The sequence below is a fragment of the Sylvia atricapilla genome, chromosome 4 (genome assembly GCF_009819655.1).
Source record: "Sylvia atricapilla isolate bSylAtr1 chromosome 4, bSylAtr1.pri, whole genome shotgun sequence".
Classification (NCBI taxonomy): domain Eukaryota; kingdom Metazoa; phylum Chordata; class Aves; order Passeriformes; family Sylviidae; genus Sylvia; species Sylvia atricapilla.
Window position 1 is genome coordinate 4,322,128 of NC_089143.1, and position 288,358 is coordinate 4,610,485.

Consider the following 288,358-nt stretch of genomic DNA (forward strand, 5'->3'; position numbering starts at 1 on the left):
ATGAATGATATGAGAAAATAAATATTTCTTTTAGACTTTTATGATAATTTGAGTGCTCACATGTAAATTACATTTTGAATGTACTCTGATACTATGGTAGTCACAGGCAATAGGATGATTTCTGCACTTAAACCTAGTACTCTTAGATTTCATTAGATCTAATTATAACTAATTTATTTAAACTCCCATGAAAATAACTTAATAGTCTAAACCCCATTCTATTCTACTTATTTAGTTAGTTTTTATTAAAAGTAAGCAACTAAGAGCTTGTAAAGCATAAGAGTGACTGAGACATTTTAATAAAATCATTAGTTGAAATCTTGACTTTTCCACATATGAGTTAGTTCTTTTAGCTCGTTTTGGAGATATATTTGTGCTATTTCCCCTCAGAAGCTGAGCTGATATACCAGAGTTGTCCATGTTTAGCAAAGCCATTCTAGTGGTATTTCTGAAAAGAGACTCTATGAAGTTTTATTCATTGTCAACTTAGCAAAGTCAATGACATTGCTGAACTTGGAATGTGCCCAAGTTATACTTACTACTGCTGCAACAGCTATCAATGTGACTTTCCTGGTAAAAATTAAGAACTTTTTCCCCATAACATTATTTTTCTAGAGAAATATTAATAGGTGTAACGTATTCTTGGTCATCTGGGAGGATTTGTGTCATATTTGTCTAATGATACCCTCAGCTCACCACTTCCTCCAACAAAAAAAACAAAACAAAAAGGATTTGTAGTGGCTTTTCATACAATGAAAAATATCTTTCCTGAGAGTTTTGAATGTATTACTTTAAAAGGTCTATGACCCTTCCACACTTAAAAGGATAGGTATTTTCATGTTGTCTTTATTTGCAACTGTGTTAAAGCAAACTGCATTTAAGTTGTGTGAAATTTTTTTCACTTTTATTTTTCTAAGAAATGTCTAGAACTCTTATTCTTCCTAATTCGATGTACTTCTCACATAAATGAGTTTAAGAAATTCTTTGCAGGAAAAATAAAATAAAAATATCCGTAGTCCACTGGACAGTTCTTCCTTGAAAAGTCTCTTTTCACAACAAAGCTCAAAATCAGTACAGATCTGTTCAGAATTTGAGGTGTAGAAAGACTTTCTCAGCTGCACTTAGCCAAAAGGGAGAGTATCAGCCTACAAAATATTCTTTGAGGACCATACTGGTGTTTCCTTTTGTTCCAATGACCTGCAATTCTAATGACAAATATTTTTTGTAGTCTCTGGGCAGTATTCCCTAGAGCACATCTCTATTTCTACTTTCTTTTTACAGTCAATGAGGATAAACTCCTCGAAAGTATTCCAAAGAAAGACCATATTGCAAATATGACCAAGATTTATAAGAACCAAAAAAGAAAAGGGATGAAGTTCCCCACAGTTCACACACGGGAGGATGTTTTATATAATTAGAATATGGAAAGTTTGCCACCAGTGTTTAAAGGAAATTGTTTGAAGACATGGAAAATTCCAAGTGGCAAATTTGGAGTTAAACTGCCTGATAATGCAGCTAAAATTACAATAAAGCTCCTTTTGAGCAAAGATTGAATTGATGGTGAGAACTAGGACTGTAATTCATGCTGTGCATTCAAATTTAAGACCTATTTTATTAAGTACAGTACAGTCGTGCAGGTGAGAAAAGGAAGACAGGAACTGCATCTAAATTACTATGGTCAGATTCTATGGAATTCTCCCTGTCTTTCTCTGAACAGGCAATAGCATTTTCAGCTAATGAAATAGGAAAGTGTGGTAGTTAATTAAGTTCACTTTACACTCCTTTAAAAAGAAATATGGAAATTGTCCTTTATCAGAGTAGCAGTAGAACAAAATGATTTTTTAAAAAAAAAAATGTTAAGTGTAGCAGGAACCAGCTACTTTAAAAATGGCTGCAATATTCAGCAGTAGATTATCAGAGTGACTTCACTTTCTATCTTTTTGCTTCATACTCTCTGACGATAAGAAAGCAGACAGTAAGTTATCTAGTTTTTGTACTCTTTTATAGCAGAAAAATTTGATGTTTCCTTGGCATGTTTGATAGTAGTGTTCCCTGAAATATTTAAACAAAAAGGTTAAAACTATACACTTGAATCCTGTGGGCTTTTATTCTCATCAGTTGTTGTAATATGAATTTTTTTTTTCTTAATAAATGCTTTTCTCTCTCATTAAACGCCATAAATTAAAGAAATTGATAACATTCTTTCAGGATTTCTGCAATTTCCTTTCCTTCTCCACTTTGTTTAGCTGAAAAAGGATGTATGTATTTCCTGCTGCTAAAACTGTTGAGTTTGTCTGTATTATTGTACATGTGTGTGATTTTTTGAATTCCTGATGAGACGAAAGCCCAGCTGTTTGATCTCAGGACAATTTCTTGGAAGATTCAACAGAAGGAACCACACCCATCTTAGGTGGATGCTTTAGTCATAGATTTCCTATAACAAAAACTTCAATCTTGTTTTGATTTTGCATATCACAGGACAAGGTTCCTAACTCTTGAGGAGTGATTTCAAAAACAGGGCAGAGCAAGGGCTCTTCCAGCAGGCTGCCAAAGTACAATGTTTAAGATGGGTGGAGCATCACTTTAATATTTTTTTATTGGTTAAGAATATGCCTATGAGGAGCAAAACATATTTTGTCTTTGAAATGCTTTTATTTAGTTTTTAGTATGAGGCATTTGCCCATAGTACAAGTGTTTGGAGACCCACCAGCATAAGGTGTATCCATCCTAGGTACTCTTTGAATAACCCTGTTAATAAATAAACGCTTTTGTGTCCATTGCACTGTGCTCTTATGCATATAATAAGAATGATAGGGAGGACTGATCTGTGGTACCTTGTAATTCTGGATATGTGACACAATTTCTGAACACATTCCATAGTAATTCTCTTTGCCTAAGACAGCAGGTAAATTTACTGACCCATTGAACTGTGGCTGTTTTGTAGAGTCCTTCACCAGGCAAAGAGAGGGTAGATACTTTAAACTCCTTCAGGCTGTCATTGCAGGGATTCTGGGGAGAAAAGAAGGGGTAGTAAGATATCAACTCTTCTCTTAGATGTAATAAATGCCCTGTATGAGTAGAAGTCCTAAGAGCATCTGCTCTTTGGGTGCTCTAGGATTGGTGTTGGTTGGTTTAGTATTTTTTTTTCTTTGTTAGCAGTTCCACTAGTTTGGATGTCATATCTCACCACTTGCTGTTCTCTCTGTGGTCTCTTTCCACTGATATGAGATCTAAGAGTAAAGCAACTGACACTTTTGTGCTTTTCCAACTTGTGTGTCATTGACTGGTTGTAGATGTTCTTTTGGGGTGACAGACATCCACTCTTCATGTTTCCTGCTTCTACTGTCATTCCTCTTTGTGCTGTTTTCAGTTGCAGAGAAGCAGAGCATCATTTTCATGGAGTAATAGCACTTTTCTATATCTCAGATTGATTTTCTCTGTGTTGGCACTTGTCTGAAAGTTCCCAGAATCATCAATGTCAGTTTTTACCACTGCAGGCTTTTTATTTTTTTTTTTTTTCACTTTTATGTTGAAGAAAAAGATCAGTAGGTGAAACAGTGTTCTTCATTGATACTATTCCTTAAAGTGAACTGCAGCTCTGAGCATTGCTCTGTCAAGTTACATTTTTTTGTTCAACACAGTCCTTTAATGTGAGTTCAGCTATGGCTAGGTGACTAGTTAAAACACACGTAGTAACATGAATGCCTGTGTACAAAAATGAGTGAGTCTAGATAATTCTCATTACAATTTTTAGGGATAGATGTGATTACTATGGAGCAGCTAATGCTTGAATAACCTCCTTTCCCACGTGGTCAGCATTTTTACATAGTTACAATTTCATCATTTATGGAAAATGTGTTGATTTTGGTATGCAACTAGTCTGTTACATGAGTGTTTTTGAAAGATTATGAACCAAGAGTTACTCTGTTTTAGACTCTGAACTGTAGTATGACTGAGATCACTTTTAGAAGAATTTTTTTCTATCAAGCTAAAGTTACAGTGATCAGAAAGATAGTTTGCAGCATTTAATTCCATGCCTTAATGGAGTTCAGGTAGTCCTCACCATTCCACAGCACGTGGGTGGAGTTCAAAGAGAGCTGGAGATGGGGTCCAATAGTGATAAAGGCGTAAAAATGTGCTATTTTCTGCCAGATTGCCTCTCCAGGACCCACTGCATTTTGAGGCTGATAGGATACAAGGAAAGGATGATTTTAGGTTCTAGTTATCTCTAGCCATCTAAGATGGTTTATGCCATTTAGTTCAAATATTTTCACACCAAATAAGTCAGCAGCATAAATTTCAATTTGGAATGTAGACGAAGAAAAAAATATCTATGATGATGGCATTTGTTTTGAGGTAGTTTCTTTTCAGTTTGGTCTCATTATGTTTTTAATTTGGCCAGCTAGCAAATTTTCAGTGACCTTTTATCTGTGTGGCCATTCTTCTGACTTCATTAGTACTTCATTGTTTAAAATATGAGTTGAGATTGTTCAGCCTGGAGAAGGTTCCAGGGAGAACTTACAGCAACATTCCAGTGCCTATAGGCTACAAGGCATTGTGGTCTTGCAGAATTTTTATGATGGTATATAGTAATAGGATAATGAGGAATGTCTTGAAACTGAAAAAAAAAAAAAAAAGGGTTTTAGATAGGAGGAACAAGTGTGGGAAGACAGAGACAGTGCTAAACAATCCTGCCTCCAATAATGGTATTAATCACCAAGAGTGGGAACAGCCTTTTGCCCTCCCAGCTGGGGTGATAAAAGAGTGAGTCCCTTGGTGGGCAGTCAGCTGGAGTCTGCTGGCCCTGCTGTGAGGAGGCAGGGACAGGAGGTGTGTGAGGGACAGATGAGGGGAGTCACTGTAGGAGGGACAGACAGGGTTTGGTGGCCGTGCCAGGGACAGCGAGCTGGGACTGCAGAAGGAGAGAGAGAGCCAGAGCTGTGGGGAGCTGCCCATGGGATTGCTACATAGAGAAGGTATGAAAGGCTTCTAGATAACAAGGTGCTGATGCCTGAAGCCCTCTGAAGTTTTATTAAAGTGTTCTGAGTGTTGTGGCTGTCTGGACTATGGCAAATAGGTGCTTTACTGCGAGGGTGGTGAGTCACTGCAACAGGCTGCCTGGAGAAGACTGGGGATGCCACATCCCTGGGAGTGCTCAAGACTGAGTTGGATAGGGCATTCTGGTCTAATGGGAGGAAGCCCTGTCTGTGGACAAGGATTGGAACTTGATGATTTTTGACATTCCTTCTGAAGCAAATTGTTACATGATTCTGTGACCTCCATTGCAAATTTTTTATTTAAGAGCTATATTGTCAAGTAGATTGTGACATTTGTTTCCTCACAGTCAGTTTCAAACATTCTCTTAATAGAGATTTTTGTTTAATTAAATAAGTGGGATTTTGAAATAATTTGAGAGAATCTTAAATTTCTGATTAGTATTAGGGGAGATGCAGACTTGACATTAGGAAGCATTTCCTTGCCAAGAGGTAAGGCAAATAACAGAACAAGCTTCCTAGAGGAGTGGTGGGTACCCCAATCCTGTCAGTGTTATAGCAGCATTCAGGCAATGCCCTCAAATTACAAACTTAAACATTTCCTCGTTCCTGAAGCAGCTGAACCAGATGATCATTAAGGGTCTCTTCTAACTGAAATATTGTATTCTATTTTTGCAGTGCTTTGGCATTCTCACTTTCAGTTAGATTTTTAGATCTAGCCTTATATTTTTTATATCAGCCACTCTCTTTTTCAGCTTTTTTTGCTCAAAAATTCACCACAACATATATTAAGGCACCACCTTTGTATATGGTAGCAATGTCAGGAGTAAAAATATTGACTTAGAACCACTGGTTTAGCCTTTCATTTTTTTACATTTTTTTCCTATTTTCTTTTCCCATAAAATCCTAAAAGAGTCTTATGATCTCGCTGAAGTAACTTATCCTGTGTGCTTAGTCTTGTCATGATCCTTTTGATTCTGTCCTTAGAAGTTTTTTTTTAATGCATTCCTATGGTATTATCCATTCCTAGTTGGTCAGCTTATTTTGAGCAAAAACACTAGGACAGAACACCCAGCCTTGTAAAGTGTGATGCAAAGCATGAATTTATAGCAAGTGAATCAAAAGAAAATAAAACAAAGCACGGCCTTTAATTTATCTCACATGACCAGTAAGTGCATCAAAGAAAAATGAAGTGTTGTTTTCCTTTTCTTCAAATGGATTCCTTGAGAGAACCCACAGACTCTATCTGTTTGAATGAGGGTTTTTAAATGCTTAGTACAATAGTAATAGGAAACCTTGTATCAATAGGTATTTAGGAGGGGAAGAGAATTTTTATGGTGCTTAATGGGTTACTCTCTTACAAAGATAGGAGGAAAGAAGGGGCAGTTACTGCAGAAGTAGTAGAGTATCTTTTTTTTTTTTTTTTTTTTTTTTTTTTGCTTACTGTCAAGGGATGCTAATGAGCCAGCAGCTGAGGTGCTTGTGGTTTCAACAAGTCAGTCCCATGGAACCACTGTCTCACTCTTCCACAGGGGAGATGAAGAAAAATCAGAAGATTAAAAGAAAGAGAAAACTTGTGAGTTGAGATAAAGATAGATTAATAGATAAAGCAAAACAAGGAATTAATTCTGGGCTTCCCATGGCCAGGCAGCCATCTCCAGGGGAGCAGGGCTTCATCAGGAGAAATGGTGACTTTTGGTTGTTTGTTTTCTGGTGCTCCTCTCTGGTTTCCACAAAATCCATCCCAGTGGATGGCATATAAGGTAGTAAAAGTTCTTATTTCCTTTAGGGGAGTGTATCCAACCAAAAATAGCATATATGCCACAAAATGAAAGGAATTGTCTTGCTACCCCGATCTGTGTAAAGTGTCAATCTAGAAATAGGGGCTTGTAGTAGCATGTGTTCATATACAACTATCATAGTATTTATCAGCTATCAATGGTTATAAGAGACGTTGGAAGATTTGTGTATAGTTCTTTGGTTTAGGTTTGTTTGTTTGTGGTTTTGTTGGGGGTTTTTATTTTCCTTTGGAGAGACTCCTAGCCATGACATGGATTTCCTACACCTGCAAAAAGAAAACAGAATGTGCTAAGAAAGCTGTCAGCACTTCTGTCTGCAGTCGGTTTCATGGTAAATTATCATTTCTTTTAGTACTTGTACTGAAACTGTGGACCATTAATGTGCTTGGAAGTGAAGTCACAAGGTCAAATTTCATCCTCTGTTCTGATTATTACAACTGCAGTGGATTTCTGGAGTGTTTCCTCCTTTAGATGAAATTTGGCCCAAAATATGGTGGAAGATAATTTTGAATGTCGTATAACCAACAGCTGAAACTCAGCCTTTGCTGACTAAAATATAAAAACATGGGCTTGATTTTCATCAAAGCCTACTGCAATACATTTCACTCTAGAAAATTCACACCAGTACCAATGCCAAATGAAAAGAATAGCCACAAAATATCTGTCAAGTAGAGTGAATAATGGAAAGCAGAGAACCTGTTTTTCAACAGGTCAAATTTTATTCAGATACTATATCCGCAATCATAAAAGCATCGAAATGCTTATATGGGAACACATTATTCCAGGGTTCTGTCTTAAGTCAGGCTGCATGCTTGAACAGAGAAATTATTGGAGCCTGTTTGTCTTGCATTTACTTCAGCCTACTCTTCTGACTAAACTTTCCAAGTGCTGTGACAATAGAACAGGTAACAGTGTTGGGGTCATACCTGAAATTCGTAAAATAAATTTCAGTTTTCCCAGACCAAAGTTGCGCCTAAATATTTTGACAAACCACATTATTTTCTCTAAATTGAAGTTGAAAGCCAAAGAAGTAACGGGTAAAATTTAAATGGAGTTGGGACCCATAAAAAAGCGAAAGGGTGCTTAGTCTTGGGAATATGTAGCTGTATGTAGACAGATGAGAACTCACAGAGTTCGAATTTGATGGATGGTCAGGAGGCAGAAAGGTCTAACACCAGAGCAGACATCATTGCTGCTGATTCAGTCATGGGGTATCAAACTCCAGATGTAAGTTAGTCTGCATCAATTATTTAGTGAGGTCAAAATCAATGTTTCTAGTACTCCTTACCTTTCCTGTCAGATGCTGTTTCTAAGTTTTTCCAGATTAACTTTTGTTACTTTAAACATTGTAAATGGACCATTTCTTATCCACTATGATCTAAAATATCTGAACAATATTGCTTTATCTGTACATGTCTGCATTTTCAGTGTACATTTGACTTCAGAAGACATTGCTGTTTTATAGTGAATATTTTGTGTGTCATTTGCCTAGAAATTTTTATAGGTCCTGTTTAATACGCACTACAGGGTAAAATATATACAGTTAAGCAAAAGAAAATTTGATTTATTTCCTTTTTTTTTTTTTAGTATAAATGGAAGTGAATTGGTCATTAGAGCTTTTACCTGTGTCCTTTTAAAATGCCATGTTAGAAGTTGCAGAATAAATGTAAGCTATGAAATGCAGGTACTTGCTTCCTCATTTTAGATGGTAGGTCGAGGTTATTGCAGGAGCATGTTTCTAGTACTTGGCATATAAGCCCTGAATTTTCAAGTACTAAGATATATATATATGGGGATATAAAGAAAGAAATATCTTTAAATGCAAAAATTAGAAACTATCCTGGTTGTTATAATGAGTACAAGCAAATAAAAGCAGTGATAAAAAATGAATCACACTCCCAGAGAGGCACATTGGCGATATGTGCATTTTACCCTGCAAATTCAAAGGAAGTTTTTATTTGCATCCTTCTTTTTTAAGATGTGCATAACATATATTCACATTTCTTGGGCTGAAAGCAGTGCTATGCAGCTTGTTATCAGCAGTATTCATTTTGCCTTAAATTGGTATTCCCAGTCCCTTCAATGAGCTGAGACTCATTTTATTATTGATAAAGCAATCTTTTTGTGTAGCTTGGAAGTACCCTGCTTTGCTATTTAATTACTTTCTAATTAAAAGTCTGATTTAAAAAGTTTATTAGATTACACAGATAAAGTTAGTAAAAGGTGTATGTGGTAGATTAAAAAAAGTGGGTCAGATGTGAGTAACATTTAACCCTTTTTGGTTTTTTTTTTTTTAAAGTCACAAAAGGAGGGGCTCTGAAGTGTAACATAACTTAAATAATGATAGCCCAAATATGTATCAAACTTACAAGGCAATCAATATTTTTCAGTCTTACCTCTAAGATTGCTTCAGGAATAGCAAAACTTAATTAGCAGGCGCCAGTTCTACAAAATTCTGGTGATGAACTGTCACTGGAGAACAAAGCCTTATTGTTAATCACAACATATATAAACTCATTTTCAGGTTGTTTGTGTCTCTACCTCCTCTAAGTCCTCATTCCTCCTGTTGCACCTCAATGTCTGTCAGGACCTGGGGTATCAGAAGAAATTTTTTGTGTGTGTTTTTGTTTTTTGGGGGGGTTGTTTTCTGGTGCTCCTCTCTGGTTTCCATAAGCCGGGGTAAGAACATATATCAAATTTATCCTTTATCCTAGAGAGTGTTGCAGCCGCATTACTACTGAGATTAATATTTTTTGTATTAATTAAAGATTAGTTCTTCCTAGTGCATTTGGCACTAAAAGTGAATTAAATGCAATTTTGGAGCGTTTCACTTTTTTTTTTTTACTGTGGAGTCATCCTCCCTTTCTTGCTGTATTGAGAAGCTGATCTACATCTGTGTACACATCAGGGGTTTCATTATTTGAGATTCATTATTTGAGAACACAAAGGAGGTAAGTGTCAGGTTTTGCCAGATGCTATTATGATGTTGCACGTCCTGATGAGCCCCAAAAGACTAATAAATAAGGCAGGGAAGAATCTAAGAAGTCGATGTTGTTAATATATGCAAAATAGATTTGTTTATTAATGGAGAGTAAATAGGGTACCTGTGTCCTGGTTGAGTCTCTGCAGTAATCTAAGGATACATATTGAAAACTCTTGAATTATAAAAGACTTGACTATGATATGAGATCAAGTGATAGCTGTGCTTTCACTTGTGGATGGAATTGGTTTGTGCTCCTTACCTGCCCTAAAATGACTAAAATGAATCTTCATTTGGGACTTCAGTGATACCACAAAGACAGCTGATGTCTGAAGAGGTGGCCTGTAGAATTTAACAGATGTAGTGTTTGATGATGGCATCCTTTTTCCTAACTGATACACTGGTAGATGGCATAAAGACTTTTATCTGACGAGATTATTTTTTTTTTCATCTGACATGACTATGAATGGATGTAATAATACTTTCTATTAAATAAAAGGTACATTTCATGTGGTTAAAATGTAAGTTGGAGGTCCTTTTTCCTTTTGATATTGATGCACCACAAAAAACCCCTGATTTCTCCACAAAAATAACACATTTTGAAGACATGCAGCCCATCTTTGCTTGGAAAAAAACAAAAATAAGAGGGGCCAATGAGATGAGCTTAGTTCAAGGTGTATGTTTAGGGATGGAATTGAGGAGAAAACATGACTGTATTGCAGCACACACATAAGGCTTTATTTTAGACAGGTTGTGCAGAAAGCAGCCTAATTATGGTATCTCAAAATACAAGCTTACTCAAGAAGCAGAACTGGAATAGTTGCACAGTTTGTTTTGATTTGAGCTGTTTGGTATCACAGAGAGAATGCTTACAGCTATTTTAGATTTATCTATAGTCTGGCATAGTCATAGTGTGATGATGAGACACATGCTTTTTGAGATTAAAAGCTATTAACATGGTACGAATGGAGAAATGGCTGATGGTTTCAGCTTTAACTTATCAAAAGACAAAATCTCTCCTGCTTAGATTTTGTATCTCTATACTGGGGTTGAGTTGAAGGAAAAGGAAACCCATAAGTAAAATGAAAGTCTTTTTACATGCTCTTTTTCGTTTTTCTGTCTCCTTTCAAAATTATATCTTTGGTTTTTTTGGTCTGCTTTTATGTGCATTCTAGTGAAAATTGTGGTTGTTTAGTGATCAGTGTGTTTACTTTTCCTTCAGTCTGAAATTGTAAATTGACAATAAAATTATTGTAAGCCAATTTCAAACAGGATTTATGCAGCAATTGTTGTTTGGAGATGGCAAAGAAAATTGAGCTGTAATCTTGGAGGAGACAGTGGAACGTGAAGGGAATTATGTTTATGTGGATCACCAGGGGAGAGCTGACTGTGGTTGCAAGAGAGGTTTATAATATGTCTCCTCAGGACTGCTGGAAAAGAGCTAAAGGACCAAATTCGAGGTAGTTCAAGTCCAAGGTCTTCCCTTGTGTCCAAATAAGATAGAAGAAAAAACACCTTTTCGTAATGTTCACTACTACGACTTACCTGTAGATTAAGATAGTTACCAGTAGACTGTGAAATACCTTATTTTGTGAAATGATGGCACAGAAAGCTTTTTGAGCATGATTCCTTGGGGAAACACTTCCCAGAGGAGATTCTGGCTGCAGTGAAATGGAAATATTAGCTCATTTGGGACTGATTTCTGGAAAACTATGGTCTTTAAAAGTATTAATTAGTTGTGACATTATTGAAGAAATATATGCTCAAGAAAACCTGATTTAATAACTAAAAAGACATTCTTTCTTAATCTGATGTAGTTTCTGATTGGCTGTTGTACAAAGATATTTGTTTCATTTTTTAAAATTACTTTTTTTAAATTGATTGTTTTCTAAATTATCTTCTAACACTGGTCTGTCCCCACCTTTGATTAGCTTTGGTCCAACGTACTGCTACATGACAGATAATGATAAAAATGATACTTTAGTAAATTACAAAGCCTTTTTTTTAAAATTATTATATTGGTTTTCACTGTTTTACAATAGCAGGCAATTCTACAGTTCTGGAAGTCAGCTTCACATCATATTTAGTACCCTTAATAACTGGTGAAGTGAGTGTAAACTGTTCCCCGATAGTTTGCAGTATGCAGGCTATTTGGAGAAATACTGATTTTCAGTCTGCATCAAATCTTAGTTAAGGAGCAGAAACATTAAAAAGTATGATAGGAGTATATCCTGGTAATGAAAAACATACCAAATAGCAATTCATGTCATCCAGGTAAACTAGGAATTTTGGAGCACAAGGCTTCTAATTAGAAATTCACTTTCCAGTAAATTAATTGCTTTTCTTATGGAAAAGCTGAGCCGTTCCTTATTTTGACTGCTTTGTTTTGGAGTCTTCAGATGAAATTTTTAGTTTAATTACTGACTTAATTAAAAAAAGAAAAAAATCCTAAGTGTAATTTCAGTCAAACTCTTGAAAATCAAGTATTGTGGTTTCCACGTCTAATGTCTGTGAATCAAAACTGTCAAAATCTTTTTCCCCTAGGACTGAAGAAACTAAATCCTATTTTTTTTATTTTTGAGTTTTAAAGTAAATTAACTAAAGGCATTACTTTATGATAACATATTTGAGTTATAAAATATTCAGAAAAAATTCTACACTTCTGTCAGTCATTAGCTTGTCCTTCTTCAGGGAAAATCACCAATTAATTTAGCAACTTTTGGGGAGGTTAATGGAATCATAAATTGGAAGACTATAGAAAGGAGGGAATTCAAGAATGAACAGAAAGGTTACAAAGGGATTGGTTCCAGGAAAAGGGGAATACTTCTGCCATTCTTGTATGAATTTGTGTTCTGCGTGTATGCATTCATGCACACTTATGTTTGTGTTGTCTTAAATTTGTTACCTCTTGCACCCTTATATTTTGCTCAATCTTTTTATTGTTTTGCTTTGTATTTTCCTGTGGGGAGAGGAAATATTCTACTATGACTGGGCACTGATAGCTGAGTGCTACTGCGATGGACTGTGAGTTCTTAAAACCATTTTGAAATATAAGCTTCATCTTAGTGCTAGAGGGAAAGTAAAGAAGTACTTGTCAGTATAAATTAAGATCCCTCCTGCTTATTATATGCTAAAGAATTTCTAAAGAAGGGAAATTAGACTAGTCAGATAAGCTTCAGAAACAAGACACATTCCAAAAATTCTGCTTTTTGTCTAATAACTTCTGATACATTGCCCTGTGCAATGTGGCTTGTCTCAGTGCCTTTATCAGATGTCTTCCAACATTTTTTAATGTAATTTTTTTTAACTTTAATAAAAAGTAATTGCTGATGCATTTTTTTTTTGAGGCATTGCATTGTATCTACTGTTATGGCTGGTTTAGCCACTCCTTCTTTGTGTCCTCCCAAGAGCACTAAAGGGGATTCACACAACCTGCATGCCTTCTCAATTCAGCATATCCCCTTTTGGCATTAATCCCATGTCATTAATCTTCAAAACTTCATAAGTGCCTGTTTCTGTGGAAGTGTAAACCACTGTATCTTAATATGAATTTTGATTAAGGCATTGAAGGATTAGGAAACTTCTAAGAGGTAATGCATAGATTGGACCAATGCAAGGCAATTTAAACCAAGTGGTACTCTGGAATTATCAGCACAATTTTAATGAAATGACCAGTCTAATATATGAAATTCAAGTGGGAACATAAACATACTCATTTTCTTTGAGAGACATGAATTTTCTTACTTTTTTTCTTGTTTTCATTAGTAACTTATATTTTCATAGGAAACTTGTCATGGAAGATCAGAGAAAGAACATCAGAAATATAAATTAGGATGGCCATAAGGTATTATTAATTAATATTGGATCTCAAAAGATATGACTCAAATAATATATTGACATCATATTATTGCTTTTACTGTGTTCATGCCACTGCATTGAATGCAACACAGAGGTTACTAGAAACTAAAAGCATTAAATTTTATAAATTCACTTTTAAACTTGGAAATGGCTTGCAGGTATCAGCCAACCTCAGCTACAAATGGATGTGGATAAAAACTTCCAGCTGAGGAAGTTTTCATCAGATCAGTTAGAAAGCAACCTAAATGAAACACATTTTGAAAATTCTTATAATTCCTAAGTTATCACACTTGCACAAATGAATGAACTGTGAAAGCACTTTAAATCTTTGCTATCTACTTAGAAGCCATTTCTATCAAAAAAGTTACATATGCTTGGAGTGCAAATGTTATTGCTGAATGCCTATGACTGAAAGTTGAGAAGTCATTAGAACTGTTCTCTTTTCCAACTTGTCTCTTTCATTTGACAGCAATTTGTGTATAATGTTTTATAATTTTTTGCATACTCATTATCACTTTTTTCTCACTGAAAATTGCCTTCTTCTACTCATGTAATGCATATATGATTACCTAGCATCTGAAGTTTAGAATTCAGAGAAATAAAGAGAATTGATTTGAAGTAACTAAATTTAGAGGCACCGAAGTTCTTAACATGACCAAACTTTAATTACTCATAATAATGTGAGTTAGTAAAGGTGCAACTAATGTTTCTTAAACCTTTTTGGAAAAAATCTGCCTGGCTATGGTGCTATAAGCTGCTACAGGTTTTGATAGGATGTTCTTGTATTGTTTAAGGTGAAGTTTAGAAAGAACTGTTTGTCCCAGCAACAAAGGCCATGTAGGTCAAAGTTTCTTTTTTTCAAGTGTAGGAGTCTTCTTTAACTACTGTGGAGAGCAATAAAAAACAAGGTTAATAAAACTATTCAGAACCATGAGTGTTTAAATGTACAAAACCAATGTTTAATCTGCCCTCCAGATTAAACGTTTCTAAATTCTAATACACTTCATGGTTTTTCTCCCATCTCTTCTTGCCCCAAATATTTGACAAAAACTTCATCTTGTTTTTTAATGTTTTAATAGCCTCATTAACAGTCATGATTTACCCCAAAGTCAAATTGTCTTTTCTACCATGTAACAACAGGCTGCTATCTTTTTCTTCACAGTAAATAATCAATTTTTATTCATTCTACAGACTTCTCTACCCCCCACCCTTTTTTACTGTGTCATCTTTAATTATGAAGTAAATGCATTCAAAATGAAATACTGTTTAGTTTCATCTAGTCATCAGCCTGTTTACTTGTATTCCACCTTCACATAGTAATACCTGTTTGGGTGCCTCAAATTCAGTCTGTGACTATTTTGGTTTGATTGTTAATTTTTTTTAAAATTCTTTTTCTGACATACAGAATCCTGTTTTGGTTCATTCCTATGCTAGTTCCTGTTTTAAAAGTTTATTTTTTTTTCATTTTTTCCAAAATACTTGAAATTATAATTAATGGAATACCTTGTCTCCCAGTACATTTCATCTTTTTGTTGTTGTCAGTTTGCAAATTCTTTAGAATATTGAACAAGGCACTGAGTGAAATACTCAGAATCAGTAAATATTGTGAAATAATAAAGCTAGAAACTGAAACTAGACTGATAAATTTGAGATAGGATTGAAGTGTCATAAGCAATGTGTATGCAATTTGTTGAAATGTTGGAGAGACCTTGAGCATTAGGCAGTGGGTTATTCTAGATCTGTGCAAACTGGAAGCATTATTTATTATGTACTTTAAGGTTTTAGTGAAAATGGCATAAACATTAAGTTTTATGGTTAGGAGCAATACCATTCACACAGATAACAACTACCAGACTGTTAATAAATGAGAGGGCCTGATAATCTCGGGTTGGAGTGTACAGGGAGGTTTTAGAGTGGAGTTTGAGGTATTTTTTCCCCTCTTTCCCATACTGACATTACAGTAATATGGTGACATGAGCATAAATTCTCTTACAGAGTGAGACTTTATAAGGAAATAAAATTAGCTTTTCACTTATCTGATTTAAGTCTTATTTACTTTCACCCCTAACAGTCTCTCTGAATGCAGTTCATTTTTTTGACTCTTTTTGTAGGCAGACTGCAAGTCAGTTGGTGGATTTATTCTGTTTATTGTCTCTATTCCTAAGGTATCATCAATCAGTAGCTTCCTTATGGACAGCTATGAAAATACTGTAAAATCTGAAATAATCATTGATTAGTCAGTTTGATATTTACGGACTATCATATACATTATTTATCTCTGTTAAGATGCATTCTTTCAACATAAAATTTCTACAGTTTATGTAGTATTAAATTGTCATACATTTATCCAATTTTGCATTCCAGTTTCTGTTGGATAACTGTAATAGTATCTTTTATCTGGGTGAAAACAGATTAGATTCTGTAAATAGCACTGCGGGTTCTAGTTAACAGGTTATAAATAGATTTTCCAGCTTTTTTTTTGCCTTTTTTTTTTGTGAGGTAAATATATTCTGAATGAAATAATTGAAACATTGACATGAAGATATGTTTAAAATTATTCAGATAACCTCTTGAACTTTATGTAATTCCAGATAACTGGACTCCAAGTCCATCTGGAAAACATACAAGTAGTTTTGTATATCTGCATGCATTTCTAATTGGATGAAGATATGCTTGACCTTTTAAAATAATCACCTAGATGTTGCTTATTGTTATAAATTTAGCTGGAATACTTCTTTGTAATATTAAAAATAATAAATTAAGTGCAGTGGTCTAAAAAATATGTAACCAATGAAGGTGTGTTAATATTTAGTCCAGCATCAGAAAGATTGAGGTTTTCAGAATTTGAAAAGAGATTACATTTTTCAGGTCCTTCGAGTGCTATGTTGTTGAAATAGTTCAGTGGTATAATGAAACACAGAAAAAGGAATATTTTTACAAACTGTTAGAATAAAGACCCAGCTGTCCAACTGTGGAAAACTTTGCATGAGCGGTGCTGAAGTTATGAACAGGAAGATATCCAATAAAAGTACTTTCCAAAATGAAAATTTAAAAAAGGGGGGAAAAAGAAGTGCAAATATGTTTTATATCCTCCAGCTCATTTATTTAACCGTACCTTATTACCCTTTTCTCATTAGTAGCAGTCTGGTAGCTTCTGATAGCCTTTTCATTTAAACACTCACAGATTTTAAAGCTTCAATAAAGCCAGTGGTATGTGATGATACCTGTTACTGCCCCTGAATTTATAATATCCACCTAACTACACTGACAAGAATTATTTTTCTAAAAAATTAGATGTCTCTGAAATATGCCTTTTTAATTTTTTACCTTAGTAACCCGGAGTCTCAAAAATATATCGTCAATTTTTTTTGTTTTTTTCAGGAATTAGAATTCAGAACTTTTTTTATGCAAATTTTTTTAAGCTACTCAGTAGGAGACTTTTTTTTTTTTTTTGTTTAATTAACATTTACATGGATGTGTCTTAAAGTAGATTACTAAAAAATTAATTCTTTTATAGAATGATAGCAGGAATTTTGTGATCATAACTGAGGATTTTTAAGCAACGCACACCGGAACATACAGAACATCACATTGGTAACCAAAACACCATATGGTGTTTTCAGAACTTAATATCAAAACAACTGTTAAAAATCCCGGTGCTTGAAATCTTATAAGGCTTCAGATTTGTTTAGATCCTGAAGAGTGACCTGAAAGAATGAATGATATATCCTCAGAAACCAAAAGTTGGAACATTTCTGTTGAGCTCAACGCAGGAACAACCATTTGCAACCTCAGAAGACCAAGAGCAACTGCTCTCAATTTGTGATGTTGCCAAAAATTTGCATACAAGATGATTATATTTAGTCCATACAGACATCTGTGTTTTGTTGAAAAAGCCATCAGAAGCAGTTACTTTTACTATAAAATAAGGGAAGACAGAAACATGCTTGTGACTGGATGAGAAGGTCTCAGAATCTCTTGTGATCTTCAGAGATTCTTTTTGTTGGATTTTTTCACTTTAGGGTTGCCCAGCCCAGAATGCCAGGCTGAGTGCTTTTGGCCAGTTTATCACAGAATCCTCATATTTTTCTCTCTCTTTTTTTTTTTTTTTTTTTTTTTTTTTTTTTTTTTTTTTTTTTTTTTTTTTTTTTTTTTTTTTTTTTTAATTTTTACTTGTTGATACAAAAAAAAAAAAAAAGCTTTGTCTTTGATTTCCTTATTGTTGGAAGAGAAATTAACATTGTCCCTGAACACCTAATCCTTTATAAAAAATGCACAGCACTAGAACCTTTGATTTTAGGTCTGCTCTTGCATATAATTAGTATCACCCTCAAACTGCAATCCTGGTTTATCTGACAGTGTTGTAGATTTAGAAGGCAGGTAGTGGCTAAGAAAATGTTCACAGTGGAGGCACTGTTTTTTGTTTTAGCCCTTAAATTTTGTTTTCTCATGTAAGACAATAGTAGACAATATGCTTCACTTAAAACCAACCAACATTTAAACTCTATAGTGGCTGTGGAAATCTGTGGAAATTTTGAACACCTAAAAAATATAAAGCAAACAGAACAACTGTCTGTTTAGGAGAAAAGTTCTCTAGGACAGTATTTTACCCTCAATTTTTATATAGCATTTTGGAATGTTCCATTTTTCCTATTTCATATGTATTTTTAGGAACTTGTGCACTCTTTCTGCAGGAATTTATTAAGGGAAATGCATATCTAACCTTGTGCACCGAAACAAGTTAATTAAGTTTCTACACTGGCATATTCTTTTTGTTGGTGTGTGACCCAAGCCTCAAGATTAGCTTAACCCCCTATGAGTTTCCACAATATCATCTTCTTGAATCTCTATTTTTGCCTTTTTTTTTTTTAATGTGTGAAATTAATCAGAGCAGGAGTTATACAGAATGTCTAGGAACAGCCTAAATGAGGATGTTCAGGGTTAATGGAAACATGCAGGATCCTGATAACAATTTCAGTAAAATGCACAGCTGGGCATAGAAAAAACAAACAATTAAACTAAAAAGAGAAACCATGTTCTCTTTTTTTTTTTTATGTATATTTTTATAAGGATAATGAGCTATTTTAACTGATAATTATTTTTCTTTAAAATTCTAATATCTTACTAATGTCTTCCACCATATTTTCCTTTTGAATTGCTAGCCATACTGTGAATCTCATTTAATTTTGATAAAAAGCGTAGGAGTTGTTAGCAAATAATTCCTGACACAATTGCTACCATAAAATCAACTTTAATTTTGGCAGAATATCTGCTTAAGTTTGAAGTATGTTCCTAGTTTATACCCTGTATTACATTTTTTAAGTTGCTTGGGCTACTGAAAGTTATTGCTGGTTAGTTCTGCTTTTGTGATTTACCATTAAAAGCTTCACTCTCATGATTTACTATTTACTTTTGCTTGTGACCTTAACTCTGATATAACTCATTCGAGTTAAGAGAAAAAATTAATCCAGGATCTGACTTCTAATTTTCTGAATTGGATTTAATGTTCAGCTCATTCTAGGGTGACTTGAGGTACTACCTGGCACTGGATTCTGTAATCAATAATCCTACCTTTTGGGGTGATTAAAGGAGAAACTAAAGCAAAGGCATTTGTGATCAAACTAGAAGCAGAGTCTTCAGTACAGTTTTATAACAGTACTTTTATAATAAAAAAGTTTCAGTGATAGCCTATGTTATTAATCTTTTAAGTTCTAAAATGTTTTTGTTAGAATATGCAAACACAAATATTCATGGGTTTGATTAATGAAGGCTGTTGAATATTTTGCATAGAAGCAAAATCTCTAGTTGTAACCTTACTTATGCTTCATACTTTCCTCACTAACTAATGGCTAACACTAAATAATAAATTTTAATATAATTTTGTGAATTTTAAGCTTTCCTTTCAGTTTAACCAGTTGTGAAACCTATTTCTGTCCTTTGATTGAAATGAAACTTTTCCGTGAAATTTTTATCTTGGAGAAGGTTTCATATTAAGTAGTTCTGTGCAACTCAGTCTAGCCCAAAAGTTACTGACACTTGGATTTTCTAACATTCAAGACAGTTTATAACATGTTTTTCCTTCTTCTCTCTGTACTTTACAAAAAACTTTCATTTAATGAAGAAGTACAGGCTGATCACAGACTGAATAAAACAGATAAAATCAAGTAGCTGAATACCACTACAGTGCTTCGTTTTTCTTGGTGGAAATCTATGTATAATTAAAAACCAATCAATGTGACCATTAGAGAGTCATAAAGGATTTTATCATCAAAACATGGGAGAGAAAGAGAATAACTCTTGCACAGAAATGGGATACTTCATGTCCTCTCTGGATTACCCGTAGAAATTTTTTATTGACAAGTCAGAGAAATTACAACAATTGGTTGGTAACTTGTTTCTATGGTTCTCAGTTTATTTCTGGAGTTGGTAAACACTGTAAATATCTGACAGGAGTTTTGTTCATCAGAGTGTAAATTCAGCCTACTGCTTGCTCATTCTTTAGCAGATGAATATGAAAAGCAGAAGGGAAATTGGTGCTCAGTAAAGGTGATCTAAATATGATTAGTACTAGCTTTGAACTCAATCGATCTACTACTGAAATACAGATTTTACTTTTAATTACTATGACGTGTGTGACATATTTGCCCTGGACTTAGGTGTTAAAATGAAAATTGTTTCCCCAATGACCTTGGAAATCAAAGCCAGGGTTTACCTGTTTTGTCCCCACAGCAAGAGAAGAGGAAAGAACCTTGGGCTGGAACCAAGTTGTGAGTGATGTGAGATCTGGGGCTGTTCACTGCGAGGCACTGAGCGTGATGTGAGATGCTCATAAAAGCTTCATTTCTGAGTTTTTGTGGGAGTGCCAAATAAGTAGCTGTGCAACAGCCTAGATATGTTTAATTTTAATTCAGTTTATATGATGAATTAAATTTCATCAGAATAAAATATCAGCTGTTTGTTGTAACAAATTATGTGTTTGTTGTATTACACTTTGATGATTTCATGATTACTCTGACAGCTGCTTTCCCACAATTAGATCCACATTAATGTCAATGCAATCTGCTCATATCATTTACTTTTTTTTTTTCCCAAATATTTAGGCTTTTTTCTACCATTCTTCCAGAATAATTAATCTTTCATCTATGAATTATCAGAATTACTCAAAATCTGTATTAATGTTTTGAAGTTTCTTACAATCTTTTTGATTACAGTTCCCTTGATAGTAGCAATGCCTATTAAAATTTTACATTTTACTTAACAGTGAAGTGTCTATTTGCTGTAAATTTGCAAATTCCTGAGGTTAATATCCCTTTATCATGTGAGTACTTGTCATGCTGACATTTCCTATATACTTTCTCTTCCATATCATAATTACTGATTTTATACTTCCAGTGTCATTTCAGATGAGACAGCTATAATTTTTTAAGTTATGTTTGTAAAGATGTTACCTTATGTGATCAAGGTTTTTGCAGTGACTGTTTGTGTGGTTCTCTTTATAATGACATAAAAATATATAAATGTTAATTCTTGGACTAGAAAAATCTTTGTCTTCACTTGTGCTGAGGCAGGAGATATAAGACATGATTTCTTGTGTCTCGAGAGCAGATTGTAGTTTGTTTCCCTGATCAAGTCCACCTTTCCTGGATCATTAACTAATTGAGGAAATTATAGAATAGTTACAAAAGTTTGAAATTATGTTCTGAATGACATTTAGAAAAAAAACAAGAAAAATATCCAAGAGCATATGGGAACCTTTTCTGATGTCACCAAGTCTCACAGCCTGCATTGGTGGCAGCTGCAATGATGTGGGACAGTGATGAGAAAGCACCTCTCTTATTGCTTTGACTGAAGTTGTTTTGTCCTTCTATCTAAAGCTTGTAAATTATGGAAATGTAAAGATCTCAGATAAGATTTAAGTGAAAAGCAGATGATAAACATGAATTCAAACTCAAAACCACATATCAGTGTTTCTTATTTATTCATTTATTCTCTATATTGTTTCTATACATTTATTTTTTACAGTATATTGTGCATTCAGCATATTTACATGTAAACTGGCATTTTAGTACAAACTTCAGTTGTATTTTCCTTAAGAACTGAGGAAAATCTCTTGCAAGAGACATATTTTGAGGTATATTAGGGGTACTAATGTCTTTTTCCTGCTGTTTTGTTTTCCTCCAGTATTCAACCTCATTAATGCAATTGTATTTGTACTTATGCATATAGACATTTGGTGCAGAATGAAGTTCTGAAAAAGCATAATTTCTCTGGGCAGTTCATATTTTCTTGCTGGACATTAAGTGACACTTCCAGAGTCACTCCAGCAATATATCCCACCTTAGAGCTGATTTACCATGTCAAGGTACTTATCTTTTGATCCTGTAATAGAGAAAATTTTCAATATACAGGCTGTCTGTCTGAGAACTCGTTGGAGTGACTGAATTGCAGCACTGAGCTAGATGTGAGCACGGTTGTGTGTGTGTATGTGTGGCTCTGGAGTGCTTTTTCTCTTGTGGTGGAATTGGTTTTTTTTTTCCCTAGGAGAGATACTGTAAAGGTCTGGGTCATCATGCCATGGTCTGTTTATGGTATATTATCCATATTGTTCAGTATATTTACACTGGCTGATTAGCAGAAATCAGGACCAGAACTACTTCATATTTGTGTCATGGACAATATATAATTTTCACCTCTTAGAACTTTGAACTTTGCTTGTTGTTTCTCTGTAGACAGGAATGCAGCTAACTCTGCAATGCAAAGCAGCAGAAAATTCTGTACTAACTGATGTATTTTCAGTTTTATAGTTGGTGATTAGTATTATTTATTTAGAAGTAGTAAATTTGCCTTTTAATTATGTACGCTGAGGAAACTGAATGTTGCAAGTAGGTGAAGGAAATGAACACTGAATGAAGAGCTGCCAGCTTTTAATTATGCAAATGAGCACCACTGCAGAAGAATTATTTAGCAATCTTTTTGTGCTTAGAATTGCAAATCTATCTCCACAATTGTGTTTAAAACAAATGAAACTGGATTTGTAGAACTTTTCTGTAGATATTTGTGGTTAATGAGATTGAACAGAAGTATCAGTAGTCTTAAGAGACTATGTAATGTGCAGTGGATCAGGGTTGTAGAACTGAAATATTACTGCCAATATTCTTCTTGTAGGGGATCCTATTATATAGCAATATAATACTTGAGAAACAGCAATTATCTATTTCTCCTGATTTATAGTATTATGTTTTTATTAAATGTTTTATTAATTTTTATGGTTGAATGGGTTTTTTTATTCTTATTCTACTGAAGAGTCCAGTTGAATATCTAAGCTATGACTCTTCCCAAGTGGTCTACTTTTCATTCTCTCTCTCTAGCTCTTGGAGTAGCTTTTTTTTCTGTCTCATGTTAGTTTTACAGCCTAATGCCATTCTTGGTGGCAAAGAGCTCAGTGCTGTGGCAGTGACTCGATGAGTAAATAGTGAAAGAGCAGGCTAATTTAAAATCTCTTCGCATCACCCTAAAAATGTATCTGAGCTTCACAAATGCTATCAGGCAGTAAGAAGAATTTTTTTAAAATCCAGTGGGGAAAAAACCCAAGGAATTAAAAGCCCTGAAAAATAGTGTTATGACAGAAGGGTAAATGATGAATAAAATGCATTTAGGAGATTGTACAGTAGCAGTGAATATCATTTGCTAACCAGGGAAAGAGCTGGGAGTTAGGTAAAAGAACACTGTCCATCACTCCCCAGCTTGGTTGAGCTTTCATTTTCTGAGAGAGAGAGAACTCTTGATTTTCCAAGACCAAAACTCAAATTATGCTACACCAAACAATACTCAGAGGCACACTACATGTGGTCCCCAATACTGAAGACCTGGTAGGTATAGATAAATAGCCACCATCAACACAATCCAATGGTGAAATTCATACTTCCATGTGGATCTGGGCAAGGAAATTGGGTTTTGTGACTGGAAAAAGGAATTGGCTGTGCTGTTAGTTCTTGCACCCATAAAGAAATGAACATTCTTCACTGTCCCAAATGCTGATCATTTTTCAAATTCAGCTTTGATTGTCATTATCATTTATTCTCATAAATTCCAAGATGTGACATTCTGACAAGGTTGGAAAAAAATTTAGCTATAAATTGTTTCTTCTACTTTCAGATTTAAAAAAACCCATGGGCCATATTCACACCAAATATTGAGATTTTTCAATGCTTTTGCTGCAGGATTAATCACCAACAGCATGCTTATTCTCCTTATTCACTGCCACTGTTTACAGGAAGGGTAACATAGCATTGATATATTCTGCTCATTATCTTCTTGATGTACAGGATAAAGAAATGTATGTGGGAAAGGTTGTATAAAAAGGTTGTGTAAATATGATAGTTCTTTACTGTATTGAGAAAGAATGATCAGTCCCAAGAAATAAATTTAGAACTACAGATGGCTGTAATTCTAGCTCTTTGCTTCATTCACTTCTAGTTGGAGATTTACTAATTCGGAGACTGGGAAATGAGTGAATTTAGTCAGCCTTTGAAATGTAGAAAGACTTTAAGAAGATAGAAAATGTTTCTTCTAGCAGTTGTGAGGTTTACAAGGTAAAATTAAAGAAAGGAAACTGGAATTGTTAGTGGGAAAAGGTTTCTAGGTTAAAGGGGTAGAATATAAGAAATATATAATAATTTTACAGTAGAAGAGCATTGTTGCAGGATGTTTGGTGTGCTGCCTATGGAAGCTGCAGGTGGTTGAAGATAGCTTAAACCATTTCTGTTTGCCTTTCTTAATTTCAGATTCACTAATTTCTCCTTTAAGTGGAAGTGCCTGCTTTTTATTAAAAACTAAGAAAAATAATGTAATTTTTAAAATCTCCTTAGCTCAAAGACTAAAACCCAATTAAAATATCTATGAATGATATTAAAAAAAAATCACACACAGAAACTACTGGAAAAAAAAGCCCCACATTTCCCACAGGACTTACAATTATGCATAATCTTACCATCACAACTTTACTGTTTCTGTCAATATGCATATGCAGCTTGGCTTTAGGGATTTTTTTTTTCCATATATGCAAAATAAAAGTCACAACTGCATCTAAAAGAGATGTTGTTAATTTAAGGTTAACCCTTCTTTTGAAAGGCTTATGGTGGAGAAATGTAAAAATTAACAAATTCTAGATGTTGGCTGGTGAGGCGATTGAAAAAATCCCGTTTCTCTGCTGCAGTTTTTATGCCAAATTTTTATTAATGTACTTTACAGTATAGTAAAATCTTATGTTAGTTACCAGCTCCAGATATAAACAAATAAACATATTTCCAAACTTTAAAAGCTCAGGTAGCCTGTGTATGTTTTGCTGTGTTAGGTTGAGGTTTTTTGGGGGTGTGGTCTCTGTTAGGTTTGCAGGGGTTTTGTTTGTATATTCAGTTGGTTGGAGATTTTTTGGGTAATTTCTTTAATTATCCTGAACTATCTTGATGTTTCCATATAACCCAGATCTCAGAATTCAGGCAATCATCCTCTTTCATTGATGTTTCTCTTGTGTTCAAGGATAAAAGTAATGCTAAGGAGTACAACTATAAGATCAAAACTGAGTATGTGGTTATTAATATGTCCCAGAGTGCTGATTAATTTCTCTCGAATTCCTCCCACATTCAGTGTCAGAGTAGAGCTTTATTTCGTGGTCATGGATAAATTACTTACCTCTGCTTTATAACCAACATATTCCTGAAATTTCCCAGCACCCTTTTCCCAGTTCAATGTAAAACTCTTCATCAGGCATTTGAGGAGCCTTAAAATGTTTTCATAACTTTGGAATTGTTAAACTGGTGTTCTACTTTCTTTTTCTTTTTTTTTTTCCCTTTTTAGTATCTTTGCAACACATGTACCTTTTGAAGTGGCAGGAGCTCCCAAAGTGATGCAAGTCATCATCAAAAGCCAAAGGAAAGAAGTTTATTTCTTAAGTAAATGGAACTAAATTACATTCAGATTAATTTACAGTTAGGTTTTAGGGCTTCTTCACAAATGCAGTAGGAAATAATACATATGAAACAAGAGGCTGAGGGTAATGTTTTAGACATGAAACCATATCTAAGTTCTCTTCCTTCAACCAATTGATAGGCAGTGACAAAATTAAACTTTGAAATGACAAGGAACAGCCAGGAGGGTGAAAGTCCCAATCAGGCTGATGACAGAGTGAAAAGAAAAGGACAAAACTGTTTCAGTTGAATTGACAAAATCAAAGAGGGAAGAGGAATACTGTCTTTTTCTGAGGATAATAACTGAACTGATAAAAGTTCAGTGGGAGGAAGTGTGGAGAGAATCATAATGCTGAAGTACAGAGGCTATAGGAAAGTTTAGTGTAAGGGAGCTGGTGGTGATGCCACGTATTTTAGGAAGAGAAATTATAAAATCTGAGATAAATCCCTTTGTTTTTTTAATGGTATCAGAAGTAAAACATTGTGCAGACCCTGTAGGAGCAATGTACAGTCAAGAAGGCAAAGCCTCTGAAAAATAAGACCATGCAAGAAAGGTGCGGCAATATTTTTGCATCCATCTTCTTTGATCTGCCTTTAATCACACCATGCTAGAAAATCTCTTGACAGAAGACAAGATCAACTCTAGCAAACTACTTACTCTTTACTTAAGAATGCTTAAGCAGCATTGAATTCAAGAGGTACTAAGCATCATCTATAACCTCTGCCAAAGTTGTCTTTGCACAGGGAATGAGAAAGTGACAGGCTTTATGCAGATCTTTTAAATGAATGTAGAATTCTAGCCCTCAGCAAGAACTAAGATAAGAAACAACAAAAGTCTGGGAATCTGCTCATAGGAATTGATGACTATAAGAGTAACAGATTTTTAAATAATTTCCTTTAGAACATTAAATGCGTTAGAAGAAGTTACAATAAAGAATAAGATTAGTGATATAATAAAATAGATCAGGGGAAACTGAAGTATTTGTAAAAGGAGCTCTATGGATACAATTTTTGAAAAAATTCTCTGAATGCATGGATAAGGGAGAATTTCTTGATAGTTCTTAGTTTACTTGGATCTCCATAATTCATGCAACAATAACTATTCTCAGATGGAGAAATGGAAAAAAGTTATTACCTATAGAATGAGAAGGAACTCATACACTGATGTATATTAAGACTATTTAGAAAACATCAAAAAAGGGATATATTAATGGTAAAATTTAGAATTTAGCTATTTCTGGTGATTTGAGCACTGATTCTCTACACATGAATTGAAATGAAAATACAGAAAACAAATTCAATTTAAGACTGCAAATTTTGCAGGAGTGTGTTTTTTTAGATACTTTTGTGTTCTGTAAAGAGAGTATGGGACTGTTATATAAATGCTGTGCTAGAATATGATAAAAGTGTCAGGTTGAGGTTATAATAAATGATGTGAGCAATTTTTAGTTGGAGGGGCTTAACTCTGGATATTAGCTGAAAAATCTTCCCATAAAATTTTTCAAGATTAATTTGATATCTAAGTATGTATCTATCTTATACCTTTTTCCTTTGAAAATTTGTCTTATCATCATTTTTACATTAATTTTTACCCCTAGAAATTTGTGTAAAATTAAATAGTAAGATGAATGTACCACAAAATTAAGGAATGTTAGTTATTCTTATATTGATTATTAGTGAGGGTTGCTTTTTTATGTCTTTCATCTGGTAATAACTTATCCACTAAATGCAATAGTCTTATTCCATAGGCACAGGTTTTCATCTCTTTCTCCTCAGAATAGCAGCACTCATCTCACTTATCACAGTACTTCTTTCCTTAAATTACTTAGATATTTCAGAAAACTAGATAGCAGTTACCATACTTGACTTCATCTTTTTTACTAATGGAAATTATTTTTTTGGGTGTGTTAAATCAAGTCAGTTATTTTCCCCTGAAGATATCTGACACTGTAATACTTGCAATTTTGTATTAGTTAAAATATCCATTATCAAAAATTGGACAATTTCCCTCTTACTATTTTTTTAAATGTAAAACTGAGCAATATTATTAACAAGAGGAAAGTTACTTTAAAGGAAGCAGTAGAGGTATTCTTCAGAATAACTAACTGTTTTAGAGCTGGCTTGCTTTTTTTTTTTTTTTTTTTTTACTGGTGTGATGATTGTGGGTTTTTTAACTTATTATTCCATCTCTAGAGTCAGCCTAGATAACCTAATGTGGACATACCTCATGATTGCTTTAAAACAGCTGTTGTTTTAAATTTATGCTGTAAATCCCAGGCAAACAACAGGCTGGAGAGAAACATTAATGAAGGTTTTCTGAAGTGTCAACACTACATTTTCAATGACCTTCCTAAATCACTCACAGCACTTTATTGGCTTAATATGGCTGTTATTATTCATGGAGCTGATAATTTCAGCAAAACATTCCTAATGACCCCTAGATCCCTTTCCTTCCTTTTGCTCCTAAATCTGAGTTCATGGTTATGTAGGCATGGCTTAGGTTATTTCTGTGGATACAAAACCTTGCAGTTGTCTGCTCTGCTGATCATCACGCTCCTTTGATTTGGTTAAGTCCACCCTGCAGAAGTTTTGCTGGCTCTTTCCAAGGGACCATATTTGTCAGCATACCCAGTGACATGACTTTGTATTCCAGAGCCTTAAGTGGTTGCCAGAAATGGAAGTCAGGACCAGTGGCCTGTAGTTCCTCGAATCACTTTGGAAAGAAATGAGTCCTCTTTGCAGATGGATGCTCCTCTGAAAACCTGAGGCTGTCCTGCTGCCTGTGTTTTTTGCAGAGACATTGCAGAGCTTTGCCAGCAGTTCTGCACATCCAGTTGGTAGTTTGGGGTGAATGTTACACAGGGCAAGTGGTGTACTACCACCTAACTTATCTATTGATATATAAACACTGTTTAACACCTCTATTCAGAGGGGGGGTGATAGGGAACAGGTTCACTATTTTCCCTATTTATTTTTTTTTATTTTATTGCTTAGATTCTGGCCAGTTACTGATTGGTGGGTGGTTTATTTTTCATTTCTGTTTTATTCAAAATGCCAGTTGCATCCTTAGATATTTTCACAAAGAAAATTAATTGAGAAAAATCAGATAAAACTGATTGAGAAACAGATAAAATTAATTGAGAAAAATCAGAGGACACAGCCTTAGAAAATATGGAAAATACAAAGGAAAAATGCTAACAACAGTTAGATACAAGACCCAATCTTAAATATTTAAAATATACTAGCTGGATGTAGTATAAATGGAATTGTAAAGACTTTTATGAGATTGTATCCTTTGAACTTCTCATAGTCACCTTTTTTTTTTCCCACCAAAGTTTTACTCTGTGTTAGAACTACATATGCTTTTTTTTCTCTTCCAGACCATCATTAATTTGAAAGCGATTCTGTATGAGATGTGTTAGGATAAAATATGTGATTCTGCACAAAAATGAATGTACAAGACTTGGATTTTCTATCCACTGTTTTATAAGCCATAGCAAATTGTGCCATTCTCCCATAGCCAATTGTGCTCCTGTCTTAATTATCTTTTTGGCGTTGTTAAGTTCACTATTTTCAGATGGACAACTTAGGTTGATGAAATCAGTTTTTTTGAGTGGTACTCCAGTACTCATTAGCTTCAAATTTAACTACTGCTCAGGGAATTTTTTTTGTCATGTTTGACATTTTGAACCTGGAAATAGAGCTGTTTTATATACTTTCCTCTTGGCTAAATGTGTCAGTCTACATATAGCTTCCTGCCTTTTTTCATAAGTAAAAGGTTTGTATGATAATATGTTTACTTCTGGTTTTTGTGTGCTGTGTTTCTAATTTCAATGAGTATTGGTTATTTGCAGAGTAGAAGGAAATGACAGATTTGTTAATAGAAAGTGCTAAGCCACTTCAGGGATCTTAAGTGAAAATTGAACTGCAGATGTTAAATTTTAAACTTTGTTTCTTAGAAGTATTTGCTTCATCAAGGGAAACAAACACAGATAGCATGATTTCTCATTGTGTTGATTAATGCACTGTAATTCTACATGGCATTTAAGTTTCAAAGCTTTTTAAGGTTCATGGTTAGTAATTAGACAGTGGAAATGCTGAAATTGATAATGGAAAAATGAATAGTTTTTTAATAAAGAGGATTTTAATCTTCAATAGCTTTCAGAAGCTCTTTGAATAGATGCAGTTGTTATACAGCTATTTTAAAGTTTGCTGTGTGAGCCTAATGATAAAAGAAATATCCTGCACAAGATCTGTGATTCTGCCTATGGCAAATGTGTGATTTTGCAAAAGGAGGAGTAATAAGTCCCTCTTTAAGCATTTTATATGTTGATATATATGGTAACTACCTAGACAATCCCATTGGTGAGTAGAGTTTTGTAGAAAACCAGAGACATGTAATGTTTATTTTTTAAATTGTGATCATATTATGAAGAAAGTAAGTACAGGCCATTGTGGGGTAAAATGTTTCTAAACATAATTTCATATTTCTCTTTCGAGTGACAGGGTGGAAGAAAAAAAATTGCTTCATTTTACGTTACGCAGCACCTGGTGTACAGCATCATAAAATTTTGTACATCTGTCTGAAATATTAGCAGAATGAAAAATGCAGCATAAATTAAAATAGTTTGTCATAACTAATGACAGGTAATTAGGCTGTCAGATACAAAGCAACACAATAATTCAAGTAAAGAAATAGAAATGTGACTAGAAAGAAATGCACTGGCTTTCAAGTCTCTCTTTGAAGTTTTCTTGCAGAGACTTAGATGGGAAGAAGAAATATTTGGAAGGCATTGAGCAGTGCATAACAGGAAAAAGAATAGTGCTCTTCATGGAAGTACTGCTTGAAGTTTTGAAGTTCCTTAATCAGACCATCATATAAAAAAGTCTCATTTCTGGACACTGTTTCAGTTGAAAATAAGCACCTACTTCCTAATCAACTTTATTAGGTTTCCAAGTAATTATTTCAAACCAAACAAAAAACCCCAACCAAATCAAAACCCCCAAAACCCCATGGTATCAGCAATCTGTATGGCTAAAAGCAGCTCTCCATTCTTTAGTGCCCTCAGGCACTAGATGCCCATTTGCACATTTTTTTAAAGAAAATTAATTCACAATGTAGTCTAATTTAAAAGTGAACTCCCTGCTTTGGAATATTACAGAGATGAACTGCAGATGCTAAACTTCAAACTTTGCTTCTTTAAAGAAGTAGTTTAATGAAAGAAATCTCTTCTAGATATTCCAAAGCTACTTTCAAAATATGTGGCAGTCTCTTTCACTGAGCTTCATAGGAATGATTATGCTGCTTTTGAAAGGTTTACTTGAAGAACAAAAATTGTCAACAGATTTCTCCTTTTAAATAAAGAGCAGAGGCTATTATTGCAACAGCATGTATAGAATTAGTGTCAAATTCCCTGATTTTTCTCTTCAGTCTTTCACTTATTTCAGACAATATAGAGCACTGTTTTTTGTTTTTTTTCCTTTTCAGCAATGTGCTGTTGAAATCTCTGTAGACTAGACTGCTGCATGAAAAAATTTACTTTAATGAATTGCTTTTTAAAAACTTGTCCACTAGTATTCAACTTTTTATCCTTTTTTTTTTTTCTACAATGGGTAGGTGGTGTATCTTTTAATATTGAAGAGTAGATAATTTAAAGTGAAAATTATCATAATGCTTTATCATTGTGCTTTTTTAAAAATCACTTACTTTATATTCAGGATAATTCTTAATGTGCATTTTGGAAACAGATCAAGTAATAATGGGATCAATTTTGTCTTAGCAGAGACATTAGCTCTGTATAGGGAGGTAAATGTATTCTCTGGTGAGTACATTCCTATATGACAAGAGAAACAAATAGTTTTATTGAAATAACTTGTTCCTGAAACACATTTTTGTGGTTTGTCTTGAATGGGATTTATTAAAGCATGTGCATGCACTTTGGAGGGGCTGGTCATTAAATTTGAAAGTTTTCATGCAAGACAATGATGCTGATGTCTCTGAAATAAGGCTGCAGATGGATATTAGATTTTTCATTTTCAGACCATTTTAAGCTATATTCATGGCTGGCAGACCTTATTAGAGTTGGATATATCCTAAATCAAATGTGACAACTAATTAATTAATTTTCGGCACATTGTTCTCTCCTATTCTTCTCCTTGCCTCCTCGTTTTCACTGTGTCTTTGTTTTTCTGAAAATAAATGGAAATTCTTGTCTAAATTACAAGTGATCAGAACAATTATATGAGGAGTGGGCATTATATTGGAGTGGGCATGATGTGTTGAGGACCTTAAGGATCTTTCTGTCCTTCTGCTAGAAATATTTATTGAGACTGATCTTGGGCTTGTCCAGCTACATTATTTCTAATTTTTCCTGGATCAGCAGGAGACTTTTAGTTTTGCCTGGCAGTTGTTGCACCAACCTTGGACAGTTTGGAGAACTGCAGGTTTTATCAGTGTAGGCTTTACTTTCAGGTGATGCATTTAGGAACTTAAAAAAATTTGTTTTAAGGTCATATGTATTAAAAGACAAAATACTTATTGCAACACTGTGGTGATATTTTAAGGTGTTATAATAATTATTGTATAAAATAGTGATAATTTCCCTACTTTTCTAATGGCAACAACTCATTAGCTAAGGTCAGAAAAAATGCCTACAAGGAGCAGTTTTTGAAAAGTGTAGAGTGGTGATTTATCCACAGTTACACTACTGTAGTAATGCTTTTGAGATACTTATGTGAATTTGGAATTTTTATGAAGACAAAAATCCATAGATTTTAAGCTAATTAACTTCAGAAATTTTGATTTGAATGCACTTTTTGTTTAAACCAACGGATCACATATGAAAACTGGCTTACACACTTATTAAAACTGTGGTAACAGTTTTAACAGCTCCCTTGTGAATATGTCTATTCATATTATTATCCTCCTGTATCATAAACACACAAAAGCTATATTTTATAGTGAAATGCTGCTATTAGAGGCTTCTGAATGTATACAACATTTGTGCTTTCTAAATGTTTATATATATAAAAGTATATTTGACTGAAATGTACTGACATGTGGGGAAAAAAAGCAGGACCACTAATGACATACAAACAGGTCAAAACACAATTGTCAGTGTGTTATAAGTACACAATTGACTGAAGAGAATGACACCAGAACACTCTTGAATATTGATTTCAAAATCAGGCATCTTTTCTTAGTCTGCTGCTCTTGCATAGAAAGAGCTTGCCTCTTTCCTTAGTTATAGTGTTTCCTATTTGGAGATTTGTAAAATAATTTCCTGTTTGGAATTTTGTAAATTAAGTTCTTTGGTATGCTGCTATTATGGGGTTTTTTTGCTTCTTTTTTCTTTCTTTTTATTCAGAATTATAACTTTTGTAGTGTGTGTAACTCTTTTGATGCACAACAAGTGAAATTCAGCTGAAGTGTATTTTACACTGTGGAGTGTAGAAAATACATTGCTGAGGGATTTCCCATGTGTGATCCTATAGGTAGAATTAGGGAGTTTGGCAGAGACCAGTTGAGGTTTCTTTCTTTTCGACTCAGAAACATTTTTTTTTCCTCTTTTTGGATTGGCAAGCACCACATAAATGCCATACAATGATGTATGATAGTGATGGCTGATCATGTGATTTCATTCTCTTGTTGTTCTTCATGCCACTGAACTTGCAACTTGAATAACTAAATGAAATTTGCCTTTTGTCTAGGACTTTTCAGTGGCCTGTTGTTTTCAGTATTAGCTGAATTTGTGTGCATAGGATATATCCTCAATGCCCATTGGCATCTCACACTTTTTTGTCCCTCTGGTTTTGAAATTACTTTTAGAAAAAGGACAGGATATAAAGATCTTTGTTTAAATGAAATAATCATGTGCTGGCAGTCTTGATTCTTCTCTTTATTCCAAATCATTATAGGCTGTAGATGCCTCTAATAACTTTCAGATCTTTTCCATTGCAAGGTTCTATTACCAGTCTTGTAAAAGTAATGGGATAAATTATTCAAATTAATCACATAGTGAATGATGTTGCAGCAGGAAATCTTTACCAACAAATATAAAGCAACTCTAAATACATTTTTGTAGATAATTTTTACATCTGGAAGACTCTGCCTCATTATGAAAAGAGTAGAAAAACAATAGGTGATCAAAAAAGGGAAATTCCCAGACAAAAATTTATCTTTCTCTTTATACAGAACTGAGTTTCCAAGGAGTCTAGTGATCATTATGCTGATACACCTGACCTAGAAATTTAGCTGCAATATTAAATTCATTCTCTTTCTAGGACAGAGGCCCACATTTTAGCTGCATATGTGCCAGATTGCCTTGAAAATATTTTCCGTGGATCTCATGAGGTGATGTCCCAGAAACTTGATTTTTAAGGCAAGAGTAACTCACTCTCTATGGGCTAAATGCATAAGACACAAAGTAGAGCCAGAAGTTACTTCCTAACCAATTTTGTCAGTGCTTCATGAATAGTATTTCAGTAGTATTTTCTAATAAGAACTGTTTCATTTTCTTTTGGCAATAGGCACTTCCTAATCCAAGCTATTCATAATTAAAGGATGCAATAAATGTCTCCTTTAAACACAAAAATTTTTAAACTTTTTCTTCTTTTAAATGTTTCTCCATATAATTCAGAACAGTTAGTCTTGCTCAGGAAAAATGCTGCTCATTGTTAAATGGATAAAAGCTTTAATTGCAGTACTTCCCATTCTTCTACACTAAGTATAATGCAGAGACTTCACCTCTGTCATTGTTTAACCCCAGCCAGAACTAAGTCTCACATAGCCCCTTGCTCACTCTTCCATCCACTGGAAGGGGATGAAAATCAGAAGGGCAAAAGTAAAAAAAAACAACCATATTGGTTCTGAGAAAAACAGCTTGATATGTAAATAAAAAAGCTGCACAAACAAGCAAAGCAAGGAATTCATTCACTGTATTCCCATGGGCAGGCAGGAGTTCAGCCACCTCAACAAGAGCAGAGCCCCATGTAGCAGTGACTTGGAAGGATAATTGCCACTACTCTGAAAATCTCTCCTCTTCCTTCTTCTTCTCCTCACTTTATATACTGAGCATGATGCCACTCCTTTGGGTGTTTGCCTCCTTTGGGTCATTTAGGGTCAGCTGAGCTGGCTGTCTCCCCTTCCAGCAGATTTTGCACCCCCAGTCTCCTTGCTGGTGGAGTGGTATGGAAAACAGAACTTCCTTGGCTGTGTGCAGGTGAAATGAACTTAGCAATGAAAAAAGCACCCCTCTATTATCAGCACTGGTTTTGGCACAAGTCTGAAACATAACCCCACAGAACCTACTATTGAGAAAATGAACTTTACCCCAGCAAAAACCAGTAAAAGATGAAGAGCCAGCTGAAAGGTTTCTGTATTCACCAGGTGAAATATCATTCTGTATAGGGAGCTCAGGGGAATACGGCAGTTTCATCTGTTTGGTCTGCCTGAAATTTAAAAGTCTGTATGATAAAATGAGATGTTTTGTACATAAGCAAGAAGATTAATCCAAGCTCTCTAAGGGAAACTTATTGTGACTGATAGTGATTACTCTGATCTTTGTCTGCTACATTGATTTATCCATTATAAATCCTTGATTTCAATCTAGATGTATCAAAATGGGACTAGTGTAACATAACATGCATAGATTTTGTTTTATTTAGAAGATCATAACACCACTAAACTTTTGGGTTGAAATGTTTAATGACTACAAAAGCCATGCCTGTTGTTCTAAAACAAAGAATTAATTCTATCCTTGAAGTAAAATATATCTTTAGATCATGTAGACATATTAATTGCATTTTAGGACTTATTATTTCAAAAAGAGTATGACTACCCACTTTTTTCTAGTAGCTTTGAATAAATAAACAAAACCTCTTACCCAGTCATAGAATCCTGAAAATGTGGCCATTTCCATCCTATGGAAAAAAACCCATATTTTTTCACATTTACAGTACAGTATTGCCTTTCTTATAATGACTGGAAATGTAGGCTCAGGGAAAAAAACAGTACTTTGGATCTGACATTTCTATTTGTCCTGTGTACATTTGTAGTGCTTATAGTAAATGCTTTCTCCTGTTTCCCCAGGATGGCCTAGTGAAAAGAAAAGGAAGGTTCTGGTGGTGATGAATATGTACTCGGTGTACAAATGTGGACGTGGGCACAGTTTCCTTCTGAGTTTGTTTCTGGTTACAGGGGTTGAGTCTTCAGAGGGGAAGAGGTCTACGTTATTTTGACAAGGCTCAAAGCAAGCTTTACACACTTTGGGAAGGTTTGATGAGGAACATGCTTCATCAGGTAGCCTAACAAGTTAGCTGAATGCAGTAAAAATGAGAGAGCTGTGTAGTGCCTTGCTACTCCAGTGGTGGTTGCTAATGAGGAGCATGTAAGGTGAAATCCTTCAAGGGAATTTAAAAAGAGAGTAGGGCTATTGCTAGTATCACTAGCTAGAATATGTAAGCACGATTGATTGAGTATTAATACTCATTTAACAAAGCCAGAAATAACTAATTTTGTCCGCCCAGAAGTTTTTCTTCTTTTTTATTCTCTGCGAAGTACTAGATATGCAGTGTTTGAAATTCTGTCTTCCCTGAGGTGTAGAGATAATGTTACTGCCTTCTTTTGCACTATGATACTTCTGACTATGAATTCTGAAAATGGTCTCTGTTCTTGTATGAGCTAGACACTCTTGGCTATACTTACCTTTTTTTCCCTGTCCATCACCAGCCTCATGTTCCTTTGAAGATTCCTAAAATATTGTTTTCCCCACTTAACAACAGACTTCTTATTCTCAGTTTCTTTCTGAGAATTAGCTTGCGTGTGTTGAAATAAAAAATTGCGGTATGATTATTTTAGTATTCATAATACTAGGAATTTTAAAATTCTACAAATACCCTTTCTTCATTTTTCAGTGGTGTTTTTGTGAATAAATGAGGGTGTATAGCAATTCTCTGAAGTTTTAAATGAAAATATTGAACAAAAGAGTGACTCATATTTACTGCATTTAATTAGATAATACATTATTCAGTTCAGAAAAATACCATTATGTGATATGATAGCTAATCCACTGCAAATTAGTTTTGCAAAATGTTTAGGTGCACTAGTAAAATGTTTTAGGAAACCAAGTTATGATTTTCCATTTTGAATTTCATTATAATTATTCTTTGAGACAGAATTGAAACAGATATGTGAAATTTTTACATTTTACCTCTTTTTCCTCTGTTAATAAATACTTTGTGAAAGGATCCTGATTTGTTGACAAACTTCTGCTAAACATACCCCCTAAATTAATGAAGTATTTAGTTGTTACTACTTATTTTCATAGGCCTACTCCACTGTTGGCCATCAAGAGCTCGGTGTATATGACAACCAATTCCCAATATGTGTATTTCCTGTGCTTGATTTGTATTTCCTCTATTTCAGGTGACTAAGAAAGATGATTAAAGAAAATAATCCATATGCATTTATTATTTTCAATGCACTAATTATGTTGCAAGGAATGGAAAGCTTTGAAACCCTAAAAATGCCAGGTTCCCTGTTGCTCTGGCAGATCAGTGAGAGATTAATAAGGAATGGCAGGAAGGGGTAGCTCGGGACAGTGATGAGGTCAGTTGCTCTTTAATGGAATGTCTTTACAGCTTTATAGCTATACCTCAGTAATAGGCTGAAGCTAGTGAGGAATTAGCTTTCCACAGAGTTGGAGTTCAGCATGTGTTGTGGTTTGAAAACCAACCAAGTGAGAGGTTCTAAGTTAGAAATAAAATTTCATGAGAAGAAAAGGAAAATAAAATAAATACAAAAAGAAAGACCACTGACAGAGTCAGAATACAACCTGATCAGGGTGATGGAAGCAGTCCATGTGAGGTGGTCTTCCTGAAGCAGTGAGCCCATAGAAAAGTCTGGTAGCTCCAGTCCTCTGGGAATCCAGTGGGTGAGGGCTGCTTCTACTGTCCCAAATCCCAGCTTATATCCAGAGGAGAATGCTTGGCTCCTCCCCATGGGCGGAGCATCTCCCAATGGGATGCTGAGTCATCCAGGAGGTCCTTGATGGCCCATTAAAGAGAGATAACAGCTGGAGGGAGTTATCTGTGAGTCATGCACAAGGCATTGCTGGGCCATGGACTGAAGATGGTGATAGAATACATCCTAAACTACAACCCAGGACAGCATGGAATGGCTCTAGAATCTTAAATCAAGGTTCAAAGTCCATTGATATCTGAAAGCTGAAAGTTTGCAAAAGCTGCATCACCAGAAGTTGGCATGAAGAAGAAAAAATGTATCAATTTATAGGATATGTCTGCCAAAATTACTGTTGCTGAAGAAAAATGCATCGATGCATGGGGAATTCTCTGTAAGTGTTAGAAACTATTTGCAGGCTGTAATGCCATCTATCAGTAAGTCTGCTGATCAGGAATATGAAATCTAAGGAACCTTTGTAGAAAAGATTCCTTATAAGAAATATAAAGGACAAATTTCAGTATGCTGATTTGGGTTTTGCAAACTCTGACTTTAGACAGGATCTAGTCTGAACATTTCTGATCAGAAGGTTGAATTCATTGACCCAAAAATGAGTGGGTACTTGGTCAAATGGGAGATTCTGGTTCTACCATGCTTCCTGCAACTTGTCTCCATCACCAAGTTTATCATTCATGTTGATATTCTGGTGAGGAATGATTTAATGACTGGTGAGCTTATAGCCAAATAAGTGCTGAAGAAGAACAAATATGGAATATCAATATGATAGATTTTATCTAAAGGAAACTCTAGAAGCACTTATTTGTTTATAAGACAAGTGTGATAGCGTGGTAAAAGCAAACTATTGAAGAAATAATGTTTTCCCCTTTTTTGCTTGTTTTTGAGTTGCTGAGGATATTAGCTGACTTGGGAAACTTCATTAATTTGCTGGATTGTTCTCAGTAAGAGCTGCTTCTTGCTTTTTTACAGTCATAGATAGTTTCTAGGATATGCAAAGGTGTTTTCTGCTGATGAGGTAGCTGCCTTCTCAAAATACCCAGAGAATTAGCTTACTTTTGCCAATTTGAAGAGTGAATGCTTGGCTTCTTTCCCAGTTCTTTGTTTGCTGTAAAATTTGTTATTTCTTGAGCCACAGCTATGTCCCTTTTACTGTGTTTTTTGGGGGGATTTGTTTTGTTTTGTTTTGTTTTTTGGTTGTTTTGGTTTTGGGTTTTTTTTGGGAGGGAGGGTTAGTGTTTTTCTTATTTTCTTTGCACATATTTTTTTACAACCATACAGTTGGTATCATGCCAATCTTTCTCACAGCTTATTTATTAGGCTTTCCTCCTTACATATAGATATATAACCAGTTAAAAAGTCCAGTCTGAATCACTTGTAGGGTTAAAATGGACTTCTGGAAGACATCTGCTCATTTTTCTGTATTTTTATGGCTGCCTTCACACAGGCATCTTCAAAGATTCTTTTCCAGTCTTTTTTTTTTTTTTTTTTTTTTTTTTTCTTCCAGATCATTTCTCTCTCTCTCTTTCCTGTACTTGATCTCCTTTGAATATCCTGTTCCCAAGAATTAGACTGAGTAATGACTTTTGAGTAAGAGTCTCCAACAAAGTGTTTGATATTTGTACGTTTTCCATTTTGCTGACCACAGCTTCTTGCAGGGACAGGCAGCTGCACACTGTCTATTGATAAAGCTAGCTCAGTAGAGTTCCAGTGAAGAGCACTTATTTTTTCTTTTTCTTCCGTTCTTCCAACTGTGCTTACGTGTGTCCTAGAAGATAAAATGGCATTGCCACTGACTCCTTCCTTCAATCTCTTCTTAGTATGAAGGCTTCATTTGTTCAATTCCAATCAGTCATCTCTTCATCAAGCTATATTGATTCTTTTTTCTTTTCACAGCAGGGAGAGCACATTTTCTGTAGGGTGAGTCTCATTTCATTTTCGTTAATCACTTAAGGAAAGTCAGGAAAAACCTCTGCCTGCATGAGACTATCAAAAGATTTAGCCCACCCAGTTCCTTCCAGCAAAAAGAAGGTAGCTGAATGCAGTAAAAATGAGATACAGATGACCACCTAAATATCTCTAGATTTCCCCCAGTACCTTAAAGTATTGTATATTTTTCACCTGGAATTTGAGTTAACTTCTGTTGTTTAACCCAATGGTAGAGTCCTATTAATTGTTTAAAGAAAATAAAATAAACATTTTTAATATTGCCAACTTAGCTAGTGAATATGGAAGAAATGTATGATTGAATCATACATATTAAATATCTTCATTATTTGTAAGTACTTGAAACTCCTCGTCAATAAGAAAGCAACTCTTGTGTGGTTGAGCTTCCTTCCTCAGTGCTTTGTATCTTGCTAAATCTGAACAAGCAAGCTGACTATTCATCAATGAATGTACTTCTGCATGCATTTTCTGGAAGAAGCAAATGCAAAGAGAAGTAGAATGAAAAAGTGGAAATTATTCTAATAATAAAATGCATTATTTCATTTTTGATGAAAAATATTACCAGGGTGATTAAGGAATTTAGATCTCTTTTTCATAATTAATACTACAACTTTAACACTGTTAACCATGTTTCAAATCAGTTTGGAAAATATTGTTAAAATCTTTTTAATCTAGGTATCTTAAGCAATTTGTGAGCTTGCCAGTAAAACTCTTATGTTTCTTTCCAAAATATCAACTAACATCTAAAAAGGAAGTCAAAATTCTTTTACACTTTAAAACATAGAACTAAATTATTTAGTTATTGAATATATTTTAAAAACTGCAGTGAGCAATAACTTCAAATTTCATGTAATAAAAAAAGAAGTTATTCCTCCACTGATGTACTTTTAATGCTTCTTTTAGATATTGATGAAGATGATTCTGAAGGTTCCTTTCACTTGAAAAGTTTTATAAATTGCACTTCATGTTCAGTATCTCTTGGTACTGGATTCTTTTTTGATGAGCTGTCATTGGTCATGTGGGTGCTAGAAAGATGGGTAGTTTGTCACAGTATTAAGATGCCATGAAGTTGGTTTATAAAGAGGCAGGCAAAGAAGCCATCATGGTGGAGCCACATTTATAAATTTTAAACTGCTGATCAGGGTTGTATCCATTAGTAACAAGGAAGATGAAGAGGCTAATTAAAGAGAGGAAATGCTGAAGACAAAAAGGGAAACAAATTAGAGTCTTAGTCCTATATATTATACAAAACTAAAAACATGTAAACTTAAGAAATGGAGATGGAATTTTATCTTACGTTCCTCATCTCTGCACAAACTACTTAGGTGCTCTCCATTGCTTTATGATAGCATCTGAAACACATAGTAAAATTACAGATTAATTACTTAAATCTCTATTCTGAGAGAATTTTAAGAATTCAGTTTTTATAAGTGTTATCTCTGTAAAACATGGTTACCAAAATGTTAATATTTATGCCTTGGTAAAGCAATTCTCATATTTTAAAAATTTTATTCTTTTAGACTGGAGCAGGAACCCATATTGTTTGGCACTATAAAATTAGCAATTACTATAAGTGTATATATCTATATCTATATTTACACACAAATATGTATTTTTAAACCTAATTCTGACAGTGGACTGTTTTCTTCCATTAAGAATTTTCTGCCTGTACTCTGCTCTTATTAGGCAGACAGGCAAAAATAGCTTATATTTTTAGAGCTTTGGATACTGGTAAGATTTGATCCATGCTTGTGTTCCTGTAACACCAATACTTTAGTTCTCATATTGATATAATAATGATTACTTATCAATATGGTGTGATTACTATGGATTAAAAAATATTCTGAGGGATGGAGAATCTATTAATATTGAATATGAGGAAAATAAATTCACATAAGGTAAAACTGATCAAAAAAGAATCAGTTTAGCTGTGCATGTGTACATTACTGAAAAAGCTCAACAAATACAAGTAAAACCCAAAATTTTATCAGTCTCTTTTTAAGATACACTCCTATTCTTCATATCATAGCACTTACTCAGTGCAACTTTTTCTGTACTCTGACATCTGATCCATGTTATTTTCAATATGAATTAACAGAGTTCTGTGGTTTAGGCCAGAAGAGTCAAGTATGTGGATTCAGATCTATAAGTAGTGGTTTTCTATCCATACGACAGAATTGTGCTACACATCTATGCAAATAAGAGGAAAAGGAATAGTATTTAAACCTTATTTTCCATATTTCTGGAAATTCAGGTTTTCATTCATGTTTCCTATCTTTCCTCTCCTTTCATTGAGGACTACATGATTACCCTATCATGTGAAATTTAGACTTCAAACTTCAGGTAGAAATTAACTATTCAACAAAAGTGTTTCCTCATTAAATGTTCATTCCACCAGCTGAGTTTGGTGACTCTGCCACTCTTAAAACATCTTTCCTGACTCTTGAAGATTACGCTTTTGCCACCATCTACTGAAACTGATTTAACAAAATGTAGCATTCACAGAGGAAAATTAGTGCCAGCTTTTGTGAAGCTGCTGAAATATTGGTCCTGCGATCTTCCATTGATGTGGTTGCCAAGTTTTCTCCTGATGAAGTATCCGTAGCAAAAACATTATCCATCTTTTCTCAGTGGCTTTAAGAGGAGGAGCTGAGCAGATATAAAGTGCTGGTCCTAGCATTTGTGAATATGCTGCACTTTACTGTGATATGCAGAGCCACATGGATGAGGGCCCACCAGGTTTAACAGAAAGTGATGGCGTTTTTAAACTGGGATCCAATGGTCTGCTGTAGTTTTCCTGACTTTGTTGCTATTTTAGTCTTTTAGAATTTATTCAGTAAGGCAAAATTTATCTCTTTGTCTAGCAGAAATAATATTTGAGATATAGTCCAGAGACATATCACAGGTGGTAGGGAGGAATGCTGCTGTATCCTTCAGCAGTCTGTTTGTTTCCTTAGACATCTGTTTTTTCTCTGAGACAAATCAGCTCTACAGAATCTTGTGTTGCTGTTACTTGAGTTGTGTTCTCACCTAGTTTGATTAAGGCTATCCTTAATAGTCAGTGTAGCTAGATAGAACACCTCAAAAAGTTACTCTCGAACACTACATGCAAATTTGGACGATTATAAAGCAAATCAAGTGAAATAATGAGGAAGTTTTTGAAACCAAAGCTTCTCTTAAAAATACACTGAAAGTACTGAAATGTTGCAGTTGGGTTTTGAAAATGTAGCTTAGAGAGGCATATTTTTGAGAAACATCAAATCTGAGCTGGATTTCAACACAGCTTCCTTGAAAATTCAGTATAGCATATTATTATTATTATTTAAAAGCATTTCAAATCACAGAACAGTGTGAAAAATATGATTCTATTCATTACATGATTATTTATTTTTTTAGCATGCTGTGAACTTCATTGTGCAGACAACATTACAATTATATATGTTGAGCAGAACAGTCATAAATGCTCACACTAAGATAATGGTAATAGTGTCAGGTCACTGTTATTCATTTTTGTGAAGTGATAATTTTATTGGGAAACAATATTTGAGATGCAAACATTTATTGTCCTTTTATAGACAATTGTTTCAATAAGTGTTTAGTGAGCACTGGAATCACAGGGAGAAAATTGTGTACCTCAGCTGCTGTCCTGCCTGTGGCTGTAATGAAGTCTCTGTAGTAATCTAATTGTATTGAATTAGGAAAAAAATTAAATTCTAATTGTCAACATGAAGCCCAGAAAATTGTCAGTAAAAACATATTGACTTAAGCCTTGTTGACATTGATGATAAAACTGTACTTTGTGACCAAGAAAAAAAAAGCATATTCTTCTGAATTATTAAACTTCAACTCACATAAATGATGTAATCAACTGACTTTTTGTACAGCTTGATAGTTCAGTTATTTGCATATGCTTTTTTCCTTTAGATTTTCAGTGGTGAAAAGGGATTTCTAGATATCTTAATTAGAAAACACAGTTTTGGAGTATTTTGTACAATTCTACCTTCATTTCTGAAAGTTATAAGAAGAAAAATCCACAGTGGAATATAAAAAGGATCAAACCCTCAGATTAGAATCTTGAAGTCCCTCTGATTTGATACCCACATGAAAAAAGTAGTGTATGATAAATATTTTTTAAAAAAATTTATTGTGATTCAGAATTTGTTTAGTCACCATTCTTGGGGTAGGACCAGATCACTTCTTTGAACTCCATCCTGTGATTCCATGACATACCCTAGTACAAGTCTCATTAGAACCACTCTCTCCAAATACTTTTGAGCTACTGAAGCAGTTTTAGGAGTGATCCTAATTATAATAAAGAGAAAAATAAGTAAAATCCAAAAATTACAAAATTGCCCATCAGAGCAACAAGGATTTATGGTTTTTTGCATATGATGTGTACTAGAGTGATAAGGCTTTTAACATACCTGGCCAACAATTTGTGGCCCAATGACTGTAGTAGGATCAGTTGCTGACACAGTTTTGGCTGCCTTTGAAAAGTTTGAGTACCATAAGGAGAAGATTTAGCATGTGTCAAGTGTAGCCCATATAAAAATGATTTCAGAGGAAGCTGCTCTCTCCATCCAATATTTAATTCTCTAAGAATGCAGCTCTACTACTTCATCAATCTACTCATAGTTGAGATAATCTTAACCAAATCAAGATAATAAAATATTTTTCTGTATATCCTGGAAGAATTCTGGGTTGCCAAACATTTGCAGAAGAGAAGGAACAATTCATCTGCTTCAACACATACTGGAAGTGACAGCAAGAGTTTTGTGTGTAGGCATTTAAAATCGTTTCCAAGAAAATTCATCCTTTTATGCATCAGTCTTTTTCAAAAGATACAACCCACTTGCTTGCCATCTTCATATTTGCTTTTATAATTAGCTTCTTGATTTCACCCAAAGTCTTGATTTTAGAGCCAAGGTTGGGAAGTAACACACAAAACAAATACACTTACGGCACTTCCTGCTCTGTGTGATGCATTTTCCACTTTGTATGGTAAACTTTTCAGCTGAAGTCTACAAAGAAAGCAGCAACATTATTTTCTGCTGTAAGCTTAAAGCCACATACTGTGTGAGGGTAAGCAAAATGAATAACCTGCTGTAGTGTCATGCAAAAAGATATCTCCACAGCATTACCTGCTGGCCAAGAGGCTGTGTTACTGTCAGGGTGAGTGAGGACAGCTAGCTGGGTCAGGTAAATGTTCTGTATGATGTTTTGAGCTATGGGGAGTCATGACAAGATTACTTTTTGGGTTTTTTTTTTCCCCTCTAAATGATGATATGAAGAATTTTCCCTGGTACCTATAGTTCTTCTCTATCTGAAGCTCTACAGCTCACCCAATTCCAATATGTTCCTTCCCAACTCAAATGATTTTTGTGTCTAGATGCTGTCATACTGTGAATTTATATTTTAAAGTACCTTTATGTTTTTTCATTCTTTCTGTGAATTAAGGAGATAAGGCACAGAGAATCAATCAGTAATGAAGATGTCTAGGAGCACTGTTGTGTTGCCAGTGACAGTTTCAGCAGGAGGTGTGGGCTGCCTTCCATGGGGTCATGGGTCCAGGCTGGCTCCTGCTTCAGCGTGGGCTCTCTATGGGATCACAAACTCTGGCAGCTCAGGCAATTCCAGCATAGGATTTTCCATGGAATGTGGTGTGTCTCCTCCTCCATGAGCTGCAGGGGCATAGTTTTCTTCACCAAACCTGACAGAGTTGAACACTACACTGAGGAAACTGAGTAATGCCTGCCAGTGGAGATGGAATAAAATGTATTTAATGATTGTGTTGGCAAAGAGTCTGTTTAGTGGGACTATATTCAGTTTTAGGACCGGTGCTACTTCTGACATTGTCATGACCTGAAAGGCGGCTTTTCAGCTATTTTTAATGAAAATATATTTCATAGGTAATATATAAAGTTAAATCACAAGAAAATGGCAATGGTGTAAAATTAACTGGTTACTTTAAATCTCGAAATTTAATCAGGCATTTCATTTTCATTACAACAGCTAGCTAAATAAATGCGTATACACTCATTATAAGGAGAAAGTTGATTATCCTGTTTGTGTACTTGGTTTCTGGATTTATAAGGCATTTTCACTAAACTAGGATGAAAAACTGCCAGGATATAATAAGAAGATGGTGCAAGGTCTTAAAACCTGGCCATAATTTGTTTTGGAAGGAATGAGAAATGCCATTAAGGGAAATTCTGTTTGTAAAATTTATCATATAAATAAACTGCTAAACATTGCATTTACTTGAAATTGAGGGCAAAGAGAAGAAATCATGATTGAAAAAAATAAAAATGACAAAATGAAATTACAAAATCTGCTTATTAAGTTCTCTATTTCTGTTTTGACTTATTTCAGTGATATATATACTGTCACAATGTGGATGTGTGTTTTAGGACTTATGGCACTAATTATTCACTGTGAGTTAATTTATCCCATTAATATCTCATTCACTGGAAGAATGGTGAAACTTAGAGTGTTCATTTGGATAAATATCTAGCAACACAGATAATTACATGAATATTTTTGAGCTTCACATTTTAAAAATCTTATGAGATCAACATATCTTTGATCCTTCAAATGAATGTAATCTGTTTTTTATTTCCCATTGAATCATATGACTAACTTTTGTGAATTTTTGTGATTTTTAGTCAAAGAAAGGCAGCTTTTAAGTGCAAAATTGATTATGTCATCTGATTTATAAGTTTGTTGAGTTTGTGTTTGTTTTGGATCTTTTGTTTTGTGCTTTCTTCTTCCTCTTGAGCACAAATCCTATTAAAGCAACACTTCTAATGGGCATATTACAGAAAGAACTCTTACATAAACAGAATGGGACTGCTTTAATTTAATTTTTAAGTCACAGAGAAAATTTAATACCTTTCAGTCTAAGAGCAATGTGGCAGCTGAATACAAATATAAATATCTGTAAAAGAAAGTTAAGGAGGAAAAAACAATTAAGTGGTTTCTTATTAATGACATAAATACTTTTGCTCTAAAGTATTATTAGTAAGTTTTTTGAACAGTTTGTAAGCAGTTACTGCTTGCTTGTGTGTGGGAAGAATTTAAATTAGTTCAGGAATTCAACAGAGTATAATTGTATCCATCTCTTAAAGGGCAAAATGTCTTTGGGTTTTTTTAAAATATGGAGGCATGTATAATAGCATCAAATTTTAATTTAATTTGCTAGCATAATAAAAGAGTGAAAACTTCATTTCTGAAAGATGTATTTTTGAAAGGTGAGATTTTCTTCTATTTGTATGAGAGAGTGTACTGGCTACAAGCTAAATGAAAAAATTCACCTTTATCTCAGCCAAAGCCAGTACAAAAGAAAAGGTGCATGACTCTTTCTCCAGAACCAAATTTTGCTGAATGATCTCATAAAGGACAATGAAACAATATTCAGAATTAGAGTGTAAGATACATGCATGAATTACTTTTATAATTTTTAATATTTTCTTCCTGATAAATTTGAAATACAAATCCAATTTTAAATAGAAACCAAAGGTTGACTTTAAATTCATTAAATCAATCAAATTCTTACTAGATGCCTAGCAAAAATAATATTGATGTGGTTAATAATAGATGAATTTATCTCTTCTGTGCCCATAGAAACTGATTTTCTGTACATTCAGAGATAATTTTCATGTAATATTACATATGAAAAACCGACCTCTTATTTCCTTACTTATACTGACATCTTTCTTTTCCAGATGACACGAGAGCAGTATATATTAGCAACACAACAGAACAGCCTTCCAAGGACTGAACATCCTCAGTTTTACCCAGTAGGGATTTATGGATGGCGAAAGAGGTGCTTATACTTCTTTGTCCTTCTGCTGTTGGTTACCATGATTGTTAATTTAGCAATGACAATATGGATTTTGAAGGTTATGAATTTCACAGTGGTAAGTATTACAGTAACTTTACGTACCTCATTTCTTCAAGTACTGACTTGTAGTCTTTCCTTTTTCCTTTACCATGTTATATAGAAGTCTTGTAATTTTGTAGGAAAAAAATCATATGTACTTCTTTTAATGTTGGTTCAGATATTTATACTTTTTAGATGTATTCTGCAGTGAGTGGACTGGTGCCCTATCTATTTTGATACTTTTGATTAACCATATCTTCTGAAATTTTATCTTGCTCTTAGATTTTTTGTTTGTTTGTTTGCCCAAATCAAAAGTGTCATGATGACTGCCCCAAGCATCTTTTCTTTTCTTGTCACCACTAAATAGCAAGCAAAAACAGTTTACTATATCTGTTCTGCATAGTAACTCTTAGGAGGGAATTGGGTTGGTCATGTCAATGTATGATTCCTTTTATAGAGGTTTTTTCGTTGTTGTTCTTTGTATTTTTTAAAGTTTGCTGGTAATTTGGACTGTGTTTCACCTTGAACTTAGAGTGGCTGTTTTTGTGTGGATACAGGGGTAGGTGATTCTAAAAGACACATGCTTTAATGAGTCAATCTCTGGCTGGAATCTTTAATATCAGTGAAGTATTTCAGATGTACCCTTAAAAGAACATCTGCATTCAATGGAAACGTGGCAGGAGTGTGTACTAGCCGGCAGCAGAGCAGACTTTTTATATAGAAAAAGAAAAGACAGAACTCTACACAGTTTAAAATAGCAGTCAGTGCAGTCTTCAGGATCAGTGTAGTCTTCCTCTCTGGATTTTAACCTTCATAATCCATATTTTGATGTAGCTAGTTATAAATTTCCAATTTGATGTAGGTATGATTATAAATTTCCAGTTCCTATCTCACAACACATTTCTCTTCTCCATTAGTTAATTGGAAATAAAAGAATAGTCAACAAAACCAGCATAAAACGTGTGCCTAAAGTTGTTCTGCATCTGTTGATGATCTGTAATGCATGGGGTTATCTGAAACTGTTGTCTGGTGAGACATATTGTGCAAACACATTTATTCTTCTGAGCTTTCCACTAGTGGTTAAACATGTTGAATTCGTATTTTGACAACTGTATGACTTTAATATTCACGCACAGAAAATTTTGTACGTGTACAGAGAATCTTTTAGGCGGGCTGCCTTTTTTCTGAGGGAGCTTCATTTTTTTTTTTTGGTTTTGCTTTTCCTTTTTTTGTTTTTGTGCAATGTGGTTTCAAAATAAGACACCCATATATGTTTTTGCTTATTAGAATAATTATTCATTTGTACCGGAAACTTATTTGGCCTAACTCTTTTAAACAATTTTAAAACATAGATTTTTAAAAAGCACAGGATTTTTCTCTGTGCAGAAGATTGCATTCCAATAGAATACTTGAAAGCACTGTTTCCATATCTAAGGATTGTTTGATCTTCCATAATACAAGCTGTTATAACACCATCCAAACACTATCCAGTTTAAAACTTTTCAAATTTGATCATACAACTTTTTAAAACAAACAAACAAACAAAAAAAACATACAAAAGAAACAACAACCCCCCAAAAAAAGAGAAATTTCAAAATATTTTTTTCCTGCATCTTAAAGTTTATTGGAAATTTTAAAATTTAAGGTGAATTACTGAATCTAGTGCAGAAAACAAACACATCTATGCAACTCTTATAAACGAAGCACCTTTTCCTCGACCATATTCAAATATATTTTTTAAATTATGTGGTGAAGAATGAACTTCTGCAGACTCATGGAACAGTAGGTAGTGTTTTACTTTGAGTAGTTAGTGTTCACATTGGAATCTCTGTATGCTAGAAGATTGCTAGAAGATTGTCATGTTAAGAGTTGAGTAACAGCTTCATGCTCGTGTCCTCCCATGCACATTTGAGCATAAGGGGGAAATATGTATTAAGTCTGAAAGAGTTGCATTCTTAGGGTTTGAGAGTAAAATAATTTAGTTTGTGCATTTAAAAAGGCAATGGCTTTGAAATATATATATATTTGTATGTGAACAGATAGATAAAAATTAAGAAATTTTATTTGTATAACTGGAGAGTGACAGGAAATGAGAAGTGCAATGAGAAACCTCAAGTGTTTGCTCAAAAGATGAATATAACCGTGATAAAAATAATTGCTGAAATTGGACTACTTTGACGATTTGACATTATTTTACTTTTTTTTTTCCTGTTTTAGCACAAGCCAGTGTTGAGCTTTCTTTAAAAACAATAGTAATTGCAACGTTTCAAGGGGTCATGAAGAGCCAGGTCGTGGTTTGTCACTGTTGTCTGACAATTGCAATACTGTTAATTTGTATTAGCTGTTGACTTTTTATTTTTAACTGTAAAGCTACAGTCACTGACAATTTGGCATAATAAAAGCCTTTCTGTGATCAAGTTTTTAGTTGTAAAAGTTTTCTGAGTAGACTAACCTTGCACATAAAAGTTGCATTCTGAATCTGAGCTAGTTATCCCCTGCTCTCTTTATACTCAGAGTGTAGAAATTGGGTCCTCTGTAAAATATTAATCTTGTAGTAAGATAGGCAACTGATATGAATTTTTCTCAAGGACAAATGTTGAATGGCTTATCAAAGGAGTAGTCAAAAAATAAAAAGTTTGAACTTGTGTAAAAGTGTAGCACAGACTAGGTGTGCAGGTCTCCTTTTATCAAATTATGTAATACGACTAGGAAACATAGAGAAATGTCCAGGGATAAAATCTCTTCTTCCAATGTACAAAATAAGAAACTTGAAAGTAAATACAAGCTACAAAATAATTTCCCTGATATATAATATGTATCTGATGAGCAAAACTAAAAGTAATTAATATCTGTGGAGCTGGAATATTAGATGGAGGAATCATGGGTGTAGTAATAATTTTTGAAAGATTACTTCAAAATCTCCCACTGCTATCTTAGTCTTACTGTCCATCAATATATAGTTAAACTTTGTTACCTCACTGTTCAACTATCATTTAAGAAAGATGTGGCCAAGGAGGCCAGTGGCATTATGGCCTGTATCAGGAACATTGTGGCCACCAGGACAAGATTATCCCTCTGTACTTGGCACTGGTGAGGTCACACCTCAAGTACTGTATTCAGTTTTGGGCCCCTCTCTTCCAAAAGGACGTTGAGCTGCTGGAGCACGACTGGAGGCAACATAACTGGCAAATGGTATAGAAAATGTCTTATGAGGAATGGCTGAGGGAGCTGGGGGTGTTTAGCCTGGAGAAGAAGAGGCTCGTGAGGAGACCTCATTGCTCTCTACAACTGCCTGAAAGGAGGGTGCAGTAAAATGGGGATTGTTTTCTTCTGCCATGTCTCAAATCAAAGGATCAGAAGAAATGGCCTTCAGCTGTGCCGGGAGCTTAAGATTAAATAATAGATTTTTTTTTTTTTCACTGAGAAAGTAGTTACACATTGAAATAAGTTGCCCAGACAAGGTGTGAAGTCATTATCTCTGGAAGTGCTCAAAGGGCATCTCTTTGTGGCAGTTCGCAATATGGTTTAGGGGTGGTCGTGGTGGTATTGGGAGGATGGGTGGACTGGATGATCTTGAAGGTCTGATTTTCAAAGAAGACACGCAAAATATATTGGAAAAATCAAGCCAGGAACTAAAATCCGTAACTTTTGTCAGTATATAAAGTGATAGTCTTAGGGGACTTGAGTTTCATGGAACACTTACTGTTTCCTTTCCTTGTACTAAGCCTGGCATGGTTCACAGGCTACCCCATGGAAAAGTCAGTCTTTCACTTTCCATCAGGATGTAATTACCTCTCACTTACTCTATGTTATACAAGTCTAATGAAGCTCAAAGCTGTCAGTCACTTTTTTTTGTCTGTACAGTTACTACACTAGGGATTTCAGGAAGGATGGACAGTCAAGTCATGACTTGGTACCAGAGCCAAGGGGTAAAATATTAATGGTTTTGTGTTTAGAACATCCTGGTTATTTCATGTATGCAATATATGTGATTTTAAAGGCTTGTGAAGGAAAAAATGTTTTTTTACTGTGCCTGCATTTTTGTTGACCAGTATTTATATGGAACACAGCATAAGTAATTAGCTGATTTTATTAGAAAAGATCTAATCACTTTAGCATTATTCTCTGATAAAATTTTTATTTTGTATCAACTTTAAGTTATTCTAACCTCAACAGAACTATAATTTTATATAATTTATTCATATAGCTGATAATGCCTAAAGCGTATTGACACTGTGTCAGTCTGAATTATTATTTTGGAAAAGTGATTTACTGTATATTTTTGTTATTAACCAAATACTAGTGTAGCGATACATGACTGAAAGTTTTCTGCACATATTTCAAATTAGCTTTAAAAAAGAGAATTCAAAGCATTCTTCTTATTGTTGGGACATGACATTATGAAATAACATGGAGCAATCAACATTAGAAGGGGTAGTCCAGCTCTTGGTGAAGGAGACATTTAATAACAGCTCTTTGATACCTTTTCTAATACGTGCATAATTGGCATTGATATCAACACTTATTTAATGTTATGTTGTTCCTTTGTCTATTACATGACATTGATATCTGGAGCTTAGTAAGGTTGAAAAATGGTAATATTAGAAAAAATGCCCACGCCTTTAGTTCTTGAATTTCTTTCTGTGGCCCGTGGCAGCCACATAGCACCAAGTTCTTTTACTGGTTTTTGTTGTACATCTGGTTTTGTGTGTCTTCATATTCTGGTTGCCCCTAGGAATCCATAAATGAAAAGACATTTTATGACCCCCTGTAAGAAATGCCACCACCTACTTCAAATGTTTTCTCTTGCTGTAGTTGCAGTCAGCTTTGCTGTCATGACACAACGCTGTCATTATTGATCCATGTTAAACTCCTCTTGCTAGGACTACCATGGGAATTGCTTTTAAGATCAGGAACCAGACAGCTTAGGATCTGGGTAAAAACAGTTATTTCTCCAGGGACTTTGAGCAGTGCTTTAGGTTCAGACATAAGCATAGTGTAAAGAGCAGTTTGAATTTCCTGGGTTGGAATGCTTGTGCTTCTCTTGCTGCTGGCTGCCTAGCTCTGGATTCACGTGGTATGGACAGCAGGGAGTTTGCAGGTGGAATGTCTGCCTGAGTAATACACAAGCCAAGTAAACATGATTTCTTTCTTATGTTGACAACATGTGTATTAAGGCAGAAATCTGCAACCATTAATTCCCCCCGTTTGCATCATTGCAAATTATCCCTATCTGAAGTATGATAATATATTGAGATTACTTATAGAGACCAGTAAACAAGACATATTTTCCTGAGCTTTCATTCATGTGCAAGAATGCAGAAATCTTTCAGATATTTAAGTTTGTGTGTTGGGACACACATGCTTCTGATCTTAATATCCAACATGGAGACAACACTCGCAATTTTCTGAAATGAACAATTTCTTCACTGAAGTTGTAATTTGATGTTTAAGATTTTTAGTGATACAGAACTAAATCAGTTCTTTTCAATGCTTTTATCTAAGCCTAGAGCAAACTGTCTTGGTATACTGAAGAAAACCAAAATCTATTTGAGAAACTGTACTGCAATAGTAATTTCTCCACAAGCTTGACAGTGATATGACTATTTACGTTTCTAATATTCTTTGACTGCCCGTATGTGTTTATTTGATGGTCATTGGTTATCAGTTCAGTTCATTCTGCTGAGCTTTGTGATGAAGTAAGCACTTCCACATAATAAATAATACAATTTCAAGTAGAACTAGGGCAAGGGTCTTTTTTCATTTTTTAGACAATCTTTGACATGTCCAATTTTTACCAGGTTGGCATTTCAAAATGATGAAGTTTTGTAATTGTACGTATTTCAAAAATAATTTTGTCATTTGTTAAACAGAAAACTTCTTTAATTTGACAAAGGCAGCAATTTGTTATTAGGTTTTGAATAAATATGAATAGCAGCAGTTGATATATATTTAATAAATATATTCTGTCGCATCTGCAGGTTTAATTTACTTCAATGACAATTTATCGTCAATAATTTTTTAAAAACTGTAAATTATCTCATTTTTAAAACTTTTTTATCAATTAACTGGGTAAAAATTATTTATTTAGATGCATCAGTATTTTAGCTTTCAAGAACATGATGTTCTGTTTTGGGATGAATGCAAGAAAGCTCTTGTTCCCTTTTTGTTTGGTTTTTATAGTGACAAAATTCCAGTCTAGGGCAGGCAATATAATTAATTTTTAATGATTATGAGACTTAAGATATGAGAGACCAAGGTTCATATTTTCTCCAGTGTAGAGCATGTTCCAGATAAGTGTTTTACCCATATGTTATTAGTCCTTCTGATTTCTTCTTAAGAGATATGTGATATCTGTCTTACTATTTCTTAATATCAAACATTACATATCAACCTTGTAATAATTTTTATTGGCAGTTCCAATGAAATGGTTGTGTATTCCTTAGGAATATTTTCTGCAGAGAGCTATAATTCTTTTTAAATTTGACTTCTAAATGATTTGAAAAAAATTCTGGAAAATCTTCAGCCAACTAAAATGAGTATTAGAAACCAGTTGTCTGCACATGGGCATGTATACATGTATGCACAAAGTCTTATATAAATAACTGCCTGTGTTCTCATATTCTTGTGGTGCACTGGAAATCAGAAATTTCAGTTTCTTAAATGAACCTGTCAGCTCTATGAATAATTCAACAACTTACTCATAGAATGTCAGCAAATTGTTCTTTCTATGAGTTAATTTTGCTTGGACTTTTCTTATCCCATTTTTTAGCATTCATGTAAAAGCACAACTTTAGAGAGCTGGAGGGTATTTTGTACAACTTGTGTCCTCTTTTATTTTCAGTGCCATAGGCAAGATTTATCCTTACTCTCTTTTGAGCATTTCCCATATTTGCTGTCCTGAGCACAATGAAAAACTGATTTTAAGTATTTCTAGTACTGTTCCTCTAAATAATTTTTTAATCTCATCTTATATGTGTACTTCCTCTATTGTCTACCTCTTTTGTTAATCCTTACGGGGAGTAAAAAAAAATAAATCAGTGTGAGAGCAAGTATGGTGTAGGTTTACTTGGCTGTACAGTAAATAATATGAAATCTGTTGTGTCACAGTGGAAAGGCGACTAATGTGACGTCAAGTTTGGGATAAATAAGGCAATATCTTGCACGAGCAGTCAAGCCACTGTTAAATATACTTTGTTAGGTATTTTATAGTCCTGGACATCTCATGGTAGAAAGTAGCAAGGCATTGTTTAAAACAATTGTATTTAATAGCACTTCTCAGCAAACATTAACTTCTTTGCTTAATGTGCAGGTTACATTATTAATTCTGTGTGTCTGAATGCAGATCTTAAATTTTTTATTTTTTCCAGGATGATATGGCTGTACATTCTGGGGTTTGTTTTTAACGAATGAACTCTGATGAAGGAAGAATGGGATAAAATTAATTTATCATTTTTATATTTGTTTGGTCATCCAGATTTAATGGCAGAGTACTAGTACGCTTCCCAATAGAAAAAAGGAAGTAAATGTATTGCACCTTAGACAGTATTGTAAGAATGTGATTTAATTAACTGTAGAAAAATTTAATCTATTTAGGTAATTTTTTAAACAATTTCAACTTGATTTTACAGTGGGTTTGGAAATTTGTACTGTAGTATGTACATCTTGACTTCCTAGTGAAAACTGCCTATAAAAACTCTTTACTTTGTAGTCACACATTGAGAACATGAAGAGGCATTTGCCTTTCCAAGGCCACTTCTTGCTCATTTGTCTTGCTGCTGTAGATTTGTTTCATTAAGTGTCAGGGCTGACTTATATCTGTGTCCCTTAAACTGATTATAACTTGTACCTTTATGCCATGTGAGCTGACCAGCATTTCAAAGGTAGTTTGCCCCATGTTTCAAAATGTGGATGGCTGCATCTTCTACCCTTCACTGGAGAGATTCTGACTGTGCATTAAACCATGACTGGTGCATGAGGGCCTTAACATTCCAAAAAGACACAGGCCGTGGCTATAGAATGTACAGAAGAGAGCAATAACAGCTTAAATTCATGTAATAGGTTAGCCAAAAATGTGTACATACATATATAGATATCTGGGTGTGTATATATATATACGTATGCATATATTCAGCTTGCAAACGTTTACTTTCTCTGAAATAATCTTGTACTCAAGCTGAGTGAATGAGGTTTACTAGGCAGCTTATTCTTCATCATTCACTATATAAATAGGCTGGAACAAGTATCTCAGAGGTTTTTTTCAAATATTTGCTTTCATGAAAATGGAATTACCTTAATTTCCATTAAAGGCTCTCTGTTTCCTTTCTGTGTGTATTCTAGCATGACATTAGTGTTTATAAAAAATGAGATATTTCAAGTGAATATTATATTAATATAGTTTTGAATTCTTAAAGGTTTATAGAGTAAAATAGTTCTGACACTTATATTTGTCCAAGTGCATAACTTGAAGAGCAGATATTTGAAGAATGTTTTTGATGTGCAATCATTTTTAATAAGGAGGAAAAAGGAGGAAAAAAATAATTTTGTATACTAGGGTTCATGAAAATAATCAACAGAAAGTCATGAAAAGAAAAGAAGACTAATGCATCAGCATGTTTTTCTCAAGTGAAGCAACTAAATCAGAGTTAATTTTATAGTTCAGGCCAAGCAGTAATATTTTGTAAGTTTATTTAGCTGTGATTAGAGAGATATCAAGGCCCTTGAACAGACTTTGGTTACTTTAAAGCACCAACAGTCTATATGAATAATGAAATGTGTCATTCTTATTGCTTTTCTATTATTGGGATGACTTATCTGAGTAAAGAGTGTAATAAAAAATTACATTCTCTGCTTGGAATCCTGCTTTCATTTCTACAAATCATTCATCTTGAAATAAATACAAGTCTGTGTATTAAGTACAAGAGCAGAATGTACTTATGTAAATCTAGCCTAAATTAGACCTAGCACATTTCGGAATTATAATAAAGAAAAAAACAGGAAGATAAGATAGAATACATAGTGATAAATGTCTTACATGGCAGAGTACTTCCTCTTCTTTCTTATAAGTCAGGATATTAAATGTGTGGTTGGAAACCTAGACAGGAATAAATGATGATTCAAATGCTTCACTGATGCAGAAGCAAGGACTATTTTTATTTTTTTTTTTTTTTTAAATAAAAACTGTGAATATGGGGTTTGTCTGTCCTGCAGCAAATGATGAGAAAAATTTTCAAGATTTTTACCCAAAAGATACAACACTGATGGAGGTATCATTTCTATGTCTGAAAACCATATTTTATTACTGCTAGGTACAATCAAGGACTGAAAATCAAAAAACCCAATAAAAGCAGATTATCAATGGTATGGCCAGAGACAATGTAGATGTAGTGGAAATACCACAAAATAGAAGTCAATGTTAATACACTGTCCTAAACCTTTTAATTGTAATCTAAATTTGGCTGCCTTTTAAAGAAAAGCCTGATGCCTCAGAGCTTGTCCAATGATTCTTTAATCAGGCATTATGGTCTATCACATCAGTGTCCATCAATACTGTAATCCTCACCTTTTCACTGTGACACTCAGTTAAGTGCAACAAATTATTCACAACCTTGCATAAGAGCTTTTAAAGAGTCTTGGGCTTATTGCATCTTACAAAACAAAACCCCCCCAAAACCCCAGATATATATTTTGATATCTCTAATAATGAAATCAGCATTTTTGTGATGCAAACTCACAATCTATACAATTGTTTTAATTATAGATTTTTCTCTTCTCTCACCTCATAAACATCTATTTATACAGTAGAGCACCATCAAGAAATGTTTTCTCAAAGAACAATTTCTAATTACTGTGTTTACTTTTCTTATTTTTCTGCAAGGCTCAGGTTTATAACAGCAAGGATGTGCAAGAGGGTAGCAGATTTCTGTCTACATCAAAAAGTTAAAAATGTAATAAGTATAATAAAAATACAATAGGAATTAATATATATTAACTTTGACTAGTTCAAATTTTAACATGTCTTTCTTCTCATACACTGGGATGGCACAAGTCAAAAAATGAAAATCAGCTTTCTTTATAAAAGAAAAATCAAAATTGCTATCTTACTCTCCTCTGCTCAGTTGAGATATTTTAATAATAAAGGTAGATAAAAGCAGATATAAAGATAGAAATTTAAAAATATATTCTTGGTGATTTTCAAATCATTCTTCCATCTTTTAGAGGTGGAGCTTTCTCATTTCCTTCATTATTTTCAGGAATACACAATTCATACCAGTCATCTTTTGGGGTCTGGTCATGCTTCATAGAAGTAACAGAGGAGACATATCTATATTAGCTCTGTTGGCTGAACAAGCAATATGAAAGGCACTTATTTTAAATAGAGTATGTGACAAAAACTAAAATTGCTGTTTATTTACCCAAAGATAATAATCACTATTGAAAGGTGTTCATTTTTTACACTAGTCATTTTAAAATAAAAATGTATGATGCTAAAAATTTGCCTGTGGATTTGTTCCTCAGACTGATTGATATAAGCTTATGTGCATAAAAACACCCAAACTTATTGTTTCTCAAGGGGCATGGTAACATTTTAATTTCCTGGTGGTTTTCACATGGGGTTTTTTTTGTTCTTCAGTGATTAAAATGTTAACTGTAAAGGGAGACGGTTGATTTTTTTTAAGATAAGTTTGATTTTATCTTGCCCTTACTTTTAAACTTCATGACTTATTTGCAAAATAATTTAAATTAAATCCTACCTACAGGATGCTACTATGGAAATACTTTTGTCATGATTGCAAAAAGGTCATACTCTTTTGTGGTACCTAAGGAGGACCTATTGGACAGGAAAAAAAGGGGCAAAGAGTATGCCAACACAGACTTTGGCAGATATAAAACTTTGGGGGAATATTCTTGCTATAAATTCTCACGTCACTTTTGATATTAAGCAGGAGTGTTATGGTCTGCAGTTCTTTAATATGAACTGTGGAAAAATAAATATCCTGTTATGAATTGTTATCTGAGCTTTCGTCTAACTGTCAAAGGACTCTTATACTTCTGTTTTAAGGTTTAATAAAGCTGTAACCCGGAGTTTGCTGAAGGTTAGCACATTTACTTTCAACAAAATAAAATTCAATGGCAGATGAGGGCATTTATTACTGTGCAAATATAAAAAATAGGTTTCGTAGTCTGAAGGGAAACATTAATGGATTTTGGAGTCATGGTGTATGTGAATGAAATTACTTCAGATACTCTAAGGCTCTGGTGAAACCTGAGTCATATGTAAAGTAAGAGTATAATAAAACACCTGATAATTCTTAAAAATTCTGAACACATTTAAAACACTGCCTTAATCAAGATGAAAGTAAGTATAAATTTTACAGGAGGATACAGTATAAGCACAGGTTCTCAAAGGTATAAGCTCAGCTGAAATATTCTGCAGACTACTACTAGTTGTTGAAAGACCTGAAGAGTCCATCTAACTAGTCCACTCATAAATATTTCACAATGCTCTTTTCTTGTTAACTGAAATTTATTATTAGAGTATTACTGAATATTCAATAAGCTTACTGTGTGTAAATTTACACACATACAAAGATATTCCTAAATCATTATTTTACAGCAAGTAATCTTTCTGTATTACAGAGAACATTTCTAAAATTTTACTTTATGGCTTTTAGTTCACTGGGAACCTCTCACTACCTGGTAATGAACTCTGTTGAACGTGATTATAAGTATTTATATAAATTTTTCCACATTTTTGTGTGGCTTTTTATGCTTTAACATTTGGTATGATTTTTATACATGCAATCTAAAAGATTCAAATGTCAAGTTAGCACTTAATGGCTGGGTTTTCAAAAGTAATTTGAAATCAATTTTGACAGCATGTATGTTATTTGAAAAATAGCATCCTGCACAGCTTTATGCCAGTTGGTGTTGTAAGACTCCCTCCAGATCCATTCTGTATGAAATATTTCCTTATCAAGCACAGTATTTGTTGTGTTTAGTGCACACATGTAGAATGCTGGGTGGACTCTGGGAAATAACAGCTAAATAAACAGTCTGCTGTAAAGGGTGTTGGAGGGCAGTATGCTCATGCAGCCTCTAAAACCTCAAAGTCTGGTGCCAGAAGTATTGATTCTCACAAAGGTGGAACAGTAAAGTGTGCAAAGAATTTCTGTGACTGGGCAGTATAGTGAAGATCAGGAATTGTACATTAGGGGTCTATGTGAGGCACACCTTCCTTTTCATTTACTGATTATTGCAAGTACCAACTCCAGGGTGAGTCCAGGAAAATAAGTTAGGAAAAGGTGTCCATATAGTGAGGAAGCCAGCTGAACATGAGCTACAGAGAAGAGAGAGATGTTCAGGCCACAGAAGGAACATTCTGTGGTGGGTAGTCACTTGGATAGAGAGTTGTTAAAAGTTGGGGAAAAGTGTTATTCTGACTGCATCATCTCTAATTAATCTAGGGAGCACTTCATCCCATTATGTGGTTGTTAAAAAAAATTGATGGATGATTGAGAATTAAATGGGTAAATGCATGTAAGGAAAATGTAACAAAAAAAATCCTGGATATGAATATCCTATTTTAATATTTGTGTGTCTGATGATATTGGAAATGTGACATTTAATGTTAACATTTGGTCTCACCCAGAATGGCCATTCTTAAGATTTTATGAAAGCAGGGTTGAGGACATGATTCTCAGTTTATGCATTATATTGATAAACCACTGGTTTGTATTGTATATTTCAATGCACCACAGTGTGTAGTCAAACTAGGAATTTAAGGATCACATTAAGTCAATAGAACTAAGTGCTTTAGTCCTAATCCCAGGAAATAAGTAATTATTTAAATAAATGGATAAGAAAATAAAGGGGTAGGCTGCGTAGCAGTGTCGTAGCACAGCAGAACAAAACTAAACTGATGTCTTGCCAAACTAAATTCTGAATTTGGATCTTTAAGTTATTGCTCTCTGTCTTAAAAGTGTGACTTAGTTAACTAAACTATTTCCAAGCAATGTCTGCTTTTATTTAATTTTGTGAACAGTTTAAGAGAAATTCTGAAGAGATGGTAAAAGGAACTATGCAAGCTACTGGAATAACAGTTTATGAATATATTTTGGATATTTTCTATGTCAAAATTTCAATGAATTTCTTTCCTTCACATTTATGAATACAACTATGTTTTGTATTGGTTTTATAAATTTTGAAAAAAACTGTCTGAATGTCTTGAATAGAAAATATTGATCAATTGTTTCAGTTTTTGCCCTTGGCTTCAGATAAAACCTTAGGCCACAGTGTTACCCTTGTATAAAATTGTTAAACAAAATGTTATAGATGTCCTTTCAAAAATATTTTTTTCAGTTTACTAGAATGGATGAAACTCACTTCAAATTACTAAAAAAAAATCCCAATAATCCATATACCTAGATTACTTTCTGTGCTTATTCTCAGATCTTTCTCTCTGTCCCTGTGCAAAATCTGCAAGGAAGAGGCCACTCTATGGGTAGCTGAGATAACTTAGATTATTTTATTTCAGTTTTTTATTTGCTGTTTATGATAACAATTTAGAGAAGCCCAAGCATGTTTAAGCTATCTCTGTCCTCCCAGAGCTCCTTATGGGTCTCTCCCACTCTGGTTTATGCCTTGAATTTCCATTTGTGTGTCTGAAACACGCCTGTGCATACAACTACCCATGGGAATCATAGACAGCCTTTCTTCTGCTGGCTGCATTTTAATATTCATCTCTTGTTTGCCCTCTGACCTTGATCGAGTCCATGTACAAGCAAGGATTGCCAGAGGCTTGTCCATATATTCAGATTTGAGTATACTTTAGGATCTGTATGAAAGATCATATAAAGAGTGTTTTAGTCGACTTGACCCATGAGATTGGGGCTGATCAATATCTTTGAAATGGAGTATCACGACAGAATGCTAGAATGTTTTCCATAGCTAGTTTTGAAACTAAAAATATTTGAGGGAAAAGCGCACCTCCAATAACCTTTTAATAGAATGGTACTTTGTATTTGACTATCAGAGGAAGGAAATGAAAAATGCCATAATGTCTGATTGATGCACATCAGGTTTGGGGTATGGTAGCAGTATTACTTCATATCTGAGGTGGTAATTTTCCAAAACTACCTACAAACTAAAAAACACTCAGTGTAAGAGGCAAAACAATCTTTCTAATTTAAATTTAATGTAAAGTGAAAGGAGAAAATCCTTGCATATTTTCAGTAAGCATTTTTTTGTTGTTTGACAAAAAGTCTTTTTCTGTTATTTGACAGAAATTGTCTTTATATTGAGTGTTCCAACATTCTCCTGTTTTTTGTTAGATCTCCTTGGAAAGCAAAACAAATCTATCTGATCATTTAAAAGCAGACTTCTGAGGTCTATAAAATTCCTTTAAGTACACAAGTCAGCAAAAACTTCATGAATCTTCGGGTAAACATATAACAAAAACTGTGTTTCCTTTTTTTCACTCTTACAAGTGAATCATAGAATCATCATAGAATGGTTTCGGTTGGAAGAGGACTTTAATAATCTAGTTCCAGCCCCACTGCTGTGGGCAGGGGCATGTTCAGTTAGATCAGGTGCTCAAAGCCCCATCCATCCCTTGAACAGCGATGAGGTATTTACAGTTTCTCTTCCAATGCCTCACAACCCTCACAGTAGAGTTTTTCCCTAATATCTAATCTAAACCTACTCTCCTTCAAGTTGAACCCATTTCCCTTTGTTCTTTCACCCCACACTTTTGTAAATAGTTTCTCTCCATCTTTTCTCCCTTCAGATACTGGAAGGATGTACTTAGGTTGTCCTGAAGTCTTCCCAGTTCCAGGCTGAACAATTCCAATTCTCTCAGCCTTCCTTCAGGAGAGGTGATCCTTCTCTCTGATCAACTTGCTGCCCCTCCTCTGGACCAAGTGTTAACTCTGTTCTCATTGTCCTCATCTTTATCACTCGTGGTTATCAAACCACCCCATGTGGTTGTCTCCATGTAACTGATGTTATTTGCATGTTTCTTTAATGTAGTCTTACTGCAGTGATGAGCATGGGCACAGAAATCCCAAGAAATAAGATGCTTTAACTACCTCCAGTTTTATGTGAGTGGAATTATTCATAGAGCTACACTTCAGAATTGGTTGCATATTATTTGAATTTCCTCATGCTGCAAAGTGAGGGCTTAAAGGTGTACAGGAAAGGATATACGGGCAAGGGAAGAAGAAATAAGAGGCAGAAAAAAAGACTAATCAAATATGGTAAAATTATGAGAATAAAAAAGGATTATGAGATGGCAAAAAATTGAAATGAAAAAAAGGCATTTATGTTTCATATGAAAGAGCTTTCTTAGCTAATAGATGTATTAGCCACAGGCAGCAATAAGTTTTAAAAATGAAAAACAATACATAATTTTTAGATCACTAAAATTAAAATGGTGACAGCACTAGCAGCTATGATCTATTGCAAAGAAGTATTCTAGTCTTCTGAATAAATCATGGAACAAGGAGTCTGAAAATCAGAGTTTGATTTTTAACATTTTATGCAGTTGCCTAGCTGAGAATGTTAATGATTTATTACTTCTAAATGGAAGTTGTTGAAAAACCAACCTGAATGAAAGTGCTCCTGAGAAGGATGTGGGGATTCTGGTGGAGGAGAAATTTGGTTTGACCTATCAGGGTGCAGCTCAGAGAGCCAACTATATCCTGAGCTGCATGAAAAGAAACGAGGCCAGCAGTTTGAGGGAGGTGATTCTACCCCTCTACTCACCCCCTTGTGAAACCCTACCTGGAGTACTGGTACAAGTATTTAATTTTTTTTTTATTTCCTGGATTTTGTCATTCTTGCCTGTAATAGGCTATTTTTAAATAAACGCTGTTATTCAAAAAAGCTTTTCTGATAGTTATCAGCTTAATTATGGAACCCAGTGTTTTAATATATAGTTTTGGAAAGGTAGAAAAAGGAAATTAGAGTCAAGAAAATATTATAGATAGAGGAAGCAACAGAAAAAAAGAAAAGAGGAAAAAAAGACATGAAAATCAGGACAAACCCAACAATTGTACTCCTTATTTTTTTAAGTGCTTAATGCAGGAGGACTATGCAAATTTTACAAGGACAGAGATACACTCTGAAATATACCTAAAAACTAGGTTCTTAGAGTGATTCTGGCATTTTATTCATGTGGAATATATACAGAATATACTTTATTACCTTTCAGTGCAAATAGGCTCTTGGTTTATTTTCTCTGAAAATCTTTGCTAGGGGAGCTATAAATCTATTCTTAAAAATTATGATTACCTTTCACATCAGTGGAAGATAAATTCTAACATATTTAGCAATACCAGCAAGGTGTTCTTTTTGCAGGTGTGAATTTTAAACAGTGGCCCTACAGATGCAGCATGTGTGTGTTAGCAGAGAGGAATGAAGAACATGGCACATTCATGTTTATATGATTTATAGGTTTAAATGTATCTTGAAATATTTAAAGTATGTTAGAAGTGTTTGAAATATCTAGTGGGTGCTCATTAGTTGTCTCTTTATATCTTTGTTCAATTAATGGAGGGGTATAAATTTTATATTAATTTAGAAATGCTTTTGGCCTCTATATGTTATATTATTTTGTGACGTGCTAGTGACATTAAATAAACACAATTGCTGGATGCTGCAATCCTTTTAGAAATATTTATTGCTTACAATAAAGCTGTCTCTAAACTCTATAATGATACTGTAAAAATTACAGTACCAGGAGAGAAAGGCCCTTAGGAAGAAGTGGTTTCAGGTTCATACTAAGGCAGAGCAATACAGACTGAGTCTTAAAAATCTGAGTAGAGGAAGGAAGAAGAGAGAAAGGGAAAAACCATCTCTTCAATGCAGATTATGTTGGCAGTTTCTGTATAGATAGCTAAATAAGCTCTAAGGAGTATAACTGGTGAGACAAAATATAGGTAAAAGTTGATGGATTAGCATAGAATCGTTGATGCTGACAGCACTGTGTTTTCCAGGGAAACACTGGTGTGAAGTAAGGAATAGATGCTGAAAAATATGGCTCATCTGATTTCATGATGCTTGTGCAAAACTGACCCTTGGCATTTTGTAGGAGGTCAAAAGATTTCTGAAATTTCACTGGACAGGACTGTGGGCATGGAGGTTGACAGCTCAAATCAGGTGTGTGTTTTGCATTTCAGCAAATATCTGATGATCATGGGTTTAAATAAAATCTAAGGGTCAGCAGAGAATGCCTGAAATGCTATCTGTTGTAGAATTTTGCAGCTGTTAAAGATGTGTTATATAATCTGTCATAATTTATTCCTGATCTACTTTTATTCTCTTCATTTGAAGAGTAGAAACTGTTATAGAAAGTTATTCTCACTACCATAAATTGATTTCAACAAAGCAACTTGTAACACACAGGGAAAGGATGTGTAGAACTAAACTATTAGCTAGAATTATATTTATTACTTGGTATACTGTATTTTTAATTGCATAGAAAAAATGATACATCTAAAGTCCCAATTTTCACTTAAAATTTAAATAACTTCTCCCTATCTACATACTGATTTTTGACATTTAAATACTGTTATTTAACCAAACCCACTGTTGTTTACAATCTAGCTGTTAAGAGAGATATTTGTCTCTACCTACTTTCTTTCATGCACTTTTGCTACAGAATAATTAGTCAGTAGATGATAATTTCAGTGTCACCTCAGTTAAGGATTATGAGAAATTGCAGGTGAATTAAACCCACTAGAGTGTGAAGTATCACAGCTTTAGATGTATGTTCACATATATATAATGTGTAACAAACATACAAACTGAGCTGCTCAGATGAAGTAATAGAGTTTTTAATCCTTTGAGAAATAATTTGTTGGAAGTACATTCCATCTGAGTCAACAAATTTGTCTTCTGAATGCGTTTTCAACAGAAGTAAAATTTAATAAACAATAAAGATGAATATAATAATAGATCTGGATAGACCTGATAGAGATTTTAGGATTGATTTTCTTGCAACAAGCTGCAGGAATACCTGACATGAGTGGAAGCAAAAATTTATTCTGGAATCAGCATGTAGGAAATGATGGTTACCTTTTGCAAAGGGTTCAGTCAGCCTCTGTCTCAGAAAGGTTAAAGACCTGGATGTGGTGACAAACATTAATTGTTTGAGATGTTTATTTGTTTACACAGACAGATTTATAAATTTAAAAAGCTAATTAGATAATAAAAAGGATTCACATAGAACAATAAAAATTTTACTATTTTGTATACAATCCAAGGCAGTAAATATAATGGAATGGTACAAAAAGCTAACTCCTGTCTAGTATTAATTAATCATAGATGGCTAATTTCACGCCTCTTGATTTAGTTTATGAGAATTATTTTTAAAAAACTTGATGTAGTATTACTGGTTTGGATATACATTGAGTATTAGCTATAAAAGGTAAAAAACTACTTTCTCAATGTTTGTAATATTTATTTCAATAGCCTTCACAATGACCCAAATATCCTCAAGAAAGGACTATTGCCTTTATCTTGTGAAATTTCCAGCATCTTAGGAGAGCATCTTCTTAATGGAAGTAATTTAGCACTTTTGATTGTGTGCTTCATTAACATTTTAGGGGGATGCGTGAGCATGGTGATGAAAAATCCTTTCTGGTTATAGGAAAATTGATCTGTATTAAGCATGTTACACAGGACAGGTTTTTTGGGGTTTTTTTAATTTTTTTTTTTTCCCCAAAATGGTTATGTCTGGGATTTGAGGACATTGAAAATCAGGTGATTTGAGGCACTCTGTTGTGTTTTTAAAATCTACTGGCCCATCCTCTTTTGGAAGCGCTATTCTTATCAGTGCAAACAGGTTAAGACAAAACTCTTCTTTATTCAAATCACTCAGCATTTGTTCTTTGTATGCTCCATCTTCTTAATGGTGAAGAGAGAAAACAACAGGTACTTTCAGTGGTTAAATCTTAATTTAAATTTGTAGGCTACGAATTATGACATACCTTGTACTTCTACTGTCAGTTGAATAAAGTTATATTGCAAAATATTTATAAATTTTCTAATGAAAAAAAATCAGTAAAAAAATACGTTCTCCCATTCTACAGGAAGAATATTCAATATATTGTATAATCAGTGTCATTCTTACACACACTACAGAATGTGCAATACATTGTACAGTTATCACAGGGAAATTTTGTTTATCAGATCAGTTATTCAGATACTCCATGTTTCAAAATAAATTCGTATGGACAATAATGAACAGAAAAATCTCAGAGAACAGTGGGAAAATATTTTTACAAAAAAGGTTGTTCTATATCTGACCTTTTTTCTGCTCCCTAATTCTCAATGGAAACTTTTAAAATACCTTCAGCAAATAAACCTTGGAACTAATGCTAGCAGCAGTAAAATACATGGAAAGAATGAACTAAATGAAAGTACTGGGTTTATGACACATTATAATTTTCCTCGTGTCTCTATCTGACGACCCTTAATTTTCCACAGTTAATAACAAGCTTTCTCTCTCTTGCTGTTTCTCCAAACCTTATTCCTGTGCTAATAACTTTTCCTCTGCATAGATGCCAAGCACACTTATCTCTCACATTACCTAGCCAATTAGTGTAATTAAGTTAGAGTCAAAGCAGTTCTATTCAATTTGGGTTTGCTTTTGTTTCAGTGTGAGTTTGTTTCAATGTGTGAGTTTATCCTTTTAACTATACCAGATGGACTAATAAGGGATATTACTTAGTCTTGTTTCTTTGCCTTCTAATTTCCAGATAGTTACTGTCAATATTTTTTGTATGTCGTGCAGGAAAGGTGAGGAGATGATGGTCAACAGTTGTATGTGATCTCTGTGAATCTTCATTGATACTGCAAAATTATCAGAATGGAAACACAGGGAAGAGCCACAAGATCAGAGATATGATGTAGTAGCAATATTGGCTTATGAAATTCCTGTCCAAACTTAGTAATCATCAGCACTTTAGTATTAATGGTGAATTTTTGCATGACTAAATGACTCAAATAACTCATTCAAAACAAAACACAGTTTGCTGGGGAGTACAGAGAGAGAGAGAGGGGAGAACTGTGACTGGGGAGTCAGGAAAGTTTCTCCTTCAGGCTCCTTGTATTGCTGTGAACCTGGTTCTTGGCAGCTTACAACCAAGCAGTTTTCCTCTGGGGATTACTTACAGTAACATCCAAGAAAAAACAAATTTGTAAAAAGCAGCGTGAATTTTATAAGAAGAGATTTATGCTTTTTATTTGGATTTCACATCATGTTGGTCACAGAAGTTCTCTTGTGCCATTGCTACTCTGTCTCAGTAGATGAAAAAAATTAGCTGTATGTTGCATCACATAAACAAAATTATTTTAATTCCTTATTCTATTATATGAAATATAATATGACTATAAATAATGTTACTTATTATATGAAAAATTCAATTAAATTATTTTTTTATGATATATTTTCAGTTTGTGTGTATTGTTTTTCGTACTGCACTGTAACTTCACATAATCTTTTGTGATTCCTCAGGAGCACAAATATGCAAGTTCATTGAGCAGGTATTAAGCTTAAAACAAGAAAAAGCAAAAGGTAATGAGATCACAGTAAAAGAATGGAAGGTTAAAGTTGTCAGAAGACTAGAAGAGCATTTAGAAGGTGTCAGCAAGGATTGCTAACAGCTGTAGGCCCTCAAAAAACAGTCTCCAAATATATCTTAAAACCCGACCCACCTTTTCTTTCACAATAATAAACTACAGGCAAGGCTAAAATACTTCTTCTGTTTGTTGGGAAGGGATATCCACACTTAAAAGTTTTTGAACTGGTATATAGATGAAGAGACTGCACTAAGTGCAATTATTTGACTCCAAAAGTGTTTGCTTGGACATATGAACATAGTCCTGTTAAAAAAAAAAACAAAAAAAAACCCCAAAAAACAAAACAAAACTGCCTTTTTCTCTTAGGACTGCAGTCTGAAGCTGGTGGAGTCATAACTTCTTAGACATTTGTAAACCTCTGTTCTCTTGATTGGAAAAGCAGCCCTTTTCCAATAATCTTTCTTCCACTCCACGTTCTTTCAGTGGTTAAACCTTAATTTAAATGTATAGGTTATGGATTATGACATATCTTGCACTTCTACTGTCAGTTGACTAAAGCTGTATTGCAACATATTTATAACTTTTCTGATGAAAAAATCTTAAGCAGTCCTTGTGTTTTTCAACACAATAGACTAAGTGTGTTCTCATGCTGATACCTTGTTCCTTGTTTTTTTGAGTTCTTGTTTGTTTGGTTGATTTTTGGTCAGTGTTTTACTTCATTTTGGGGATTTTTTCATTGGGCTATTTGAGTGCAGAATCAGGCAGAGAAAGAAAATATCAGGAAATTTGACTATTTTTATTTTTTGTTTTCTTGTTGTTTGGTTTGATTTTTTTTTTCTAATTTTTTGTTTATTTTGTTCGTTTGTTTAACTAATTTAATTTTCCTAAAGGTAGAAGTCTGGGAGAAAAAAAAAGAAAGGAGTAGCACAGCAACTGCTGCTGCAGATGACATTTTGTGAGACTACATCCTGAGTCAGTGAGTGCTGACTGCAGCCACTGCTGCCCAGGCTGGCTGCTCCTGCAAGTGTCTCCCAGGTCTCATGCATTCCTCTTCCACTCCCTGCCATTTTATTTGGTAGAGTCTGACCTTGATATGTGTTTTGTGCTCCCTGATTCAAGTGAAAGTACAGAATTGTGGGTAGATGACAGGGTTTGTCCATGGCTGTCCCACAGAAATTCTCATTGATTAAAGCCAGTGGCAATTGCAGTCACTGTGGTGGGCAATTTATGCCTTTCTTGACTGGATGTATATTTTTTAAAGTTTTTTCAAGATATTGCACACTTAACAGAAGCTTTACAACAAAGAGGAAAAAAAACAAATAGCTTATTGTTCTCTACTAGGAGTAAGGTTTCAAAGCTGCCACCTTACCACCCTGTAGTTTTCTTTTTTTTCTCCCAGGCTATTTTGTGAAGTTAGAATGATTTGCAACTCTGAAAACTATTTTGGAGTATCAATTCTGCTGCAGAAGGAGCAGTAGTCTCTCTTTCAGGATTTAGGATTGAGAAGTCTCTTCATTCTGCTCTATTTTAGAATCATTCTATCCACCCAGAGCTAGTGATGCAATTGATATTAACCCTTTCTGAAGAGATTAAGAAGGCTTTGTATGAACAGCAATAGATTCTGAGACTGCAGAGGGAGCAGGTGGGATGGGGCTGTGTCTCTTCAGAGGTGTCACTTTTTATTGTGCTTTCACACTACCTTGAAATGGAATCTCTCAAGTTGGATCTGTTATTTCACATAAAAGAGCAATATTGTATTTAAAAGCCTGTACAAGTTCAGTAGTATAAGAAATGTATTCTGTGCAAACCAATGGAATATGCATTTTTTCAGTCAGTAATTGATAGAGACAGTACCAAATCAGGAAATTCCTTCAAAAAGCTAAAAATAATTCAGTGCTATATCATTGGTTGAAAATTATTTACTTTTATTTATTTATTTATTTATTTATTGATGACATATTGCATTTCCCTATGGCTAAGGAAAATTTTCCTCACAGACATTTGTAATATTGAATAACAGAATAGTGATTTTTTTTTTAATACATGGTTGTAATAGGTTGTATTTCTTTGAGTGCTCCAAAGCTGCCTTCATGTAGACTTATGGAACTGTGCTCTTATGCTTTCTGTTAGCTCCACAAAAATCTACACTGAATTAATGAACAGATTCTAAAACTTCCTGTGATATCTCTAGTTAACTCCAATAACTTCCACCAAGTTTTTCCACTTTTATAATATTAGACTTCAGTATTGTAACTAAGTTTTAAATGTAAGTGATGTGGGAAGGTCAAAAAGAAGGGACTTAAACCTAAATTTTTTAAGATAAATTCTTTTATTATGTCAAGTGTAAACTTTATTTCAGTAAACAATAAAAAGGATGATATGATCTTAATTTTTTTAAAATAGCTTAATATTAAGGAAAGAGAATACCACAAGACTGGAGAGGTTTTTTTTTTTTACTGATTTTGCTATGAGTTTTTTCAGCATATACAATTTATGCAGTAATTGCCTTACAATGTGGGAGAATTACTTCCAATCAAACAGTCATAAATAGTGATGCACAGGCACAGTAAAATATTAAGTGTCTTACAGAAAAGTAGTACTCCCCTTTCTTTGGCAGTGACTTTTGAAACAGAAATATATACCATTTTCAGTGCTTTTTCACAACTTGACAGACCATGTTCATATCCACTTAGAAATGTTTACTTTGATGCATTGAAAAGTGTGCACCTAAAATCCCTAAAAATTAACATCTAATTTAAACGGGAAGAATTTGCAATTAGTGTTATTCTGTGCCTAGACAGCAACTGATTAAAAAATCACAAGTGTTATTTGCTAAGTGATTGTGATGTGTATTTGATATAATTATGTTTCTTTATTATGGTTAACCCTTTCTCTGCTTACATTTAAACCGTGGTATGAAAGGATTGCATTTAAAAACTAGGAAATGGTGTCACTTGCAGGCCATTTAAATTTTTATAGTTATGAACCTCTCTCTGAGCTCTTTGCAGACTTCCTCCAGCAACACTCTTGATGATATATTGATTAATTTTTCTGAACATTCACAAAGTGCTCAAGAATATTAATCAAACTCTAGCAGGATGTTAAATCCAGCTAGGTAAGGTGGCTGCTATTATCCCATTAAAATCCAAGGATTATTTTTATATCCTGTACATTTGAAAAAGAGGGTTTTTTTTTGGTCAGTGACAATTTTATTTTTATTTTCCTTTCAAAAGTATATGCTACTGCTTTATATACATCCAGACACTTTAGTAGATTTAAACTATTAACATAGAAGACTTGATTATATTGTCCAAATTAATAATCTCCCTGTATAACTCTGAAATTAGCACAATCTAGATCTAATGAAAGAGCAAGTGCAGAATCTCCTCACACTGTTCAGACAGTCCAATTTATTACTGACATCATTCTATGTAAATTATTAGATTTTCAGATTCTCAGTGTAATGGCTACTAGATAAAAAGTTTTATATTGATTGATTTTAATGCCCTGTGGATATGCTGCTTAGTCATATGAGATTGCTTATCAGTGTTGCTTCTCTTAAGTTTCCACCTTAAATATTCTGATAGTACTGACAATTTGGTCAATTTTCCACTAATTTTACTGTTTGCTAATTCAATCCATATGTACTTTTAGGCTACCAAGATCTAAAAGCTTTGTTAAAATCATGATCAGTTACTTTCCCTTCCACCTACAAAACTGTTAACTTGATTTTAGAAACAATTGCTTTAATTGAGTGTGATTTCCTAAATTGCCTCTTTGTTCTGTAGTTGGAATATTAAATAGTGCCATAGTTTACACAATATATTTAAAATATTCATAGTGAAATCTGAGAATAGTTTGGGTCGAAAGGGACCTTAAAGACCAGTTTGTATGGAGCTTTAAACACCCTGTTATAGTGGAGGCTGTCCCTGCCCAAGAGTGTTTGATCATAAATTTCTTTTCCAGCTTGAATTGAAAAAGCAAGTTGCATTTCTATTATTATTGAAACACATGACTCTTTAAAAAATTTTCCTTGTAGATTTGTCTGTCTCTAATCCCAAAAATGAAACTCAGGTTAAACTTCAGTGCTATTTGGACCACGAGTAAATCCTGCAGTAAGTCAGTCATTTAGTCACCCTGACCAGAACACAGAAAGTGTGATCCATCACTGGAAGCCAACTTCCCACTTAATCCATCTGGTATAGAAGTTTTATGATAGTTACTCAGAGGACATCAGAACAAATAGGTAAAGTGGGACTATAAATGGGTTATAAAACAGTGTTTTTCCTGTAGTGGTGTAAGTTATTGTTACCAGATTGCCAATCAAAGAATTCAGTAGAGATTGTGCCATACGTAAGTGTTGATATTAAAGCTGCTTTAGGAGGAAACAGATGGTCTGGATTTTTTCAGCTCTGCAGTTTAGATCATTAGTGTAACTGCAGTAAAAAAAAGTCTTGTAATTCCAGTGCAATTTACCTCATTACTCCTGGGTAAGTCACTCTTGTTAAAATCATGAAAGAAATAATGTTGCATGTGTGTGTTTTTATATAGGAGACTGTATTAGTGGCTGATGCAATTGCTACATCAATCAGGAAGAGGAATATTTTAATAAATTACAGAAAAATATCTGGTTTGTATTTTTGGTAGAATAAAAGCTCTTGTTGTCAGATCAGAGGAGAACAAATGAATATAAAAATGCTGTCTTGAATGAATGAGCCTTATTTTTTTTTGCCACCAAAAAATCTTGAATACAGCAAATAATTTGCACTATCACCCTACAGATTCATGTGGCTATTAAATGATCATAAAAGGTAAGATAAAATCTTTGGTGCCCACATAATATTAGTCATTTAACTGAACAAATCCAGCAACATGACATCATACACAAGTTATGGCAGAAATTGCTCCCTATGGCATTTTACAGAAATGACTGGAATTTTTTTTCTTCAGTCTCTATGCACACTTAAATGGAACTTAAGATTCATAAAGGAGGAATGTTTTCTATATCACTACAAAATAGATTGTCTTAGACCTTGATATCATGCAAATATATCAATTGCTTGGAAATTCTCTTTAAATGCTGACTATTTGGAATTCATAAGGAGAATATACATTCTACTGTTGCCTTAAGCAGAAATTCTCTGTAGCATTTCAAGATAGCACTGGTGTTATTCAACTGGTCGAAAAATTATGAATTAAGCTTTCTCAGAATATTAAGTTTCTGTATCTTCTGGATTTCATCAAGATTTTTTTTTAATTATGGTGTGTGTATGAAATGTTTTTCAAGAAATGCATTAGTTCTGACAATATCTTGCTTGAATTTCTTGCACCAATTCTGGCTTGAGTTTCTAAATTCTAAATTTCTAGATGGAATTAAGGGGTCCTAAGTTGGCCAGTTAAAATTGCTTGTTAAAACAGCAGAGAGGAACTCACCTGGGACTGCTGAACCATCTTCCTAGAGTTTCCAGCTGCCAGGATGTGGGGCATGGATCTGTGTTGCTCAGGCACCAGCAATGCTGCCACATCAAACAGGCAAACAAGGAGTGTGCAGAAATTCCTCATTGTGTTGGTGGCATCAGATGATGTACCTTAATAGCTTTTATTCAATGCCTGAAAAAAACTATCTTCATAAAATTTAATCATATTTCACCTGAGTCCAAACAAATTTGGTTGCTGCTTGTACATCTCTGTGTTCAATGTTGAATAGATAAAGTTTGTAAAACTTAGGTTTCCATTTAGTTTGTTTCACAACACTTTCCATAATTCAATTTTATTCTCGTGTAGAATATTTACACAACCTGCTTTCTGATAGTTTATTCCATGCAGGGCTGGAAATAAAAATTAATTTGGTGCAGTCTTTCATATTTGTTCATTTTAATATTGTGAATTAGAAATGTGCTGCATGCTGAGATTATTTATACCTAGTTTTATATTTCTTATCAAAATGAGAATCATGTAAATCCTAGGAAGAAAGATAAATGTTTAACCTAGTCTATAAATTGCAAGGATAGCATAACTCTGGAAGGATTAACACAAAATGTTCCTTTGTCATTAACATTTTCTTTAGACTCTGCAGTCAGATTTCTATATAAGTGAATAATAATCTTACTTCATTAAGTATGGGCTATTATCTTTAAAGGTGAAATCCTTCAAGGTAAATTATTTGAAAAATTTGAGATTGGTTTAGGTAATAGCTAGACAGGGAAAGGTAATAGGAAAAAAAATCCTGAAAAGATAGTCTCCTATGCCCCATATCTGGTTCCTCAGTTTAGTAGATTTTATTGCTTGTGGGTTTCTTTTTGCTTCCCCCCATTTCTGGGTGACAGCTATGAACAGGTTAAGGGCCATTCTTCAGCAAGTAGAAGAATGTGGGATATGACAAAATTTGGGAGATTTGAAACAGAGATTGTACAACTTGTTTTCGGTTTAGAACTTGAAGGCATTAGGTTTTCTCAGGTGTTCTCCGGAACAAGCTACTGCACATAATTAATGGCATTATGGAGAAGATTGCAGAGTAAATAACGAAATCTAGAGATGGGTTTGTTGTGCTCAATCTAGAACCTAAAATTATTTTTTTCAGAGCAATGTCTTTCTTGCTTTACTAAGTATAGGAGCATGGATACATAGGAGCATGGAAACTAAAATCCTTAAGTTTTGCTTCAGTCAGCTACAAATGGTCATCTTACTTCATTCTCTTCAGCCTTACCTTCCTTTTCTTCCCTATATAAAAATGAAGACCAAGAAAGCTAACTATGACAGTTCTAGAGAATACACCACTATCTTCTCAAATCAGACAGTATGGAGGAAGAAAAATATAAAATCTTGTGCAAAAATCAAAAGTTCAAGTTCAGTACTGCTTCCATGCTTATTATGCTATACTGATGTTATCCAAGTGTGGAGAGAGCTCAGCACAGGTTGAATAAAAATTTCTTCAGTGAAATCCTCTATACTTACACTTCTTGTATGAAAGCCCCTGAAACATCTGGATTTACTTTTTTTCTCCCTGTGAGAAATCTCAACACCACAATTCCAAGCTTTAGTTTGAAATCGTTCTCTGTCCATTGCGGTTTTTTGTTTGCAAGACCATTTTTTATATTTTGTTTATTCATCCTAGAGAGTCTGGCAGTGTGTGGGTGAATTTATTCCTCATAATATAGTCTTGACAGAAATGTACTGTGGTCCTATCTCATGTTCCTCCATAGGGAATCCCAGAAGAAGAATCCACCTGAATCAGCCAATGCATCCATGGTCTTTCAAATTACATGTGACAAGATACATCTGAAGAATGGATACAGTCAGTTTTATTCTGCTGCTTTAATAAAATGGAAGTTTATCAGGTTCTATGGCTGCACTTACTATAATTATGTCTAGAATCCCAAAATACATATTTTACCTGAATGTGAATAGTTAATGTTAGCTCACCTCAATACATCACGGCATTGATTCTGTTCCCTGCTGCCACCAGGTCATTCCTTAGTATTATCATAGGAAAAAAAAGCCAAATCTAATATGTGTGCTTGTCTATGGCTGCGTATGAACCTTCCAAAAGGAGTTTATTTAAGAGCAAAGAATCTAAACTGAACAGTCTATTTGGTTTTAAATGTAAACTAATTGTCTCAAAAATTCTAAGCTTTTGGCAACAGAGCACAGGATTGTCTGCCCTTCAGTAACAAGCTTATACATGCTCCTGTCTTGCAGACTGAGTTCAAATAATTTATTTTGGCTCTTTGTTAGATATTTTATTTTGACTACTGCATTGAAACTAGCATCTCACTGAGAATATTTTTTAGCTGTCACCTAAATGAGAATTAACAATGACATATCAGGAAAAAAGCAGATATTCTGCAAGACATAACTTCTGAGTATCTTAGCATAAAGCCTGTGACTCATTTTCTGAGATTGTCCTCTTCATAATCCTCACCATCAATGTGCTTAGAATTGTGAAGCTGTGAAGATTAAAAAAAAAACCTTTTTAGGCCTTCTTTTAGGGTGCTCACAAAAGCCAAGAAAAGTGTAATATTCTGATTCTAGATTCACATATACAGTTGGACTTCCCTATGCTTTCTGTATAAAATTTAATAGATGTCTTTCCAGTAGAAAGCAGCCTAAACAATGAACTATTAAAAAAATCAATTTCCCCCCAACTTGCAGTGTACAAATGTATTATAATGAGCTGTGTAGCATTCCTTAGAAGATCTTTTCCTGAAGAAATACAATATAGATTTTTACAGCTAGGAAGAAATCTGTTTGAATAAAGTAAACCTCTCTTTTTTGCATTCTTTGAAATGAGTAATGATGCTTCATTTAAGAGGTCTTGAAAATAACAGAAAACTTTCTCAGGTTCTAGTCTTTTATAATGCTGTGTCCTTTCCTTCCTGAATGGCACTGGTAATTGATATTGGCACACAAGAAAAAGCCAAGTTCCATCCTTCCTTGTATAGACAAATTTTATCAAGGACTATCATGAGCTTTGGCCTCATAACTTTATTTGCAACTACCAATCTTTCTGAAGTAAAGAAATGTGTTCAAATCATTGCAGGTTAGTCTGGTGTAAAGCTATCTTAAACAGAAAGGTAGAACATGAAAATATTCTGTTTTGAAAATTTTATTATGATGGTAGAGTATGAAAATGCACATTTTCATTTAATCTAGGAGTACTGAATGTCTTAGAAAATGCTGATTATGTTTTCTAAATTCACTATTAGAAGTTTTGCACAATAGGTTAGTTCTCTAGTAGGTTACATCAATAGCAGTATCTTACCAAGTTCTTCTCAGTGGAAGCAAGTTGTAGTGTCATCCTTGATGGTACTCAACCCTCACTCTCTCATGATACATGAGAGCATCCATAAAGTTCTTAATCATTTGGAGACCAGTTATATAATCCCTGCTGAGTTCAGAAAAAAAAATAATTAACTGGAAATAAAAAGCCTAGCTGAGATTCAAAATGCAAGAAATAAAGGCTGATGTAATTTTTCATTAATATACAGCTGAGGAATATCTTTGGTCCTCAGAAATTTTTGAAAACTTTAAAAACGAACGTCCTACCTTCCTCTTCTTCAAGCATTTAAGTAAAAAATGTAGGGGTTTGTTTTTTAGGCAGAAGTTTCTTTCCATTTTCTTTCTTAATATTACAGATTTTCATATCTGGATAAGGTTGATAATGCTACAACTTGGAAACATTTTCTTAAAAAACAGTCTACAACCTCCCATGCTATATTACTAGGGATTCACAGACAGAATATGCACAAAAAGTGCACAGAAATCTGTATCTTTCTAATATATATATATCAGAAAGAAAGGGAAGTGGGTTGAGCTGCAGAGTGTTAGCTGCAAGACAGATCTCAAATCTTCAAGATTTATTAGAAATCACATTCAAACATTATACCAGAAACTATGTTGAAACATGATAATGAAGAAAATGTGAATAATTTCTCATCAATGAACACAACCGTTTCTATACTTCACAAGTTACTAAAGTATTTAATAAAATACTGTACAAAAATATTTGAAGTGACTAAATAGTAGTAATATTAATATGCTAAATTAAGATTTAAATACAGACTTTTTGGTTCCTTACATTCAGAACATTATTTGCATCAGTGAAAATAGATGGGTTTGAATTTACTTGTGAAATCCAGAGATTATAGTGAGTACAGTGGCACTCAAAACTATGTTCTATAGAAATAAAAGTATCAAATGGAGAAGAAACTTGAAACCTGGCAAGTGGTTCCCATATGTAGTCTCCTTTTCTTGTTCTCTGAATAGATAAAACCATTGTGATACAACATGTGAAAATGCTGTAAAGGTTCTTTGTGATACAAGCTATTGAAAATATATGTGATTTATATTGCAGGCTTGTATACATAATACTCAGAAAATGTCCTTTGACTCAGTGAGTGGCACATTTCCCATTTACCATAACTACTGCCTTAATTTTCAAAACTTGTTCTGAAGAAGGAATCATCTCTGAAAATGAAAAGCTAAAGAGAACATTGCTGTTTGGGGGGTAAATGGTATTGCAATGAATTGGAAGATTTGTTGCTCCTGTTACACCCTATAACCTGCACATGGAAATAAAATATACTGGAGAGGAAGTCTTGATTCTTCACAGAATCTAGAAATCAATTCCTGTTTAAATTCAAGTCTGCCTGCCCTTAGAAGGAATAAACACACACTGCCCCTTATGATGATGAGGATCTTGTCATTTACAGTTTTGAAAAATATTAACAGTTTCTACTGCCAAGAACAATATTTATTTACTTACTTATTTGCTAGCTGCACTCTAGTGTAGATGTGATTTTCCACAATGTCTTTCTATCAATATTCCCAAAGTATGTGTGTGAATATTCATGATGCTACCCTTTTCTGGATGTTTTTGGATAAAGCCAGTGCCTGCAATTGAGAGGATGATAAAATCAGAGACCTTACTGAGGGAATGTTTCTGCTTGGTGAAGGTCAAGGGACTGAGATTTATGAGTAGGGGTATCTCTTCTAGTTGTGTAATCCTGCTTTAATTCAGCAACTGAAAAAGTAAACAGTGTAAGAAAATAGAATTTAAACAGAATCTTACAGTTTGCAAGTGTCTCTCTGCAGATAATGTCTTAAGGCTTGCAAAGCAGCCTTTTACAGTCCTCTGATAGTCACAGATAAGTTATTTTCATACTGATTATGCTTGAGAAGTCCAAGATTTTTATGAATATGATCGTGAGTTTAGTAGAATTATAACTAATGGAACAACCTGGTGACTGCATGAATTATGTATTATTTTAATTGCCTCTGATGATTGACTCAATTCATACAGATTAGTGTTCATGTAAACTAGAATTACAACGGTGAAAGAGAATATAGGCGCTATGGTATAATTTTTCTTTGTTGTTTTATTTTGTGCCCCTTTATAGTTTAAAACATTTGCATCTGGTATGTGGCCACGTATCAAAGCTGTGTATTGATAATGTATATGGAAGAGACTTGAAAAGAAAGCATATTTTCCAGAAGAAAAACATACAAGACAATGCTGACAAAAATATTCCATTATTCACCCAAGTATTATTATTTCATTTTTTAAAAGCATTGTCCAAACTTTAAAGCTGCAATTTTGCATATGGAAAGCATTTTTCTGACTGTTTCCTCCAGACTGGATTGGCACATGTCATTTCAGTTGGTCTTTCTTGCTGCTACCAGAGAAGTCTCTTTGTGTAATCCTGTGCCATCTCAGGTAACATGCCTCAGATTGGATTCAGTACCATGGGCTACTCACAAGATGTGCTTGGCAGCAGTAGGCTCCAGATGGTGAACTAAAACCCTGCTTTTCTGCAGCAGCAGTAGCATCTGGGTGTGTGGCTGCCTTTCTTGTTATTTTCTGTTCAACCTACTTGGCTCGTTTCCCTATTTTATATCATCGTAGATATCAAAATACTTGTGAGAAGGGCTCTTTTTAGGATGCATTTTCTTGTTAATGAAAAGTGATTAATCTTTATGAGCTGCTTCAGAAAGTTAAAAGTTTTGGGGTGAAAGCAATAAAATAGGAAGCGTGCTCTTATTGTCCTGAATTGTAGGTCCCATGGACTGAATCCTCTGTAGGGATTTAGAGGCCATCTATTTTCATTAGAAAATACTCTGGTTTTCATATGTTTAGAGATTTGAGCAGCATAAGTTGCAATGATCTGGAGATAATCTTCAGCAGATTCACACCTGAACTAAAACTATAAATTTAAATTCACTCTTGGAGTTATTCACAAGGCTTGTGCAGACTTTGAAGAAGTTCAGAAAATGAGGATCAAGCTAGATAAGGGCTGTAAAGTGCAAGTGTTCTGCAGTAAAATTCGAGGTGAAGGACTTTAGAATGAAGAACACTTATCAAGTTTTCCTGCTTTATCAAGAGCTTGATCTGGACGAAAACAAAGATTGTTTTTCTGTGTTAAGAAGAGGAAGTTGTTAGTCACCTTTTCATATCAGAGTGAAAACTTGATCTGTCATTCCTATTTTATATTATAGGGAAAAAACACAGAATCTATTTTTTTATATTTGAGAGTGTTAAAAATAATGGAAAAACAATATTAGCCAGCCCTTGCACTTCGATTATTAGTTCTTGGATATTGGTTTTGAATATGCTAAGAACATCCATTATAGCAGTCCAAGCAAAGGCTGTTTACAGTTGTCTGTATGCACCATATCAGATCTCCTCTAAGATAAATCATGCAATTAATGTTATTTAGATACAAATGTAGGGCAAGAATAGATGAGATATGGGTGGGTCATGCAACTTGCAGAGGTGTGTTCAAGCCCATGAAAGAGGAATGGAGATCTATATTTTCTACCTCTGATGACTTTCATTGACAGACTGAATTTGCCCATGCTTGAAGAAAAGTTGTCTTGGGTAAAAGAGATATTATGTATGCAGGAAATTCAAACTTCTTTACTTTTTTTAAGCAAGTGTGATATTTAGTGTGATTTTAACTATCAAGTTAAAAAATAATCTACTCTTGTGTTTTCAGACGAAACTCTTAAATCATAGAAATGCAGAATGAGATTAAAGACTGGCTGTTGATCTAATAGAATGACAATTTATTGATTTTTTTTTCCTGACAATTAAAAATCCCCGAAGGAGTTTGACAAACCAAAATACTCAGATCCCAGTGTAGAACACCCAAGCAAAAGACCAAATTCAGCCTCAGAGTAGGATTTCTTATGCCTCCGTTTCACAGAAAAGAACTGTTTGGTTGTAATAGACATCTTAGATGCTGTTCTATAATAACTCATAGAAAATAGCCAAGCAAAAATTTGTAATTGCCCTTTTGCAGCTTCATTTTTCTGGCAAAATCTCACACTTTTTATCTGTGCTTTATCTTTCTTTCTTTTAGAATTTTTCTCTGAAAACCTCTGCACCTTTTCTGTTAATAAACATGTTAAATTGTCTTGGTCTTATCCAAATGTTTGCTTATTGTACATTTATGTAATTGTACATGGCAGAAGCAATGCAAATGTAATTCATAGAAGTATTTGACTTCAAAGTGCATTTATCTGTCATTTATTCTGTGTCTTGCACTGGCTCTAGTGTTTGTTTTAAAAAAGCTCTACTGTACTGTAGAGCAGTGGAAGTTTTCTAACTGTATTGAAAATTCATACCTATGGAATGAATATGTATGAATTTTCAATAGTGATACTGAAAAAATCCTAAATGCTTTATAGGCTCTGAAACTTAGAATATAATTACAGTTATGTAAAAGTTGGCTAGATTGTGATTTATGGCCACTGGTATTTTAAAATATTCACTTGGATTGAAGAACTGTTTGTATAGTAATAGATCCATGGTTTTGAATAATGAAGGCAAGAATATTTGAGATATTGTTCTCCAAATGACCACAACAAAGAATGTAGACATCTACAGATAACTCTGATCCCATTCATATCCCATTCCTTTCATGCAGCAGATGCTTGTCATTTCTCTGGCCTTAATGGGATTGAAGCTAAACTGAGGAGACCAGACTGTATCTAAATATGCTCATTCACTCAGAGGATTTCACAACCATTAGGGAACAAATGCTACAGGCTGTAGAGGAATGTAAAAAATAACAGCTATGACTGCACTACTTCACCTTTTACTTCTACTTTAGCATGGCTCTCCTTCAGGAATGAAGCTGTTTTCTCTCATTTCACCCATATTGATTTGCTTTTTGCTGTGCTTCCTTGTACAGCTTTTGTAAGCTGATAATTCAATTTGCATTTCAATTGTCCAGTTTAACTGTGGTAAGGGGAGATTTGGCAAAAAGCATTCTGCAGTGCAAAAATGCAATTAGCCATAAGGTTAGTCTTAGTGGTTCATTTTTCTGGATAATGAGTAGATTATCATAAGTACCATGTTACTATTGATTTTGGTTTTCAGTTGATGCTTGTAGTCTTTTGGGGGCTTTTTTTGATAGCTGAATAATGCCTATCCAAACAAAACTCCACTGCTTAAAATTCTTGGATGTTCATGGAATCATTTTCAAAGGAGTAGCCACAGCCACTCGTACTTACAATCCCTTCTAAAGGATTTTTTTGTTATTTACAGTAAGATTTATCTAGTACTGCTTAAATTAAATTAATCTTCATAAAAATTCAAGTACAATAACCTGTCATACTAGTTTCTGATAACCTAGACTTCTCTCTTAGGACTACTAGCTGCCCTTTTGTGGGGATGCAATTCAGAGTATCGGAGTGCCTACATCTGGGATTTACAGAAGTGTCATTTGTAAAATAACAAACTATATTAGTGTATGCATGTTAGATAGATATTGTGAATTTGTATTTTGTGAGTTTAGGTGCTGCTTGTAAATTACCTGTGATGCCTTTTGAGGGTGCTCTGACCTTAGAGGAGAGTATGGTAACTGAACCAGATTTTCATAGAACAGTAGACAGGCTTGAGTTGGAAGAGACCTTAAAGATCATCTAATTCCAATCTTTTCACCAATGGCAAGGATCCTGCTCACTAGATCTGTTTGCTCAGGGCCCCATCCAACCTGGCCTTGAACACTTCCAGGGATGGGACATCCACAAATTCTCTGTGCAATGTTTTCCAGAGCTTCACCATCCTCACAATAAGATTTTTTCTCTAGTGTCTAATCTAAATCTCACCACTTTTAGTTTAAAACTGTTCCCTACTATCTGCATGTGTAAATTTTCACTCTCCTGTTTCATATTCTTCCTTAAAGGGCTGGAAGGCTAGGAGGCACTTTTGCCAGAGCATCATTGCTGTAGAAATTATGTCCATTAAACAAGTGTCCAGAACAAGGAGTTTCAGCTGAAGCAGTAAGCAAAGGGAAAGAGTTATACGTATTCCCCTTCTTTATAAGTGTTATGATCCAGTTATTAAAATCTTTAGATATCATGGTGATCTCTCACAATAAGTGACAGAATTACTGCATTTCTTTTACAGTGTCTTATCTGTGTTTTTTTTGGTTTTTTTTTTGTTTTTTTTTTTTTGTTTTTTTTTTTAGAGATCAGAATTGCTCAGTTCAGACCACAGAAAACTTCCATTCTGCTCAGCAAGATCTAATCAATAATGTCTCTTTTGTTCACATACTCTTCAACATATCTGTTGGAGAGCTTTAACTATGTATTTAACTAGGTATTCTGAGGTTTTGGCTATGTTATAGCACTCTTTCCATAAACCTGCACAGAACAGTGTTATTGCTTAGAAAAGTGTGGTTGTGATACGTGGCCATCAGCCACATATCTCTGTTTAACCAGTCGGTAGAGAGATGCTTCGTTGTAATCTCTCCTTCCTGTTGTGTTAATTTGCAAACATCAAAAATAGTGTTGTTTTTTATGTTTGTGTAGCAGCCATCATAATCACTCTAATGTGATTAGCTTCTCTAAGCAGTACTGCAATTGAATTTAAAAGAAAAAGAAGAGAGGAGGGGGAATTAATATATCACATGGCTGGTAAAAGATCTACTGTGGCAAATTCATCAAACTTCCTATGTAATATTAACAAGAAAGTCCATTCATTTGATAGTACAATATGTATAGTACCTTGCCTCTATATTTAGTTCCTAGGTACTGTATCAAGACCGTTACAGAATTTTCCTTTCACATAATGAGTGGGGTTTTTGATTGTAGTTCCTTAACTTTGACTCCTGTCCATAACTTTAAAGATGGAGCCCCACGAGTCTTTCAAAATAAAGTATAAGGCTCTGCAACATTTTATCTAGTCCTTTAATAGTTCATCTCATCCCTAAAACTTTCTCCTCAATTTATCAATGTACTTCTTGATTTTCTCTTGACCTTTAGACTTTGAATTTCATATAAAAATGAAAGAGGCAATATTTAAACTCCTAAAACTTAGCAGGTGCCTATCTGTCTGCTCCACCATGCAGATTCAGAAAAAAATTTTCACTTTTTAGATGAACTTTTTTCAGAAACAAGTCTCCCATCCTAAAGTATTTTTAAGACTTATAGCCCTGGTTCATGCCTGAGATGTTTTGGTTTTCTGAAATTCTTTCCCCAGGGAATTTTCTGTAAAAAAGAGACATGTTTTTGTAGCTGCAACTTTGTTTTTCATTCCTTTTCCTAGGAGAGACTTCTTCTTGATGCTCCTCTGGTCTGAACAATGTGATTGAAGAGGTTTGTCTTTTTGTCACCAATCCATCTGTGTAAAATAGGATATAGGGGAGACACATCCCAAAAATAAAGGAGTGATTTTCAGCCCTCTGAAGCTGGAGTCTGTGTCGTTGTGGTGTAAAACAGTGTCAAACACTGCGTTGGGTTTGAATGGCAAGATTTTGATGATGGGGTAGAGGAGGTGACAGGGGTGGCTTCTCTGAAAAGATGCAGACTGAAGAGTGAGTAGTGAGAGTATGAGTAGGGGTGACAGAGACAATATGTGATGACCTGACCATAACTCCCCTTCCCTGTATCCCTGCCCCACTGCACAGGGAAAAAAGTAGAGCATTCAGGAGTAAATTTAAGTCTCAGAAGACAGACATCATTTACTTTAGTATTTATTACTTTTTGACCTGTTATTTGATGCAGAAAAATAATCTATCTAATTGTCCTAAGATGTTAAAAGAGTAATGTTTGTAGTTAAAGGTAGATACAGAACCTAGGTGTCCACCTGATGGTGTGCATATTTTGTATAAAGTATATACCTTTTTACCAAGTGAAGCAAGGATAATTATTTCCAGAAAACACTTCATTCAGTCATGTCTCTTTTTTTCTTTACTTCTTTTTTTATGAATAGATACAGTTTCAGAAATATTTTAATTCTGTATAATTCATCATATGCTTTAGGTATTTAGTGTTCAACACATTCTAATGACTATAGAAATGTATACCAAATACACAGATGGAATGGTAACACTTGATATCAAAACTGGATTTATTAGTATTGATCTATCAGAAAGGCCACATAAGACATTTGAGTTCACTGAGTGAATGGTTCCTACACTTAATGTAGGTAAAACAAAAAGAACCAAAAATAGAAAAAAAGAATATATTCATGTATGACCTGTAGAAATGTCCAAGAATTTCCATAAAAAGGCTGAAATAAATACCTGCTAATGAGTTTTTTCTTTTTGTAGCAACAGAGTGATAGTCTACCAGTTTATAGGTGTATTCTTGTAAGAATTGTATAAAAGAACTTTCTCACGTTTTTCAGCTCCTCATTAGAAGGTGTGCAAGTTCAATGATGTTTCATCAGAGATGAATTCAACATGATTAAGCTTTTCATTAGGTAGTTTGCTCTTGGGGTAACTGCTATTTATGTGAGTATGTTCATAGAAAGACACATAAATGTCTACATACAGATTATAAACAAGATAGTTGTTTATGATTTCAGTAAATCATAGACTAATATGATTTCAGTAAAATGTATTGACAGCCCACCTTTTTCCACTCCTCCAAATCATTGATACAGACACAGAAAAAAGAGCCCACTGTGGTTCACCACTTGTCACCAGTCTCCAGGCAGGGGATGAGCATTAATCACTATCTTGTGTGTCTAATTATCCAGCCCACTTTTACTCACATACTTGTCTACCTGTCCACAATCTTGGATTGTCCTTTTTGACTTCTTTTGAAGGTGGGTGCAGCTGCTGTCTTTCTCCAGTTGCTGTGCACTTTGCCTGGCTCCATGATTTTCCAAAGGTGATACTGAGCTACATCAGCCAGTTTCCTCAGCACCCTCATCCAGCCCGTTGGGTCCCACTGATTTGTGTGAGTTCAATTCTCCCAGTTCTCCCAATTGCTTCAGTCCTCATCCACTGATGGTGGCTCACCTCCTTGTTTTTCAAACCAGAGGGGCCTGGAGGGCTCAGGTGGTGAGGATGGTGTCCCCACTTTGTGCAACAGTTGCTTGAAGGGCTGTGCCACATCACATTAGATGTGGCAATTATTATCTCATATGTAATATTTAATATGTCTTTATGTTTTCAGAAAAAAATAAATCATCCCCTGTGGCTTCCCCCCCTGTGTCTGTATTATCAGTATTTATAAAAAAACCCCATAAGCCTGTGGTTTAAAATTTAACATTTACTATTAAAATTCAGCTTTTTGCAGCTATGAGAAATCTCTGTTATGATGGCTTGGGTCTTTGAATTTTTCATGTAACTGAGTGATAAAACAGCTCACCTAGTAGAATCTAAGCTAAATTGAAATTCATTACCGTTGGTTGACGGCTTAGGCTTAGATAAATAAAAGAAGAAAGCAGATTTCTTGGTTTTGTTTGGTTATTTTCTTTTATTTTTCTACTTTAACAAAGTAAATCCTAATCAGAACCCTGCTGTTAGTGATTGCCAATTACCTGCAACTGCAGGAGCACTGGTAAAGCATTGCCTTAATTAGGGAGGCCTAAAAATGCCCTTGGGATCTAAGCAAGCATAAATGTAGCCAAAAGGTTTTGTTTCTCCTTGACAAGCACAAAATTTTGTGCAGAAACCACTGATAGACATTCTTGAAAATACCTTCATTGATCTCCTCTGTTAGTTAAATAAGGTAAATTCACTATCTTGATAGTAAGGTTTTTTGCTGATTTTTTTCTTAAAAATACCAGGTTTGCAGTCATAGGAAGTACCCCTTTACTCAGATTTATTTGCTATATAGTATTTACTAACTTTCATGAATGGGAATAGAATATTTCATCTGACATGTTGTAAAAGAAAAAAAGAGCAGCCAACTTCACGGTAAAAAGAATGAAAGTACTTTGGCTAGTATACAAACCTGAAACCAATAAAATTTGTTTTGGTTTTAACACCATCAGGAAAAATAAACTCCAAGTAAGCCACTCCCCTTCCTCTGCCCCTTTTGGTAAGGAAGGGAAAATAAATCAGATTATGAGTTGAAATAGCACTTTACTAATACCATGCTAACGATAGCAGTATTAATAGCAAAACTGTATGAAAGGGAGAGTGGGAGCTGCTGGGCAGCAGAAGTTCAGCAGGTATCTTAAAGGAACTATCCCCTCTGCTTTGCAGAGATGGCAAACTTCTGGTTTCTGGTGCCTGTTTCCTGCTGAAACCGTTATCCCAGGGCTGGTGTTGGTGGTATTGAATAAACATTGTGGTGACCCCCACTCAGTGCTAAAAAAACTCCACTGCCTCTCTCTGTAACTAGGACAACATTGCAGACCTAGCTGGTTTTGATGTCCACTTTTCATGGTGTTACAAATCTTGTGATCACGAATAAATCTTTGATATTTCGTTTTGGTGTTTATTTCATTTTTTATTTTTTTTTGATGGTTGGTGGTGAAGTTACCTTTGCATGTGACTACTAATCCTTTTAGTGTTCTGTTTGCTGCTCCATGATTGTGTTGCAAACTTATCATGAAGGAAGGTTTTAGCATATTTGCATCTACAGATAGGAAACTTTCTTTGCTCTAGCTTATCCAAAGATTAAATCATGAACATTTTTTGGTTACCAAATTGAAAAGACCTTTCAAATCAATATCTTACTTTACTGTAAGATATACAGTGAAACCCCATTTAACAGTGTTGGAAAAAAAATTGTAATTGTCATTTGCAACAGTAATTAATTTAGCTATTCCTAAGTTGTTCTCTAAATTTAGTTTTGCAGCTGATAGAACATTTATATAAGGTTGTTTCTCTCAACTAAGATGGGAAATGTGTTCTTTTCCTATGCTCCCCACTCTAATATACAGCCCAGTTTGGATTGTTTATGTAAAACAATGATAATTTAGGAGCACAAAGAGTTTTGTGGTGTTTTTACCTTTTTTGAGTTTGATTCTTTTTGTCTGTTTGTAGGTTTTTGCCCTTTTTTTTCCTTAAACTTTCAAGACTATTTTTTCAAAATTTGATCGAGTGTTCCCTAAGTATAAATTAAGATATTTTCAGTATAAAGATCTCTAGTTGCCATGCAGTGTTCAGACATTAATTTCTCCTTTGTGTAAACAAAATTAAGCTGGAGATGAAGATTGTTTCAGGATGTGTAAGGATCCTGTGGTCCTAGGCAGAGTGGTGTGAACTGAATTTGGAAGAAATGTTGTGAAGGTGGAGGATGCCAGCTTGATTCTAGAGAAAAAAATGCCTTGTTTGCTAGTTCCTAAAATAAGGGCTTCTGATTCTAAAGCCAGAAAGTAAAAAACAAAAACCAAACCAAAACAGCAGAAGAGAAATATCTCCACAAATTACCTATTACTGTAATCTTATTTGTTTCAAACTAAAAAAAATGCTACCTGGCTCCTTTTCTGACTGCTTCTGTGTTTTTCTGTATGAACTGTGAGCTTTCTAACCCTTATTTTTCTGTGTGGTTTTAGGTCTTTTTGTCTCTACAATACTCTTATTTTCAAAGCATTATATCTGCATATTTCACAAGGACATTGTTGTGACACAGTTCACTGGGACAATATCTCTAAATTTCAAAAGCTCTTACTTTCTGAAGAGGGAATTTAATTTAATTAGGCTTTTTGAAAAAAAAATGAATTCTGGATTTAGTGATACTTTTTATATGGCTTCATGGGCACAATGGACAGCACTGCTGTGCAATGGTACAGAAAAATCGCTGTGTGTTGGCTTTTTTTCTTTTATATTAATTCAGTTGTGTGGAATGTTGATTTGTGCAGTTGTCTGTGCTTTAAGTAGTTGAGAGGGACAGTCTTGTGTCCCTCTGAATGGGAGGGAAATCTGCAAGTGATTCTGCTAAGTCTCACTGATTTTGGAGAAGGGAGCATTCTCATGTTCAGCTGTTATTCCTTCTTATTTGTTATTTTACCCTGCAGAAGGACAGCATTTCTGTATTTTATGTATTAGAGTAAGGAAAAATAGTAATATTTTTATAATAAAAAAACTTTGAAAACTGAAGCTGGGATTAAAATAAAGGTATAAAACAGAGTATTGCTGGCACAGATTCCTCAAGCAAAGAATAGGTGTCTGGGCTTGGCATTACTTTTCCATAATGCATTTGAATTTAATCAGGAAATGTTCACACTGAGTATTTAATTAGACTCTAGGTAATCAATCTTCGTAGGGACTTTGCTAATTATCAAGTGGCTGAGTCACTGGAGAAAGTCAAAGTAATGCTTCAGAGGACTATTTCACTGAGGGGTTTGGATGTGTGAGCAGAAGTTTCTAAGGTGATAGATGTTAAAGAAGGCTAATAAATAGTTTATAGTTAATAATGAAGTTGCAGGAATAATAGATGGAGGCAGAGACATATGAGGGACTGGAACTGTAGCCTACAGTAATTTGTATAAATTATAATTGATCCTCTAAGAAGCATGTAGAGGCTAAAACCCTGAGCAGAAGCAGTTCAGAGGAAAGCTGAATCTCTCTGACAAGGCCATGTTAGCTCTAGATTACAATGGTAGGAATGAAACAGTTCCTTCACATATCTCTGATGTATTAAGTGGGAATTGCAGAGACCTAGATATGCTTTTTCAGAGCAAGCCAAGTGCTTGGAGACTTTCTCCTAAAATGCAGTAACAGTTCCACTGACCCCAAGAAACAGTAGAAGGAAGACTGTGAAACCAGCATCTCTCTTTCTTAACTCTGTCCCTCTTTTATCTAAAGATCTGTGGCATTCCCTTAAACTGTTTCTGTATGGCTTCTATTAATGCTTTGCATTTCCCCACCATTCCAGCGTTTTCTGAAGTTTGTCATTGTGGTGGGATAGAAATGGTATTAAATTTAGTGTTCCCTCCAAAACCACAGGCAGATTCCTCTCCCCCTTCTCCAGTTGGAGGCAGAAAAGGCAAAAATCATGGGTTGAGACAAGAACAATTTACTTGAAACAGCAATGAGCTTAGAGAATGAGAGAAAAAAATATAAAGAAAAAGAGAGAAAAAAAATATTAAAGGCAAAATGAGAAAAGAAAGGATTCACAAGGAAAACACACAACAATAAATAATCATCACCACCACGTCATTTTCTCAACCTGCAGGAACCTTCTCCTCTGAAGCAGTCCCTTTCCTCCCATCCTCAGCAATGACCTGAGGAGGTATAGAAAAATCTGTGTCCCCAGTAACCATATCCCCTCCTGGCTACTGCAAAAAATTAACCCTCTGCTGACCCAAACCAGACAGTTATTCTATGCCATTTAAGACACACATAGAATTCTGGGTTGGAACACATCTCATTTCTCAAGCATGGAGCTACATGCTCTGTGCCTCTGCCAAAAAGCTTCATATCCATTGAAATCTGTAGCTGAACAACTGCTGTGATCTTGACACCCCACCTAGGTTTTTTTTTTGCTGTTAGATCTTTCCTTCATCCATCAAATATGAGGTTTTAGTCCTTTTGTAGTCCTGTTTAAATCATCCTTCTTGTGTATATGCTCTCAGTTTATCACCTTGCTTCCAGTTACTGTGCCTGGCTGAAAATCTGAAAATAGTGGTAACTTGATTTCAGTGGCAGTAAAACTAGCTTTCAGGTAATTAATTGGAATTTTATTTGGAACATTATCACATTTTAAATGAAGTTATGCATGAATACCTGCCAGGTTTTTCAGCACTGCTGACACAAAATTATGTGGATTCCCTACTTCCCTGGGATTCTCTTCCTGCAAGACCTGTGGTAGAGCCTCCTTTCTGCATGGAACACAACAGGCCAATGCCAAACAGCATCAAAATTCCAGGGCTTGTTGTTAAAGTATGCTTAATAATTATGCTTGTTTATTTCCATATTTAAATTTGTATAGCTAAAGCTGTGTATGAATAATTCTACTGTAGATGTAAATTCAAGTTCTTACCAATGCTCACGTAATTTTCCATTACTTGTTTATTGCAGTCACATTCATTATTCAATGCCCATGATTTATTAGATTATGAGAGGTTTATGTTATAGATAGCAGCAAGTTTTATTTTCTCTTTGTACAATGCTAAGCACAGCTGGGTTTTTACCAGGTAAGCTGTAACACAGGTAATAAATCAAATGTATTATATCAGTGCAGTGTTGGGACAAGTAAAATTAGTTTTGAAGCATTTATGCAAATAATCTGTTTTCAGCAGTCCATGGTTAGACACATATTCTTCTACTCTCAGAATATTGATATGATTGCTCAAAGTATTTTAATGGGGGTGTATATATATATGTATATATGTATGTATTTCTTTTACATAATAAATTTACATTGCCATAAATATTAAATATTTTCTTGGGAAATGGAACTATTTCAGTAAGAATAGCAAAAATCAATACAGTGATAGTTTATGTGCAATGTAGAGTTTGACTTCATGGGCTCCTTTCAAAAGTTGGGGGGTCTACATTTTTAGCTCTGCACGTTTGAGACAGTTGGGTGCTCTGAAGAGTAAAAATAGATAAATCTATGGGCATGATGAAACTATACTCTCTGTTTTGTGTTTGAAAGAAAAATATTTTCATAAAGCCACAAGTGGGATGTTAATTTTTTAACTTTTTTTTTTCTCTCTGAATTATTTCCGCATTAATCTCCTTACTGTCTTGCCTCATCAGTTATCATTTTACAAGGATTATTCTAATCCTTATTTGCTTTGGTGGTCACAGTGCAATAGAGAACACCTACCCAGGAATGTCTTATGGAGAGTTATAGAGTTTTTGTTTGGATAGATTTTACAATTCCAAAATCAAAAATGACTATGCATGGAATGTGGAGTATTTTAACCGACAGTGTAGACAAATATCTTGTGTGGATTTTGGTTTGATGGTTTGGGGTTTTAGGTTGGTTAGTTTTTTATTTGGAGGTTTTGTTTGTTTCAATTTTAGTTTTTTATTTCTTTGATCATAACTTATGTATTTCAGGTACAGACTTGAAAATAAACTACAAGATATTTGTAGAAGAAAACTCTCAGGGATCATTTAACAGGACAATATCTCCTGTAGCTCAGAAAGTTTTATAATCTCACTGTTTATTTTTTCACTCTCTGCCATCCAACCATTTTAGTAATCAGACATGTTATTCTCCTATTTGCTTGTATTTTTTAATGATTTCTGTGAAAGTAATGTGAAAATACATGTTAGGTGTCATTTGGACAAAACTCCAGTTGTGTTTTGTCAGGTTGTGTTGGATGATGGTAACACTCACTATGACTGACTGTGTCACTGAACCCTGTGGCATTCAGGAGCTCAAGGATATTAGCCTTGGAGTGTACTAATTTCTTTTTTCTTTGAGACCATTTCCCCTACCTACACAGACTTAATTATAAATTAGCTAAACAATGTAATTTAATTTTAAATAATGGGGAAACAGTAGTAACCTGGTTTAAATGCTACTAGCATTCAAGAGTATACAATCTCTGGTCAGTGTCACACATTCTTTCTTTTTAAATATACTCCTTCAGTGTCACTAATGTCACTTCAGTGACTAATATTTTTTGAAGATTATTGGTTGAACTCAGAAATAGAAAATATTTCTTATTTGAAGTATTTTATAAATAGGAGGACCAAGTGTTGTCCCTCGCTGCAAAAACATTTTAACTGTGCTTTGCAGAGATCTGTCCCCTGCTAGGGAAACTGTAGTTTTAAATTGTTTTTTATAATGTATTTAATGAGAAAATTAAACAGAGTAGGATGAATTAGTTTTCAATTGTAAGCAAAAATACTGATGGGAAATTGATTTTAATGTCTTGATGTAATTTTTGTTGTTGTTATTATGAAGTGTCCCCAGTGTCGTTTCATATTTGAAAACTAAACACTGTATTTATGGGGTGAGAATATTTGTTTATAGGACAGAGGGTTTTATATAGATACACTTAAAGTTTCAAAATTATATATGCTCTTCAACATCAGATAAAGGAAAAAATATTCACAAGCTCCACATAAGTAGAAAAACAAGGAAGGTATTTGAGTCCTTCACACCTTTCAATGTGTTTTACTATATGGAGCTGGAAAAGATCCAAACCCATATTTATATGTCCTAAAGCTTTGCATTTTATAACTGGAGAAATTAACAGGAAATCATGAAATAATCCTCCATAACCCTACTTCCATTATCTGAGTGAATTTATTTTTTTTTTATGAACGAAACATTTTCATCTACAGTGGATGGTTTTTGTTTTCCACCCACTGTTATTTTGATGAAGGTATTATACTGTCTACATCTATAATAAGGCACATGAACTTGAGAACTTCTCAAAACTAGAGGCCAGTGGCTTAGTCAGATACCAAACTATGGATTTGGAATTTATCAGAGAAGTCCTGAACACCTGAATTATGTTATTATCCTACTCCATCCATCCACACCTAAATTCCCACTTCAAATGTACCATGGAGCTCTTCTCATTGCATCTTGAGAATAAAATACTGGAGAAATAGGTCACAGAATGGACATCTATGCCTTATAAAGAATGGCTCTCAAACATGGAAGAATAGATAAGGAACCATAAAATTCGGAGTGGAAACATTAAACATATTACTTCAAATTAGTTTTATGCACATTTGAACTGTGAAGATTGCAGCTGGGCAAATGTATAAATAGATTTTAAAGAAAAAGCTTAGACCAACTAATAGAAGATATATTTATCAGTGTTCATTAAACACAGTAGTTCAGGTCTCACCTCAGAGCCTTTGTAGCTGGGCAAGTATCATTCTGCATTGTTTCATTATTTTTCTAATCAGATGCTGCTGGCAGCTGTCAGGACAGGGTGTGCTGCTGGACAGACCTGAATTATTATGGGGTCTGAGTTAGTATGGCAGTTCTTGAGAACTTGAAATTTCTTTTAAGAATATTAAAATGTTATCATTATGCATTGGATTTTTTGAGCAGTTTTGGAACTCTTGGAAGGATATTTTTAACTTTGTTTTGATTTTTTTTTTAAGAAGGCCCTCTTATACCCATAACTGAATGTGTTGGTTTTGATGTTTTTATTCAGAAATATTTCTAATTTTGGATTTTTGGGGTATTTGTTTCCACTTTTCTGCTAAGAGCTTTTTGACTCTGATATATTAGGATTTGATCAGAGCAGGATTTGATCTAGCCTGTAGGGCTTGCTGGTAACCATCTTGTTCATGGGCATTTCAGAATGAAATGGTGGGGTGGACAAATTTGCTCACTGTTCCTCATGTGTAGAATTTAGGAGGATTTCCCCAAAACAGTGTTTAAACAATTTCTACAACTCACTCCTCTCCACTTCTTCAAGTGAGAAATTTGGTATCCTGGTCATTTTGGATATCCTGGTCATTTTGCACTGTGTGCACAGTATCTGTATGATGTGAGCAGAGGAGTTCTTGTGCTCAGCCCTTCTCTGCACTTGTAACAAGTTGCATGGGTTACTCAGATGTAAGTGTTGGAGGTCAGTGGACCACACAGAGATTATAGTTTTAGCTTTGCTGTTATGAAATGCTTTTATTTGTTGGGGTCTGAAATAATGTTAGAATATTATCATCTAGGATATCTGATATCAGATGTTACTGACAGGTCTCTCACATACAAAAATACAAGATATTTGAGTGTGATGTGATTTTTCATTTTAGTCCCTGGTGTGAGAAAATAAAATAGTACTTATAATAATAGTAATGTACCAAAAATATTGGAAGTAACTTTAAAAAATCTGATTTTTTTTTCATAAATGTTTGCATCTCAAAATACCATATTTCTGTTCTGTTAGGTAGGGATGTCTGTTTTCCATCCTCTCTCTCTCTTTCTTCCCATCTATATACATATGTGTGTGTGTGTATATATATATAAAAGTAAATTTATGTGGTTATATATGTATGTATATCATACTTTTTGGAGTTTGTTCCTTCATTTTGTTATGAAGTTACATACATATAAAAAAGAAACTGTTAGAAACTTGTGTGTGATCACTGTTCACATTTTGCATGCTTCAGGCAAGTTACAGTGATACAGTACAAACAGAACATAATGTAATTGGTTTCCAGCTCAAAAATATATCATGAAGTGTTTTACAGGATATCATTTTCTCAAAACACTGGAAGATAACAGTAACACTTGCAATTAAAATTCCTTTCTATATATCAAATTCATCCTGTAACAAATATTGCTGAACTTTTTCTTTCTCCTCCTTTTGAAAAGAAAAAAATAGAGGTGTAAACACTGTGTTAGTTTCTTAAGGGCTCTTCAGTACATAGAGACTTTTATTTTTCTTTTCTATGAGACTCATGATGTGCACATACTCAGATATGTATTAGAAAGTTGATGACTTCTGTCTTGTTACTGTCATCCTAATGATCCCTGCACTCAGTTAAGGAAAGAATTCCTCTTTTATGGTGGTTCTGGTGCTGCAAAAAAACCCCAAAAGAGACTTGAGGAAAGCATTACTGCAGTTTCCCAGCCCCACCATGCAGCATTTATAAGAGGAGCTCTGTAAAATGCAATATTGCATGCTGCTCGATAAAATAGTTGTGATCAATGCAATTTAAGGCTTTTGATATAATTCTTTATTGCTCTCTCTTATTCAGTATAAAATTAAATAAGGAGAGATGTATTTGCCAGTTTAAAAACTGTCTAGCTAGTCTTGGAGCATAAATGGATCTCATAATTCCTTCAGTGATTTTATTATTAGTATTTTTATTGTTGTTCTGTAGTTGATGCCAGAGATTAGTTGCATATAAGACATAACACTTATGGATGTGTGAACACTTTTGAGGATGAAAAATTGCTAACAGTACATTGTAATATCATGTATATCAAGCATTCATAAAAATGCCATGTTAAAGCACACAAAACTAAAAACCCAAACACAGATCAAAACTTGAATGGAAGTTATTTAGCTAGGGCAAAAAAATCATTGACTTTGCAACAGGTTGAGTGATGTTGACCTGAAGGAAAGTCTTTAGAAAACAGCTTAAAGCCTCATTGGATACCCTGATGTATCATGGCAAGAGACTCATGCTGCTGTAGAACATATTTAAAGGCAAAGAAACAAAACCCCAAACCTAAATAAACCTCTAAATGCACCTACTCTCCAAAAATCAACATCAACAAAAAACCCTTCAAAATAAAAAAATTAAGAACTTTAGCACCACACACTCATACCCTGCACCTCTAGTGACTTTGAATTTAATTTGAGGTTGATGCCACAATGGAAATACTGGGGTATTTCTTGTATTTTGATTCCCAAAGGAATAATAATAAGACAAAAAGAACTTTGAGCCTCAGCTGTGTACATATGCAGTGTTTGAAAATGAGTTTTAAAATAAAACACTTAGGAGCTCAATTTATTTCTCATAATATTTGTTCTTTAGATAATATTTGTTCTTTAGATGTACTGTCTCACTTATTGAAGGCTATGAGATAACTCACCATCTCATCAAAAAGTGAATACCATTACAGATCTTTATGCAGTGCTGCTGTGTGTTCTTTTGGCAGGGAAAACCTATACCTCTATAGATACACTGCCTATGCAATCTCTGAAAATCTTAATTTTTATCCCAGGATTTAGCCATTTGAATTCCCTGAGTTCTCAGTGCTGCGTTGAAATCTTTTCTTGTGAAAACCTTTATTGTCCTTAATTGGATTTCATTGCCTCAATCATTTCATAACTGTGTCCCCATTAAAAAAAAGCAACCAACCAACCCAAAAACCCAGACAAAACCCTCCCACCCAGTCTGAGAAAATTTTATTCCCTGTCTTCAGATAAAGAGGAGTATATTTTTTTCCAAACTCAACTGCTAGTGCCACTTTTAAGCTGAAATCATCGCTACAAACTCTTTACATTGTTGTTGTCATCTGTTAAATGACATGAGGTTCTGCTTTGTGTAACTTGACTGTGTAAAATGCCTAATACAGAAGAATCAGACACGTTACATAAAGGGAATATACATCGTGTTGTAATGACTGCACAACTGAAGTCTTGCACTATTCTTTCTAGATCAAACTAAATCTCTGAAATGACATTTTTGATAGGAAAAGGTAATTCATGATCCATCTATTTACTGATATGTTTATTCTCATGAAACAGGCTGAGTTACAGTATGCAGTGCTACCATTAGATTTGTTAGGATTCTTGGGTATTTTTATTCCTCCCTGTGGAGGACTCCCTAGAGTCAATTCACATATTTTTGACTCTATTTATTTCTAACCAGAAAATAACAGGACTTTTGAAAATTAATTAAAAAATCATCTAAACTTAAAGAAGTATAATGTGATAATATAAAAGATAGATATATATATATAAGATAATAAAGTAATGATTATCCCAGCCTTTGCATAAATTTAGGGTTCTTCCCTGACTTGCCATCCCCCTTCCTCAGTTTCTAGTTTTGAAAATATTATTCTAGATTATAATTGCTGCTAAAGCTAAATACTAATGTCTAGAAAGAATTTTTTGCCTGATTATACTTCTGCTTATTTAAAGATGGGAACATCATCTAGAATTATTTTAACTTTAGCAAGACACCTGGCTTAATGTACAAACAGATTCTCATTTTTTATATTTTCCATCATGGTTTAGGCTATCAAATATCTTATGAGACCAGTGGCTTCTAATTAGAGCAGTGCCATTCCTCTGTCAATGAGGGAAAACTTTGATGCTTTGTCATCTTGATAGAAAATGCTTTTTGCATGTGTGTGTTTACTATACTTGCAAGAACAGTGTGCTCTTCCCTGCAAAAGCTTGTACCTCAGTTGGCAGCTATTCCTATCTGCTGCAAAGTGAGCTCCAAAACTGGGACTTTGGAGTTCTGCTCTTACAAGATGCTTCCTGTGAATTACAACTATCTGATCTTGTTGCCAAGCACGTTGTATTACCTAGTGAATAGGTGCCTTACTTATACTGAACAGCACAAAGCACTTCTGATAAGTTCATATAACTTGATGGGTTTAAACTGGAAAAATACCCCAACTGGAAGATTTATGACACTTCTGTATTTCAAAGGATATACATCAAAGGACACTTTGCATGCTTATTTTACATTTTAACAGTTGAGTTGGCTTTGCCCTATAAATAATTAATACCACTAAGAATTTAACATCTGAAATGATAAATAGCACTTGGCAGTAATAATGTATTGTTTTTATGCTAACAGGGCATAATTCTACCAAATGGAATTCAAAAGGCATAGTTGAATAAATTGTATCACCACTTGATTTATTATTATGGAAAAATGGAAAGATCAAACTCCTGGGTCTTGTCACATGGGTACTTCAGTGCTGTCAAGCTTTTAAAAGGTAGAGGCTGTGTTGAACCTGTCTTTTGTGTATGTGAGGCTTTCCACCCTTCACAGCTTTTTTTTAGGGACATCACTGCCCTACATTCTGGCAGTGGCCAGTACAGACTGCAGGAAGTATTTCAGAAAGTCTGTCAGTGAATGTGTGGTTACTGAAATCCTAACAGGATGGCTTTCTTTCCATCTTGAAATTTCTATTGCTTAATCCTGGGCTTATATTTTGAATCACAGGGATTTAGTGCTGAATTTTGGCATTACAAAGCTAGGGTTTTTTGTGGTTTTTTTTCTTTCCCCAAGTTTTAATTTACTTTTGCTCCTCTCTTTCACTTGCATATGACAACTCTGTGGCACTCACTTCTTCTCTGCTCTACCTCTTACTGTGTTTTATCTTTCTGCTGTGTACCACCTTCATACCACCTCTAAATTAAACTATTTCCTTTTTTAAACTTTGTTTTTTATATGCAAAGCTTTAATCTCTTTACTTATACTTTTATTCCATTTCTACATTGCTTTATCTTCCAGGAAGCTCCATTTTTCAAAAGCATATACCTCTTTTATAGCAGTATATCTGTAGAAATTCTTCCAATTCATTCTTTTGCACAAATATTCATGGGAATATTGATAGATGGAACCTCTGGAAGTCCTCTGTCCCAGCCTCCTGGATCAAGTGCCATGAACACCAGAGCAAGTTCAGCTGATGTCCTGAAAACTTCCAAGTATGGAGTGCTTCTCAACACTGTGCTCACACACTGTCCTCCTCTCATGGAAAAGTGGATTTTCTTAATATTCAGCCTCAGACTAGCAGTGTGCAATTTATAGTGATGTACTTTTGTTGTATTGTCATAACTGAGGCTCCACATCTTTGTAATTGCTCCCCATATAGTTAAAATTTGTGTTTTATCTCCCCCTATCTGCATCTTCACCAGACTAAACAGCTCCAGCTCCCCCAACATCATCTTGTAAGTCATGTTCTCTGGGATCCTGACCATCTTAGCAGCACTGCACAGAATATTCTTTGGTTTTAAGTCACTCTTGAGCTGGGGTGGGGCTAATGGAAAACTAGCCAGGTATTCCAGATGTGTCCTCATCAGGACCAAGTAGAGGGAGGTAGAAATTTCCTTCGCTCTCATATTTCACTTGGAATGTGCTGAAAGCCTTGAATGTATTTCAGCAGGATTGGTACTGAGATAATTGTTTACCAGCCTGTTTACACGCGTGCCATTATTCTTCCCTTCTGCGTCTTGGTAGGAATCATCAGATTTTTGTTGCCCTTCTGTGGAGCTATTGAGCATTATCAGCTCCTCACTTATCTTTCCCATTTAGCATCATCTATGGATTTATTGGAGAGGGGAGTGAGGGCAGGGTGGTCTATCTCCTCATCCAAGTCTTAAACAAATTTTTACAGTGTAGGGCTAGTTATAGAGTACTTTGAGTTGGAAGGGAACTTTAAAAATTAGTTCAACTTCACTGCAATGAACAGGGGAACCTTCATCTAGGTGAGGCTCAAAGACTCATCATGCCTGACCCCCTTGAATGTTTCCAGGAATGGGGCATTCACCACCTCTCTGATTTTCAAATATCGTGGAGAATGGCTTGGAGACTATATCAGCCAATTCCCTCAGGACTCGGGGATGGATGTTACCAGGTCCTGTAGACTGAACTGTGTTCACAGCCATGTCCGTGTGGTCACAAAGTGGATTTTGTGTTACAGTGGGAGGAACTTCCCTACTTCAGTCCCCATCCTGCTGTACACCCACTGGAGAGATGTGGAAAGAGAAGTTGGAAGTGAAGACTAGAGAGGGAAAAAAAAAAATATTTGGAGTAATCAGCTTTATCCTCACCCATTGTTATTGGATTGTCAGTTTTGCTTATCATGGGGCATTCCTTCTTTGACCTGCCTTTTCTGGCTGACACACCTGTAGAAGCCCTTGTTCTTCACAAGCCTTGCCCAGATTAACTCCAGCAGCACCTTGGCCCTCCTGACCACATTCCTACACAGCCAGGCAGCATTCCTCTGCTTTTCACAGGATATCTGTCCCTGCCTGAGCATTTGCTTCTTGTCCATTTGTCCGATCAGCAGATCTCAACTCTGTTGGTCTCTTTCCTTCCTTTTTTACCCAGCTGGTGGCTTGCTCTTGCAAACAATTCACAGTTCCTCAGACTCCAAAGAAGAGCACGGCTGGCTACATCAAAAGCCTTTTCTAAAGTAGTGTTTGTCATTGTCTGCACACATATAAATTTCCCTTCAGAAATCTCTTCCTGACTAGGCAGAATGTGGGGACATTTTACATGCAGGCTGTTGAATTTACTGAGCCATTTCTTCAAGCATATATGACTCAGAAATGTCATTAGTCAGACTGGAATAATTGTCTGCATAAAGTGACTGAAGTGTTTTGAAAATTGAATATAGCTCAGTGTTCTTGTTAATTGTTATAGAATGCTCTGCAAGTTATATAATTTTTCTAGAATGGTCTATATTTTAGGGTGCTATTAAGCATCAATCAAAATAATCTACCTCTAACAAAATTTTCAAAACATGCAATAATATTGAAGAAAATGTTATGATAGAGTTGATAGAGAACTACTGTGGAATATGTAGAGGTTGTTAATTACTATATTCGAAAGGAACATAATTTAGTACACACAGAAATAAAGGTGATTTCACACAAAAAGCCCCAAAACAAACCAGCCAAACAAAAAACCAACCAACAAACCAAAAAAAAGCCCACCAAAAAACCAAAAACCACACAAAAGGCCTCAAATATATCCAAAATCAACCCACTGAGAGCTTTTTGAACCCAGCAAGTTTAGTTGATACCAAGGTCATTTGCTAAATAAGAGTGAGGAATGAAAAGCAGGTCAACTATGCAGAAATGCATTGAGTAAGAAGCAATGAGTTTCCTAAGTTACAGCTCAATGGAAAGAGACTTACAGGAGTGAAACAACAGGGATAAAGGGGCATGGAATAACAGCAGAAAATCAGAAAGATAAATGAGGCAAATAAGAGTGAGAAATGAACAATTAACACATCAAAAATCCACATGTTTTGCTGGTTTTTAAGATGTAAGGATTTGTGGGGATTTTGTTTGATTGGGTTTTTTTCTATTGGTCATTTCATGATCACACTTATTGTAAAGTGATGGAGAAATATTGTATTTCAATTGGTGAAACAAATTATTGCCACATAACATTAAACATTTGTATATAAGTAAACTGTGTATTACCACTTTTAGATGTTGGCAGAGGTGTGGGAAAAACTCCTTTGAATCCCATTGTTCTAAGTATCTTTACAAATACTAACGTTTTTCCTACCTGAATGTGTTTATGTCCATAAATTTTCACTCAAATTCATTGTTGTGACTCCTGGAGAAAATGCCTTAAGGAATTCCCATTTTAAAATATTTTTGCCATTTTAAAAAATTGCTCCCTTTATGTTTTTTTTTCCATTGGGTGTGTGCAGGGGAATGTAATGTCCTTCTTCTGCTTTGCAACTGTAATTTAGTTTAACGAACTTGTATCAAAATGACAACTGCATTGTGTATTTTTTATTTTTGTAGATAAATTATCATAATGATGTCGTATTCAGTCTTTTTTGCAGTTTTTGTTTTATTTTCTGGGAAAAAATACTTTGAGGAAAGGAAAGTTAGGATACAAGACTCGATATAAGAAAATATTATTTCTGTAGTTTATTATTCTCCTTTTATTCACAGAATTGAAGGAAGAGGGAAAGTAGTTTAAGTTTTATTTTCTTTTTTCCCGCATGTTCTCACTTTTATGTATAGTAATATTGAAAATCTTGTCATATTAATCACTTTTAAATCTAGGCCTTCACCCCTTCTCAGTACTTCTAATTAATCATGAGCATGTACTGTCATTAAAAAGCCATTAATTTAGATGTGTACTAATGTCAATACAAGATCAAATTAACCTAATAAAACAACATGTAATCTATTCCAGACCTCTGTGTTATATTTAGTCAATGCTAAAGGGAATAACAAAACAGATGGGCCTGCCAACAAGTTCTCGTTATTTAAAATTGAAATCCGTATGAGCTACCTATACAGAAGGAGAAAAAAACCCCATATAATGTGTACCTATTAACGTTCTGTTTTATTACTCTTGATTCAGTTTAATTTCTTACACATGTAAACTTAGATCTCAGAATGGTACTGAGTATATTTTATCTCAGAATCTGTAAAGACAAGATAACAGATTTTTTTTTTTTGAAATGTGCTGAAACAGTACATGTTAGAGATTATTGAGGCAAAAGAGCATTTAGGATTCCGGTACCATGTTGCTTGTTTTGATGTGGTCCTTTATTTACTCCATGTCCATATTTGTTTTGCTGGTTATTTTGGATTTTTTTTCCTCCTTCTAATATCATTCAGTGGCAGCTTTAATTCATCATGCAATTGTTAAATACATTCTTGAAATATACTGTAGAGTCTTAGATATCAAGGAAACTTGTTTGTAATGTAGAATACTTCATCCAATTCAATCTGTTCTCCTAGAGTGCTATATAATGGTGCAGATACTCAGTGTTATGTGACTGGATCTGTCAGTGTGATGCTTATGAAATAGCAACGAAAAATGCAATTAAAATCTGAAAATGCATTCTGGAAAAGGTGCCTTTCTGAAAATATCTATGTTCTTAATAAAATTGATTTATTTAAGTTCTTTATGGTATTGACAACCAGGAGCTTGGGGACAGAATACTTTGATTTTGGGAACTGAGGATAACAACACATTTTTTTCCTTTTAATTTTTCATTATTTTGTAAATTGTTTATGGTGAAGATTCTGACAAACATGGCTTTGAATGTTTGCAAACTTTGGATTTATAAAGCTAAAGTCAGAAATTTAGAGTTAGGATGCTTTTCAGTCTGCATAGAACATTTATTATCCCTGTTAAGTGTATCTTCTTGAACATTTGGAGAAAAGTGTGCATGATGCTGTAGGAAGGTATTACCAGTGGAGGGTGATGCCAACCTAAATTATGACTTATCTATAGCTTTGTATCATGACTTCAAAAGTCAGTACCTGTCTGACAGAAATATTTCAAAGGTCTGGGCAACCTGAGTGTGAGGATAACTAAATAAAACTGCTGAAGGAATCAACTCAGGTTGCTTATGGTCTCCACTTCTGTGTGAATATTATGATAACTCTTGGGCTTCTATTATAAGAGCTCGAAATAAACTTTACTTTGACCAGGTTGTCATTATAGGGTTGATTTTGACTGGAGAGAAAAATAAAAAGACAAAGCACTAGATCTGATCCTTTGTCACACTTATATTAATTTTTGAAACTTTATAATCTTAAAACTCAGATGCTGAAAATGATATTGCATATATTTGCTGAGATACTTACAAGAAATGGGCAGCAGAAATCTGAGTGCCTTCACCTGACCCATGATTTCCCTTGCAGCAGGCACTAAAAACCTCTTCATTTTCACTGTATGAGCTTCATGTTAGTTCAGCATATTCCAGGTTTGTGCCTTGACAATATGCTCTGTTCTCTTTCTGTAATACAAAAAAATAGCTCAAATCCTTAGCTTTTGTATTAAAGTCCACCCAAAGGAGCTGTTTTGTTTTTTTTTTTCTGTAATGTTGCTCTGGCACTGAAAGAGGTTGCCCAAGGAGATAGTGGAGTCCCAACCCTTGGAAGCAGTCAGAGTTCAAAGTGGGCAGTGTCCTGAGCAAGCTGCTGCACATCCCAGTGTTCTGTGGTTTTATTGCTGTTTTAATTGACTGAAGGAATGCATGCACCACTACTGATGCTGCATGAAAATATTTTCTGTAATCCAAGGCAGACTTCTAAGTTTCCATGTTTTTTAGACCTGTTTTTCAGGTATGTGTGAGATAAGTTGATAGGTTTGCACACCAGGCAGATCAAATATTCTATATTATGTCTTCAAAAGCTTGATTCCCTTTTCTCTGCTTGAGTAATTCTTAGAGAGCTGCACTTAGGTCTGACTGTGGCATATGGATATTTTTATTTTGCAGTGTGCCCTGTGGTACACTACTCACAACTGGATTTCTGTTTTCTGGAGTTACATTTCAGTTTTATGTTAAATAATTGAACAGATTGCTCTCAGTCTGTTGTCAGCTCAGTTTTCATGGCCTTTCTTCCTTTGTTTTCCATTCTATATCTAAAAAAAAGACCCTTCTCACCCTTCTCTTGTGAATGTTGAGGAATATAAGTAAATGAAGTACAGAAATAATTTACTGCATATTTAATTGCACTACAGAACTTATGTAGGTATTCTTGAAACTGCCTTACTGTCTGTACAGTAAGGAATTATGCTTGTTCCATTGTTCTACTACAACTTCCACAAAAAACACTCCACACACAGTTATTTAGACTAGAAATAGGTACTTTGTTTTCTTGCAATCCAATAAAACTGTCACTTATTGGTCATCACTACAGTAATTTTACCATAATCCTGAAACAGTCAGGGCAAGTATAGTTCTTAAACCAATTAACTGTACATACATTTAGCTGAATAATGAAGTCAGCAATAAATGTTGAACCTTAGACGTTAAATATGTTTCTGTTTGGATTCAAGGGCAACACTAGGATGAATTATGATACTTATAACAACCAAAAGGGCTGAATCACTGAAAATTCAGATATACTTCATACTTCATCTCTTATAATTGTCTTTTTTAATTTTTCTTTTTTTCTCTTTTGTTTGTTTTTTTTGGGGTTTTTATTATTAAAAATGTTTGGAAGAATATCAGATATGCTACATTTGGACATCTGTAAGATGTATGGAAACAAAATTCTCATTTCTTTTTGTCTGCAGATAGGTTTAGTAAAATACTGTAGACACAGAAAGCACAGTAAAATTATGTTCTGCAAAAAACAATGAAGTATGAATTTTAGTGTATTCTACCATCTTTTGATTTTTCCTTAATAGCATGGCTTAGATATGTGCAGTGCTATAGCGTGGGTTTAAAAGAGATTTAAATGCATTTTGTACAAGGATTTCCTCAACAAAGATGAGGCATCTTGTGAACATACATCCTGTGTGCAAGTTTCTGCATGGAAGTCTTAAAAGAATTGTAGAGAGAATGTCAGGAAAAGGTTTCCAAAATCAACAGCTCCACCCCTTGCTGCAACACAGCTTAAACTGTGCATCATTCTTGATCAGTCTGTCAAAAAACATTATTTAAAATCTTTTCGAATGGATATTGCACAACCTTGCAAGACCTTTCTGGTCCAGTTTCTAGAGACTAAACATTCTACTGACACACACTTGATTCTCAGTTCCTTCATTGTTAGTTCATTGTTTATTGCTTTATTATCAGTAGGCATGAATCACGTGTTTTTGTATTTTATTACTGTGGGCTTACTTCCTCTTCACCGGTTTGAACAATGTCATCAATTTTAGCCCTTCTTTGTATGTCTCTCTAATTTTCCTCCCCTCTTATTATTTAATGTTTATTTGCATTGTCCCTTGTGTCATCCTTATCCTGTTTTGGTTTTTCAGTGCTTTTGCATCTCATAGATCTCATGGGCATCTTCCAGCTTCCTACAAATAGCTTGTTTGATTAATCTTCTGGTAGAATTCATGATATTTTTCAAAGGATTCAAGGTAAGTTGATCTTTACTGCCACTCTTTTGCCTTTTAAAAGATAAATGCCAATTCTGCCTTCTAGTTTTCACCTTTGCAGTTTGCTCTCATCCATCCTTTATGAACTCTCACAGACTTTGTGCTCATAGGCTGTATAATTATGAACCACACGGCAAAACTCATTGTGGTGCAATACGAGTAGAACAGTAGATAAAACAGTTTGCACTAAGGATCCAAAAGCTAGAGTAGAGATATGCATTATTTACTTTATGATTACTCTGGTGCCCTGGAAAAAACATCCCTGTTGTACATGTTGCTCACAGACAGCCGAAGGAAAGCTATTTTAGAGACTCTTGCTTTCAAGTGGCCAGGCTTCCTGGTGTTGCTTTGGCAAATGCCAGAGCATACTTTCATCTGTTTAGTGGAGGTGACAGTAGCACACAGGTCTTTTTCATGCCCTTTTCCATCAAAGCAAGTCTTATTTTAGTCGTTCACTTAAATGCAACACATAGTGCCTTTTGCTTCCTGACTTTGTGTTTGGGTATTGGTTAGAAGGGAGGAGATGGTATCTTAAGTCTTGTGGTGGAGGCAAATGATCAAGTGGGAACCATGAAATTATGACTTCCAATATCTTACTTATTCCTTTATATGAGGAAGAGGCAGGATAAAGGAGAGCAGTTTTGCTTTTGGACAGATAGAAGTTCAAAATCTTGGGGACAGCTGGCAGTAGATGCAGAACTTACGGACACAAAGTGACATAGCTGAGACCCTTGACCATGAACTTGTACTGTGACTGCAATGTATTGAATCTTTTATGAGACTGAAGAACTTGATAGGAAAGGAGTCATAGAAGAGGGAAATCATTGGTAATTTAGAAAAAAAAAAAAAAAAAAAAAAGGAGAAAAAAAAAACTGCAGGCAGGTGAGACAAACAAATCAGAAAAGTACTGAAGAGGGATACAGCAGCTGAAGCAAGAAGAAAATATATTCAGCTATAGGAGGTCTTGATATAATATAAAAGAATACCTTTAGCTTGAAGGCATCTGTGTCAACTGGTTACTCACCTTGAGACTTTTAGCCTTTAAAGTGGTACAAGAAGCAGAAGGACACAGGAGATCTCTGTGATTTGAGAGCATTCTGTTGGTGCATGTGCACTTGATACTTGCTGTGGGACTTGCTTGTGCTGCAGATCACTCATTGATTCAGACCTTTCTGTTCCTTTTAGAGACTGTTGCTGCACTTTGAACAGATCTTCTGATTTAATTTCATCCAAAAGGAATCCCCTTCACATGCAGAAAAACTGCCCCACAGTGTGAGCCAACATGGAGTAAGTGGGGAAATGAGGGATTGCTGCACTCTACTGCTCTGAGCTATGTCACTGTTGTAGACACCTCTTAGCTAATATTTTATCATTTGCTGATTTTGTATATCTCAGGATGAAGTTCATTTCACTCAGTGGGCTTGAAAATACTTAGGTTATACAAGTATTCATAAATGCATTCATCCTTTCCTTGCAGGATCTTAATCCTTTATTACTGGTGCACCAATTAAAACAGAAAACCAATTTATTTTGACCTTTCGACTAAAAAAGAAATTTAGAAAACAGGAAAAAAATGCATAAGAAATGCCAATATTCTTCAGTAGCTATCAAAAACCTTTCTTCTCCTTTGGGTAAATTAGTTTGTTAAAGAGCTACCACTTCACTCAAATTTCTTTTTCACTTTGGCAAGTCTCCCAGGAAATTTTAACTAAGAGTCCTTTCATTGGAGTTTGCCTTCTTGAAAAGCACTGCTTTTACTTTTAATTATCTTCCTTCTAATCTAACTTTCAAGAATTTTGTCCTTTTGTGACCAATCTCAACTACATTACCACCTAATCTTCCCATTCTTTCCTTTGTTCTCTTTAATTGGACCCAAATGGGAAGCAGTGCCTATCCACCCTTTTTACTTCTCACAAAAGCATTTCAAGAGTTTCCTCTTCATCCTGTCTCCTGTTGTATTCATAAAAGATGTTGGCCAGTAACCTATATTATCACTGAGGTCTGTGCTCTGGTTTACTCTTCACAAATACATTATCTAATTGATCCTTCTGGCCTTCAAGGGAAATCCTAAAGTGGTAATGCTGTTTGAGGTTTGTTTTGGTTTGGTTTTCTTCTTTAAGTTTGACGTGTCCTTTGCAATGACCTAGCAGTTCTTTCTCCTTTTTGGTCTGAAGCTCAAAACAAGTGAATTCATCCATACTCCCTTACTGTTCTTCCTCAAGAAGATGTACTCTGTGAATTTGAATTCTTCAACCTCCTTCTCTCCTTTAGATTGTTATATTATTATTATTATCATTGCAAATCAGCTGTATGAGGTACTAATAGGTGTCTGGTGAATCCCAAATGCAGTCTAACTTACGATTCTTGGTGTTAGTGAAGTCTAGCTTCTGTTCCACTAGCACTGAGATGGGTTCTACATTTGCTGTTGGGGGTTGTACCACTTGCCTCCTTAATCAACTGCTTTGGATGGTGTCCATTTCAACCTCCATGTCTGGTACTCCTCCATTCCTTTCCAGCTGGTCAATCACTTTTTCTCTGGAATTCCTCATGTCTAATGTTATTGGCATATAATGTTATATGCCTTTTGTATCATATGGGCTTCTCTGTTTCACCACTTTGGTTATAGGTCCTCTGTCAGTTTCCTAAAGGGAAAACTTTCAGGGACTCTTTTCATTCCCAATTTCTGCTTTTAGAAGATGTAGGTCTGTGTTCCCTGGTTTCAGCACAGAACCTGAACTGAAGGATTTCCCTCCATAATTTGTTTTGTGGGCAGGACAGCAGGTAGCTGCTCTGTGTGCAGCCTGCATCCTCAGAGCTGTAGGCTGAAAATGATCTGATGAAAAAGGTGATTCTGATGCTGTGCTTTTAATGGGGTGAATTGTGCTACTAAACTTCTTTCTCAAGTCCCTTCTCCAATCTGTCTCTAAAATTTCATTGTTATGAAAGTCAACAAGCCATTCAAGTGTTGATTCACAAATAGATATCTTTCATTGGGCTTCTGTGATCAGTTTAGACACACCACAGGAAATTTATGGTATTTGAAAACTCACTATCATCCCTTGAAAGGAGGCATACTTTTTTTTTTTTTTTTTTTTTTTTTTCATTTTTTCTTGTGAAATGATCCCCTTTACAAGGCTTCTCCCATTTGCCAGCATAACTGATGAATTTTTCTGTCCTGAGCAATATGCAAAGAGATTAGGTAGGTCCTTTTCCAATTGAGGATTTAACACTCCTTGAAAAACTGGAGGTTACTATTTTTACTCCCTTTGCACTGCAGAGAAGGAACTGGAAGCTATCATTTAGGAGATGAGTGTTCTATTGAGCAAGCTGTTAAATAAAAGAGGAGCTATTTTCAAGCAACTTTGTAGCATTTCTTGCAGTTTGATTTTCTTTGCCCTGATAGCAGAAGATGGATCTCTGCAGCGAAGAGCTACTTTGCTCTTTGTCCCATTTATTTTATTAAGTGTATCAATGGAGCAAGGTTTTGTTTATTGAAAGATGTTTAGAAGCCCTTTTGAAAAGCATGCAGTGTTTGTACTGTAATACTGTCTAAACTTAGATAATATGAAGACTGTAATGTTACATAGTCACACTTCTTGAATAGTAAAATTGTTTGATAAAACACTTTTTTCTCACATGAAAATAATCATTTTTTCATTTTGACAGTAACAGGTTCCTTAGATTGGACTGCTTTGAAAATTGATTTCTTAAATGCTCTTTAATGCTACAATGTGATCAAGGAAGCACTTTAATAGGTCCTACTTAATGACATTTGTTTTGTTGTAAGAAAAGCACACTTTGCTAAATACAAGTACCAGTCCAGGGAGCTACTGAAGGATGTGCTTGGCTGTGGGTACTTCAGTAACTCTGTGGTATGACTCATGAGGTTATTGTAAGTTAAGTCTCTATAATGAATACAGAGTCATAGTATAGTAAAATAGTCAGGAAGGTACACATGCCTCAATAAAAGAAAGTATAAATTAAGAATCAAATTTCTTTGGATGCCGAAATCTAAATCAAGGAATATTTTAAATCTAGTATTCACATCCACAGGTGAGAGTTTGAGCTTGTGAAACTTGTCTTAAAATAGCTCTCAGTCTTTTGTGATGAAGCAGCATGGATTTTAGCATTAAAAAAAAATCTTTTGGAACAAAGATGTTGGTATTTAAGATTTTGAGGGCAAATTATTTTTCTTTTTTTTCTAGTAAGTTTTTTTTTAAACTTGTGTGAACCAGATGGGCACCTAGGAAAGAGCAACCATTACAGTATTGTGATTCTACTATTCCATCACTAGACTAGTCGTCACATACTAAGGAGGTAAAAAAAAAAGTTGCCCCTTTCATAGACAGGGTAAATACTCTAATAAGTACATAAAAGAGAAGCTATTTTCTAGCCAGTTTGTAGAATCCAATATTTAAATTCATTTGTTCTGATGACAGTATCTTATTTTTAGCATATCATCAGTCGGAATCAGAATAATATTGCAGAAATACCAGACATGCTAAAATCAGCAAATGAGATAATTTTTCTCTGCTTAGCCATGGTAAGTGTTCATAAGCTGGGCTTGTTCTGGGTTTTTTTTTTTTTTTTTTTTTGTTCTACTTAGAGAGATATGGGTTCTACTAGAGAGATAAAGGAAGACTAGGAGCAACATGAAGCATTAAGATGCAAATAACATACAAAGAAAATGAACTGTGATTATATAGTCTAAGCAAAAATGTATCTGAAGGGCAAACAAAAGTAATTGCATTATAGCACTGGAGTTTCAGGCTACATATAAAGAAAATACTTTTAAAGATAGTAGAGGCAATATAATAACTTGCCTAAAGGAGATCTAGAATCTGCCTTTGAGAGAAAGAACAAGAGAAAACCAAACCATTATGTCTGTAGTAGCTAAGGTGGAGCTGATTTTGCAATGGTGCAAGAGAATAGTATTCTTTACAGTACCTCTCCACTGAGCCCACTGCTCAATTCAAGACATGCTTTATCATTTTTGAATAGGTATAATATATATATATATGATATTATATATAATTATATATATAATTATATAATAATATAGTATATTATAGATATTATATAATTATCTATTATATTATATATTATATAATTATATATTATATTATAGATATTATATGATTATATATTATATTTAATTATATAATTATATATATAATATAATATATATATATTTTTGAATAGGCTGCCAGAATAGTTACTGATGTTTCTTTAGCACTTGTTTCTTCTGCTGCCCCACTTAGAGATTAGTGTCACAAGAGTTAAAGTTATTGTTGTGTCAGTCTTATTGTAAGGGCAAGGTGCAAATATGAAAGGTACAAAACACATAATTACATTAACACAAGCTATTCTGTGCTTGTGACCAAACTAATTGCAAGCCATTGCAACCCAAATAATCGTTTTACTTCTCAAAATCTAGACAATGCTACATTAGTTCATTGTAGTTCAGTGGAATAGAAAATAAGGGTAGGTCCTAAAAATTGCTTGTAGAGACTCCTAGAAAAATGTCAGAACCTCTTCTCTATTTTAATTGCTGTATGTGTACACAACAAACCAGTGGGGCTGAACAATTTTTTTTTTCTTATAGGTAAATATTTTTTACAGGGATATCAACCACATTGATTGCTTTGGTATAGAGAATATTTGTTTATAGTCCTCTTATATGAGTTTTTAATTTTTCTTTCTGAAGTCAGGCAATCACTTACTTGAAAAATAAAAAAATAATATATGATTAAATTTTTGGCATGACTAAATTATCTTCAAGATTTGGTGCTGAAGTTACAACCAGGACTCAAACACAGGGAAGTGGATTGAATAAACTGTGCAATTTATGTGGACAAAATAAGCGCACCCGCACTCAGTACTGCTCATGGACAGTTTGTTGTCCACCAGAACCCCGAGGTCCTTTTCCCCAGAGCTGCTTTCCAGAGGGTCCCCAGCCTGTGCTGGTGCATGCAGTTACTCCTCCCCAGGTGCAGGACTCTGCACTTGCCTTCACTGAATTTCCTTTCTGCTCATCTCTCCAGCCTGTCAAGGCCCTTCTGAAGGGCTGCACAACCCTCTGGGGTATTGGCTGCTCCTCCTGCTTTGTGCCATCAGCAGACCTGTTGTGGGTGTCTCTGATCCTTCATCCAAGTCATTAATTAAGTTAAACAATTCTGGGCCCAGTATTGAACCTTGGGGGACACCACTATTGACAGGCTTCCAACTAGACCCTGAGGCCACTGATTGTGGCTCTCTGGGATCAGCCAGTTCTCAATCCATCTCACTGTCCACTCAAGTAGTCCACACTTGCTGAGTTTGCCTGTGAGGATGTTGTAAGAGACCAGTGCCAAAAGCCTTGCTGAAGTTGAGGTAGACAATATCCACTGCTGTCCTCTCATCCATCCAGGTAGTTTGATGATAAAATTTCATCATAAAAGACAATCAGGTTGGTCAAGGACGATTTGCCCTTAGTGAATCCATGCTCCTGATCACCTTCTTGTCAGCCACATGGATAGGGATGGCCTCCAGAACAAGACACTCCACATCACCTTTCCAGGGACTGAGATCAGGCTCATTGGCCTTCTTGGTGGTTTTGAAGATTGGGGTGACATTTGCTTTCTTTCAGTTCTGACTGCCACAAGCTTTCAAAGATGATAGTGAGCAGCCTCACAATGGTGACTTTAAAGGACACATCTATGTTTGAATGAAAAATGGCATAACTCCCCTTATCATGGTATAAAATCAAAATTTTCAAATGAAATAGGGGTTTCATCTTCTCATCACAGTACGTATGTATTTTATATTAACATAGGTAGTTTATAATTGAGGAACTAGATCATGCTCCACACTTCCATAAACTGTTCTAAAGTAATATATATTCAGAGAATTTTAATTCCGATTAGTTTGGATAGTAGTCTGACTTAACTTCCTTTATTCTTTTTTTACTTACCTTGTTTCACTTAAAACATTGCCTCATTATACTACAGTAATTTCTTCCCTAACTTTACCCTGATATCTACAGAATGTCAGCTATTATTGTCAGCAGATGGATGAAGACAGATGTTTCCATCAATCCAGATTTTTCCAATCCAGTGAATAACTTACTATCATTTTACCTTGTTTTTTGGTTATTGAAATTCAGTTATCTTTCGTACTAATCCAGGAAAATACTCTGGTTTTGTTGTTTATACTGCTACCCATTTTGTTTCTGCAAGACTTTAGCTAACTACAGTTTTTCCTTCAATTGTACATCCATAATCACATCCAAACACCATTTTTCTCCCACTGGAATTATTTTCCAGCTCTCTTTATTAAATCCAGGTTTTTGCATGTGTGAATACAATAAAAATAACTTTCTTTGTAATCTTCCTTCCAATCTTTTGTATACATCTTCCATTTTATCAACAACATAGCTGCTAATATATTTAATCTTCCTAATCATCCCCATGACTGTCCCTTTAAATTACCTGTCTTTTGTACCATCCTATCAAGTTCAGTTTTCTTTTTCCATCTTCACTATAATTCACCACTGAATTGGTTCAATCACCTTTCTTCATTGGTTCAATCACCTTTCTTCTGATATCATACCTTTGTTTTTTTTTTTCTTTGGCATGGCATGTTTGGTGCTTAGATGATTCCTCTCTGCCTTTTCATACCAGTGCAGCCACATCATCCAAATTCCATTTCATGTTTAGCTTGTGCTGTGATGCCTACAAGGCAACAGACATTGACTGCTTATTAATTTATAGGACATCAGATGTAGGAAGTTCATTTAAACCCTGCTTTGCTCTTATTATCATTTTCACCCTCCTTATTTTGTGTAATGATTCCTTCTTCAGAATGTGAGCTTTTTGAGTCAGAGTTTGAGCTTAAATATATACTCAGAAAACATGCAGGATATCAGATCTAATATCAGAAATTTTGAAAACCTTGAATATTGTTGACAAGAATGGATTTCCTGATCCACAACTATTTGGTTATTCCTGCTCTAAAGTACTGAAACACATATTTGGTGTATGTTGTTATTATTAAGGAAGCCAGAAAAAATACCGTGCAAGCATGAAATATAAAATACAAATTATTAATGTTTTAGTCAATTCTGAATAACCAACACTCCAGTTCACTTTTCACTGTGCCTCTGCATGTAAGTTCATAAACCTAAGTAAAAAGCCTACATTTTATTTAGCAGAGTCCTTTACTGTTTTCACCACTTCATGAGATGCATGACAAATTATTGGAGGATCTATCAGAACTCTGTTCTCACCCCACATAATGAGAATTTTCATTCCTGACCTGGAGCATCACACCTTCCAACTTTTTTTCTCCAGACCAAGGAATTTTGAATTCTGTGGTCTTACAGAGGAATTGCAGATGAATTCTCCACTTTAATGTCTTTCATATAGCAATTCTATTGATAGATTTGCAAAATTTTTTAATGTTAAAGATCTGGGTTTGATCTTATGCAAGGAGGTGTTATTTCATCTAGGTGGAGTGAGTTTATAAGATATAGTTACTGATTTCCAAAATGTTATTTCTAATTGAAATAGTCCACAGCTTGGCTTCATAACTGCCCTTTTTGCTGAAAGATCATCTAAGCCAGCCTAGGGAATCCTGTCCTAGGTCTCCAGTTGTTGTCATCTATGTCACAGAGGACTGGCTCTATTGTTTAGACAGCTAAGCTTGTTCTTGTACATAACTGGTTTATCAGCAATTTGTGTAGAATTCCTTATCCTCTTCTTTTTTCTTAGAATGCCTTAGCACTTAAACAAATAAAAAAAAAAAATTAAAAAAAAAGAAAGAAGGAAAAATGAGACCATTAGAGAAAGAACATCATCACGTATTTCATTAGATAGTAATATGTGCAGTCCAGGACTAGATGTACTAGTTTACATTGTAGATAGGCTACTGGAGATGTAGTTTTAGCCAACTTCCTGACTTGTTGAGAAGTATTCATAGTTCTAGCATATACTTTATATTTGTAGTGGTCATAAAAAATGCTGCTGTTATAGTTTATTGGGCAGAAATAACACAGGCTGTATAAGTAATACACCCTTGTAGAATTCTCAGCACATTGTAAAGAAATAACTTAATCTTTTTTAAAAGATCACCCTGTCTGCTTAGAGACAATGTGAATTAATCTCTGGGTTTCTTATATACCATTTACAGGATCATCGAAGAACAAATCTCTGCCTCTTTATAAGCAGGTCAAAGCTTGAAAAAGCTTTGAATGTCAGTATTGTTGTTTGCCTCCCAGAATATTTTTCTGGGGAGTTCTTTTATGCTCTGATTCAAAGTTATACTCTCATTATCACAGATTTATAGTAAGTATAGTTTAGGATTTCACTGACTTTAATGTACTGCTCAAAGTCAGTAAAATTCTTCCTTAGGTTGCTGCAGTTGTAAGACAACAGCATGAAATAAATTCTTGGTTTTTTCATCTTTTAACTCCTTATTTGAATTTCTGGTTTTAATAAGTGAAATGTGATGTACTCTAAGAATAACATAAAATATTGATAGTGAGTTTTGATTTTTTTCCTCGATCTCTATAAGACATGTTTTTTGATGTAAAGGGGCTGTTTTTCTTAGTGTCTGAGGGAAAAGCACAATTTAAGCGAGGCAGGGTCACTGTTAGTTCCATATTCTTAAATGAGAAACACGGAAAGTTGTACGTGGTATAACATACAGAAGAACTAATATTATGTAATAATAAAGAGAAATAAAGTGATGCAAAGACAATCACTCACAACCTGGCACAGACTGATGCCTACTCTGTCTTCGGGCAGTGGTCACTTTGAAAGACAACCCTTGTTCTCTCCAGCCCTCCACACCTCCAGCTCCCTTCTTCCTCTACCACCACTTTCTCTTGTTGAACATAGTGCTACAGATATGGAATATGCCTTTAGCCACATGGGGTAATTTGGCTTGGCTCTTTTCCCTCTCAACTCTTTGGCCATCCTCACTCGACTTATTGCAGACAGAGGAAGGGGGGAAATGAGAAAGGCTTGACACTGAAGAAGCACAGTTCAGCAATGGCCAAAGCATTGGTGTGTTATGAGCACTGTTTCAGCCAGAACTCCTCAGGATCATACCAGCTGCTATGGCAAAAGAAATGTTCCATCCTGGTCAGTCCCAGTAGCTGAACTTGACACTTATTTTAATTGCAGGCATAGTTCATTCAAGTCTATTTTTGCACTTGAATAAAATCAGATCGCACCAAAAAGATAATCTGAGTATTATTTACCTGGAAAACCTAAACTTTATGGAGTTTATTTGGGAAATAAGCAGAAGGACTTTCCTCTGATTAATCTTTTTAAGATTAATAATGTTTTAACCAAGTTGTGTTAGATCTGAAAATCCTTGAATTTTCCTCTGTAACAGCATAGTTCTAACTCAAGAAACAAGAAACTCCTCTCATTCCCACCCCTGTCTAAACTTGATGGGGAGTTATTGCTGAAAAAACATACTGGGAAGTAATTCTTTGAATGGGCTTATCTTTGTTAAGCATGTTGTAGCATTACATGTCTGACTATGTTCTGTATTCTGCTATTCAGCCTTATTTCATGTTGGTCATTGCACACTTCAGGAGGCTATTGTCTGGAAGATTACTGTGTTTATCAAGGAATTGAGGTTGCAGTCACCCTATTCCAGTTTAATAACATCTTTTGTGGCTTAGGCTCCAGAATGTGTGTCTGTCTTTTTGTGTTGAATCGTGTCTTTTTACTGAAGCTAGACTGCTTCTGTCTGTGCAGAGTCTGTCTGCATTCAATCTGTTGGATTCTGCTAAAAGAATATCTCTTTGCTGAAGGAATCAAAAATGAATATTTAGAAAGATCACTCAGAAGAGTGAAAGCCCTTATGGACACAGCTGGCTCTATCACTGCTTTGTTTCTAAGACTCTGACAGTTTCCTCTTGCTATACTAATTAACTTCCCACTGCTGAAAATAAACAGAGAAAATATGAAAAGTATAAAGAAATTCTGAACTATTTACTTTTGTGCTTTGGGTCTCTGGAAGTAACATAAGAAAAGTGCCACCATATGAAGTTACTGAAAAGTATTTTGAAAATTAATTTATAGTTGTGAGGAACTACATAACTTCAGTAATAAACACTTATGACAACAGAAATCTAGAAGAAAACTGACAGTACTGTCTTCAAAGCAGAGTTTTAACAGAGTAAAATAAATGAGGAGCAAAGAAAATAATGACACGAAAGCAAAATATTGAGTAGCTTCTGATTGATGTTTGTGCCAACCTTGTGTGGAATAAGCTGAGATTCAGGAGTGTAAATATCACATATGAGTATAGAATTTATCCTAAACATACTTGCAAGATAGAGCAGATGGAAGCTACTTAGACAAATTTAATTTCAGCATTTCTGTTTTTCTGAAAGCTTGACTTTACATTTTTGTATATTTTCTGTTTATTTTTCACTTCCTCCTTTTTCCTCTTTCCCTGTTTTTATTGGAAATATATTTTATGTGTGTCAGGTACAAACATTCCACAGAAGCAGGAGAAACAAAATATTGAATTTGCCTTTTCAGTAGAGAAAACATGTTTATATCCAAATCAATAAAATACCCAATCCCTGTTGAGTATTTATTCACTGACAAAAACTACAGCATGCTTGCTGTATTTTCCCAGGTTATCCTTTACTATTAAAATTTTATATTCTATTACTATAGGGTTGATCAAATCGAGACTTAATTTTTGGCAGTGCAGATTGCACATTCCATAACAAGTTCTAAATTCGTTATCTTACTTCCTTTTCAAAAACAGTCACCACTGTTTCATTTTGCACTTGTTTTTTTTAAAAAAGCCTACAAATACCAGAAGTTCTCTATGTGAAAATATTTGAATAAACATTGCTTGATTTAACATAACTACTTTATATATATATATAATATTTATATATATATTATATTATATTATATATGTATATATATATAATATATATATGTATATATATAAAATATATATATATAATCATTTTCTTAAGAAGCATTATTTGACAATTCAGCTGGAGCATTTGAGGACTGAGACCCAGCTGTTCACACAGTAGGCAGAGGTTACTTGCTTTACAGTTCAGCCAGCAGAGCAAAAGTGCAAGTTCTCATTGTTCCAGCACACTAGAGTCAACAATGTCTTCAAAATATGTAATTAGCAATTAGATTAAATGTGCTTATTTTGCACTTAAGTGGGTCAAGTTGAATTCTACTGCCTGTACAGTGAAGGATTACTTTTCTGTCAGGAATATAGTAACAAGATTCTTGGGGAAAAAATATCTTGAATTTCTACTGCTGTACAAAATTATTTTGTCTCTTGAATATGAAACATGTTCCATTGTGGTTTTTTTTTTTCCTGTGAAAGTGCAGCTGAAGCCTTATTATGCCACTTTTCTATGCTTATATTTTATTGAACATTGAATTATGTGGTTTACTTGTTTCATCCAGACTTTTACAATGGTGCCTTTCCTATTTCTATTCTGATAAATAAACACAAACAATCAAAAATAGCATTTTTGAAGCTGTTCATAAACAACACACTAGTAGTAGTAATGAGCAACCACTGAAAACCATTTTCTTTCTTCCTACATATTTTAATCAGTGGGAAAAGCAAAAACACTGGATTCAAGACAGAACAATAAATAAATTGCTTTGCCAAATGTTACATATATGTACAGAAAATTAGCTAGCTTTTTTTAATTGAGAAATTTTAAATTTCAGGATCTAGTTTTACCCTTTGCAGAGAATAATGATGATCCACAGTTGTACCCTGGCATTAGGTGCAGCCAAGAAATAAAGGAGGCAGGTCACCAACAGGTTGCACAGTTAAATATCTCAGCCCTAGGTGAAATTCTGGCTATAAATGTGCCCAAGATCATGAGGAGAGCTGGGGATAGTGGGACAACACTCATTATTTTTAGGGGTTGAGCCAACTACTGTCTTCTTTTTAGGTTGTTCTGGAGAAGGTTATTTCTTAAAAGTGAATGTATATATATATTATTGATTGTAGGATGGAATGGGAAATTTGAGAGTCACTAAAAAAGGAATACGACTTGAAGGAATATCTGAATTTCTACTTCCACTATATGTGAAAGAAATCCATTCCCGAAAGGTAGGTATTTTTCATCTTTATTTCTTAATTTGCAGCTAATATAAATTGATCTCTTCAGTCTCAAACTACAAAGTGTAATTCTTACACCTCTTAGATTAGCAATCAGTAAAGGTTTGCTTTGAGAATATCTTAATAATGAAAGCTTCCTTCATGTCAATTTTTTTTTTCTGAAACCTTGCTTACTTCTTAAAAGAAATATTTTATCCTAGAGAAAGGAGATTCAAAGCATGTGTATTTTATACTTCAAATGACCTCAGCACTGGGAATGGAACATTTGACTCTCATTTGATGTAAAGTCCAGAAAAACAAGAGTGGTGATAAGTTCAAAATGCAGTGAAATAAGGAATGGTTTTGTTCTTTTCATCGCTAGCTATCATGATTTCTTTTTCTTTTTTTTCTTAATTTTAAGTTTTGCTTGGGTTTATTCTGCCCATTAGGTAGGGGAAATCCTCCTATAATATGTGATGTCTCTAGGATTTAATTTTTCAAAGCAAACCCTTTTAAATCTTATTTAAATGTAATTATTTTATAGCATCAGATTACAGATGAAAAAAGAAAAGCAAGAAAATTTGTACTCTGAAATTCAGTGTAGGTCATTTTAACTCTTTTGTTTTAATTCAGTTATGGTGTTTATATTAACATTGTCAATTAATTTTAAAAAATATTGAAATGCTGGAAAAATCATCTTTTTACTATAAGAGTGGCTATCTATGGTCAGAGTAAATGTTATGTTGGTTTTCAGTCAACCATCTGAAAAGAATTTTAATGTGCATACTGCAACATTTGACAGGAATTACAGGTATATCGACCCTAAATTACTTTGTGGAAAATTTTGTCTGTTTAAATCTATCATCTATGTGTATAAGAAGTCTTGAGTACATTCATAAATGAGATGAGGGTTTCCCATTTTTCTTAATTAGTTCTCTCTTGTGTTAATAAATCCTTGAGGTAGTCTCTTCATCCTCTTTTTCTGTAAAGTTAAGATCTGTCAATGTTTAATCGAGTAGCAGTGTTGTACTAGGTAATGAAAACTTTTATAATATTTAAATAACCTTGCAGGATTACTTTTCATTCAAGGCTTCAGAACATTACTCATGGTGTGTGCATTTTTCCCATTTCTTTTTTTGTGAGTGGACAGTGTGTATTATTGTTCCCTGTTATTGTACGTGGGAGTGATGATTTGGAACATTTTCTTGCCCATTCCTTCATATTGCAGAACATTGATTCTGTTAAAGAGAAGATGGAAACTTTTGTTTCAAGTGATAGTAATGAGATTTGACTGGGGTCCTCATTTAATTTAGCTGCTAACAGATCTCAAAAAAAAAAAAAAAAAAAAGCACACAAATGCATTTTATGCATACTTAATGCATAATTATTGCAAAGGAAAGGCATGCAGAATCTGCCAGATGCCTAACATAAGGTCCCACTGGTCCTGTGAGGGACATGAAAAAACAACACTGGTCAGTAAATATTCTTAAGCCAGAAGAAAATAGAGTTGATGATTAACTGGACAAAATAATCCAAGTAAAATATTTTTGGCGTTCCAGAACTAATATCCAAAAAAATATTTTGGAGTTTACTTATATGTATTAAGGTACTTGTCTCCTAGACAAAAAAGTGGTATTTACACAGGCTTGATCCTCATTCTTCAGCATTTTTTAACTGGGTTCACTTTCCAGTCTTATGCCAACTTGCTCAGTAGTTGTGCTAACTTTCAGTAAATTCTGTATGCAAATGGGAGTGACGCGAGGGAATGATGAAAGAAGCCTCTGGAGCTGTATCCTGATTAGCAGTAGGGTTTTGTAACGTCTCTGTGAGGTATTTCTGCAGCTGAATGGCATCTGCATGTGACATGAGCTGTTTTGACACTTACAAAAGTGGCCACAGTGCTGCTGAAATCTAAAAGTAAGCTAGGTTTTCTGAGCTCTCGTCACAGTCAGTAGTGACCTAGTCAATACTGAGCAGAATCTGAGCAACAGTTCTGCTCACCAGCTATTAGTGTTTACTTTGGGTAGTACAGACAGGAATACTTTCTGCCTTTTCCATGGGATTAATAATGATTTAAGTTGGATATATTCTGGAGTTAAAATATTCTGTGAAATCAAGAACTCATTGCTTATTTTCTAGAAGGAGAGTTAGTCCTTTAAGCCTACACTCATTCCCCTAAAAAAGAACACATCCACTCAAGTGACATTGCTTGATTAACTCCTGAGATGTCTCGTGGCACATTCAGCAGTAACTGTGGAGAACCAGGATATTATTTCCTCTGTGGAATGGCCTCTGAGGGGGCTCCATGGAGGTTCTCAGCTCAGGAGGTCAGGTTGCACTGTTGTGCCCCTGAAGCCCAGAGCAGGGTGAATTCTTGCACATTTGCTGGTGCTATCTTTTAGTAAGCTTGATCTGAAAGCGATAAAAATGTTTATTGAGAGGGCATTCTGATAGTGAATTACTGCTGATGAGGGTGCCTGGCAGTCTGTTGAGCAGGTGGGCAGAGCTGAGCTCTCTGCTGCTGCAATTTAAGTTTGAGTGGCTAGATTTGCTAGTGTAAAGCTCACATATGCTTACTGATGACCACTTGCCTGCTGCAGCCCTGAATGCCCAAATAAGATGTTGTGCAGTGTTAAGTGCAACCCTTAAACTGCCTTTTCCTACAGAATGGTATATAGGTTGGAGTACTGACTTTTATCTTCACTGTCACCCTGAATATTCAAAGTAAATGCTAAAATACTTAAATGAAATCAGTTGGAAAACAAATGTATGTGAATTCTTAAAAACAGAAGAAAACTTCTAGTGATTTCCTTCTGACAGCATAAAGCTTGTTTTCCAAATGTAGTAGTGAAAAAGCCAGGTCTTGACTGAAATGAATATCTTTATTTTGTGTAGAAGTTGTGTAAATGAGAAGGCTACTCGAAGTGTGCTGTTTCCCTTGCCTTGCTCTTCTTGCTTTCCCCTTTTTACCAACACCTATTTAGTGATGTCTGCAGAACTATGGGCTCCTACCCCCAAATCTGTGTTTGTGCAGAGAAGAAACTTCTGTATTTTCATCAAATGGCTTCCCTGCATGTCGGAATTCAAAATGATGCATCAGACCTTGAGCAGATAAGGGCTCAGTTGATCCTGAATTGACATTGTTATATCCCCAAAACCAGGACATGTGTACTCTATGAAATAACTCTTACAGAGAATTACATTTTTGCTATGAATGGTCTAGCTGTATAATTTTGATCAAATTGCTAGCCTGAAACCAGTAAGTTTCATCCAGACTACATTATATTTCCCATGTTTATATAATTTGCATTGATATAATGCAAACTTCATTCTTTAGAGTTTATTAAAAATACAACATCTTGAGTTATTTCTGAATTAAATGTTGTTATTATTATGCTACTGCATCCATACTGCTCCTCTCTTGAAGGGAAACTATCAAGGTGCAGTTTTATTAGCTTGTCATGTAACAATAAAAGCGGTTTGTGGTGTTTTCTTGACTATATATTCCTGGGTTTATTAATCTTTGTCATTTGCACATACAGTTCTTAAAGGCTGAAAAAATCGAGTTTTTTCTTTGTTAAATTGTTTCCATTACATAGAAAGATGTAATCAATTGTTCCTTAAAGCAGAGAGGATTATTTTTGGGTTTTTTTTCCCCAAATTAATAAGGCTAAAAAGATATTCTCTGAAATGAGCGTGTGTGTTTCCAGAGATAGCCTTAGAGAACACAGAATTTAACAATCAAGTTAAAAATCTTTGGGAAAATGTCAAGGAAACAAGAAATAGTGTATATATATTAACTTCTTACTGAAGATGTGAATCTCTGAGAATTTTGAGTATATCTTGTGTTTTAAAATATGTGATTCTATATGAATTAAGAAATTGTAGGTGGGGTTCAAAACAGGATTTCTTTCATGTTTCTTTTCCTCCAGATTATTACTTTAGAGCCTCAATATCCTTGTAAGTATTTAGAGAGCTTTAATTTACACTGTTTTATTTCCAAACCTGGATCAATCTTGACAAAAGCAAATCTACAATATATTTCTTTCATCGCGGTTTCTCTGAGTGGATATAATCATCAAAATACAATTAACCTTTGCTAATTTCAGCCAAATTATTGCATATATTTAGGTTTACATTTGGGCCTTAGGTGCCTTTGTGACAGCATTAAATTATTTTTCTGAGACAATGTCATTGTTGAGCATCTCTGTGATTGAGTCATAAGGTTGCAGGATAGATCACAACAAAAGCCTTTATGAAGTTGAGGAAGGACATGCACTCTTCTTGTGCATTGAGACATTCTCATTTTGCCAGACCTCAAGTCTGTGCTCTTTGCCTTTACCAACCCATGCTCAGTTTGTCTCAACTGCCTTCTTTTTCTATCTACATTGTAATAATTTTCAGAGTCCCAAAGTCTCCCCCCATGCAAGATGCTTATACTCTCTTGTAAGAGCCTGCCAGGATGGGGGTTTTGTTGATTTTGGGGTTGTGTAGGAGGAGCATACTCGTCCACATTTCATTCAGACATGTTCTCCCAAAATTTCAAGGCCAGATTTGCTATATCTACTCTCTTCTTCTCTGTGAGATACCCCTCTGCCATGCAGTCAAAAGTAGTTCAGGAATCATGCAGTCCTACCACTACTGAGGTATATAGGTATCAGAGAAACTCCATTTAGGAGATGTTATTGCACACTGGTTTTGTAATATCAAAAAAAAAAAACAAACCTCAAAAGTACCCAAAGAATCTGCCACTGTATTGCACAGGATGAAATGCAATACTTGTTCCTGTAGCAACATGTCACAATCCACTCAGCTAAAACTTTAAATGCTTCCCAGTTCATTTTTCTGATACCTGCTCTTCAAGCCTTGCCCTTTGGGACCACTCACCTGTCACTGGGGATAAAGTCACTATTATGGCATTGTCCTGGTTTTGAGAACTAGGGCAGTCATAAAGGTCATTTTGGCTCTCAGTGCAATGTCATTTCAATAGTGTCACTTCTATTGGTATGAACAAGATATAAGTTTTCTTAATCACAAGCTTTGCCAAAGGACAAGTTGCTCCTGTATTTGGTGGTGGTCTCTGGAGCGATTTCCACTCTGGAACTGACTTGGCTGTGCTTGCTCTTTGCTGACAGCTGATAAGAACTTCCATGATTCATGATTTTGCTCTTGATTTCCTATACTTCAATGGAATCTCTCAGGGGATAATTTAGTTGAACAACTTTATCTTTTGAAGATCTCTTTTTCATGTCAGCCACTACTCCTGTTATTATTGAGACTTGTTGCTCAGTCAAGAAGGATCTCTGCTTTTTACACTGAAAAATCTGATTTGATATTACCCATTTTTCTTTGCTTGATTGTTGTTCATGAATCAAATCATGAGAGGGCTATATTCACCCAATTTTATAGCCGCCTGAGGAACTGAATTTAATTGGGAACAATCCTTCAGATGGGTGTGGGAAAGTTATTGAAGGTGGAACTGGTTTTTTCTGGGGGTTGGTTATTGTTGTTTTTGGCCTCAATTACATTTTCAGTTTTCCAAGTACTTCTTTCATGTAATATATCTGTCTTCTGCTGGGAAAAATTTCAGTGAAACCCTGTGACATCTCAGTTTGATGTTCATAATGTTTTGTATCTGATTCTCATGTAAAGTGTATTTAGATTGAGCTGTTTTAAGTGTATGGGCACCTTACACTGAGGAATGACCTTTTATTTCCTGAACAATTTTGAAATATTTTAGTTGCAGTTTACACAAAATAAGCAATTTAAGAAATACTACATGTTTAAAAGCAATTATTAATATTTCCATAGAAAATCTGATCCAACACAATAAAGTAAAAGCAGGTGGCTTGCAAGTGGTTTGAAATAGGGGAAAAATCTCTGTCTTTATCTCTTTGTGCATGAATTTGCTTGTATTCCTTTTTGGAGAACATTCATCCTTTGCATGACATTTTATAATCTTGAGGAACACCTTAGTTTTTGCTCCTCTGTATAAACCTTAGGACTGTGGATGCACAGGTAAAACTAAGAGTGGAAAAATGTAAGTCACTGTGGCAGAAAAATATCCACAGAAAACATTAAGCACAAACAAAATACATTATCACAATTTTATCTCCCCAAAATACTGATAGCTTTTTAGCCCTGACTTGAGGGCTGCTGAGATTATTTTAAACGTATTTTTTACAAGTTTGGCAGTGTAATAGGCAGAGTCTTAGGTCTTTAGTAGGCAAAAAACATATTTTCACAAAAGCCATTGTAAACAGGTGTGTCTTAAGTCAGAAGGAGATACTTCATCTCCAAATACTCAGTATATTAAAAGATAAGAACATTCATGCAATAAAATTACAAATTTAATGATGTTTGAAGTTGTCAGAATGGATTTCTGAAGGGAAAATCATGCCTGTCGAAGCTGTCTTCTACAACAAAGTGTTATCCTTGCTGGATGAGGACAACAATTATTTTTAATCTTGCCTTTAGTCTCCCATCACACATTCTTGATAGATGATGAACAGTCTATAAGGGTTGTGACCAGTGGAGGCAAGTTTCTCGTGGTGTAGTCATGGGGTCAGTACTGAAGACAGTGTTTAATTTCTTCTTTAATTATCTGGACAATCAGAGTGCATGTGAGACATAACTAGGAAGATGAGTGTGCAAACAAATATTTTTAGAAGCAAAAGAGAACAAGAAAAATAATTAAACATTGCAGTTTTAACTGTTCAAAATTTTAATTATTTCCAGCTCATTAGTAATAACACTCTTTTTGCTTTTCCTGTTTCACATCAGATGAATCAAAAGTATTGAGGGTTATGATCAAACCACAACTTCAAAGATAACACTTTCAAAATTAATATAAGAAAGATTCTCAAGGTATTTATTCTGAAACAGATGTTGGTGTCCTAAAGTTTGAATGTGTAAATTCTAGATACAAGTTAACTTACAAAAATATTTATACTTTACATTACATATATATACATAATTTTAGATTACATATAGAATTTTTAACAATCTTGAAACAAAATAGAATTGTTTCAATCTTCTTTTACTTGGTCAGTTTTGCTTACAGAATACCTTTGTCTTGCCTGATGTTTCTCACTTTAAAAACTTTTGCAATGAAATCATATAAAGTAATCAATTCATAATCTACAAAAATAAATACCAATAAAATTCCCCAAATTCCCCAAACCTAAGAACTGCTTGTTATAGATCAGAGGTGAGAAGTTCTGAACCAGTTTTGGCTTTGATGACACCTGTGACAAAGTCATAGAGGCTTACTCCGAGATTTTCATGAGACAGTTTAGAAAAAAATAATTCTTCTGCCTATTTATCTAATTTGTCTGAACTGTATTATGTTAGAACCAGGGTTATTGGGTGGAGTCTTTTGGTGGTTTTGTTTTTTTGTTTTTTTTTTTTTTTTTTCTACTAGTATTCTCAATATTTTTCTACTCTGTCAGGAAGAATAAAAGTCCCAGAGCAAAGAAAGAAAATTGCCTTATAATTGTTAAGAAACACTCTACATTTTGGGACACTGTATACAATATTGTATACAACAGAGACATCACAACAGAGAAAAATTAACAAATATTTCAGTTTATGATAAAAGAAATGAGAATGAATCTCATCTCAACTAGCTGGATTGGAATCCAAAAGATAAATTATGGAGCAATTATCATGATAGTGTCTTGTTAGGACACCATTGCTCTCTTAAAGGGAAAAGTTGCTTGTTCCTTCACAGATTCTGATAGCCCCTACAAGCAAATACAATTATTTCATTAAAAATATTGTCCCTCTCCTGTTTGAAATGAGCTTTGTATTTTTTTGCTTTCAGAAATAACTAAGTTGAAATTTACTGCTTCATAATAAGCAACTTTGTTTTTGGATGAAGACAAATATATAACCTTCTTGGTCAGACTTAAGAGAGGTCAGACTTAAAAGAGAGACTTTTATTCCAGATAGCAAGCATTCTTTTTGGTTTTGTACTTCATAGAATTTGTTGTCATAATATATATGACATGATATAATCGGTAGTTTCAGAAACACCTCATCTCCAACAATGAAATTTTCCCCTTTGAAAATGCCTTTACAGAGTGATTTTTGGCTTTGTTTTTGTTTTTGTTTTTGTTTTTTTTACCATTCCCTAAAGGAGTTTACCTGTCCATCAGGTGCTGTGACTTAAACTTCCATCTCTTCCATCTCCGCCTCTTCCAGACTATATCTCATATAGTTCTGGAATCCCTCCCTCAGTGACTAAACCTTCATGGGTTTTTTGTAATATCAGATCAAATTCTCAGGAACCTGCTGAACTTCCATCAGTTTTGGGAAGCAATGTGACTACAGCATTACCTGTATTGGGGAAGTACTAAGTTAAAATAAAGAAGGTAAGGAGATTCAAGAAGTCCTGCAAACATTTTAATGAAATAGTACAATTCTCTAAAACATTTTAGAATAAAAAATATCTTTTTTTCTCTTTCCTTTTTTACGCAGTGCAAGAAATACATGTAACTTTTTTTTTTTTTTTTTTTTGCTTATAGATATTCAATACATGATTAATTAAATTCATTCTTAAAATGGGCAGGTAGAACAATCATTCTCCTTTTTAGATGCAAAATAAGTACCACATATTTCATCATTTTATGGATTATATTCTTGAATCTTTGCTAACATAGTTACTTCAAAGCAGCTGGAAATTTATCATTTGAGGAAATGAAATGGAAGCTTTGATTATATCATAACAAAGACTGTGTTTTGACACTGGCATGAATCCAAGAGGGATAAGTAATCCTAACATTACTTGTTGACTTGAGCATCCTCAAGTCATCCTCAGGAAATAATGGCACAAAACCAAACAATTTATTCTTTTCATTACCAAGTGTATGATGAGTGACTTCCTTAAGTCTCAAGATTTTATGATTTGCTAAAATTTCAAACAAAAAAAATTACCTAAATTGTTATCTCAACAAGTTAATTTTTAAAACTGAGTTTTGATTAGACTCTGCTAATTTGTGGAAATGTGGTATTTTTTGAAAGTCTTAGAATTAATTTTTGTTTTAAAAAAATTAAGATAGTAACTAAGTGTGTAGGCCTTTCAAGGCTAAATCTCCAAACTATGCAAAGACCTCACAGTAAAGAAGGAAAGCTTTAAAAAAGCAAAATTCATTGCTGTGTGGTGTATTATTTCTCTTGTATAGATAAAAAGTAAGGAAGAGTTTTGTTGGGGTTTTTTTGTTTGGGTTTTTTTTTTGTTTAGAAATCCAGTAGGAAATAAACACTAGCAATGACTTCAAACTATAAATGGTGAAATACATGGGTAATATTGGAATAAAGGAAACACACAAGCAGAAATTTCATAAAGGAAGCAGCTGAACACGTTAGCATTCCTGGAATTGGTAATTATGGCCTCAGCATTATGATTGTACAATAACAGCTGAGGATTTACAGTAAAGTTGCCTCTTGGGCTTCAGCCAGAGGCTCATTTGTATCTTTTGCTGAATTTAAATCAGTTGTTCTGCAAAGGAAGTTACTATAGTTCACAGAATTTGCTAATTTAGAGTGGCAATCTGTCATGCATAATTCTACAACAGCGGCATCAGTAGATGCTCGTGCTGAACTCTTTGCAAGTGTTAGTGGTAATTGCAGTAGTTGGCTCAAGGCTGACGTTGAATTTTCTTTTGGTCTGAAGTTGAAATTATTTTTAAAAATACAAAATTATACTTAATTCTGATTAATATCAATACAGATTTCACTGAGTAAAAGTGAAATCTGTATTGATACTGAACTTGGCCCTCCAGTGGTGACTTACATGAAGGAGGCTTCTTAGTAGAAAAGAAATTCAATTTTACCATAAGAGTACAGAATGGCTACTTTCTTTTTTTTCCCTCTGGCCAGATCAGCGTATAAATTACAAAGTTTGGACAAAGTTTACTTTTGCCTCTGAGTTTCTCCACTTACATTGACCAGATTAGAATCTTCCTATAAATATGAGGTTTCTCTTTCTGAGTATAGTAAAAAATTCCAGAAGGAAAGTGCTCTATACTTGTGTTTTTAGATTGGTAAAGCGCAGGCATTTTGGAATGTCAATTAACTCTCCTGACAAGCTGAGCCAAAACGCTGCCACAGAAAATGCAGAAAGCAGATTGGCTTTTTGCAGGAGAAATTATTATACATTCTACAAGCAGCAAAGTAGTTTAAAAAATATTATAATAAAAATATTATAGAAAAAATATTATTATGACTATTTAGATCAGGGATACTACTGAATGCTCTTTTAAGATACAGGTGCTGCTTCTCTCATAAAATATTTTCTGCTAGAATGCAGGGGGTTTTGGAACAGTGTGGATGATATTGAATAATATACTAATTTTGGAGTAGCTTTACTGGTTGTTCAGCATGAGTAAGGACAATAAAATTTTGTTATTCTGAAAGCGAGGAAAATTATCCATTAACATAATAATTGATGAGATTCTTATACTGCTCAGGTTTAAGCTTTTGGGATTTCCTGAAAGCAGTCAATGCAAGAATGAAAGGGTCACTCTTTATCTTTTATAAATGGTGGTGATTGAATACTTGGGAAAAATGCAGTCAAGTTTATAGGAAAAAACGGGTGTGATGTGGTAAGGGAGGGAATTCATCTGTATACATAGTTGTGGTACTTACCTTTAGGTTAAGAGACAGGACAAAAGGTAATGGCTTTAAACAGAAGGAGGATAGGATTAGGTCATACATTAGAAAGAAATTCTTTACTGTGAGGCTGGTGGGACAGTGGAACAGGTTGCTCAGAGAAATTGTGGATGCCCCAGGACTGGAAGTGCTCAAGGACAGGTTGGATGGGGCTTGGAGCAACCTGATTTAGTGAAAGGTATTACTGCCCATGGGATTGGACACCAGCTAATCTTTAAGGTCCATTCTGGCATAAACCATTTGATGTTTCTTTGACTTTTATTTCCTCAAATTATTTTCTTCTCTTATTAGATGAAAAACAATATCTTCGGATGGTTTTAAATTTTTCACACAAAAACCACAGAAATTATTAGCTGAAATATAGTCAGTACTGTATGCAAGAGGTCAGGGTTATATTCTCCCAGCTGAAGACCACATTTTTTTCTTCATTCTGTATTTTGCTCTTTGCATCTTAAATCATTTATCAATTTCTCTTTGGAGTGAGAAGAGCATTAAAACGAGTTTTAAACTAAAAATAGAATTGATGTTAGGATTTGTGCATTTAATGCTATTCTCTATCTTTCTAAGGTTTTCAGGTGTTTATTGGTCTGAGTTTTTATCTGTGGATTTCAGCAATTAAATGCAATTGCCAATCAAAATATTGGAAGAAGCATCTGATGAGCATGGCACAGATGCTTTATGTGTGATTCCAGTAGTATAAACCAGTATTTATGAGGCACCCTATGAAGAAATCTTTTGCATGTGTGTATTTTTCTAAGAATAACAGACGTAAATCTTGTTTTGACCTTGAGTTTGGCATTCAAAAGATGATGTCTATATACATCCATATTATTTAATCTCTCCACCTGGTTCCCAGTTCAGGAACTATGTATTTCACACAATCTTAGTGCAATGAGAAAAAGATGGGCACCAATTACTCCTTTATCCCATAGGTATCTCAGTTCCTACAGAGGAACCACTGAAGCACACACAGACTACAGACATCTAGTGTTCACTGCAGTTGAGCTGAGATTACAAGGTGTGCTTCATAGTGTAAAAGGAGTTACAGATACAGCCAGCATAATGTAACCTTCCTGCTTAAGTCCCTTCCATTGAATAAACCAAGCTCAGTCTTGGAATGCAAGCAAGTAGAGTAAATAAATTTAATTTAAACCTTTACTGTGGATGCTAGAATCTAGCACATGCCTCAGCTTTTTTTGGCCGAAATGACCCCCTGTCCCAGTAAAAGAATTCAAAAACCTTCAGTTCTCCTAACACAGTAATGAAATCCCTTATGAAGTACATAAAGACATTTGCTTCACACCATTTGAGATTTCCCATGTGAATGTCAGTGGGAATTGATGAGATACATTTAATTGCATGTTTGGGTCAATTTCCACTTCCATGTACAAAATTTTGTTGTTGAATCACTTATCCCTTAAAACGAACTACTTTTGAATCAAATAATTTTAAATATTAAGAATAAGAGTGTTTCCCTATAGAAAAGCCCATAGACATTTTTATGGTTATTTTGATGTTCTGCAGATTTTTGATTTTGATAGTTTTTGAATAGTAGTTTAACAATAATTTTAAAATTTAAACACACACACCACCCCAAATATTTTGATTAGTCATTAAGGGTTTTATTTTAATAGACCAGTTTAACATTTGTTCTTGAAGACAAATTGCAGGTGAAGGACTTACTTTCCAATTGCTGGGCACGGTCCCTCAGAATTTCATCCTGTTGTCCTTTTCAGATGAGATTCTAGTTCTTTGAAACAGAATCTTCTCTGATCCATATCATAATATTTAGCATTTCAGTTTCCAACAAAAGAGCTCTGCTGTGACCCCTGTCCTAATCCTTTCCAAATACTGCCCTTTGGTATGTGTTATGGCTTGGTCTTGCAGCATGCAAACTGGATTTCTTTCTGCAAAGCTAAGCTGGAATATGCAGAAAAAAAACACAAAAACCACAAATAGTATTAATGCTGTTTCCTAATGCTTAGCGCCGCAAGTTTCATTGTAAAAGTCTGTTGTAATTGGATCACGCTGCTTTATGTATAACCAATTTCTCACTTCTGCTAGTCAACTTATTCCCTTCCTTTTGCTTCCCTTCCTTAAAATGAAGCCAAGGGCCCTGTTCTTTTGTCAGCCTGCCTGGAGTTTAAGCAGAAGGCTTAATTAATGTCTTCAGCTGTGATCTGGAAAATGCACTCTGTCACAGACAATTTGCATAGATCCCTACGATTCAAAACCTGGGGAATATCTAAAGGCTGAAAGTTCCAAGTCAGATATGTAACTGAGAAATCATTATCCTGAGAATGAACTTTCCTTTTGTTTTTGACCTTTAGAAGTTCATTTGTTTCTTAAATATCTTAATTATATTAGACCTTGAATACCTATTCTTCTTGCTTGTGATCCTCTTGGGCTTTCCTGTACCAAAAAATAAATTATTTTAACTAAGTTTTAGCGGGTAGAGAATCTTTATAGAACTAGAATCTACATTTCTCCATTCATATGCATAGGGTTTTTCAGAAATTTCACAACTACCTCTGCATTTCATCTTTTCCTTGCTAAAAGAGTTAATTTTTTTTTTTTAATTCAGTCACTTTTGAATCTTCAAGTATTTAGAATATGTTTAGGCAATGTGTTTAAAAATTTATTTTACAAATCACCGTAATGTCTTAGGATCATAGTGTCTTGAGAATTTGATATATGTATCTACTTACATGTTTATTTATTAGGCATCTATTCAGCTTTATTCAGTCTTCTTTCTGTATCTTGGAATAATCTTTGGTAATTCAATGTTTTACTACTTTGCTTTATTCTTTTTACAAAAATAAATGCCATCCTAAACTAGTTGTGATATTGTCAAAATAAAAAAAAAGTGTTATTAAAAAAAACAACCCATTTTTGTAGAAGGCTGGAAAACTGAACCACTATCTGCTTCACTTTTCATATGGTTTGGCTTTTTACTTCTTTAATACAAGAATGAAGGGTAAATTTGGTAAGACTCTAACAATAAATACATTAACATTTTTAAACTGAGATAAGCCTTCAAAGATAAAAGATATCTACAAAGAATGTCTCACCCTCCAGTGCTTTCATATTTCATACTGGTTTTGAGACCAGAAGGCACCATTTCTGGACGATATATGAATGCTTTAAACTTAGATTGATTGCCTTTATGCCATTTGTGTTTTAGATGATGATGGATTACAAAGGTTAGGAGAAGCAGATCAGTATTTATTTCTAAAGGTCCATAGCTGTCTCCAGCTTTTCAGACAACGTGGTTTCTGCACCATCAATTTCTACTCTGCAAAACTGGGCTAACAGCACATCCCTATCTTACAGGTCATCAGCTACATACTTTAAATTATTTAAATCATTTAAATTATTGTCTGTGCTGTTAGACAACATAAGCAAATAAGAACAACAGGCAACGGGGATATTAATAAAAAGTACAGAAGTATTACTGATTCTTATTTGAATGGAGTATTCTGTATCAAGCATATTGAGATCACCCATTAATATTCAGTGCACTCTGTTATTATTACAAATATTACTTTGTTTCCTGTCTTGAAGATCAGGCTTGTAGGCATCATTCTGAGCTCATCCTTCTCTTATAATTTATTTCCTTTGTGTTTTGAGACTGATGAGCTATAAATTGCTCATGAGATGTAATGGGTTTTCTAATCAGAAGCTCTAAAGAGTAGAGCCTGGCATTATTTTATTGCTTTGCTAAACAGTTTTACTAATGAGTCTACTAATACAATGTCCCCATTGAAAGATGAAACTCATGATGATATTTCTCCGGATTGGAAAGAAGGATAAGCAGTTTCATTGTGAAGAGTTTCTAGCAAATATCTTCATCCTTTGAGATGTTTTGTGTGCAGGACCGCTGGCACTAGAAATATGAAAGTAAAAGTCAAAGATGGAAAACTGTCAAAGTAAGATGGAAAACTAGGAAAGATTTAATTTGTCCATCTTGTCTCAAATATTTCCTTTCAAAATAATCCAAGTAAGCTCTCAGTCTCAGCAAATGTATTTATAGCATCATAATATCATATTTTTACAAAAATGCATTAGGCATCACATCCTATAACACTTTCACAGTACCTTTTTCTCCTTTGAGAAGTAAATAAGGTTTGATCATAAAGACAAGTGTGCAAGGTGCATCATGGTCTGAGGAACTGAATGTATCCCTGATTTTCTGGAGCCTGGCACCCTAGGAAGGACTTGCCTTCCTCTCTCTATGAAAAGTTTTGGTTGGTTTTGGTTTGTTTTTTTTCCCTATACTCCAAAAGAATTAATCATTATCCTCTCAGAAAATTAATCTAAATATTTCTGCTTCTCTTGTGTATGTACTTCTGCATGTGTGCAAAAGCAGGAGAAAGAGATCCTCCTCACACACATAGAACTGTACAAGATTAATAGTCAAGTCTCTGATCTTGGTCAAGATGATTTAAGAGGACTGTGGTTTCCAAGGTGATTTTTTTTTCTGGTTTTAATCTAAAGAAAAAAGTTCCAGTACAAAAACTTTTCTCATTTTATGTAACAATTCATAGCTAGTTTGACTCCAGGCATCTCTTGAATTCCCAGAATAAGTGGAGAAGTCCTACCTGGTTCTCATGCTTTTAAAGCATGGCAAGAAATGAAAAGAACTTCCCCAACCAGTTTGGGTGGCTAAAAAATAATCATTATAGAGTATTGGAACTTTACCTGGCTTGCCTGGCAGTGGATGCATTGTGCAAGGTTTAGGGAAAAATTCTGTCCAGTGAAAAAGATCTTGAATTTTATTTTGCCTTTTGTAGTTGTAGAAGTTGACTAAAATTGCTTTCTAATATAGCTTCAGGTCTTGGTTTGAAAGATAAAGAAGTGTGTAAATGAGTTGGTCTCTTTCTCTCATCCTTTAGAGGAATGTGGAGTGGAGAGTGGATCACCACCATTAGAATTGTTTTTAAGTGCTGGAAATTTTTCATGTTTTTTGAAAATGATCCAATTTTTCATACAGGTATGCATGTTGTTCCTTAGCCAGAAGAGAAGTTAGGGTCTGAGAAATTTTATCTTCCCATTATTCTTCTTAGCAAAAAGCATAATTTATTGGCATGCAGGCCAATGTGACCATGTAATTTCATTAAATGCAATGTTGGACATAAAATTTCCAATATAATTTGTATTTTAAAATGTGAAGACTCATTCCATGCCAGAAGTATAAGTCTGATTCCTCAGAGTATGTGCAGTGTAAGTGAAATGAAATTATCAATCTAGATTTATTTATTCATTTGTAAGTTACTTTTGTAGTTCGGGTTAGGAAGCTAAGTGGTTACTTCACAGAAAAAATCACAGGTTTTCCTTAAGGGTTAGTATGATAAGTTGATATATTTAATTATGATATAAGAATTTTGTTTTTTTCATGAAAAAAAATTACCTGTGTCCTGTGTCTCATCTCTTTCAACAGCCACAGTACTGAGTGGTCATTTCTCCTAATTCAGGTTTCTCTCACTCCTACTGTCCTCTTGCATAAATTATATCCTTTCAGAAGCTCCTTTCTTGACTGTCTTAGAGGAAATTCTAGTAACTGTTCATGTGTCCCTTACCTCCCCCATTAGGACACGCTGAAAAGGCAATTAAAAGGAAATCATATGCCAACCGTGAGATATTAGTTTTACACCAGCTGAGAGCCATTAATTGAATTGAAATAGCCCAGCAAATGGACCTAATTTGAATAGCAATGACTTAGAAAACGTGTACCAAGCCTGAGGTGTTAGTGTTAATGGGGCAGATAAGTACATTGAAAATCTTGTCAAATAAAGATCTTGTCAAACACTTGCTTTTCTCTAATCTGACTACAATAACTAATCATGCTTTTATTAAAATTTCTGGGAGCTTGATTGGACTTGAACAAAATAAGTATTCAGTTTAAATATATAAAATGAAAATATTATGTTCTTCAGTCCCAATATAAATCCTGAGATATGTAAATACTAATGTCTTAAGACTTTAGAGAAATACATTTATTGCTACCAATAATTGCATTTCATTTTACTAGCAATAACAGCTAAATTTTCAAACTAGTAAGAACTTGCAGAAGTTAACTGTGGATATGTTTGCATACCCAAGTGGAAAGGAATTAGAAAAGATTATTTCCAGTTCATCTTCAAAATATTTGATTTTCATTCAGTCATATCCAGTTTGAAGTTCGCAATGAAAAAATAGAAAAATATTGAAAAAAAACCCAAACCAAAAACCCTGGTAATCAAGAGGAATTTGTGGAGTTATTTTTATTTGTTTATGAGGATGTATTTTGGTTTTGGAAGTAGCTAAAGCATTCCTGTTTTTACATTTGCTAACTCGTTTCTCACAGATTTTAGGATAACGAAGCCTCTGTGGAGGACAAAAGAAATAATGAATACCACTCAGATTTTGGCAAAAATTCAAATGCTGTTAACTACTAAGATTTTGACCTAACTCCACAGTAGGTCAGGATCATTTCTTCATTTCATTTTCTAAATAAAAATTGATAGTGTTCTGTAAATGTAAGACTAGATTAAATAAAATTTTAAACTAACTAGCTTTAAATAAATGAAATGATTTTTAAAAAATTTTTTCAGACTTAAAATATCAGACAGGAGACACACACAAAAAAAACCACATGTCCTTGAGCACAATTACCATTTTACTTTATCCTAGTAACTGATTTTCTGTTCTAGTTTTGTTTCTCTGGAATTGTCCAGAGAACCTCGAGAATGGATCACAGAAATGTGTGTGATGTTTATTATGCTCCTTCAGCCTTCCCAGTTTCTGTCACTTAATGACTGGTTCAGACCTTGCAACATGAAGATTTAGGCAGATTGTTTTCCTCTTTCCTTGCAGTCATATCTATTGTAGCAGTAGGTGTTCAACTTCCTGGTGATAATCCCTAATCCTTTCTTAAGCTATGTAGACTGTGTAAACTCTGTATACTGCTGTGTATTTGTAATAAATATCTCAGGTCAATTATTTGTTTCATAAACTCCTTCCCCACTAAAACAACTTCAAACATTCTTCCTACCCACCCCTCCACACACACATCCTCCTTCCTCTTCCCCACCAAAAAAATCCCCACAACAACTTAATAGTTTTAAATCTGTTGACCTTGTGCTTCCTTAGCAATCTCATGTTCATGTGTTCGAACAGAAGGAATAGAGAAACCCTACATTTCTTAATATATTATATGTATTTTATATCTGAACACATCCAGCCTTTCAGACTCTATTACTTTTCTCACTCTTCTTGATATCAGGGTTTTTTTTCCAGTCTTTTTGCCTCTTTCCTTTCTTGCATCTAAAAACTATAGATCTCTCAGAAAGAGTGAAAGCCCATACAAATATCTGTTGCAGATTCCCCACTGGAAATAAAACTGCATCAAATGCCTATATAAGCATTTTTGCAAACACAAAGTTTATATAATATGGTTTGGATTTCATATGTTATAATGCAGGGTATGTTTGAATAAGGACAATGCATTTTTGTTATTCTAGTTCTAAAATATATTTTTTCAAAAGATAAATAAGACACAATCCCATGCTTTATATCTCCACTGAAAAGATATAGTAGGTAGAAATTTTGGAGCTATCTTAGTGCATCACTGGTTTTGATAACAGCCTGTAAAGATCTGGTGGCTCAGTACTGATTTAGAGATGCACTTATTTACTTAATTTTCCCATTTAGATTTCCTGCCAGGACTATTTTGGCATGGTTTTATGCAAGGACTTTTACTTCAGAAATGTCTCTCTATCTGTACCATAATGAAATTTATACAAAAAATTACACAGCAGTTTGCCTCAGTGTGTAGACGTTTCCATGCCTCTGGATGGTTGTTCACAAAAGTGTCCTTTGGTACATCTTGGTGACACACTTAGTGAGGGCAGTGATGTATTTCCTCAGTCAATGTAGAAGTATTGGAGATGAAACAAGACTGTAGCTTGCAGAAAGAAGGGATAAAGGTGTTTTGAAAAATCAAGGAAGAATTGATTTACTCTTTGGTTTAGTCTCATTGTTTTCTTTTTCTTGAGAGGGCGATATCTTTTTATTATTTGCTGGTAACAAAATATGAGTGTTAGTTATCTCAGAGTCGTCTTTGGTAAATAAATGCACTTAAACTTCTCCAGAAAGAGCCAGATATAGCATTAACGTACACATTTACAAACCAGAAACTTTATAACAAATGGTTGTGACTGTAAACAAATACTTTTAATATTATTTAATTTATTAGCAATAAATAGCATACATTTTTAAATTGATTTAGATGACAGCATGATGATATAGATGATATAATTCTGAAATCTTAAGCTGTTGTATTCTTCAGAAAAGGAGAATTGAATTTTGTCAAAGGACTTTTTTACCCTACAGTGTTTTTAAGTAAGACATATACCAAATAAGATACTGATTTTTTTTTTTTTTTTTTTTTTTTTTTTTGTGAAGCTTATAAAGTTTAAGAAAAACCTGAATGTTCTTTTTGAGTGCAGTGCACCTTGATCCAGACTGATTTTATCACAATGTTTATCAATATATTTCTGAAAATACAAAGTGCTGTCAGCTTTATTTGGAGTCACATGGTGACCTAAAGAAGAACACTTAGTACCACTTCATTTATATTCACAGAATCACTGCAGTTGAATATTTGCTGCAGGTGGAATTTACTTCTGGTGTTCATCTGATCCAAATCCCCTGCTCAAAACAGGGTCAGTGAAAGCATGCTGCTCAGTCAAGTTTTCAATATTTCTATGGATGGGCACTCCAAAAATCTCTGGTGCACTCTTGCAGTGCTTTAACACACTCGGTCTATTTTTTTCCTTATATTTAGATGGAATTTCTTCTTACATCTCAGTTTGCACCAATTGCCTCTTTTCCTGTCAGTAGGCATCACAAAGAAGGCTCTGGCTCCGTCTTCCTCCTCCCTTTTATCAGACATTTATGAACGTTACTAAGACCATTTGCTTCAAGGCTTCTCTTCTCCAGGCTGAACATTACAGGTCTCTCATAGATAAATGAGATCATATCTTTTCATATGATAAATCCTAAGACTCTTTCACCAGTTTTGAGGCTCTCTGCTTCATTAGTTTGGTGTCTGTCTCATATTGGGGAGCACAGAACTGGTCCTAGAAGTGCAGGCAGTTCTTGCAAGGCTAGGCAAACCTTTTGGTGATACTCTTCCTAATGAAGCTCAGGACATTTTTGACCTTGGCTTGGTGAGGTCTCTCTGAAGGGCAGCATAACCATTAGATGTATTATCAACAACTCCTCCCTGTATTATGTCATATGGAGATTCTGGGGATGCACTCTATGGTGTGTCCAGGTCATTAATGAAGGGATAAAACACTTTTGGTATAAATGCCTAAGGTACACTCCTAGTGCATTGGATTCCAGCTGGGCTTTGTGTCACTGATTACACTGCTTTGAATGCAGCTGTTTAACAGGCAGTTTTATATCCATTTAATTGTCATTTCATGTAAACTACCATTTTGTCTATGAGGCTATCATGGGAGACACTGTCAAAACCTTAAGAAATACAACATCTACCCCTCTTTCCTCATCCACTGAGTTAGTAATTTCATTGTAGGAGGCCATCAGTTTGGACAAAACATTTTTTATACATAAATTCATTCTGACTACTCCTAATCTGCTTCATCAATTTGCAATTGCTAAAATAATTTTGAGAGTGCATGTTTTCAGCACCATCTATGTATTTGGGATGCCATTGTTTATCCTAAGTGAACTAAATTGAAGAAAGTAGTTTAAGAATTGTCTCTAAAATACTGTTCCTCAAAGTTTTTTACTTTGGTAGATTGTTGCATGCTATTTTTTCCCTGCAAAAAGAAAAAGAGAAACATAAAATCTTCTGTATCAATAAAACTACACTGAGCAGTAATATAGCATTTATTAATGAACTTGGCCATAGTAATATAATATGTATTAATGAACTTTATCACATTATGTAATATTTCAAACTAAATAAGGTAAACTATGACTCGGGGAAGTTGACAGAATTTCCCTCCAAGCACATTTCTAATGTAACATCAGCAGAGAAGGCCATCTGTCCATGTGTTTTTCTGAAAGGATATTCAGGCTTCTTTGGAAAACAACCAGACCCTGGCCCTCTAGAGTTTGGCAAATCTGTGATATAAAATGGAGTCATTTAACAGATTGAAAGTTTTTTTGCAACTCAAGAGATGAGAATGACAGGGAAGGCAACTGCCTCAGCAGTAAAAATCAGTGTCTGCCCTGGCCTCATGAGGTAACAATAACGGTAATACTTAGAGCTTGATAGTTCTTTAAATGTTAATACATATAGTAAAGCCTTATCTAAGGCAATATCATCTGCTGCTCATAGTTTTAAAACTCTTCATAGGTATATTCCCTGTAAGTATCTTCCCTGAGTGAGGAAAGGATATAGGCTGGGTTTTGTCTCTGCAGTACTTTGATGCTTTAAGACTGATATTTCCTGAAATGTATTGTCTTCCAAAAGACATTGAAAATCATGCTAATTATATGTGGTACTTGCAAGTAGTGTATTGAAACTTAAAGTTATATCAAGAATTAACTTGAACTGTAAAACTGAAGAGCTTACGTACTTTCTCTGAATAGAGCAATCTTGTGAACTGCAAAATTCTCATTAGAGAATTTTACCATCAAGCTGTTTATGGTCAAGATACTCAATACCTGTGGATTTTCTCACCCAAGTTTGCCTCTGAGTTCTCACTAATTTACAAATCCTTGAAGACGTACAAGAATTTTGTATGTTGCAACTCATGGGACTGAGGTTGTTCTTCATGAAGAAATCTGTATTTCACCTCTGTCTAGTTTTTTTTTTTTTTTTTAACCTTTGAATTAATTCTTTTACAAATCTTGGCCTTCATTGATATTTTGATACATATAATTCATTTTGGTTAGTTGAGAAAGAACATGGTTTGCCTAAGGATGGGGGAGAGAGACCATTGCAGAAGTTATTGGCTTAATGTTCTGTGGTCTAGATTGTAATGAAAGATAGTTTAATTAATTTTTCTGACTTGAAAATGCATGTATATATCAATTCAAATTTTTTGTCTTTTGTCAAAGCAGTGAAATAATAATTTCATAAGTTACATTGGACTCAGACTGCTGGGACAAATTACTTTCCCTGCTTAGTAGCTTTTGACTCACAGATGCATCATTCTTGGATATCCTTGGTTTGACATACTGCTGTTGGGACATACAGGACAAAGACTACATTATGTAATATTTAATTTTGCTCTTCACATCATATGGAACTTCATTGGTTTACAAGAATACCATTTATTGTGCTCAGAAGATGAGAGTAAACCAGTTTTAAATTAATGCAAAATGTTCCTCAAGGAAAAGAGTAAGGGAAGCTGCAATCTGTTCTTGTGATTTCAGGACTCTGTAGAGCAAATTCAATTCAGAAAGGATATCATAAATGCCAGAAATATTCTGGGATGGTCTGAGCATGACAGGAGATCGTGGAAATAATAAATTAGAAAAAAAAGGAGAAAACTGCATTTTTCTCTTTACAAGGAGAAAACCAGACTTTGGAGATTTGAGCACCCAGCAAAAGCCCAATAATTCCTCTTAAAAAGGAACAACAAAGATGAAAAATGAACAAGATTTTAAATTTTAAGATTGTTAAGAATTTTAAGAAAATTTTTCAAATTTGGGGTTTTTTTTTTTAATCCCTCTGGAATAGTCTCACACCTTACTAAAAAAAAAAAAAAAAAAAAAAAAAAAAAAAAAAAAAAAAAGAAGTGGACTACATATTTGGAATTCGTAACAGTTTATATATTTATAACTAAAATAGAACCCAAAGAAGCATTCAAACTATGATACATACAAGATGCATGGGCATTAAACTCTCTTGAAATGGTTGTGATATATTACAGTTATGACTTTTAAGCTCAGTGGTCCGAAACTTAAGTGACACAGCAGGCACTGAGGATTCAATATCCCCAGTAGTGCACATAAAATAACAGTTTATTTATCTTGGAGAGTTTATGGTCTTTTTTTAAAGGAAGAGAACTGAGGCAGGAGAACCAAGAAACAACATTTAAAATAAATTTCTCAACCAGTCAGCCACAGAGAAAACTGCTTCAACTCTTTAGCTGATAAAGAGATCAAATGTTTACAATAATCTGTTGTTTCTGATAATGTAGAAACATCTGATTATATAGAAACATCAATTTTCACTCCTAAATGAGACAATCTTGTGTTACAGGTGTGGAACATATGTACTGTTTCATTTCAGTAGGTATAGAATGAAATGCGCTCTTGAAAGAGAAAACAGAAATAAATCATAGTTATTAGAATCACATAATATTAAGGATTAGAGGAACCATAAAAATCATCTATTCCCAACCCCAATGCCATGAGTTGAAGGATTCAGTATTTTTTTCGTTTTCTGTGTTTGAACAGATAAACTCATGTTACTCTTCTAAAAAACTCCCACTAATGATGAAATTCAGGTTTTTTACACATCCGAAGTTTGTAACTTTAAAGAACAAACAGCCAGCCTTGTGACAAAGGCTGGTTTTGTTTTGAGAAAGAATGCTTGAAAGTGATGTATTGGCTAAAGTATTTTTTCTACTATAATGTAGCAATTAGAACAAATACATAATGTCATTTTGCCACGCGGTTTTGTCTTAACCTTTTGAAATCCGTGTTCAAATAGGCATACAGAGCAGCTGGAGCAGTGTCAGCTCAGGGACACTGGTCTGAAATACAATTCTTTGTTATGTCACTCTTTGTAAAATGATTTTAATAATTCAGAGACATTTCTGCAAGCCCTGACACTTAACAAAATGCCAGCAATTTTAAGCAATCTTCAGTAAGACGGGAGTGAGGCAGAGTTCCTTATATTTGGCCATTATGTTTCACATGCAACTTGACAAATGGAGGAAGAGCTTGCCTCAGAGTGTTCCAAAGTGGGTCCATATGAACTATGAAGCCTATGGGAATAGAAGGAGCTTGAAACATTGACAGAATAGATGGACACATTAATGTGCCCTTGTTGGAATTGTCTCTTAAAGGCAGCATAGATGCGGCCAAAAAGGCTGTGGTAGAAGTTGCCAGAAGTTCTGGGATTTTTCTTGATTTCACTTAAATCCATGTATGTGTGACTATAGCCTTATTCCGCCTGCCATTTTTCTAAAATACAAGACTCCTCTGTTTTAAGCACAAATATTTATTCTCTCCTAACTCTTCCCTGAAAGTTGTAAATGGGCTAAATATGGCCATTAGCTAATTTGCTGAACTGTTAGTCATTGACTGAGTTAATACTTGGTTGCAGTTTTAACTCTTTTGTTGTTTCAAATGGTTATGAATCTAGGTTTCTTCCCCCCAAATCTCTGTTTCATATGTTGGTTCCTAATGATAAATCAGTGTTCCCTGCTGATTTTTACTTACTATTATTATTTGAAGCAAACCTGGGTTTTTTTTATATTTCAATAATAAACTAAAAATTATACTGACACTTTTCTGAACTAATTAATGAAGAATTTTAAGGCAACTTAATGCTTTCAGGCAATAAATTATAAAGAACACATATTTATATCGTCAGTTAAGTCCTTCTCCAAAAATCAGTTAGTGGTATGGGAGAGTCACAGATATCCAGCACAGAGTTCAACTAGAGAAATTTCACCAAGTTTCTCACCAGCTATTTGAGAATGCTGGGCTTTGGTTCTTTGATACTGTTGTGACAAAATGGGGGAAAAAATATTGCTGTTTTTTCTGTTTTGCCTGACTTTATTTCGGAAAGTTCGAAAGATTTTTCCATCTATCTTGTAATTGCAGTTTTATGTCAAAAAATATTTCCTCATTTTAGGTGGCAGCAAAGTATAGACAGTACAGATATATCATTGCCATGTACAGATACTGAAATGCCATTTTGTAGTAAGCAGAGACCATCAGAAATAAGTGGCACAGTGACCCTTAAGTGCACACAAGGTCACTGTATCTGAAGCAGCATAAAGAAATTTATGTCAACTCTAGCACCTGTCTTTTTACAACTGTTATTAGCTATTTATACCTCCTAGGATTCCTGTGTAATACTTGAGCACTAAAGAACCTTTGGTTGATAAAGCATCTGCATCACTAACTCTGCTAGTGACTGATTGATGTGTGTGCCTTTATTCTCTAACAGCAAAGCCAAGCCAGCATCTCCTTCCACTTCCAGAGATAATAAAATGCATTGTGATCTAATCTATGTCAAAGAACTGAATGACTTTCAAAAACCTCTTTTGCTATTAGCAGTTTATCACTTGTGACTTGACTTGTCATTAAAACTATCTAAAATTGAAAATTAAATTAAACTTTTGTAATCCATTGTCATTAATGCTAAGAAATTGATTACTTACATTTTCTAGAGGGGATCCTCAAAATTAATCACACTATGCAGAACTTGATTTTACTTTTAAATTCTGTGAAATTTCCATTGTGTTTATAATTCTCCTACAATGCTTGAAAAAAGTTTATCCTTAATTCAATCATTCTTCTCACTTAGGACTTTAGAAGAGCCTTCAGATATGAATTACTAGTAGCATGGTAAAATTGAATGACTCCAAATGAGTCTATTAATAAAAGAGAACTGGTAGATGTATTATATAATCCATTAGGGAAAAGAAGATATGACACATTTCAACCTTAAAAGGTGGCTGTGGAATTTATTGCATCTTCTTATAAAGTTAAAGCAAAGGCTGAAGCTGTTCATGCAAGACAGTTGTACAGAAGAAGGTAAATTGCCCACAGAGATAAATATTTATCCTCTTCACATGTAGAAATCTTTTTTAAAATCATCTCAAATTCAGTCTGTTGCATTACTATCTACTAAAATCTGTTACACCCTGACAGTGCTGGAAGTGGATTATTTTCAGTGTAGCGCCTCAGATAGTGAAAAAACATGAAAATTATGTCTGAAAGGAATAAAGCATGGGGAAAACAAAATAATTCAATCTTCTGTGTAAAAAACCAAGAAGCAAAAAACCTGGGAAATACATTTGTGCTATAGATAGCATTAGAGATTCCATACTCTCTTCTGACTCTTGCCGTGAAATTCATTGTGTGCTTTAATCCGTTTTTCTTTCTTTACCCTTAATGAAAATAGCATTCTAAAGTGTTAATATTGAACTGGGAGTATTGAACATTGTTTTAAAAACTGAATGAACTAGAGAAAGTAATCTTAGAAAATAATTTTTGGCTAAGTAGAAGGAGACTTTCAAGACCATGAAGTAGTTCAATAGAGAAGCACTTTAGCAAGATTTCTGCCCACCTCATAGGAATTGGTAGCTTAGTCTCATGAAAGAAAGATTAAGGGTGTAAAAATGGACAGATTATTTGATATATGTGGTATTTATAAAGCCTCTGTGGAAAAGGTGCCAAGCTGTATAAATCATATATTTCCTCTAGAGTCAAATTGGGAAGAAATTCCATGGGAATCTGGAACAAATTTGAGAACCTGTCCTTGAAACATGTGGTGCAACCTTGCAGTTCACCTGTCAGGAGAAACAGATGATGGAGAAGTGTGTTGTGGGACTTGATTCCCAGGTCCTGGGTTTTAGTCTTCTCTGTTCTTGACTTCACCTTGGCACAAAAGTCAGAGGAATTGCATCTGTCCCTCCTTACCCTTCAGCCGTAGGAAGTCCAGTTGCCTGAGCAAAGGAGGAAGTGATTGCTTTTAATGATTCCTTGGAAAGGGAGTGAGGGCTATAAGCACCTGTGTTACTGTGTACACATGATGTAAAAAGGAGTTGTACTCCTGAGGAATGCAAGTTTAAAAGCTGTAATTCTCTTCCTGACTGCTTATTGAGGAATTAGCTAGAGCATTTAAAAGAGGCGGGGTATACAAAGCAACATGGGAGACAATTATGTGGAAGAGTGTTTTATTAGTTGGCTTTTATTTTTACTGCTGGGAATTTTATATCTGAGAATTTGTTTCCATTTTGTTGGCAAATTGCTGTTTTGAAAATACAGCCTTCCTGATTTTGGTAACTGATACTGGATATTTTTTATCAATTTGATATATAAAAATATATCCAAGTAATGATAATGAAACTGAATGTCTCCTTTCTGATTTTGTATGAAAATGAAGCTAGTATAGAATTCTGTCTATACACAGTGGGAATATCATAGATTTTGACAATCTCCATTTCCCTTTATATAAATTTGAACTAGCCTTCTTCTATTTCTGTAATTGCTTTTGTATAACCTATGGAACATAAAAATATGGATGATATTATAGGTTATGGCTACATTTTTTCATGTCTTTTGCATTCTCTTATAAAAATTTTGCCTGAGCTTTTCACGCTATAAACCACACAGACGCTGACTCAGGGTAGATTTTTTCCAAACTAAAATTCTTTTCCCTCAGGATGTTTGACGCTTCAGAAGTGCTGACCTAGAAAGAGCACACTGTTAAAATACTGTTTTATGCTAGAGTCTCAAAAAAGAACTGATAGATGACTAGCACACACAGCCTTTGGCTGACATAGGTCTATTTGCTGATGTCTGTGCAGGAAAAAAAATTAGGAAATTCAAGCTCAGGAAATTGGGAAATGCAACTGTGTTTCATTATGGCTTTTGTAATTTTATTGGTAGGAAAAAAATCCACTAGCTAATATTAGCATGATTAAGTAAAACTAATCCTCTTGTGATTTTCCCCCATTTGATGTATTGTTCTACATTTGGGGGGGTTATTATTATAGATAGATGAAAGTATTGCATCTCATAATTTTTAGCACTGTTAATCACAGAATGACAGAATATACTGAGTTGAAAGGGACTCACAAGGATCATTGAGTCCAGCTCCTGACCCTGCACAGGACCATCCCCAAGATTCACACCACGTGGCCAAAAGTATTTTCCAAACACTTCTTTAACTCTGTCAGACTTGATGATGTGACCACTTCACTGCAGAGCCTTTTCCAGTGCTCAAACACCCTCTGTGTAAAGAACTTTTTTCTGAAATCCAACTTAAAAATACCCTGACACAGCTTCATGCCATTCCCTCAGGTCCTGTCACTGTCACCACAGATAGATCTGTGCCTGACCCTCGTCTTCTCCTCAAGAGGAAGTTGAAAACAGCAATGTCTCTCCTCAGTCTCCTCCAGACTGAACTGAACAAGTGACCTCAGCTGTTCCTCACATGGCTTCTCCTCAAGGCCCTTCCCCATCCTGTTTGTCCTCCTTTGAGCTCTCTCCAATAGCTTAATATCTTTCTGATATTGTGCACCCAAAACTGTCTCCAGCACTCGAGGTGAGGCTGCCCCAGCTCAGAGCAGAGCAGGACAATCCCCTCCCTCGCCTGGCTGTGATGCTGTGCCTGATGCACCCCAGGACAGGGCTGGCCCTCCTGGCTGCCAGGGCACTACTGATTCACGTTCAGTTTGCCACTGACCAGAACTTCTGGGTCACTTTTCACATCTCTGCTCTCCAGCATCTCATTCCCCAGTACATACATCCGATTACCCAGGTGCAGAATCTATTCTTTGTTTAACTTCATATGGCTGGTGATTCCCTAGTCCTCTAATTTGTTTCAGTCTCCCTGACCCCAAGGGAGTCAACAACTCTTCCCAGTTTTATGCTGTCTGCAAACTTAGAATCCAATCAGGTCTTGTGCCCAAGTCATTCATGGAGACATTGAAGAGCACAGGGCCATAGAAGGACAAACTGCTGTGCCATGCCCTGGCTGATGTGCCACACCCCTGTTGGCCTAACACCTGGTTTCTGTGCTCCTGGTTGCCTGCATACCCTGGAGACATTTAAATTTCCCTTGGTTGTTCCCAGCACTGGCTCTTCTCTCCTGGTTGGCTAACAAGGGTCATGATGAGGCTCCTTAACCTTCGGGGGTCTCTGTACAGCTTTATCACACCCCAGTCTTTCCTTCAGCCATGGCGGCTTGAGTTACCCCGACTGAAATAAAGATTCAAAAACTATTTGATCAAATTTGATTTTTAATGAAATTAAGTTATTTAATGAGAGAATTGAAAAGAAAATAATTTTTTCAGGGTATCAAGCTGATATTGGAGTAGGTCATGTAGAATTATTGGTATATTATTAGAGGAACCAAAACAATTTTCCAGATAAATGCATGGTTATACATTTTTTTTATTTTATTCAAAGGTCTCCTGGTGCAAGTTAATTCATCCATTATATCATTTATAGAGACAGAATGTCTTCCATTACTTGCTGAAAAGTTACCACACTGGGTTAAAGGTTAATAAAATTAAAAATATAATATTAATATAGCATTTTCAGAGGATAAAAATATAATAATTCATATTTTCTTATATAAAGTTTATAGGCTAGCACAAAATCTAAAATTAGCTGACTTTTTAAAAATTTACATTTAATCAGATAATATTTTCTTATATTCTTGAAATAATGCACTTAAGCTTCCTCCCCCACATTTATGGCATTGACAACTGGAAGAGCAAGACTTATTAAAGAAAAAAATTAAATACTGTATTGAAATGCTGCATAAGTGATCTAGGATTCTCTTTAAAAGATTTTAAGTTTGCCAGTTATGGGAAACCTGTTCTTCCAAATAAATGTTTCATGGGTTTTTTTACAGGGAAGAATATTTAACAGTAGAGTGAGAATTAGTTACAAAACTTGACTTAAAATGACTTTCCACTTTTTTTGGCTGGCAATCTCCTGTACTAACCAGTTTAAATTTTGCTCATTACCCTGTGTTGAAAAGTCAGAGTTGAAAACACAAACCAGACCTTTTTTCACTGCCTCTTGGGATAGATATGGGGAAAAACAAATTAGCATCTAAAGTTTCAATGGAAATAACTAAGATGAACTGAAAGTATTTTACAGAGTAAAATAAATTTATAACTTCACAGAATAATGTAAGATTACAATGGAAAGTTCGCTATAATGGTTTGTAGTGACAATAACGCTAAAATTCTGATAGAGAATCACCTGGAACTGTTTGATGTCTTTACATTTAGGACAGCTTGACTAGCTGCCTGAAGCACAACATAAAATATTAAAACTACTGTTGTGCTAGCAATGAAAGAAAAAAAAAAAGGCAGAAAGCATTCTCAATTTTTTGATATGCTGTTGTAGAAGGGAATATCCTCACCCTGGATGAGTAAGAACTGTGCTTATCACCCAATTCAGCCTTGCCCCTGATGAGCTACAGCTCTAACCAATAAGGTTAGATGAAGGAGGGGGTTAGCTGGTAAGGGGAGGATCATCATGGAAGGGGAACCTTCAGGAGCATTAAGGAGAGAATGATGAAGCAGGATCTTGGGGAGAGAGAATCTCTGCTGTGAGGTCAGTCTGGGTCTGCAGCTAGAGCCTGTTGTTGGAACCTGCAGTCACAGTCTAGCCAGGTAAAAGCTGCAGTCAGAGTCTGCAAACTAATACTTACAGTCACATTCTAGCTAGGCAAAAGCTGCATTCAGAGTCTGCAAACTAATCCCTGCAGTCACAGTTTAACAGGAACTACCCAGCAGTCAGGAGCTGCAAGGGAAACCTCCAGCAGGAGTTTGCTGCAGCCAGAGTCAGTGAACAGTTGGAGTCAGGATGGCTGAGCTGTAAAGAGGAATAAACCAGGACACTTTTCATGCTGTGATAAAGAGGTCTGTACCTCGGCTCATTTCTACTCTCTAATAAGAGGGCTGCTGCAACATGCTGTATGCACTGTTTTGTATATGCAGAAGCTTGAGAAATACTCAAACACTAATGCAAGCCAGAATGAGATCTTTTTGTCAGTTTAACACTGTTCCTAAGGAAATACATCCATTTTTAATTTCTCATATTGCTTTGTGATCTTGAATTTAAAAGGAATTCAGCCTTTAGGACTTTATTGATTAATTTTGCAGGTTGCAGAAATGATCCAGATCCATGGAATTTCTCATGCTTTAGTCTAAATGTCATCTGTGAAAAACTGCAGTTGTGAGGCTCTATTTGATGTAATTTTTGTTAGTGGAGAGAAGTTTTCCTCAGTATTTTAAAACACGCAGTGAGAAGTGTTTGGTGTGGAAAAATTTACCCAGTTACTGAAACAGAAATAAATTCTGAATAGCTACAGAGATGAAATGAAAGTCAGATTGTTAATTATATCCTTTGGAAAAGATCTGTGTTATTAAAAGGTGGCAATTATCTCAATGGCAAAGTTGACAATAGTGCAGTTCCCACTGGGGAATAATATGCTTCCTTGAAGGGGCATGTGCCGCATCCTTCCCTGAACCATAATCCTTTCTACAGAATTTTATTTCTTCAATTTTGACCTTCAGAACGTCTGGTGACTTATTTTAGTTTGTGATTGGCAAGTCTCAAGGCAAATTTTCTAACAGAAAGGCAATTTATTGAACCACCAAGAAATGTTCTACAATAAATGTGGGGAAGAATATCTCCTTTCCAAGGAGAACAAGTTTTAGAGGAGATGTGAAACAAATTCTGAGCTCACATATTGGCCAAGTTTGTGTCAAACTAATGTCAAAGCTACTTACTAAATATTTTGCAAGGTTAAAGTATATTGAACAGCAAAACCTGAGATAGCATTCAGGATTGCATTCTAGATGTTGATATATAAGGATTGAGGGTGAATACATGATATGTAGGAGAGATTTGGGGGTTTTAATCCTAAAATACTCTCTTCTACTTGTTGTTTTCTAGATAAAGTAGTATTTTCTATTGATTGTTCCTACCATATGGTGATAAAAATGCATATTTTGTTGAAAAATAATAAGATTGAGATCTTGTTGTGGGTCTGCCTTGTCTGTTGTGGGAGAATTGGAAAGCAAAGACTGCTCTGACTTGCTCATTAGCTGTTTGCATACTTATTCCAAAATTGAGAATGTTGCACCAACCAAAGGAATGAAACTTCTTCATTCCCTTTAATGTCAGCAATGTTGGTTAACAGAGAATTTTATGGTTGTCTTTCAATTTGAGAAAGCCACACTCTCATTCCTCAGGTGGGAATTTTCCAGCAGATTTCATTTCTCCAGGGAAATTCAGAGCAGCCCTAACCATAGAATCAGGAATGGTGTGTAGTAAAGAAAGGATAAGGAAAAATAAGTTTTTCAAGTCCATTATCACCTAGGGAAGCTTAATGATCAAGAAGAGAAAATTATAAGAAATCATGAGACAGATCCTTTCATATGAAAAGATAGGATACATCAGGGATGCAAGTACCAGTGGTCCTGAAAAGAAGACTCTAGCTGTCTGTAGGGAATACAAAAAGGTGAAAGTAATGGCTACGTAATTAAAATAGCTAAAAATTAGCTTCTGTTCTTTTACAGCCAGACTATGTGGAAAACTATCTGATTCTTCTGGCTGGATAGTCAAAACTGAATTTTCTCAGTAACACCACAGAAGTTGTTTTCATGAAAAAATTGCTGGACAGACAAGTTTGGACTGAATTTCTTAAGAGCTGGTAAAATACATGCTGAGACCTTTGCAACAATGTTGAAGATTTCAGTCCTGGCAATTTCAAGATCATCTAGTTCCAACCCCCCCCCCCCCGCGTGCCATGGATAGGGGCACCTTCTGCCAGACCAGGTTGCTCAAAGCCTCAGTCAACCTGGCCTTGAACACTTCCAGGGCTGAGGCATCTGCAGCTTCTCTGGGCAGCCTGTACCAGTGTTTCACCACTCATCGTGAAGAGTTTCTGCCTAATATATAGTCTAAAATTACTCTGTTTGAAGGCATTCTCCCTTTTCCTGTCACTACATGCCATTGTCAAAAATCCCTATGTTTCTTGTAGGCTCTCTTCAGGTACTGGAAGGCCACAATTAGGTAACCCCAAAGTCACCTCTTCTTCAGGCTGAGTAGCATCAATTCTTTTAGCCTTTCCTCGTTGGAGAGTGCTCCCTCTCATCAGCTTGGTGGCCTTCTTTCCAGTCATTCCATGAGATCCATGTCCTTGCTGTCTTGGGGACCCTAGAGCTGGACCCAGTGTTCCAGGTGGGTCTCAGCAGGGCAGAGCAGAGGGGCAGAATCCCCTCCCTGGCCCTGCTGCCCACGGTGCTCTGGATGCAGCCCAGGACACGTTTGGCTCTCTGGGCTGTGAGTGCCCATGGCTGGGGCATGTCCAGCCTCTCACCCACCAGCACCCCCAAGTCCCTCTTGGCCAGGCTGCTCTGGGTCTGCTCATCCCCAGCCTGTGTTGATACTCAGGGGTTGTACTGACCCAGGTGCAGCACCTTGTGCTTGGGTCTGTTAAACTGTGTGAGATTCCCATGGGCCCCCTTTTCAAGTGTGTCCAGGTCCCTCTGGATGTCATCCTATCCTCTAGATGTGTCAACCACACCATTCAGCTTGGGAGGCATTTGCGAATTTGCTGAGGCTGTGCTCAACCTCTTTGTCATTGAAGACTTTAAACAATGCTGGTCTGAATAGAGACCCCAAAATGATACAACATATCACTAATGTCCATGAAAAGATGTTGATCAGCACCCTTTGGATGTGATCATCTGAAAAATTCCTTATTCCTGTTCCACTGAACAGTCTACTTATCAAATCCATCTTTCTCCAATTTAAAAAGAAAGATGTTTTGAAGGACTGTGTCAAAGGCTTTGGAGAACTAGAGATAAATGACATCTATGGCCCTTCCCTTGTCACTCTTGACCCTTGTAATCACTCCATCAGAGAAGACCTCTGGTTTGGTCAAGCAAGACTTGCTCATTGTGAAACAGTACTGGCTGCACCTCATCACCTCCCTGTTCTCCATGAGCCTTAGCACAGCTTCTAGGAGGATCTGTTCCATGATCTTCCCAGGCACAGATGTGAGGGTGACAGGTCATTAGTTCTCATTTCTACCCTTTTCAAAAATAGGTATGTATCCCTTTTTGCAGTCACTTGTGACTTCACCTGACTGCCTTGACATTTTAAATACCTTAGAGCGAGGTTTGGCACCTACATAAGCCATTTCCCTCAGGACCTTCCAGCCTTCTCATTCATTGTTAGCAGTTTTCCACATTCTTTATTAGAGGCAGTTACAGCTTCTTTGATCTTACTTTTCTGGTTAGATACAGAAAATCAGTGATTTATTGTAGTGGTGTGTTTTGAAGTTTTCCCACTTTCATATACATCTGTTTGTCCTTTACTGTTTCAGAATGGTTTTTCCCATGTACCCATGTGTTTTCCCAGAGTGGTTTATCCCAGTTGCTTGTTATTAATCCATCATTGTTAGGGGTTGGGATTTTTTAGAGAGTGTTATATTTGGATTCATTGAGGGTAAGCAATTCCAGACTGGCCCCTTTGGCCTGCAGAGCCTGTGGGCCCCTGAGCCCCCAGGGCCTGCAGGCCTCAGTGACACAGTCAGAAATTCACAGTTTATATTAAGGTGTTCTGGGAAGTAATGGGTTTCTAAATGTAGAATTGTAGTTCTAACACTTCAGTCACCTTAAGACTTAGATAAATAAGGGTTGTTTGCATTCTTTGTATAGCCTGTAACTGTAAACTATGTGGTGAACGTATATAACTCGCTGTGGGCTGAGAATAAAGGGGAATTCGACATGGAAACCGTATCAGTTTAGACGTGTCCTCTGTTCTGTCTGATCTCCTGATAGTCAGGGACCCTTGCTGCAGTTAGTTGACACCTGGGTCCTGCCTGTCACTTCGAAGCCTCACCTTGATCTCTAGAAAGTTCTGGTGAGGTCTTCAGGTGATTGGTGGGGTCCAGGTTCTCCTTCCCCCTTTGTTTCTTGATTTGTTCTGTGGGTTTTCAGTTGGGTTTGGGGTCACTCTCTTATCATTCTGGATTGGTTCCAAGCTGTACCCTCCCCATACTTAGGGGAAAAAGCCCACGAGTTTGGCGAACTCCGGTGGCTGAATCCTGGGTGGAGAGAGGTCGCATGGATTCAATAAAACCCAGTGAAAGTTCCCCACTGGAGTTCCATCCCTTTATTTCTCGTATCGTTCATGTTTCTGCTGAGGCAAGGGCTCAAAGGATCTTAATTGTATTCCCTAATACAGGACTGTACCTTTTTTTGCGACGTTGGTGCCAGAGCTGGCCAAGAAGAGAGGGCGAAAGCCCTTAGGCACAGCACATCCGCAAATTATCTGAAATTCCTGTAGTTTCCATTCTTACTCCTTCCTTTTGATGCCTTGATCAAAGCTTTGTTGTACCTTATGCTAAACATCCACCTGACTGAGAGTTCATCTCAGTGTAGGTGCAATGATGCAGCCTAACAACTGTAACAGGCAATGGGTGCATACAGGAGAACACTCAGTAAAGTAATAATAATAATAATATCCCCTCTGTTTGCTAAGCATTTCAAAGTTCATTTGAGATGTTTGCTTCTGGTTATTTAACACAAGAACAGTAGAGAGAACTAGCAATGGAGAAGGTTTTGCCAAGGTAATTAGGATCCAGCAGTGAGTGATTCTGCTTGAAGGAAGGCTTATTAGGAAATATAAACATTGTAGAAACTAAGATAGCTACATGAAGAAATAAAAAATGCAGGTAACTCTTTCTGACTTTTTGCTGTTAAAGCTGCTGTTAATATTAGGGCTATCATTTAATCATATAAGTTGCCACCAATAAAATAGTTCTATAAAATAATAGGTTTAATATTATCTGTTAGAAAATTAGTTACCTAAAATAAACCTTCTAACTAAAAGTTTAATGGCTCATCTTGCTGTTTTTTTGGTCTTAAATTTTAATTTAACATATCCATTTTATTGTGCATTTAATAGACTTTCTAATACTTTTTCTGTCTTTTTTATTCTGCTTTGTCTGAGCTATAGGCTTCATTCCAGATTTCTGCTACAGTTTACGCATTTCGAAACTTTTACTTTGTTCCCTAAACTTTCTTTAGAATTTGTTTATTCTCCTTCAGCTTTTTGAATTTGAAAAGATCTGTCAAAGAAATCTTAGTGAAATAAAAACTGCTGATGGAAATATTATTTTCATGTAGTCCTTTGCTGTATGTCTGCAAGGCACCACAAAAATGGAAGCCAGAACCTACTGATGTGATAAAGAGTTCATATTTTTCAGAACTTTTATTTCAGATTTTCCATAGAAATTGATAGATACAATGAAAAAACTTATTTTAGCTCTTTCTTTCAATTTTATCAGTTTTTTCATTTATTTCCAAGTAAAACTGATGTGTAACTCCTGACATGCATCAAGTGAATAGCTGTTGACACACTTTCCTCTGTCACAAGCATCTCAGAAACAAAAAATCTTGTAAAATATTTACAAATATCCAGGTTTTCTGGTCACTCACTACAGTATATTGGTGGGATATTTTTGGTGGTTTTTGTTTTTCTTCCCTCAGCTACTTAATCGAAAATAAATTAGAGAAATTCTAGCTCAACAGGTAGTGGTGAAAAATAGGTTTTAAAAGCATGAATATACTTCAATTTATAAAAATTTTCCTATAAGATCTTCACCCTCTTCCTGGCGTTAATTGTTGCTATATTTCATGTTGTGGCAGTTTAAGTTAAAACAGCATGGGAAAGACAATCTTGGTTCACTGTGATGGTATTGCATGGCCAACACTTGCATACAAATGAGAACTGAAAGACTTTCAACTTTCCAAGACTAAAAATAATGTGATGAATTGTTGGTTACCACTGAGCATAACTTAAATGACAAAAGTCCTTTCAATAACTTATACACCCACACCACAAGAACTTTGACAAATTTGAAAGGAGTGAGGTACAGTAATTCCACCCTTAATGTTTTTGCTTCAGATTTTAACACGTACATTGGTTTTCTACATTTGTCTCTTTTAAGGTTTTGGGGAGATTTGCAGTTTAGTAATACACAGTTTTACTTGTTGCATCACAAGTTTATTGACTAAGTAGTGAGCTTTAGGCATTTAACAAGATTCCTCCAAGTACATTTGTAGTGTTGCTTTATTTTTAGTTGGGATGTTTATACCTAAATCAAATTTTAAATGTTTTTTGATGTTGAAATGAATTCCACAAAATTCATGTATTTTGTCTGCTATTCAAATATCTACTTCTGCTTTATCATTAATTTTTTCTATGCATAATTGAATTCCTCCAAAAAAAAAAAAAAAATGATGCATTATGCAAGCAAGTAAAACAAGTCGGTTATTTCTGTCTGGAGGTTATGGCCATGATCATTTTTCTTGTGGCTTCTAGAAACACTATGTATAAATATTTTTGATTGGTGTTTCAGGAATCTGGCAATCTATGATTGCCTCTAGCTTATAACAAGTCTGACATGGACACAGAGTAAAGGTTGGGAATCATGAGACCATCCTTGAAAAAAAAATTTTTCATAAAGTATGTTTCTTGAAACTTCATTGCTAACCTTGAGTATCAACTAGGGTGTTCTATTTGTTTGTTTCAAGCCATTTGTTTGTGTTCTGTTTAGCTTTCTTCCACACTTTCAATTTTTTTTGGCGAGTCAATTAGGTGAGGTGTATTGCCCTCTGACTTGAAAAAAGCAGCATTTGTATGTCACTGGTGATGTGGCTCTATGTCATTATTTGAGGTATTTTCACAAAGTTAATTTTTTACATGAAGCCAAATCTGCTACACATTTTGGCAGTGTGTTAAATAAAACATCTGATTCATTATTTTTTTCTCTGCTTGTGTTTTATGGCAATTATATGCAAATCAATCTGGCCATGGACGAATGACATGCATTGACCTATTAGTTTACTTGAATACTTTTCCAAATCTCCTTAGTGTTTAAATTTGATGCGAAGAAATACAGGCTTTTAATAACATTAGGTCAAAATTTTAAGATATGTGGAATGTTTCCTTAAAGCAGAAGTCCAAATGTGTTTACTGAAAATTTTCAATCAGATTTGTGATTTTAAGTGTAATTAAATTGTGACTTTCAGGTTTGAAAGGACAGTTAGACAGGAAGAACACTAAAATGTGATGTGAAACTTTGTTTTGAGAAAGCAGGGATACAGAAAATCGGTAAAAATATCTAATTAAATTGGACCAAAACTCATGTAAACTCTTTAGCTCAGAATTGCCCAGGAATAACTCAGACAATAAATTATATTAATTTCTCCCTATTTGAAATACACCTGTGTTGGGGTCCTTGCTGTCCTGACACCTTGGGACGATTCTTGGGAAGTTTTAGAGATTATTCTTAGAAAAATACTGAATATTGGTAGATATAGATATAACAGATTATTGGAAATATTCTTGGAAAAAAAAAAATCATGAGAATACTCTGATGAAGAATAGTTTGCTTTAATTTGTATTTTAACAGTTCCAAACTTCCAACAGTTTTAATGAAGCCTTCAATTTTTTAAGTACTCAAGCATTCAGCAATTGCTTTCATTTGTAGGTCTTTTTCTTTCATACCTTTCCTAATGCAAATTTCTGCATGTTTGTTTAGGGCTAGTAATAACCTTAATGACAGAAAGTCTGTTTCTGAGACTCCAAGCCCTACAAATATGTGGGTTTTTTTAGTCTCTGTAGCTTTATTTTCCACCTCTCTCCATTTACAAGGAATGTTGGTAAAACGTGCTCATGTTCTGGTTCTGGACAAAGGTTAACCTCTAAGGAATGTTTTTACCATCCCCTCACATTCTCTTTGCTCTGCTTTCTACCCTTCTTGACTGACAATGTGTCATTCATATCCTTCTTCTAAACTTTTTGCACTTAATTCTTCCGAGATATTCTTCACACTTGTCTCTCATTTGCCTCAACTGCAGTTGCCCCTGTAGTTATTGCACATCTTTGACTCCCTTGGTCTGCTGCACTGTCCTGAGTACTAAGTACTTTCTATTTCTTTCAGTTCTCATTCCATTTCTCGTTCAGTTCCTATGGTGTGGTCAAATAACTCATATATTTTTCATTCTTCTGTTGGGGTCCTTGACCAGATGCAGGCAATCACCTTGTTCATTGGCACCCACAGCATGAATCTCTAAAGCAGCAGACAAACTGTGGTGCTCTGCAGCAGTGGGGAAACATACTCTGTATTTCTTAAAATCTGGTAATGGTGAGTTTCTCAGCAAACCAAAGTTTACTTGGTTTGAATCAGAATACTGATTCTTTTTTTTTTTTTCTGTAAAAGTACCTTGGTGATGCAATGGTCATTCTGAGCGTATCAGGGTATGTTTGAGAAGCATCCTATAAAGAAAAGTTCTGCTATAATTATTTTAGCTGCCCATAAGAATATATAGCATTACATCTTCTCACAAATTGCCATCAGATAGTGTGGCAGATCTCGAGTCCTACCTGCTCATGACATTTTAGATCATGACTTTTTGGATCTGTATGACACCATATAGAAGTCTTGAGACCTGAAATGTTACATTTATTAAGCACAAAAGTCAAATAACAAAGAGCAGCTGCTGGAAGTATAACAATGTAGACATATCAGTAACTGCTCCTGAGTGTCAAAGTTCAATTATTATCATAATTGTCTGTGTTCCCAGCATAAGTCTGGGATTATATTTAATTATATAGTGTACCATTTTACCTAAAGTAAACCAAAGTTTTATTAAGCTAACTGGAATTAAATTGCTCCATTTAAAGTGTTTCTAATTTGAAAGATTCATTTTGGAAAGACTTCAAACCTGAGCTAATTAGCTGGGATTGCCCATTTGAATGCTGTACAAAATGCATGAAATTTGTCCAAAATACGTTAAAAGTAATTGAACCAGCTGTAAAAAAATAAATTTTGCTATGATTGCTCATGTGGAACATTTTTTGGTAAAATGATTTTATAAAGCAATCTATCAGTCATTTATATACTTACAATAATATGTTCATTTAATTCTAAGAACAAATGTTTATATTTATTACTGAACTGTGATTCTTACTTAAAAAACTCCAAACCAAACAAACACAAAAATTAAAACCCAAACCTTTTTCCCCCTCAAACTTTAATTGTATTTATAACTGGATTACAATTTCAGAAAGATTTCTGAAAATACCACCTAAATTCTTTAGTTTGTTTTTACTTTCATGACTCTTAGCTGTAAATCTGTTTCAGATAAGAAGTAACTATTGTAGCATTTTAATCTGATTTACCTTTAATCCTGAAATTGCAATGCTTTGGGTCTTATAACAAGAGTCATCTCACACAGTATCATGAATATCAGGTAATTCTTGGGTTCCTCAGATCTGTCAGGAAGCAGAGAGAGCTGAATGCTCCTTAAACAGTGAGGGGATAAAAGTAGCACAAACAAACCAGAAGTGTTCAGATGGGGCTGGACAGAAATTAGTCCCTACAGGGAGGTTGGGTAAGGGCTGGTAGAGCCCTCATAGCCCTGACAGTATCCTCCTGTAATTATTTTGTTTATTAGCATATTGACATTATTAAAGCTCCTTGTAACTGTAAAAATGTCCCTACATTGTTGGGTCTTGTTATCTACAGTATGATTTTTGAAGTGGCATCACAAATCATTGTAAGCTGAAGTTTGTATCAAGAGTAACGGGTCTGGACATGGGGAGAGAAAATTACCCAGTGTTTTCATGCTTTAGATATGTTTGTATTCCTATGAGTGATGTTCATTGCACTTTATACTCTTCTTACAGATCAATAATTCCACAGATTTCAACTAAGTCTTCTCTGAGTGTCTAGCTCCTCTGAGTAAACTGGTTTTGAATTCCTTGATCCCCTGTTTTTAGGCACTTCCTGCATAAAATAAATTGCAGGTTAATAATGTAGATGAAATGTTGGACTGCTTAAATTGATAGGAATTTTGCCACTGAGTTTTCTTTGGTCCAGAATTTAAGCTTTCTGCTCTATATTTTTCATCCATAAATTGAGGAATATGGATTTATGTTCTTAAGTTCTTCTGCCCTCATTTCATCTTTTTATATATGACAAGAAAAGAAGAAGAAAGAAGGCTTGGTTCATCTAATTTTTCACTATCCTGTATTTCAGAATTTGATATCCAAGGTTCTTTGTTTAAAATTAGAACCCGAGAGGCAGATTTAGCCTGAGTTTGTATTAAGTTTGTATTAATACCATAGTATTTTTCTATGGTGAAAGGAAAGAAACCTTCAGATCAGACTATGGTCAGTCTTTGGGAGCATAAGTTCCCAAACCTTTGCTGAATTGGCAAAAATAGGCAAAAATGGCAGTATCCTCCCTTGCTAAGGATAAGATTATTCTAACTGGGAAGACTTTTCACCAAAAAGTGACTAAATGAAAGTGAAAAGGGCTCTTTAAAAGCCTTTGGCCTTGCAGATGCCTATTAGGACAACTGCATTTCCCAGAGCAGCAGTTGCCTGGACTAATGGTTTTCAAAGGACCATAAGGAAAGTGGAAATCAAGTGGTGAGAAAAAGGTCCTTAACAGCTGCTTTTGTTGCCAGAAGCTCCCTTGATTGCATCACATGTTTAGCTCAAACTAGTAAAATTGAACACAGGGTCTCGCTGATAATTATATCCTTTTATCTAGAAAGATGGACAAGCCAAACAGTCACTTTCATCTGCCAGAATCCGTGAAGCAGAGCTAATTGGCAGGATGTTAGAGAGGTCATAGCATAGTCCAGTGAGAGATTAGATACACCTGAACTCCTTGAAATTAGCTTAGAATCATTTCAGACTTCCCGGGGAACCGATTATCATTTAAAGTTAATAATCATAGTGAAAACAACTGGGAAGAATGTTTCTTGTACAGGAAAGCTCTGGATTCAAGGGAAAGGACTGTAAAGCACAGAAAATTTTAGTGAAAACTTAATGCATCATTCAGGTAAAAATAAATCTTCATATCTCCTTATGCCCTTTTCTTCTCATCTAAAAAACTTTTAAGGACAGCAAGAATATATTAAGAGACACACAGAGTGTATTAAGAGGTCTCTTTAACCTTATATGCTCAGTCCAGGGATGCCCAATAATGGATGCCCAGGGAAGAATCTAAGAATATAACGAGTATATAATAAATTTCTCAAATATCTTCCTAGCCTTTAGTCATTCCTGCTGAAGTCACATCCCCAGCTGTTTCTGTCAGATGTCTTCATGCTGTTGGATAAACACACATAAGCATCTTTAATGCCAGCAGCATTAAAGCACCCGTGGTCTCTCTGGAAGCTTCAGGGAAAGAACAGTGTGGTGTCAGGTGATTGTGGGGAGAAGAGAGCCTCTCTGCAGCAGCAATCACAATCCTACTTTTTTCCTTCTCTCATGCACTTACACCACTCCAGTGAGAGCATGATTGGTGAGCTTGCGCTTTTTATTTTTAGGCTGTTTCTCTTGGCTCTGTGTTGAAGCTCTTCCCCTTTTCTGCACATCTGCGCTTCCCCTGGAGGAGTGCATCTGGCTCCTTAATCTTAGAGAAGTAAAATCCAATTCTTTTTGAGATTGTTTATGCTGGCTTTGAATACAGGATAAGCTTACCCATAAATGCAAACATTTCTCGAAAGCTCAAACCTAGCTGGATACTGAGAGCCAGGTATCATCCTGCCAACTGACCCCAAAATTGTTAAGACTGTGTTTTATGTGAAATATTTGTCTCCTTGCTGTATCAATTTGATCCCTAATATGTACCTGTAAGTGGATCAGGGTTCTCTGTTACAAGATCTCACCTTCCAATGCTCTCATTGATTTTTTTTTTTTGTGAGTAACAATTCTCTTTATGTTCAAAGAAAAGCATGTCTGTGTTTGTAAAGGTTTAGTAAATGCAATGCAAGTATTATAAATTGGGTAGATTAATACAGTAATACAATATAGTGTTGGTTAGGTGGTTAGAAAATAGAAGTTAACAATATATGGGAAAGGCTAGTGAAACAGGTTCGCATTAAGGTTTTTTGAGCTTAGCAATATTAACAGGAAATTAAAACCCAAATTAAATAAATCTAGTTCAAAACTGATTTCTGAAGCAGGGATTGTATACACAAAGATTTCAAGTTTAAAATAGTATTCTTGGTATTCTTAAATATAAAAATTTGACTTGTAAAATATTTAATGAAATTATTAAAAAATGGCTGTTATACTTGACATAACTTCCTTCTCAGCACGTGTGTTTATATTAAGTTCTAACTTAATTTTACCTCAATTTTTTGTTCTCTCATTTATTGTCTCATGCATGTTTCCCAGGATAGCCCACTGGTCTTACAGTCTGACAGAAATGTAACACTGAATGCAAGAAATCACATGGGACAGTTAACTGGACAACTGACAGTAGGTGAGTGTTCTTTATTGACTGTTATGTTTATCAGTTCGGCTTTATTAAAAGCTTTCATTAGTTATCATCTCTTATAAAATATTACTTAAAATTCAGGAAAAAACTATCATCATCATACTCAAAACCCATTGCATACAATGGGTCATAAGAGCATGATTCAGCATTAGGTCATGGAAGAAAAACTAGAAGTGCCTCAAAATAGCTAAAATGAAAACAGCTGAATAAAAAAAGCTTTTTTTTTTGAGACCATTGTAGCAAAACAAACTGAAAAAGCCTCAGCAAAATATGTTTCAACAACCCTTTCAGTAGGAAAATAATCATAATTTTCTTATACTTTCTGTCAGTCTTCTGTTATTTCAGTGGCAATTGCTTTGGCCCTGTCACTTTTTTAAGGCATTTGTATTAGCACATACTCAAAGTAACTGGAGTAACAGAATAATAAACAACCAACAAAACAAAATGATTTCTTAGTCATTACAAAATTTAAATGAAAAGTTAACATACTGCCAGTGATTCATTAAAGCTGATATTTTACAAAGTATAAATTATAGCAGTTCCAAATGAAATGGAAATGAAAAAATCCTCTACTTACCTGTTTAACTTATCATGTATTTTCCCCCATTTTATGAAGTTTATTGTGTTATACTTTGTTTTTAGAAAGAATCATACTTCTTGTGTTAATAAAAATGAAGTAATATTTTTTATATTTTCTGAACTAGAAGAGTACTGTTGTGAGTATATCTTTAAGAATATTAGCCAAAAAATTCACTGAAAAGTGATGTACTAGTTCTTATACAAAACAATATATATTGACTGGGACTGGGATAAAAAATACAGCAACATACATGTGTAAGACCTTAGTATATAAAATTCAAGGAGACACCCCTTAGACTTTGTATTTTCATTTTTTTCATTTTCATTGTTTTTTCCTCATGTGCTGAGGTTATACCCACAAATAATTTTAAGTTAGACTCTAGTAGTAATCTAGACTAAATTTTCATACTGGCTGGAGAAGGTGGCTTCTAGCTGTAGAAATCCTTGCCAAGTGCACACAGTGACACACCATCTGCACTGATTTCCCTGAATGACCACATCGAATGAGTGTGCAAAGGTAACCAGGTACAGATGAGGAAAATTAAACTAACACCTGTTCTGGCCATATTCTACTTGCCCAGTGCAATTACAACATGCAGTTCTCTATCATCTATTGTTAAAACCTCTACTTCAGCTGGTAACTGCAAAAAGGTGAATTGGCCATGGCAGACATTCACATTGGTCAAAATAGACACAATATTTTTATCACTGACACTATTCTGGCTGAGTGAATCCAGCACTCAAAGTGAGTGTGAGTGTATTGAGACTGACCTACTTAAAGGCATCACATTAGAGGTGAATATTCTAAAAACATGATATCCTGAAAAAAACATGTGTTCTTATGTTGCTATCATTAAGGTGAACACCTTAAGTTTGGTGTGCAGCTGGTGCTGTCTCTGGAGACTAGGAGCTTGTTAAATTGCAATATTGTATTTACATTATTTACATTATTTCTTAATCTAGCTTCCTCTTTATTTCATATATGGCCTTTATTTTTTTTTTTTTTATCAGTATAAAATTTTTTTTTTTGGTGAATCCCCTATACAGTATTGGATTAATGTTAAAACATTCCTTTTCTCTTATTAAATACTTCCTAGTTTGTAAAGAGTCATGACTGCCAGTAGGATCCATAAAACCTGGATGTTCTACTATTGAGGAATCAAAGAAATTTACAGGAATGTAAAAGTAGAAATATATTATTAATGCACTCCCTTCTAAATTCTTCTGTTGTGAAAGAGGACAGAGAAAAGTTTTTTACTTTTGCCTAGGTAAAAGCATGGCCGCATTTGCTGAAAAAATGGGAAGGGACTTTTCTATACAGAGTTTGCTGACATATGAAAATATTTTTTCTATTAGTTTTAAATGTGCCCCAAAAGTACCTGACTTTAAAAATGCTCTCTGTCCATTCAGTAGTGCTGTGTGGTGAAGTAGCTGTTTGTGTGGCTGTCCAGTGAGAGGAACGAAAATAACTGCAAGGAAAAATGTTTTAAACAACAAAAAAGCGAGTTGTCATGTCTTGGGGAAAAAAAAAAATCTTGTTAAAATTTTGAAATGTCATTATCTGTTCAGTCTTTAAAGAGTTGAATAAAATAATTAAAAGTTAATAGGAATGGCACGAGCATTCTAGAAAGAAAGAAGGATGCCAATCTATTCAAAAGGATGATAATGCACTTTTTATACATCTGATATCACTGACATTTTATCTGCATTTCACAGGGCTGAAGTGATACTACAAACCAGCAGATAGGCTGGGCTCATCCTGTGTTTGGCAACCAAGTTGCTGTTCTCGTCAAATTTTAGGACAATTAAATATTCTTTCTGTGGTGTTTGAAACCATGCCATGCAAGACTAAGACAGCCTTATGAGAAAATAATTAGAACTGTAATGAGAAGATGGATTAATGTAAAAAAGTGGTATTTGGGCTGGGAGGAGTAAGGCTGTATGTTCATTCAGGGAGATGGAAATAATTCAGTGAAACTCTTTAGCAGGTATTCAACTCTGTAAGTGACTATGGAAGACAAAATATGCCATTAAAGAGCATCATTAAGACATATTGGGAAACATCCTAATTTAGGAGGCGTGAAGAAAAGATATATTAAATATTTTTTTTTTTAGAAAAAGATAACTAAGTGTATTGGATGATTCAGTGGTTGCATGTTTCAATGGTATAAATTCAAGTTATGCTTCAGGTCATACAATACCAAGAATACACCCATTATTGCAATACAGTATTTTTATTCTGGCACTAAAAACTGTACAGAGAGAAAGCCACAGCTGTAGCAATGCTTTCTGTTGGGATCTGTACCAACTGAGCCAGAGATGTTGGTTTGTGCTCCAGTCTATTCATGACATATGGTCTGGAAACTGCCAAGTTTGTGTCTGCATCTCCAAGAGAACTCCACAGCCTTCAGTTTTTAGACATGCCATTTAAGACCAGTGGAGCAGATGCAGCACAGACGTGAATTGTATCTACAAAATAAAGATGAAAAGATAACAATCCATTGAATTTTGCTGGATTAATTATCACATCTCTCCCTTATCAACCCGTACTTAATAATACTCCTGCATTGTGCATTCTACTGTATTACCTTTATGCAACTTTTTTTTTTTCTCTGTTTAATCAATGTTTGCATAATTTATATGGAAAATTATCTACTTCATTTTTTCTACTGCTCTTCGAAATGCATATTAGCTGCTCATCTAGAGCCACAAGTCTTTTGTCTCCATGCTTCCTGTAAATACCTTATATATCTCTGCCTGCCTTTGAGTGTAGTGTGTTAGGCTCACAAGCACTAAAAAAATGTAATGTGACATTTGAAACTGAAATGCACATTTGTATTTAATGTAAATTCGTCTTCATGTTGGATTATTATTTCAGCTTTTTTTTTCTGCAAGAGGTTGTTTTTCCTTACTTTCTTCCTTACTGCAATAATTGTTTCTGACAGGTATTTCTGCTATTGTTTGACCCTTTTCTATTCATTAAGAGCTTTAGGGATGGATATCTGAAATGCGCAAAAAAAAAGCACATTTCATCTCTGCTTCATTTGAGCCCTCAGACAGAATTGTAACTCTCACAGACATCCAGACCTGTACAAGTCACAGCTTTAGAGAGCTCCGGAACCTATCTCTCTAGTCACTGAGATCTCCAGAGCCATGCAAATTCAAAAAAGGTACTTTAATACCAAAGTTATGTCACATTCTTGCAGTTACTTTTTGAAAATAGCAGGATAATTTTTTGTATGATTTTCAATTAGAGCACTGCTGAAGACTGATAACATTGCTAAAATATACAGTCAAATAACTTGTCAAACGTCTTTTCCATACATTTACCACAAAACTTTTCTTATGTATTCTGAGATCTTTAAAATGTGCTTACTTACTTGAGGTGTTCCATCAGGAGTATTTGGGTTATTGTGCAGAGACTGTTGGACATTAGAAACTGCATGTATGGAACTTTGTGGGAATCTCCTTCAAACCTGTATCACATTTGGCAGTTTCCTATGCTTATATCAAGTGATACCTTAACAGGTAACACATCCCTTCACTTCTGAGGTGTTCAAAGTAACTCATTACCTAAATGGCACTCCTGATGTTCCCTTTGCAATATTTAGATATCAATGAAGATCTGAAGCAAGATGTAACCTTTCAAGTATTCTTGCTTTTGGAATCATCTGTGGGAGTAACAAAATGTTATATTTTTACTCTGTGGGGTGGTAATGATAATAATAAGGTACATGTAATAATAGGTGTACACATGTTGCTCTAAATAGTTGGTATTATTGTCAGACATTTACTTAAGATTTTTATGAACTTGAACTAAGTATCCATTAAAAACATGCTTAATGAGACAAGAAATATTTTTAGTTTAGAATCTTGTTTGCATACACTAGTTATGCAAACACTAGTAGCCCCAAAGGTAAGGTCTTTTCTCCTAGTGTTGCAAGAGGAGGGTGGGTTTAGAATGATTATACATGTACACCCTTTCCTCACTGTAGAAAAAGGGAAAAAATGGTCTCAGCTCTTCTCTTATTCTCTTAATTGTTCTTGCATCATCTGTAGTATGGTGCTGGGAGGGAGGAATGAGTTAGTTTACAATCCCTCATTAGGTGTTTCTCCCCTTCAACTGGGCCAACATAGATTAGAGCTTGTTTGGGATATGTGAGATCAAGATTCTCCTTGCACTGACAAAGAGGTTTGCCTACCTGTCATTCCAAACTTCACTGAGATTTCCAAAATCTGAAGTACCTTAAGCATTCTGCTAGTCTAATTTCCATATTAAAGCAATTGCTCTTGTAACCACTGTGGTAGAGTAGGATAATTATTATTGCTAAGATATGGCAAAAAAAAAAAAAGCCAGATTAATAAGTTATCCATTTCTCAGCGTTCTCTCAATTTCTATTCCTTACCTGAAATACAGCCTTAATAAACACAAATTTTGGTCCCTAATACCACTTTAATATATGCAAATAAGAAATGTAGGCAATTCATTTTACCGTGTCTAGATGAATTAGTAGTCCACTTTTTGCAGTTATATACAAAGAGGAGTATTTCACATTGAAATTCAGACTAAACATGTAATAGGTTAAAATCTTCTTTTGGGACATTTTGTCATTTATCAAGTTATTCTCATTGTAGCAAAGGTTTTCAACTTATAGATACTTCACTTCCTCTTAATTTTCTAATGCAAAAATGGATGAACACAGAGTCCATAATTTCTGTGCTAAATTGCTTGCATTGCTGACGTTTTTCCAGATTTTTTTGCACCTTAAATGGAATTTTCTTTTGACAATCACTTGGTTTTCTGTTGTATTCCCTGTTACCTTTACATTAGGTACCTGTCATTCAGAGAATATTTGGAAAATTTACGCAGCAAAATCTTATATATTCTGAGCGTACTAATTTTAAAGTATAATATTTCTTAAGCTTTGATAGCCAGTTAAGCACTCTTCCCAAATGCAGAAATATAAACAGTTTATCAGGAGGTGAAAGTACAACTCATGTGCTGGTTTGTTGTACAAATCCATTGTCAGATCTTTTAAATGGAGGTAAATGGAAGAAAACTTCCTCTTTTTTTATATACAGGTTAGTTTCCCTTGTGCTTAACTGTGGGGTGAAAGGATTTCTTTCAGCTTCAGGACTCACTGCAGAGGGAATGGAGCTGTGCCTGGAAGGCCATATGGCTTTTTTTCCTCCTGGCAAAGGACGTGAGATGAGCCAAGAGGCAGTCAGAAAGTGAGCCATGTTGCTCATAACAGTTGAAATGTCCAGCTGGAATCTGAGCCTCATCCCTCCTCATAATTTACAGTGCAACGTGACGTTGCCTTTATTTGTGTCTGTCTAGTCCATGGAAAAGTCTTTTTGCAAACTATCTGTGCTGTAATAGTTTTGTGATAGGAGTTCACCTAATATATACTCTTAATGACTTTGGCTAAACTCTCATGAGAATCCACTACCATTAATTAATTACCCTGAAGTGCAGTATTAGGAAAATGTGAAGCTCTGGTCCAAACTTTGACCTATTTGCCAGCACTTTGGTGAGTCTGCCAAACTAATCCTGAAAAAATTAACATCATAATTTATTTGAAACTCATCCATATTTCTCTTGTAATTCTCTGTTTAAGTAATTTACAAATAATAGAAAGCATCAGGATTTGTTTGTTTTGGTTCAGCATCAAGAGGCAGACAACTCCTTTCTAATTTTTGTTTCTGTTTCACTTGTAAATTAGTTGCATCATTTTCTGTGTTAATCTTCATACGCACATTTGAAATTCAGCTATGGCAAATATGCCCTTGTAATCCCTTGCATTAACTGGATTGAAAAATAACACTTTTTTACTTATAAATTACACAACTAACTCATAAAACTATTAAATATACTACGTGAACCATTTTCAATCCTGTTTGTGCTTGGTTAACAAGATCATTTTGAAATAGAGAGATGCTTTACACAGTACTTCTGATTGCATTTGATAAATTAGGTATATTTTCAGATTTTAAGCAACATCTTTCATATTATTTTGATGATCTTATTTGTATGTTATGTGCAGACATAACACTACATTGCTGTTTAATATTTGAAATACTCTCTGCTGTAAAATGCATCTTAAGTCTTCCTCATTGTCACATGAGTTGCTACATGAAAACTGTGCTGTAAAAATATAGTAAGGTATCTCTCTGTCAGTTGTAAGTGGTAACTATTTCTTGTAGATATGTGCATTTTTTAGCATGATACCTCCTTCCTGAAATACAAGAGCATATCACATCTGTTGAGATGTCAGGAATTAAAAATTCTCTATGAAAAAACACAACTGCAATTCAACTGGTTGAATTCTGTGGAATTTCAGCATGGTTATTTCAGGGAAGAGAGAGTGCTTATACACTGTTAGTATTAAACAGATTATCCAAAATGTATGTGCAGTGGATATGACTCTGATTTCGGTTTTATCATCCTCAGTTGAGTGTTGTACATAATCTTCTTTGAATCTTAAAACTAATAACTTCAGTACTTCCAGAGCTGAGGTCTTAAGACCTCTTCCCCTTATTTCTGCATTTAGTATATTTCTTTCTTCTTTCTACATTCTTCAGACTCCAGAAGTTTTTGTTATTTGAGTCTTGATCCAACTTTTCCTCTTCTCTTTTTCTTTCCCTCAGTCTGAGCTCAGGAAGACTACATTTACCTTGGATACAAGGTACAGCTCATGTTAGTTCATATCTGAAGTTGTACTGATCTAACATGGAAAGCATCTTTTCTGTCTGTAACAGACAAAAAGAAAAACAAACTTTGTACTATTAGAAATACTCTGATATATTTCTTTTTGTACCATAGAAAAAATACATACACCTTATTTTCTTTCCTTGTTTGTCCATGATATAAATTTGGATGGAACTTTAAAGTCTGGTATCTTATTTTTGATGTGGTGCTGGCAGGAACATCTGGCATGCTAAGGATGGGTGAGGTGCTTCAAAAAGAAGCCACCACAAGCCTCTTTTTCTCCTGAAAGCATGGTGGTCTATACCCACTGTCACTTTAGAGGTGATATAAAAACGATGAAAGGGAACACTAAATCAGGCAGGGATTATGGAGGGGGAGCAGGAATACAGCAGTGACTGTGCACAAAGGTGTCCAGTCAGCTTGGTATGGGCCTCAGCTCGCTGCCTTAGTATTCCATTTCAATGCTAACTTTGACCCCAGAGCATCTGTAGTGAGTCTAGACATACACTGAAATAGATTTTAATTATCAATAGCTATTTGGCAGTGGCACTGCAGTCTTCTGCTTACTTTGGTGCTTTATAGGCTTTTTATTTTACCTTATTGTGTTTTAAATACCAGCCTAGACCTTTCCACTGTTTCTAGAAAAGAAAAAGGTATTAGGTTGTAATTCTCAAATATTTTATCCTCTTCTGATCCCACCCAACCTGACCCCATAACATATCAGAGGAGCTGGAACTATGAGCAGTTGATTGATTTAACTCCAGAAGTCTGAGTAGGAAGAGGTAATTAGCCTTTTCATGGTGGTGCAGAAGTGTTAGTGTTTAAACATTAATCCATTGCCATCTGTCCTGCTGCTGTTACCCACATGCTGTTGGCCAGTACAGACAGCATAACTACTGCCCAAATGCTCAGAGCAGGAAGGGAGAAGTGATTTGATTTCGTGGGAGACACATCCCAAGAGTCAAAAAAAAAATGGGGTTATTTAGAGGTATATAAGTAGGTTTTAGAGGTGTAGGCGTGGGTTTGACAGATGCAGCATACATCTTCCAAAGATGGTTCTAATTCTTTGTGTTTAGCTTTATCTGAAGCTAATACTTCATTTCACTTCAAAAGCAGCTGCTGTGCATGCGTTGTGACATTCACAAGCCTGCTGCTGTGTGCTAAGCATTATTAAATTACCTATAACATCTGGACCTTTAACAACTCTCTGACAGGATGTTAAGGTTTTATTTTTACCCCTTTTTCCCCTGATGTTCAGACAGCTCACTAATATTGTCAGGAGTATATTATTCTAAGGGGTGAAGGACAAGATAGGGGCAAAAAATGAGAAGCCTATTTTAAGTTAATTAAATACAAAAACATAATTTAAAAGAAATAGAAGTGCAGTGAGTGTTTTTTGGTGTTCTCCTTTATTTCATAGTTGCAGAGAACAGCGAGGTGGAAGAAAGTGGAAATTCAACAGTATGCTGATCTTCTTAAAGGTGTTGAAATAACAGCAAGGAGATTTGTCAAACATAGGGCTGAGAAGTAATTTGATTGTACACCTAGATTCTTTCTTCAGCTAAGTTATCTTTAAAAAGTCTGAGTTTTATCAGTTTTATTATTGAAGCATCTATGGGAAATCAGCCTGTTTCTGTTTGTGAAAGAGATTCTTGCAAGTGAACAGTCAGGCTTGGAAACTTTTGTGTTTGCCCATGAAAATTATTTGTCCCTTTGAGATTGTGAACCTCTTCAACAGCAAGTTCTGGTTCATATCAATTAGATGACTAGTATTAAAAGATAAATAAGAAAAATATTTTAGTTTTATGGAATTTCTCCTCACATATCTTTAGATGATCAGAAATTTAATCTCAGTGTTATGTTGCAATTAATATTGTCTTTCAAGAAGATCAATATTGAAGTTTAATTTCTATTTATTTCACTTCACCAAGTCCTATAAAAATATGATTCCAAACCCATCTGCAATGTAACACTGTACCTTTAAAAATATATTGGAAAATAGCAATTAATAACCACGTGTAGAACACTGCTGCTTTTTTGTGTTTATTTATAAATGAAATTATTTACCTTTTTTTTTTTTGCCTCTGTTTAGAACAGGATTAATTTTCAAGGTCCATATTATGCCAATACTACACATGTTTAGTTGTGATATTTGTAGATGGGCAGAGCTGTCTTGATGTAATTTGTCTCAAGCCTGTACAGCATTGTTAAAAGTATATTTATTATTGATTTAAAAAAATTCTTTGTTACATAAATATATCTCTGAAAATAACTTCTTTTTCCTTAGGCTATTCTTAGAGTGATAAATATTGTAGTTGTAACTGAATTATGAACAGATGGCATTGAATTAATGATTAGCAGAATATTTTTAAATTTGACTAGATCTCTTCCTGTGAAGAAAAACATTCCATAAATCTGAAATTAATTAGTCACTGGGAATAGTTATCATTCACTGAATCACTAACATGAGTTAGAAATCAAAATAATTCAAAGTGAGCATTTTTTTTTCCAGATCAAAATCAAGGACTACCTTGCCATCAAAATAAGTTATTACAACATTAATGTTCCAAAGCTTCACGATTTTTGCTTTTGTGTTATTCTGCACTGATATTTTGGTTGCAGGAGTTTTGTTGCTCTTTTATCATACATATTGCCAAGGTATCTGGAGTTGCGATGACCTCAATTTTTTCACACACATTTAAAGATTTCTACCCATTTAATTTCTGATGCAGAATGTGCTAATTTAGCACATTCATTTTTCTCTAGTTGAGTGATTCTTGCTGGCTTGCCATACTTCTGATGCAAAAGCTTTCAGCTAGTCCAGACAAAAATTCCACCTCTGCTGCAGGTCTTGTCTCTGCATTCGAACATCCATCTGCATCTAGGTTATATTCCTTTCCAGATACACAATTGTTACATTCTTTTAAGGACACTTCAGATTTCCCAAGGGTATGAAATGCTCCACAAGTGGGGTATTTCAAAAGGTAGACAATCTGGCAGTGGTTCAAATCACAAAGGCACAGAATTTCAGTGTCAGCAGGGTAACCAGCTGAGGTAGGTGTCTTCATCGCTGAATTGAATTGCATCTTACGTGTTACAAGTCAACAACGAGCTCCACTGAGAACATTAATCAAAAGAGACACTTCCAAAAGCTAAGAGACCAAATATGCTTTTATTCCTGCTTCTGCAGCTTTCTGGCACTTGTCCCACTGTCAAGGGCAAGGAGACAAGCAATTTCCTAAATGGATAATGTAGAAATCCTGAGAGCTAGGTTAAGCCCTCATCGTCTTGTGCCATCATCGTAGTGGATGCTGGCTGCTCAGAAATCTGCAAATGCATTTCACTCATCTGCCAAGTAGCAGAAGGGTTTAAAATTATCGTTTTCTAGTCATGAGGCTGTATTTTTTTTCTTTTGTTTTCCTACCCAGTAGTACCTAGTGGTAGGCTTTTTGTGGATGACTCCTGCGTATCTTTTAGTATTTTGTACATTGTGTACATTGTTTCATTAAATCTTTCTCAGATAAAGTGTAATTATATGAAATGTTAAGATCTTTTGCATAGATAGCTTCAGGATATTAGAACTCTCTAGCTAAAGGAAATAATCAGAGAAATAGGCAGTTTGTCAAAATTAGATTTTTTTAGTCTTCCTTTTATGGTAGCTATCAGTATTGACTTAATATTGCAAAAATGTAAGATTGGGGTTTTTTAGCATTTCTTTTTCATGAGAGCTCTGGTAGCTCGTGTCCTTTGTTTGGATCTTCTCTCTGAAAGTGTCATTAATTCAATTCTTTATCTCAAAAAAGTTTGATTTGCTTTCAGAAACATTATAATGGTCTCATTCCCTACATTGTGAGTAATAATATAACATATTTTGAGTCACAACAGATTTTGTTTAAAGTCTATGGGAAACTGCCAAAAACATCTGGAAAAACAATTTGTATCTTTTTAATAAACTCGGGAGGAAAAAAAAGGAAGATGCAAAGCTAGCATCTTAATAATAAAAGTGCATAGAGAATATATTGACCAGGTGAGGGTTGGTCAAAGGTTGAATTCCTTTACCTTGGAGGTCTTTCCATCCTGAATGTTTCTGTGATTCTGTAAATATGAGCAAGAATATTTGCTAACTTTTAATTTTTATTAATAAAACACAAAAAAAGGTGCAAAATGCCTGCAGGGTAGAAAAAATATCTCAGAAAACCTTTCTAATGTTTTCAGAGAATATTATCAGTAAGAACAAAAAAATGAAATGCTTTTCGTTTTAAATCTTCACAAAGATCCATACAGTTATTTAAAAAGGTCACAGGAAAAATGAGTAAGAGGAAAGGTAAGGAACCATTGGGTTACATGAATTTATTTCACTTCATCCAATTTCATTTTCAGTCCAGTTACTTCAGAGTGATAAAGCAGGATGCATAAAGACCCTTGCACTACTAGCATTTTAGACAGCATGCAGATGAGAGATATGGGCTCAAAAAATGCAAAGAAGTCAAAAATCTGATTTGTTTTTTTAGAAAAGAATAAAGCAGAGATATGGAGATTTATACATCAGTGAATTTTCAGTACAATTTCTGGTAAATTGGTAGAACATTCAATGGAGAAGTCTGGCTAGAAGTCTGACCTAAAGGAAATACATAATGATACATAGTAACAGGTTTAGCAAGGAATGATTAGCTTTATGAGCTGCAAGATGTTATATTTCCAAAGGAGAAATTCAGCAGTCCTGTTTTGTCTTTGAGTTTCATCTATCTAATGAAGATATTTCATAACTCCCCTTACTATTTCTGTGTGCTCTTGCTATGTGATTTGAATGTGGTATTCATCAAGTCCAGCAGGTAGTCAGATATCTCACTATGAATTGTTCTGTCTATTTTTAACTCTCATTTCTCTTCAGTGGAATGTGCAGCTACTCAAAAACAGCTCAGTATTTTCATAAAATGTAATGACCAAATAGCATCATTATTGCCTTACAGCCTAGTTCAGCTAACAGAGACAATGAAAATATTCCCACTAATTTTTTATCAAAGAGTAATGCCCAGGCTGCTTCAGTAAGCCTCAGCTTCCAAAGGTCTAAGTTCAGCTTTGTAAATTATTTATGCTGTAAAAACTAATCACATCACAGAAAGCTAAAAATTACAGGGTTACAGATAATACTAAAAACTTGGAAAATTCTCTCTTACGATTTAGTAATATTTAGGTTGCATTCATCATGAGTAACTAAAACTGGTAACTTTTCTAGTCCCATTCACATTTTGTAGTGCACAAAATATGTTAGAGCTATAAATAATACAGTTGCATGAGCTGGACTTTTGAGCTTGTCAGTGAAAGCTAAGTTGATAAATGCAGCTGTAAAAAGAAGTTAACATATTGTGGCTCTTTATTGATGTCACAAAGAAAGATTCTGAGACAATAAGGGAAAACATGTAAGAAAGATAATGTAATAGATCTGGTAATAAAAAATAGTACATCTTTATTTATAAGTTAACCTATTACTTATTTTATATTTTAAATACTTTATTAATCTAATTTTAAATATATCCCTTTACTTAGACCATGTATATTTATTTATTATTAATATGTGTTTATTATATTTTATATGTTTGTAACACATGTATAGTATTATAAGAAAAATCAGTCTGATACAAAAGTCATTTTACTTGACACAAGCCTCAGTTCAAGAATCTAGATCATATTTTGAGTAAATTAACTTAATGGGATTATAAGTAGAGCACAACATACAGTGCGAGGTCCTACAGATAAATTTTGGTGCCTGACATATCTTTTTGTGCCTTGCTTGACTTTCTTATCTCAGGACCCATATAAGCAATTGAGACATTATAGCTAAAATTACACACAATGCGCATCCTTTTAACTGTTACAGAAGCAAAAGAAAAATGTTGACTTAAAGCTGGAACAACCTTCAAGAACAAAGAATCACATTTTACTCTCATTCACCCATGTGTATTGCTCAGAGCTGATGAAATTACGAACAGCTGTATCTGTTCATAACCAAAGGTCTGTTCAGCCACATCCTTTCTGCCTCTCATGGAAATTGCCATATGTTAGGGACAGTAGGCAGCAAAGCACAGAATTGCTCTTGAGTTGTTGTGGCCTCATGTAGAAGTAGCATGGGGAGTGTTGTCTGCTGCAACTTGGATGCTACTTCCACCATAGCTGAGTTCCACTGTCAAGATGCACCAGGAGGACAGAGTGCAGGAAGGATGTATTCCTTCTGTTTGCAGTGGTGACAGACAGTATTTCAGTGTTTTTCAGTGAAACTGATGTAACACACCAATGGTGTACTTGACAGTGCAGGTTTAATGTTGGACTTGATGATCTTAGAGGTCTTTTACAACCATAATGGTCCTGTGATTGATTCTACAAAGTTCCTAGGAGTAAAATCTGCCTGGAAGGGCAGAACTTTTTCTGTCAGATTTCATTTGACAAAGTCCTAAATCTGTAGTATCACTAATCTTTCATGGATATTACTGGGTCCATAGGTCATGTGAAGGAAGTGTTCTGCCTGATTCAGATGGTTCTATTGAGTTTCCTTTCATAATAATGTTTGGCTTAGTCCTATGCTAATGATTTATGTTGACAGCTGTTATTGTTCACTTTTAAAAAATATAACAAATGTGTGCTTTGTTTCTTTTCACCTAGCTTTTGCTCCAGCTTCCCTTTTCTGAGTAGATAATCATTCAGAATAGGAAAACTTGACAATCAACCTCTCCTAGAAGGAGTAGCTTTCTGACCTGTCTACAGCATGGCCACCAACTATTGACAGAGCAAGCTAAAGGGTCTTCTACCTTTGACTGTCACACTTTCTAGATACAGTGAAGATGGTCCCTTCCCTTCCTCAGCAAAAGAAACACAGAATATGTTCTGATTGTTGTGAATCTTTGTGTAGGTGTTTTGCTCTCAGCTGAAAGTTCTCTTTTTCCTTTTCAAATTCCCCAATGCTTCTGTTAAGCTGTTTTGAATCCTTCATTTGCACAATTGCTCTTGCCTTCACTGAATTTTTTTTTGAAGATCTCTGCTGCCTGAAATATCATAATATCTAACATTCCTATGAATATTAAAAAAAACCCTACGTGTTTATTTCTTGAAAATTGATCTTAGACAGATGAGTGTTGACTCTTTATTAAAAATGCTTTATCTCTTTTATCTCCAATCTCAGAAGCATCAACACATTCTAATAAAAGTAATTTTCTTTCTCATCCAGACTCTGCATAAAACATTTAATAAATGTTTAAATAACCCATTTTTCATTGAAGAACCATAAGAAAATGTATTGAACTTTATTACGTTTTCTATTTACAAGGATCAGTTTTTGATAATTCCATTTGCATTCTAATCCTTATATGTAAATTAAGGTTGTTGATTTTTTATCTTTTTCTGCTTTTGAATTTCTTGTGTGCCAGGTGGACATGGAAGGTGATTGACAAATCAGACACTAGTGTTTGTAATCATATCTAAACCTTTTAAGACTGGGGAGTTCTTGCTACTGTTTATTATCACAGCAAATAGTGGTTCTAATGAATATTTCTGAATAATAATGAAATACTGTAAATATATTTGACTTTAAAATACAAAATGTTAGAACATGGATTCTTCATATTAATATATTACTTAACTAGTAAGTCAAATTTGCCACAAATTCAAAATAGGTAGTTTTTATTTTGAAATTCAATCTCTATTACTGTTAATCTGGGTTACAGAACCGTAATTTTCTGTATTTTTACTGCGTGTACTGCCCAATATTTTCATTTAATGTATCTTCACTAGAGTTAAAATGAACAATTTTAGGCTTTGTATCATTTTAAATGTAGCTGGTTTAATGATAGTTTCAATTATACAACTGCTGTGCAACAAGCACATGTTGTAGACCATCTTTACATACCGTCTATATATGAATATGATACATATATTTTTCATCTATATACTTTAGATGAAAGGTATTTCACAGGAACATAATAATTTAATTGAGAATTATACAACAGAATTTGCAAGTAAATAGTTTTCCTGAACACAAGATGAGAAAAGAGTTTGTCACAGACATCTCTTGAACCAGATTAAAGCCAATAGGGAGCCAACTCCCTGGCCAGTATGAAGTAGAATAGTGATACAATAAGAAGTAGTTAAACAGCTATTTAGTACCTAAAAAGCTTTTCTGGTAGCTACATGTTTGATAGAAATTACCTTTCTTAACAGAATTTAGAAGATAGATTTTCATACATGATTCTCTGGACTGAAGAATGCATTATTCAAGCAGATTATGATTTGCTGAAAATAGTGATGGCTCTACAAGTTTGAGATTAGAATTTCAAAGCATTTCCTTTGTTCATGATAATATTCTTAGACTTGATGCATCGTTTTTATTAGTAGTACTATTAAAGATTCAGACATTTTATGTGATGTGTATGTTTGTAGAGTGTTTTTGGAACACAGTAATTTGCTTTACAGCTAAGAAGATAATGCCCTAATACATTACAAATGCAACTGCTTGCTCCTATTTCAGCTGGGAATTGAAAATGTAATGAAACAGAATTCCATTTTGATAGCACTGATTACTCTGCAGGCAGTTTAACTTCTTGAAACCAGTTTTATAACATTCACGACCTGGTTCTATGTCAAAGAGACAGATTTAACATGTATTATGGTTTTTAGTAATCTCTCAAGTGCCTTGAACACACTACCCACCATTTCAGCAATAAGTAATAGCAAGTAATACACTATTAAGTCATGAGTGAAACATGAAGTAAAAGCCCATTAAAATTTATTTAGTTTCTGTAATTATATTTTGGACTAGCTGAGTTCTAGGTGTACTTTTATACAACGTGATTCTGAAGCAGCACAAATAACATCTAAAATACATGCATACCTTAGTCAAAATTCCAGATCATTGTTATTTAAGTAATTTTTCATGAAAACCTATATTATCCTAAATACACTACAAGTTTTAAAAAGCCGTTATTGAAACATGAGCTGTCACTTACAGTGATATATAATGAGTAAGAATGTGGCAGGTCTTTTCTCTTTTTGATTTCTGACACATTTCCTGTTAATTTCTTTTCCTTACAGAGCTAACAGCTTTGATGGGTGCAAATTAGGAACATCACAGTACTTATAATGCCACTTAGTTTTAGGTGGCTAAGCTATTATCAGCTCTTAAATAAAGATGAAACTATTTAGTATTAAGTTACTTGTGATTTTTGTTTCGTTTCCTGAACCAAAGGTATGGTTGCAGGACAAGGGCATCCACAAACCTCTGCATCTGAAATGTAAAATCACCCCTTGTCTGTTTTTACAAAGATTTTGTATTTTTTCAAAACAAAGCAAATAACCTGGTGACACATTTTAAAAAAAAAAACTTCAGCAGGGGAGGCGGGGAGAAAACACCATTATACACATTTACAGAATAAATATATCTAAATTCAACAAAATGAATCATCACAAGTATTTTGATAATTCCTTTTCATTTTCTTTTCTCTTCGTGAATCAAAAATAGCCAGAATTTTTTTACAGATCAGACATAAGTTCATCTGAAAGTAAAAGGAATTGTATTGATTACATAGCTGATTTTTTAAATTGAGCTACTAAAGCAATTCCTTGACCAAAACTCATTATCATAGTTTTTATATTCCTTATTACATATTTTGATACTATGCATTTGGATATTAAACTAAAAACTTACATATTATGGAGGCAGGAATTTTTTACAAACTTTTAAGCTAGATTCTTAAACTGAAATAACATATATAAATTTCTTTGTCCATAATCCTCTCCACATAATTTTTACGCTTACAGATTTATTCCAGGAATACATTATAAGTCTAATTAGAGATCTTAGAAAAAGGTTTCAGATTATTATTCCCTGAAGTAATGTATCTTGCTCTATATCTTGTTGTGCCAAATGCAACTGATTGCTTTTCAACACCATTTTCAGAACTGGTGTTTGCTTTCACTTATTAATGAAACAAAAATTTCAGGAACAGTTTAGTACACAGAACACTGGAGAGGAAAAATAAGACCTGTAATTGAAAAGCATAACAAACTTAAAAGTCTCAATACCTGCAAACTTTCTTCATTTCAGTTATCTATCCGATTTCAGAATGATTTTAGGGTTTTTGAGCTTTGAGAATATTCCCAATATTTGGAAATATTGTTTCATAAAATATGACAAATTTTGATATCACTAGTTCATGGGTTTTGGGTGGTTTTTTGGTGCTTTGGGGTTTTTTTTTCGATATTCCATTGTTGAAGTTTGTAGTAGAACTGAATGAAAAAATACCCTTTTCTGCTGTGTTGATTTGTGTGTCTTGATGGAATAGGGTCATGTGTTGTCTTTATTTTTTCGTTGGCAAGAAACTGCAATTTAATCTGAACAAACCCCGGAAAACTCTGTCTGAATTGACATTTCAGGATCTCAGTGTTTAACTTCATTCTAAATTTAAGTGTTGACTTCCACATAAAGCTGAAATAGATGTTTCTCACAGTTATTTCTGTAAACTATTTTAACAGTATTTTACAATGCAAATTATCCATCAGGCTTACAGAAAGCCAAATATTTTAGTAGAGCGTCATGGTTTCGATATGTTTTGGACATTCCATTTATGTTGATGATTAATTCTTACAAAACCAATTAGATGTAATGATTACTTCCTCAATTTCAGGAGCTGATGCTGTGGAAGCTCAGTGTAAGAGATTTGAAGTAAGAGCAAGTGATGGTGGAAAAGTATTATTTTCTGCAGATGAAGATGAGATTGTCATTGGAGCCGACAGACTGAAAGTAACAGGTATGGTAATAACAAAGATTCTAAAAGGATGTAAACATATATTTTTTAATACCTTTAGTTGTAATTAAACTATCAATCTACAGAATTTTAATCCACTGGAGAGGAAAACGTCTTCGCGTTATCAGTGATTGTTCAACCAACCAAAACATAGTGTATAATCTAAATATCAATTAATCTGAAGGCAAATTTGAATTTCAACTCTGCAGGATCAACTGTGGTAAAAGTCAGTCTTACCACTGTGTTTTGGCTTTTATATTAAACATTGCTACCATTAAGCATTGCTTTGTGGTGTGTGTGGCGTTTATTTAGGTAATGTTCCTTCAAAATGATAAAACCCATTATATATGGTGACCTTTGTTTTTTGCTGTACACAAAGTATCTTCACAACTTCCATATGAATTAAGATTTCATGAGGCTCAGCTGAAAAATTTTGCCTTGACTTGGCTAAATTAGTTTATAATGAAATGAAGGTTGCTGTTATAGTTTCAGCATAGCCAGAAACTAAGCCTTACACAACCAATCACTCACTCCTCCACCAGCATGGATGGGGGAGAGAATTGGAAGGGTGAAAATAAAAAAAAAAAAACCTCATGGATGGAGATAAAGACAGTTCATTAGGTAAAGCAAAAATCACACACACAAGCAAAACAAACCAAGGAATTAATTCACTGCTTTCCATGGGCAGTGAGGTGTTGAGAAATCTGCAGGAAAACAGGGCCCCATGATGCAAAATGTGGAAAAAGAGAATCATGCTGGTTCCTCCTAAGGCTCAAACTTAGTCCTAACACTACAGGCTGAGAAAACTAATCTTAAATGTACAATTGACACAAATGTCAAAAATGTCAAAGCATCTATCATAACTTAAAAAATAAAACATCTTACAAATGGTGCTAAGAATTATATTCCCCACCACTGAGAAATACAATCAAAAGGTTTTGATGTCATGATCATTTTTTTTTAATCAAACATTTGGCACTGTAAGAATTGATTTTATCCAAAGGTTGTGCGATACCTTTAAATTCTTCAGCAAACACATGAAAGGTGACAAGTCCCTGTGAGCAACATCAATCAGACTGAATTACTCCATATGGCATGATATGACTGATGAGATCTGGCAGGAAATCATAATGTCAAACATCAACCAGAATCTTTTTTTCTTTAGTTTATTTTTCTCAAGCTTGTGTATTTTATTATCATAGTGCCTTGGGGTGAATACAGGAAAGGAATTATGGCAGAAGAAATAAAACAAAAGTTGAATATAAAAAAGGGTGAAAAAACTGTGCTTATTTGGAGATAAAGCTCTCATGTGTGTTTATTTAAGGGTAGTACTACAATGAAATGATTTTATTTTCTCCTGTAGTAATCAATAGTGTCTATTTGGAAACAGTTCACTGTGAATGTGTCCAATAAATTATTTATTTTGGTAATTATTTTTTCAAAGTATACTCATGGCCATTTGTAAGCTACCATGGCAATGTGGGATTTTTTGTATATTATTTTTCCTCCATTCAGAAGATTTTTTTTAGTGCTCAGCTTTTAAAGCAGTCTATCATAAGTCAAAGAAATTCTTGATTAATAAAAACTTGAAAGATTAAGTTGACAGCTACTCGCTGATTATTTTTTGTAACATTTTTATTTGTAAATTTTTATATAGGCAGCCTATTCCAAGAAGAAAGATATAGTAGAAATATGGTAATCCATATATCAGGTTTTTTCTCAGATAATAAAATATATAGAATCAGAAGTAGTACTTTTTGGTTTAGAGATATTGCAGTCACATATTTGTATATTTAGAATCTCTCACTTTAAAATTAGGCAATTGGCTGGGCTGGTTTAGTTTAAACTTCTTATTCTTCCTTACATTGCTAGTTTTGCTTTTCTCCTTTATTTGCATTAGGCCTTTTCTGCTTTATTTTCTGCTTCTTCAAGGGAAGAAGAAAAAGGATTCAAATTTTCTGTTGGTAGAGAGAGCTGTTAGAATTGCAGCTGTCCATTGTCCTTTCGCACAGAGATGTTTCCTGACACCAAATTTAACACATATCATAGAGCTTTGGAGGGAGGAAAGAGAAAGGCTTGATGAGGTGAACATATTGTTAAAGAACTGAGGAAACAAGTAGTAACAAGAAGCTCATCTTCTGGTGGGCTCACAGGTTCCTTTCTGCATGTGTTTAGACCTTTCTCCATTTTTTATATTCACCCTGCTGATCCAATGGACAGCATCCTCTTCAGTCTCTCTGCAGCTACAGAACAAGAATATCTGTTTGATTTTTACTTCTCTGCTTTAAATCTTAATTCAAAATTTTCTTCCCTTTGCTTTTGTTTGACTTTTATTTTAACTGGAGTATGATCTCTGTAGGATACTCTCGTAGCAGAATTGTACTGGTTGGCCTTGTTCACGAGAGTACCAGCACACATCATGAGGCAGCTTTGTCCTGCCAGAGGAATTTTGAGAAAGGTTAAGAATCCCTTAGGTCAGTGTACATTTTCCTAAGACAATGCTGTGAAATAAAGTTGTATAAAAACCTTCACTGGATGGTTCTGTTAGTATAGTTTGGTTGGTGGTTTTTTTTTTTTGTTTGTTTTGGTTTTGTTTTGTTTTGTTTTGTTTTGTTTTGCTTTCTTTAAGCAAACTCGTAGTTAACAGTTAAGGCCATATAAGAAGGATGTAGGAACCTGGAATTCACCTAATTTTAATCAAACTACAACTACTTTTTTGACAATGGAAACGAGGTTTTATCTCCTTTGTCTTCTGAGGTGGCTTTCTTAGTTAAGCACATTATCAGAAATCCTCTTTTTTCCCATTCAACTTATACTTTTCTATCCAAATTTTACAAACATTTTTCTTTTTGAAAAGGGTATTTCTCTTTCTGTGATTTTAAAGAAGAGACAGTAATTTAATTCTCATGTTGTCTCCTAGATGTTCTTTTGATTTATATAATTCCTTCACATTTCTGCAGCATTATTTAAACATGATTTTATCTCTGATCATTCTTCCAAGACCCATAAAAGCTATAGCTTAATTTGTTTTGTTCCAGGTTTACATAGCTTCTATATGTTATGCTTACACCTGTGGTTTTTTATGTCTATTAATCAAGCTTAAAAAAAGGCAAAGCAAAAATAGATTTGCAAATTAAATGAGATAGGTCGTCAATCAGAAGCAGTTGCTGTTCTGCAGTCAATTCCAATTATATTTTCTAGATGTAGCAAATCAGCTATATAATTCTTTCTGAATAACCCAGTCTAAATTGTTTGGAAATATATTACTTTCCTTTAAGGAAATCAAATTAATCTTATTTCCTCCTACTATCTTAATTGCTGGATTATTTTCTTTCTTACTGCTGTGTATTTTGATGGTATAGTTTGTTTTAGCACAGGATCTGAAGTCCTTTATCCAGTTCCAGATAGAACTGAATTTTTTTATTATGATAATTAACATGTCAACAGTAATATTTTTTTTCTCTAGAAAGAAATAAGGAGCTACTTAGAAACTTGTCAGTTATAGTTTTACCAAGATTTCAGTTCTCTAGAGTTCTGCTCTTTTGGAAAAACAAAGTTTTCAGATACATGAAGTTCCACGTCTGTTTTGTTTGAACTGATCTAATTGGTTGAAGATTGTTTTTTTTCTCATATTTCAAACATAGAAGTTCTCACTGAGGGAATTGTAGTTGTACAAAGGTTTGTACATTGTTGCTAGCAGTACTGGGAGAAAAAAAGAGGCATAAAAAATGTGCAGGTCATTATGACTTCCTAAGACCCTTCTTCCTTGTCAAATAGGACAATCATGTAGAAAATGGAAGTCAGAAAAGGACAGTAGAGTACACACTTTGATAACTTTCTCACATTAATAGCAGGAAGTATATAGGTCAAATCCAATTTGACACCAAAACAGTGTCAGGAAAAAAATATGTGAAGTGCTGCAAGTATCTTTTTCATTACACTAAAGTATATGTTTTCCGTGGATTCAGTCTGGTTTTTGATCAGTCCTTGACTTCACTAGATGAAAGATGAGAGCCTTGATGTGTCAAGGAAGCTTCAGAAGGTTCCAGCATACTTACGTTCTGATAATATTCTAATAATAATCAGAATCAACATGCAGAGGAGTGCATCAATACTTCAGTTTTGATTTTAAGATTATGCTGCAGGACTGGGAGTGTGCAGGTAATTGAAATATAGAAAGGTCTTCCAGGGTAGTTAAAAGGAAATGATAAAATAGAAATATGGCTTTTGGCTATAAAAAGGAAATATAGGAGAATTATGAAGAAATACATGTGAATTGTAAATTAGGTTGGAGAAGTAGAAATAAAATATTTATAACCAGTACTGAAATGTAGAAAAATAACTTATTATTTGATGTATGTGGTTATTACAGTAGGCTTATATCTAGCGCATTGAGAGACTGAATAGGAATTTCAGTATAAATGGGAAAGAAGATCTTGGATTTGCCACGTCCAGTGGGTGGATTGTCATTCAGGACAGATGGAGTTTGGAGAGTGAAGTGGTATAAAATGAAGGGAAGCACTTAATCATTTTAAGGTGGCTTATGGAGCCAAATTATCTGACCACAGTAAAACGACTGTATTTGATGTTGTACTAAAATTTAATCCCTTAAGCAGATATGACAAATTCTTCGTGCCCTCAACACTGAATGGACCCGAATTCTTTTATCATCATCTGTCAGTAAAAGAACTGCATCACATATATGGGATTTCTGTGTTTCCTGAGTAATGAGTACATTGCCATGTACTCCAGTGATGAATAAGGTTTCTGATAAGCTTATTTAGGTCTCAAGAAAGCACTTAATGTCTGTCCTTGCCTTTAAGGGAGCTCTGACTGAAATATATTTTGTCATAGTCTAGCCACTTGATAAAACAACCTGTCAGGGCATGACTCTGAAGGTACAACTACAGAGCTGATTACAATCACATATATATATATATCTGACTCCAACCTGTCTGTGAATTGAAAGCTTTATGGGCAGGCTACAAATGGTGAGAATAACTAACTAACTAAATAAATGTCTTATCCAGGACATTACTTAAATATATTTCTGTCTTCTGTTTAAGGGTAGAATGCATCTGGCCAGCTCAGATTCCAAGCAGAGTGTACTTACACCAGCCTGCAGATGACTGTGTAGACTGTTGGAGGAATACATTAACCTAAGGATAATAACAGTTTATTGGCAAAAGAAAGATTTTGATTTTTGGCACTTAAAGGAGGAAAGGAAGAACTGGTCTCAGAAACATATGTAAAGTCAAATAAGTCTTGGTAAAAGAATTTTCTTCTGAAAAAGGAATAAACCAAAAAAGCAGACAAATGTGCAAACAGTTCTGTCAGAGCAGGAAAATGTGTCCAATTCCTCTACAGCGATTTCAATGAAAAGTACTGATCTAGGCTGCTCTGTAAACTTAGACATAGAAGAAGCCAGCACATAGTCAGGAAGAAGAAAGGAAAAAAAAATGCCCCAAACAGCTAAACAACACTCTTTTGAAATAAAGGTAGAAGAAAATAGTCTCCTACCTAGAGAGTCAACCTTCTATAATCCATATAAATAACTCTCCTTAAATAATTGTCTTTTTCCCTCTTTTTTTTTCATGATAGCACCAGTTATGAGAGAAAACAGATTTTAATCCCTTCCTCTCCTTCTGGGCTCTAATCTATTTAATTCTATTACATAGGACCTATTTTTTAAAAGCTGATTCTGTTCTTGTTTGAGCTGTTCCTTTGCAGAAAGCAGACAGCAGTTTCTCAAGGTTAGTGGAGACTATTTTCCCTGTTCTGGTACAGAGTAGCATCAATCCAGAGGCTGGTTACAACCTACCACGTGAATCTGATTTTCAGGTTAAACCTTTAACACCAAGATTAAGCTATTAGATATTTGGGGTCAATGTAAGAATTAATACTTCTAGGAAAAACTGCCAATGTCTGCATCATATTCCTAGCCATATTCTACATTTCCTGTTGAAGGACAATGTAAACTCTACAGATGCAGTTTAAAATAGTTCTAGTTTGAGGTATCTGAATTACATGATTCCAGGCAAATCCACATGACCTAGAGAAGGGTCAAAGCTCAGTGGAAAATAGCCCCACTATTAGTGAGCTAACTCTTAAAACAGCTCCTTTGGAAAACACACACTAAACATTCAGAAAGTTTTGATGCAGGATATTAATTGGGATCAGATTTTGTGGCAACATTCTAACTGTTAAACCTGAGCTAAGTCTGACACTCACATGCCCTCAGGCTTAGTTTTGAAAATGCACATTTAAATTGCAGCATCCAGACACATCTCTATTTTTAAAATATAGCTACTCACAGGAGGGGAAAGTGTATTGTAAAAGAGCTCCAACATTTCTATTTTCCTTTTTTTTTTTTCCTTTTTTTTTTTCCTAAAGAACTTGCTTGTGCTTTTGTTTTGTTTTGGTGGGTTTTTTTGGTTTTTTGTGGGGTTTTGGTTTGGTTTAGTTTTTTGTTTTGGTTTTGGGGGTGGGGTTTGTTGGGGTTTTTTTTTGTTGCTGTTGTTGGTTTGGTTTTTTGGGTTTGTTGTGTTGTTGTTGTTGTTGTTGTTGTTGTTGTTTTTTGTGGTTTATTTATATCTGGGGAAAATATCTGCTGTTGGAGATAAGGGTCAGGCTGCAGAACACTTTGGGATTTCAGTTCAATAAAAAAGAGCATTTGATTCCAAGTACTCATGTTATAATGGTGACACTACAGGCCAAAAATATTTTGCTTTACCCTGGAGCAGTATTCTCATTGGGTGCTAGAAGATGAAATAATTTGGATTTCAATTTGTAAAGCTTTCAGAATAGGAGAAATACTGTTACATTTTCAGGAGATATTGTAGGCATCTGACTTTTCACGAAGAATATCCTGTAAGACATGTCAAAACTGCACTTCATTTTCTCTGAATTATATTAGAAACCCCTAAAAAGTGGGGATTTTTTTATTTTATTTTTTTATCAACCTTAAGCAAAGTTTTATCCCAGCTTTAAGCACAAGCTCATGCATTTAGTAACCATAAACTGCATGGTGAGATTATACAAGCATTGATCATGACATACATCATACTCTACAAACTTATGTGAATTGACTCTAAGTTTAGGTGGAAAATAGCAGAAAGCCTCACATGAAGATGCTGTTTGAGGCAGCCACAGTTTGATACAAAACATTATCCAGGAGAAAAGTTAGCTCACCATCAGTAACATCTTGGACTTCACTGTTTTCCTTAGATCTGTTTGTAAAGCCGGTTTGCAGGCAAAGCTCTGAAAAACATAGATTCCAATAATGTCTGCTCTGCAATACATTTCAAATCTTACTCCTAGCAGACTCCTATAAGCTAGGACTAATTTCGCACACAGGAAGCAACTCCAGAAAAAAAAAATTATTTCAACCAAAAAAATATAGCCTGCAGCTTTCAGCCTACATTGTGAATTTAAATTCCTATCCTCATTGTGGCTAATGATGAGTTTAAATTTCACAGTGTCTGACAGCATTAAATTCAGCACACCAAGACACAAACATAAGAAGCCATCATTCTGGCTGTAGAGAAATATCATCAATGTATATATAGGACTTTGTATTTGAATTGTGTATAACAATGTGGCTTTGCTCAAGGTTCAGAAAGTACGTAAGTGTGTACGTGTAATGAAGTTTAAGAAGTATAGATAGAAATGCCTAAAAGTTCAGAATAGATGATGTAAATTCCAGAAGTAGGAGTGGTAAAAATCAACACATATTCTATGAAAGGCAAGAAATTATCTGTGGTAAAAATTATCTCACAAAAATAGGATGTAGAAAAAAACTCAATATCCAAGCAGAAATGGATGCATCTGAAAGCTATATAACTGCTCTGAGATTCAAAATAAGTTATTATTTATATTTCATGGGTACTGAAGAAAGGGCAAATAACCTGTGTGGTAATGTTGACCAGCAAACTAAAAAATTTAAACAGATTAGGCTTTTGAAAAAGAAAAGGAATTATCTAATGTATCAGGCTGAGTGACAACATTTTGAGATATTTGGAGGCCTCTAGTTTCTTTTAACTTCAAAAGACTTTTAACCACAGGGACAGACATCCATTAGGGAAAAGAAAACAAAATATCAAGATTGTACAAAAGACATACAGACTGTAAGGATGAGACAGTGTTAAAAAATTAATGTGAAAAGTGTTGCTGATCAGTGGGGAAGACCTGAGAACATGAAGGTGGAAAGAAATCTTAAAATTATTTCAAATGACAACATCCCCTGCTCCAAAGTTATAGGGAAAGACAACAGCAAAACAAAATCAAATTGACTTCTAGGGGTCAATTTTCAAACCTCAAAGAAATCATAAGTTATACTTAAAGGTATCCCCAGAAAAAGAGTTAGAAAGCATTTTGATCAAAGGTCAACAGCATCATGTGAAACAAGAAAGTCAAATATGATATGGAATATCATAAATTGGAATAGGTAAACAGGAGTAGACCCTGACAACCTGCTCAACTATTCCACACTGGAAAGATCCTCTTCAAAGAGTTTAGTCCTCTTTGGTGTCCCATTGTTCAGTAAAAACTGCGTAGAATCTACAGCCATGAGACTGATTAGTTGTCCAGAAGAATTGCTTCTGAGGAAGAGAAAGTTGGTACTGCATAGCTTGAAGAGAAAATCTCAAAGAGAATTTTGTATCAGTCTTGAGACCCGGAGAAACAGGGTGTTACCTGTTGAAAAAACAAGGGATGCAATCTATCAGCTAAAAACCTAAAACCAAAAATAACATCCAAACAAAACAAACAAAAAATCCCACCTTCAACCAATGAAAAAAATCCCCAAAAGCCCCACAAAACACCTCACACCAACCAACCAACAAAAACTACACAAATCTTTTAAATTAGGAATAGAGCAACAGGGACGTAGTTTGGCTGTAGAGAATGTAGAATTTCCTTCATTTTTTACTTCAGAGCTACTTCTATAATCTGTTGAAGATTAACTGGCTGGTCTAGATTTGGTTTTGAACTTAATGATCACTTAATGAGAGGAATAAGCCTGAGCAGAGTTCAGATATTTCCTTTTTATGTCTAGTCACAATTCGTCTAATATAAATTCAATATTTTTTTTCCTTTCCTAACATATTAGATACAGTCCTCTTCATTGCAGTTTTGTTTTTATTCTCTAAGTTTTTTTTTTTTTTTTTTTTAAGTTATAACACACTGGTTAGAATAAAATGTGGGTTAGAATAAAAACCCTCTTGGATTTCATTGAAGCTATCAGATCTGTAAAACATTTGAGCCTTATTTTGTGAGTATGCTAGTAAAACACTACTAGAGAGTAGATCTAAGCACACATGCACAATCATGTACAGACAAATACCTCCCAGTCCTTGCAGGCAGCCTTATCACCTTACAAATGCCAAAATGTCATTTAGCTCAAGTGGAGACCTTTCCCTTAAGTATAATCATTCTAAACCAATTTGATTCATCAAGCGTGACAGAAATGACAGCAAGTACTACAGGTTACATTACTGAAAGGGTAATCGGGTATTTTCTTCTCCTTTATCTGCATCACTGTCTGCAAAGTGTGTTGTGTTGGTCAGAGGTCTAGATAACAGCAGCATGGCAAATTTTAAAAGTACTTGGGTATTGTGCTATGGCCCCAGATGGTTCCAAGTTCAACGAAGCAAGATACAGTAAGTAGCCAAACGTAGGTTAGCTTGAAAAATTCCTGTCCTAATTTATGGTCAAAGCATGAGGTGGGATTGGTAGTTGCATTTGAAAGTCTTCCCTCATCAAACATCAAAGAGAGATGGCTTTCTAAAAAGTATTTATTTTCATATCAAGCAAGCTGATTGTATTATTTTGGGTATTTTTATTCTAGCAACATTACCAGATGATGGACTACTTTTCAAATCTATTTTTACACTCTCAGTGTAGAGCAGAGAAAATGCAATAGATAAAGCCTACTGTGCAGAAAGAGTATCTATCAACAAGTTTGTTTCATGTTTTAACTGTCAGAACTGTTTTCAGGCTTTTTATCGTTGCAATTTTTTTCCTTGTCACTGTCATTCTTGGCCTTTCCTCCCTGGTTTATATTTAAGTTTGCAAAGAAAGGAAAAGACAATTAGAATTTCTGAATTTGAAGTTTTAATGGAAACACTCATTTTTTTTTCTTCTTGATAGCAAATATAACAGTAACTCAGAACAATTTCATTTAAACAAAAAATTAATGTAAAAAATTGTATGGATACTAAAGGGAATTATAAAACAAGAAAAGGAGCAGAGGGAATATCCTGTTGAAAAAAACCAGAATCTATTACTTTTATTGATGTCTAGAGGCCAGAGGGAGACTAAAGGACAAGGAAGATTAAATCTAAAATAAGTATATTCTTTTGCAAGGTTTAAGAATAGAAGAATAGAGGTTTTCTCAGCCACGTTCTCTTCAGTGTAAGCTGAAAGGCTGGAGTGGTAAGCATCATGACAGTTTATTAAGTGGATAATATAGAGAAATACCTCTTACAGCTGAAGAATATGCAAAATAAAACAGATTTTCCTATTGTCTCTTAACCTGTCTCTGAAACTAGTAAGGGCTTTTGGTGAAAGTTGGATAAAGGAAATATATTTTTTCTGTGTTTTTAACTTAAAAATGATAAAGCAAAATAACTAATTTCAAGATGACTGTCAAATTGTATGACATTTTGTTCCCTAGGCATGGCAGTCCTGGTGCCCAGGATTCGGGTTTCTATTCTGAAAATGCCTGAACATAATGTATTTTAAGAGGATGTGAATAACAGGTTTCTCTGGCAGCTGACCACATCAAATTTTCATGCAGCAGTTTGCTAGTTTTAGCTAGACATGCCACGGTATGTAGCAAGGCAGTGGAACGTGCTTGAATCTCAAAAGTCTGAATTTATTATAGGTATGTGAAAGGTGAATTTATGATAGTTGTATTGCAGCAGTGATGAGAGTGTGATTTTTGAGTCTCTCCTGACTCACAAACAGTAAAAGAGGAAAAACTAGACGAAGGTTTTGCCACAAGACTCACAGCAGAGCTGGACTGTTGCAAGATTTGCCAAGTAATCTGAATTGTGGTCATAGTCTGAGTCCTGGATACTGCTCCTTGGTGATACAGAAGGAACTATTCAGACTGGCAATGATAAATTACTCTGTGACCAGCTCAGTCCCAGCTTGAAAATGGAGTGGTATATTTAGTGGTAAATTACTGCCATAAACCCTCTTCCTACAGCATCTGCTACATATGTGGCACATCTCTTGTGGTTATTGCCTGAAAAAAATTCTGAGTCTTTGGCAAAAGATGCATATTTCAGGCAACTTTCTTATATTACACTATGCTTTAGGATCTTGCTCTTCCCTGCAGAAAAAGCTGTCTTCCCTGTCATTAGTACACATAACAAATAGGCACGTGATTGCTGACACAACCATTGATGGTTTAGTCACTGCAGTTAATTGGTTTGAAATACTCCTGCTTCCATTTTGTTGCTAAATTAAAAGCATAGCTTCATGGCTATGCAGACTTGAAGGTGAGAATATTAAGTGACAAAATTACTGTTCCACATTCACACTTCCACTCGCAGCAGCAGAATTTCAGTTTAAAGCTTCAATAAAGACTTACCTAATTCCAGGTTTAGATGTGCTGTATTCATCTATGTGATTTACTTTTAGAGAGAAAACCAGAACATTAACAAAGAGCAGGAATAGGAACTCATAATAGGTTATAATCACTAGTGCTAATATCAAATACAAACCTTTTAACAACCTTTCAGGGAATTAATATTATAGCTTCATTTCACTTCTCTTATCTGAAAAATAAAAAGACTTTGAATAATTTGAGTTACTAGTATTTTTGATAAATTTTGGTCTATTAGGCACCAAAATGTATTATATCCACATATCCCTGTTTTGGCATTGTGGAAATACCTCTGAGGATTTGTCACAGATTTTTATTTTTGCATTTATTAGAAGTATTTGGAAGCATTTGAAAACTTTTTAAATGCATACTATGTACTTGCATTTGATGAACTTCCACAGGGTGCACTAATGCATTTATCTAAATATCTGATTATAATTTATCATTGGCATGCTAATTCCAATACAGTAAAAATACTATAGTACAGATATTTAAAAAATCTGGATAGCTGTCCTGCTCTTTGTGACCTCCTTAGCACAAATAAAACAATTTACTGAAATGTATGAGTGCAGCAGTAGTTATCACATACTCATAACAATTCTACAGTATGTTACAATAATGGCAAAGAGAACAGAAATAAATGCACAAGGTAAATATGGTACCTTATGAAGCAGTTAAAATGCTAAGGGTAAGAAACTTGGATGACTTCTGATATGGCTAAAGTGAGATTTCCAAACAAGATTTTCCCCATTTAGATAAAATTCAGATTATCAACTGCTGATCAGGTGTTTAAAGCAAAAGTTTCTAGGTGCTTCGGTTGTCTGCATTGTTGCTCTAGTCTCAGTCCATTAGCATTATTAAATAACCGCTAAAGATGTCAATTTCTCCATAAGTAATCTATATTCCTTATTTAGATGACTAATGTGATGGCTAGACTTAATGGACAAATTCCTGGATAAATTAATGGATAAATTCCTCTGAACTTTTAACTTTCCAAAATCAAATTATTTATTTATGGAATGTCACCACTGAAGAGAAAATGCCCTTTACTTTTATCCAAAGCTAATCATACATTATTTTATTTTAGAGCATTTTGAAGCAGATGCATCCTTGCCTGTACCAAAACCAGTGTGGCCAGCAGTACCACAGCAGTGGTGGTCCTCTATACATAGCTCTGATGAATGCCATACCTTGAGTCCTGTGTCTAGTTCAGGGCCCTTCATTTCAAAAAGATGCTGAGGTGCTGGAGCATGTCCAGAGAAGGGCAATAGAGCTGATGCAGGGTCTAGAGAGTGAGGAGCAGCTGAGAGATCTGGCATTGTTTAGCCTGAAGAATAGGAGGCTTGGGAAAGGCCTCATCACTCTGTACAGCTTTCTAAAAGTGGATGGGTCAGTCTCTTCTCAAGTGACTAGTGACAGGACAGGAGAAAACGTTCTCAAGTTACACCAGGGGAGGTTCAGGCTGGACATCTGGAAGAATTTGGGCACAGAAAGGGTGGCCAAGCATTGCAATGGGCTGTCCAGGGGAAAAAACAGGGTCATCATCCCTGGAAGTGCTCATGACAATGAACATGGCAATTAGTGCTATGGTTAATTATCAAAATGGTGATCAGTTAAGGTCTGGGATTAATTACCTTGGAGGTCTTGTCCAGCCTTAATGAATACATGATTCTATGAAATTGGAGAGACATCCCTGGCTAGGTTTTGTGGGTGGGCAGATGTATTTCCCAGAAAGCTACAAAATGGGAAATTATTGCTATTTGTTCTTGAAACTGCGAGAGACAATTTTCTCATTCCCCCATTTTGTACTTGGGCTATCCAAGTTTCTGTACCATTCCTTTACATTCCAGGTGAGTCTCTTGGTTATGAAGCTATTGACTGTTGTTTCATAGTCTTCTTATTCATTGATTCATTCATTTTTCATCAGGGAAACAACAATTCTGCTTTGAAATCCATTAACTATTATTAGAGCATAAGCCTGAGTGATCCAAAAACTAAGGTTATCTACTACAACAAATTGAAATTGTGATCTTTTTTACTTACTAAATATGAAAATAATCCCATTAAAATGCTATCTTCTGAACGTAGACAGGGACACTTTTTGTGTCTGATGAACTATGACGAACCCAAAATCATTTACACAATTTTAAAAGTGCAAGTCCAGATTATGATTTATATGAAAAGATGATGAATTTTGAAGTGGAGGTATTAGAAATTATTTACTGTGAAATCTCAATATAAGATTTAAGTCTATTCATATATCTAGCTGTTGTAAAGTTTCAAGGAGACTAGATCAATTCAAGCAGAAAATTATTGTATTTCATCATTTTTATTGTCATGTGTATCTCCGTCTGCCATACGCAATAGGGGAAAAAGTAAAAGATATTACAGAAATTATTATGGGTTTAGAATCTCTTTTCTCCAAACCCCTTATATATATATATTTCAATTTCATTCATGTTTTGAGGGACTATTCAGATTTAATGTGACTTTTCAGCAGTTTCATTTACATTTATTGGATTTTCCATCTCAGAGGAGTATTTAGAATAACCATTTCCAATTATTAATTGAATTATGTTACTGCTTTTCTCAGTCCAGGTTCGATTCAAGTAGATTTACTTTTTCAGAAAAGTAAATCAAGTGGTGGCCAAACATAGGTTTGGATGTGAACCTTCAAACATTTCTATGAATAAGAAACTGAGCAAATAGACACAATCCAGTTTTGTTTGCATTGCAGGACAAGAAGTGTCTCAACTGCCCAGATTAAGAATCTATATTTCAAATGTTTGTACTTAATAAGTTAAGATGCTGTTCAGGAAGACAAATACTGACTGTTGCAATTTTTCTTGTGTTTCCTGAAATTGCAATTTGCTTTGGTCAAAATTTTGCTCACTGAAGATGCTGAATTTTAGTGTATTGGGAGACCTTTTCTTCTTATTTAAATTAAAAGCTTAGTAGTTTTGCTTTAGTAAGGCTGCCATACAGAAAATATGCATCACAAATTAGTCATATTCAAGGGCTTTGAGTAATAAATCTTTTGAGTAAAAATTAGAATTTACTTTTTAATAATTTTATCTCTGAAGATTTCAATGGATACTTTAGTCTATAAGTAAACAACTGCATCTAATCAGGCTGTACTACACCCTCCTATATATGATATAGCTCACATATGGCCACATCAGTGTCATATCTGAAACCTTCATGAATTAATGTTAGTCTGTTTTGCTGCTGAGGGACACTGCAAGACTGAAAGGCCATCATGTCAATCGTGTTCTCAGAAAATATCTCACTTCCATTTAGGTCATGTACACCTCCTTAACAAAAATCCAGTCGAATCTTACTTTTTGATACAAGTACCTAGCTAAATTACACTTCAAGTAACTTAAAAAATTGGAAGTCTTGAAGAGCTGCACAATGAACATGATGGCCAGAAGCTGCATTCCTACTCATCCCAAAATAAACTATAAGAACTGAGCTTTTACAAAGGAAGGAAGAAACATTTTATGTCATCTTTTAATGAACATTGGTTTGCATAGTTGAATATTTCTGGAGGTTTTTCCCAGTCTGGAAGTGATTATCTCTTACAAGGTCTTACTGTTGAACAGCAGCGCTCGAAGTTCACAAAAAACCCTTTAAAATTTTATCTGTGTACACATGGTAAAAGAATTACTAATTTTATTTTTTACTGTGAATAAATTTTTAGAACCTAAAAGTTCCAAACCTAAAACACATAGTCTGTGTTTTTAAGGTCTCTTCAATGGTAAAAAAACCCATAATTCTCAATCTCTCTTTGTGAAATCTGTCAATGCTTTAACTTAATGAATGTGCAACAAATCATATTGCAAGCTTCAAAAACAGTATATATTTTCCGAACCCTTCTTTAAAGTCTGTAACTCGGCGGACAAATTTGCATCCTAATCTAGTACTTGCAAATTCTCAAGTAATTGTTAGTTGATGTTTCTGAAAGACCTAGTGAAAGATAGAGGTGGTAGAACTGAGCTGTGTCTGTGACACTGCAATGTCATTAGTTTGTGAAGCATGAAAGATGCTTCTTTCTTAGTGAAGTCTTTACTTAACTCATTCTCTTCAACTGGAAGCTGAAGATGTGAGTAATTTTCTTCTGTTGCATTTTAAAATCTTCTTCTGATTTTAGATACTTTGTGCCTACTCCATGCCTAGCCCTTCTGATTTTATTTCCTCTAAAGGGATCACTTTTTGTAGTAGTTAATTTTAACTCATGTTCCTTTAAATTCAGTTCCCTAACTACTTCCTTTCAAGCTGTACTTGGAAAGGCCATTAAGATTCAAGCCTTTAGTTTTTATACCTTTTTTATATTCATTCATATCTCACTAGAATTTCACTCATTTCAAAGTAGGTCTTGGCTATGATTCTGTAAGTTTGGGAATACAGTTATTAGAATATCCTCATATTTCTGTAAAAATAAAGGTATTTTAACATTGTATCTTATCAAATACTTTAAGTGTATTTCTTTCATTTTGAAAATGATGCTGTGGACTTTGAAATTGGTTTTATACTTCTGTTTATTTATTGTATCATTAGAATATACATTCGTGGTAGCATTTCTTAAGAATACTGAACTACATGGCCCAACTTCCCATCAAATTACTACAGATTTTCATACAGTAAATTGAAAAAAGGATAATATAGTTTTCCTTCTGTATTTTTTAGTAATGCTGATCATTTTCTTTCTCTTGATTCTCCTGTTTAACTGCTGGAAACATATCAGTAAATTCTGGTTGGCTGATCTTTTTCACCTTTCTTACTGAAACCAAGACAATTGGAAGTGTCTGCTTTTATTCCACTGTATAATAAAGGGAATTGGAGATATGGAATTTTTTAAAGTATTTTTTAAAGGATAATGCATTTACCACAAGAACTGTTAGACTCCTGCTTTTGAGGCTGTATGAGAAGAAAAAAAACCATTAAGATTGCATTTTCAAATAGCAAAAAGGAACATATTTGGTTTGGTTTTAGCTTTAACTATATTTTATTTAATTATATCAGTTTATCTATAGTTCTACCAGCCTGGATTTCCATTCTGCTTGAAAAACTTGGTCTTTCTTACAAATTTCTGTTTTCTTAGAGAGAGAAATGCCTTCTTGTCTTTTGAAAAATGATGCTGAAAGTGACGAAATACTAAAGCTGGGTTATAACCAGCTGTCATTTAACTTTTATTATCATTCTTTGCCTGCTATTACCTTTGGCACTTCTGACTGATTTAATGTCAGACTCATACTAGAGTGAATTTTGTGCATCTTTGCATTCATAATGCTCTTTCAAATATTACAGGCATGATCTTTTCATAAGTAAAGACTGGAAACTCTGCCTCCTGCTCACTTATTTACATCTTCATATCGCATTGCCACCTTCAAAAATATAAAGGGCCTTTCCCTCCTTCTTTCGCTTCTTTCCTGTTCTTCTTTCCCTTATTCTTTCCCTCATTCTTGCCCTCCTTCTTTCCCTCCTTCTTTCCCTCCTTCTTTCCCTTCTTGCCCTTCCTGCCCTTCTTCTTTCCTTTCTTTCCCTGCTTCTTTCCCATTTTTCCTGTTCTTCTTGCCCTTCTTCTTGCCCTTCTTCCTCCCTTCTTTCCCTCTTTCTTTCCCTTCTTTCCTGTTCTTCTTGCCCTTTTTGCCATTCTTCTTGCCCTTCTTCTTGCCCTCATTCTTTCCCTCCTTCTTTCCCTTCTTGCCCTCCTTCTTTCCCTTCTTTCCTGTTCTTCTTGCTCTTCTTCTTGCCCTTCTATGTTCACACCTTCTTTCCCTTTTTTCCCTCCTTCTTTCCCTTCTTTCCCTGCTTCTTTCTCTTTTTTCCTGTTCTTCTTGCCCTTCTTCTTGCCCTTCTTTTTTCCCTCTTTCTTTCACTTCTTTCCCGCCTTCTTTCCCTTCTTGCCCTTTTTCTTTCCCTTCTTGCCCTCCTTCTTTCCCTTCTTTCCTCTTTTTTTTGCTGTCCTTCTTTCCCTTCTTTCCCTCCTTTTTTCCCTTCTTTCCTTGGCATTGAAAGAATTTCATTCTACTAATGAAAAAGATGAATGGAAACTGGAAACACACTGTTTGATTTTGGGTATTGAGCTCCCAGAGAGGTTCATTATAGATGGGAATGAAGTTTATTTTGAGTGACAGAAGTTCTGGCTATACAGACATGCTATTCCAGTCTTTTAAAGAAAAGAGAACCTCAAGTCATTGCCAGATTAAAAAAAAAAAAAAAAAAAAAACAAAAAACAACAACAACAACAACAACAACAACAACAAAACCACGCAGATTCTGCGGAGCATATTTAGGAATAATACTTGGAAAAAGATGCTGGGTTTTTTCCTACTGTGGTTTTCCATAGCACTCAGCAAAGCTTGGTTATAGAAAGTGGATTTTGTTGAGATTTTTTTTGTGAGATCTTCAAAGCAGCAGTTATAACAAAGTTTTTTTAATGTTCTTTGCTAGAATATTTATAAAGGTTATAGATTTCTGGAGATAAAATTTACCATTTGAATTCATTATTCTTCTCTTCCTCTCTTCAATACTCCATACAAGTAGACCACTTTGCAGTGAAGGTTTTGTGGGGGTGGTTTGATTTTTGGGGGGTTGAATTGTTGGTTTGGGGTTTTTTTGGTTGGTTGGTTGGTTGTTTTGCTTTTTCTTCTAATGAAGGTGGAGTTCAGAAAATTATTACCAGATCGAAGTTTGCTTAGCTTGGTTTTTTTGGCTCTTGCTCAGGCTATTTTCCTTTAGCACTAAAAAATAATGTTACCAACTTGACATAACCTAATTCTGCTTTCAATTCCTGGTAAGGGTTTGAAACTAAATATCATTGGTTAACTGTAAAAAAATTATCTAATAGCTATCTTCTTTGACATCCAGAGTTTCTGAAAAAGTTTGCCAAATGTTTAAATATTTTAAAATTTGAAAATACTTTATTATATTTAAAATATTGTAGCAAGTAGAATTGTGCCTATGTCCTGTTGAGCACTTCTTGCAGAGCTGCCTTGAGATATTGCAGGTATATTTTTAGGTCTACTCAGAATTCAAGTCTCAGAACCAAAGAAACCTTCTGCTGTTGAAATATAGAAACTAATTCAAGAATATTTAGTGATGAGTTATAGTTATCCCAGACAGTTTCCTTGATCTTGTCATAATAGAAGATTAATGCATTACCTGTTTTACACATTTTTATTGAGTTCTTTCACCTTTGCTGGAGGTTCTCTATTGGAAATAGTTTCACTCCCTAGTTCCAGGATACTTGCCCAGTAAACCATCTTCAGAGAAGGAAAGTAAAAGTTATGTAAGTGGATGACAAAAATAAGGGCATTGGATAAATCAGTAAACAAGGACAGGCATGAGGATTGTTCAGCGAGTAAAAAAAAAAAAAAGGAGGCAAATTTCAATTGCCAAAGAATTTAGGGAGGTTATTTCTATCATCTATTAAATGTAAAGTGAGTGGCATAAATAACTTTTATGTGTACAGTCCTTAGAGAGGAGAGTTAAGAGAAATGCTGATTTTGTAGTGTTGTTCCCTACATATAAATTTCTTGAATTTCCTATTACTTTAACAAAGAACAGAGATCCGTATTATTTTTTTGTCTTCCTCCCTCATAATTTTCTTTCAAGAAATGCATTTAAAATTGATAGAAGGATTGTCTTTTTTTTCAAATAACTTCAGTGAATCTTTACTAGAGCTCTATCTTTTGAATTGGAGTTTCTCAATGAAAAATCTTGGTCATCTAATGAAAACTGGAATTACCATATTCGACTTTGACCTAGTAATAGAAATCAAAATTCAATAGAGAAGCAGTTCAGATTTGGAAAATTGTTACCCATTTTCTTTGCCTGGATTTTAGATGCCCAGTAGGAGACACCTTAATGTCCACTACTAACACAACCCAAAGCACATTCCATGAGAATTAATTTTTTTCAGTTAGAAGGATATGATGGAAAGAAACTCTGAAAGTGGCAGATATCTAAATTAAGCCAGCAACTTCAGGCAAGAGACAGTTATCTCAAACCTTCTAAAAGCTTGGCATCTCAATTAAAGTAATCAAAATGCCCAGAATGTAAAATGCAGTAGGTATTTCTCTATTGTGTTTTTTGCCACATGAGTTTATGATATAATTTCCATTCTCTGTAAAATAACTGTTCTCCAAAATATGGAGATAAGCCTTAAGGCAAACCACTGCTGAAAAAATTGGATCTGTAAGAGTTCCAGATTTGTACGTGAAAAAGCAGAAATCCAGAGTTTCACAGGATATTGGTCCAGATTTTGATACAGAAATGAAAATGTAAATATGAAGAAACATTTATAATTATTAATAAAGGATTTGATCAGATATTTTGTCCCACTAGTGTCAATTTGTTGTCATATATTTCAATGTGTTTTTATTTTCTGAAGTAATTGTACTGTATTTTATTTATGTATTTTAGGCACGGAAGGGGCAGTGTTTGGGCACTCTGTGGAGACACCCCATATCAGAGCAGAACCTTCCCAAGACCTCAAGTAGGTGTTATTCAAAAAGTTGTTTTTAAAATCAAGTATTCTTAAAAGAAAATTAAGTCTGGATTAAAAGAAGAATATCTGTATAGTAATATTATATACTTCCTATTTAGTGACTCATAGGGACAAAAACACTGATAGACTCCAGTTTGTTTTAACAAGTCAGAAAATCCCCACAAACTCCTCTCATATGAAATATAAAACACAGTACTTTTTCTATATGGCCTGCCTTCCATTGTACAATTCTTGAGAAATGTATTTTCCCTAGAGACTGGAATATTCAGCTGTTTTTAAAGTCCAGTGTGTGTAGTAATGTTCAATATCTTCAGACCAGTTGTTTGACTTTTTTATGAGCTCTTACAGAATATATAGGTCGAATTAAAGTAAACAGTCCCAGATTTTTTTCATTTAGCAGTGTTTCTGGGTTGTTGGGTTTTTAATACTAACACACACACTTTTCAAAAATTCACTACCAAGTGAGGTCACATTTCTAAATGTAAATTTATTCTGTACATAGTCAAAAAAGCAGAGAAATCAGTAGATAGTAAAAGATTACTTTTAAAATTTACTAAGGAATCTGTAGAAAACTTAGAAAAATTTAAAGCACAAGGTTTTTTTGTTTGTTTGGTTGGTTGGTTGGTTGGTTTTTTTGAAGTGCATGGTTGTGCACTGCTAAATCTGTGATTTAGGTGGATGTGATTTATAATGAGAATCACAGAAAATCAAAGGTCCTTCCTTGTGTTACTCCTGGCAGAGCTGGTGAGAAACAGTACAGACTTTGTCTCAATTCTACTATGATTTTTGAACATTATATATCTCCTTATATGCTCAGAAGTGTTTCTGATTAATTGCTAAAAAAATCATGGTTAAATGCTCAGCCTTATATTTGCAAAAGCATTTAGGGCCATTGACCCAATAACAGTGTCGCAGAAATCATTTGCAGGAAGCTACCCATGTGGATAAGTTTGGCCATTGTACATGGAGTGTGTGAATTAAATGATTGTGTTTGATTATTTACACTAAAGATTTTAAAGTAATGTACAGCATTGAGTTCTTCCAGAGGATCCCACTCAATGGATTTTTCTTTAAAATCTCTGCCCCCTTCTATGATTCCTCTCAGTCCTTTGTGGAAAAATAATTTTAAAGGCATTTATTGGTGACAGTCACCAAGGTGATATGATCTCTAATCAGAGGAAGTTCAGCAGAAATCAAAGAAGAAACATAACAAGCTTTTCTTTTTTAATTTTTTTTTTTCAATAATTTGGGTAGAAGGCTGGAACTTGTCCCTCTTGAACATGGAAACACTGCTTTCTCTACTTTTTTCTTTTTAATGTTAAATAATATTTACAGAGTGAAACTGTATGGTAAAACAGATAATCTTGTGTTTTAATTTAAGTTAGGTTAAAGTCACCTCATGTTGCTTCTGAAATTCACACATGGGACATTCACCTCTCCAGTCTTTTGTCTTTATTCATTGCCATGATTCCTATTGTTGCTTAATGTTTGCAACTCCACCGTTACTTCAGTTCATTTTTCCAAGAGGGACTTAAATAAGTCAGTATTTGGCACTCAACTTTCTGCCAAATTTCTGCCTTTATCATTAATAATGATTTTAACCCATATCTTTTATTCAAAAAATTGAAGAAACAGACACCCTTGGAGCTGAGTCAAGTAACCTTAGCTTACTTGTAAGTGGTTTGTTCTTAATATATTCAGTCCATATTAAGTTCTTCAAGTTTTTATACATGTGTACTCCTCTATTAGTGGGATTCCATCATATTCTTTTTTAAAGCTCTCCAGTCAATTCAGTAATACTAAAATGATGACAATAACTATTGGGATATTTCAGTGAGCTGGTCTGGGTCCTATTATTTTTAATGTTTTAGAATAAACTTACCTAAGGTATCCAATAATGGAAATCCTAAAATCACCTAGAGTATTTTCCAAGTGCAGCATCCCTGTGTCTTTGGATAGTTGAACTTAATGGGGAGTAATGGGAGATAGAAAGTTTGCTGAATTAACATTATTCATTTTTTTCAGTGGGCACACTTGAATGCAACTTGACAGGAAATTACAGTGCATCAATGAAAGTATATTAGGCTATGAGAATTATTGTATACAGGGCTGAAAGATAATAGAATATACATTAGATCATTAATTTAAGTATAAATCCCCTCATATTTTTCATGTTGGAATATATATTTGTGGTCAATCAATAAATCTCAGATTCAAGACTTTTTTCCTTTTTCCCCAAAATCACACTTCTTTTTTTTCCATTTTCTGTAAAATAAAATACGCAGAAAACCTATTCATAGCCTTGTATATGAAAAAGTATTAACTACTGAATTTAAAAAAATGGAACAATGACCATCTTGATTACTCTGAATGAAACATATCTAGAAAATTTGGTCTAAGAATCTGATACCTTCAAGGATCATAGTACTTCTTGGGATTTTAGTTTAATTTTTTGCAGACAGGGAGATAAAAAATAAAGCCAGATTCACATATCTAAACTCCACATTCATATATCTAACTCCACATATCTAAACCTTGCCTCAGACACTCTTAGTTCTATTGCCAGATTTTGAGGTTTTCTAAGAGAAGCTCCCCTAATATTTACTACTAATAATGTATTAAAATAAACTTTAGTTGAGTACTTAGATAATTCATTCCTATGTGCCAAACCATTTTGCTCACATCTTTCTCCTTTCTTGCATTTTCAAATAAGAGCTAGAAAGGTTTTGCTTTCGTGCAAGGCTGTTACACAACCCTTTATGAAAGCTTTTGTGTCAAATCCCAGAAACTAATTAGAGATGACTTCCATTAGTTGGGATAAGCAGCATAAAAGAATCATGCATTAGAATCAGGAAAATGAATTATATCTTAATAATTTAATCTTCCTGTTTCTCTCACTACTGTTTCTCACAGGAACACTGTTAGGAAAACTGAACTGCCAATATATTCCCCAAATACTTGGTTTGGGCCAATAGTGCATGAAAATACGGTGTACTAATAGGCAATATCCATGCACAAAATAGACAGACAGTAGTTAAATGCAGATAACTTTGCCCTCAATAACATCCTTGATAAGGGGATGAATTAATTTGTTGTTGTCCTCTGGAGATAACTGCAAGATAAAGTTTAAAAGATTTTTTTTTCTTCTATGTCATGCCTCGCACACCACTATCAGTTAATCCTGCAACCTAATGCTGGGAATAATGAGATGAAAATTGATGAAGTGGCAAGGAACCATGCAAGATAGTTGGATTCTGATTTGCCTCCAATAAGAATTAAAAATACTCTTATCTTGTACAGGAGGTCTGGTTCACTCTGAGTTGTCTCGTTGTTTGTAAGAAACACCTTTTGTGACATTTAAGGGGTGGTTAATAGTAGGTCAAAATATATATTTTGTAAAGGCCTGGAGCCAGAGAACACATTAGAAATTTTGACCATAACTTGTTAGTCATCTGAGCATATTGAGAGTGACAAAATCACCATGACTCAGTTCATCTATTTTTAGCCAGAAATCAAATAATAAACAAAACCTCATCAAAAGTAGAAGATGCAGCAGAGTAAAAAATAAACTCTCTCCCTTCCTATGCTGTCTTAATAATGTCACATCCTAGTCAGGTTCTTTTATAAACAGGTCCTAGTCAGCCCTTTTATAAAAGAATTGTAATCATTATTATTTTTGTTTTCATAATTTTTTTCTAGTAATTTTATTTTTGGGGCATGTATATTGACAGAAACTTGTTTCTTAGTCTTATCACTAGCTGTTGAAAATATGATTTTTTAACATACATGTTCATATAAAAAAAGGTATGGGTATAGTAAGATTTGAAAAATTTCCAGAAGCTTCTCTTTTTAAGTATGCATGTGCTCTCCTCTGTTTAGATATAAATTATATACATATATATATGTATATAATATACATATATATGTATATATATGTGTGTATATATATGTATATAATAATATATATATTTTATATATATATATAAAATAATTTTAAAAATATTGCAGTGAACAGAGAAGATAACCAGTAATGAAAGGTTGTAATTGCTGTGCAATTACAGGATAGAGTAGAAACAAAAGATAGTGGGTATGGCTCTTAAACTGAAAGAATGATTTGCTTTGGTGTTCAGTGATGATGATTATATTTGACATTGGAAAGGGAAAAGGTTCTAGTAGGAACCAAGACACGAAAGATAAAAATATTATTATTACAAGAGAGAAAAATCCACTGAGTTTCATATGGTTAGTTTAGGATACTGGAGGCTCCTTTTCTCCAGGCTAAACTACCCCAGCTCCCTCAGCCAGCCCTATGTGTTACACTGTAGACCCTTACCCAGCTCCACTGCCCTTCCCTGGACTTGCTCCAGCCCCTCAATTTCTTTATTGCAATTAGGAGCCAAACTGGACACAACTCAAACTGCAGCTTCACCAGTGCCCAGTACAGGTGAGGACCAGGACAATCCCTGCCCTGCTCCTGCTGGCCACACCATTGCTGACACAGGCCAGGATGCCACTGGCCTTCTTGGCCACCTGGGCACAGCTGGCTCATGTTCAGCTGCTGTCACCAGCACTCTCAGGTCCTTTTCTGTGGGGCTTATGATTGTGTTTGCTCTATGATGATGCCATGTCATGACACAGATGGGCTCCAAAGCACAGCTGTCTCAGCCCACACAGGGTTATGAGAGTAAATTCATCCATCTCATCTGAAAACCCATATAAAGGTTGTAGCATAGAAAGCATTTGCACAGGGCTGAGTTAATGAAAGACACGGCAACTTTACTCTGCAATTATTGTGCAGGCAGCTGAGGATCCTTGTTTACGTGAAGCTCAGTAATGTCTAATGGCAGGCATGACCAGAGAGTGCCCAGAGGGCCACAGGGAGATGTTCAAGGTCTCAGTAGGTGCCCTCCTGTGTGCCCTTGGCTCCTGCAAGGCTTCTTTCAACTGTGGTTGCTTTTGCAGATCCAAAAGGCTGCTTAATTAATTTTAATTTCACATAGGTCCAGCCTAGGACTAGGCACAACAGTCCACAATATGTTCAAGCTTTTCATTTTCACAGATACTGCAGGTAAAAGTATTTCACTGTCTTTTTAAATGGAAGCTGAGCTACAGTCCTCCATGCCCAGGAGATATTAGAGATACCAGAATTCATTTCTGACATGCTTTGGACTTTAAATAGTCCTATTTCACCATACCTGCATTTTGCTGTAGTTTTTCTGATGAAACGTAATTTGATATACTACTTATATTCCATAAGTAAATTATACTACATCTCATTAAGTAGTGCTGCTGTAATATAGATAATATTTTCATTTCATGTCTTTCTTTTGATTCTTAGTGAACAGGCTTACTAATGCATTACTAAAAAGGGCTGCTGATTTTTTTTATTATTATTATTTGAGCAATCTTTAGTTTCTTTCGTTTTTCTTTGTACTAAATTTCTCCACAGAGATTTTTTTTTCTGCACTCCAGCTGTTCCTTTTCCCTTTCTAGGTGTATGTCCATTTTCAGTGACACTGTTTAATCACTTTCACAAGAAAACAAGACTTCTTAAATTTGCTGTGTGTCTGTCTATTCTTTCCTCCATATTTCTGATACTTTGTGAAGTAGTTAGGTAGCTTCATGCAAGGCAAATATTTTTTAGGTTTCTCTGTGTTTTCTGAAAGTCAGTGCCCATCTTGAAGCAGTCTAAAATCAGCTCACAGCACATTTCCTGATGTCCCCATTTGGATACACATGGCTTCAGAATGGTTTCAGCTTCTGAAATGTCTTATTTTGTGGTCAGGTGAGGGTTGTAGCATGTGGAGTACATGGGGTTTGCAGCAATGCTGTGATTGTGAGTGCACAAGTGTGGTTTGGGTTCTTAGCACATGTCAGAGCCAGACAGAGCACATGGAGCTCGTACTGACTGGCTATAAGAACAAAGAGGCTCAGAACTTATAGTGAGTACATGAGTTTATGAAACTATTAGTTATGGAGCCCACCAAATAGCTCCCATTGCTTTCATCTATAATTATACAGAGAACTCCAAAGGTAGCTTTTAGCCATAGAGAAGAATGAATGGTTTTACATGCAATTCGCATTTCATCTTTTGTTGTATCTCCAGATAGAACTCAATGCCAAAATAATTAAAAAAGCTATTTGAATTCTTCACAATCTACTACTCAGTTTTGTATTGTGTAAAGTAAAAATATCTCTCTTGTCTGTTTGGACATGGCAGTTGTCCTAAAAAAGTGACTGAAGGTAAACTCATCGAACCTTTTCTGATTTTTTTTATGATTGACTGATGATTTTGATTTTCTTCCTGGAATGTTTGAATGCAATCCAAATACAGGCCATTGGAAAGTATATTCCAAAGTCTCTGCTATGCTTAATCTGCAGAGTTTGAAGTAGACCTGAAGGATTTTCAGCAGAATAATTTTCCATGAGATGCAGTTTTCTCAAAATGTGCACCAAGCTGTGTCTTTGGCTCAGTTAAAATATATCTGTTTGCCTCAGCTAAAATATATCTGTTTATATCAGCTTAAGAACCCTTAGAGAAACAATATAGAAAATATAATTAGACAATTACAGTTGGTCTGGACTGTTGCTTCCTAATCACAGGAAGCTAATGGTTTTCAAAACTGAGACTCTTCAGACTCCCTCAGGCACTTTATCTTCAGATCTAACTCTTCACAAGCACTTGAGCATTTTCTGTGGGCATATTTTTTCAGTCTCTTTCTGACAAGACAGATTTCTATTTTAAGGAAACGTATTCTGAGAGACAGCTCAGGTAATGGAGCTATTTCTGTAAAGAAGATAAACTTCATGTAAGAATGTTTAGCAGAAAGGCAGGGCGTGTGTAGAAAGGGATTCAAGCCTGAATAAAAATAAGGAAGATAATGCAAAGAGAAACATTTTGGGTAGCTCTAAGTTGTCAGGACTATGACAAATCTTTTCCCCATACCCTTCCTTAAGCAACTGTTTTGGATAATCTCATGTGCAGAACTCTTTCTCACAGCCTGGAAGTTCAGACTTTCAAGCATGTTTTGGTATTTCTCTAAGGAATAAAAGCTCATTTTCTAAACCTTACATTTCTACTAATTTTCTTCATTTTCAAAGGTTTGCATTTTAGTTGACTTATGACTGCATAATTTTTATTACCTGAGATGCCACTAATGTTTTTCATTTGTTTTCTTCTGAATATCACTTCTGGTTTTGAAGGCTTCCTTGTCTTTAGCTATTCTGGCTATGCCTTCACCCATGCTAAGAAACAATCATACATTGAGTTCTCTTTAAACTCCTCATATCACCTGCTTATTTAATCAAGCTCTTGCATTAAATGTTTGCTTTTTCCAGCCTTTCTCACTTTGCCTTGATGCTTCTTCACTCTTTCTATTCCTTTAACAACACTTCTGAAAAAATCCTCAATGACCTTTTGTTCCTTTTGATTCCCTCTCAGTGAGAAATACTTTTTTGAATGTGTTCTCAGAAGATATCCTTTATTTCCCTATGTGGGAAATTGTTTTTCTGATTTATCATCCATGGCATATAACATTAAAATATTCAGTGGTTTCAAGTGTTACCATGACAATGCAGACCTATTGGATTTAAATCTGTGGCATGTACAGGGCAATTAGAACTCATCTTTGAGCCCAGTGAATTTCTAGGTTAGTGAGAATTTTAGAAGTTATAATAAGGGCATACTGACACATGCCAAAGCCAGTGACATGCAGAGCATGGACATAACATGAAATGCTGTACTGAATGCCATTCTACTATTTTGATTTAAGTCATGAACATTTACTCTTTGTTTAATTTTATCATCCATGAGTCACACAGTTGGAAATTGGGAGAAAAAAAAAGTTTACTGATTCAGGCCAATACGAATTTCAAAAAACATTTATCCACCTCTGTTACTTAGGAGAGTTAGATAAATGTTGTCAAAAAACTAGAGACAAATCTTGGCCAAGATTAGTTTTTCATGTAAATAAAAGTAAGTTTCTCATGAACGTATGAGAATTTTGCTTCTAACAAGGAAAAGCTGATGATCAGTAAACAATATTAAGAGTGTTGAGGTCTCCAGATTTACCCCTGCTTTTCAATAATAATAATAAAATCCTCCTGAAAATAAAAACAATTTGTTAAATCATCAGAATACAACATGCTTCAAGAAATATAAATATTCTGGCACTGATTCATATGCATCTTGAAGAGGTGCATATTTTGATACATTTAAATGTATCAAAATATTTTTAGTCACTCATATATAGATGGTAAAATGTACATGTATAACACTGTAAATAGTTTAAGTAATAAGATTGGAATGATTGAATAATAACTTTATTTTCATATCATTCTCACTGTCAAATGTAGCCATTCAAGAATCCATGGCTTGAATAATAACAATATCTTAATTAAAAGTTTTAAGATTGTTTGTTACCATGATCATAGAAGTCACTGGCTATTCTTTATGTTGCACCCTAACTTCCAAGAAACTGACTGAATGGAAAGCCTAATCTTATCTATCACCATAAATGTTCACTGGACTCCTTTAAGGACCCCTGGTCTCGGTGGAGGACTCTTGAAATCATTTTTTTTTAGCATCAAGACAGCCAACTCTTCATAATAATAGAAATTGAAAGAATTTTTCTGGAAAACAACATTTTCAAAATTACTTTGAAAATATTCTTAATTCTAGTTTGGAACAAAATCTGTTCTCTCCTGGGAGAGTAAGATCCTGCCTTCTCTGAGGTTTTGAGATTGAGGCAACTTGTTTACACTAAAACAGGAGGAAGAGGAGCAGAGAGAGATTTGGCACATGCATTTGCCTTCCTTCCTCTCTTTGTGTGTTTTACCCACCCACTGCCTCAGTCTGCCACAACTCTTGACCTACAGGTAGCAAGATCAATGGCACAATTATTTTAATCTCTAGAAATCTACAAAAGGCTTACCAGGTAAATGTGTAGACTTTCTGTTTGGTTTACATTTGCAAAAGGTTTTTTTAAAATATTTTTTCTGGTAGGGTTCCTATGCTCACTGAAAAAAAAAAGCGCAATATGTGTTGGCAAGACTATGGTATATAAAAGTTAAATACTGGGAAGTGTTGATTTCTTGACCCCCAAATATGAAAATGTTAAGAAAGGGGAAATTAGCACCTGTTTCACTTGTCAGATCTCTAGCTGACATATTTTTAATTCACTGTTTCGAATAGAAATTCTAAATTGGTGGAGTTTTATATCCGTTTTTACTAAGTAACATGGATTTGATATAGAGATTAAATAGACAAAAAGCAAATAAATTATTTGCTTCTGCACAGGAGAATCTTCTATTTCCTTCTATTTTAAGAAATACTTTCCACTAGCCAACAGAAAAAAAAATAACATAGATAAATTATATCCCATGTGAGTATGAGGGATATTAGGAGATAAATCTAAAATATTGGTTAAAACCCAGAAGGAAACCTTTTCTTTTGGTTCATGTTTTAAATTATTTTTCTCTAATACAATCTAGGTCAGCTTGTAAACAGAAAATACAAACTGAAGAAAAAATGTTTCTGCATTTCTGCTGAGAAATACTTTAATACCTTCAAAGGAACATATTCAAGATACTTTAAAGGTTTCTCTTTTCCTTCAATATTTCATTATTTCAGCTCAAATTCATATGGCTTTGATCTTATGATTTTTTTTTTTTTTTCACAAAATAACCACTGATAATTAAAAAGAAAAAGCTCTTCTCTGCCATGGATAGATCATCTTGCTTCATCACATATAGCAAATTGACCAATTATATTATTTAAAATGTCTTTTTAAAAGCCTTCTTGGATTTCCTACAGTTTTGTAGTTTCTGTCTAATAATAGCAGTCGTTACCATCTCCATCACAGCAGTTTGCTGTTTGGGAAAGAAAAATTAATTCCATGAATAGGATTCACTTCTAGATATAAATGCCACTGTGACAGGCCATCAGTAAAGCTGAAAGGAAAGGAAATTCTCCTTATGCTATTACAATAATACACTTTTCCTTGGAGGGATGAGCATTACAATGTGGAGTGTTACAATGAGTTTATAGTAGAGATTAAAGGTATCAGAAATATGGCAAAGAAAAAAATGTTATAAAGAAGCTGCATATCAAACCTAATTTATCTCAAAACATTGAGGAAATAATCTATGGGACTCAATAGACTTTTTCATTTGCAGTAGCACGCTGCAGTCTCTTTTCAGATGCAGATCAGACAAAGGATAACAATAAGAAAAATAAATTAGAACTGTAAAACAGATTTAGGCATTCAGTTTTACTAATAGATGGGTGGTGTTTTAAAATCTGCCTTGATAATCATCAGTCATTTCTTGACATTTCTACCTCATTTGATTTCCAAAGACTGGTAAGAATCTCTATTGCCTAAAAAAAATTTCTTTTCCATGGCGTGGAGAAGGCTGATATTATCAACTTTGCAAGTTGAGAAATTAATTGGCCAATTATCGTTTTTTTAGACAGACATAAAGTTATTTATTCCAATGTACTTCAGGAAAAACTGTGATGAAACTAGACTAAATAACACTAAGTATACACTGTCAAAAGTTTATTTTTCAAAGAAAACCATAGTTTCTTGATGGATGTTCCTTAACAAATTTTAATTGTCCACCTGCTGAAAAGTTTTACTTAGGTCTGAGGTATTCCAGAGATTTTAGATGTTATGAAACTAGAAATATTTGTGACTTGGCTAAGACACATGAATTCAATGCAGTAAATGTAGCTAAGAACACCTTTGTCTTTATTATTATGAAATGGCATCTGAAACCTCAGATAAATGTTAATATTCCTGTGAAGTAGGTTATAAATTACAATGATAAGCTGCTGAAAAATATGGAATGGAAAAGTAAAATTTATACCATTCTATTTCCTTTTAACTTCAAGGTAAAACCTCATTAAGGCAATGGAGTACTCTCCATTGAAACAAAATTTCTAAACTTTACAATTTACATAATTTATAAAATATTTTGGACTTTCTTTTCCTGCTGATGTGTATCCATCAGAAGTTCACAAAACACCACCTGAGAAACACTTGTGTATGTCATAAACAATATTTAAATTCTTCCCCAGTACAAAGAACTACAGAACCTTCTATCAACTTCTCCTCACAAAGCATCAAAAAAAGAAGAAAGAAAATGGCCTAGCAGTTGCAGAGACAGATACTTTTCTATTGCTCCTATCTATGTGTAGCCCATGTATTAATTTTCTTTCTAATATCAGTATTTACAAATTGTGTATATCTCTATCTGGACACCTGCTTTTAATAGCTTCATTTTGTTTGCTGAATAAATGCTTTTTTTTTTTTTTTTTTTTTCCCATTTCATTTCTTCCTTTGCCTATTAAGAGTCAGTGACATGCAACAAACAGAAATGTTTCACAGACAGCATCTCAGTGACTTTCTTTGCATGCAAACGTGGCACTTTGATTTGAAAATGTTAGTCCAGTACTGATCTCTGTACTTAAAAAATGCAAAAGTTGAAATACTTCGAAATTCTCTTGTTCCATTGCTTGACAGATCTCATCTGACTTTTCTGCACCAAATTCTCTGTCAAACTACTTTCTCCATTATGCGTCTAGTACCTTATTAGATTTTTTGGATAGTTATGACCCTAACACTTCACTGAAGAGGGAAATACAGTATTTTGTTCAAGCTAGTCAGTCTAGACATTTTTATCATTAATATATTTCATCTTACACAATGCCTTTGTTCAGGTAAAGTGAAACTATCCTGCCATTATATTACTAAGTTATAAATACATTAATTTTTTTTTTTTTCTTTCCCTTATAAGTCTGTGTAATGTCTGCAACTGAACACAATCAGAATCTGAATTGTTTCCTAGTTCAATACAGTTTTCATCCTGGAATTTCCCCTATTCAGCATGTGAGCATGTTTTCTTCAAAATCTTTGCATTAGAGAAATCTCTACAATCTTATGAGAGAGCCCAGCTATCATAGTTCTGCATCAAGGCTGAGGCAGGATCTTGCTCATAGGGAAATGAGAAGCAGAAAGACTGACAGCAGAACAAGAATTGCTTTGAGTAAAGATACCAAGAAGCAGTGATGTGTATCTTAAGCCTACCATAACAGGGTTCTATGAACATAATGAGTAATTTTGGAGAAAAACCATACAATCCCCCCAAAATAACAGCAACGTAACAGACTTTCTTTTGCTTTCTTCATACATGAAGCCACTAATACCAAAACATGAATGAGTCTGTCAAGGCAAAGTAAATTTAACCAGTTTCACATCATTAAAATATTTTAAAGGGTTTGTTTTCTCTTTAGTTCGTTAAACATTTCTCGTCAGTCACTAAGAAGATTTTTAGTATTGAACTATCACTACAGAAGCATTAATAGATATGTGCAGATTCGTAAGTACCAATATTTCAGCATTAGTACAGTTGCATGCATTAAGTGCTAGTGCCAGAAAGCATCACTAAACAGATAAGTTTACATCAGTATACTCTCAAATGCTTAACTTTTTTCTTTCTCTGTGTCATAAAAGGCAGTCATAGAATGCATGACTGTAGGATGCCATGACACGTATGATCTGGTTTTCCTTTGTTACCTTTCAAAATGTGTTAATATCTACCTGCATCCTGGGATTCGAGGCTGAGAAATTTTTGGTGGTTCAGTTCAGTGCGTTTTTTTTCTCACCGATTTATTTTTGTCTTTCAGACTTGAATCTCCTACTAGATCTTTGGTGATGGAAGCACCCAGGGGAGTGCAAGTCAGTGCAGCTGCAGGAGACTTAAAGGCTACCTGTAGAAAAGAACTGCACTTACAGTCCACAGAAGGGGAGGTAAGTTCAGCCAGCAGAGAAATGTTCTGCAGCTCTGCCCAGAATAACACAATGTGAGGAGGGTTTATGCAGCAGCAAGGTATACAACAGAAAAAGTGTTCTGCTTTTGCTTTTGTTAAATTAACTTTGGTTTATCTCGTTCAGCTATTATTATTTATTTCCTTTTTTTTACAAATATTTGAATCCGTAAGCTTTGTTCACCCTGAAAATAAACTTGGTTAAATTAATATAGATCAGATTTACTTGTAAATTAAGAGCCAAAGAAAAAGCTTCCATGGAACAGGGTCAGTTAAGTGATACTGGTAAAAAATTAATTTGGATTAATCTGTCAGAATAAGAGAGAAGTTTGGATTAATTTGGATTAATGCATCATTAAACCATGATTAAGAGGTTTAACAAATTTGGAGTTAAATCATGGGTTTAACTCCTTAATCTTTTATTATCACTGTAAGACACAGAGTACTTCCATCATATGTTCTCCTCATGTTTCATTAGTGCCTTGTTTCAGATATCAGTGATAAGTGATTGACATAAAAAGATGCTGGTAAAGATTCTTCACATGGAAACCTGTTGAACTCATGAAAATTATATAAAATTGGGTTATTTGTTGGGTTGGCAATTTATTTATTGCAGAAATGCATGAAGGATTGCTGGTATGGGACTCCTTTCATCTTCAGATCATAAAATTATATAACATTAAAAAAAAAAAAGGAAAAACTTGTTGATGGCTATCAAGAGCTCTCAGATTTCTATTAGGCACTTTGGAGAAAATGATAGATTTTCAAATTTCTCAGAGGGTCTTTTTGCATTACAGCATTTTTTGAAATCCACAATGTAAATATCTCATTGTGTATGGAGCTCTTTATATTTTTTTTTCCTTTTGTGTTTGTATTTTGTGTTCTCTACCAAATGCTTCCAGATATTTTGCATACTATCCAACACAAGCAAAACCAACATACACATCTGTGACAGATTGTCCCCTGGAGTGTACACTCTGAATTACAATGCAGACAGGAACATTTTGGCCAATATACTGTATCAAAAGCTTGTTTTGATAACACTTTTTTATTGATGCAAATATCTGTCCACCATAATTAAAGCACTATGTTTTCCTAATTCAGAGTCTCAAATATTTATATACCACATTGCCTATCTTATTTTTTAATTTCTCCAAAAGTCAGCTCTTCCTCCAGTCTCTCATCTTTACTTATCATCTCTCTTACTGTTTCCTAATGTTGCTGAGATGGGTGTTAAAAATCTAATCCTCTTTTACTAGTAAATATTGTCCTGCCTCACCATTGTCCTTTCTGTGGGTATTTTTGAATCTAGAGTTTCCTGTAACCTGTCTTGTTTTCCCTTCATAAATTCCTACCTGGCCAAATCCACTGTGTTTTCTAAATTTATTAACATAAATTTTACAAATATTTTTTTGTTCTTACCTTTCATGATATTGCCAGAAGGGAAAAGTAAAACTTTAATTAAAATTGAAGTTAAAAAGAAAGAAACCAACAGAAAGACTGTTACCTTTCCTTAATCTTCCATTACTATTTATGCTATGCTTGCTTCTATACTCCCTTTGTTTTGTATCATACACCCCTTCATACAAATATTTTATCTGTGAATCCATTAGGGTTTTTTTCTCCATATCAACACTGTGATTTTATTGCATGGCTTCTCGTTTTTCTTAAGTATTTAGTATACTTTGTTGGAAAGGTAGTTTTGGAAATAATGTCCTACGGCCTCATTTGGACTTTGACAATGGGAATCCAATAAAAGATATAGTGCCTATATTATGTATTATTCAGAACTGGAATTCAACTTGGTATTAAATATTTTGTCATAAAAAAATGCCTGTGAAAGCTGACTTTTCTGAACTTGTAATTAAAATCAGTATTTTCTCTATGTGATAAGACTTTGTGCATCTATGACTTCCTACATAGGTGTTAGATTGAAAATAATCAGAAAACAAATTGCCAGCCTTTCTCCAATCTTTCCCAATCAACTGTTCAATAAATATACATCTGACAAAGTTCAATGTCTTGAATCTACACAACAAAATATTGATTGCTTTTCCTGCTTACAGCCCAACAGATAAACCACAGATTAGCAGACAGTATAAAAAATAAGTTTAAAGGTTTTATCATTATTCTTGTTTTAGAAAACACAGTGTAAAATTACAAAGTATCTGTATTAAAAATAGTCTTCATTTTAGCCTAAAAATTGAATGCTTTGTCAGTCAGGTTTCCTCTACAAATATATTAGTGTTGTCTTTGTGAATTGGATCTGTGAACCATTTTCATGATAAGACAATTTGTACTAGAATGAAATGCAGGGGGGTTTATATTCTGGTTAACTAAATTTAGTTTTTTAATGCTTGAAAGCTTTTGCAAAAACCCATCAAAGATATGTGAATTAGTATTTTCTTTCTCTAGCAAAGTTATTGCCCTATTGTGGCAGCAAATGGCTATGTGGCACCTGGAATCCATCAGTTATAGCCATGTTACAGAGCATTATACATTTACTGACTGTGAGACAAAGATTCTCCTTTTATTTAAGAATAACTTCAAAATATTTTTAAGAACATAAATGTGTTTATGAAATGCATTTCCTCTAGCTTTATTTCTATGCAGTATAATCTTTAGCCTCCCACAGCACAAACTGAATGCCTCTGCAAGCATTCTGAATTCTGCTGTTTGATACACTTTCTTTTTATTTACTGCAGCATTATAATAATCCTTTTAGCTCTATTGCGCATTATAATATGTGATCCCAGACTGAATACTGGGGGCTGTAATTTAGATTCAGATTCTGCTGCCCTTTCTAAAGCTCTTGAGCTGTACCCCTGTGAGTCGAGGCATCAGCAGAATCCTCTGATTCAATTATAACTTGGCATTTAATTGTGAACTATGTATTATTCTATAAATAAACCATAACCAATGGTTTAAAGCAGCAATCATTTACAAGGAACGTGAAATGGGAAGCTCCAGGCTACAGCTGAATCCACAGATTCACATAAAAAGAAAAAGATCATATCTTGTCAGGAAGTTCAGCACAATGACTGCGAGTTCACTACTGCTTTTTCACATAAAAACTCAAAAGTACAAATCAATTTTGAGTTCTGTAGGTACTTGACTTTATTAGACATAAAAATGTTCAAATTGAACCTGAAACACATAATTTTATAAAGTTAGCAAGCTGAAAAGTCTATTTGATAGTGTCCACTCATTTGCCTAACAACTAATTTTAATGGTTTTGACCATCCAGAGTCACAGTAACGATCAGGTTGGAGGAGGACCACAGTGGGTCATCTGGTCCTGCTTCCCTGCTCAAGCAGGGTTGTTCTAGAGTATACAGCACAAGTTTGTGTCCACATGGTTCCTGAATATCTCCAGTGGGGGAGAATCCAGAACTTTTCTGGGCAATCGGTGCCAGTGCTGAGTCACCCACACAGTTAAGTTCCTTCTCATATTTAGGGGGAGCTCTCTGTGAAAGAGTTTCTGCCCATCACTTCTTGACCTGTTGCTTGGTGCCACAAAGAGCCTGAATCCATTCTCTGGGACCTCCAAGCAGATACTCAGATATTGATGAGGTCCCCTCCCAGATGTCTGTTCTTGAGGCTGAACAGGCTCAGCTCCCTCAGCCTTTCCTCACAAGAGAGATGCTCCAATCCCTTAACCATTTTTGTTGCTCTCCACTGGACCTGCTCCAGAAGCTCCATGTCTCTCTTGTCCTGTGGAGCCCAGAGCTGGACACGGCACTCCTGATGTGGCCTCCCCAGGGCTGAGCAGAGGGGCAGGGTCACCTCCCTCAGCCTGCTGGCAGTGCTCTTCCTGATGCACCCCAGGGCACCACTGGTGTTCTTGGTGACAAGGACACTCTGCTGGCTCATGGACAGCTTTCTGTCCACAAGGACTCCCAGGTCCTTTTCCCCAGAGCTGCTTTCCAGAGGGTCACCAGCCTGTGCCTGAGGATATTCCTCTCCAGGTGCAGGACCCTGCCTTTGCCTTTGTTGAATTTCAGAATGTTTCTCTCCAGCCTGTCGAGGCGTCTCTGAAGGGCTTCACAGAGCTCTGGAGTATTGGCTGCATCAGTTTCTGGAGCAGAAGGCTCAGAAGATTCTCTTAGGAATCTTGAGCAGCTGCCATGAATCTTTCCGAGGAGTTTCTGTGTAAGTTAGGCTCTGCACTTCCATTGCATCCTGTTGACTGTCAAAGATGAAGTCAATAAAAGGAGAAAGATGTACAGAGGCTTCTCATTTTTAAAAATTGTATTCATATTAATCACCTTCTCTATGACCTTTTTCCTATTTACTTCTTGATGCCCTTGTATTTCCCAGTCAAATGACACTCTGTCATAGCATCATTTGTAGAGTATATTTTGTTGTTTCCAGCATTGTAAGGCTTATCCCTCATTATGGTAAGGCTTAAAGCTGTCACATTAAAAATGAGCATTGTTGTTTAACAGATAAAGTTTATTCAAAATCAGCATGGCAGACAAGAGGCCAAGTTTATATTTACTGTTTTAGCACAGCACGTTTAATCAAACACACAGACAATATTGTTTTATAGAGTATAACAAATGTATAACAAATGCACAAATGTATAACAATGTATAACAAATGCACATTTGATCTAGAATCCTATCCAGTTCTAAATCCAGGAGATGCATTTAACATTAAGTTTAATATTTAAGATTTATAAATATTTAATAAATCTGCAATAATCTTCACTTGTAAGCTCAAATAACAATGCCATTTTAAAACATTTGGTGGCATTTTTGTGGATGTTTTTTATGTTCTGAAGCACAAAATAAAAAAGAAGCAAGACTTTTTAAATTAAGTAGATACACTGAAATTGAATTACCTTGTACATGCTGTTTGCCATAACTGTGGAGGAATGGCTGATCAAAGACAAAAACGTTTCATCCATTAGTTCAATTCAACCAAGTTATGTTTGTCTGAGGTTAAATTTATGCAAAAAAATTAAATGTTTGCATGCTTCAATTGAGTTCAATAGACAATTAGCAATGGCAGGCTCTAGAGCTCAAAGATCCACTGTTTATTCACCAAAAAATATCTAACACATGTGCTGCATTTTGTTTTCAAAGCCTTTTCATGGTATTAAGCAGTTGACTTCTTACTGTTGTCTGTGAAGAAAGAGATTTGAGAAAATGAAGGGAAAATTTTCTTTATCTTTTTTAATTACAGCTTTAAAAAGTACTATCAGGATGTTTTGACAGATACTAAAATCAAATGCATATTATTTAAAAAAACCTTTCATTTTAAAACTAGTTATTAATATGTAATTTAATTTATAGGAAAAAAACCCCAGTGTTCTATACCAGTTTAAAATCAAAAATACGAAACTACAAAAGCAAAGCAATTTAACTGACAGCGCCCATATTCAAAATGCTTTTTCATGGCCACATTTTCAAGATCCACACTGTAATGAATTTTATTAGAAAGGTAAAAGTGACAATGAATAATTTATTATATAATTATTTTTTTTAAAAATTGCATCCCCTTTTAGTCTAATGATTACTTGAATGCTAATTGAGTTTTTGTACTCTGTAAATTAAGCACAAATATTCCAAGTACATTTTCTTTTCTCAGTTGTGTACATAAACCACAAAGAGGTCACATCTGTCCAAGATTGAATGAATTCGCAAGACTAAAAATTATTTCCATAACAGAAAGAATAAAGACACCAGAAAGTGTTTTTCTTCAGTAGGCACCCACATATTGCATTTGTATATTAAGTTTACATTATTTTGCACTTAAAATGAAACCTTACCCTCAAAAACACCTCTTTGGTATCGATGAGTCAAAACATAAATTCTTCCATTCAAGAATGAACTGTACACTTACTAATGTACAGTGTTGGTTTTAATGTTTAGATATGTTATTTTTCAAATTCCTTTCAGTTGTAGTCATTACCTGGAGGTGGGAATGGGAGCAATACTGCCAGAGTGACTCTGCTCAGGTGCACCAGGGATAAATAATCTTTAGAAAGAGAACATTCACCACACCAGGCCACCTTTAGGCTTGAAGGTCTCATTTTACTTGTGGTTAATTGATCCTCATACAGAGGATACATTATCAATACACAGTTTGTACTAGATATTTTGGTCTTCTCTGAGTATTTGGTATATTCAGTTTCATCTCAGTCATTACATTAATTTCACTGCTTAATTGTTCCTCAGAGCTGTTAATCATGTTAATCATTATGACCAATATGGTTCCATAGATATTGTGCCATACTATGATTAAATTTTCCAGTATATATGCTATCAAGTTACTCTTTTAATTTTTTATCATGACTTTTTGTTCCTTTTTCAGAACTATCATTTAGATTTAATGAAAGCCTGAGATAAGTGTTAGAATAAATGATCCATGCAAACTAAAGTACTTCAATTTACCCTATAGTTCATCTTAACCTTGAATGTTGAAACACATCAGCATAGGAAAATTATATAGTTGATTGTAGTGACCTAATCTCTATAATCCTCTTTGTAAGATGCTTCTGATAGCCTTTGCAGAATAGCAAAAAGAACAAGAAAAACCCCTGCATTTCTGTAATTCAGAATAATTTACTATTTAAGGGTATCCAAAAGGTTTATTTAGTGAGACACCACCACAGTGTCTTCTCATACTGGTTGATTAGCACCCACCTATCAGATTTCCTTCTTTTATTTCACATTTCCTCCAGTTTTCTGGCATTTCTTATCTACATTAGACCTGAAATATGCCTTTGGAGTCCTACAGAACTGGCTTTTTAATCAAAGAGTACGTGGATACAGAAAAATCTTCAATGTCTGTAAATTCTAAGTTTTTAATTTGGCTGTGTCAACTTAAACTGTCATTTGCTGTCTTGACTGAGACCCATTGGAGAATTTTACACATGACAGGTTCTTATGTCTGTATTAAAGGGCTTGTATGAGTATTTGCTTTTTACCTCATGCCTACATATTTCCCACTGAAAGTTTGCTCCTTCAGTTTAGTTCTTTGTTCTGTAGATAATCTATATTTTCTGGCTTGCCTTCCTCTCCCTTTCCCTCTCAATGTTCAGATGAACAATACAGTCTGATGAGCAGGTGAATGGCAGATCTTCTTTAGCAAAAAATGTATATAAAAATGTATATGTATTTTTCCATTTGTGTCACATACACTACAGGCTGATTCAGTTTGATACTTTAATCAGTCAGAAATCAGATCTACTTTTAAATTACAGAACTAATGTATTTTTCTCTGTACTAAGATGCACGTGACAAAGGGGTGATCAGGGATTTCTAAACTTAAGTATTTAGAGAGAATGATGCTGCTTAGCATTTTGCTCTCCATGAAATAACATTTCTCAGGGTGAGTAGCTGCTGCCTTTTCTGTCTTGCAATCTGTCAGTCTCCTGCCATGTTTCCAGAATGGATGAAAGCTTTGGTTTTATTTGTGCCTATTTATCTGCTGAGGAGTGAGACTCTCAGAGAAGGTATGAGTGGCCTACATTGCCTTGCTGCATGTGAGGTATTAAATGATTTATCTCATACTTCTCACAGCAAAACAGATTAGAGAAAGACCACGTACACAGGCACTTCCAGTAGCTACTGTCATCTAGTAACTGTGTTCCCTAGAAATATCATACTGTTTAATTTTTTGTCTTTCCACTTCTTCACTACTCTTAAGACACCTGCTATCAGGCACAATACAATAAGTAGTTTAAGTTTTGCTGCTGTTAGAGGACATAAATTTCAGTTTTTAGCACATCAGAGGAGAAGAAACATATATCCTCCAACATGTACACTGAAATTCCTAATCTGTTGGGATACTCTGGTGGTGTATTTGGATTCCTGCTTCACTAAAAATAGCAACGTTGCATCTCTAAATTTTGTTTTCCATTTACAACCGTGACAGTGTATATACAAGGTAGATTTTCATACTGGCTTTAAACCATCTTTATTAATCCTCTTCATGTCAGACTTCCCCAGGGTGTAGCCATAGAGATTTGATTAAATCAGACTCACTGCAGCAGATATCACCCTCTTAAGAAGCCAGTTCAATTTTTCTCAGACACCACTCCCTAGTATCCACATTGTTCATCAGATGTTCAGGGATGCATTCTAGGACAGGGCTCAAGAGCTACCATTCAGGATTATGACACCAGATAAACCTGGATTGTTTTACATCACAGTGTGAAGTTTGAAAGTACCAGTGGAAAAGCCTGCACAGCTATGCTTAGAAAGATCATCTCATTTAATGAGCAAAATAACTGAGCTACATTGTGTTGTAATGCACATCAGAGTAAGGTGCTCCGGATTAAAGTCTTGGAGCAGTACACTGAAGAACAACTGCAATGATAGATTGTAGAAGTCTGGCTGTCCTGATGTAAACAAACAGAAAAATTATTGATCTCACAGCAAATAATATAATAAAGTTCAGAAGATTTAATTCCAGCCAAATCTCTGGCACATAGGCCCTCTGACTTTTTGAGCTAAATTGTGTTTGAACCAAAACATGTCTGTTAGAACCCATATAATTTTGTTTTACAGATTTCTCATGATCCTTCTCCATCATGATTGCAGCTAAGTTGTTAAAATGGCCAGTCACACAACCTGCCAAAAGTAGAAAGAGCTTATCTTGTATTTTGTTGGATTGGCTTACATGTATATCTTCTATATTGAAGTGCTTTTTATTATTGTATATATAATGTTCTAATGCCTCCAACTTCAATACAAATAATGTTTTTCTTTTCTTCTTTGGTATTCCAATTATATCACGGTGTGCTGGTTTTGGCTGGTTTATTACTGTGTTTATTTTACTCAGAGTGACTGGTATGGGGCTGTGGTTTGGATTCATGCTGAACGCAGGGTCGATAATACAGAGGTGTTTTTGTTATTCCTGAGCAGAGCTTCTACAGAGCCAAGGACTTTTCTGTTTTTCATACTGCCATGCTGGGGAGGAGATTGGGGGTGCATGGGAAGGTGGAAGGTGACACAGTCAGGGCAGGTGACCTCAACTGACCCAAGGGACATTCCATACTCTGACATCAGGCTCTCTATATAAAGCTCCTGGGGGAAGAAGGAATAAGAGGAAGGGCCTTTGGAGTGCTGGTGTTTGTCTTCCCAAGTCACTGTTATGTGTGATGTGGTCCTGCTGTCCTGGAGACGGCTGAACACCTGCCTGCCCGTGGGAAACAGGGAATTCATCCGTTGGTTTGATGTGCTTGTGTGCAGAGCTTTCACTATTAAACTATCTTTATCTCAACCCAGGAGTTTTCCAGCTCTTCTAATCCTCTTCCTGATCTTTCTGGTGAGGGAGTGAGTGGGTAGCTGTGTGGCACGTGGCTGCTGGGTTTAAACCATGACACAAAGCTTACTGAAAGTCAGTATTAAAAGTCCAAAAGGCTCTCTTTTCTTTTTCTTTTTTTTTTCTTTTTTTTTTTTTTGTTTTGTTTTGTTTTGTTTTTGTTTAGCTCTATTTGTTAAAAGTTATGAAGAACTGCTGATTAAAAGTATATGACATTACTGGCTCCAGTTCAATATCCCATTGAGTTACTGATGAAATTGAAAGTATTTTATCACAGTCATGTTCTGACATCAATATTTGATCTTTGTCCAAGTACAGAACTATGCTGAGCATTATTTAGTACCAAAGAAACACTTATATAGACCTTGCATTGTTAAATGCTACTGGATTGTTATGCAATGCCATCAATACCTCTATTGTTACTACTTTAATAATGCACCTGTTACCATTTGTTTTTTCTTGATATGAGAAGTTAAAGAATATTTTTAACTACTTGTCACTCCATTCATTATTATGTCCTTTGTTTCCTTCCCACATTTTACCAGTTCCTAATGTCTAGTTTGTTATTAAATTATTTTTCCCCATCGCTTTTGTTTGTTTGTTTGTTTTATATTTGCCATAGTTACTTTCACATTTGCTCTTAGCTGACCTGAATATTTTAACATGTGTAATTTTTTTTATTTCAGCTGTAATTCTAGCAGAACATTATTAAATTGCTCCAAACACCATCCACATTTCTTACATAAAAGCTGTTTCTGCATGGGTTATGACTGCTAATTGTGTCAGGCCTATAATACTGGACTTTCCAAGCAACTTTGTGTGTATGTGTGTCTAAATACACAAAAGTTCTGTAACTTTTGTTATATAAGTTACAGAACAAAGATAATAATTTTTTGCATTTTTCTTTTGTGGACATTTCCTCTATCAATCACAATGTGAATAAAAGCAGGCATTGTGACATGCAGATGGCACCTTTGCCTCTGCAATTCTCCCTTTCTGTCCCTGTCTAGTATTTCCTCCATGACATATTACTGGGAGTTGGAGAACTTACAGTGGTGGGGAGTTTTAGTGTCTGGGGCTACTTTCACACTTTGTTACCTTCAATAGTTCCAGTCATTTACAATGCTTCTGTTGTGGATGGAAATATGAATATGCATTGATCCCTGCATGGAATTTTATCCAGAAACTTTTTTTTTTTTTCCTCAGCCTGCTATTCCTGACTTCTCTACAGCAGAAGCTCAGTAGTGCTTCTGCACTGCTTTGCTGCCATATATCACTTATGTCATCATAAAATAGTACTTGTCTCCTCTAAAAAAAAAAAAAGGCAATACTTTCTATATTTCTTCAAGTTCTTTACATGTACTGTGAACAAACTGTGGTATAATGATGCCAAGTTGGCTTTGTTGATTTTAGATACGATATTAAAACATTAGCGAGTGTTTTTGTACAAAAAAGTATTTAAGGAACTCTTTTTTTCCTAACCTTAGTGGCATCATCTCCAGAGCTTAAAGGCATTTTGATCTGTAACCTGTATTCTAGAAGTTCTTAGTCTGCTCCTGAGATAATGACTGATCTTACTTTAGCTTTTATTTACTCTTTCCATAAATAAGAAACAATTTCTGGGCAGCTGAACACTCATCTGTTTGTGCCAGTAGAAGACATGTAGTCTTCTGCAAATGTAAGTGTAGGTACTGGAGAACTCAATGAAGATTCATGTATGTTACTGCTATTTACAGTTTCCTACTGACTTATGTTATTTCCAGTGGCAGATTAAAAAAAGACCCACAATGTTTTTAATCATATTCATTGTTCAAAAACAAATGGGAATATATTGATGACCTTCTTAATAAGACTTTAACCTGAAATCTTTCTTCCTCTTAATTTAGGTCAAAGAAGCTCTTTATTTTGTGCCTATGTCTTTGTAACCTCATTTAATTATTTGCTGGAAGTAGCTATTGTTAAGCTCCAACAATTTAGCACAATTCAGCACGTATTTTCAACTGCTTACAGGAACACACTGGGGAATGTGCTTTAATATCACATCACACTTATTAAAATACAAATTCTGCCAGAGCAAGTGTATGCTGCTGCTATAAATGAATAAATGTTAATCATGAAATGTACAAGTGAAAATTCAACCTATTCAAGAATGTTGTCAAAATGTTTTTGTATAATAATGTTTGTACCTGAATAAGCATGTTGGTGAAGTAATTGAATATAATGCAGTCATAATGACTATTAATGCAGAAATTATTACACAGAGATGAAAAACAATAAATGTCGACTGCTTTTTTATTTCTAAAAAGAGTAATTTCTAACATGTACTTGTAATACTTCTAATAAAATATTTCTAAAAATTTTAAATATATTTCTAAAAAAAATCACAGCTGCCTCAAAGCAATCCTTCAAAATATGTCTCGCTGCTGAATGAAATTTATATATTTCTCTTTTTTTATCCCTCTTTTAGATATTTTTAGACGCAGATACAATCCGCCTAGGAAATCTACCAATGGGATCCTTTTCATCATCCTCCTCCTTCTCCTCCTCCTCCTCACCCAGCTCTTCAGCTCCTCGCCAGACTATCTATGAGCTCTGCGCCTGTCCCAATGGTAAACTTTACCTGTCCCCAGCAGGAGCAGGCTCCACATGTCAATCCAGTAGCAACATCTGCTTGTGGAGCTAGAATGACTCCGTTTTATCCTCACACCAGAATAGCCTTTTGTTACTATCCCTCTGCTTCACAGTTCAGTTCGGTTTCCCTCGTGACAAGTTCGACGCTTCTTGGTTGGAGCAACTCCTTCCACTGTCAGCAGGAACACAGAGCTGCCTTCTCCTGTGGCTGGTGCTGCCAACTCAGCACAGAGATGGGAGAGAGATGTCCAGAAATCAGTGTACTCTTCATCAGGAAACCCAGAACATAAGACCACCTTATTATCCAAAAGGGACAATAACACAGGTGCCTTTGCTACTTGAAGTGAAGCACATAGTTTTAGATTTTTGCAGGACCTGGATATGAACTGCACATAAATATATATTGAGAGAGAGAGAGAGAGAGAGAGAGAGTACATGAAATTACCCAGAATCTGATGGTGAGACGAATTGGTTCCCCCTGTATGATATATAACTTTACTGTCTGAAAGCACAATTTTCCATTCATGTTTTTGGATGTAAACTTTTATCCCTGAATTTTAAAATTTTAAAGCATTGTGTGATGCTTGCTTTACTAAACAAATTCAGTAAATGGTTTTTAATACAAAAAGAGACAGAATTCTTCCCTGAGTTTGGTTTCTTTAAAAATTTGTTGTTACTATTTGTCTACTAAGTCTAGGGTTTTGTACACTAGGTAAATTTTGGAAGTGCTCAGCAATATTACTTTAGAAGTTAAAAAGACCTGCTCTTGTTTGTCAGATCTGAATGACCTTATATAATATTTTCATGGCCATTGCATATGAAGTGATTACTTTAAGTTGAACATGCAGCTTCTGCAAAAGGAGGCCAAGGTAAAGAAGGAAAATCTCATGATATGTTTGTTGATCAGTGTATTGTTCTTCACAAGGTTCTTATAATTGGCAAATCCAAAACCAAGAGAGAAATCTTCAAAGGTTCATCTTGCCCATTTTCTGACTATGTCTAACTGCTGCCACTTGAACAGAGAACAAACACTGGTAGAAGTGCAACGCGTGATGCTGAGAAGCAGTGCACTAACAACTTGTATGAAATTCACATTTATTATTCTCTTTTGTTTACTATCTGCTGCTGAGGTTTCAAAGTAATAGTAGTACATATAAAACCACATATTAAATGACATTCAGTATTAAAAAGTACATCGATATTACCCTGGCTTTACCAGGTCTGTGATTAAATTATGCAGCCACATTTGCACTGAGATCTCACTCCTGACTTTCTTTTTTCACAAGTTTCATATGGGATTTCTTTCTTGTATCAATGTTCATACTTATTTGGCTTGATTGGTAATGGAAATCTTATAAAAGATGCTTTGGTATGCTGCTGGTAAATTTGTCACAATATTGATTAACAAGAGTATCTTGAAACTTGCAGAACCCAGGAAAGTAAAACAATATAAAAATGTATCCTAATGTGGAAGATGGCTTGATTGTGTGAGGTAAGTATGCTTTTTAATTCTATTCTTTAAGTTACATCACCTAGCTTGTATTTTTAGAGGCTTCTGAATCAAAGATCACAAATGAAATGAGAGCTTTGGCAAAGCAATTCTAAAGCCAGGGGAGATGGTGCAAGGTGGGTATTTCTACACTTTTTTTTTTTTTTTCAGAGGAAATAAATGAAAATGAGGAAACTAGTATGGTGATTCCCTTGACATCTTATTGACACCCAATAAGGCTGACTTTGTTTTCACTTCAGGTGAAATTCACTCCTGTGCAGAAGACCAGCACAAGACGTGTCAATGGCTTGACTGGTGCTTGCCTTACCATTGGCCCTCTTCAGAGGCGTGAATTTTACCTCACCGAAAGAATTCGCTATCTGCTGGTTTTAACAGTTAAATGAAGATTTTAAATTTATTATTTCCTGTCTTTAAAAGAAAGCTGTTAACAGCTGATTTGTTATCTATTTGAGATTCATCTTCTTTGAAAGAAAATATGCTAGAAAATGCTGCAAGAAAATGTATTGGAATACGATTTCGAAGATAGTAAAAGGGACAAAAAGAGATACAGATGACAAAGAAGATGACAATAAAACATTAGAAAGTGCAGCCATACAACACACCCTTGTAACTGTAGGGATATAGATGTCTTTTTCTTATGCACACAAGTAATACAATGGTGGAGTGACAGTAATGAATTTCAGAAGGAAAATATGAAGATACATATGAGGACATATCTCTGTGTATTCATTATCTGTGCACACCTAAATACACCTGCTGCTTAAAAGATGAACAAATATAGTGACTAATCTCTTTGGTGAATTAAAATGTGGTTTCCTACAAATTGCACACAAGTAATAAAAAAGCCAAGGAGCTTTTTTTCTCCTCAAACAACCTGCAGGATGACTTGCAGATACTTTGTCATGAATTTTCCACTGAAAAATTCTTGTTTGTTTGTTCTTCACCTTCTGAGATTATTTACCTGTTCATTTAAAAAATGTCCCTGTTCACTGGGTGGAAGGACCCAAACTTAATAAATTTCACTTGGTTGCAAAATGGGCAGGTAGGAAAAAATATATATTTTTTTACTAGATTAATTTTAACAGCAAGACTGAAATAGTTTGTCACTTTGTATGATGAGAACTCAGAAGACATATGTGGAAAGTACATTGGACTCCTAAAAAACAAACCAGTAAATTCACATAGCTCTGCACTGTCAGGATATCCATTATTGGAGTCCCATCAATATGAAGTAGAATATATTTAAGACCTTCAACAACCTATGAGATAGAATAGCAAGTACTCATAACATTCTGTTTTAATAATATTGATGTTTTACTTCAAATCCATTCAAAACTGTAAAAAGGGAAGAAAACAATTTTTATTTCAAAAAGTATTTTTAGCCCACACGATTTCAGGGAGTATTGGAAAAGTGATTTCAATGCATTAACCATAATAAAAAAAATTAGGATGGCATCCTTATGATAACAATGAAATATCCGCAAAGACCTTATTGGCTACATGTATTTAATATATGTGATAGATTTATCTCCTGTAAAAAAATATTTGTGTCATGTTATAGGATACTGTCTCTTTCCTGTTTGGAAAAAAAAAAAAAAAAAAAAAAGAAGAGAAAAATAAAAGCATCCGCCAACCTCTCTGAGCACTGTTAGCTATATGGTTTGTATTGCAGTTCATCCATCGGTTAAGTGATAAGACCAAAGACAGACACTTCTATTATATCCAACACTATGACACTGCTGTTTCTACTAATTCTGTTGGAATGAAGAGATGAAAAGTTGTAATTACAACATGAAATGTAACATAGTTTAGATGAGTGCAGCATTTTGAGCTGTAGATTTTCACTTTTATCCAAGGTTTCAATTTTTTGTCGGTGTCTTGAAGTTACGTTACTGTTCATGCACATGAGGGTCTTTTGGTGTTCCTAAGAAAACATGCCAAGGCATTGCTTCTTTGAAGGGAAGTTATACTGGTTTGCTTCAAAAGTGGCTTGACTGGATAAAGGAATTCACTTTTAACCATTTTAGATGTAGAGGATTATTAAGACTGGAAGATACAGCCATAAATGTCTAGAAGGATTTAATGAAGGATGTTTAAGATATTTGTTTGCTAACACAATGTATGTTTTAGGGTTTTTTTTTGTTTTATTTGTTTATTTGTTTTGCTTTGTTTTTAGCTTCCAAATAATTACTAAATAAAAAATAAATTAAAACCCCACGAAGTTCAGGCTATGGAATTATCAGCTGATTCACTGTAATGTGCATGAAAGTTGGATGAAAATCTGAGTGTCTTATTGTTTCAAACACTACTCAGTAAAGGTGTGCTAACCATTTTTGTTTTGTAACCTTCATGTTAACAGTTTTTTTGTGTATAGAAGTATATACAAAAACGGGAACTATTTTCTTACACATACTATGCAATATATTTGTAGAACTGCAATATTACCAAAATTACAAAAGCTGTGCTTTTGTACCCTCTTGCTTTATGTAAAATAATCTTTTTTCTATTTAATGGACTGTCTGTCTTAAAATTGTGGATAATATTATTTGAAAGCAGTACACTGAAACTTTTAAGATTTTCATTTTATTTACCTTGGATTTTTTTTTCATGGAAATAATAGCAAGGTTTTGGAAGTTGGAAATTGCTTTCTCTTGGAAAGCTAGAACTTTTTCAGCATATAATTAACTCTGTCAGTTTGAAATGTCTCCTGTACTTTCATTTGGTCTTAGCATTTCCATCTGGTGCTACCGTATAACCATATATAAATGTGATACATTTAACAGAAAACATATAAGAATTAATTTTAAGAATAATCGACCAGGAATCCTGCTAAGGGTGAGAAGAACATATAAAATAGCTGATGAGAAACGTCCAGATTTTCTGTATATTTTTGATAAATTTTTTTGTTGTTTTGTTTGCATTTCCTTACCTCTGTCTACCTGAGCAGCGTGGTATTAGCCTTAATTTGTTTTTCAATTGTTTTGTCCTCACACACAGAGTATAGTACAGTTTTATTTCAAACATTTTCTTTGAAAGCAAGACACTGCATTTAAATCCAGTACTAATGTTTAAAAAAACCAATTTTAAAGAAGTATAGGCTTTATTTCTACAACAAGATTAGTAAAGTTTAAATCACAGCGCTGCTATATCATCTACCATAAAAGCATATTACACTACTCAAGTTCCTTTGCATCTTGCCAGAATAAGCTTAAACTGCATATTCCTGTTTAAACTGCATTTTTTTACAAGCCACTTGAAAGTTACAGGGTCTTGTAAAAGGTTTTGCAGTGATGTCATCAATGCAAACAAATGCTCTCTGTGCTCACCCTGGGCAGAGTCAGTGCTGGGGACTCTGACAAAAAGCAAGGTGAGCATTGAGTAGGTTTGTTCACACTGAGCTCCTTGATGCCATATTATGACTTCATCAATAATCAGAGAGCAGTTAGCTTCACAATGCCTAAAATATCAGCAATTTCTGTACAAGGGCAACAGTTGTGTAGAAGTATCAGTAATATAGGACAATATATCAGTAATACATATATAATATAACCCTGATAAGTCTCAAGTAACTAAAACATGATAGCTGATGCAGCAAGAAAAAAGAATATTCTTAGCCATTTTACTTAGTGTTAGTCCAATCTGGGGAAACTACTGACAGTAAAAGATAAATAGAAGATAAGTGAAAAAAAAATACACCATATACATGGTGTTGATTCAACACAGAGAGACTAGAATTTAATACAAGCTCTCTATGTAAAGTATAGGTATATCTCCTCTGAAACTTTGAGCTGAGCTTCAAATTAAGTTGTTTGAATTTGGGAGTATAATTTGGTCTTTAAGCAATACATTTATTGCAAAGGCCAGGACAGGAATAGTTTCAGAAAAGCTGAGGTAAAATCTTATACTGTATATCCAGTCTGATTAGAGTCCATGAACCACAATAAAATCTAGCCCTACTTGACAAAGAAAAAAAAACTAAAAATAGAAATTTGAAAGTTTTGCTGAGTTTTGGGAAAACTGTAATTGGATTTCACCTTTTTAAGGAGTGTCAAGCTCTAGAAATGTCTTAAATTCTGCTGTATTTAAGCCGTGACAGCGATGTATATTAAAAAATTAGGCCTTGGGGCTAACCAGCTTCATTTAATTACTTGATCAGAGAAGTAAATATCTGCCTCCTTGTTTGAGAGACCCGCTAGGGGAAAGTTCAGCTTCCAGCATCATCTAGAGCACAATGCAAAGTAGGATTTAAGGATTTGAGATGCATTATAGAAGGCAAGATGAATTCTTTTCTGTGCTTTATGCTATTTTGAGAGCTTGCATACAGTCATCCTTTGCCACTGAGAGATCTGCATTCTAGCAAAACAACTTATTTCTAAGTGTATATTTCAGAACTCTATAAAAAATACATAACTGTTTTCTTTCTAGGTGATGTTTACCCAGTTTTCTTGTCCCAAACACTGCAACAATTAGTAAGTCAAATTCTCCTTCTAAACTCCCACCCACTCTTAACTCTTCAGCTGAGCTTCAGTTGTTCCCTTAAGCATCCTCCTTTCTTCACAAATAAAAGACTAGGCAACAAAAAGAATTTTGCTTTCTCTTTATCTCTTTTTCTCTTTTTGAGTCACTTAAACTGTGTCAAAGGGAAGGTTATTTGCTTTGTGACAGCAGAAGTTAGATAAGAAAGAAAACACACACAGGTAAATATAATTTTTATCTCTCTTACTAGAATGGAACTTTTAGAGTGAGAGGTTTTAGACTATAGATTCCTTAATAACTTAATTTCTCAAAGGTTTTGTCATTCAATGAATGTATTTAAAATACCATAAAATAAAAATGCAAACTATCCTATCCTGTTACATTTTTTTAAAAAATAGAAAAAGAAATCACTGAGCTTATTATTTGTCCCTCTCTACGGAGTCGTATATTTACTTTTACAAATCTGAAAGGAAAAAACAGAGCTAAAATGTTCAATATTCTAAAGATAACTATTTCAACCCCCTACTAATAACAGAATATTGTTCCTCTTAGTTAATGACTGACATTTGCATTCATCCTAATGAATTTAGGTAATTTAGGTAAATGAATGCCCTGATTTCTTATACAGTGGCAAGCCTTTCTGTTGTTTTGTTTGATGTCTGGGAGATAGGAAACTCATGATGATAAAGGAAATAATATAACTACAGAGTATTGAAAGAAACATCTTTGATAGTATTCCCCATGCTACCATGGAACCAGACAAAATACGGGGGCATTCACTCATGTGAGGAGAGAGAGACAAATGTGCAGTATTTAAATATTGAGAAGAAAATAGTCAGGATGTTTTCCAGCTCCATGTTCCCCAGGATGACTGAGACAAGGTGTTGCAGTAACTATCAAGAGGCAGACAGAAGGTAAATGGTTTTCTTGGTCTGCACAGGGACGTGTAGGACAGTGATGCTTAGGCAGTAAATCCAAATCATGTTGCAACAGTAAAAACAGTCACAAGATTTCTCCCTAAGCCCCAGAGAAATGGAAGGAAAGTCAGGCGAAGATGTATCACAGATTCCTGCAATGGTTTGAGTTGTAAGGAACCCTAAAGAGTGCCTAAATCCGACCCAGGCAAGGCCAAGGCAGAGCCACTTTCCACTAAATCAGCTTCCTCAAAGTCCCTTCCAACCTGACCCTGAACAATTCTGGTGGTGGGAGATGTAGAACTTCTCTGAGCAATCTCTGCTAATGCCTCATCAATCTAAACCTAACCTCATTCAATTTAAAGCCAGTAACCCTTGAGCTGGCTCTTCATGCCTTTTACAGTCTCTGTAAAGGTCTCTGTCTCCAATTTTCTTGTAAGCCACCTTTAGGTATGGAAAGGCTGCTCTAAAGTCTCCCTGGAACCTTCTCTTCTCCAGGCTGAGCAACCCCAGTTCTCTCATCCTTTCCTCATAGAATAGGTGTTCCATCCCTGTCATCGTTTTTGTGGTCCTCCTAACAGGGCTAGGAGTTATTTTTGTACCTTTTTATCCTTGAAATTTTCTTTTTCCCTTCTTTTCTTGGCTCTTCTAAAAACCAGCATCGGGAAGAACAAAAGCAGCAACCTAGATATACATTTTGTGCCACTCAGATGGAAGGTGACAATGAACTCTCTGTTTGAACACGTATCTCTGTTTATGACAGAAAGATGTGAAAATAGGCCAGTACAGTAGGGTGGATTCAATCCCTTGTAAAATCAATAGAAAATACTGACAAATTCTGTGTCTCTAGATTAGGCTTTAAATGTTCATTAAAGGTTTGTGTCAAAAAAACCCCAAAAACTTGATATAATCTATAACTGGGTTTAGTGCATTTCTAAAATGCATCATTAACATTAGTGTAAATTTTTCCTCTGCAAATTGTTCCAGCTTCTAACTGCAGGTACCATTTTGACTCCCTCACGAGGAGAACACTAAATAATTGTGCCATCTTCAGTCATTTGTCAAAACCAAATTGAAAATTCCAAGATGTCCAAAATTAGTCATAATAAAACATAAGAGTTAAAAAAAATCTACTGCCTTTTTATATTTTGGCCCAGTGTTTTCCTCACAGCGGAAGAGTTACACTGCTTCTGAAAACAATAGATTTGATCTTCTTGGCCTTTACACTCACTTCTAAAGAGGTTCTGCAGACCATGCTGCTTCCCTTCCCTTTTGCACAGGAAAGAAAAAAATAGGGAAATGAATTCTTTCCATTGGGTTTGGACTTGATTTTTGTTCCATGATCTATCTTTGCACTTACCTAAATCCCTGGTTTTAAGTATAAAGGAAAGATACAATATCTGATGGCAGCTCCTGAGGCTGACAATATTAATTGCAGCATGGAGTGGGTTATTGCTCAAGATAATAATTACTGCTGTGGTGGAGCAAAATGCAGGAGGAGAAAGGGAGCATTTAAAGGAAAAGCATGGAAAGAGAATAAAGGCATGGGAAAAGACACAAAGAGTGGCATTAGAACAGGTTTATTGTTTAAAGAGGAAGAACGTGCTAAATAAACGTTAAAATTTCTCTTTACCTCTCTGACCTTGTCAAGTATATCACGCCAAAGTGCAGAAAACAGGGTAGCATTGATTCAGGAGTCCTTTTCAAGACCAGAAATGTACTGTTCATAGGAACAAGACAGTGCAAACAACATTTAGAACATTTCTGTTGCTGCTCCGGCCTCTCTGTGAAGAGAGGCACAGATGTTGAAGCCATAAGCTATAGAAACTCTATAGAAGACATAAAGTTTTATGTACTAAATGACAGTTCTGGAAGAAGAAGTCACTGAGGCTTACATTAGACTACAGCAGTTTAAGTGGAAAATAGCTGGAACAAGAATTACAAACTGGAGAACAATTTATAGGTTGGTGAGGTTTTGTTGGTTTGTTTGTTAAGGGGAGGGAATCTGGACTGAAAGGTATTTTCTTATTTCATTATTTCTCTTTCCTTTTGTTCTATTTTGTTTTCCAAGCATCTGAGAACAAAAAGACTTGTGCTGTGATTTCACAGCAGTCAATAAATGTATGTCTATATATATGAAAGAATAAATAAGGAAGCAGTGCTGCTTACAAGCGTTTTGGAAACAGCAGTTTTCTTGTTTTATGAAAGGTTGATCCATCAGCTAAAGAACGGGAGTGATGAAAGCACACATTTGTGTTTAGGGTTTTTTAAGCACATTTATCTCTACTCACATCACATTACACAGTTTTCAAGCCCAGATGAGTCCTCTTATATTACCATGTGAAGAAATATTTTACATCTCTACGTATGAATTAGTTCACATGCAGTGCAAATTTTCCATAAAGGTATTTATTCTCTATCATGACTATTGCCACCTCATCTTCAAGTTTCCTAGCATAAACTGCTGGACTCTAGTAGACCTACTAAAACTTTGATCCTAAACTCTTGGTACTTTAATTTTTACTTTGGGAAGGTCTAGGACACTGTACCAGTCCTTTTTAAGGTGCTATGATAATAAGTGTCTGCTCTCATGCATGTTAGCACACATTTGTGAGCAAGTCACCACAGGCTTAACCAGACTCCTGGAGCTGCTTCTAAAATTATTTGTTTGTTTACCTCCAGTTTCCAAAATCTTGCATGGCTTTAGTCTATTGGGGGGTTTTGTCTTTTTGTTTAACTATAGTACATTATGTACTTTTAAGAGATTTAAGTTATATACCTAAACCACAAAACTTTCTTAATGGCCATATGTTCTGGAGAACTGAAAGGGAAAAATACATTTAAATCACATTGTCTGACATTTTACAGAACTGCATAATTTCTGTTGTTTTAGGTGATTTTCCTATCAATTTTTAGGAAACCTAACAAGCAAACATTTAATTAAATTTGACACTGTATGGTTTGCCTAAGAAATATCAGTTCAGTTAGACTATTGCGTGGCAAAGTATTAACATTCCAAAGAAATAAATCTAAATGGTGTATTATTCCCTTTTAGAAGTAAATAATGTATTATGATGTTGTGAAGTATCACAAATTAAGTTATATTAATTTTTAAATAAATGTAAATAAAATTCTTTAGTAGAAACTTCTGTGAAATGTGCACCTTCAATTTATTGACATTTTCTGCTAACATAATTAATTGGGAAAATACGTTAAGCTACCTGCTAATCCTTTTCATATTTTATGGTGATTGGCATTGTCTTACATATCTTTTGTGTAAGTGGGATATACCTTTCTATGGCTTTTGTGCAGAATTCATATATTTTTGTTCTATTATTTAATTCAAATCAACTTATACTTTGCATTTATTAATTCGGAATGCAGTTTTGTCACTACATTTAACATTTAGGTCATATTCATCCAGAGCTCTAAATATGTGTTTAGCTTTAAGTATGTGAGTCATTTCAGTAAACTTAATGGAACTTCAGGAGTTTGAAGGAGCGTGATAAAATATTTTGCTGGATCAGTCTTCATAAATCAAGGAAATTTAGGTAATACCTTTCCAGTCTAAAAATTATTTACTGTAAAATAATGAAGATGAAAGACTATTCTGACTATTCCACAGTGCTTCACTTTTGCTTCATCTGGTTGAGTAAAGCTGCTCTTGTGAAGATGCATTAATCAATATTTCCCCTTTCAGATTTGTGTGTGACTCCTATGCACCACTGGCTCTCTGCATCATAACTATTTTTATTCCTGATTTGAATTATATCAGCATCTATTCTGTTCAAATGGTTTGTGCAAGGCCTAAAAAGCGCTGCTGACTTTATATGAACATACTCTATTTGTGTCTTTGAGGATAAATGCCATCAATCAGCAAAGTAAATCAGTAGCATTGGGCTATATTTCACATATATGGCTCTAGAAATTATCTAAATTTGAAGCATTGAAACATGGATAAAACCTTTACCCTGCACATAAAGGGCAAAAGTAGCTTGATTCCATACTTCACCTGCCATAGTGCAGTTTGCTCATCCCAATGTTCTCTTACTAACACCTTCCCTGATACATTGCTTGGTGTGAACACGTATCATCAGACATGAATTCCACAGGATGAAGAAAATAATTTTGAATTGTCAAAAAATGAAGGTGGTGCAGATGGTCACTGTATATTACCAGATGTTCCACAACTCTGGAGAGGGATTTAAAAGACAAACAAGAAATCAGTTTGTAAATTCTGAAAACCTTCTGAGCTTCATGACTGTCCTATTTATTACAATGAGACACAGAGGAACTTCAACAAAAGGAGAATGAAGCTTTCTTCACACCTGTGATAGTCATTGTATAGTGGAAGAGAGAAAAGGAAATAAAATACAGTTTTTAGTTTTGCCCCCATGTTAATATCACTTCTGCAATATCCCAATTTTGTATTGGGAGGTCTGGCTATCAGCTCTATAAGAATTTACTGCTTCATCAGCTTTACTCTGTGGAGAATAACTATCTGCAAACATTTTAGTTACATATTTTCAATCATTATTGAAGCTATTCTGCTTGTACCATCTCATTTTCTCATCCATTAACATTATAACACCTTAGGACTCTTTCTGTAAGAATCTGTAGCAAATACTAGTATTGGGAAAGATCTCTGTGTTAACAGCCTTACCTTCTCAAGATTAAAAGAATAACACGTGGAAGTAATGCTTCATATTATAAGACAAGTTTAAAAATATTTTCATGATTACAAACTAAATTATCCTAACATCCCTCTGAACAAAACACCTTAGATATCACTCTGCAGAGTTTTGCTGGTATCATTCCTCTTGGGCTTCTCTGAACTCTGCAGACAATGTCCTGTCAATGTACTCAGCCCAACCAATGTCTAGGTCACACTGGCAGTGGCAGCAGAGGATGGTATTTAGGGACAGCATGAGTGTCTGGCCAATTTACACAGTCCCTTCCCCAGAGATTCCCCTGGGACACAGAGGTGTATTCCCTGCCTCATACCTTTGGTATTGGCTCATGAAGCTGTTGTGCTTCATGGGTTTCTGTAATCCTTTTCTAAAACTATTCACAAGTACATTCTTTTATCTGATTTAAACACATCTTCAAGTGATTTCACCGACCGACCTTAGTTCCTTTATTATGGGATTTAGAACATAGCAGAATATACTGTTTCAGTTGGAAGAGACCTACAGAGATCATCTAGTCCAACTTCTTGGCCACATCATTGCTGACCAAAACTTTGAAGTGTGCTCTTAAACACTGACAGGCTACAGGTATCAACTACTTCTCTAGGAAGTCTATTCCAGTGTTTGAACATCCTCTCCATAAAGAAATGTTTTTTAATGTCCAGTCTGAACCTCCCCTAACTTGATAAATTATATCTTTGCTAGAGTGGTCACTTTATCCACCAACATAAAGATACCTCCTTCACCCTTTAAGAGACCCCATCTTCTCTTCAGTTTCTTCTTACAATACTTCAGAACTCTCAGGTAAATTCCACTCAGGAATTAGGAATTAGGTCACTAACACCTAATTTACTTGGTTTGGTAGTTCCACATATATTCTCTAGTGATTTAGCCCCTCTGATCTGTCTGCTGCACACAATACATTGAGTGTGGGAATATCCTCAGTACCATCAGCATTCTGTTCTGATTCTTCTGCATTAGACTTGCAGTTCTGACACAGAAAATAAATTTTACATTTGCTCAATTTTTTTTTCCACAGAAAGGATTATTTTCTTCACAGAAAGAGTGATAAAACATTGGACTGATGAAGGAGTTGATGGCGTCACCATCCCTGGAAGTTTTTAAGGAACAACTGAGTGTGGCCATGGTCTAGCTGCCATGGTAGTGTTGGGTCATAGGTTGGACTTGAAGACCTCAGAGGTCTTTATTTCTGACTTGATGATTTCTGTGTGATTCTGTGATTCTGCATTTGACATTGCACATGCCAGTCAGACAGCCTGGCTAGCAGCCTCGTTTGTCTACCCTATTTTTACATTTATTCTCTTCTGGCCTTTTAGAGACACATAAATATCAACCACATCCTCTCAGGGGATTCATCATTCTAAACCATGTGCTCCTATGTGCCTGTTGGCTTTCATCTAGCCCCTAGCATAAATACTCCTCTACAAGCCTTTTAATTTTCAGTGCCAGTAGGCTGGTTCCACTTCTGTTGAAGTGCAGCCTTAACAGGATGACTGAGGGGTTTAAATTACAATTCTGAAGGTGTTGCTGCAGAGGGTACATATGTTCCTTTGGTGTCATTCCCATCTCATGACAAGAACTGAAGACAAGAACTCCTGAAGTTACAGAGACCTGTAACCACCCTTCCCAAAGTACATGAATAAAACTGTGCTAGAAAGCAAGAAAAATCTGGTTTTAGGCCATTGTTTGGACCTTTAGCTCTCATTTCCCAAACCTGTGTTAAAAACATGCCACTGAAGCAGCACTTTCAGTTTTGTTTGACTATTTTATTGTCCAGTGAAATAGCTTTTGAATACCTTCTGGCTGTAGCTCCTCCTTCCCTAGTAATACTTTTTTCCTAGTAATTTGCCTATCCTCATATTCCCAGAATTTTTATTGCAATAAAATTCATATCACATATTCATCTGGCGTATAAATTACGTTGCTCTCTGAGCATTCAGCAGGACAAAATGAGGGGTTTTTTGCTGTGGGAAAATGGGATTTGGAAAAAAAAAATCTCAGTAGGTATCTAAGTAAGACTCCAGGTGGGCCTGTTGAGTGTTTACTTGATAGTCAGTGCTTGGAGTTGCTGCAGCTGGTGGCTTCATTGTCCTGCAAGGCTTTTGTCTTCCCGAGTAGATTTGGCTGTAGCTCCTGATCAAATCCCAGTTCTTACCCTTGTGCTGCCTTTACTGCAGACTTCTGAGGTGGTTGTCATGTTCTGTGTCCTGTAACACTTCATACCCTCAGTCTGATGTGTGCAGCAACATGGTAAGTGCTGCTGGAAAGAAAGGAATTGTCTCCTGGTGCTTGCACTGTGGCCAGTGCCTTCTCAGGCTTAGAGCTCCCCAGAGAGTTGAATAATCATCAAAATAGATTTAGTGTTTTCTGCATGGAAAAAGAAAATACCCAAGCTATTTTCAAATGTTTGGTTTTTCTCCATTATTGGAGATTATTAGTGCTTTGCCTTCTCTTAACCTCTTGCTAAGGTTCCAGTCTTTCAGATGAGTATGTCAATGAATATTTAACTGCTGGTAGGCTACAATCTTCAGTGAGTTTTATGAGGCTGCTCACTGGGTTAACATCAGTAAGTTACTTTATACCACAAACTCTGTAGGCTTTACCCAAATTCAGAGACTATAATAATGTGCAGTGATGAAGACCAGATTCTTTTTAATGCCTTAGATCCGGTTTAAGGATCATTCTGGATTATATTTAAAAAAAAAAATCAAGACAACTAAATGAAGCTAAGAAACAAATCTTCAGCAACACAACAGGCTTTAAAGGAAAAAAAATATTTGTTTTCTTTAAAAATAAAAAATAACCCCAAGTGATAATAGATTTGCAATTAGCAAATTAACAGCTCTTACAGTTATTAAAATAAAGCATTACATGTTTGTAGTGTCTTGAGAGCCATAATTGTAATATTCTGTGCAATTAGATTTTGTACAAAAATCTCTTCGTTCTCTTTCACTCTTTGCAAGAGAAATTATCAGAAAGTGAGGGAGATAAACCTAGACAGAAACTTTTGCCATGATTTTTAAGGGTATTTAAGTGTGCATGGTTTATCTATACCTGCTTTATCATTTTGTATGAGAAAAATTGTCATTGTTTTTTTCAATCAGTAGTGAACAACGTTTGAGTTTAGGAATTTAAATACAGTTTTCAAACACCTGGCATTCAGATATGCATCCATGACTAGTCATGCTTTGCTCAGGCATGATATTTTTATACATTTAGGAAAAGTTAATTATGGAACTTTTTTTAATAACATTGGGCAATTGGTATTTTTAAGGACATCTGCAGCTGTCCATATTTCTTGTAGATATATGTAACAGTTTAATAAACCTCTGGATTATTTCCTCACTACAAGAAAAATTTGTCATCCACAGAAAGTCAGAAGGATATTCAAAATTGCCACCTAATCTAGTGATATGAAGAAAATTCCAGACCTGATAAAAAAAAGCAAAATCCAATAAAAATCTCAGCTCACTGCCTGTGTAAATATTTATGCCAAAGGCCATGATTTATGTTCAGTTTCTTTGTAACATACAGAGATTTTTTTTTTCTCTGATTCTTCTGTTCACATAGTTAATACTTCTTGCAATATTACTTATTACTTCTTCAGTAATTACATCAAAAAAATTGCACTGCAGCACATATTAAATTACATTTCAATACATTTGGTGCTTGGCATTTATGACTTTGCTAAGAGGCTTATAATTTTTGTAAGCCTGACCATTTGTGAACTGTTTAAAGAGCTTTTCGTAACATCCAAAACCACATGAAGTATCGCTATTACACTCACTGCTATTTATGAGATCTTGTGTCTTGGATTTTCAGTAATTATTGTGGATAGATATCAAAACTGTAGGGATTACAGCTTCACAGGTGTCAGTTAATACCACGCTTGAGTGCTGCAGATAGCCCAAGGAGTATATTCATGTCTAATTGTCTGCACTCCAGAGCACAACAGCTGCCACTTGTAGCAGATGCATCATCTGACTGATGATGTTCTGCAATGTGTCAACAGAGATTTCTGGGGCAGCTGATTATATATGATTGTATTTGGCATAGCTGCACACCCTTAATAGACACTGTTATCATTGTTCCCTGAACATTGGAATACTTTAGTCAGCTGCTTGTTAGGCCAGCTATAAGGAAACTATCAGCCAAAAACTTTCATTAAGTTGGCTGTTTACTGGACCATGTAAAATGAATCATTGACCTTAATGAACTAGTGTCCTCATATCAAAAATACACTACAGTGGGGGGAAACAACAGCCTTGGAAAGAAGTCTTTATACAGAGATGGGAGACTCTTCTAGTTTTTATGGATAATTGCACTGGTACTGGACTAGCAAATAATATGACAATAGTTCTAGGATTCTGCACTGTTGCTACCTGTGTGGGTTTTTATATAAAGGTCTCATTCCTACAAGGATATTTGCAGCATGACTGTGGTTGACAGGTTCTCATTTCCCAAGTCTTTTGCATGGTATAATTCAGAGAGAGGAATGGAAAGAGGAAAGAAGGGAAGAAAAAAAAAATTATCTTTAGCATCAAGACTAACTTTTTATACATCTTATAATTTGTAATACACTTTAAAATTATATCTTATACCCAAGGAAACAAAGACACCTTGAAGTTATATAAAATATTGACAGATTAAAAAAAAAAAAAAAACCAAAAAACCAAAAAAACCTCAAAAAACCCCACAAAAAAAAAAAAAAAAAACCAACAAACCCCCCCCAAAAAAACCACCCCAAAAACCCCACCAAAACCAAAAACAACAACAACAAAAAAATCCAAACAAACAAAAAACAACAACAACAGCAAAAAAACCCAACACTGGTCGATAGAATCCAAAGTGTTCTAGAGTATGAGTTTGAAGGAAGCTTGGGAAAAGCAGGGAGGAAAAAAGTAAAATTATAAAGCTTTCAGATTTGTAAGAGAGTAAACTCATATTTTTCTCAAATGTCTTCATCCAGATTCTTGATTTTTATGAAAATTTAATCACCAATCATTTCCTGGAAGAATGAGTAGAAAATATATAATGACTGACCTAACATATGTCTGACTTTTTTTCCTCCCTGTGCTATTTCCACCCCTCTAGGTTTTGGTTTTTCTGGTCAGATCAGTGTCTTCACTTGAAACTAATGTAAACAGTTCATAAACTCAACTAGATTTTCTTGATTTCTTCTTTCTTTGGCAGAGCTCCATCTTTAAAACAAATTTACAAGAGAGGTTCTACAATATTAACCTTTACTAACTTAAAAAGGAAGGAGTTCCATCCGTAGAAGCTGCTATAAAACAAAATTCTGGTAGTAGACTGGAGAGTTAGATGAACCACTCTCAAACTATTCAATACCTCTCTTACAGTTTTCAGCACCCAGGAAGGAGCTTTCAGATATTGTTCTTCTTCACCAAATGGAAAATTTTGGATTTATTTATTTCTATTAAGTTAATGAGTAGAAGAAAAAAAATTAAATAAATCTAGAACTTTTTTCCTGTAAAATTACTGCAGTAAAAGTTTTGGAAGAGAAAATGTCAAATCATTTTTAGCTGATGAGGTCAAAGCAGTCTGAATTAAGAAACAATTGAGTTATCATATTTGATACCAGGGTAACTTGGGGAAATTTGATTTTTAAAGCCATGGTAGATAAGGATCAGATAATTGTTTGCAGCTTCTTCTGATACATGTCCTGGATAGATCTCATACCAGGCAGAGTCCGATTTTCTGATTCCCAGAGACAGATTAGTCTCTCAGTAAAATTTCAAAGATTGTTCTTTATGTGCCTTATGCTGAGTTTCCTCAGCACACAGAAATTCTTAAGTTAGAACTGCATTGTTCTTAGACAGTTTGCTTTGCTCTCATTGTGTTTTATCTTAACAATGACAAGCACGTGAAAAATTCGGGTTCTATGTACTAATTATTATGTCATGGAATAAACCCTTCAGTTTTATCCTAGCAGAACTGAATAAAGAGAGTTAACAGCTGTGTACAGAGCTGACTGCAGTTTGACAGTCTTAGCTCTAATGGGACTTCAAGACGTATCAATCAAACCAAGCTGTCACTCAGGGCCTTAGACAAAAGAGTGTATGATATCTGACATGACTGGGTATCTTCAGTTCCCATAGCTAGAAACTCTTATTATGTTTTAACAGCCTGAACTGATAATGCCAAATAGGGTAGTCTATTGAAAAGAAGAATTGGTTTTTTAAGGTCAGGCTCAACTAGTGCAAAAGTATGCCTGTTGCAGTTAGAAAACAAACCAAGTGAGAGGCTCTAAGTCAGAAATAAAATTTAATGGGAAGAAAAGGAAAATAAAATAAAAGAAATACAAAAAGAAAAACCACTGACAGAGTCAGAATACAACCTGATCAGGGTGATGGAAGCAGTCCAGGTGAGGTGCTCTTCCTGAAGCAGTGATCTCGTAGAAAGGTCTGGTAGCTCCAGTCCTCTGGGAACCCAGTGAGTAAGAGCCACTTCTACTGTCCCAAATCCCAGCTTCTATCCAGGGGAGAATGCTTGGCTCCTCCCCGTGGGCGGAGCATCTCCCAATGGGATGCTGAGTCATCCAGGAGGTCCTTGATGGCCCATTAAAGAGAGATAACACCCGGAGGGAGTTATCTGTGAGTCATGCACAAGGCATTGATGGGCCATTGACTGAAGATGGTGATAGAATACATCCTAAACTACAACCCAGGACAATGCCGGAGGCAATGCGAATCATAGTCAAAGTTTGTCTGCCTTGTGAGTTGTTTGCTCCGCCAGGAAGGCATTGCAGTGGTGCACCTAACACTATGATAATACAGAATCTGAGTGCTAATCTTGCTAATCTGCATCTGATTTTCTCCCCCAGTCAGGACAGTGCAAATACATATTAGCTCTGCATCCAAATATGTGTGGTTCAAGTTCTTCGTGAATATGCACATTTTGGTGATATAAATCTGTCATGGGCATTGTTTGACCATGAGTAGCACTGAAATTCTCTTCTTTGAATGAGCCAGTCTTCTTTTCCTACTATTCACATTACCTTCTGTGAAAGCTGTGATGATAAACTCTCTTTAGTGATTCCTCAAATTCCAGTTTTGCCTCAGGCATTTCCCATGTTTATAGAGTTAAAGAATTCACTTTTCTATCTCTTTGCTAATGATAACTCAAATTTTAGGAAATGGAGCTTCTTATCATGAGTGTTCACTTTGCTATTTGTCTTTTCCTGACATTATTTCACATTACCCTTGTTTAGCCTAACTGTGGATACTTTCCAGTTGTATATTGTAGAAAAAAACCCATGAGCTGCCTAATTTTTTTTTATTTCAATATTTAGTTTCCTGCTAAATCTTCTATGTCTCAAAAGGAAACAAAAAAAAAATTATTTTCTTATGAGTGTCTTCCTCAAGAATCTTTCTCATTTCCTCACTAACACTTTGTAATTTCTCAAAATCCTTTTTAGAGCTTTTTGCCTCTGAAGGTCTTGATCCAGGTGGGGTTTTTTTTTATGGTTTTAGTGTAACTTTTTCCATTGGATCCCTATACTTGTATGCTCTACAAATAATGATTCAGTCCCTTTTTAGTCACTTTGCATTAGTATCTGTTTTTTTTCTCAGTCCCAAGAGTTTTTTTGATTTTTTTTTCTTCCCATCACATCTTATGATGTCCCTGCTGTTGTAATGTTTGGCCATTCCCAGAGGCAGTAATTGCAGTCATCAGAGATTGGTAACCAACTTCTGTTATTACTTCTCCCAAGGAAATTTCAGATACATCTCTGACATGCTGTGCAAGGATTATCTGCTGCTCAATATCAGTCAGACTCTTCAGTAGTTGCTCTTTTTATCACATACTACTCCCCTAATTCTGAACTAAAATTTTCAAGGAAAAAATTAAATGCTTGGTAAAGACATTAACAAGGAGAAATGGAAATACATGTAAATAATTTTTTTTTCTTTTTTTTCTTTTTTTTTTTTTTTTTAAATCTCATTCCTAATGCAATGAATGGGTGTTCCAGAATCTTTTAGGAAATATTTTTGATTTTTATGTACTCTGAAGCTTAACACAAGACATTTAGTACCAAATGTTATAAAGAAATAAAAGTGACCTTTAGATTTTTCAGTTGAAATTTCAATTGGACATTTGCCATGTACATAGGCAGAAAAACTCGCCTTCGTCTGCTGAAGGGGATCTGACCAGATTTTGCCCAAGTTGTTTCTTGTTCCAGTAGGCTATAATCTTTTGGGGAAAAAGCCACCCTGATTTCAGTCTCCCTTACCATCACCATACCTAGCAAATTTCACAAGTTCTTAATGAATGTTTCCATTCAGTGTGCCTTATTTACATTCTGAATTTAAATGTAATAAACTATATTTAAATCTTGACTGGTAGTATTAATCATTATTCAATCAATTTAAATTTTCAATAAATATGATGTCACATTGTGCTTAGTAATTGTTCCACCTTATTTTTTGTTCAAAAAATGTAAATTCATTGAGACTTATCTTTTCTCCCCTCCAATCCTATATTTACACCTGTCTTTCTTCTCTAAAGGACCATCTATCATTTTCCTTTTGGAAACTTGATATTCTCTCACAAACAAGAAAGGTGACATAAGATTCTGTGTTTTCACACAGGAGGGTTAAGACCTTTCTCCAAATTCTAAGCTGTCTTTAGGTCTCACATCAGGAGATGTGTATGTACCTGGATTCTTGATACAACAGCACTACAGCTTTGTGGCTGTATTTGGCACGTCTGATTTTTACAGCTAAGAATATTCACTGTTAGGATTATAAAAGCTAATCTCCATATGCTGTTCAGATTCACTACTCCTTTCCCCCTTTTTTGGCCTTAAAGGTATTACTTTGCATTATATGAATAAAACATAGGAAGAAGTTGCCTGGCTCTACATTACTGAATGATTTGGGTGGCACTGATAATTGACTCCTGAGGTCTGAGAGAAAGCTTGAGATGGCAGAGCTTTGCTGTCATATGTTCAGAGACAAATTTGTTCTGCTTTTAGGCATGTCCCCATAAGGGAGAAGTTTAGAATCATTTGCACAGAATAAGCGTTGAAGGCAAATTATTCCACCTCTATCCCTTGTGGATATTTTTATTTTATTCTGCAAATACCTTTATTTACATGACAGTAGAAGTGAAGAATCAAGACTGTACTATGACAAATAAGATAAATATTCTATACTCTATGGAAAAATGCTTTTTGCTTCTTTTAGTGTATTTTTGTCTCTCTTAGTGTATGTATTGTCTCTGTGAACCACAGTCCACACTAAGGCTTCTCACAAAACTTTCTCTTGAACTAGAATATTTTTTCAAACCTGTTTTGTATAATTGCAGTTGTTTCTGGTTTACAGAAATGTGTAATAAACAGGCTGAACCATAATCCTCTCAGCCAATGATTCTGAATTTGTCCTTTACTATTTCTTAAATTTTTGATTCTTACATCTCACCTGTTTCACAGACCGTGGAGGCATCTCAAAGTATTCAGGTTTTAAACAACACAAAGTATTTATAAGTCGATTCAGAGTGGCTCAAATCTGTCCCAGCATGAATATAAACCTTTTCTCAGAGGGAGATACTGTCACCAGCATGATTTCCTTTTCAGATAACCAGGTCAGGCTACAGCCATACTTGTGTAGAACCATCATTACTAAGTTAATTTTTACTCATAGTTCATATTATATGCTAACCTCTAGTCTTTGTACCTAGTCTTTATACTTGGTCTATTATATTTATAAAAATTAATATTGTGCTTGAATGTATGCTTTCAAAGAGAAGATTATTTTTGAATTTATGTTTTTAGCCTTATGTCTGCCTTTAATAGTGTATAAATAATAATGGGGTGTAAGATTTACCTTAAATTATTAGTTCATAGGGTAATATTTTCCTCTTTGCTTGAGCTATGCCAGGTTGTAAGAGACATAGAGGAAATTAAAGGCTCTTCTGTGGCAGCCAGCAAACTTCAATTTATGGAGGCTTCTTATCCAAACTGTCAACCCCCTGTAAAACAGAGGGGAAAACAAGGAAAATGTCTATTGAAAACTACCACGGGTATTGTCTGGTGTATTCAAAATGTCCATTTTCTGTGAACTGGGACTCCTGGAATAAAATAATCAGTCTGTATTACCCCACATTTGCCTTTCATAGAGCATGGACAATGAAAGAGAGAGAGACTGTCTGCTGGACAAAGCAAGTGGTAGATATACGTCTTAAGTATAAGCAAAGATGGAAAACTCTTGGCTCTAGAAAATTTGTGTTCATACACTGATTAAACTTTTGAAGGAAACCAAAATAAATTAGAATGTTCAGAGAAGGGGTTGTGATGAGGCCAGATTGATTGAAATATGGAGAGGGTGGCATTCAGCTCTTCTGGGAATGCTGAAGTCAGACAGCTACCAGAACTGACAGAATATGCCAAGTAGGGTATGATAATGGTGTGGATACATTTTAAGGGGAGGCACAGGAAGGCAATCCAACCTTGGGCATCTGTTGAAGTAATTTTTCTAGATGGAAGTCTTTGATAGTCTTGGCATTCTACCACAAAACAAAAATCCACAGCAAGCAGTACTTAGAGGGTTTTTATATTCTACACTTCTGCACTTCAGCTTTTTGAACAATATAGACTTGAAGGGGTTTTGTGTATGTGATACTATTTCTACCTTTAACACCACATGCAGCCATCCCTGCAATACCTGTGAATACTTTGGTCATGTTTCTGTATGTGGGAGCTCAGGGATCACTAGAATTGAAAATCAATTCGGTTTGAAATTCTCTTTTCACCTCTACAGGTAAGGCTCTATCAAGCTAAAGTAATATCTCAAGCTGTGGTATTGTTCAGGGGAAAAGGTCTAGCTTTCTTTGAAATAGTCTCCTTCATTCAAAGAATGGAGAAGTCTCAGAAGAAGTGCATCACATACTTTCAAAGATCAGGAAAGATCTCATGTTGGCAAGACTAGTGTGAAGCAGAAAGAAAGGGCTGCTGCAGGCCTATCCGAACAAAAATAGTTCAAACTCTGACCCCAGATCTCTCAGTAGGTTTAACTCCAAGCCATGATGAAATAGGTTCCCATCACTATCTTGAAGGTAGCAGAGGATGTTTTTTTAAAAGCAAGGACTGGTGATAACTGAGAGTAAAGATCCTCGTTGTAGAGAACCATAAAAAAGCCAAGGCTGTAAAGAACTACCCAAAGTATCAGTACTCAGGGGAGTCCTGCTGTTAAACGGATGGCATAAAAGGAAAAATTTCCAAAATATTGGTTTTGAAAAATTTTTTGTTACATACACAAAAAGAGGACAATTTGTGGGCTCTCACAGAGACAATTGTCTGCAGAAGGGTGTCTAACTAGATATCTGAAAGAGATTGGTGATGTTTTTATGCATTTTGAGAAGCTTTTTCAGTATTATAAAAAAAAATGTTAGGCTTATGTAGAATCATAGAATAGCCTGACTTGGAAGGGACATTAAAAATCATCTAGTTCCAACCCCACTGTCCTGCACAGGGGCACCTTTCACTGCACCAGGTTTTCCACAGCCTCATCGAACCTGGTCTTGAACACTTCAAGGGATGGGGCATCCACAACTTCTCTGGGCAACCTGTGCCAGTGCCTCAGAACCCTCACAGAGGAAGAATTTTAAATTAAACCTACCATCTTTCAGCTTGAGGCCGTTCCCCCTTGTCCTGTCAGTAGAGGTGTTTGTAAAAAAGTCTCTGGCAAAATTAATTAATGTGGAAGCTTGGGCATATGATTAGAAATCCTTAAACAGAATAAATAAGTCAGAAAAACTGTGTGTTTTGATTATCTGAAATAATGAACAAGAAATTATTGGCTGAAGAATCCACCACAGAAAGAATCATTGTTCTGCCTAGAAATATTCCATTTACTTCTAAATAGGAAGTAGCATGGGCTACTTATATTTGCATCTAAGATAAGTATAACAAAACAGCAATGCAGATCCTCAGAGCAGTAGCACCTCTTTGTGAAAATTATTAATTGAATGATGGCTTGCTGCATAATAGTGACTTTTAAAATTTCCATTAGTGGTGTGCTGCCTGCACTAGCTTTATGCAGGATATCCAAAAACACCCCATCCATCTTATCAAGGCAAGAACATCCATTTCAGCAGAGTTTTCACTGTGCAATCCATTGCATCCATTGTAGTAGCATCCACAAAAACATTTTCCCTGCTGAGAGCATGAGCATTCACTTCACACTGTTCAACCAACCAATTCTCTGCTGTCGGACCAGCTCACATCTCAGGGAATACCTGCTGAGGAGCTGGAGGGAGTTTGTCATGCAACTCCAGGAAAATGTGGGTAGGGTTGTTTTTTTTAAGATTCTGAAGCAATGGCTGCATGTCACAGATTGACATCACAGATCTGTGCTCACAGAGAGGCATTAAGCTGCTGGTTCACTGTGACAAGTTTCCTGGAAATCATTTACAGGACTGTTGATCTTCACACACTGTCATCTTGCTGTTTGCTGTCCCCAGCTATTTGTTTTACTGTTAGAGTGGGCCTTCAAAACGCCAAGTATTTTGTCTGAGCATGCTGAGGAGCACTGAAGCCTTTTTTTCTCCAGAGTCCAGTGTTTCAAAAGTTAGATTAGGATAAAAGAAAAAAATCCTCAAAGAGTTTGGGATGGAGAAAAAAGAATATGGCACCCCAATTCTGCTGTCAGAGATGTCCCACTTATGGACAGACTACCACTCTGTGCTGACCAGTGCAAAAGGATCACTGGGTCTTCACTGAGCTGGTCACAGTACCTCACATTGCATTTAAATTTTAGAGAGCAGTGTTTAGGCACAAGCAGATGGATGTGGATGCACCTCCAGTAGGGTGTTTTCTCGTGGAGCTTTGTGGCTTATCTATGGTTTTAATCTTGTGATCTTCCAGTCTCATATCCCTCACCCTGGTCTGTCCAAACTTTTGTGGATATTTTTAGCTGTGCAGAATTCCAGTAATATTTGTAAGTTGAGGGCCTCCTTCCTGACCTTGCAATTTGCAAAAGGATTAATTTTCTTCTCGTGACCAGTGGCGTGAGTTGCTACCCATCTCCCTTCCAAAGAGGACACTTTATCACCAGACTGGACGAGTGGCTCTGGGCTGCCTGGCTTCTCAGCAGCTAGAAATACTGACCACCATCTCATGTGGTCACTGCCATGGGATGGCTGCTCCCTGTGCAGCCCACGGGATGAGTTTTGTGAAGCGGATCTGATGAGCCACAGGTCACAATGGCTCATAATTTGGGGCTCTTCTGAGCTCTCTCTGCTGTAGCCCACTGCAGGTTCCCCACTCCCTCAGGCTCTGTACAGGCTGGCTCCCTCAGTTGTGGGGAGTTTGGGGCAGTTTCTCAGCTGCTGGGATCCCAGACCCTGGGATCCCCACCCACTGCCAGGGCTGGGTGATGCTCCATTGGTGGCAATGTCTCCAGGAAGCCAGGCAGCTGCTGGCCTTGATGCCCAAACTGCTGGTGTCCATGCAGTGACAGAATTTAAAATTAAAAATTAAATTACAAATGAAGTGCCTGCATGAGATCTCTGGGCATGCTACTCTCTGGTTTCAAGGATATTTTTCTGGGTTTATTCTCTTGCATATCATGAGTAAAGGCTCAAATTACTTCTGCTCTCTGTTAATCTGATAAAATGGTTAATTGTTTTGCTGAGGTACCCTTTGAAGTTCTGTAAGTTTATATTTCAAGAGTGGTACACATTACTTTGGAAGTGATACTGAAGTCTTTGTCTTTTAGCTTTGCCCTTCAATGCCAGTTGCAGATGAAGGAAAGGACCACGGTGCTGGTGGAAAACAGGTTTGTTATAGAGAACAGGTTTGTTATTCTTCTGCTCATGGCAAGATTAAAGGAGCCAACTAGGCTGATCCAGTTAAAAGGTGAAATTTTTTTTTTTTTCTAGCAGCAAAAATTTTACCAAGGTTTATTTTACTTGTTTTGCCCTATTCTGATGAATTTTTGAGTGGTGTTATTTGTTATTTCTCTGTGTTTATGATGAGAAAAAAGTTATTTTAAAATTGTGCACACTTGTTGATACTACTAATAAATCTTAACATATTTGAAGCAAATTACCTTCTAATTAACTTCTATTAACTTCTAATTTCACCCAAACCATTACTTTGTTATAGTCTGGAAAATAAGTAATTAAATTACAAAGTTGATGCAACTCTGATTTCCTAAATATCTGGATATTGATAATATAAAGACATGCAATATAAATATGCACAAATAATCAGATTTTCAGCTGCTACAAATCATATAACATGATGTTTTAAAATGAAAATTTGTCTGGTATACACAGATATCTACATTGACTAAATAGAGGTGAAAATCGTGCAGGTTTTTCTCTGCTATTTGATAGTTTCTTCATTATTTCTCACCTGACGTTTTAATCCACAATATTTCAAGCAATTTATTTTGGGGAGGAAAACTACCAACACATGGCTGCCAAATATTCTTGGCTTATGACCAATAAATTGTGGATGAAGTTGTCTTGTTTCTAATGATAAGGATTCAATTACTTTTTTTTTCCTATTCTATCTATACACAAAATTTCAGAATAGAAAATATCAGGTTCTGAGTAGAAAACATGCTGCTGCATGCTAGAGGATCACAGTTTCAGTATGTTCTGAGTGCAAATGAAAAATGAAAGGCTGATGGCAAGCCTCATCAATATTTTTTAGCCACTTCCGTCCCAAGTTAGACAGTAGGAATATGGAGGCTCACAAACCCTAAAAAGCAGATTTATGCAGCATTAATGCAGAAGTGCTTGAGTACTTCCAGTAATAGCAGATTTGTTTTTTAAACTGTTGTTTTTTAAACTGTTGCCTTGTACCTTCCTTTTCCTGCTTTTACAGTTCATTTAATAGAAGGGGAAGCTGCTTAATGAGTGTCCATAGTTATGACCATTCCTTCTTAAATGAATAATCCACCAAAACAGGACCTATGACGATTTTTCACTTTTTTTTTCTATTTGCAGGGTTAGCTAAGTATCCTGAGTGAGAACTTCCTTTCTCTAAAGAGGAAACTGGTATGAGGGATTTGGGGCTATACCTGCAGAATTCTTAAATCATGGACTCTTACACTTATGCCCCATTATAGTGAGATCAAATGTTTCTTCAACTTCTATTATGGAAAAAAAAAAATTTAAAGGTAGGGCAAAAATATAACTGATTTAAAATTAACGATTTTTTTCAAACTACCTAATTTTCTGCTTTCAACATTTGCCAGGTAACTTTTTTGCCCTCAATAAGGGAAATGTATCCACAAAACTGACCTTAAACATAATTAACTTTACATTTCATCTGAGTGTCAAAAAAATTCCTTATCCACTAAGTTGTTCTTTTCCCACATTAACTCTGTGCTATTATCTTGTAAATTACTTTTGAATCGCTGACATTTTGATTTACTTTTATTAGAACATGTGGATTTTTTTGTGTTTTGCATATTGTTAAGGGATTTTTTTTTGAAGTTATGGAGGAGGTTCTTTATTGCATGTAAATCAGTTATTAAAACATTCACTTTTGTCTTGGAATTTTTTATTGGATGTTCCAGTTTAAGTACATTTACCTTTGTCAAAGCACACTATATGATCAATTACATTCACCCCAATCCATATCTGGGATAATTCCATTTCAGCACTATCATTTGCTTGGACACATCTAATTTTAGTATGCACATCTAATTTTAGTCCTTAAACTGTATGTATCACAAAGGAGAAACACAAACATTGTACTATCAAACACTATTATTCCATAATACAGATTTTGACAATATTCCATGATTATCAAATACTTTAATTACATATTAATTAACTACCTCTCCATGAGGTAGTTACTTCATTTACTCAGAATCAATTAACTCTACTGAGTGTGTGTAAATCCTGATTGTTCAGGTCACAGATGATCTGAACTAAATGATTTATTAAATATTTTAAACTAAATTGCTCAAAGTGTTTTTCAGTATTTCCTTGCCCCTGATTTGTTGGTTGGGCCATTTTTATACATATACATTTTTATACATATAAAAAGCATGTTTGACAAAGCATCAGTATTTTGTATTCAGATTTGGGTGTCACATTTAAAAAGAAAATAGTACTTGGTATGAAACAACAAGGGTGTAAAAAAACAAGCAGGGAGCACTTATGAGGATAATTTGGAAGCTTTTTGGATGTTTAGTCTATGCAAGTTATGGAGGCTCTATAACTGGTGGTGTTTCAAACAATTTCATGACCAGGGCTTAGACTGAGTATTTTATCTTGTTTCTCTTCAGCTCAATGATCCTGTATTAGGTGTTAGAAAATTAAAATATCGTTGGTTTCTTAGTTAGTGATAAAAATTTTATTCAATAAAGCAGGCATTTGTTTTTAATTCTAGGAATAGTATTATTGAAATATTTCTCAGAGAACAAAAGAGATTCTTTGGAAATGCTCCTCGAGAGATCTTTTGTGTGATTTTTCTCTTATCCAGTTAGAACAGTTCAGCATCCTTTACTATCAGTCATCCAATTTGTGAGTGTTTGTCTAGAGAGCTATTACCAGTGGTGGTGATTTGTTTCCTGGAGGAAAATGGCTCTACACTATCTAATCAGCATTTGGAAGAGTGGGGTTTTTTGAGGCAGAAATGGGGAAAGCTGAGAGGCATGAAACCATCTGAGGAGCTCCTGTGAAGGGTTTACCTTCCTGCTGATAGCCTAAGGAGCATAATACAAAATGTTGTGACAAAAAGGATATAAGATGTGGCACTTCACAGGCTCAGTCAGGAGATTGGATGTGTTGGGATGTTGAGAATGAAGGAAAAGTAACATGCACACACCCACATCCACCTTGAGTTGTCTCATTCTCCTCATCCACAGCTGAGGACCTGAGATTGCAGTTAAGGTACAACAAAAGAAAGTGATTTTGGCTCACTGCCTGGAGACTCCAGGGTTTGGGAAATAGAACCTGGCCTCACAGCTATGCAAAAGAATAATGACTCCAAAGTTCCTAAGCAAAGAATATAACATGGAAGTATGTGCATTCACAAGATATGGGGCCCAGTTTCAGTGCATATCTTGCAGAATTATCAGAGATAGGTGACTAACAGAAATCCCTGCAATCTTTCCTTATAGATGTATTCAGATCAGTCTTTGATTATTGTGTTAATACATATGGAAACCTGCTCTGTTCCTCATGGCTGTATCCAGTCCTTTTTCCATAGATCTTCTCCATTGAAATATCCTCAGAGATATTTCAATCCAGAAATCCTCAGAAATCTTGAGAGTAAATCCCAGCAGTTATTTATTCCTGACAAACAATAAAAACATTATGTTGTTAACAGAATTCTGTATGCAGCCTAGAGAAACTAAAAGGGAAAAGTACAAAACACTGCAAAATTTTAAAGCGTTCAGGGAAAGTTAGCTGTCCACAGGGAAGTAGATTTCTGTGTGCAAGGCTTGCTTTACTAGGATTTTTAAAATTAGACAGATAGCTTAGCTCAGTGCAGTGAACCTAAACCAGTAATATATGACATCCATCTTTTCAGGTACATTAGCTCTTTAGAAGCCTACCATAATACTTCTGATCCCTCTGGATTAATGAAAAAAAATGTTTAGAACGAGAGACATATCTTTTTATTTGCACTGTTCTTTTGCAAACTAAAGTTGTTAAAACTTTGCGGGGGGAAAAAAAAAGGTTAGGGTTGGTTCAGCAGTCCCAATTAATTCACTGTTTCACCAACTGCTTAAGGATTAAAGGTGACACTGAAATAGTTTCAGCTGTTCTTGGATATTTGTTTTCCTGCTTGTACAGGGCCCAGAAGACAATGCTTGAATTGGGTAAATTGTTATATTGAGTTTACATGGTGAAGTTTTGGTAGCAGAGGGGCTAAAGGAGTGGCTTTATGAGAAGCCACCAGAAGCTTCCCTGATGTTTGACAGAGCCAACACCAGAGAGCTCCCAGAGAGACCCTTCAGTGGCCAAGGCTGAGCCCAGCAGCCACGGGGGCAGCACCTCTGGGGTAATGGACCTAGGATGGGACGAGAACCCCTGTGAAACAGCAGCCAGAGAAGGCAGGGGTGAGAACAGGAGAGAAAAAGCCCTGCAGACACCAAGTTCAGTGAAGAAGGATGGGAAGAGGTGCTCCAGGTGCTGGAGCAGAGATTCCCCTGCAGCCTGTGGTGCAGACCAGGGTGAGGCAGCTGTGCCTCTGAGCATCAGAAGGAGAACCAGAGACAATCTGTGAAGAAAGGACCAAAACTCCCATTCCCCTGCACCTCTGGGTGGGAGGAGGTAGAGGATGTGGGAGTGAAATTTAGCCTGTGAAGAGGAAAGGAGTGGGAGTGAAGTGTTCTAAGATTTGCGTTTATTTCTTGTAATCCTATTCTGATTATGATTGGTAATAAATCCAGGGGTTTTTTTCTTCAAGTTGATTCTATTTTGTCTGTGATAGTGACTGCTGAGTGATCTTTTCTTGCTGTTATCTTAACTCATGAGCTTTTTGTTATATTTTCTTTCCCCCCAAACCAGCTGAGGGGATTGACAGAATAGCTTTGGTGGGCACCTGGTGTTCAGACAAGGTCAATCCATCTCAGTCTAAATTTATTTCTTAGATCGAATAAAAATTTCATACATTTTGAATTTTCCTGCTAAATTTTAAAGTATTGTTTCACTAATAATATTAATCACATCTTCATTAATTCTGTTTGCCAATGCAAACAAGAAACAAATACACAGAAGTTTTAGTCCTTTGAAACAAGTGAATGTTTTCTGTCCAAGAGGATTTGGTTCCCAGCTTTTCTGCCCTGTCCTGTTGGTTTTGCAGAAGTAACAAGGTCTGGATTAAAGGCTCACAATTTTAGACACCAATGAATCTTCTGACTGCATTTTTTGAGGCATTTTTACAGAAACCTCCCAGTGTGTGACAGCTTTTTGTCTCTGTGTAGGTATTTTTGTATGGCCTTGGCATTAATTAGAGCAGGGGTACTTTTATAGTAGGCTGCTGTCAGATGGTAAATTTTATTTGAATGTGATTCTGCATCCTGTCCTTTAGTTTTTATATTTCTGCATGTCTGCCGAAGCTCATGGAAAGGAAGGGAGCATGTAGCATCTGGTAGGCTAAGGACCACTGAAACTAAATACTAAATAATACATATTTCTTCCTGGTTACTAAAGGATATTAAATTGTCTGGCTTCAAAAAATGTGCCAAATGAATTAGTTGAGTAACCTTATTCTGAAGGCCATAATCTTTGAGAGTTAATTTGCTGCATAGAAATATATATTGATAAAAAGGTTTTGGCTACACTTATTTTATTCTGGCAGAACTGCAACCCTTTAATCTAACTCAAGGGGAGAAAAAAAAGGAAGCAAAGTCTATTAAGTCCTTTTTGCAAAAAGAAGGAAGAAAGCCAAACCTCTTTCCTGTGTGACAGTAAAGAGAGAGACAGGAACAGAAGGCATCACTAGTCATTTCACTCTCTCTTGTAGAATTCTACAGAAGGAAAAATATCACTGAATAGCAAGGAAAGTATAGAATTCATGAGCAAAGGAATATTATTTATAATCTTTTTCTTCCTAGTGAAATTCCCAAGGCAGAAATCATGAGTGCTGCATCATGACTGCAGACACTTAAAGAAGAAAATATCTGTGATGCATTAACACTTTCTTAGTCTAAACCATTTCCATTCCTATCAAGCATCAGAGAACTAAACCTTTTCTGACACTGCAGCAACTCATGGGAATACAATGGAAAGTCAGAACTGGCTTAAGCTGGCCCTGCAGTTGGTCAGGTGTGTTTTCCTTATACCTACAGGTATTCAAGCAATATGGTTCTGAAAAACAACTCTTTAGCTAGAGTCAGTGTGGCTTTTCATTTGCTGCTAAATCACCTCATGTATAGTAATGTTGGCTCCGATCTGATAGGCATAATAGTGGTTACAAAATAAATTACTTCCCTGAAAATATTTTCTTCAGCCTTCCCCACTTTCTTCAAGCTTCAAGCTAGCCCATAAGCTTCCCTTATTTTGATGATTAATGAATATTATGTCAGTATCTCCCTTTACTTTGTTCAACAAGTGAAAGCAGGGAGCATCTTGTGCCGTCCTCCACTGGCCACAGTCCACTTTGTTCCTGAGTCGTTTTGGTTCAGCTCTACAAAAGTGAGTATGAATTGCACAAAAGGCTGTTGATCTGGCTTTGATTTTACAATTTTTCCATTATTTTACAAAGCTAAACTTTTGCATTGTTCTCAGCATGAACACTGGTAGACTTTTTTAACACTACTCCATGTGATGTGCTGGAACAATACAGTACAACTACAATTTTTCTCACTATACCCAATGTAAGTCCAAATTTTTGTTAATGATTGCCATTTGAAGTAGAAATTATGCTTTAAGTTGTCTTTTTTCAGTAACTAGCTAACTTCTTGCTGAGAAGAAGTGGTTTTGTTTTGCAAAGGGAGAAGTTTTCTTCCTCTGCGGCAGTGTACTGGATAATATGGGCTCTCCTACATTTAGCACTTGTCTCAAATGCCTTAACACTTCCCAAAGTTTGGTCTATGCAGTTTTAAAATACTCATAGATATATACATAGCTAATATATACCAAAGCTTTTTATTTGTTTTAATGTGATGATGGATATTGGATTTTCACTTCTTTTCAACCCCTAAACTTTTGAAGGTAAATGTTAGCCAAGCAAGGAAAGAGAGAACAACATTTCCAAAAACTCGTGCATCTGTCCTTGTGATAAAGATCATGGAGTGACCTGAATATCCCAGACTACCTGGCCTGAACTCTAAAATTGTACTGAATATGAGAAGTCCACAGCACAGATATTTCTGTAGTAAGAAAAGAAAAACTATTCTGTAAGGATTGGTTTTTATAGGAGAAAAAAAAAAAAATAGGGCGTCCTAGTCTGGCTGTTCTGCACACTCATTTTACAGGAAATAGATACAAAAAATAAGAGCCACATTAGTGGAAGGAGTTAGGGTGATAATAGCTGGAAGGAGATGGGACTCCAGTGGGAGATAAACAGCCACAATGAAAATGTGTGCAAATAGGAAATACCAGTCTGTTGCCATTGATATAGATACCTTGATTCCATACTACCCGTGTTTAACGCTGCCTATGAAATGCACAGAGTATGCCAACCTGCTCAGGTTTATTTCCAACTCAGTATTGCTAATTTCAGAGATTGCATGTGGTCTGTCACTGTGCCAAATATGCGTAAATAACTTTTTTTTTTTCTTTAATGTGTAAGTCAATATTCAGTGCCTTTCAGTTAACATGTATCTAGTTGTGAAAATGCTTAGGGATAGGAACTGTCATTTAAAATTTTCCTTGTTTCTATAGTGCAGTAGTTAATCATCCTTGGTAACACTGTATTTTAAACAAGTGTTACATGACATGACCTTGAAGCATTATAGCAATCTCTTAACTTTACTAATATGTCACCTACATTCACCATAACCATTTATTGTGGCTGGACCTCATCTACAGAAACTTGATCTGTTCTTATCAAGGAAAAAAAAATATAAAAGAAAACAGTTTGATTCTGTGCTAATAGAGCTGTAAGCACCTGATGAACATGGTCTTTTGCATTGTTGTTTATATTGTTCTATTATGTAAGAATATTGTGGTATGGAAATTATTATAAATAATGCATTGCTTTTTTGCATATAGAGAACAGAAAACTGAATCTGCCAAGTGACATGTTCAAAGCAGCATATTTACTAAGTTATTCTGGCTGCTGGAATTTCATCTTTTTTTATCTCCCTTGCCACTCAACTAAGTAAACAGACAAACAGAATCTGACATATTAGAGAGGAATCTAGAAAGAGAAAGAAAGTGTTGAGGTTAATCAGTAAGAATATTGGACTGATGTGTTGTTCAGCTGAGAAGATTAAGACAAAGAAGGTTATATCACTACATCTAGAGTCATTATTGCAGGTACATGCGACAAATTCATCTGAACCTGATGAGATTAGTATGATCAGCATACGATATTAAGAAATACTATTATTTTTTATTCAATTAATAAAGTTGTCTTCATCCAGTACAGTGGAAAATAGCATAAAATCAAGAGGATATAAGCATTCTATCACAGATTTTGTTACTGATAAGATTATTCTATAATATGACCAACATAAACTATAAAAAGCTACAAAGTAGGTAAGTCTTAGCAGAAAGCCACTGCCATGGTTAAATTTAACATTCTTTTGGGAGAGAAAAGTTTCTTGGGTGTTAGTCATGCTGGTATAAATCATAAGGGAAACACTTCTTTAATTAGGCACATATCCTAAAACGGGGATGCACAGAGATTTTATATAATTGAGCTATTGAGTAGCAGTGTCTTTCAGTCTGAAACATAGACCCATTTTAGCTTGGGTCAGCAACTGTCTGTCAAACCTTTCAACACTTCTCTGCAGGAATGGTCTGTCTCTTTCTAATTCTGGGAAGATTCAATTTGGTTATTGGCAGAAGTTTCCAGTATTACTTGAAATTCATCCAATTAAATGAATTCCACATTTCTGGGTGTGAATGCAGACAGCCAAGAGCAGTGCCAACATTAATTTACCATTATATAGGAGCATAATGTCACAGAAGGCCAATTTACTCAGTCTGTCTCCCAGACAGCACACAATTGTTACTGTATTTCTGGCAGGATCTTTTCCTAGTCTAGTTTGAGATTATATTCTACTTTATGTGAGTGTGTGATAGGAAGGGGAAGGGATGGCAGGCACACATCTCAGAGTTTCTTTAAGTTGCTTTATTTCAAATCAGCAACCACAAAGCAGAGTAATTGATGTTTTATTTCCATAGAACTCCTCTGTTGCTACTGAAGCAACTGAATGTAAATCCCAGATTTGAAAGGAAACTTGGCAAAAGTGTGCCCTAAAAATGGTTCTTAAGAAAATTAGCGTGAGTTAAAAATCCTTGTTTGCCATCATTGTTTCTGTGCTCTTGAGGTCTTATCAACACTTTCTCAGAGAACAAAATAGAAGATTAAAGAGTTCTAAAGACCAGCTCAGTATGTTCAGCATGTAGCAGCATTATATGGGTTTATTTTTTCCCTTTCTGAATTTTTATTCTTCTTTTAATCAGGTCCACTAGGTTGTTTGGAACACTCCAAATTACATTGTTTGAAATTTTTCTTCTAAATGAATTGTTTATTTATATTTAGCTTATTTTTCAGTGCCTGTACTATCTTAGTCAGACTGCACATACCCTTTTTAAAATTAATTTGCTGTGTAGTAGAATATGAAGTTGTTAGAAATATAAATACCATAGTATTTGCAAGATTTTCATTATAAGTAGCCCTTAAATGGCAATCAGTAACATCTTAAAATTACTATGACAAGTCACCTACTCCCAGTAAATAACTCAAGGAGAAATTATGTCTTCAGCTAGTTATTTTTAAGTGGATAAGAGAGGGCTATGTACCATATTAAATACATCAATAAATAAGCAAACATGATATCAAGTGCCTATTAAAATGATCTTTTATGAAATAAAGGCTTGGTATTTTTATATGGAATCAAGTCAGAAATATTTTGTTAAAAATAGATTTTGAACATAATTATGGTGTTGTTAAGTAATAGTTTAATAATGTGGTTTCAGCACTGTGAATGTTGCCATTTGGCCTATTTTTAAATTGAGATTAGAAACATCCTGGTGAAGTTTCTAGGCACCAGTAGAGAACACCTCAGATACATGGCAGCTTTTTGTATTTTGACAGTGTTAATAGTCCCAAGATGACATAACTGAACATTGTTTTATATCCTATCAAGAGAGCTACCTAAGATGCCAAAAGCATCAAATCTGATAAAAGTGTATCAGATAAGCACAAAGCCTCACGTGTTCCCACTAAAAGGGGGAGGAAATGATACCATGACAATGCAGTTGTTGTGAGTTCAGGCTGATATTGAAGGTACTGCATGTCAGTACTGTCACTGTGGGCCTTATGTTGGGCTCTCTGTTCCTCTCCTTCTCTCCCCAGTGCCTTGCCTGTCTTCCCTTGCTGCTTCCATCTCCTTCCATCCCCTGTAAGCACTTGGGTAGAGTTGGAGTCGTGTTACCACCTTCTCAGCTCAGGAGCAAAGACACACTGAGCACCTCTAACTCTCTGTCTATGCATTGCTGTGCTCCCCTTGCTTTTCAAAGTGCAGGATAAGCTGCTCCCATATTAAGCCTGTAGGTGTGGGTTTCAGCTCCTAATTAAAGTACTTGAACTATCATGTCTGTGATTCAGGATCTGAGCTGCTCTCACTCCTGTCAATAGCAATCTACAGTCCGTGGAGGTTGGAATGCTTGTGGCTAGGATTGCCCTAAAGAACACCCTTACTTGCTGCTGAGAAAAATTGACCAATAGTGAATTCTGGACTCCATCAATTGCACTGTCTATATCCCCATTGCCTGTATCGACCACAGCTTCCTTGACAAGTGCAAGAAATTAGATATGCTTAAATGTGTAAATCTCTTTCTAATAGTCTTTGATCTCAGAGCAGTGGTTAAGGAATAAGAAGGAAGGAGGTGGAGTGCACGGGGTTTGATAGCAAAAGACTGAGAAAAACAGCAGGGATGCCAGAATTTTCATGAGTTACTGCCTTTGCAGTGTAATAAGTTTCCTAAGAGAGATCCCATCAAAGCAGCTGCATTAAATTGGGTGAGTATTTGTAAGATTCATAGATACTCCCAGACACTTCCCCTGTCATTCATGAAATCCTAATGATACTTTCAAATAGTCTTAAGAATAGCAAAGCATGTGATAATGTCTGTTGGGAGGAAAAGGCCAAAGCTGGAAGATTTGGCGAAGAGGGTGACCTCACTGCTCAAGGTGACCTTGCAGCTGGGAATGCTGAGATCATCAGTGTGGGTAACTCCATTTATTGTGCCCAGTGTTGTTCATCCTCTGCCTGTTTTGTGAAGTAGAATTCCTGTGTAGAGATAACACACTCTCACAGATATGCTTGAGTGTCCTGCTGGGAGAGAGAGACCATAAAGGCACAGACTGCATCTCTCTGCCATCCAGACGCATTGGCCAGCTAACTAAATAAATCTACTTTGCATTTCAGCTGTGGTTTGGTGTTACCCATATGGGTCAATTCTCACAACTTCACAACTTGTTCTCTATGGCAGTGTGAGGTAATGGAGCATGGTGGATTCAAACAATGTGTCTTACAAGAAACAATTCCATGAGTGAACCACACGGAATGTGAACCACGGCTGGGGGTACAACACAGGGGATCAAATTTAAACCAGTGCTTCATAGGTTTGCTGGGTTGTCATTTAGGCTGGAAAGAATCTCTTGAAGTCCCACTTTATTCAGAGAAAAAAACAGCTTCAAAGACAAAGCTGATCTGTAAACTATCAACAGCAAACTCAGGTATGCAGAGTCATATTTGCTGTATTTAGCCCAAGCTAACTCGGCTTGTACTGCTTGCAGACAGTTAAAAGCAAAGTCAGGAATAGTATAGTACTAACTGTGTGTCTTCAACAACTTCTTGCTGAGTTCCTTTGAGAAATTCTGCAAGGAAGCAAAGCTCTGGCTGTTAGATGAATTCCCAATTTGCTTTGCACTTGCATCCTGGGGCTATAAGTTTCTGTTATGAAACATATGTAATACTCTTGTGCTTTTAATTTTTTTTTAAACAGGATCTGATTTATATAACTTGCATTGTTTCCAGAGGAAAAATATAAGTGCTCAAAACAACTATGATGAAAATGCAAGGGTGAGTGTGTATATACATACCAAAAATATGTGTAATAAAGGTAAGTGCTGATTATTTATCACAGTAGCTATTACAATGTTTTTGCAAAATTTTCATACAATTCATGTATAAATGCGTTTTCAGAAAATAGTGTTTCAAAGTTCTAGATGAGAAAATTGGTTAAACTTTCCCCCTCCTTTATTTATGCCATTATGTATTTTGGTGTTGTAATACAGAAAATCTTACACCCTGTTTGTTTCTTGTTTTTCCTGCAGATCTCTTTCATTTACTAATGCATACGATTTTAAATAATAAATAGAAATAATCCCATAAAATAATATATATAAGTCTAAGGCTTTCAAAAATCTCAAAATAATAAAATCCAGTTTATTGTCAAGAGTATTGATACAAGCTAGGTTCATTTTATAATAAATAATACAGTAGCAATATAAATTCTACCAATATTATTCTAAGACAACCCACAGTATAAAGATCTAATATTTTGGAAGAAATTCCAACTTCTTAATTTCTGTAACCAAAGAATCAAAATCTTTCTTTTCAACCAACCAAAAACTACTCATATTTGCCGTACAATTAGTCTAATTCACTGAAATTTGGCAATTGTTAGAAGCATTATTTAATATGACAAAATATTGGTTGTGTTGCTTCATCCCAACAGTTTCATATCACTTTGTTATGTAATCTTATTTTTTATATTGTTGTCAGTTTTAATCAGTTTGAAAAGGTACTTTCCGGTGCTTTTCTAAGTAAACATTGACTGCTTTATATATCACTATTTACATGTCATCTCTCAATGAAAACTCCATTGAATTTTTTTTACTGCACATGATGCTTTCATATCCTCTATAATCTAGCATATGCTGTTTTTTCCAGGCTGGAAATTTGTTTAAAGTTGCACATCTTTTTCAGTCATTAATTTGTTGACCTTTTAAAACTTCTTTTAAAATATTCTCGGTCTATTGTTGCATTATTCTCTCAGAAGGAATCGAATAATTTAATTACAGGACCTTGACCTAAAGCAGTTAAGAGGAAAATAGTATTAAAATCCTGTGCATAAATATTTAGAGCTGCCATTTTCAAGTTTTAAGAACTCTCCTTTCTTTCTAATGAGCAATTCCAGCACACTACATACTGCCACATTATGAAGACACGCAGCTTGCTGTTGAGATCTAGATCCCACACTGTCTCTGGAATCTGTGATTTTGAATAGCTTTGTTAATTTGTTTTCCCATAAAAAAGTAGTAGTGAGGATTTCTAAAATATGCATAATTCCGTCCTGTGCACAGTAAACAAAAGCAAAACATAAAACAAAAACCAACCAACCAAAAAAAAAAAAACCTCCTCCCACCCCCAATCCACAAGAAAAAAAAAACAAGCCAACCAGACAACAACAACAAAAAAAACCCCATCATAACATAATTCTGGCTTGAAACATTCTGATGCAGACAAGTGAAGCCCAGTTAAGGGACCATTTACAAGTTTTAGTTCTCTTAAGATTTTCTTCCCTGGAAAATTTATAATGAGTAATTCAACTGTCGTGTGTGTACGTCTTAGGATCCTGGAAGACTTACTTCATTACTGATGGACAAACTGCATTTTTAGTTGTGAAGAGTGAGGAAAGTTTGCAAAGCAGTTTCCAATTCTTTTCTGGCCATTAAGGTGTTGCTAAGAAACAATGTTGATTTTACTTTCATGAGAGTATTTTTCATGAAGTCTGAGCAAGAAGTCAGATAAATCCAAAGTTATCTAATGCTTTTGAAACTGAATTTAAAATGGGGTTCCTTCATGGTGGTGTTCTACTCACTACAGAACCATAATGGATTAAAAAATAAATATGATTTCACTGAAATGGTATTCCTACATCCCATAGGGGATAATTGGATAAAATTAAAGCCTCAGCAATTGACAGGGAGAAAGAAAACCCAAAAGCAAGTGTATTTAAAAAATGTATATATCTTTTATTAAATGGTATTTTATTTTTTATTGCCATCAGACTCAATTAGAAACCAGTTGATTAGCCCTTTCACTTATTCTTCTTGGACGGAAGATCTCTGACTTAGCTAATTTGTCCTTTTTTTAATTGCTTTGGTAAATCTAATTTCCCTTGATAATAAACAGTTTTCTCAAGTTACAGAAAGAAATAATTAAAGCTGTTCATAGCTAACTCATCTCTCTGCCAACAAAATAAACAGATAAACCTTTTAGGAATGCAAACCAAAACTAGCCTTTATGAATAATGGAAAACTGGCCTTATATTATTTTTCCCGGTAGAAACAGTGGTGGTTGGATTGGTTTCCACCCAATCAAAGTGCAATGACTGAAATTTTAGCTATCATTCTGTTGGATACTGGTAAGAGCATAAATATAGCCATACAGTGTTACAAGATCACACCATGTTCCTGAAACTGCTCTGAAAGTGAACAATTTGCAGGACTGAAAGTGAAGAATTAATCCAGACAGTCATAATGTAAGACCATTGAGAAAAACCTTAATCATTTGTGTTATTTTTTAAAAAGTAAATGAATACTAGTTTCTTTCTAGTGAAAAGACGAGTTGGATATTGTGACCTTCCAAAGGACACTGGTCTATGCAGATTTCTTCATTACTCTAGATGGATGTTCAAAGCTAAGATAACAGATTTCTTGATCTCAAAGCCTAACCATTGGCCCAGCCCCTCTTTTGCATATTACTGCGTTTCAGGGATGATACTTAGAAAAAAATATTATGAGTAATATTTTCTAATATCATTAGGGAGTGCAATACAGTCTAAACAAAATTAAAATCTTAGTCATTCTCAGGACTGGATGAGAACAAGTACATTAAAGAAAGAAAGACTCTTTACATGTTAAAGTAGTCAATGTTAGTAGAAATATTTTAGATTTGCAATCATCATAGAAAACAGGACTTTTGAGTGTCTTAAATATTTGTATCATATATGTTATAAAAAAAAAGGACTTAAAATCTTGATATATACCAATTTAGTTGTACTTACAGTGTTAGCTGAAGTTGGAGTCTGCATGAATTACTTTTCTCAAAACTCTCAAAATATTTACTCAAAAATTTAATGGAATTTGGCAGATCTAATTATTTTTCTACCATGCTACGGGAATTTCTATGTGTACAAAACAAAACAACGGACCTTCAATTCGCTGGTTTCCAAAACCAGTCCCAAATGTATCAGTGAACACTTGTTATTCTGTCTCAAAATTGATTTACTTGTCCTTACCAAATGTTCATTTGATTTTTGTTTTTTTCTCCAGCAAGTTTATTTTCCTAGGATTAATTTCTGCCTGAACTCACTGACGTTATCTATGTGTGTAATTACACACACACACACACACACACATATATATATATAAATATATATAATATATGTATACACACGCACATATATTTAGATATATAAATATATAGATATATTCTCTAGCCCAAAACTCTGGAGGAAGATTACATAATATAGCAAAAAAAGAAAGAAGAAGAGTGGGAAAATATAAGATATTTTCTTAGTAACCATTATGCCTACTACAAGCTTTTTATACCTACTGCACCCTAGTAAATTAACTTTTCATCTGCTTGAAGATAGGGACTTGAGAACAACTGAATAGTCACAGGAAGATATTAATTGTATTTTCTGTCTTTCTAAAGCCATACATATTTTTATAGAGTCTTGCCTGCCATCAGTTAGGAGGTATTTGTTGCAAGTTGATATAGTAATAAACAAAACAAATTAAAGGAGAGAACCTCTGCCAGAGCTCCATAATTTATAGGAGATTAGATGTGGGCCAAAGCTTAGTGGCCTCTGTGTGAAAATATATTGTATATTAGAACATAAAAAGAAGCTGTCAGGGAAACTTTGAAAGAAAACGATGTAGTAAGAAATAGGTTTTTTACTTTCCCTTTTCTTCTTTCTCCCCCTTCTTCAATTTCAAACTTCAATATAGTTAATGTCAAAGCTCTGTAATACAATTGGGGTAGATAATTTTTTATATATATATATCATAAGTGCTCTATTGCTAAGAGTATAGAAGGTTCATGTAAAAGAGTAGAAATGCTGGAAAAGGTAAAAGTATAAAGTGTTATATTGAAGGTCTGCTTTGACTGGAAAAAACAAAAATAACAAAAATAAAAAATTAATTTAAAAAAAAAAAAGTCTCAACCCAGACCCAGAACAGACTTTTCCTAATTTTCCTAATTCTTCTAACTCTCAAATTGCTGCTTCAGTTTCGTCTCCAGATTTTACTTCCTCCTCCCTGGCTAGTCAGTGCTATGATTGCAGACCTCAGTACCTCTTGAACTCTTCACACCTCCTACTGATTGTTTCTGGCACTGGTTTAGCAGCACCCCAAATGGATGAATGGCTCCCATGTGTGGGTGCTACCCACATCAGGAAAATTGCTCTGAACCACAAATGCAGTTTGCATCCCTTATCAAAAATGGAAGGGAAAAGACATGCTCTCCCTCATGCTAGGAATACTCCTGGAAGACTGTGCCATGGAAAGGATTGTAGTATACTTCGCAAGAAAGTAGCAGGTCACAGATGAAGACTTTTTGTACCAGGAAATTGAGAGAACAGTTTGTGTGGGTAAACAAGATCTCACTGAGGGAAATCTCTAGACAAACACCTCCTTGGTTTTGTTGGGTTTGGGTTTGGTTGGGGTTTGAAATGATGAATCTGATGTATCAGTTGGGACAGTTTTCACAAGTTCTAAAAGGTTTTCAAAGAAAGGAAGAAATTTTTACAGGAAGTGGAGAGATTCAGGAAGGCATCAAAAGAGAACACATCAGTGTCCTGCGTTTGCCACACGATTTATGGGCTCTCCACAGAATAAATCAGAGTTTGTAGTAAGTACTGTATTTTTTAACATTTTAAATAGTAGACAAGGGTGTTGTTTATCCCACATAATATTTTCTATGTTTTTTTAGGCCCTTACTAATATATTACAAGATATTTCATAACCTCTGGTGTAATCTGAAATCAAACTTTATCATACTTGACTGCAATAACCCTGAAACAAAGAAGTTGTCTTTTCCTTCCTCTCTTTCAAAAAAGTAGGGATGCTATTAATGTAATAAAACAAATGTAGGCATCAGTTTCTGCTAGAACTGAGAAGATCTAACTCCTTTGCTGGGCAGAGTATTCTGCTTTCTCAGATTCCTCAGAGTGCTCTGAATTTCTTCTTGAAAATCTTGTCTCATATTACTGTGCTGTGTAACATTTCTTCTGCAAGTTTGGTGTGATAAATCAAGGATTAGCAGAGTTCTGGGATTCTGATGGATTAATGGCACAGAAAAAAAGATAAAAAGAATCTCCATTATTATTTTTCAGTATTTGTTGAAAGAAAGGAACATACAAGATGTATCAAGCAAGAGAGGGCTAAAAGCATAGGACAGAAGTAGAAGTAAATTGAATTTTGAGTCATGAAGAAAATTAGTGCAGTTCAGCAATGGAGAATGCAATTCACATAGGATTAAGGCAATTAGATTTCTAGTATGTAAAATCCATTAAGAAAAGGCTTAAAGAAATAAGGTTATTCAGTCTACAAGTTTCTGTCTAAGAATGAGAGGAGACCAGATAATGGCCCCAGTGAAAATTATCTAAGGATGGATGGATGGAGATAGATAATCTTCTTTGCCTTTTGTGGAAAAGTTCAGTAAGGACAGGTTAGCCACTTGGAAAATCCACTAGGAAGGTTGGTAAGTCTAGAAATACTTTGAGGCAGTTTATTGTCAACCTAAACGCTTGAGCTACATAAAAAGAAATTCAGCAAACAAAGTAGAAGAAAAAGTGATATGGATGCACGCAGTTGTTTATAAAGTGGTATGGATGCATGCAGTTGTTTATATGTGACAGATTTTCTTTAAAGACACATGGTGGGGTGGATAAATTTACACTGTGTACCAGGCTGTAACCAATTTTGTTTTCATGATTGACCCTTCCTGTTGTTGGTCTGAATTTGCCTGCTGTAAATGCTGAAATATTGCAATACAAATAAAACATGCTCTGATCTGCCAGTGACCTACACAATGTTCAAACAAGGTGTGGGTTTTACCACTATGTAAGTAGGAAAGAAATTACACTACAGTCAGTAAAGCAGACTTAAAATCAGTTTTGTGTAGTGCCCAAAGGGCTTAGCCTTTGACAGTGTATCTTGAAAAAATTTTTTTTTCTAGTTCTTTCCTTTTGTTTCACAGCATAGGGAAAATTTATTTCTTTTTCAGTAGAACACAAGGACAACAATATCAGCTGGCAATACCCAACATTTTCACCTTTTTTTCTCTACATAATGCTGAACTTCCAAAAAAAAAAAAGGCAAAGCTCTCAAAATTTTATTTCTTTGGTCTATTGAAAGCATGTTATTCACAGCAGTAGGTTAAATGATATAAGTTTGAATGTCACAGCTAGAGAAGTTGTGCTGTACAGTCACCCACTGTTGTGTTATTTATGAATAGTTTGTTATTTAAACATAGCTGGAGAAGTTCACTGTAACAAAACATGCATAAAAGCAACAAATTTTTATAGAGTTCTTTCTTTTCTTCCCACCATCAGTCCAACTGGTCCTTGTCTACTGACAGTTTTATACGGAGAGGGACAAGAACTGCCCTGAAGGAAATATCTGTATCCAAATAATTGGACCTTCATGCTGTTAAATAAACTAATGTACAACCTTTCAAGGATTAACCTATAAATCATTCTTCTCTCTCTTTGCATTCCACCCCAGCTGCCAATACACCATGAATCTACCTTGGCATAGCACTGGTCTCTTGGTCTCTCTTGATCTCTGTACATGACAATTTATTTTATTGAAATGTAGAAAAAAATTTTATGATCTAAGGGAATAAATTATTCTGCGTGATGCACAAAAATGTTTAGGAAAATCTCTTTTTGTCTTTTTTTTTTCAAGCAGAATTATTGAGACTTCATAGAGGTCACCGTGGAGATTTTCAATTTCTAATATATTATGCATAATTTATGAACAAACAGTGAAGTAGTTGATTACATATTTGGACAAATCCTAATCACTGAGTTTTATTTCCGTTTTGCCTGATGTGTCTTTCAGAAAATGGAACTTTAATTCCAAGCACTTCAGTATACACTGAAAATATAGGGAGTTTTTGTTCTGTTTTTATAAGACATGCATCACCTATTTATCCAGTGGACTCTTCATCATTATGTAGAAAGGTAACTTCTGCATTTTCTAAGATTTTATTTTAAAATCAATCTCTATGTGATCTCTAACTGTGACAGATTCAGTCAATTCATCATTTATGCTGGACTAGCTTTTCAAGACTAGAAAATTAGCCAGTCTACCATTCACCTGATATGGCTGTGAACAGAAGGTATATTTATCTCAGTAAGTATTGATGTCAGGCTTAGTGAAATCTGCTTTGAGAACTCAATTATATATCCTGCCTTTCTTGAGTCCTCAGTATACAAGATTGATCAGATTAACGAGTGGTGGGAATCACAAAATATGCTATGTACATCATAGGATAATGATTTTTTTTCATTCTCTTTCTCTTAGCTAGTCCTTGTTCTACTGTGTTCCTTGTGGGAACATCTTCCACTGCTTCTTACATCAGAGGGAACTTCTGTGGACAGCAGGGGAGAGGCTTCTACAAATCCTGTGAAGAAGTAAAGTGTGCAGCACAGAAGACCCACAGGCTTGTGGAAGAAATCTTGGTGTTTCAGCTTGATTCAAGATTATTTTGAGATACATGCCTCCTGGAGACTGACAGCATCATGCCTTTTCATTAAGAGATATTAAGAAGATTCATAAATTTGAATAAATATTAAAATCTCCTATTAAGCTATCCCCTTGTTTTATGCTAGAAAGAGTATGTTCCAAAAGAAGAAACTTCTTGATTTTTGTCTTTGGCCTGTGAGTGATGTTCAAGGCCAGAGAAGATTGAATAACATTTTCTGAAGTCTGAAGCTGCAGCCTTGTTCTTAGGTTAAATTATAAATATACATAGGTTCATTTGTTTTGCTTGGTAGGTTGTCATAAACATGGGAATACAAAATTCAAGTATCTGCATTTTTTGATCTTTCAGCCTTGTCAAAATGTAGGTTACTGCTTTGGTTCAGTTCTACCCCAGTAATTTCAGTTGCCACTTCCTTAAATCAAAGGAACATTTTTAGGAACTGAGAAGGAAGGTACATAGAAGTATATTTATTATTTGTTTGTGGCTGTGTTGATCCAGTCTATTTATCTATTAATTTATTTATTATGAAAAGGAGTCAGCTTTTTCTCCTTTGTGTGACAACCTTGCTATTTTGGCCTCTGTTTCATTGTGGGAGGTGATGGGTTTATCTGCACTAATGTGCCATAACTTTTTATGCAGATCAGTGCTTACTCATGAGGGAAAGGGCTGAGACACAGCACCCTCAAAATATTTGTCATTCCCTCTTTCCAGGAAATTATTTTGACTGAGGTTGTCAGGCAGGGCTGGGGAGCAAGGCTGCAGGTGGCACAGCCTGCTCTGAAATGAAGCCTTGGAGGTGACAAGCCAAGGCAAAGACACTCTGGCACACTGCAAGTGACCTCAGGCAGGGAAAGAACAGAAAGAATCCGGGAGCAGGGGATGAAATACAGCAAGAAGGATGATGGAAAAGCAGAAAGAAGCCGATGCACACAGAACTCCAACCTCCTGAACTACCCCTTGCCTCCTTGGAGAGACTGGAACAGCTTCAACATCACCACAGCAAAAACAAAACTTGTGGAGACTAAAGGAGTGAGAGATGATTCTTTTGTAGGATGCAGGAAGTCATGAAGGTTTTGCCTGTGACAATGGGTAAAGAACTTTTAATTTCACTTCAATGTACATTGCTGAGACATCCATCCACTTCACTTTTTACCTCATCCATCCATTTCACTTTTTACCTCATCTTGTTTCCTTATGCAGATCCTTATTTGAATCCTTACAGAGGTAAGTTTTCCCCAGGTGTGTCTTAACAAAAGGTTTTTCTTTCTTCAAATGATGTAAGTAAAATGCTCAGTGTGCAGTTTGAATTGCTGCTTTTTTATGTGATGATGAACCATCAAACCAGCATTTTTGTAATTAAAATTATAATACCAAAAATACATTTCATTGTGGTAGCTTTTGAGAATCTTCTACCTAAGATGTTGTTTATATAGAAAAAGACACTGTTCATAGGTTAAATATTTCAAATTTAAGTTACTTAAAGTAGAAAATCTGAAAGTTGTTATCTAAACTCAGTTGAATTTTCTTCTCAGCCAGTTCTAATAACTTAATGGATTATGTTACTAAAATGCAAAATATTCCAGTTAAGCTAGAAATCTCTCAAGCATTTTGACAATTCTGTTTTATAATGCTATACTATAGCAGATAAAGAAAGATTGAGCTGTTTGAGGACTGAGAAATTCAATATTTTTAATCTATAATTCCCCTCATTTCGGAAACTTGCAAAGGAAAAAATTTTGCTTCTGTTATTGTCATTAGTAATAGCATTCTTAAAATGTCTGTTTGCTTATCTTTGTTTGGTTCTCAACTCCTTTTCTATTTCAATAGAAGCAGCACACATTCACAACATCCTTTTACATATTTATCATGAGGATTTTATTTTAATTATTATTGTGGCAGACTTTCTTCTTGAAAATATGTTCGAACTTTCTATCCGCACGCTGCTTTTCAGAACTGCCTTTGCCATTCAGTTCAAATTACTTTTCTTTTCCACCTGATAAGCTTTGTTTGTGGTTGACTTTTAACATTTGATTATACCCTGAGCAAAATCTGAGCACTTCTTACCTAATTAAGGAGTTAGGCTGACATGTTTCATGAGGATTATAAGTGCATCTGACTTGCATAAAATAGCTAATTGTTTCTGCCCTAAAATTTAATACTCAGGTGCTATTCATATAAGCTACAGGTGGAAAGCCATACCATGCTGTTTTGATGTCAGTGCCAATGCTATTTGGAACAGTTAGAAGTATCTTTTTGTAGAACTGCTTATTTGAAAAGAAACCATTACAGATTAAGTAGGGCTTGCAGGAAAAGATAGACATAGGGAAAAATGAGATGGGAGAATGTATCTTTATTGGTTCATGGTAGTAAAATAGCTGTGAAGAAGGCTCTGTGTTGATTTACATGCAACCTAGCACTATATAAGCAGCACCTTGGGCAAGCTTCCCTCCAGTGTAATCCTCAGAGCTTTTTATGGGAAAGTTCATGTGAGTTTGCTCCCCTACCCCACTGTCAGGAGGGCAGCATGCTGCCAGTGTGCAAACTGCCAGCCACAGGAACAAGGCAATTCACTGTCAGGGATGGCACATCTCCACTGTGCTTCAGCCAAAAGCTGCCAAGAGTTTGAGACTTCTCACTACCACTGAAATTCCTGATTTTACTTCTTTTATCCACGCCTCAGCCCTAAAGTCAGGGAAATGAACATCCATCCTTACTCAAACATTCGCTCTCAAACATCTGAAATCACTTGAGAGTGAGTGCTATTTCTGGACCTGATTATCATCACAGGATATTTACCATGTGAGTTTTTAAACATCCTTATAATTGCTGTATAAGTAGGAAGAATTGGTTTAAAAATTGAATGTGTTAGTGCAAGTAGTGAAACCTAAGCACGACAGAGACGTGGCATAGTCTCTTAGATTACAGCACAGACACAGGAGTAGGAGTGTGCCTCAGGGTTGCTAAACTAACCATGCCTGTCAAGGCACCTAATTCTGATTGAGGATATGAGCAGATTGAGTAAGAATGTTTACCTTAATATTAGTGCAGGACACACAAAAGTGTGCCTTGGTGCTGTTACAGTCAGTGGTGGAACTGATGACAGCCCCTTAAGTAAAAAAAGTATTCTTCTTACTTAAGTAACACATGTCAGCATAATCTAGGCTAAAATAAATGTACAAAACTACTTTCTTTTAAGTATAGGGTAGGTAGCTTTCATGAACAAATTCCCTCTTTTTCCTCTTTTTCTAAAAATGGTACAATCTAAATCTGGTCATAAGGAAATAGGAATTTCCCAGGGCATGTAACCTGCTTCTCTGACTTGTCTGACTTTTGACAGAGCTTCTGTAGCCTTCGGGGGGTGGTAAGGAACCTTTCATTTACAGACATTAAAATCCAGTTCTTTTTAATTGCAGGAGCTTTCTGTCCATCTTCAGTGTTTTCTTATAATTTCATGAGTCTTTTTAAGGATCATTTCCTTTGCCTGTTTTCTATCACCAGCTGGATACTTATTTTTGTCATGCAAATTTTGTTACATAGAAAACTGTGAAACTCACTTTTGTGATGAACGTGCCTAAGCCTGACAAAAACTAAGATGGTAGAATGTTAAAGGGGCATAAAAGATACCTTTTTCCCCAATAATAAACGTCAAATTTAATTCTTCCCCTGGAGAAGTAAGCCAGCACCAACTCTCATAATCACGTCCAGATTCATTAGACACTTTCAATATGTGTTTTCTGTGGGATCCTTTGCATACCAATGGTTGCTGTGACAACCAGAGTTTGTCCATTCAGGTTATTTTCCCAAAGCACACAACAAAATTATCTTTTGCCTCCAAAATTCCACAATATGTTCAGCTCTGAAAGCTGGTATATCTCCTTCATATTAGGCCATTTTCTTTCTCGTTACTCTGTTTTGCCTCTTATATCCTACCAGCCTCCCAGACATGCCAGGCCCAACACATATTTCATGCAGCTCTACAGCTCTCTTTGATAGTCAATTCACCACGGGTAGCCCTTGCTAAAAAAGTTTCCTTTCCTAATTTTGGATGTCATTAATTTTGCCAATTGCAGTAGGGCAGAAACACCCTAACTACCTGGAAAACATGCTTGGTTTTTTTTCTATTATTTCTTGAGAAAGAAGTGGAATTAAACTTGCTAATTCCTCCCTCTATAATTCAAAAAATATTTCAGTATAAGTTGAATTGTCTCCTAATAGACAATTCTGGTATTTGATGCTTAAATTGATTAGATAGTTTTCATTCAAACATGAGAATAGCACCACTGTATCATAACACCCAGCTTTCCAGAAAAGTGTAAGTTTTGGCATATTTCTCTGAATTGTTTTTTTTTTTCACATTTCAGACATGCTTAAGTAAAATATGTCAGCATAATCTAGGCTAAAATAAATGTGCACTAAACTACTTTCTTTTAAATACAGCGTATGTAGCTTTCATGAACAAAGCTTCTAATGAAATATGAAATTTCAATATCCAGTTTTCCACCGTGCTGAACCTAAAAAATATTGTCAGTTTAGGTTATTCACATTTAGGATCTTCTGAATTTCCCCTTTCCCCCACCCCACCTCCAAATGAACACCAAGATTTCAAAAGCTCAGGGTTGTATATGTTTACTGCTCAGATAAACCTGGTATAAATCACCTATATCCACTTGCCTATCACAAGTAGGGAATATAACCTGCACTATGCAGCATTTTCCTGTGCTGTCTGAGGAAGTCAAGTACATCCTTGGTTTTTCTGACCATGCAATGAATGTACTTGCTGTCCCTGCTGCTCCCCTTCCCTTGGGTTGTTTGCTTCAATCTGCACTGGCACAGGTTTAATACAGCAATATCCCATCAGTCCAGTGCAAGAGTGGCATTGTTACCAGGGGGCTGCATGAGTCAGATGAGATAAAATAACAGATGTTACTGAAAGTAGAACCCTTTCATACAAAGTGCTCATCCTTCCACAGCTGTACAGACAAAGCCTTGCATAAAACACTTCCACTTCCCACCTTCTTTTTATTCTTTCCTTTCATTCTGGAGCAATCCAGAGGCACGTCATGGAGAAGAGCTTTTTTTAAATGTTGCATGATAAATGTCAGAACTTGGATGTTTCCAGATGATATGAATTGTTTTGAAATCTTTGCTTTATGAAATAACATCAAATGATTATAAACCTTCTGATCATGCCCTGTATTTAGTTTGCAACAGGAAAATATTCTAAATATTTTACCACCTTTGTGTGTATGTAATCATTCCTTTCTGTTGGCATTAAAATACAGGGGTTTTTCCAATGAATTTAACTCAGTGCTTCTGCTATGAAACATCACTTCTATTCATCTCTATATTTACATGTTCTAGAAAGGTAGTGTCCTTATATGGGATTGAATTAGATGGTCTTTAAAGGTCCCTTTCAACCCAAATCCTTCAATGATAGTTATTACTTTATTTCTTTTCATATTAGCTAAGCTGCTAAGAGTTTCTGTTCACTTTTAATATCATCTTTCTATCCTGGAACATCCTTATCATAATTAGAAACTTATTTTGCATTCTTCCTCCACCTAACACCTCATCATAGCATAATCCTTCATTTTTGTTCTGGTTAGTAAAAATCTGCTAATAACGAGGACATCATGCCTCTGACTTCTCTGCTCTAACACATGAAAAGCTTTCATGTGAAATGAAACTTTTTATTGTCTGTATTTATTCTGACAATGTTCATTTTTTATCTTTATAAATTATGGCATATTAACACAAGTTTTCTCACTGAATTAGAGTTATTACACTGCAGAGCTCCCAGTCTGACAAGCATTATAGATTCTACCTCAAATCCTACCAGTTACTCTGGCTGTAATACTACCACTGTGTATTTCTTGCTGTTACCAGGCATTTTGGGAAGAGCTCTACAAATTTTTTTTTAGCAGCTGTTAATAAATTAATCAATGGCATTCTTCAAATGTACCATTACACAAAGATACCTGTGTGTTATGTATTATAGCTCACTTGTGTTCTTCATTGTCCAAACTAAATCCACATTGTATATTGCAAATTGTACTCAGGGGGAGCTGCAGTTGAAGTTATGCTGCACCACACAGCAACAAAAGATTGAAGAAGTCAGCTGAAAAATAGCTGTTCACTAATTGCTGTAAACTACAAAAACTGGAGGCCCCTGTTGAAATTATTTTTAAAGTGATCATTCTGCTAGTTTGAAACCTCTAATGAGCAACCACAGGCAGATGAGTTCTTCTCAACTGGATTCACAGATAATGAGGCAATTGTGTTTTCCTTTTACTTTCTATTTCTCTTTTCTCACTGCTACTGGCAGATAACTTGGAGTGACTCCAAGAACGTTTTGATCTTTCAGATTTTCAGGTTAGTAATGTTTGCCATTTATTTTTAAATGATGTGTTGTTCATTTTTTGCTTCCTTTTGTTTGGCATGTTTCTCAACAAACCAGAAACATGGGAAACAATCTTCTTCAAAAAGCTGAGGTCTTAAAACACAAGATGTTAGCAAATACATATGTAAATTCGAAATGGAAGATTTAATGCAGTATGTAGTTACTCACCTATATATGTTGTCATGCAATATTACATCTAATGTGTATTGATTGCAGGCTTACTCTTCACTTCAAAATCCAAGACAAAATGGAGAGGTTAATAGATAATTTAGGGTACATACGTGTAGTATAAGAAGTCTCTGGAATCTCAAATTTCAGGCCTAGAAAAAAAGAAGTGGCTGAAACTTGTTGCTTTTGAAACCCACTGGATCCTCTAGAGTGAGAATGGGTAAGTGAATTCAACATTGTTAGTGCTGCAATGTGTTTGACTGGACAAGCTGAAGGCTACACTCCTTCAAATTCCCTCCCTACCTTCAAATTCCCTTTTATCCTAAAATTCTGCTACTGTACATTTCCAATAAGACGACTGATTAGCCTGCTTTGTACTCAACTATCAGTTTACAAATTATAATCACTACAAACGTGGTTCTCCACAGAATTGTTATATAATTATTTCAAATATTTAAAATATTTTAAAGTAGTCTACTAGTACTAGTGCAAATACCACAATTTGTTGTTAAACAGATTTGCAGCATTGTACAGCAAAATGTCGAGAGCAATAACTAAAAATATAATATATACTGTACTTTATAACTATCATTAACATTCTTTGAATATGGAAAGTCTGAGTTTTAGCTCAATTTCCAATCAAATTACCAAATGTAGAAGACATATGGTAGCACAAACAATTTCACTGGAGTCACAACTGAACCATAACAGGAATTTCTCCAGTCTTTCCAGGGGCCATGGTATCAAGAGTGGCATGTGTATTTTTCTGATGGAGTTTGCTAAACTTACTTATAAACTCTCACTTCTTTTCCACTGAGTCATTATTTACATCTACTCTTCAATTATTTTGCTTATTGCATAAACAATCTAACTGAACATGATCACATTAAGTTCACATTCTTAACTCCTTTTAATAGTTTTGAAATATTTAATTGCTTAAAACATTCTGAATTACAGGAGGTACTCCACTGATCAGATTTATCGGGAACTAAAAGCCTAGCAAGAGATATCACACTTCATTGGTTGCTGTTGACTCTGCAATGTAATTTGACAGGAAAGACAGGTGAATGATCTCCTCTGAGATTTGTGCCACTACATAAGGTAGCCTTGCTGAAATGGGCACGTGAAAAAACCAAACAAACTTGTTTTACGACTATTAAATCTGTCAGAAATTTAGTGGTTTGGTTTGGAAGTGACTAAATTGTAACCTTTTTTTTCAGTTTATATCATCTCTCTCACTCTATTCCTCTTCATTTTTCTTGTCAGTTTTAATGCAGATGAAAATAAATTCAGCTGAAGCAAGTGTTTTCAATGTCCTTGTTAGGATAGGGTTAATAATTTCGGTTACCAGAGAAGCTGGAAATAGAGTCTCTGCTTCACTGCAACCAGGTGTTGCTTTCATTGTTTTAACCAAATCAAGTATAACTCTGCCTGGGTAATCAAGATGGGGGGAGAAGGAGAAGATTGGGACGACTTGTATTTGGAAACTAGGTCGGGTGAAACTGTACCTAATCATCATAAGATAGATGATCGAATTGTAATGATTTTTGGTAGCTAAACATGATTATTATTTCAAACCAGAATCGTAAAGAAGGTATTTACAAAATTCATGCTTGGATGTATACAATAGAACAATGTAGGCTTAATGATTAACATAGAGTTATGTAACGAAATGGTATAATACGGGGCCCTTCTTGGACCCTCGTTGGAGCTGGATTTGGGTTTGTACCCCGGCTCCCAGAGCTCTTCAATAAAGCACCTCATAATCATTTCGGTGGTTATGTGTTTTCCTCGCTAACATCCTCAGAACAAAATCTTGAATCTGTTAATAGAACTAGAGGTTAAAAGTCACCATTATGATTTCCTTTGTGCCTTCTGTTAATAATTTCAATTCCTAAGTTATATTTATTCTTTGTTTAAAGATTTCTTAAGATATAAAGTGACTATATGCGTAGGTATTTTTCTTTACATAATACCACACCTTTAAAAAGATTTCTTAATTTCAAAGAGTTTGTGTTTGCCTTGCAATGTACACTCTTGTCGTTATAAGCTAAAATCCCAATTAATCTCTTTTACATTGCTGATAAAAATCTTAGTTAACTGATTTTATTTTTTTCCATCCTTAATTTTTTTCCCTAGATTTTTTCCTATTATTTTGAATTTTTGTAGTGAAGAAAGGTCAGAAAAAGTCATTCAAACTATTCACAAAGAAAGTGATTATGAAAACCTGACTTAGGTGCTGGTTTTTCTTCACTAACGTGGGTTTCTGTTGGATATGTTTAATATGCTTAAAGCTGATGCTGTCACTGTTTTCAACTTCTTTCCACCTGCAATCTGATACGTAGTCTGAAACAACCTGGGAACAAAATCAAACCTTATAGACAAGACTTCTTGGAAGTTCTTGGTGAATTATAAAAATGGAAAGAATTCCGGAAGCTTCCAAGGTTACAAAAAACAGTGATGCTGGATAAGCCTCTTAGTAAGTTTTACAGAAACCACATATTTAGAGGACTGAGACAGTCTTCACAGAATCTCTTGGAATATTAAAAAACCAAAGCAAACAAACGACCTCTGGAGATGTACAATAAAGGAAAAGGATTGTGTTAAGGCTTTTTAGCTAGTGGATAGCAATGTAATTAGAGAAGCTAGACAACCTGAAAGAGAATGGATAGTTTACATTCTCCCTAGAGAATCCTCCCCAGAGGATTTTGCAGCAGTGGAGTTGCTGTAAATAATGATCTGGGCTTTTTGGAGGCCTGATCTTTGTGGGAGGTTGCTTAGGGAATTCATTAAATATTTGATTTCTATTCTGCTGCTCAGATTCTCCTTCCTGTATTGCCAAATAAGTTAACCTTTGCTGTGGTGTTGAACCTCTCACAAGGAGATTGCTAGGGGAAGAACTAGCAAATTTTTCTGGCTAATTTAGATGACAAGTACAAGCAGACATGGAAAATGGCAAAGGTCCGGAACCAAATTTAATCTACTGATTTCCCTTGATTTACCAGTTAAAAAATAAAAATGCAGGTTACCTTCTTGAAAGTTGGGAAGAATATCTCTTGACAATAGGTTACTGAACTGTTTTCCCATTGTTATTTTGACAGACAGCTTGTTGAACTTCATCAGGTCCTTCTGGATGCCATGCTTTCCCTCCAGGGTATCAATTGCACCACTCTGGTTTGGTGTCACCAGTGAATTTGCTGAGAGTGAACTCACTGTGTTGTCAACACAGATATTTAACACTTTCAGCCCCAGTGCTGACCCCTGAGGAGCACCACTTGGCACTGATCTCCACTTGGACATTGCACCATCGACCACAACAGTTTGAGTGTGGCCATCCAAACAATTCTTTATCTAGGGAGTGGTCTGCCCATCACATTCATGTCTCTCCAGTTTAGAGACAAGGAAGTATTGCAGCCCAGTGTCCAATGCTTTGTACAAATCCAGGTAGATGACAACTGTTGCTCTACAAACATCATAAAAGTCCACCAAATTTGTCAGACGGGATTTTCCCCCAATGAAGCCATGTTGGCTGTCATCAATCATCTCCATGTGCCTCAGCATAGCTTCCAGGAGGATTTGATCCATGATCTTGTGAATGTAGAAGTGAGACTAGTGGGTTTGTGATGCCTCCGAGATAAGAAGGAAACTTGAATTTGGGATTTTATTCTTTGTAGCCTAAAAGTTCAAAGAAATTGCAAAGCTTTAAAAAAAATAGAAATAATTACAATGGGATTTCAAGCAACTCTTCTATTTGAAAACACAATGACTCTTGTCCCAGTCTCACTGCTTGCTTCAGAGTTGAATTTTGCCTCAGAGGAAAAAGAAATTAAGGTTAGGTACAATATGCAGCACATGGGCTATAACCATCTCACAGACTTCCTCAGGGCAAAGTTACCTGCACAATCCAGGTAAGGAGCTGGGATTTTTAACTGCTAATTCTTAGAATTTTCAATTTAACAGAGAGAGGGGGAAAAAACCTCTCCTACTTTATTGTATATGTGCCACCTGGGAATAACTTCAATACATAGCTATGTTATCTCTCTCTCAAACTAAAACCCATTTTTACTTCATTTGCATTTTTATTTAAACCCAGACCAAAAAAAATCCCAGGTTTGTCTCTACTAATGTGTATTCATTAAAATAAAAAAAAAAAAAATCACAATACTTATTTAGGAATAGAAAAATATTTGTATGTACAACCAATATAAAACTCAGAATAGCACAAAGATTTCCTTTGTAGAAAATCTTGCTCTCCCCATTTTTCTCTCTCTCAAGAATGACCTGGGAATTTCATTTCTACTAGCGTTTCCACAGAATGTGTATTTCACATGTAGATTTGCAGGCAAAATTTTCATGTCCCATGTATTGTTAGAGCAGAACTTATTTTTCTTCAAAAAAGAAAAAAATAAAAAACAAGACACATGTTAATAAGAGGTAATCAAGAGAGAAACAGCACCACATGGGGAAAAAAAGCACAAAATAGGTCTACAGCAATAGTTTCTGTCTGTTATCAGACTGCACTTGAACAGTCTGCTAACAAGCTGAAAATGAAGAAGGGGCCTAGAGGTCACATCCAAGTTCAGCTTTTTACTCATCAATGAACGGTCCTGTGGGAACCCATCAGATCTCAAAAGACAGCTGATGGCTCAAGGTGTCAGGTTAAAAATGAGTACAAATATGAAGGCTGGATAAAAGCTCTAAGATCCTGCAGGAGTTGTTGCAGTTGCACAGATACGATACAGGGGAAAAAAAAAAAAAGTGTAAGTCTTCAAGATTCCAAACAAAAAGGAAATCTTCAATCACACACAGCTGCAGAAGTTCAAGGTAGTCACTAATTCCACCTGTAACAATGATGGTTTTTCTTCCAGAAGTAATATTTTTTATACTATGAAATTGCATTTTGTATGGTAACTTCTCCACTGCAAGTCTGCATACACTATGGAAAAAATTATATAGATATACAGATATTTTTTGATGAGTGACTCAAGCTAGTAATTTCTAGGACCTGAGTGGGGTGGGGAAGGAATGCCTGTTTCAAATATAGATTTTTAAAAAACTGACTATTTTATAAACCAGCAAGTTTCAAAAAGCTATGCCAGGAGGCAGCATCTTTTTGGGAAATGCCCTTTACACTTTGCTGTCAAATCTCCTCTCTTCTCTGTGAGGAAGGGTTGCAGAAACTGTTAAACATTGTGATGATGTTCTTGAAAGGATTTCTAACTTGATTTGTCAATGAAATCTCAATGCATCTGACAAGTGGCAGAAGGTGACAAAATGGTGATCAGGCCAAAAACTATATCATGTAAAGGGCACCAACAAGTGCTAAAAGCACAGGATTCTACGGCTAGACCCTAGAATAATTACAATATTAATTGAAATGCATATTGCATCTTGACTGAGTCACGAACAAAGTTGGTAGGCATCAAAACAGCACTAAAACTCTGCAATCCTTTATTCCATAGAGTCAGTAGCAATATGCTTTTCTGTTCTGGGACAAATAGTTGCAAATATTATGTTCACTGCCCTAAAGACATGAGAGATGCTTATCCAGAGCACAGGCTGGAATGCAGGTTATGGCTTCATAATTTCTTGCCCATACTAATGGCAGCACTTTTCAGGAAAAGAACCTGAAACCATCAATCTAGGTAAGAAATGAAGAGGAAGAACCTATCCTTCTCAGAAATATTCAATAAATGTATGACAATGAAAATCTGTTGGGGGAATGAAATATCAGTGTCAAGGCTGTAAGATTTTCATTAGCTCAAAGTTACTGCACTAAATAGTGGTTTGCTGCAGAATGAAAGAATTTTGACTATGTGCTTGCATAAAATATTTTCAAAATACCGTATGGATTCTGTATATAGCTTTTTATATTGTAACAATTCCTCCCTTCTGAAGGATTTTCTTTTCTGTTTTCCTTCGCAACATACAAATACAGCAAAATGCAACGTGTTACTATTTAAACCAAAGCATTAAGAACATGTACATTGTATTCCTGTCATTCAGGTATCATTGTCTAACCCACATTAAAATAAACGTTGATATTTAATTTGTTCAGCTAAAGCTAATTTTTTTTGTTTTTACTACAGGTGGCCTTAGCTACCCCAGCTGTGGTCTGGTGACATCTCACATGGTAACAGGGTCAGTCCTGCAAGAAGAAATCCAAATTGCTGAAAGACCAGCCTGTCAGGAGAGCTCCACCACACTAACACAAATTTGGCAAGTCAAAGGTTTTAGTGTCATTGTTTTTAAGATAAGGCACAAATGTACACTCTTTTTTTGGTTTTTTTTTTTTTTTTTTTTCCTGGAGAAGTGTGAAGCCACCAGACATGGTCATATTTTAGCTTAAAATTTCTCTAGTGACTTCAGATATTTTTTTTTTTTTTTTTTTTTTTTTTTTTTTTTTTGTTTCTGATGCTGTGTTGTGCTGTTTTATCACTACATAGTTCTCTTTTCTGTGCTACTCATCTCTGTATCATAAAGATGAGTAGAAAAATTATTGTATTTGTGTCTGAAAGTCTTAAAAATTCGCTCTGGAAAAAATCCAGCACATCAGCATAACAGAGTGGCTACTACTACTACTCACAGCTGCTGTTTTCTGGAGGTAAAGCAGGAGTACATTTTCACCTTATTAATTTATATGTATTTGATTATAGCCATCTCTGCTATAACCTGCTTGGTTAGGCTATTTGCCTGCCACAGAAATAAGAAAAAGTATCCTTCTTAATGTGTGAGACTTGTTCTGAGTAGCAGTCATCAGTTTCTTCGAAGTTTTTCTGCTCTCCCAGACTAATGCTCAGTGTCTCCTCCCCTTGGAGGCAGAAAGAGTTGACAAACAAGGAGAGGAAACACCCAGAACAATCCCAGCAACTTAAAGATCTTCCCATCAGTGACTAGCACAAGAAACTTCTCAGCTTCTTATCACAAGTAAGGAAAGAAAGATGAGCCCATGTTTAGTCTGCCCAGTGACTGGAATGCTGGAGAAGGCAAGCAAAGCTGTATGAAATCCACTGATTCTAATTAAAATGGGTAGATAAGGTAAGAAAAAATACTACTGAACACTGAATGTTTTGTTCTGCATGGAGATGGTCTCTGAGCACCTATGCAGGGACATTTACATTTTCAAGATTTTTTTTTCTTTTCGTTGTTTGGTTGCTTTGGGATTTTTAAATTATTTTGAAGTCCCCCTTCCCAGGTGACTGACATTGCTTTCACATACATTCACCAGGAATCAAAATTTTGAGCTGGTTTTACATACCATGAAAGTTATGCATATGACATAATCAACAGACTCCCAGTAAAAAATTATTATCCTTTCTTTTGGTGTCTTCTGTGGGCAAGCAGTTTTCAAAAATTCTGCTTAAATACATGAAAATACAGTTTCAAATATTTTGAAAACAGATACTTTAAACATCTTATTTAGTCTAAGTGATAAAAATCTTGTTTTGGTGGTGTTAGAAGGCCTTTAATCTTCACAGAGTATACTTTAATCAGATTGAGACAAGAAAGCTGTGATGGGCAGATTTATTTATTGAGTGTCAGGAAAGCACAATGATCTCTGTTCAGCCTCTCAGGCTGCTGTGGGGCGAGGCTCCCACTGTTCCACAGGACAGTCTATAATCACAGACTGACTGCTGTTGAATTTCCATTTAGTCCCCTAATCAAAACACTTGTTCATTGGCATTTGCACATGATGGCTTTATCTTATTTTGTTAGCTTTTACAATGAATGTGCTACTTCTGAAGACAAGTAGACTTGGTAGCATTAAAGAGAAAATGTACACTGTAAAGCCAAGGCAGGCAGAGCAACCACAGCAGTCCCAATAGCTGCTTGCTCTCCTAAAATGTTACATTTTTTGAAAGTTGAGAATCAATTTCAAGCTACAGTGACTGAACAGAAATTCAAGACAACTTTTTCTTTATGATCACAAAGCTAATGGTTTCTTGATATGTGTCAAACAGGAGAAACTTATGCCAAAGTGGTTTAGGTGACACCTAAAAAACTCAGACTAAAGATACTGATACTGTTCAAATGAACATTTTAATTACATTATTTCTAGAGCTGACTAGGAGCATCTAACTCAGTTTTAGACACTGGTTTGTTTTTAATCTTTATTGCCCATATAACAAACCCTCATGCTGATCAGAGTTTTGAAGAGACCACACCATCCTCTTTAAAAAGGAGCACACCAAAGCTTTGCCAGTTTATCGCGCTAGGAGAAAACAGACAAAACTCAAGTAGCTCTGAAAGCAGAAAATACAGACCAGGTCTACTAAAAGACAGTGGCATTCTGGACAGTTTTTTCCTCTGCTCAGTGTGCCCTGAAGGTTTCAGCGTGTTCCTGGATTTGTTTCATTTCCTCTGAGTTCTCAGGGGAATTTCCTCAGTGCGATTGCTGGGTTAGGATCTCTTCTTGCCATAGGCAAGCTCAGTCACCCTCTGCTTGCATTCATTCTTCCTCCTCCTTCCTTCTAAAACACAGGCTTTCTCCAATCCAAGGGCTAAACTCTACTTTTCCCAGTTTGTCTCCATCAAGCCAGCAAACATGAAACTTTCTTTTTCATTTCTCAGAAACATCCTTTTTAAAACGTATCATGCACTTTCAGCAGTATATGAAAATCATGATCAAACCAACCAGTTACAGCCTGGAAAGAGTAATGTAGGGTGTCAGTTTACTGAATTGTCACAGTTTGTGGGTTCCTTTCTGTTTTTTTCTTTTGGAAACTTAAAATCACAGGGAAAGACAATTTTGGATGTGTCCCACATACTAGTCCCATATTTATGTCATTTTAAATGGTGTTCTGTATCTCTGCTTCATATGACTGTCACATTCCCAGTGTTAAGCTTCATTAATGTTATTTTATAGGGTTGACAGAATTACAAATTTATATTTAATTACAGTAAAATAGGCCTTTTGTCACAAGTAAGAACTACATATATTTTATTATGTAAATATTGCATGATAAGCTATCTGCAAAAGTGCTCCTTTATGACTTTGATACTTCCAACTGATTACAGCATGGTATTGTGTAGAAATCTTTTTTCCCCCATTCTGAAAGAAAAATCAACTTTTTATTTCCTCCCTGCCTTTCTTACTATATGGTAAAATTTCGCTGGTAATGACTAGAGATAGGATAAATGTAGGTCCTTTTTCTTGAGATTTAACTCTAAAGGAAAGGGACAGAGAATATTATATTATCTCAGTATAAAAGTTTTGTGTAGAAAATATTTGGTCCTAAAACGTGGATTATGTGCACATTGATATTGAAATCAATTAGATTTATAAGACCCAAAATTTCTACAACTCTATTACCATGACCTCTGTGCCCATGAGCACACAGGAATGAAATAACAGCCAACCACTTTCGCTTTTTAAGCGAGAGAAATCCATGGAAGGTTTCTGTTAAATTGTTAGAGCACCTCTCAGCAGAATGCTGAGTCGTGTGATTTTATTGGGATGAAGCTGGCCGTAGGTAAATTTAGACCACACAGACATCAATGTTGTTTCCTGTGGAAGAACTTCAATTTTCTTAAAATAACCATCAAAAGCAATTGAACAATTCTAACTGACGAACACAAAGCAGCCTCTAGCCCCACTTTCACCATAAGAAGTCTACTTTTCACTTGCTACACAGCTGAGAACATGACCCAATTGAAATCACACAGTTATTGTATATGCTGACCCTGAGGCTACAGGCAAGATCCCAGCCAATTTCAGCTAGCTTTTGCAACTCCTATAAATGGATGCAGTCTCTGAACACCCCATGCTATCAGCTATGCATGGGGTTATGTTTATAGCCAATACCCCAACATGCACGTAGAAGACAGCCAGAAGAGCCATATGCTCCAGAGCATTTGTGCCATACATTTCCATTTATGTAAATGGAAAAGGTTGACAGGAAAATGACTCTTGCACTGGACACAGTGACTACATCTACATGCCAGGATTATTTTCTAATCCAGAGACAACCCTGCACTGTTTTTTCACATCCAGCCACCCAACTCTCTTGTCTTCCAAAACTGACTGTTGAGAATGATTTCACTAGTCTGCGCTAATTCCCAACTCATGGTCAGAAATTACCTAAAAAAACCCAGTAGCTGGTGAGGTAAAAAAGGCTTCCTCAGTCCTGTGCATTTAATTGAAGATGTTGTCTTAATAGAGTAATGGGTTATAGGTTTGTTATAATTTTTTATGATTTTATAATTTTTAATTAATTTTGACCTCTCACACAGGTATTACCCAATATTTAACTTGGGTTAGGCAATGATTTAGATGGTAAATTTGTTTCAAGGGAATCTGATTCTAGTCCCTGTCCAGAACGATTTGTCAGTGAGATAAACAGGACAACTGATGGTTTTCCAGCTGTGGAACTGGAAACAAGGCCCCTTCACCAATGGGGCACTGCATAGACAGTCCTTGCTAGTCAGGGTGCATTTTGTACCAGTGCTTTATTAAGGATGTTGACAGCATCTCTGTGTGTCGTTGCATACATGCTGCAGCTTGAATATATGTATACATATAAGGCTATTCAAGAACCACCTTCATGAACATCTGGAGACCACCAGAAGTCTGGATTCTTCAAATCAAATTTCTGGTTACTGAGATTCTGCACGCTGCATGATGCAGATCCAGGGCATACAAAAAAATGATAACAATTATTTCAGCACTGTAGTTAATGTAAAGTACATATTAACTGAATTTACTGCAGTGGCTTATTTGATCTTCTTGCATTCTGCTCTGCTGTAAAAAGAAATTAAAATATGGATAATATTATTCATAAGTTATAAGCCAACAAAAATACAGTTTTCTTTTACATGACTTCTCAAACTTTTTTTTCTGAAATTTATTGAATATGTTTTCTCCAAACAAGTGATTTGAGAATTGTGTGAAACAAAGATGTAAATGAAATTAGCATGTGTTCACCCATCAGTGCACTCTAGCAATTACATGAAAGATTTTTTTTTATGAGATCATGTCTTTTAGTCAAGCTTCTGAGAGCAGAACATTGATAATAATGTTGTTTGTGCTCAGGACTGCCATGGTGGATGCTGGTGACATGCATTTTTGAATAGCTAATAATTCCTCCCAGTCCTTTCATGACTAAAATTCAGAAAGGTATCTGACCTTCTGCTCTGTGACTTAGTGTCACTGCAGACACACTGCCCTTATTTGGCCAGGGCATGGTTGTGTGCATTTATCCCCTTGTCAGTGGAAACCAGGCAATGAAAGAATTAAATGTCACTCTTCTGAGAAATACAAGAAAGGCTTTCTTCTTGCAGGTCAGAGACTAGAATAAGGTGTCAGTCTGACTCAAAGCTTCTTACAAGGTAAAAAACAAAACAAAACACAGAGAATCTATTCTAATACTGAGGTTTGGAAGGAAAGAAAGGGTTCATACAATTTAAAATATGGTTTTCAATGAGTATGAATAAACTTTACAAAAAATATTTATCCGAAAGCCTTTTTTAAATAAATCACATCTTATTTTAAAAATTGCAGAGGCTGAAGAATTTGGGGTGACAACAGCCTGATCAATGCGAGGTGAAAAAAGAAAAAAAGGAGTCTCATATTTTCAAAGAAAAGCTTTGTATATTTGAATTGCAAACAATAACAGGAAAAAAAAGCCCTGCCACTATACTTTATTCTGGTAAGATTCTATATTGAAGCACAATACAAGGTTGAATTGCTCATGTAAATTAAGCTGCAGTTGAGTTGGAAAGCTGAGCTGTTATTATGCAATGAGGCTGTCGGGAAATTGTTTTGCTCATAATGTGTCAGCAACCAACTGAGGTAGGTATGCAAAACCATGAGTCAGGATCAAGAAGGTAGGAGGTATAAACAGCAATTAATCAACATGGGCAAAAAATAAACATGGTTTATGGTTTCCCAAACCTCAGGCTCACTGAGGCAGTCTGGGACAAATTCATCACTGGAAAAAGTAAAAACAGTTCTGAGATCACTGAAGATGCACTTGTTTCTTCAGAAATTTCAGTACCTGTTAATGTTTTCTTAAACTGCAAGTTACCCCATGTCAAAATGAGCTCAGTTTCTAAAACATCATTTAACATCTCAGCAAAACAGAGATTCCATGTATGGCTCATAAAATGCTTTACTTATTTAATTCAGACTATTACACTAAATCTTTATCTACAGTATCATAATGATTTTCACTCCTGATAAAGCTACATAAGCGCTGCAGTATGATCTTAAAAGCTCAATAATTGTTTCATCAAATAAAAAAGCTTAACAAGACCATATCTTTAAAACCATTAAAATAATTGCTGTTTCTGAAATATGCATTAAATTCTACACTGGTGAGTACCAGCAATTTTCAGAGTAGTACAATTCAAATT

General features: G+C 35.0%; 1 protein-coding gene across 1 annotated transcript; it reads left to right on the forward strand.

The window, feature by feature from the left end:
• The first annotated feature begins 47,242 nt into the window (after positions 1-47,242).
• Positions 47,243-224,553, forward strand: SGCZ (sarcoglycan zeta). Its single transcript, XM_066316954.1, has 7 exons — positions 47,243-47,437; positions 118,647-118,748; positions 161,373-161,460; positions 179,437-179,559; positions 199,601-199,673; positions 212,374-212,497; positions 224,260-224,553. The coding sequence occupies exons 1-7, from the start codon at positions 47,243-47,245 to the stop codon at positions 224,473-224,475; spliced, it is 921 nt and encodes a 306-aa protein (XP_066173051.1). The 3' UTR covers positions 224,476-224,553.
• The last annotated feature ends 63,805 nt before the right edge of the window (positions 224,554-288,358 follow it).

Excerpts from the sequence above, each read along its gene's own strand:
- SGCZ (XM_066316954.1), top strand. The coding sequence starts at position 47,243 with ATGACACGAGAGCAGTATATATTAGCAACACAACAGAACAGCCTTCCA. Across the intron at positions 47,438-118,646 it reads AGGTTATGAATTTCACAGTG|GATGGAATGGGAAATTTGAG; the intron begins GTAAGTATTACA and ends TATTGATTGTAG. Across the intron at positions 118,749-161,372 it reads AAGAAATCCATTCCCGAAAG|GATAGCCCACTGGTCTTACA; the intron begins GTAGGTATTTTT and ends CATGTTTCCCAG.